Source organism: Diabrotica virgifera, chromosome 6 (genome assembly GCF_917563875.1).
Source record: "Diabrotica virgifera virgifera chromosome 6, PGI_DIABVI_V3a".
Classification (NCBI taxonomy): domain Eukaryota; kingdom Metazoa; phylum Arthropoda; class Insecta; order Coleoptera; family Chrysomelidae; genus Diabrotica; species Diabrotica virgifera.
The window spans coordinates 197,397,082-197,685,439 of NC_065448.1; the positions used below are offsets into that span (position 1 = coordinate 197,397,082).

Here is a 288,358-nt window from a genome sequence, read left to right on the forward strand (position 1 = left end):
AAATGCGCATTTTAGTTATTTTTTAAAATTACAATATAATAAAAACTTTCTGAGAAACGTTAATTTGTTTATAACTATTTTTTTTAAACATTTAAAGATTATGCAAAAAAATAAAAAATGTCTATTTTGTCAACAAAATGTTAAAAAGGCATCTCATGTTTATAAGATTTCAAAGTTTGATCAGTTTAATTTAATTATTTAATTTAATTATTTATTTTATTTTATTTTTTTTATTAATTAATTTTATTAATTAATTATTATTTAATAATTTAATTTAATTTAATCAATTTAATTATTTTGGTTATTATTGCGACCGTAAATTATTAATTAACAATTGAATTGTTGCTAAAATATTCATTTAATTTACATCAGCTTCTGGAACTATAATCTAAACCAAGAAGGCTTTTAAGTCACCAAATTATTTAAATATTGGTAGATAATTACTTATCTAAAACTTTATTTGAAAATTAAAGATTTTGTTGGGAAGACCCGCATTTTCCGAGGAAAATTTTCATTGGAGCAGATCGGGAAAAACACGTCTCTATGCAGAATTTAATCACGGTGAATTTTTATTTGAAAGTTTTTGTTGTAAAATTAAAATCTTCGGAGTTATAGGGGAATAATTAAAAAAAACACGATTTTCGGGCGCCATTTTGTTTACAAAAAAAAGTAGCACACTATCTGAGGACTTTGCATACCTATATTATTAATATATTGGATCTTATAATTCGATTCCAGCAATAAAATTGCTGGTAAATAACTTTTCCCAAAAATGGCCTATTCTCCGATAATCAGCCCAGACTATGATACATATATAAGTAAAAGCTATTTTGATGTTATTTAGTATATTTATTATAAATATATTTGTCAATAGTATTTTGCCTTTTATTTCAGTTCTTACTACAGTACATAACATAGCATTACAAGGTAAATATTGAATTTTTGCGTTGTTTCAGGAAATTGTCTCCAGTGTCACTTATTTATTTGATTTCTTGTTGTTCGTTACAAAAATCTCGAGCTGTTCAAATTCTAGGCCCAGAAGGTAGTTTTCTTCGCTAAAGGTAAAGTAAAATTAGCTTTTCAAATTCTAGGCCAAGATAGCCCGAGTTGGCGCCCATTTTCTTCTTCTTCACTTATCGTACTGTTCGTACCCTTTTATTTCCAGTGTCTCATCTAGTCGCATTGAGTTTTTGTATTAAGAAAAGGCCTCATTTGCTTTTTTGTATATACTATATCATCCTCCAATATCTTTGTTTCATATTTCAAAACCAATATTTAGTGTAAAAAAGCTAGCCCGAACTTCCCACTTGAGATTTAGTGTCTCTCTGCCTATTTAAGTTAGTCTTCTGAGCTAAGTCCTTCTTAATTAATATCTTCAATAACTTCCCTCTTCTACTTCTATCTCAATTTTACCTTTTTACTCCCTCTCATTCACAATACCCAGAGTATTGGGTTACATACTGGAGTATGTGAATTGAAGTTATTTTTTTTTTCTTATGAAATACCTTATATTTCATGACATTTCTAAACTGTCCTTAAAAAGTAAAGTATAGGGTTCCTATACCTAAATACAGGGTGTTTAAATTTATTCCAATTTTTCAAAAATTTCATGTCTTAAAAAAAATAAATATCTACGAATAATCTCTAGTTACAGACGTTAGGTAAATATGAAGTTGTTTTTGGTCCCTATATATATATGACTATTTCTATTTAAACAGATATTTAATACAACCAAATGTTTTACAGGATAGTAAAAATATTAGATTGTTCTATTAGCACATTAAAAAGGTGCAACAGCATACTTTTTTAAATTATGCACCCTCCATTTTATTAGTCTGTCTTATGGCAAATTTACTTAGTTTTCAAATTATATTAGGGTTTCTTATACCCATCTCTTTTTATTTTTGACAAACTTAAAGATTTCCTATAATTTGTAAGCTTCAACATACAGGCCATCAATAAAATTTAAGTATTCATTATTTTATTACGCAAAGAGTTTAATTATTTTAGTTGAATTTGGCCTACACGTGAGATTGAATCAAAAATCAAATTCATTAGCTAAACAGATCGGCACACTTTATAATATTATACTGGAAGACATTTAAATTACCTTTCATTCCTGTTCATTATTTTAAGCCCAAAGGTTAATATAATATGTAAGTAAATATAAAAACTTTTTCACTTTTTTCACTTTTTTATTTGAATCAGTGATTTGAATCACTGAATAAATTCGTTATTTTGTAAACCAATTTTAAGGAAAAATCCCGAAACAGGTCATTTTTACTTTTAAATTGTGATATTTTGGCTTAATATCTTACGTGTGACGTCATCCATCTGGCCGTGATGACGTAATCTATGATTTTTTTTAAATGGGAATAGGGGTCGTGTGCTACCTCATTTGAAAGGTAATTAAATTCTCTATTCAGTAATATAAACATTAACTTAATTATGTATACAAACTGTTTATAATTTTTGTTTTTGAATTAAATTAATTAACAAAAAAAGAAGAACGTGTGTAATTTATTTAATTCAAAATACACTTTATTGTCGCCAGAAAACAGAAATAAATATTTATTTCACAAATTAACGTTGCTTTTCGCTTAAATTCAATGTTCAAGCCAGCTCCCGTCAGCAACCTGCCTCTTATTGGAAGTTTGAACATTTAATTTAAGCGAAAATCAATATTTATTTGTGATATTAACATTTTTTTCTGTTTTCTGACAGCTGTAAAATGTACTTTGAAGTAAATAAATTATATACGTTCTTCTTTTTTTGTTAATTAATTTAATTCAAAAAAATCTTTATGAACAGCCTATATAAATAATTATGTTAATGTTTATACTACTGAATAGATAATTGAATAACCTTTCAAATGAGCTAGCACACGACCCCTATTACTATTTAAAAAAATCATCGATTACATCATCACGACCAGATGGATGACGTCACTCGTACGATATATGCCAAAATATCATAATTTAAAAATAAAAGTCGACCTGTTTCGGTATTTCTCCTTAAAGTCGCCGATTTACGAAATAACGAATTTATTCCTTTCATTTGCACCATACTGTATAAAAAATAGTGGTTGTTAGATCTCTTTAGCGACGTATTGTTTGGTATAATATAATATATTTTTTATAGACCAGGGCGGATCTGTTTTGAGGTGGATGTGAGACGTGGCATTCGGATTTTTGCAGATAAAATTAGGTGACAACTTCAGTAATTATAATAATTAATGACTTATACTCCTTCTCAAATATGTCCGGAACATTAATAAAAAAATTAAAATATTTAAAAATTTCGAAAAACATCGTTTTTTTTTCTATTTTCATTGCTTATAACTTTAAAACGATTCATTTTGGAACAAAGTCGTAGGGAAATAAAATAAATATAATTGAATTTTGTATGATATACGACTGGTTTAAAATATCTTAAATTATTAACCTTTCTGCAAAATAGCAATAAATACAAAATAAGGGGGCAAAATAAGCCTGTTTTTATTCAATATTTTTCAACCACTTTTGTTGCACTTAAAACCTTCGTAATTCGCTTAGAAAATTCTTACAACATACTTAATCCGTCCACCGACTTTTATTAAAATCGACATAATAGATTTTGCACAATAATTTTGCAATCAAATTTTTTTTAAGTTCAAAATTTTTAAAAACTTTCTGAACAAAAAGTAGACCATTTAGAAGTTTGCAAAAATTTTTACGTATCAATAGGCGCTCTACCTATCTAATACACTTTACAGAATTAAAATCGGATTATTTAAGCGGCCTCAGCACTGTTTTAAAGTTATAAACAACTTTTTGGCTTATAGTGAGGATGTTTGAGTTGGAATAAATTCATTTTCTCGAGAATGGGCGACTCTGAAGATGAATCCCAAAACAGGTCGATTTTTATATTTAAATTATAATTTTTTGGCATATATATTTATATATAATATATATATATATATATATATATATATATATAAAATATATATATTGCAATATTTTAAAAACTTCAAAGTAACGTCAAATATAATTTTCAAAATAACATCAAAAAATACCTCTCTAATAAATTTATTTAAGAACATAAAAAAAAAATAGTTAATAGTTTTCCAAATTAATAATATAATGTGTTGGAATGTAGCTTAACGATTCCGCTCTGTAAGTTTTGATTTTTTTGTAAGTATTTTTTAATTATTATTTGTTTCTTATTGAAATTTTAGTGTACTCCTGAGGAAGCCAATAACCATTGGCGAAATATAGAGTTTTCGAGAAAATAGAATCGTTTTAATTTTTGACCGCAAAACCTGATAAAAAAACACCTTTTTTACTTACTAAACGGTCGATAAGATATAAAAAAAATAACTATATATATATATATATATATATATATATATATATATATATATATATATATATATATATATATATATTTGTACAAATATTTTCGACCGTACTGTGTTATAGTGGTTTGAAGTTTCAGCAATTCGGTCATGTGAAATAAAAGTCTATTTGTTATTTCTCAATATTTCGTCACACTTTTGTGACTTCTTCAGGAGAAAACTGTAAATTTATTAAGATTAGTCTTACGATATGTTAAAAAAATCTAAATTAATACTCTTATAGTTGTAAGTAATTAAATATTTAGCTTTTGTTAATTTCTAATCTTAATAAATACAGTTTTCTCCTGAAGAAGTCACAAAAGTGTGACGAAATATTGAGAAATAACAAATAGACTTTTATTTCACATGACCGAATTGCTGAAACTTCAAACCACTATATATATATATATATATATATATATATATATATAAAATCAAACAGATGAAATAGAGAATGTGGAAAAATCCCCTTACGAACAATTCACACATCCACCATTTCGGGTTGGGAAAAATTTTTTGAATAGAATCAAAGATCCAAACACCAGTTCTTAGAAATGTGTTTCGCCCTCTTCAACCTCTCTGGGCTTATCAATAAAGATGAGAGGTTGAATATCTTTAGACACATTCCAATCAAAAAACAACATTCGAGACCTAGACATAGAAGGTGCGTAAATCTACGGCAAGTCCGACAATGACAGTCTCAAGTTTTAATTCCCTAATTACTTAAAGTAAGTAAAATATATGTTTAAAAACATGAGATGTAGATCCTTGAAACACACTCAGTGATCAAAAGATCCAAGGTTAATGGTTTGACGACCACTCGTACGAAATCAAACAGATGAAATAGAGAATGTGGAAAAATCCCCTTACGAACAATTCACACATCCACCATTTCGGGTTGGGAAATATATATATATATATATATATATCATATATTAGTGACGTCATCCATCTGGGTGTGATGACGTAATTGATGATTTTCTTCAATGAGAATAGGGGTCGTGTGCTAGCTTATTCGAAAAGTTATTCAATTCTCTATTCATTAACATAGACATTAACATAATTATTTATACAGGGTGCCCAAAAAAATATTTTTTTAATTAATTGAGACAAAAAGAAGAAAGTATATAATTTATTTAATTTGAAATAGATTTTACTGTTGGGGAGCGTTCAAGTATTACGTAACGCGATTTTTGAAGATTTTTAACCCCCCGCTACGTAACACGCTCTTATGGGAGTTTAACTATTGCGTAACGCAATTTTTGAAGATTTTTGACCCCCCCCCCCCCAACCTGCGTTACGTAATACTTGAACGGTCCCTTGTCCTAAAACAGAAAAAAAAAATGGTTATTTGATAAATAACTGAAAAATGAATTTATTTCAACTTAGACGTCCTCACTGTATTTGTTTATAAGCCAAAAAATTGTTTATAACTTTAAAACAGTGCTGAGGCCGCTTAAATAATCCAATTTTAGTTCTGTAAAGTGTATTAGATGGATAGAGCGCCTCTTTATATGAAAAAAATTAGAAAACTTCTAATAGGTCTACTTTTTGTTAGAAAGTTTTTAAAAAATTGAACTTTTTAAAAATATTTAGATTGCAAAATTATTATGCAAAATCTGTTAAGTTGAATTTAATGAAATTTGGGCTGACGATTTAAGTATGTTGTAAGAATTTTCTAAGCGAATTACGAGGGTTCTAAGTGCAACCAAAGTGGTTGAAAAACATTGAATAAAAACAGGCCTATTTTGCCCCCTTATTTTGTATTTATTGCTATTTTGCAGAAAGGTTAATAATTTAAGACTTTTTAACCAGACGTATATGATACAAAATTCAATTATCTTTATTTTATTTCCCCACGACTTTTTTCCAAAATGAATCGTTTTAAAGTTATAATCATAGAAAGTAGAAAAAAAATCGATGTTTCGAAATTTTTACATATTTTAATTTTTTTATTAATGTTCCGGGCATATTTGAGAAGGAGCATAAGTCAATTATTATTATTGAAGCTGTCACCTAACTTTATCTGCAAAAATCCGAATGCCACCTGCCACCTCGCACATCTAAAAATATACCTTTTTTCACAGATCCGTCCTGGTCTATTATGGATCACCATCGAAGGCCGACATGATCAACCAAGAAAGAAGATGTATTTGGTGATTTTTCTAGTAACTTTCTTGGGTGTAAATCTGTCTTTTTATTTTACTCCTGGTTTAAAAACAAAGCATAGAATTAAAATTCCTACTAAATGTTGGTTGGTAGTTCTGTGATGTAATTTTAAGCTGTCAGGCTGTCACATGTCAACTTTTTGTCGTTATTTATTCTAAGGCTTTGTGGATCCGTAATTCAGTGTACAATATAAAAATATAATTATTGTAAAGCAGTGTAGTGATTAGTAATATTAAATTCTGGAGCCCCTATTTATTATTAACAACAGTGTAATTGATATCTAACGTTTTTGATGAAGTAATCGAAGAAAATAATTGGACCATTTTGACAGTGGGTGCTTTGACTAAACATCAGTCAGGTAGGATATTGAGACATTTATTTTAATAGTTCATCATAAATCTTAGAAAATAGATTCCAAAATGTTTAGAGACGAAAATCTCAAAAGACATGTGGTATATTTCGTAAAATTAGTATTGAAAATATATAGTAAAAATGCTGTTACTTTTAGGGTGGTAGAAATATTTTTATCTTATTATCTACAATGTTTATGGGTGTTTTATTTAGTTTTTATAACAATCTTATAATTACAATAGTATTATAGTTTAGTAGATATTTGAGCACACAGAAAATAAATGTTCCAGTGATAATAAGAAAGAACAATGAAAGAAATTTTGCCCATTTTGAAAACATTTTTAAGAATCATTAAAAAATTAGTAGTTTAGAAGTGGTATTTTTACTTTTCAGTACAGTCCTTTTGTATTTTTATGTATACTAAACATTTGAGGACGGTATGTTTATGTTATGTATGTCACATACAGTGAAACCTCCGTTAACCGAAATAATTGGGGGAAGGCCGTTTCGGATAACAAGAATTTCGGTTAAAAATATCATTGTTTTTTGTATTCTTCTTATATCAAATTACATGGTATTGGAGAGATATAGCTGCAAAACATCTTTATCAAAAAAACACAGAAGAAAATAGCAGATTTCTTTAAAAAACAGTCTAAACATGTTCATTTTCCTTAATTTTATTGCTTTTTTTTAAATTCACTTTTTATTGACGAACTTTTTGTAACTGTCAGCGATTTCGGTTAAGCGATGTTTCGGTTAAAAGGGTTTCAGTTAACGGAGGTTTTACTGTATCTGCCTAAATGACTTTTTGAGTTTTGTCATGCCAAGAGTAGAGAGGTCTTTTTTCTTGAAAGTTCCTTATCATGAAAGTTATATGAGAAACTTTTAACACATTGGCAGATATTCTTGATTATTGTGTATTGATAATATAATACTTTATTTGAAATAGGATAACCTAATATAAACATGCTAAAGTACATATAGTCAAAACAATACAAGTATTGATATAGTCCATAACATAATTTAAAAAGTAAAAAACTAAAACTAATTTAAAATGTCAATATCGAAAGCCACAAACATTTGAATAAAATACCAATTCGATTAATGTAAGCACAATAAGTATACATACAAGGCAACACAAATACATTCAACACATCCTATTCTCTATAATATATTTTTTTAAACTGTACTTGAATGTATTAATGTTTCTACAAGTTCTTAAATCGAGAGGTAGTTCATTATATTCTCTAAACCCTTTGCAAATTAAAGAATTCATCATAAAGCTATTTTTAAACTCAACAATATGTAGATTATTTGTACCCCTTGTATTATAATCATGTACATCTCTCTGAAAAGAAACATATTTTTGAAAGTAAGATGGAGCCAACGAGTTCAATATTTTATACACAAAAACCATGGTTAGGTAATGCAAACGTTGACGAACTGACAACCATTCAAGTGATTTTAACATAATCAATATTGGCGTTATTCTACTAGTTCTTAATATGATGCGCATCCCTCTATTTTGAAGTTTTTGTAACTGACTAATTTTATTAAGACTGAATAAATATACAATCGATGCACAGTAATCAAAGTGTGGCTGTATTATTGTATTATATACAGTTACTTTAGTCTCAGTAGACAGATTTTGAGCTATTCTGGTGAAAAAGTACAATTTTTTTGAAATTTTTTACTTATATACTCAAAATGTCAATCAAATGACAGCACGTTATCAAGCTGAAAACCTAAATATTTTGCCGTTTTTACAATTTTGATCTCTTCATTGTTAATGTGTAAATTAATCAGATTTAAATTTATTAAACTATACTTATATTTAGTAGTAAAAATAACAGCTTTGGTTTTATCAATATTTAGTTTTAATTTATTCATGTTGAGGTATTTATTAACTCGATCAAGTGTTCTGTTCATCTTCTCTACAGCATTCTCTAACTTAACATCACTACATGCTATCAAAGTATCATCAGCAAAAAGATTGATAAATTCACAATCCAAAAACAAATCTATATCATTTATATACAGTATGAAGAGGAGTGGTCCAAGGACACTACCTTGAGGTACCCCTACCAAAATGTCTTTCTCAGTCGATACTGTATTATTAAAACATACTTTTTGCCTGCGATTGCTTAGATAATCTTCAAACCAACTTAAAACCTTACCGGAAACTCCATATTGTTCAATTTTAAATAAAATGTTTCTATCAATGGTTTCAAAAGCTCTTTTCAGATCCAAAAAAACTCCAATAGTATATAAAATGTTTCTATCAATGGTTTCAAAAGCTCTTTTCAGATCCAAAAAAACTCCAATAGTATATTTACCATCTTTTATATCATTCTTTAGCTTGCAGATTGTTAGTTGTAATGCAGTTTCACAAGAATGGTTCTTTCTAAACCCAGATTGATTTTCTATTAAAATTGAATTCCCTTTTACATGTTCCATTAATTGCTCATAAACAACTAGCTCCAGGAGTTTCTTAATTGTTGGTAATGTATTAATAGGTCTAAATTCCTCAGCCTTATTTGTATTACTGATCTTTTGGATAGGAATAATTGTACTAGTTTTAAGCTGATTTGGCACCTTACCAGCATCCAGTGACGTATTAATTAAGTTTAGTATGATGTGACCAATTGTCTCATAAATTTCCTTTAATGTTCTACCATTTAAAATTTCATAGTTAGAATATTTATTATCTAACACATTCATAAATGAACCTAACTCTTTCAAAGTTAATTGTACAAAATTGTCAAATGGCAAATAAAAATTACAATTTACATTTATCCAATCATTAAAAAAATCTGCATGACTTACAATACTAGAAATACTCTCAACAAAATATTCATTAAAACCCATAGATATGTCCATACTGTCTCTTTTAACGGCTATTTCACCAGTGATGTTACATCGAAATTGAACACATTTAGGTGTATCTTTTGTATTTGTATTGATATGTGGATATGCTTTTATTAATTTCGTGATGGAGAAATTTATTTCAAAAACATATATACACTGGGGTGCAAAATTAACCGGACACCTTAAAAATAGGTAATTTTTGATGTCTCAAATTTCCTGAACCTGCTGTCTGATTTAAGTGATTTTTTTAATATATTATAGCCTTATTCTTTAACAATATCGCTGTAATAGCATTGTTGATAAACAGTTAAATTTTCATTGTATTGGCTGAAAGACTAGTAGGCTGTTAGCCATAGGCCTACATGGCATGTTGCGCTTAATAAAAAAAAATATGACTGAAAGACTTCAGTCGATAGCCTTTTGGTACATTGTATTAATAAAGTATGTCTCTCTCTCTCTCTTTCATTGTATACCAGGTGTACCAATCAAACTATGATTTTTTCTCAAAGTTTGCATCACCGTATGGAATATTCTAGCATTTATAAAATACTGAAATTAAAATCCAACTATAGCCTCATGTTTTCTCAACATTTTGTTTTTTGATTCATTCGCTTATGTTGGATAATAAAAAATTTAGGTACTGTAACAACTAGCCATGTTTTTCATCAATGCAGGGTGTTTTTAAATAAGTATGGCAAACTTTAAGGGGTAATTCTGCATGAAAAAATAATGTCAGTTTCCTTTATAAACGGTATGTCCGCAAATGCTTGGTTTTCCACGATAGGGGGTGTTGAAATTTTTCTTACAAACTGACAATTTATTTATTGCTTTAAAACCGGTTGAGATATGCAAATGCAATTTGCTGTGTTTTAAGACGTAGTCATTGTACATTTTTTCACGTACAAGTAAGAATTTACTATTCACCATTAGCATGCATACAGGTAATATGACAGCTCATATTACCCGTATGCACGCCAATGGTGAATATTAAATTCTTACTTGTATGTGAAAAAATGTACAATAACTACGTCTTAAAACCCACCAAATTTCATTAGCATCTCTCAACCAGTTATAAGCAATAAATACATCGTCATTTTGTAGGAAAAATTTTAACACCCTCTATCTCAGAAACAAAGCATTTGTGGACATAGGTTTATAAAGCAAACTGTCATTATTTTTTCATGTAGAATTACCCCTTGAAGTTTGCCATACTTATTTAAAAACACCCGTATTGATGAAAAACATGGCTAATGGGTGCGTTCGGACGACCACAGCGGCTGGACAGCTGAGCCAGCAGTAGCTGTCAGACGTCACCGCTGGAAGCCAGCCGCTGAGAGATTTATTTATTTATTTTACGGGCAAGCCCAATTCTACAAAAATACATAGTGTACAGAAAAAAAAACAATAACATAATATAATATAAAAAACAGACATACAGAAATATAAATATAATATTAGAAGTAAATATGTACTATGAAATAATATCATAAAACCAAGTTAACAAATTACAAAACCAAGTTAACAAATTACAGACGCTTCACTCAAATATTGATCCCATCTAAATTTCTTTTAAAACGACTGATGGAGTTGTCGAACAGTTGTAAATTGCAAAGGGAGTTTGCTAAATTCAAGACTCTGGGTACGAATGAAAAAAGTGAATAATTAAACCTGTGGAATGGTACATAAAATGTTCGCACTTGTCTAGTGGTGCGAGGTGGTACAAACAGTGCGATCTTATTAAGTAGTTGAGAACAACTGCATATACCATTTAAGATCTTGAATAATAGCAAAAGGTCCCTTTGTTTTCTCCTGCTTGCAAGAGAAGGGACCTGCAGTTGATGCTGCCATACAGCGTAATCTTGATAGGTATGAAGCTTAAAAGCAATGTAACGGAAGAAACTATTTTGGACTTGTTCAAGTTTCCTAATGTAGACCAAGTAGTGTGGGGACCACACTGAAGAACAATACTCAAGGTGAGACCTGACCAAAGAGAAGTAAAGAACTCTAATACTGGATATGTTTGTAAAATCACGAGTTGTTCTTTTTACAAAACCCAGCATTTTCATAGATGTTTGAATGACATTGATGATGTGATTATTGAAACAAAGAGAGTTTTCCAGTGTAATCCCCAAGTCCTTGATTCTATTAACAGTGTTGAGCAATTGGCCATCAATGTAATAGTTTGATAATATTGGGTGGTGAGTACGGTTAAAGTTAATTACATGACATTTGATTGAATTAAGGTTCATACCGTTAAGTGAACACCATGCAGAGAGGTTATTCAGTTCTGATTGCAATATGGCAGCATCATAATGATTTTTTATAACTTTAAAGCACTTCAAGTCATCAGCAAATAGCAAGGCGTTACAATCGTGAAAACAGTTGGTAATATCATTAATAAATATATTAAAGAGTAATGGACCCAAATGGGACCCCTGTGGTACACCTGACTTAACTGGAAAGGTTTGTGAGTAAAAGTGGTTTACTCGAACTTGTTGAAATCTTTCGGTTAAATAACTCTGTAACCACTGCAACAAAGGTCCACTTATGCCATAGGAGCTAAGCTTTTGAATCAGGAGTTCATGATTTACTCTGTCAAAGGCCTTGGAAAAGTCAGTATAAATTGAATCAACTTGAAGTCCCTCCTCCAAGGCTTCAGACAGAAAATCAACATAGGTCAACAAACTCAGTTCAGCAGACTTACCTGTAGTAAAACCAAATTGCTGAGAGTTTAGGATCCCGGAGCTATCGAAGGTGAGGAAATCAGTTATAATACTCTCAAACACCTTTGGTATAACACTAAGAATAGAGATAGGGCGGTAATTACTAATATTAGATTTATTACCAGATTTATATATTGGTGTGACATAAGAAAGTTTCCAAAAGTCTGGAAACTGACCTACATCCAAAGATTTATTAAATATATGAAACAAAGGTCGCGATAGTACAAAACTGAATTCCTTAAGAAAATTAGGTGGTATACCATCAGGCCCAGGACCCTTGTTGACACTTAATGATGAAAGCTTTTCGTAAATTTTGGAAATCTGGATACGATATGATGAGATATTGAGCTGAGACTGAATATGGTCAACATTGCAATTTAAAGTAATATCACTATAAACTGATGAAAAGTGATCTGCAAATAAGTTGGCAATATCATTGCCACATGAAGCTACAGAGTCATTCAGGGTCATTGAGTCAGGTATACAATTGTTTTCACGCTTGCTACCTACAAATTTCCAAAAATGCCTTGCGTTATTTTGTATAGAAAATTCGGTGAAACGTATGTAATTGTCATAACAGCATTTAGATAGATTTTTACAATTTGTTCTCAGATAACAAAAATCAGCATAGCTTTCAGGAGTCTTTAAGGTTTTATAAATTTTATGAGCTTTTATTTTTTCCTTTAACAATTGCTTAAGCTCAGAAGAATACCAACAAGGAAATTTCTTAGTACTAAAATATTTAACTGGAGTGAAATGTTCAATGAGAGAGTAAATAATGTCATAAAACATAGCGATCATGTCAGAAAGATCTCTACCACGAAACAGGTTATCCCATTCTATATATTCTAGACATTGGTGAATTGCTGGAAAGTTTGCATTACGGAAATCATAATAATATTCGTTACCAGAAATTGACCTATCAAAAACATTAAGCTGCAATGATGTTAACAGAGGAGGATGATGAGAGTCAGGTGAAACCAGAGCATCGTCAGCTTCAGAAATAACAAGCTCTTCTGGGGCCAGGATAAGATCCAGAATAACACCCCTGCTATTAAATATAAAGTTACATTGAAAAAGATTATGATAAGCACACATATTTGAAACAACCTCAATGGCATCAACTACAGCTAGAGGTGATGAAGTTTGTGAGGTTGCAGAAGAGCAATAATCTTCAACTCTCCACCTAGCTGAGGGGAGATTATAGTCACCAAATAAGTGAAATTTCAGGGATGAAAACTGTTCACTTAGAAGCATCAGTTGGTCAGCATGAACTTGATAGGTGTAGGCTGGAGATTGAGGTGGAATGTATAGAGCTCCCAGAATAAGTTTGCCGTGGAACCGTACAAACAGCTGTTCAATAGAAGGATCAGATTGGATTCGTAATGATGAATATTTCTTTAAAATAGCTATTAATACTCCACCCCTCTAAGAGATGAACTAGAGGCAGGTGTACGATCCTGTCTATAGATATTGTAATTGACAAGACCAATTTCAGCATCAGCAATGTCACTATTGAGCCAAGTTTCTGTAAGAATGATAATATCATAGGTACAATTAAAAACATTGAGGCTTAATTCAGTAAGTTTTGTTCTGAGACCCCGGACATTTTGGTAATAGACTGTAAACTTGCCCAAGTCAGTAGAGTTTAAAGGTTTTTTTGAATGATTTTAGGTATGTTATTGAAATACTTAATCGTGAGATTAACCTCTCCAGCATTTTGTCTCTCTGAAAGCTCGGACCTAAGACTATCTAAAAGCTTTCTTTGGTTAGGGGTTTGATCTAAAATAAAATATATCTTTTTTTCACGACTAACTGTTTGTTTGTTTTTAATAACATGAAGAGCATCACTTGCTGAAGAAAAAATTACTTTAATGGGACGATGTCCATTCTTGTTCACATTTCCAAAGCGTAAGATTTTGACTTCATTTGTGTTGATGGAGGCATGGGCCTTTGATAAAATAGATTTTACTTGAGAAGCATCTTCAGAAGTGTTACTTAATTCAGGAAGATTAAAAATGAGGATGTTTTTAGATCTTTTTTCCCGTTCATGAAGCTCGTTTACCACATCATCAACAGAAAATGAATTAGCACCTTTTTCAGCCTTAAGTTTTAACATGTCCTGTTTCAAAGCACTAAGTTCATTTTTAAAATTGTCAATTTCCCTAATAAGTTTGGGTACACTTTTAAAAGATAAACGACAATCAGCACAAAAATACATTAAGGTTCTTTTTTGGATAACAACAGCGCGTAGTTCAGAGGCGCATAAACCAGTACAGTGTTCAGACTGGTGCACAGTAACATGGCAGCTATCACATGCGACAAACTTGTCAAGAAGATCATCATTACAACTGGAACATTTGCTAACCATTTTAAAGTTGAATTGGAGATATTAAGTTCACTAATGAAGCAAAATCAAATTAACACCTGGCCTATAATGAGTAAAGGTTCTGCTTGCTTAAATTAAATCCATATACAAGCCAAACTCATTAACTGGCCTATCTTCACGCTTTCACGATTTACTAAGCTTTCCCTATCACGGCTGGATACAACCACTCAGCCGATTTCTGCTGACAGCCAGCCGCTATGGTCGTCCGAACGCACCCAATTATTCTGCCGTGCTTAGGAAAAACGCCGTATCTGCAGAGGCATCGCATTTGAGTAAAATCGCTTTTTGCTTAAACGTCTAGCCGTTGAAAACTATTTAGAATTTTTCGTTGTTTTCTACTTTATATAGATAATAAATATCATAGAATTCATATTTATACATAAGATTGACAAAAAATATTTTATTTTCTCTAAAAACTCATGCTACTGCGTTCTTTCTAAGTATACTACATAAATTAAATTCTTCCTGCTTAGGAAGAATGCAGTACTGCGTTTTTGCTAAGCATTTTCTTATTTTATAATATGATACATACAATATACCATGAAAAAGGAGAATAAAAAACATTTTTGATAAGAAACAAGGTTTTATTATAAACGAAAGGAAATATTGAAACGAAAAGTATAATTATATTGAGTTTTGTTTAAATTAAGAATATTATTTAGAAGTGGATACAGGTATATTTAACCAAAATTCTTTTCTATTTTGTGGCAAAATTTGTTCAAGGTTCTTTAGTATATTGTCCCTTTTTTCGACAGGAAATCCACAAGGCTGATTCAAATGATCTGGCAGTTTTAAACCATTTTTCATAACTTTTTCAGTCAAAAAGTTAAGGCAATTAAAAGGCTCCATTTCTGAGTAGGATGTTTTAAATAGCAAGTTGTGACTTCCTCGAGTCGCAGTTACTTGAACGATGTTTTTCAAATATAGGCGATGTGGTTGCTTTAGTTTTTTTTGAGAAGAGTGGTTTGACCATTTAAAGAAGTCACTATGCTTCATTTCTTTTATGTCGACTTTTCCCCTGTTTGAAAATTGAACTGCCTGAACAAAATCTGCCAAGTCATAGGTTTTTCCCTGTTTTTTTAAAGATAATTCCACCTGGTGGTGAAAACTATCTGCTGACATATATGAATGACCAGGTTCAAAGTAATTTATATTAATAGTATCAGCTGAAATTTCATCACAATTAACAATATAAACTAGGAAAGTATAGAAACACCAATTTTTATTTTGGCTGGAACAGTTGTCCAGCCATACAGTCAAAGATTTTGAATCGCGTTGCCTTTTAAAAAATGAAAAAAATGTGCTTACAACGTCCTCTTGATTTCTGCCACTGATACCCTCATGCCAAAGAACGGCAAAAGGATTTGTTTTAGATGTTTTTTCAAGCGGCACAAAGCTTTCGTTGTACACAGTAAGACGTTTGGTAAAAATTACTTTCTTAAAACTATTGGCTCGTGGCAGCATAATAATTTTTTCTAAATCAGCAGAGAAACATTGGCCATTTTCGTTTCTTTCGACCATTTTTCTATAAAGTTTACGACTTTCTGTGGCTAATTCAATATGACTTTGCCAATAGATGCATATGTCGCAATCATCTACCATATTTTCTTTGGTATGAGCGTGGAGATTAAATTGTTCACATGTTTCACACTCTTCGTTTCCAAGTTTTGCAAAAGATATATTTTTTGCCTTTACTTGAACTCTATAAACGTTATATGATACTTTAATGGTTGGATTCTTCTCTAGAAAATCTTGATACATTAAATTTATTGTTATGTCGCTAGGCAAGTAACGGACATTTGGAGCATGCTCCCTGCGATAATGCGATATTACCGGTTGAAACGATTCTATATGATCGTTAATCTCACTCTTGGATATGAAGCTAGAAGGCCCTTTTTTCCCCCTTTTGTCTTGGACTGGAGTTATGGATCCTTTTGGTGTCTTTGAGAGTACCTCATAAACAAACCGATCATTGGTAGGTTTGTATTAGTCCTGTCGCCAGGGGGGGTACAACGGCCTCCTTAATTCAGATGGACTTACTCAAGTTTTTTTTATATATTTTGACCCGCAGAATACGAATTTTTTGGGTAACAGTTGATCCGGATGTCGATAAGATTGTTATAGACAAAGAACTTGAGGAATTACATAACAGCGATTTCTCGCAAAACAAAACATCTTTTTGTATTTTTTGGGTCATTTTAAGCAAAAAATATTACTACAAGTTTTTTCGTAGAATGCATAGTTTTCGAGATAACCGCGGTTGAACTTTCAAAAAATCGAAAAATTGTAAATTTTAAACCCGAATAACTTTTGATTAAAAAATAAAGTAGCAATTCTGCTTACCGCATTTGAAAGTTGAAGTCAAATTATATCGGTTTTGATTATTTGCATTGCTAAAAATTTATTATTTTATTGTTAAAGAAAGCTGTAAACTGTAGTAAACACCTAGTATGTGAGTGATGTTTTCTATGATTTCTCATTTAAAATCGAACGAGTAGGTAGAGTAGCTACAAGTGCAAGCGAGGCAATTTCTACGTAGCATGCGTTAAAACGCATGTATTAGGCACGGGAAACCTATGTGTTTATAGATTAGTTTAACAATAAAAAAATTAATTTGTAGCAATGCAAATAATCAAAACCGATATAATTTGACTTAAACTTTCAAATGCGGTAAGCAGAATTGCTACTTTATTTTTTAATCAAAAGTTATTCGGGTTCAAAAATTGCAATTTTTCGATTTTTTGAAAGTTCAACCGCGGTTATCTCGAAAACTATGCATTCTACGAAAAAACTTGTAGGAATATTTTTTGCTTATAATGACCCAAAAAATACAAAAATATGTTTTGTTTTGCGAGAAATCACTGTTATGTAATTCCTCAAGTTCTTTGTCTATAACAATCTTATCGACATCCGGATCAACTGTTACCCAAAAAATTCGTATTCTACGGGTCAAAATATATAAAAAAAACTTGGGTAAGTCCATCTGAATTAAGGAGGCCGTTGTACCCCCCCCTGGCGACAGGACTATATCCCAAAGTACTTAAAAAAAAACTTTTACACACATTTTCAGTCTCTCCTGAGGTGGTTTTCAGTCTGTATTTAAAAGTAAACTTTTTACCCCCAATATCATCATCATTACCTAAACCCCTTTTAACACTTACTCTTTCACACAAGGTTAAAATATATGCCCTTCTTTGGATATGTGACAAATCCCAGAACTGACTATTTACATATTTTCTTCTTTCTTCAGAAAATTTCGACATGCATTTAAATTTGCACTGTGCTTTGCATGGTGGGAGAACACGATGTTTGGATTTAACGGCTTCGTTTCTGCGCTTTTTTCTTTCTGAGGGTTTTTCTTGGATTTTTTTTCTTTTGCGTATTTCTCCTGACTTTGTATATTGAACTGTATTATTTTGAACTAAGTTTTCAGTCTCATTTATCTAAAATCATGAGTTGTTTAATAGCACAATTTTTACAACAAACATTTTTAGAAAGCGATTTAGTATCGTCTAAAAGAATAAATCTGGACCTCGGATGTAAACAACTACACTATGTCATTTTAAGCAACTTTTCAGTAGAGCAGTGTAAATATTTTAAAAATTTTATATATCACACAATTAGATATCTTTCGCTCTGAAAGGAAATGTGATCATATTTTAATCACAACATATAACTAGTTTTTACAATAAAACTAATAAAACGTTAAAATTTGTCCTAATTACTGCTGTAATTAACGGTATTTTCCAGTGACATAGTGCAGTTTACCTCTGATAGGTTTGATCTATACTCATAAAAATTTAATGAATTTGAAGGAATTTAAGCCCAAATTAGCTAAAATTAGCCCAAAAATTAGCTACTTCTTACGAAACAAATTTTTATTTTAGTTAAATGTTATTACAGTAAAACCTTTCCATTTCATAGAAATTTACCAGGTTTTTTTTCTGAAAAATGGCTTTGGCAGAGCCAATTAGCCAGACTTGTTTGTGATTGACTGCAGATTCATAGTCATAAATCTCTTATTTCAGAACGTAAGTACTACAATATTAATTTTTTGATACATATTATTACATTATATTATATATTATTTTATATTTACATATTATGATATTATATTATATTTATCCACCAAAATATTTTTGTATGGGTACTTATTTATAATACCCAATATTGCGAAATTCCCAGTACTATATTTTATTATCGTATTTATCTAAAATGAGATTAAGAATAACCCGCATAATAATTTACGGTCGGTATCGGCGATCTCAAAATTCCTAAAGCTCTATAATAAAATGTCGTAAAATGGGAAGGAAACCTTTGTCGCTAAGAAACAAAACAAAAATACCTACAATATCTGGGAAAGTGAAAGTATGGTTTATTCACCAAGCTGCCGAAAAATATGGTGTTGTAAAATTACCAAGCTATGTCATAAAAAAAATAAAAGTGAATTCTTTAAAACATCAGGTTTAACATCTGATAACAATCTGAACAGATACTGTTTTTTCTTAGTATACAGTATCTGGCCAAAATTTGCGTCTAATAATTTAATTATTAGAGGCACTATAAAAGATTTACTAAAAAATAATAATTATGGAGTAATACCATTGTAATACTAAATAGGTTTTTTGTATGTACTAAACACAAAGTATGTTGTTTGGTTGTCCATTTAATTGTCTATATTTTATCACAAATAGAACATTATTATTAATGAACCAATTTGTATTTATTGACTCTTGAAAGAAAACAAAAATAACGACAATTATATCTTGTCAATTTGTGCTCAGTGCACTATGTCAACATAGTGTTGTCTGCTTCTTCTTCAAGTTCCGTCTCCTAATCGGAGGTTGGATATCATCATCACTATCTTTACTCTATCTACCGCTGCTCTAAAGAGTTCTATAGAACTGCATTTAGTAAAATATTTAGCAAATTGTTGTTTGCGATCAGCCTGCAATTAGTAACTCATCATCATTCTCTTTGCCTTATCCCTATGCGGGGTCGGCTTCCCTAATTGCATTTCTCCACACAATTCTATCTTGGGCCATATCAATGTTAATCCCCTTTACCAACATGTCCTGCCTTATCGTCTCCCCCCAGGTCTTCTTTGGTCTTCCTCTCCTACTCCTTCCAGGAATCTGCACTTCAGCTATTCTTCGTATTGGGTGGTTAACGTCTCGACGTTGAACATGACCAAACCATCTTAACCTATGCTCTCTCATTTTGGCATCAATTGGTGCCACACCTAGACTTCCCCTAATATACTCATTTCTAATTTTATCCTTCTTTGTCACTCCACTCATCCATCTAAGCATTCTCATTTCCGCCACATGCATTCGCTGTTCCTCTTTCTTTTTCACTGCCCAACATTCAGTTCCGTACATCATAGCTGGTCTTATGGCTGTTTTATAGAATTTTCCCTTCAGCTTCATTGGAATTTTTCTGTCACACAACACACCACTCGCTTCTTTCCACTTCATCCATCCAGCCCTAATTCTACTGCATGCATCTCCATCTATTTCTCCATTACTCTGTAATACCGATCCTAGGTACTTAAAACTATTGCTTTTTACAATCATTTCACCATCCAAAGATACCATTTTATTTGTAGTAGCTCCATCTTTAAATGAACATTCCAAATACTCTGTTTTTGTCCTACTAAGTTTTAAACCTTTTTCCTCCAGAGCTTGTCTCCACTGTTCCAGTTTTTGTTCTAAGTCTCTTTCACTATTTCCTACTAACACGACATCATCAGCATACATTAAGCACCATGGAATGTTACCCTGTATTTTCGCTGTTATCTGGTCCAAAACTAATGAGAATAAATACGGACTAAGCACAGAACCTTGATGCAATCCTACTTTCACATGAAATTTATCAGTCTCTCCCACACCTGTCCTAACACTAGTCGTTACTCCCTCATACATATCCCTCACAATCTTTACATATTCACCAGGGACTCCTTTCTTATTGAGTGCCCACCACAGAATCTCTCGAGGAACTCTATCATATGCTTTCTCAAGATCAATGAATACCATATGAGCGTTTGTTTCTTTACTCCTGTATTTTTCCATCAACTGCCTTATAGTGAAAATTGCATCTGTTGTTGATCTACCCTGCATAAAGCCAAATTGATTCTCGGATATTTCGGTCTCTTCTCGTATCCGTCTATCAATTACTCTTTCCCATATTTTCATGGTGTGGCTAAGCAGTTTTATAGCCCTGTAGTTTGTACATTGTTGTATATCTCCCTTGTTTTTGTAAACAGGTACCAGTATACTGCTTCTCCATTCGTCTGGCATTTGTCCAACTTCCATAATTCTATTAAATAGACCTGCTAGCCACCTTGTTCCTGTCTCTCCCAATGCTCTCCATACTTCCCCAGGAATATCATCTGGTCCTACCGCTTTTCCTTTCTTTATTTTTTGAAGCGCTTGAGCCACTTCCTCATTGGTTATTTTGGTGACCATTGCTGCTACTGTCTCCGTTGACTCTACAGGCTGTCTGTCAAATTCTTCATTTAATAAGCTGTCAAAGTACTTTCTCCATCTCTTTTTGACATCCCTTTCGTGAACTAGTATTTTATTATTTTCATCTCGGATACATCTAATCTGATTAAAATCTTTTGCTTTCTTTGCTCTCTGTTTGGCTATTTTATATATCTTCGTTTCGCCTTCCCTGGTATCAAGTTGATCGTATAGGTTTGAATACGCTTCTGCTTTAGCTTTTGCTACTGCTACTTTCGCTTCCTTTTTGGCGACCATATAGTTTTGAAGATCTATGTCCGATCTGGTTTCTTGCCACTTTTTATATAATTTTCTCTTCTCTTTTATTTTTCCTTGTACTTCATTTGACCACCACCAAGTCTCTTTATCTTCAAACTTCTTTCCTGACGTTTTCCCAAGTATTTCAATAGCCGTCTCTCTAATAATATTGGCCATTTTTCTCCAAATTGTGTTAGGGCTTCCTTTCATGTTCCAACATATTTTTTCTACTATTCTTTCCCTGAATAGACCTTCCTTCTCATCTTTTAGCATCCACCACTTGATTTTTTGTGGTCCTCTCCGATATTTTTGTTTAGTTTCGCTTTTTACTTCGATGTCCAGAACAAGCAGCTTATGTTGTTGGCTTACTGTCTCACTAACTATTACCTTGCAGTCATTGCATTCACGTATGTCTTCTTTCCTTATCATGAAGTAGTCTATTTGGGATTGATGTTGTCCACTTTTGTAGGTAATAAGTTGAGTTTCTCTCTTTTTAAAGAATGTGTTAACAATCGCCATATCCAATGCTGTTGCTAATTCTAGCATGTCATCTCCAGCTTCATTTCTAGTTCCAAAGCCTAATCCCCCATGTATTGTTTCATATCCTGTCTTGGCTTGGCCCACATGTGCATTGAAATCACCTCCTATTATAACTTTCTCCTCCGCTGGAATATCACTCAGTATGTCTCCCAATTGATCATAGAAAGCTCTTCTTTCATTCTCACCCAGACCTGTTTGAGGAGCATACACACACACAACATTCAATACCTCTTTATCAATTACAAATTTCACTGACATCATTCTATCACTCGTTCTTACAACTTCTACTACGTTATCTTTCATTTCACTATCAGCAATTATACCAACTCCATTTCTAGTGTTACTACTCCCTACATACCACAATTTATATCCATCACCTAGTTCTTTCGCCCTTTGTCCTTTCCACCTAGTTTCTTGAATACAAGCAATTTGAACTCTTCTTCGTTTGAGCGCATCCATTAACTCCAGACTCTTACCTGTAAGACTACCAAGATTCCAAGACCCTATCCTGATTTTTCTAACCTGTAATGGTGTTCCCCCTGAGATAGTCCTCACCCGGAGATCCGAATGGAGGCTCATTTTACTTCCGGAACATTTTACCTCAGGAGATGCCATCATTTCAGTATAAGTTTTTATTTCGTTTGGAGAAGGTCTTTTCATTATTATGGCCTGAAAAGATTTTTGGATATTTGATGCCTGAATGCCTTTTCTATCAGCACCATACCCTGCCCTGTCCTGCACGTTTAGCCAATACACCACCAATGCAACCAAAGTGCAGTATTACCCCACACCCGCCTGCATTTTTCTGTATAGGCCAGGATCCCTACTGTAAGGACTGCCCTATAAGCCAATGTATTGTTGCCCGTATCCCGCCACTAGGAGGCACGTACTTCATTCGGGATACACATTCGGGATACTAACTGTGAGGTAAAAACACACAAGTTTACATGGCGCTTTTTACCTCTTAAAATATTTGAACATAGTGGTTCATTTCATCTATTTTTTGGTAATTTCTTGTTCGTGGTCATTAGTACAAGGTGTAGTATACCTCTAGAAGAGCTGAGTGAGTTAAAGAAAAAAAAAACAAAACAACACCATGTCGACATAGTGTAGTTTACCTCCGAGTTCCAGAACTTAAAATACTAGACTTATCCTTACCTTGTCTCTTTCGGATTCAAAAACTGGTAGTACATTAGGAAAAATTATATTTTCAGTTGTTTGTGTAGCTATAGCAGCATCAGAATTATGTATTTGTATCTCAATGGAAGAATCGTCCTGCTAAAAATTAAATGCAAAATATTAAAAGTAATAATATTTAATGAATTATAGATCCTTACCTCATCTGAAGACAAGTCGTCATCAGAGTTTGGGAGATACTCATCTTCTGAAAAGTGTGTGTGTGTTTATGTTTTATTGGCACTGGTTTAAGCAACCAACTGGCCAGTCAATGTGTTTTGAATTCTCTTTTACAAAATATATGCTTAGTATCTAAATTTAAAACTATTAGTACTACTGTTTTTTTTTACTGTTTTTTTTTTATTATTTTTTTTATTATATTTTTTAACATTTTTTTTATTACATTTTTTATTTTTTTTTTAGTTTTTTTTTTTTTTTTTTTTTTTTTTTTTTTTTTTGTATATTTTTTTATCGCGCTAAGACCTAAACCCGATTCAACCTCGCGGAGGTTTAGATCTTAGTAACTTTTTATTTTATTTAATTTTTTTTTTTTTTATTTTTTTTTATTTTTTTTTTCTTTTTTCTCAGAGCTTTAATTTTAAACAATTAACATGGTTGTACAAAATTTTATAAACATCTAGATTGTTTGATTGTAAAAGGTATATAAGATTAAAAGGAAATTGTACATTAACTTGAACTAGATTGGCAAAAAAGTTTGATATTTCAATAAAATGTAAAGGACATTCTAACAGCATATGTTGTAGATCAGCTAGCTCTCCACATAAACATTCATCATTATCTACAAGTCCTATTTCTCTTTTGTAGACTGGAGTCAGACAGTGATTACTTCTTATTCGACAAATAGTTTTGATAAAGCCTTTGTTGGAAACTTGATTAAACCATGTCTTGATGGGAAGTGTAGGCTGGATTTTTTTGTAATAATTTCCTTTGTCTGAATTATTGTATTGTTCCTGCCATTTCGTCCGTTTGATAGATCTCATAATAGAAATTATGTCTCCCATAGGAAGTTGATAAGTATGCAGAGTGGATTCCTTCGTTGTTGCTTTTTTAGCCAGATCATCTACTATTTCGTTGTTTTTTATACCAATGTGTGCTTTTATCCAACACAATATTATATTTTTGCCCGATTTCAAAGCTTCACTGTTCATTGCTATGATGTCACTGATGATATAATTTTCTGCAAAATTATGTACATTATATTTCAATGTCTTTACAATGCTTTGGCAGTCTGTAAATATAACATAATTGAGTTCTTTTTGATTAATACATATTTTGTATGCTTCTTTGATTGCAATGAGTTCAGCTGTGAAAATTGTCATTTTATCAGGTAATCTGTTGTTTATTTTTATACTTTTTTGTGGGTAATATATAGCATATCCAACTTTTCCTTCCATTTTTGAACCATCCGTATATAATTTCTGATAACTCCCCCAGTTGTTTTGTACACACTGAAGGTGGTCTATTTTAGTAAGGAAGTCTGTCGCACGAATATTACTTAAATGACAGTTAACTGGAGATAAATAATCTTCATAATTTAGCTTTCGAGACGAGCTTTGTTCAATTTGGTGTATGTCGCCAGTGGAATTAGAAACGTTGAATATAAAAGAGTATAAAAGAGTATAAATATATTCTGAAGAGTATAAAAGAGAATAATTATCATCAATATCATCATCGGAAACTTTCTGAAATTAGAAATACATCTTTAGTTTTTTTTTAGATTTTGTTATTAATTTCTACGAACCTCAGTAGTAGTAAATTCATTTCTTGTAATTTCTGTTCCAATATTATAGACACTTGAGTCAGCAAAAAATTGTGGCTTCATTACATTAACAGGCTGCTGAAATAAAAAAAAAACTAGATGAAGTATATATTTTGTGATATACAGGATGTCCGAATTTCAGTACACCGCAGCACCTACCGGCCGTATCTTGGCCGCTGATGTAGGTCATAGAATCACCGAATAAAAAAATGTGTTTTAAAAATGGACAAAAAAAGTGCTGGAAATAATTTTGGAATTGATAAGTTTGCCGATAAGGGGTGTTTCTTGCATTTTAAAATTAAAAACAATCCACAAACTATCAACGTTTACGATAAAGTTTATTTTTAATTATTAATTATTAGGCATTGCTTTAAATACTTTTATGACACATTTTTTTATTTGGAAATTCTACGACCTATGGCGACCAAAATACTTTGTACCGACATTCGGATTTCGAACAAACTGTATAAACTTTGCGTTGTTTAAAAATGTCTGATGTAACATAATAATAGAATCTCGCATCAACAAACAATATACAAACACTTACCTCAGGAAACTCCACATTTAATGGAAGTAGTTCATTTTGCTGCTGTAAACAATTTAATACTGTGGTGGCCGTACTTTCATTTTGGATGAGATATACGTCATCTTCGGTGGTTCTAGGCACAATTATTTCAGGAATATCCTTGGATAAACACAACAATTGATTCCTTATTTCGTTATTTGTCTCACTTCGTAGTATCGCATTGTTTTCAGACCCACACATTTTTTGATCACCAACAACACAAACATCACTATTTAGATTTTTTGTTGATAAAGCAATAGCCTTTTGCAGTATTAACTTTGTTCTATTCGACATAATTAAAAAAATATATCAAGCAACCGTTCTCGCTGAAAAATGGCAAAGAACTAACCTTTTTAAAAATTTTACGGATGCTGTAAAAATCTGCCACATGCTTAGGCAGAACGCCGCATCTAGTGCCTGCTTAGGATAAACGCCGCAAGTGATATTTAGATACGGCGTTTTATCTAAGTATTTTTGAGATGACGCATTTATTCTAAGCATTCATGTACATTTTTGCAGATACGGCATAAAATGCGATGTGTTTAATGTGTTTTGGTGTAACTTACATCATTTTTAGTAAGCAAATAAGATGGATAATGACATTTGGGTTAGAAAAAAGTAAAAATCTCATTTTTTCAGATTTTTGCAGATACGGCGTTTTTCCTAAGCACGGCAGTATTAAAGAACCTAACTTTTTTACAGTCCAACATAAGCGAATGAATCAAAAAACAGAATGTTGAGGCAACATGAGGCTATAGTTGGATTTTAATTTGAGTATTTTATAAACGCTAAAATATTCCACAGGGTGATGCAAAGTTTGAGAAAAAAACACGATTTCATTTGTACACCCGGTATACAATGAAAATTTACCTGTTTATCAACAATATTATTACAGTGATATTGTTAAAGAATAATGTTATAACATATTAAAAAATCAGTTGAATCGGACAACAGGTTTAGAAAATTCGAGACATCAAAAATGACCCATTTTTAAGGTGTCCGGTTAATTTTGCACCCCAGTGTATTATGTCATTCTTAGTGGCAAATCTAGGAAAGCTCTTGCAAATGTCACCAAGAAATTTTACACTTTGAAATATAATATAGGTAAGTATATGAAAGATGTTCAAGTTGTAAACATATTAAAGGCAGGGTAAGGTAAACATTCGAAAGTTACAATATTTCGGCCATGTCATGAGACATCCAGAGAGGTATAATCTTCTACGCCTCATAATACAGGACAAGATCGCCGGAAGAAGGGGCCCAGGTCAAAGAAGGACATCCTGGCTCTGAAATCTCCTGGAGTAGTATCAAGAAACCACTGCTAATCTAATTAGAGCTGCCGTAAACAAAATTATTATTGCCAATATGATCGATAACTTTTCATAATCAGACAGGTACTGAAAGAAGAAGGTAAACATAATATAGAATAAGTGACAAGAATGGGAATAATTTGTATATTAACCCGCGAGTAGTCGCGCCGTTAAATAGAATCTCACATTTTATCCTTTTTCGCGATAACTTGATAAAAATTTTGCAATTTTGAAAAAATTTCGTAAGTGCCTCGAGGAAGGGTGTAGTAATGTGTAGGATTTTTTTTTCTTTTTCTTCTTTTTGTGGAATTTATGGCTTTGGGGGGAGCCAATTAGTTTTAATAATTGTTAGAAATAATATTTCTAACATAACAAGTAAATAAAAATACTATAAAATAAAAATTTCTTGTAAATTCGTATTTTGAGATAGAATCTAACACGCGACTATTCACGTTACAGAAGTGAGCGTGACTACTCCCGGGTTATACTCCCTTTATTTTCCAATTTCAACCAAAGAGTCCTATCAAAACTCTAATTTGCCAATACTTTTTTTGCTGTTTCCTATTAATAGATACACATTTTTTATAGTTTGTATAAAATCATGATTATTTATGATGGTTTGTTAAAATTTTCTAATAATGTAACAGCTGGACCGGATGGACTTCCCGATTTTTTCTTGAAAAACTGTGCTTACAGTCTAACTCAACCATTGTTGGTTCTTTATAACTTATCATTGAAATTAGGCATTCTTCCTGATAAATGGAAAACGAGCCATTTAATTCCAATTTTTAAATCTGGCGTTAGAGAAAATATAGAAAATTACAGAGGTATATCTAAACAATCAACCATTCCTAAACTACTTGATGAGTTGATTTATAACCATATTAGTTTTACTTGTCAACAATTAATAAATAATTATCAACATGGCTTTATGCACAAGAAATCCACAACTACAAACTTACTATCTTATGAAACATCTATTATCAGAGATCTGGAAAGAAAATGTCAGGTAGATTGTGTATACACAGACTTTTCAAAAGCCTTTGATAGGATTGACCACTACTTACTGTTACATAAACTTAAGGCATATGGTTTCAGCGATCAGCTTTTAAAGTGGTTTGCTAGCTATTTAATAGGTCGCACACAAAAAGTCAAACTGGGTTCATTTATGTCAGATGCAATACAAATAAAATCTGGAGTTCCACAATGTGCTCATTGCTCGCCCCTTCTGTTCAATCTATTTATTAACAACATAGGTGAATGTTTTAATCATTCTAGTACTTGCTATTTGCTGATGATTTAAAGATGTACAGATCTATCCAAGATCATGAAGATTGTAGTCTCCTTCAAAAGGATCTCAATAATTTAGTTGAGTGGTGTAACAAAAACAGACTCTTTTTAAACGTTAATAAATGTCATTTCATTAGCTTCCACAAAGTTGCAAAAAAATATCAATCATCATATGTCATCGACAGTAAAGCGCTCTCTTATGTTAAAACAGTAAAGGATTTAGGAGTAATATTCGATGGAAAACTTAACGTTTGTGGATCACATTAACTATGTGACAGTAAAGGCTTCAAAAGTATTGGGTTATATACTTCGCAGTTGTGCTGATCTTTCCCTTAATACAATAAAGGCTGTTTACTCATCATTGGTTATATCTATATTAGAATTCTCCTCTATTGTCTGGTCACCATTTTATAATGTTTGTCTCGAGAGAGTTCAAAATAAGTTTTTAAGATTTGCAGCATACAGATACTATCATTAAATGCACAATTGTTTCATATATCGGCTGCACTACATACAGGGGTGTCCAGAAACTCTACCGACAAACGAAGACAGGAGATTCCTCAGATAATTTTAAGATAATTTAACCCAATTCACCTAGTCCGAAAATGCTTCCTAAGGGAGCTAGAGCTCTTTGAAGATGGCGTCATGTAATTAGTTTTTCTTAAATACTCCCAGAACGCTTCTATTTAGAAAAACGAAAATCGGTACGCGTATTTATCGTCCAGAGATAAATTGATTCCATCCATTGGGAATTTCTAGTACTGGTCAGAGGCGTCCATTTTGGGTAGGGCAACGGTTATTTTGTCACATAACTTTTTTGTCTTTAACTTTTAGGCATTTTTGACACTGGATTATTAAATTATGATGTATTCTAGTACTAAAAGGTACTCTTGCTTTAAGTCGGTAGGACACACCGTTTTCTAGAAAAATCGATTTCAAAATTTTTCGTTTTTTGAATATTAAAAAAAATCCAAAACAAAACTATTTAGAAAGAAGAAAACTGGTACATTTATTTATATTCCAGAGATGAATCGATTTCATTAATTGCGAATTTCTAGTACCGGTCATAGGCGTCCGTTTTGGGTAGGTCAACAGTTATTTTATAGCATAACTGTTTTGTCTTTTAATTTTTAAGCAGTTTTGACACTAGATTATTAAATTATGAGGTATTCGAGTACTAAAAGTTACTCTTGCTTAAAGCTGGTAAAATACATCGTTTTTTTTTTGAAAATTTTGTTCAATTTTTTTTTTCAAATGCCAAAAACGAAAAACTTTCAAATTGATTTTTCTAGAAAACGGTCTGTCCTACCGACTTAAAGCAAGAGTACCTTTTAGTACTAGAATACCTCACAATTTAATAATACAGTGTCATAAATGCTTAAAAGTTAAAGACAAAAAGTTATGCGATAAAATAACCGTTGCCCTACCCAAAACGCACGCCTATGACCGGTACTAGAAATTCGTAATGAATGAAATCGATCCATCTCTGGAAAGTAAATAAGCATACCAATTTTCGTTTTTCTAAATGAAAGCGTTCTGGAGGTATTTAAGAAAAACTAATTACATGACGCCATCTTCAAAGAGCTCTAGCTCCCTTAGGAAGCATTTTCGGACTAGGTAAATTGGGTTAAATTATCTTAAAATTATCTGAGGAATCTACTGTCGTTTGTCGGTAGAGTTTCTGGACACCCTGTATAAAAAATACATAAGTAAATTGTTTGTAAAGCGGTAACGATTAATTTCATTTGGAGTGCTAAATAGGGGGAAATTTTCACGATTTTTTTTTTACCAAAAAAAAGGAGCCAACTTTATTTTAAGCGTACCTAACTCATTTCGTTTTGATGCTAGACACTTTTATAAATAAAAATAAAGCTTTTCTCAAAAACTTGAAAAAAGTTTTAATGGTTTTTTTCCGAAAAGTGCTTCATTTTTTGGTTATTTTACGTTGAAATATTCGATTTGGAATTTAACGAATAAGAAGGTATTGTTCATGAGCTACAACTTTGCTTTTGCGAGGTATATATATATCTCGAATACACATTTTTTCGTACTTTCTATGCTACATTTTTACAAGAATTTTTTTTCGATAAAATACTTGCTTTTCGAGTTATTTATTAAAAATAAACATTTTCAATCGCAAATAACTCTAAAAGTATTGACTTTTTTAACAAACTCTAGAACGAAAGTTGCTTAAAATTAGTCAATTTATCCATTTTCGCACTTATTTTAAACACGCGTTTTTTCACCCCCGAGAAAGGGTGACTGTCATCCCCCAAGCAAACGCAACCAACGGCTCAAGTTCAACTTTGAAGTGGAGGGTAAGCAGAACCTAAAACCAAATTTTCATGCAATTCGGAATTTATCCTGAAAATTACACGGTACCGCCGTATCTCCCGTTCGTTTACTGGGCTAAAAATAGGTGTAAAATTCTTAATGAATTTTACACCTGATTGTAAAATCACTTTGCAAAACAAACAAATAATTCTTTTAACATCAATACTACTTTCAAACTTTACATAAAACATTTGTTTTGTCTGCAAATACAGCAAAAACGTTGTGCTACATTTGCACATGATAGTAATTACATAATATGTAGTTGATTTCTGCACTTTTTAAGTGGTTTCTTAGTTTTTTAAAATAATTTTTTATATCCACAGAGAACGGCAGTTCTCACCAGTGGCGCACAACACCCCTACATGCGACACTATATATACACGAAATTTTCGAATTTCTAAACCTGACTGAATTGAAAATTGGGCCAAATCCCATCTTAAAGTATAGGAAAAAACTCGTCCATTCATATGTCAACCATCAATTTTGGTCCAAGGGTGTGGATTTTACGGCCCTTCCCATTTAAAGCCTGTTTTTCGTTCTCGTCCCCAAAACTCACAAAAATTTCAAAAATTTAAGCCTGGCCTTTGCGGTTTCTGATAGCACAGATAATTACCTTTCCAACGCATGTTAAATTTTGAAAATCGGTTATACCGTTCAAAAGTTATCGAGCTCAGAAATATGACTCAATTTTTATTTAAAAAATGGAAAATGTTTGTGGATATGTATGTATGTACAGTCGGAAATATTAAAGAATACCCATACACGAACATATAAAACACGCTGTATTTTCTTGTCACCTTGTCACAAAGAAAATTGTCCAGTGCAAGTACATGTAACAATAATTATTACATGTACTTACGCTGGCCAATTTTTTGTGTGACACGGTGACAGGAAAATACAGCGTGTTTTATATGTTCGTTCACGGGTATTCTTTCATTTTTCCTACTGTATGTATGTATGTATGTGTGTGGAAAAGTTACACCGATCTGAATTTTTTTTTCTGTGTTTGAAGAAGGTGTGAGGGTCTATTCAGAACCGGTCTAATTTTTGACTTCTGACTACCCTTAAGCCAGCTAGAGGGCTAGGTAAATACAAAATAGCATATTTTTTGGGCGTATATATCTTAGGTTCAAGGAAATACAGGAAAACCGAAAATACACCAAATCAATAGCGTTGAGTTAAGCTTTCAAATGGCGCCTAAGCGATTAAGCTGAGACATACACACTGCTCACCATAGCCAAAAAACTGAAAAATGAAACTTTGAAAATTTTGGTTTTTCGACAATTACTCAAAATTTCAACCTACGAATTGCGCCAATAACTGGGCGTTTATAGAACAAGTCAGGACGCGTCTAACGGTGTATACCTCATATCTGGGAAAATTCGAATTTTTAAGTTATAGGCTTCATAAGTATGATCAAATCTATTTCTTATGGGAAAAACGGTTTTTTAAGCTCAATAATTCCTGTAATACGTTCAGTTATCACACTCCATCTTGGATGCATCAGATACCACTTGTCAATACGTTTCAAATTCATGTTTAGTGATCAACATCAGGTAAGCCATTCAGAAGTTAAAGAGCTCCAAATGTATAATTAGTCCAGGAACTGAAATTTTTCACTTCGCCATTTTTACAGAATGGATAGATTTGCTTGAAAATTTGACAATAAGTAGTGAATAGTCCAGAGATCAAAATCTATATGATGCAGAAATACGCTTTTATCATGGGGTGGCTGCCACCTCATCTCGAGGGTGGAAATTTTGTATTATATTTTGACCGCAAATGCTGGTAAAAACATTAATTATAAGCAAAAAATGTTCATTATACATTTTTTTGATAAAATTAATAGTTTTCGATTTAGTGGTTATCGAAGCTGTTAGTTTTATATCGAAAAAATTACCAGAGAACGGCAGTTCTCGCCAGTGGCGCAGAAATACACCCCCCTACACGCGACACTATTATATGGACGAAATTTTCAATTTTCTAAATCTGACTGAATTGAAAATTGTGCCAACTCCCATCTTTAAGTTCAGAAAAAGACTCACCCATTCATATGTCAACCATCCATTTTGGTCCAAGGGTGTCGATTTTACGGCCCTTCCTATTTAGGGTCTGTTTTTCGTTCTGGTCCCCAAAACTCCCAAAAACTTAGAAAATTTAAGTCCGACCTTTGCGGCTTCTAACAATACTGATCATTACCTTTCCAACACATGTCTAATTTTGAACATTACCAGAGAATGGCAGTTCTCGCCAGTGGCGCACACCCACACCCCCCTACACGCGACACTATATATACACGAAATTTTCGGTTTTCTAAATCTGACTAAATTGAAAATTGGGCCAACTCCCATCTTAGAGTTCAGAAAAAGACTCACCGATTTATATGTCAACCATCGATTTTGGTCCAAGAATGTAGATTTTACGGCCCTTCATATTTAGGGTCTGTTTTTCGTTCTCGTCCCCAAAACTCCCAAAAACTTTAAAAATTAAGTTCAACCTTTGCGGCTTCTAATAGAACCGATCATTACCTTTCCAACGCATGTCTAATTTTGAAAATCGGTTGTACCATTCAAAAGTTATAGAACTTAGAAATGTGACTCAATTTTTATTTAAAAAAGGGAAAATGTTTGTGGATATGTATGTATGTGTGTTTGAAAGTTAAACTGATTTGATATTTTTTCTCTGTGTTTGAAGAGGGTAGTTTGAGAGCTCAGTATAGCCGAAAAACTGAAAAACTAAACTTTGAAAATTTTGGTTTTTCGACAATTACTCAACATTTCAACCTACAAATTGCGCTAATAACTTAGCGTTTGTAGAAGGGCTCAAGGCGAATCTAACGGTGTATACCTTATATCCGGGAAAATTCGAATTTTTAGGTTATAGGCTTCATAAGTATGATAAAATCTATTTCCTGTGGGGAAAACGGTTTCTCAACCTCAATAATTTCTGTAATAGCTTCAGTTATCATACTTGACCTTAGATCCATCAGATACTACTGGTCAATACGTTTTAAACTCATATTTACTGATCAAAATCGGTTAAGCCGTTTAGAAGTTATTAAGCTACAAAAGTATAATCCAATTAACGATTATTCCCGAAATGGTTTATGTAGTTGTAGTGGTTACGACGCTAAATTTAATCTGGCAACGGGTAATCCGACTTCATTTACCGGCCATCTCAATATTCTTGTTTCAATATATTTCGAATAGAAAAAAATCTAGTGTACATTCGATGGACACTAGATCATTTGGGAGATAATGCAACAAAGGTGACTATTTATAAAGCTTGACGTGTAATAGGGGAACATTGCATTCAACTTCATACATTTAATTTATAAATAACTTTGAAAAACTCCTGATACAAGAATAAAAAACCGCTAAACGCCGTAAAAATGAGTGGCGCATAAAATATTCCAGCTACAAAAGATCTGATATGAATATTACGTGGCGCGAAAATGGATTTTTATTTGATGCAAAACAAAATTCTAGTTTTATTTTAAAAGATTTTTCCATAATATTTGCTAAATTTGAAGTAAACGCTCCACAAAAGAGTTTCAAAATTCAAACTGTATCAAAGTTACTCTTTTGTGGCGCGTTTACTTCAAATTTAGCAAATATTATGGAAAAATCTTTTAAAATAAAACTAGAATTTTGTTTTGCATCAAATGAAAATCCATTTTCGCGCCACGTAATATTCATATCAGATCTTTTGTAGCTGGAATATTTTATGCGCCACTCATTTTTACGGCGTTTAGCGGTTTTTTATTCTTGTATGTAATACAATCATAAAAAGTATTGCTTATGCTTAAGTTTTACGATCTGGTTGGATTTGTAATTTCAGTAGTTTTATTATTCTGTATTCTCTGATTACAAAATTCTTAATTATTGTGAATTAACCACAATTTTTTTTGCCTTAGGTTTAAGACCTATTTAGCCAGTAAATTTTTTGAAGAAGTAAAGTAACAATTTATACCTGACATTTTCCTATTTCATTTATACACTCAATTTCCTAACTTTGCCATTGAAAACACTATTGATAACTGTACAAAAAGGATTGAACATGGACACAAGCTTCATGCTAAGGTGCAAGCCATCTGAGAAAAATCTGTATCTTTAGGATATCTTCATTATTTAGGTTACTTTTTGAATAATTGACAAAACTCTTCTAGTATTTGATAATCAACTGGAAAGCTCATATAAACATTGCAACTTGCAAGCATAATAATATATGTAATTTTAAATCTTTTTTTAAAAATGAGTTGGCATGTGCCATATAATTTTTTTTTGTTGGGGTACTATTCAAATGGATGTTTTTGGTTTTTGTTAAACACTACCGATGTCTTCTACTGTACATTTATATACAGCACAGGAGAAGTAAAGGTACACAAAAACAATGGAAGAATGATGTAATTGAAGGCAATAGGAAATTTGGTTTCACAAACTGGCAATGCATAGAACTGAATGGTGTATAAATACCGGGTGTCCACTTATATTTTCCCCCATTTTAACTGCCTATAACTTCTAAACGGCTAATGATAAAACTATGTGGTTTTCGCTGAAATGTTTTATTTTAGTAAAAGTTTTGTCTGAATGGATTGAATTTTTTATATCGCTTTCAAATACGAAATAAAAAATGGCGGATTTTTGAAAAAAACTTTGTCGACTTTTTTTTAATGGAACACCCAGTATATTTTTCTGTAAATTGAAAGAAAGGTCATTCACCTATCCAGCGATATAAAGTTTTTCAAAATCGGTTGTCAAATCACTGAGTAATTAATTTTTAAAATGAGGGGTGCAACGTGGATATCACATACAATACCTAAATAACATAACTGAGCAAAATGATATTATGTTATGTGATTTCCACATTGCATCTCTCATTTTAAAAATTATTTGCTCAGTCATTTGGCAACCGATTTTAAAAATTTTTATATCGCTGGATAGGTAAATGACCTTTTTTTCAAGACACAAAAAAATATACTGGGTGTTTTAATAAAAAAAGTCAACAACGTTTTTTTTTCAAAAATCCGCCATTTTTTATTTAAAAGCAATATAAAAAATGGTCATTTACCTAAAAACTTGAAAAAACGGTCATTTATCTATCCAGCGATATAAACTTTTTTAAAATCGGTTGTCAAATGATTGAGCAATTAATTTTTAAAGTGAGAGATGCAATGTGGAAATCACATAACTTGCTTAGTTATGTTATTTAGGTATGTGATATCCACGTTGCACCTCTCATTTTATAAATTAATTACTCAGTGATTTGACAACCGATTTTGAAAAACTTTATATCGCTAGATAGGTGAATGACCTTTCTTTCAATTTACAAAAGAATATACTGGGTGTTCCATTAAAAAAAGTCAACAAAGTTCTTTTCAAAAATCCGCCATTTTTTATTTCGTGTTTGAAAGCGATATAAAAAATTCCGTCCATCCAGACAAAACTTTTACTAAAATAAAACATTTCAGTGAAAACCGCATATTTCTATCTTGAGCCGTTTAGAAGTTATAGGCAGTTAAAATGGGGGAAAATATAAGTGGACACCCGGTATTATACCATACCTAGTGATACGACTTCGAAGAATTAATTTTAGAACACTGGTACACAATGGGTTCGAAGGTACCATTGCTCAGTCCAGGTAGATTCATAGGCGTAACCAGGATGATCCTAAGGGGGGGGGGGGGGTTACAACTACTTGAAGGTCTCTGAGGGCTATGGTTTTAAGCGTATAGAGCTCAAAGTAAATCCCAATGGGGGGGGGGGTATAACTCCCAAAACCCCCTGGTTACGCCTATGGGTAGATTATATGGGAGGCGTCATTCTTAGAGGTAAGAAACATAAGAAACAAAAGATACTAAAAAACAAAAAAAGGAAATAAGGAAGAGAATAACTCTTAAAGAAAGAAAGGGCGCAGCCGTTGTTAAATGTTTTAATAAAAAAAAAAACAGAAATAGGATATTCACAAACCAAAGAGAAATAATGCATAATATGTTACAGTTTAAGTTGATTATCCAGTTGGAGTTGACTATTCCTAGTTCGAGTCAACTCAAACGGCTGGTTTTAGTAAAAGTTGATTATAAATATAAAATGAAGATTTTTATTCAACAATTACTAGTAAAAGTAGACTCCAACTAGAAAAAGTATACCTACTCTTCCCAATGCCATTTAGTAAGAGTTGATTTACACAAACAACCGATTCTTAGAAATTAAATGTTATTGTACTGGATATGTTCAAATCGTGATAATACTCTGGGCTAATTAGCAAAATTCATGGAACAGTTATTTACCAGCAATTTTATTGCTGGTATCGAATTATAAGATCCTATATATTAATAATATAGGTATGCAAAGTCCGCAGATAGTGTGCTACTTTTTTTAAAAACAAAATGGCGCCGACAAATCGTATTTTTTTCAATTATTGCTCTAAAACTCCGAAGATTTTGACTTTACAACAAAAACACCCAAATAAAAATTCACCGCAATTAAATTCTGCATAGAGATATGTTTTTCACGATTTGCTCCGACGAAAATTTTCCTCGGAAAATGCGGGTTTTCCTAACAAAAACTATAATTTTCAAATAAAGTTTTAGGTAAGTAATTATTAATCAATAATTAAATAACTTAGTGACATCAAAGATTTCTTGGTATAGATTGTAATTCCAGAAGCCGGTGAAAATTAAACGAATATTTTAGCAACAATTCAATTGTTAATTAACAATTTACGATCGCAATAATAACCAAAATAATCATGATACATTGATCAAACTTATAAAGATTATAAAGATGAGATGCTTGTTTAATCTTTTATCGACAAAATATAAATTTTTCTTTTTTTTGCATAATCTTTAAATTTTGAAAAAAAAAATAGGTATAATACGTTGGTCTATTTAGTAAGGGGCCGTCCATTAATCACGTGATGTTTTTTTTGGCATTTTTTAACCCCCCCTCCCCCTTGGTGATACATGGTGAGGTTTAAAACTAAGCCCCCCCCTACCTACTATATCACGTGTATTTTTTAGTATCTACAAAAATTCTTCCTTTGTATAATTTTGTTTCCCGTTAACCCACAATTCATTAAATTCTTTTTGAGCAACACCAGGAATTTTTCTTTTCGTATACTCTGTAAATAGTTCTTTATACAGATCACCTAGCTTAGACATTGTGATGAAAAAAGTATGAAGTTAAAACAGTTTAAACGCATGTATTCAGTGACAAAACAAGGGAATAATACTGACAGGATTTTGAGAATTTCCAATTCATCAGATAGTAGGTAAAACACATGTAAGGCTCATAAATAAAAAGTCGGAGAGGCCGACAGAGTCCCGGTCAGTATTCCTATTTAAGTGGAAACATATGCTACATTCACAACAAAACGCTTTGAAATGGGTCGCTTCTTTACAATAACATTCAACATAATTTGGGTGGAACCAATTTGCTGGGTTGCCCTTTATGAAAGAGAAATGGATTTTTTTTAATATTAGTCACAGCAATGCCGCTTTCGATTTTTGTACGCATTTGACGAAAAAATAAATACACGTAACGGGTTAAGTATCGGGCATTTTCCAAAAAAAAAATACACGTGATATATTACTACACCCCCCTACCTCCTTGTGATGTTTCGTGATTTTTTATGGACCCCTCCCCCCCCCCTTTCGAGCATCACGTGATTAATGGACAGTCCCTAAAGTACAAAGAAAGGTTACTTACCAGCAATTTTATTGCTTTAATCGAATTATAAGATCTTATATATTATTAATATAGGTATGCAAAGTCCACAGATAGTGTGCTACTTTTTTTATAAACAAAATGGCGCCGACAAATCGTATTTTTTTCAATTATTGCTCTATAACTCCGAAGATTTTAACTTTACACCAAAAATACTCAAATAAAAATTCACCCCAATTTAATTCTACATAGAGGCATGTTTTTCCCGATTTGCTCCGACGAAAATTTTCCTCGGAAAATGTGGGTTCTCCCAACAAAATCTCGAATATTCAAATAAATTTTTTGGGCCAGTAATTATTTATCAATAATTATATAGCTTGGTGAAATAAAAGCTTTCTTGGTATAGATTATAAATTCAGAAGCCGGTTAAAATGAAACGAATATTTTAGCAACAATTCAATTGTTAATTAACAATTTACAGTCGCAATAACAACCAAAATAATCATGAGACATTGATCAAACTTAGAAAGATTATAAAGGTGTGATACCTATTTAATATTTTGTCGACAAAATATAAATTTTTCATTTTTTTGCATAATCTTTAAATGTTTAAAAAAAATTGTTATAAACAAATTAACATTTCTTAGAAATTGTTTATTATATTCTACTTTTAAAAAATACTTAAAATGCGTATTTCATAGGTCTTGAAAATGAATGCTTTAAAAAATTTTTCCAACCATTTGCAAAAAAGTTAGGGAACAGCAAAATAAATATACGATATCTCCATTGTTTATAATTTGTTTTAATTGTTTCAAAGCTTAAAAGTGAGTCTATGGTACAATCTAATTACTCACAAAGAATGTCAAAAATTAGTGCAATGGTTATATTTTAATCAAAGTTTAAAAATACTTTTTTTTGTAATTTTTAGCGCGAAAGTAGGCTTGATACAGAGCCGGAGATAAAATGTTCACTCGAAGCGACTGACACGCTTAAACTCGCGCGAGTTGTGTATGTGGGCGGGTAGCTACTGGTAGGGGAGCCCAAGCGGGGATTTTTGCAGTTACTCGAGCGCGTCAGATTATCATATGGGGAGAAACGTGGTACCCTGCAGATGTACCTCTGCCATATATTGGCTCTTAACACAGGGGAGTTCGTTTAGGGGGGCCCGAAAAAAAAAATCTCTCCTTAAAAATACTCGAAATTGTCAGATTAAGATAAGGTAAGTTAAGTACATGCAAAACAGTGTATATTTAAAAAATCTGACGATTTGAGCGGGGCGTAAGGGAATTGGTGAGTCACAAAATTTCACAAGAAAAAGGCGAATATTTCGCGAAATGAACGTCAGATCGAAAAACTAAAAACTACACGTTCAATATTTATCAAAAATTTATCGATAGATACCAAACACGACCCCTCGCAGAGAGGGGTGGGGGGTAAATTTTAAATTTTAAATACAAATCCCGCGATATTTAGCAAAATAAACATCAGATTGAAAAACTGCTGAATACAATTATTTAATATTTTTGAAAAATATATCGAATAGTACCAAACGCGACCCCCCACGGAGGTAGGGTGGGGGGTTACTTTAAAATCTTAAATGGGAGCCCCCATTTTTTATTGCAGATTTGAATTCTCTGCATAAAAATAAGCAACTTTTATTCGAAACATTTTTTCGAATTATGGATAGATGGCGCTATATTCGGAAAAAACGATTAATGGAAATGGAAAATTAAATTAAAAAATGGCAAGCGCCCGCTAAAATGGAAAATTTTACTTAACTTTTTTTGGTTTTAGGACCTAATAATCACAACCCAATAGGTCCCCAAAGCGCTCGAGTGACTGCACATTTAGCATACTTCGCTCCCCTACCATACGGTACTGTATTATTCTACTTTCGCGCGTGTAAATTACAAAAAAATATATTTATAATCTTTAATTAAAATATAGCCATTAAGCTGATAATCGATATTGTTTTATAAATAATTAGCTTGTACTTTAAACTCACTTCTACGCTTTGAAAAAATTAAAAAAAATTATTAACACCGTAGTAATAGTATGTTTACTTTGCTGTTTCATAACTTTTTTGCAAACGGTTGCAAAAAAGTTTTAAAGCATTCATTTTCAAGATATTTGAAATGTGCATTTTAGCTATTTTTTAAAATTATAATATAATAAAAACTTTCTGAGAAACGTTAATTTGTTTATAACTATTTTTTTTAAACATTTAAAGATTATGCAAAAAAATAAAAAATTTTATTTTGCCGTCAAAATGTTAAATGCATCTCATCTTTATAAGATTTCAATGTTTGATCAGTGCATCATAATTATTTTGGTTATTATTGCGACCGTAAATTATTAATTAACAATTGAATTGTTGCTAAAATATTCGTTTAATTTTCACCAGCTTCTGGAACTATAATCTAAACCAAGAAGGCTTTTAAGTCACCAAATTATTTAATTATTGGTAAATAATTACTTATCTAAAACTTTATTTGAAAATTAAAGATTTTTTTGGGAAAACCCGCATTTTCCGAGGAACATTTTCGTCGGAGCAGATCGGGAGAAACGCGTCTCTATGCAGAATTTAATCACGGTGAATTTTTATTTGAGTGTTTTTGTTGTAAAGTTAAAATCTTCGGAGTTCTAGAGCAATAATTGAAAAAAACACGATTTTCGGGCGCCATTTTGTTTATAAAAAAAGTAGCACACTATCTGAGGACTTTGCATACCTATATTATTAATATAGGCCAATATGGCCGGAGAATATGCCATTTTTGGGAAAAGTTATTTATCAGCAATTTTATTGCTGGAATCGAATTATAAGATCCTATATTATAGGACTCCCGACTTTAATAAAAGTTATTTATCAGCAATTTTATTGCTGGAATCGAATTATAAGATCCTATATTATAGGATCTTATAATTCGATTCCAGCAATAAAATTGCTGATAAATAACTTTTCCCAAAAATGGCCTATTCTCCGATAATCAGCCCAGACTATAAGTAGTTGAAACGGTCAAAACAAAGAGACGCACACTCATCAAAAAAGCATGTGATATTATACTCGAATAATCTACATTTACTGATTCAATTCCAGGAATAGTCAACTCAAACTATGTTATAATCTTTATTTTTGTGTTTTATTTTTTGACCTATGTTTTATTTACCAAGTTTTATTTTTTAACCAAGAGGAGTAAACTAAAAAGACAGATTCACACCCAAGAAAGTAACAAGAAAAGTCACCAAATACATCTTTTTTGGTTGATCATGTCGGCCCTCAACGGTAATCCATAAATATTATTTTATATTAATACGTCGCTAACGAGTTCTAAAGACAACTGCTTCTTATATAAAAGCACACTAAAAATCTAAAAATTAAAGGAATAACGCAGAAAACACAAAAATCGCCGATATAACTTAATTAACCTATGAAATGCCAAAAGTGTCAAAATTTGATAAATGTCATTAGTGTCAAAATTTTATAATAGTGGAGTAAACTTGCCTGCGGTTGGACCAATTACAAACAAGCATTACAGCGCGGTAAATTTGAATCCTCCTCCTGGTTAAGAACATAGATTAGTAAGAGTTCATTCTATTTTTCCCACGATCTACTTTTACTAACAAGAGTTAGGAAGAGTCTACTTCAACTAGTAAAAGTTGAATTAAATTTTTCAAATCAACTCTTACTGCTCGTTTTAGTTGGAGTTGACTCGAACTAGGAATTAACTTGAACTGTAACACATTTCCGAAAAGATTGGTCATAAATTATACCACACATTCTGGAGTCAAAAATAGTTCGATTGAACCTAACTTACCTTAGTACAAATGTGCTCATAAAAAAAGTTACAGCCCTTTGAAGTTACAAAATGAAAATCGATTTTTTTCAATATATCGAAAACTATTAAAGATTTTTTATTGAAAATGGACATATATCATCCTTATGGCAGGATCATCTTAAAACAAAATTATAGTGAGATTTGTTCACCCCATAAAAATTTTATGGGGGTTTTGATCCCTTAAACCCACCCCCCCCCCCAAACTTTTGTGTACGTTCCAATTAATTCATTATTGTGGTTATCATTAGTTAAACACAACGTTTTTAAAACTTTTTCGCCTCTTAGTATTTTTTCGATAAGCGAGTTTTTATCGAGATGCGGCTTCTTTTATAATATATTTACATAAAAATTTTATGGGAGTTTTGTTCCTTTAAACCTCCCAAATGTTTGTGTATGTTCCAATTATTAAACTATTATTGTGGTACCATTAGTTAGACACAGTGTTTTTAAAACTTTTTTGCCCTTAGTCTTTTTTGTTGGTAAGTCACCTTTTATCGAGATGTGGCTTCTTTTTCAAAATATACCTAGAAATGTAAATTATAAATACATTTTCAGATTATTAACAGGTCTCTATAATCGTACTTAACCATATACACATAGTTTCAAAAGTTATGCATCACCCCTCGTATTCAAGATGTTTACGCTTTTATAAATCCGTATCTTTATCACATATTTAATGGGCCTTTTTTATAAAAAATATACCATTTTTGGTTTTTTATTTGATTACCCATTTAATTGACCTGGTTTTGCCAAGGTGTAAACATTTGAAAAATTTATTCTGGTGAAATTTTTGAAAACGTGATTAAGAATGAATCGTACTTTAATTTCTGATTTGGACCGTATAAGAATTATCGATTCAGTTGAAGAAGGCCATTCACAGCGGTTCGTAGAGGAAATACTGGGTGTTTCTCAGAGTGATGTCTTACGGATATGGAATAGGTTCCTGGAGACAAACTCGATACAGAATAGAGCTCGGTCTGATAGACCCCGAGTTACTAATGATCGTCAGAATAGATATATCAGAATTTCCATCCGTAGAAATTCTTCTACGTCTGTACCAGCCCTCCAAAGAGAATTCAGGCGTGCTACAGGAGTCAGAGTATCGTTGGCTACAATAAGAAGAAAAAATTTAGACTCCGGTTTAAGGAGTCGTCGACCAATAAGAGTTCCTCAGCTACAACCTAGACATGTTTTGGACCGCCTACAGTGGGCTCAAGAACACATAGAGCTTCCTAACTGTTTTGGAATTTTGTGCTTTTTTCAAACGAGACCAAATAGTGATAACCAGCGAATTCGTGTGTGGCTAGTTGTGCAACTCTTGTTGGCTCTCGCCACACACAAATTCGCCGGTTATCACTATTTAAACATATTCTGGTCTCGTCTGAAAAAAGCACAAAATTCCAAAACAGTTGAGGGAGCTCTATGTGTTCTTGAGCCCACTGGAGGTGGTCCAAAATATGTTTAGGTTGTAGCTGAGGAACTCTTATTGGTCGACGACTCTTCAAACCTGAGTCTAAAATTCTTCTTCTTATTGTAGCCAACGATACTCTGACTCTTGTAGCATGCCTGAATTCCCTTTGGAGGGCTGGTACAGACATAGAAGAATTTCGACGGATGGAAATTCTGATATATCTATGCTGTCAAACATTGGTAACTTGGGGTCTACCAGACCGAGCTCTATTCCGTATCGAGTTTGTCTCCAGAAACATATTTCATATCCGTGAGACATCACTCTGAGAAACACCCACTCTTTCCTCCACGAACCGCTGTGAATGGCCTTCTTCAACTAAATCGATAATTCTTATACCGTCCAACTCAGAAATTAAAGTACGTTTCATTTTTAATCGCGTTTTCAAAAATTTCACCAAAATACATTTTTCAAATGTTTACACCTTGGCAAAACCAGGTCAATTAAATGGGTAATCAAATAAAATAAAAAACCAAAAATGGTATACTTTTTATAAAAAAGACCCATTAAATATGTGATAAAGATACGGATTTATAAAAGCGTAAACATCGTGAATACGAGGGGTGATGCATAACTTTTGAAACTATGTGTATAAATATGTGGTGGATTCGATAATTATTCAAAATATCTCGATAAACACTGCCTTATTGAAAAAGTCTTAAGAGGCAAAAAAGTTTTAAAAACAGTGTGCTTAACTAATGGTGCCACACTAATAATTAAATTGGAACGTACACAAAAGTTTGGGGAGTTTTAAGGGAACAAACCCCCCATAATATTTTTATGGGGTACACAAATTTCACTTTAATTTTTATTTAAGATGCTGCTGCCATAAGAATGCCACATGTCCATTTTCAATGAAAAATCTCTAAGAGTTTTCGATGTATGAAAAAAAATTGATTTTCATTTTGTAACTTCAAAGGGCTGTAACTTTTTTTGTGTGCACTATTGTATATAGGTAAGTGAGGTGCAATCAACTTATTTTTAACACTAGAATCTGTGGTATAATTTATGACCAATCTTTTCGGGACACCCTGTATATCATTAAAATAAAAAAGGTAAGATTCACTATATCAAACTTCATTGCACAATAGACAATATCCAGGTAAAATATTCAAATAGGGTAAATAAATATCGTATTTATTATATATTATCTATGATATATTATCGAAAACGATGGAATGACAACTTACTAGAGGCACATTGAAAAACAGACAGTCTTGTCTACACAAAAAGAAGAAGAAGAAATATCGTATTTAACATAATGATATACTGATAAAGTTGTCTCATAGCAGATGAGAACTGTCTTATTGAACTCTTTGACTAGCTAGGGAACATCCATAAACTACGTCGTTGAAAAGGGGGAGGGGAGTCTTTGCTTATTACGACGGTATACGACAGGGTGGAGGGGGCCATGAGTGCACATCCGACGTCGTTTGATGTTCACGAATATAAAAAATTACCCTATTTTAGAATTAAAAAGAATTAGTAGGTATATATTACTTTTATCGCATACTTTTCATTTAGTTTTTATCACTCACAGTCTTAATAATATTGCTAACAGTTTTGTACAGAATAACAAACAATAAAACATTGTTCTATGTAATTAAACAAACGCTTCTATACAGAACAACGTCTGGAAGCAATAAATATTAAACTGTTCATTTATTTACTGATTACTCTGTATGAAACAATTCTACAAGAATGAATAGAAATAAAATATTCTACTTTATTTAGTTAGTACATTGTATCTATACTTAATAAAATAAATGGTATTGAAATCGAAAAAAATAAGTTTCAGGATTTATGTGATGCAGTTAAGACAGCATGTCGGAACTAAGATAAGAGTATTGTCTTTTGTCCCAATAAAGCTAATTAGTTATACAGTGAATTGAGAAAAAAAAGTACGCGGATATTAATGAGCTACATAATAAGTAAATAAACTTTGATAGCTAACTTTAAAAAATCCAGAAATATCATGGAATTTAAAAAAAAATCACTAAAAAGGGGGATCATGAGTTGCAATTGCGACGTATATATGAGGGGAGGGGTCAACTGTAAACGACGCTTTACGACGGAAGGGGGGGGAGGGCATTAAAATGTCCGAAATTTTTACGACGTAGTTTATGGATGTTCCCTATCTACTAAGTCCCCTCTTCAATGGATTAACTGTGTTAGAAAAATAAAAAAATTAAGTTCAACAACAACAAAAAAATTACTGTTTAGTTAATCCACCTTGGGTTAAACACACTTAGGCTGCAGACTGTTCAAGAATATGAGGCCATGAGAGCCAGAGTGGTCTAACTGATTTTAACATTACTTTATAATATAATCAAAGAAAATGATCAGAAGCTAACTGTTTTAGTAGTTTTATGTTGATCAAGAATCATTATTGGTCAACATACAATTACTAAAACAATCGGACATTGATAGCAGAAACTTAGTACTCAGATTGTGAGTACTAAGAACCATTTCTTGTACCTTTTCCTATATGAAGGAAAACGGGATGTGATTGGATATTGTAGAATCCTTTCCGTTTTCTATTTCTTCGTCTCTTTCTCGTGTAAATGGTAGAAGGCAGAGATTCAGGATGTTAACAAAGAATGGTTCTAATAATAAGGAAGGTTTCTAGATTTAAATTAGTGTACATTATTATTTTTAATAATGTATTTTGTATCTGAGACGGATTCAGCTATTTTTTTTACTATTTTAGATTTCTTCTTTAGTATTTAGGGTAAATGAATCTTACGTTGGGCAAAGTTTTACTTAAACTTCTCCTTTGGGCTTATTCCGGGTGAAAAAGGGAAACTGTTTTCTTATATTAAGTTTGGGACACCCTGTTAGGAGGACAAGGTACAAGGGTAGGTAGGTATACATCGAAACTATGCTTAAGTCTCATGTTTTTTGAACATTATGCTTTTTAATTTTTTTGTGCTTTTTGACTTAAACAATTACTAAAATAACAATAAGAAATATCAGTTAACAAAACTTTAAGAACAGAAGTAACATAATGTAAACTAATATCCCATCTTTCCTATTTACTTCTAATACTTAACAGCTTCACATCGCCTAGGGATGCTGGATATTTAGTGGGATATTTGATTTTGCTCTATGAAGTTTAAGATATCAACATCCATTGTTTCTATATCCTGCAGGGCAGCAGGAAGCGACTGACAACTCTTAATGTCTACCGACAATATAGTCTGGGCAGATTATCGGAGAATAGGCCATTTTTGGGAAAAGTTATTTACCAGCAATTTTATTGCTGGAATCGAATCTTATGACTGTATATTTTAAAAATATAGGTATGCAAAGTCCGCAGATAGCGTGCTTCTTTTTTTATAAACAAAATGGCGCCTGAAAATCGTGTTTTTTTCAGTTGTTGCTCTACAACTCCAAAGATTTTAACTATACACCAAAAACACCCAAATAAAAATTCACCGTAATTAAATTCTGCATAGAGACGTGTTTTTCCCGATTAACTTCGACGAAAATGTTCCCCGGAAAATCCGGGTTTTTCCAACAAAATCTTTAATTTTCAACTAAAATTTTAGATAACTAATTGTTTATCAATAATTAAATAACTTGAATAAATTGAATAAACAGTTTAGCAACAATTGAATTGTCAATTAAAAATTTACGGTCGCTATAACAACCACAATAATTATGAATGATACATAACAATAATTATGATTTTTGTATAAAAAGACACTGTGCCTATGTAATGTACTTTACAGAATTGAGATTGGACTATTTAAGCGGCCTCAGGAATATTTTAAAATTATTAACAATTTTTTGGCTTATAAACAAATAGAATATCTCGGGAAATAATAAATTAAATTAAATCATGAAAACGGTATTGGAAAAAAAGCGACAGGACGCTTCTTTTAAAAGAAAAAACTTTTAATTGTGATGAGTGGTTCCTGAGATACAACTGGTCAAGTTGACCGGCATTTACGGCAAAGATATAAAAAATAGGATCATAATTTTTGAACCATCACATTTTTATTTTTGTCCTCTTTCTCCACACCAATTTTCATATCTTTAAAATAGTCATAACATAATAATATATTATTATAATAAAAACTATCGGTATTACGAGTGAAAATTGCCAAAAATAGCAAAATTCCAATCAAACATTAGGTTGGAGGGAATGTAATCTCAAAGTTCAAAATCGGTATGCGTTAAAAAAATGCATTTTCTGGGCTTCCCATGGATCGATTTTCTTCATTCTTTTTTTTTTGTTCCCAAGTAACTCGTCGAGTAGAGCCATCTAACTAACGTATTATTAAATGTCAGATTCGCTTTTGTTTTGTTATAATAAATTAATTTATTTATTATAATTTTTTTTTAATTTGGTTAAATAAAGATTGTTTAAATAATTATACAGCTTTCAAATGAGAATATGTGTGTTTTTAACGTTAAAAGGTACACTTGTAGTAAGTTTATCTAAAAAAAGTCTACAACTGGAAAAACTACGTATGTAGTTTTCTTTTCTTATAAATAAATTAATCTATTATAACAAAACAAAAGCAACTTTGACTTTTAATAATGCGTTAGTTAGATGGCTCTACTCGAGTTACTTCTTCTTATTCTTTAAGTACCGTGCCCAAATTTTTAGGCGTGGGTAGCTTCCATAACAATTTGCCGATATCGTTCTCGATCTTGTGCGGCATGTAACAATTGCTGCAATCAGCATGCTGATAAACCAGTCCATTGACGAAGGTTTCGGAGCCATGAATATTTCTTTCGACCAATTCCTCCAGTTACTTGGGAACAAAAAAAGAATGAAGAAAATTGCTCCGTGGGAAGCCGACTTTGACCGGTTGTATCTCAGGAACCAATCACAATTAAATGTTTTTTCTTTTAAAGGAAGTGTCCTGCCGCGTTTTTCCAATACCGTTATCATGATTTAATATAATTTAATATTTTCCGAGACATTCTATTTGTTTAAGTCTGTATGACACTATACATTTTCTTGTATCATTTCTAATATCGTTTCTGATATGTCAAAAAAATGCATAGTGTCATACACAGATACAAGAAACGATATCAAAAACGATACAAGAATTTGAGTCAGACACAGATTCTTGTACAAGAACTGCGCAAAGAGCAAAAACGTAAAACCTGCTGGTAAAACATCTAAAATGTCATAATTACTTACTCATAATGGCGGCTGAAATGAAAATGGGATCATGTATTGATGAATTTATTTGTGTTTTTGTAGGTATTATTTATAAATCTTTTATTGATACTACCGTTTGGTATGGACTACTGTTCTACTAATAACCATATATTTAGCTCCTAGTAAAGTTCAAACTATAAATTTAGGTTTCATGGTACATAATTTTTTAATAGACGAAAATACAATAGTTCCTAATTTGGATCAAACTGAAGATAATTCTAATGCAAATATTTTAGCACAAATATCAAAACAAAATAAAAACACAAATAATCAACTTCAAACAGCCAACGTAAAATTCTGGTTAACATTAAAATGTTAATTAAAAGTTTATAAATTTTATAAAATCTTTAAAATCAGCTGTAGCTGTAGATGCAGTACTACCATAACGTGACACAAGGTGACAAACAAAATTTCGACCAATCACGTGCCGAATTTCATACAATTTTCGATACAAGAACTTGCATAGTGTCATACAAGGGCACAAATGTACGTACAAGAATTGATACAAGAAAATGTATACAAGAAACGATATCAGAAACGATATTAGAAATGATACAAGAAAATGCATAGTGTCATACAGCCTTTATAAGCCAAAAAATTGTTTATAATTTTAAAATATTCCTGAGGCCGCTTAAATAGTCCAATTTCAATTCTGTAAAGTACATTACATAGGCACAGTGTCTTTTTATACAAAAATCATAATTATTCTTATGTATCATAATTATTGTGGTTATTATAGCGACCGTAAATTTTAATTGACAATTCAATTGTTGCTAAACTGTTTATTCAATTTCCATCGGCTTCTGGAATTATAATCTATACGGAAAGAGATTTTGTATTACCAAGTTATTTAATTATTGATAAACAATTACTTATCTAAAATTTTAGTTGAAAATTAAAGATTTTGTTGGAAAAACCCGCATTTTCCGGGGAAAATTTTCGTCGAAGTAAATCGGGAAAACACGTCTGTATGCAGAATTTAATTGCGGTAAATTTTTATTTGGGTGTTTTTGGTGTAAAGTTAAAATCTTTGGAGTTATAGAGCAAAAATTTAAAAAACTCGATTTTCGGGCGCCATTTTGTGTATAAAAAAAGTAGCACACTATCTGCGGACTTTGTATACCTATATTATTAATATACTTTTCCCTTTTCCTTTATATAGGATTTATATCGGGACTGTGAGAGGGCCAATTAAATTTCTAAGTATTTACCCCACTTAAATAATTTAGTAACGATACGCGAGACGTTGCGTTATCATGCATTAAGATGAAATTATATATTATAAGATGCGAAAGGAACAACATGTTCAAAGAACAAAAATGTCTATAATGTACCTTTTGCTATTTAAAGAGCCTACACGTAATAGTCTAAGAGCTCGTGAACCCTCCCGCTAACGGTCGTCCTGTAAGGCTAGAAATTTTTCTAGTGATAATTCATAGCACACCAAGGCTAAAAACCATGACCTGGCAGGCCTCACTGGTGCACGTGTATCTACCAGGTGAATCGAAAAGTGCAAATTTAGGAGGTAAAATAAACTTTCTCCTGTAAGGTTTAAATTTAAGTATGTGTTTGAGTAAGTCATTTAGAAGAAATGTGTACAATGACAGGCGATTCTGAAGAGCATAAGACCTTGCCAGGCGAGGGGAAAGATTAGGGGTTTTTCCTAAAATTATTCTTTTTGCTTCGAACAATTTTTTTTAGGTTTTTTGAATCATTCCAAACAGAAAACGTCTTTAGTGATTTTTCTCTTAAGTTAATAGTTTTTGTTATATAAGCGATTGAAAATTGTAAAAATTGTGAAATCGGCCATTTTTAACCCTAAATCGGACATTTATCTAAAAATTTCAATGTTGCCAAGATACGTAGATATTCTTTAAACATTGATTGATGAAATCCCGAAGAGTTTTTTGCAATAAAATATCGAAAACCCCTTTGTTTTTTTAATTGCTAATCAAGCGGGTGCGACACTGTAGTATAAGTGAGGACGTTTGAGTTTGCATAAATTCATTATCTCGAGAATGGACAAATTTCAAGAGAAATCCTCAGACAGGTCGATTTTTATTTTCAAATTAGGACTTTTTGGCATATATATAATACTAGTGACTTCATCCATCTGAGCGTGATGACGTAATCGATGATTTTTTTAAATGAGAGTAGGGGTTGTGTGATAGCTCATTTGAAAGGTTATTGAATTTTCTATTCACTAATATAAACATTAACATAATTATTTATACAGGGTGTACAAAAATTTTTTTTTATTAAATTAACTTTGATTAAATTTGACAAATAGAAGAAAAATTTTTTTTGTACACCCTGTATAAATAATTATGTTACTGTTTATATTACTGAATAGAGAATTAAATAAACTTTCAAATGAGCTATCACACAACCCCTACTCTTAAAAAAAAATCATCGATTACGTCATCACGCCCATATGGATGACGTCACTAGTATTATATATATGCCAAAAAGTCCTCATTCAAAAATAAAAATCGACCTGTCTGAGGATTTCTCTTGAAATTTGCCCATTCTCGAGATAATGAATTTATGCAAACTCAAACGTCCTCACTTATACTACAGTGTCGCACCCGCTTGATTAGCAATTAAAAAAACAAAGGAGTTTTCGATATTTTATTGCAAAAAACTCTTCGGGATTTCATCAATAAATGTTTAAAGAATATCTACGTACCTTGGCAACATTGAAATTTTTAGATAAATGTCCGATTTAAGGTTAAAAATGGCCGATTTCGCAATTTTCAAAATTTTCAATCGCTTATATAACAAAAACTATTAACTTAAGAAAAAAAAATCACTAAAGACGTTTTCTGTTTGGAATGATTCAAAAAACCTAAAAAAAAATGTTCGATGCAAAAAGAATAATTTTAGGAAAAACCCCTAATCTTTCCCCTCGCCTGGCAAGGTCTTATGCTCTTCAGAATCGCCTGTCATTGTACACATTTCTTCCAAATGACTTACTCAAACACATACTTAAATTTAAACCTTACAGGAGAAAGTTTATTTTACCCCCTAAATTTGCACTTTTCGATTCACCTGGTAGATACACGTGAACCGCTGAGGCCTGCCACGTCATGGATTTTAGCCTTGGTGTGCTATGAATTATCACTAGAAAAATTTCTAGCCTTACAGGACGACCGTTAGTCGGAGGGTTCACTAGCTCTTAGACTATTAAGACACCCAATTCATTCTTGCTGTCAAGGAAATTCCACACCAAAATTTCACAGATCATCTAAACAATCTCGTCTCTTTTATGTTGCACTTGTGCATACCGGTCACCTGGTCGATAAATAAAAGTCGAGCAGAACTGTTATTTATAAGTAGAGGGAGAAACTGGCAATATTAGTTTACATTGTTTCTTTCTATTTTAAAAGTTTTGCCAGCTGTTGTTAGTTTTTATTGTTAATTTATTTTTATTGACTTTTTTTTAGTTGGTGAACTTGTTGAATTGATTGTTATTTGTTATTCGTTTTAAGAATAAATTTTTTTCTTGGTATGAGATATAGTCATATTGAACTGACAGTGAACGTTCACAATTTGCTTGTATATTTTTATTGACTTTATTTTGGTTGTTAAACATTGTATTGATTGATTTTATTTTGTTTATATGTAAAAAAATGTATTTAAGTTAGAACTTTTTTTTGTGTATTAGGTTACCTATTTGGAAATAAAGATATCTATTAGCTGTCTACCTATTTATACGTATTAAGAATAATACCGTCTATTTCAGTGGTGGGCAAACTTTTTTACTGGGGGGCCACAAAGTCCAAGAAAATCTATAGCAGGACCAGAAAAAATGTATTTTGTGTTAAAGCGATATGTATATCATACATATTGATGAACCCTCTGGGGGCCGGATTAAATACTTTCGCGGGCCATACTTTGCCCATCACTGGTCTATTTTCTTTGCTTTTAAAGATATCAGGGAAATTTAAAAAAACTAAGGGCATGGCTTCGATGTATACCTACCATTGTACCTTGTCCTACAGGGTGATTCAAACTTAAGAAAAAATCATTTCCTTTATTGCACCCGGTATAAGCTCAAAACAGAAATTTGAGCAAACCTTTAACAGTATAACTAAAATAATAAAAAAATAGCAACCATTCACTAGAAAATCAACTATCAAAATGAGCATAATTTGTAGTGGTGCAAGACTTGCAGTTAAGTTTGATTTTTCAACTTTCATTCTACTTCTTGATTATTTTCTAAACTTATTTTATTCTAATTTTGAATTGTATTGCTGGTTAAATAAATTAATATTGTTCAACTAAGGTCCGGTTTCACCAACAACAAATAAATCAATGAAGAGTTATTCGTCGAATAAAATTTAGTAGACGTTTATATTTTTATTTTGTTTCAATATATTTTTGATAATTTAAAGTTAAACTAACGAATTTACTTTCTTATAGATATTTACAGAAGGGATGGGAAAAACCTACCGGTTTAAACCTAAAACCGGTTTTTTTACTTCGCAATAACCGGTTTTACCGGTTTTTTTTTTGTCCCGGTTATAACCGGTTTTTTCTTTTTAAAGTAAAAACCGGTTATCAGTTTTTACGGTGATTAGGATTAGGTTAGGTATTTTTTTTTATCCCAATCATAATTATTATTCTCAAGTAATTATTCTAAACAAAACCATAATTCAAATTTTATTTTCTTTATAAAATACAGAAGCAAACTGAAAGTGCAATCTCACATCAGCCAGAAACAATTATTAAGTTTTATTATAATATTTCCTTGAAAAGGTATTTGTAATCATAATATTTACATAAGAAGTGATCTGTTTGAATTAGACGCAAACATCATCTATTTTGACATTGAAAGTGGCTGAATGACTTTTTCTGACTACCAAAAATAATGCTCTGACTATGAATACTACGTTTCGCTACGTTTTCAAAACAATACACTCATACAGGAAGTATTAAATGAGTTAAAATGTACCTATTCTACAAATATACAAACGTGTTAAAAGTAATACATTCATGTTCTTTCGTTAGTACTAATTTTGATCATATTGATATCGAGTCGAGTGTAGTATCGCAAACTAAAGTGTATTGTAAATGTAACTTTGTAACCTATTGGATTAAAAAAACCGAAAACCGGTTTTTCCAATTTTTTGGCCGGTTATAACCGCCAGGTTAAACCGTAAGCAAAAAAAAACGGTATAACCGAAAACCGGTGTTTTGTCAAAAACCGCCATCCCTAATTTACAGTGAGATTAACTTGCCAATTTATTCGAAGAGTAAATATTTATTTGATAAATAAAGTCTTATCTGACGGTAGTAAAATGAAGAAATGCCAGTTTATTGGTCGAATAACTTTATTCATAGAATAAACTATTTGTCGTTGGTATGGAGACCTACACAGAGGAGAGGAATCGAGCTAGGACGACCTTTAAATTTGTGTGTACACGACTTTGCCTGTTTGCTTGGTTTGTCACTAGGGGGCGTTGGCGTAGAGATAGGTGCTAGTTTTGCATTGGAGTAAATGTGAAAATTTCGAAATTAATTAATTATTCGTAGTTAATCTAAGATTACTGATTTTGGTAGTTTTTTTGGTAGTTACTGATTTTGGTAGTTAATATTATTTAAATATGAGTGCCAAGAAAGCTTATACTAAAAGAACTTGCTTCGTACCGGGATTTATATCGAGTTATCGTTCCGATAAAAAATTCAAAAGGGAACTTAACAAAGTTTATACAAGACTTTTTATAAAGAATTGTCTTTATGTTATTTAAAACGTTCATGGTTTATATTCGTTTGTATGCTATTTCCTTCGGTGTAAATAAAATTTGTGTTTATCATATTATTTGTTTTTATTTTAACCCGAAAATTATAATGATAATAGTAAGAGGATCTCGTTTTTCTGTCGAAACAATGCATTTTTTGAGACAAAATATTTCATAAGAATTAATATTAATTTGATAAAAGTCAGACTGTCGTATGTAGTTAATTTACATATATTTTTATTAACTAAATTTAATAAGTCCATAAGAACTAATGTATTTGTAGCACCTATTCGAACACTTGCGCCTCTAGCGGCGATTGCTGAAAGCTGAATTAGATGTTGAAACGTTAGCCCACAAACGATGCATTGCGTTTCCCCTCCTTCTTACAGGTGTTCATAGTCGTTGGTGAAACCGGCCATAAGGGATGTTTCTACAAACTACCTATTATATTTTTTGGAATTTTTAGGTTAAGGGACTTTTAATGGATTTTGAGTATAGCAAAGAAAATATTTTACCTCTTCTACGAGGAAGGAACGTTCACCAACTTAATATGGCACTACAAGCTCAGACTAACAGAGACTGTCAACTAGAACTTCTGCAGCAAAAAGAGTAAGTGTCCTTTATTCATTTTTAACTAGTTCTTTTCATTTAAATATGAGCAGGGTGTTTGCATCTGTCTTGGATATGGTCCATGTTTTCGTTCCATATGCCAGCATTGGCAGTTGTTAATCGGTCAATGTTGAAATTTAGACTAAAAGATAGGTTATGTTTATTATTTGCTTCATTTCTGTGCTCGTGGCTCGTGCTGAGATACTCGTAGTAAATTTATGTAAAAAGTGTTACAAAATGCCATGGTTCACTATCTTGTCAAAATAAAAATGATTAGCCTTCAAAAGCTATCTTATATATAAAAAAAAATAATAGGACAACATACCTAATTTTATTTGTTTATCAACATTGGCCATTTGCTTTTGGCCACTGTCGTTATTGACCGGTTATTGATGAAAACTCTAATTTTATGTTATTAATTTTTTTACAACATTGGCCAATAGCTAAGGTTATTGTCGTTAATGTCCGGTCATTGTCGTTAATAACCAGGGGAAATGGACATTCACGACAATACCCGGTCTTTAACGTCAATGGCCAATTTACATCATTGTCCGTAACATATACATAACAGTACGTAAATCGTTCAGCTGGACATAGGGAACATACATTGTATATATTTAGATACATAAATACATACATTGTATTATATTGAGATAATTTTGGCAACTGAGCTCTCTCGATGACAATTTGGTTGTTAGTATTAGCACAGAATAACTAACCATACAGAAGCGAAATTCAGGCCGAAAACTTTAACATAAATTTCATGCTCATGCGTCACATAGTGGTGCAACCTCACTTTTGTGACTGACAGTGACAGTTGTTTATCGTTAAATTTTATATTTATATATGTTTTATTTTATATTTTATTTATTCTTCTAGTTAAATTTTATATTTCATATTTAATTTTAATAACTACTTCTCAAAAATATTACATCATTTCGAATGGTATATTCCTTAGAACATCAAGTTCTATTCTATAAGTAGTGCACAAGGTCAAATATTTCGGTCCCCACAAAATCAATGGAAACAACAGTCAGATTCGCTTCTGTGTGGTTAGTTATTCTGTGGCATTAGGGGCATTAACCTCAAAATTGACAACTCATTTCGACTGACACAAATAAACGCCAAAATATGACAATGTATTAGCTAAATATTTTTTGCCTAAGAGAATGAGAAAACTGTTGAAATTAGTTTTTAAATAAAGAATATTTTAAAAATTAAAGTAAAATTATTAACTCATTAATCATAAACTTTGTTTTTGATTTATTCATGGACAGCCTTGCTTCAAAACTCACTCATTTTATTCGTTCTAACAGCTGTATTGCACCAAAAACTTGTACTCGAACAGAAGCTTCAACTAACACAGGTTAGCGCAGTTGCCACAATTCTCCTAATGTATATTCCCTATGTCCAGCTGAACGATTTACGTACTGTATAAATGCAAGTTGTATAAATGTATAAACTTTTTGTACTGTCAGTGAATATTTAGTTTCAGAACCATATTTTTGTTGTTTATAACAAGAATCATTATTTCTTCTTCTTCAAGTGTCATATTCGTTCCGAAGGTTGACGATCATCAGGGCTATACGTATTTTCGAAACTGCTGACCGAAACAATTCGTTGTTGCTACAGCTATACCATTCCCGTAGATTCTTTAGCCAGGAGTTTCGTCTTCTTCCTATGGACCTTTTTCCTGCTATCTTCCCCTGCATAATTATTCGAAGCAGTTCATATCTTTCGCCTCTTGTAATGTGTCCCAAGTATTGCAGTTTTCGTTTTTTGATCGTAAATATGACTTCTTTATTCATTCTTCTCAAGACCTCGACGTTTGTTATTCTCTCCGTCCATGATATTCTCAAGATTCTGCGATACATCCACAGTTCAAATGCTTTTAATTTTTTGGTATCAATCTTTTTCAGCGTCCATGACTCCATTCCGTAGAACAGATAATTTCATTGTGTAAATATAAATTTTGGACGTTTCGTGTTGATTTCGATATTACCATAAATTTAGTTTTCTTTATGTTCAAAGATAGTCCATATTCTTCGCTGCAATCATTATTTACCTTGTAGGAAATGGGAAAAACTAATCGAAACGTACACTGGAGAGGATCCACTAGAGAATTATTATAAATACATTTCCTGGATAGAACAGACATTCCCAAAACATGGGCATGAAGGCAATTTGGTGCCATTGCTGGAACAGTGTCTCGCCACGTTTGAAGCTGATCGGCGATATGCAAATGACAGACGTTTCTGTAAACTTTGGATTAAATATGTAAGTTTGACTTTATTATTGTATTATTTTTACCTACTAAATTTGTCTCATAAATCTACAATGTAGGTAGTAAACAGTACCCTTTTTTGTCCTGGTTCATCAACCATTATTATACCGAGTGAGTTTTATGTATGGAAAGCCTCAATTATCTCGGAAATAGGCTATTGATTATGTTCAAAATAAGAGAACTAAAAGGAAATATAACGTTAATGGGATTTTATTGTCTCATATGGTCAGTGGACCTCTATATTTGAAAAAAACCGCGGAGTGCTACCATTTAAATGGGTGCGTTTTTGAGAAATGGGCGAATTAGTCCCTAGGCTCAGGGTGAATTAGGGTGAGTTCTATCACTTTTGGCACAAACACGACTACAGGAAAATTGTTCCGGATTAAATTTGTTATCAAAATATCACAATTTGAAGTCAAAGATATTTTTTTACAAAAATATATTCAAAAGAAAATCAAGAAAAAAACACCAAAGAAAGCCATTTTGTTTTTTTGCCCCATAACCTTTTTCCTCAGGGATATAGGTATAGGTATTGCTGCAGCGAAAAATAACTTCAGTCCGTTCTCTTTAAAATGACGTTAAGTAAATGTCACTAGGATTTATATTTTCCGAAATAGGATTTTTCAAATTTCGCCGCTCACAGCATTTTGGGCCATTTTCTCCATTATTTTGCAAACATTGTTCTGTAACTTTTTTCTACGCATTTCTAGGTATATGTAATGGTACATTTAGTTGAAATAGAAGTCAATTATCTTTAAAATGGTATATTGTATATGGTTATGTGACTATTTTTAAGCAAGTTATGCTTTTTCAAGGTTTTATACTTTTAATGATTTTTGATATTTTTTATGATTATTGTTTAAATTTCTTAGTAGTATGACTTTTTTTCTTGTACATTTAGGTATATACATTGTGCAATAAAAAAGCTTATATTCTTTACTTTAAAATGGTCACGGTTCCCGGGAAGGGGGGTTATCGTGGGAGGTCTTGTCACTGGGAATTTTCCGGCATCAACTTATCTCTTAATGATTCTTTAGTCAAAATTCACTGAGAGCGAAATCGCAGCACGTTCTTTTTTTAATTAAGCGCGAAATGCATTTTTTTTCTGCACAAAGCTCTACTATTCCGTAAGTATTTTACATTGTTTGAAATTCATATTGTATTTCCAATATTTTTTTTCTTTCAAAAACTATCAGAAGGAGTTTTGGGGACATTAATACATTAGCCTGAATTTTTTTTAGATGTTTTTGACTACTCTAAGACCACTTTTGAGGCTTTGAAAATTATTTTTTCACTTTTTTGACACTTTTAAACGCTTTTGAGATAGTGCTCTTTTTCCCGGTGTGAGTATATAAATATACTTTATTCAATTTAATGATATTAGTATACATAAACACAAAATACAAGCTTAAATTAGGCGCCAATTTGAAAAATAAACTAATATACACTCACGGACAATAATTTTGCATATTTTGAAATTAACGTTTGAAATAAAAAAATTTGTGCTGAGCCCAGTGTCATAGAAATAGGATTTGTTTTCAGAATCCGATGTTTTATGTTTCATGTAAATGGTATAATCGGATTTAAATTTATTGTGGGCTATATGGTGGCCAATATAATTTTTAAATTGAATCTCATCAACATAAGTAATCACTATTCTACCGACATTAAGACCTGCGTCATGGTACACGAATTTGTTATCAAATATGGCTGGTAAATGGCAAAACATGATCTTCTAAAATGTTTTTAATGTACATATCAGCTGTCATTCACCCAATCACCTCCACAAGTTCAGTATCTCCTTATCAAGAAATACCACTCCATAGCACTATGCCGCCACCACTAAAATTAACCCTCTGTATGAGGTTACATCTGGCATACCGTTCACCATATGGAAGCAAGATTTACAAGATTTCGTCTACAGAAGAGTTGGCGAACAGTATGTCAGTTGTAACCTCATACAGAACGTTAGTTTTGGTGGTGGCGACACAGTGCTACGGAGCGGTATTGTTTTGAAAGGACGTATCGAACACGTGAAGGTGATTAGGCGAATGCCAACTGATATGTACATTGAAAACATTTTAGAAGATCATGTTTTGCCATTTGAAAGCCATATTGGATATGACATATTGGTGCTAATGAACTTCTTCTTGTCGTTAACATGGTGAATACTTATCTTGATGAGATTTAAATTAAAAATTATATTGGCCAGTATATAGCCGAGATCAGATTTAAATCCGATTATAGTATTTATGTGATATTTTAAAAAATGGCATTCGGAAAATAAATTCTATTCCTATGATACAGAGGGGTTAAGAATAGCAGCACAACAAATTTCATTCCACATGCATATGCAATATTTTTGTCCGAGAGTATATAAGTGAGATACATATTTTTGCACTATAGATGTTACAGGTAGAAATTCCATAACATACATAATTATAATATATTATATTATTTATTTATTATATAAATAAGTATGCAGATATATGTTGACCGCAAAATATTAACAATTATTAGAGATATTAGATGTATAATAAATTGGCAAAGTGTTACAACATTTTTTGTACTGAAAATTTTAAATATGCGTTCCATTATACCTTTGAACGGCACTAATTTTTTGTCGAATTCGGCATGGTTTTTGAATTTCTACCTGTAACACCTGTAATGCAAAAATACGTACCTCTCTGATGGTTAATTTTTTAAATTGTCGCATAATTTAAGCTTGTACTTTGTCTTTATATAATATATAATATACTAATAATATTGTTAAATTGAATAAAGTATATTTATGTACTCACACCCGGAAAAAGAGCACTACCTCAAAAGCGTTTAAAACTGTTAAAAAAGTGAAAATATCATTTTCAAAGCCTCAAAAAGCGGTCTTAGAGTAGTCAGAAAAATCTGAAAAAATTCAGGCTAATGTATTAATGTCACCAAAACTATTTCTGATAGTTTTTGAAAGAAAAAAAAATTGGTAATACAATATGAATTTCAAACGATGTAAAATGCTTAAGGAATAGTACAGCTTTGTGCAGAAAAAATGCATTTCGCGCTTAGTTAAAAAAAGAACGTGCTGCGATTTCGCTCTCAGTAAATTTTGACTAAAGAATCATTAAGAAATAAGTTGACGCCGGAAAATTCCCAGTGACAAGACCTCCCACGATAACCCCCCTTCCCGGGAACCGTGTGGTGTATTGCAAAAAATTCTAGGGCTAGTTTTAAACAAGATATCCGTAGGATATCCAAGAGTATCCGTAATTAGAGAAAAATTTTAAATGTTTTTATTTTTTATTTTTTTTTTCAATTAGAAGAATATAATTGGATATTACAGGGTGTCTGCGTAACTTGGAACCATATGGGAAACTTTTTTAATATCAATTTTACGAAAAATAGTCATTCTTTATAAAGTGCTCTGCATAGTCTAAAACCTAAGATACAATCATCAGATATCAAATTTTGTCAACAGTATACGAGGTATGTTAAAAAATATGAATTTCGCTCAGGAGCAAACTACCTTTATATTTCAAAATATAAAAAAAAATTTATTATGAAAAGTTATTTGTAATTAAAAACCATATTCAAATATGCAATAACAGCCTTCTACTTAAAAAAAAAAATTCTGAAATTTTCCTAAATTACCGATTCCGAACATCATTTTTATTTATTAGACATGTAATAACTCTTTTATTAATAATTTTAGGAAAAAAGTTATTCTTCATAAGAATCTGTCCATGCTCTAAACCTCAAGATGCAACCATCAATTATCCAAGTTTGTTAATTTTATACGAGGTGTGTCAAATAATATGAATTTAGAAAGAATTTCTAAATTATTTTTAAATTCATATTATTTGACACACCTTGTATAAAATTAAAAACTTGGATAACTGATGGTTGCATCTTAAGGTTTAGACCATGCACAGATTTTTATGAAGAATAACTTTTTTTCCTAAAATTATTAATAAAAGAGTTATTACATGTCTAAGAAATAAAAATGATATTCGGAATCGGTAATTTAGGAAAATTTCAGAATTTTTTTTTCAAGTAGAAGGCTGTTGTTGCATATTTGAATATGGTTTTTAATTAAAAATAACTTTTCATAATAAAGTTTTTTGATATTTTGAAATATAAAGGTAGTTTGCTCTTGAGCGAAATTCATATTTTTTGACATACCTCGTATACTGTTGACAAAATTTGATATCTGATGATTGCATCTTAGGTTTTAGACTATGCAGAGCACTTTATAAAGAATGACTTTTTTCGTAAAATTGATATTAAAAAAGTTTCCCATATGGTTCCAAGTTACGCAGACACCCTGTATAACATATTTTTTAATTCCAATTAACTTTTCTTACTAACACTTTTCGATATTGTGAAATATAAAGGTACTTTACTCTTAAGTGAAATTCATATTTTTTAACATACCTCGTACACTATTGATAAAATTTTATATCTCATGACTGCATCTCAGGTTTTAGCTTATGCAGAGCATTTTATAAAGAATAATTTTTTTTCATAAAGTTAATATTAAAAAAGTTTTCCATATGGTTCCAACTTAGTGGGACCTGTGGCATGTGTATATGTCACATTTTGAGAAGGCATTTCTTGTTTAAAAATAGTCCTAGAATTTTTTACAATACATCATTTTAAAGTAATGAAAATAGGCATTCTTTTTTATTGCACAATGTATATACGTAAATATACAATAAAAAAGTTATAATGAGAAATTTAAAAATAATCGACAAATATATCAAAAATCATTAAAAGTATAAAATTTTAAAAACCATATCTTGTTTAATAATAGTCATACAGCCTTCTACAATAGACCATTTTAAAGGTAATTGACTTTGCTTCCTACTAAATACCAATGCATATACCATAATATACCTAAAGCTGCGTAGAAAAAAGTTACAGAATGTCTGCGAAGCAACAAGGAAAATCGGCCAAAATAGCTGTGAGTAAAGAACTTTGAAAAATCATGTTTTGGAAACTATAAATTATAGAGAATTCTACAAAACGCCATTTTAACGAGGAAGGATGGTAGTTATTTTTCGCTGAAGCAATGCCTATACCTATATCCCTGTGGAAAAAGTTATGGGACAAAAAACAAAATTGCTATCTTTCGTGTTGTTTTCTTGCATTTCTATTGAATATATTTTTGCAAAAAAAAAATATTTTTGACTTTAGAATGTGATATTTCGATAGTAAATTTATCCTGGAACAATTTTCCTGTAGACGAGTTTGTGCCAAAAGTGCATAGAACTTACCCTAATTCGCCCTATGCCTAGGGACTAATTCACCCCTTTCTCAAAAACGCACCCCTTTAAATGGTAGCACTCCGCGGTTTTTTCATATCTAGAGGTCCATTGACTATATTAAACAATAAAACCCCGTTAGCGTTGTAGTTCCTTTCTAAAATACATAATCAATAGCCTAAAACGGCTTGCACGATTTTTATAGATTTTGGTGGGTATGAGATTACTAATGCGGCCGATATTATAGTAGTAATTACATTGTTGTCAGATCTTTTATTTTTCTGTAAATCTAATGAACTTTCTTATTTCAAATGGAACACCCTGTATATTTTTTGCGTTTTAAAGTCCTTAAGAAATATTATATATTTTCATGTTATATTCCCTATTTATTTATTTAAAAATAAATAAAATTATTTAAAATTCTGTTAAAATAAAAAATAAATAAATAAATAAATACTCCCTATACCTAAACGCCATAATTTAGGTAGACATTATTTTAGGTTCTTTGGGTCATTGGGAACAAAAAAGTTTTTTTGTAATTTTTCTCTAAAGTTAATCGTTTTCAAGTTACAAACAATTTAAAATTGAGAAAAGAAATACGATTTTCAAGGTTCAAAAATACAGGTAAAAAATATAATTTTTAAAATTACGAAGTATCTAGCGAAGTAATGAAAATAGGCATTCTTTTTTATTGCACAATGTATATACGTAAATATACAATAAAAAAAGTTATAATGAGAAATTTAAAAATAATCGACAAATATATCAAAAATCATTAAAAGTATAAAATTTTAAAAACCATATCTTGTTTAATAATAGTCATACAGCCTTCTACAATAGACCATTTTAAAGGTAATTGACTTTGCTTCCTACTAAATGTACCAATGCATATACCATAATATACCTACAGCTGCGTAGAAAAAAGTTACAGAATGTTTGCGAAATAACAAGGAAAATCGGCCAAAATAGCTGTGAGTAAAGAACTTTGAAAAATCATGTTTTGGAAACTATAAATTATAGAGAATTCTACAAAACGCCATTTTAACGAGGAAGGATGGTAGTTATTTTTCGCTGAAGCAATCCCTATACCTATATCGTGTTGTTTTCTTGCATTTCTATTGAATATATTTTTGCAAAAAAAAATATTTTTGACTTTAGAATGTGATATTTCGATAGTAAATTTAACCTGGAACAATTTTCCTGTAGACGTGTTTGTGCCAAAAGTGCATAGAACTTACCCTAATTCGCCCTATGCCTAGGAACTAATTCACCCCTTTCTCAAAAATGCACCCCTTTAAATGGTAGCACTCCGCGGTTTTTTCATATTTAGAGGTCCATTGACTATATTAAACAATAAAACCCCGTTAGCGTTGTAGTTCCTTTCTAAAATACATAATCAATAGCCTAAAACGGCTTGCACGATTTTTATAGATTTTGGTGGGTATGAGATTACTAATGCGGTTGATATTATAGTAGTAATTACATTGTTGTCAGATCTTTTATTTTTCTGTAAATCTAATGAACTTTCTTATTTCAAATGGAACACCGTGTATATTTTTTTCGTTTTAAAGTCCTTAAGAAGTATTATATATTTTTATGTTATATTCCCTACTTATTTATTTAAAAATAAATAAAATTATTTAAAATTCTGTTAAAATAAAAAATAAATAAATAAATAAATACTCCCTATACCTAAACGCCATAATTTAGGTAGACATTATTTTAGGTTCTTTGGATCATTGGGAACAAAAAAGGTCTTTTGTAATTTTTCTCTAAAGTTAATCGTTTTCAAGTTACAAACAATTTAAAAGTGAGAAAAGAAATACGATTTTCAAGGTTCAAAAATACAAGTAAAAAATATAATTTTTAAAATTACAAAGTACCTAGCTCAAACCTATCAGCTCCTCATAAGAATTTTTGGCACGTTTTATTCTGAAACATTGTTTTTTAATTGTTAATGAAGCGCATATGAGAGGACGGGCGATCGGGCTGTATTAACAACTAAAAAACAATGTCTTAAAATGAAACAAGCCGAAATTATTTATCGGTAACTGATAAAATAAGGTTTGAGCCCCTTAATATGTATAGTTAAATTTATGTTTCGGTAATGAAAATAAATAAGGGATTGGACGTCGTAAGTCCTACGTTTTCACCCACGTGAGTGAATGTTCTATATTTCAGTCAAAGCAACTAATTTATAAGTAAATGCGGTGCAAAATATTTAATCAGTAGTGAAATTAAAACCTGAACATGTTGGCCTTTTGCTTCATAAATTACATTCGAATGGCACTAATAAATAAATGTTGTTCTGAAGCTATTTCCCTATTTTATTTATATGGGAAATAAGCCACAATTAAATTGAAAAAAATTATTTTATTAACGTTTCGACGCCCAAATTGGGTGTCGTTGTCAAAATGTTGTTGCTAAGTAAAATATTCTTCTAATAATTTATTTACTCTGACTCATTTATATTGGCAATATGGCAATGCAGACATATATTATACATTTTAAAGTAGAAGACTTTAAAATGATGTGGTTACCCATACTGAAAGAGGAAGTCAATAGAAAGAAAATACCACGATTAGTAAGTCAATAACATATCGAGTTAGTACATATTTTATATTTTAGTATCACTTATTGTATATTTATGTATTATTAATATTATTTATAATTTAAACATATTAAAGTCAGAATTTGGTATTAGTTTCTTGCGAGTAAATTAAATGTAAAACCAAATACTTACGATGACGGGATAGCATCACGAGGTTTTTTCGTGGTTTTCCCTCGTGATTTACTATAGAATCTCTAACGCGAATTTTACTATCATCGTTGCATTTGGTTGTCTTTTTAAAGACATTTTTTAATCACATGCTATGATTTTTTTGTGACGGATATTCTTGAGTTGGAGTTGATTTCATGTAATCGAATGAACTATCTTTCAGTAAAATCGTCCCAGGAACGCAACTCATAAATATTGGCAATATCATTTTAAAGTCTTCTACTTTAAAATATATACATATATGTCTGCATTGCCAATATAAATAAGTCAAATTAAATAAATTATTAGAAGAATATTTTACTTAGCAACAACATTTTTGTTTAATTTGTAGTATTTTGTATTTTGACAACAACACCCGATTTGGGCGTCGAAACGTTAATCAAATTATTTTTTTCAATTTAATTGTGGCATTTTTCCCATATAAATAGTTATCATAATAAATAAAACTTTCTTAACATGAGCTCGTGTTCTTCCCACAAGCATTTCTAACCTAATAATGAAAAATATAAGGAATGTATCATTATTAGGTAATCTATATGCCACTTCCGGTTGTAACTCTAGAACCGGAAGTCCTAACTGAAACTATTTACCCTTACTGTCTTGCCATATTCACCATTTGTTTAATGATGTAGAATTGGTGAAAACGATTGGGTCGCCCCCAAAATCGATACTGTCATTAACACGCCTAACTTCACGCGCAACTTTGATACAAAAATTATAAAAAAAATATGCGTTGAAATTCAGATCCCGTAATTTTTTGAGCATTACGAAGTGAGTACAAAGACATACATAAATTTTGTTTTGTAATTCCATCTTTAATTTAACCTGTACTTCACGTACGATTAAACATCGCTGGAAAACATCTATTAGCCAATGTAAAACACGACCTAGCGCTGACTGCGGCTCTGACCACCAACTTCTTTTTTCAACGCTAAAGCAAAAATTCAAGGCATGTGCTAGGATCCGAAACAAGAGGACATCAAAAATAAAAGATACACAACAATTTAAAAGCCAATGTAATGAAAGATTCGAAAATATTTTACCAACTATCGTCACTCATGATTCCGAAAAGATTTGGTTATCTTTTAAAAATACCTTGATACAGACCTTGACTGACTGCGAGGCACAGTCTAATGCCGTCTCAACCGGACCAAAAAAAGTGTGGATGTCTGCAGATACTTTTGACCTCGTTGAAGAACGTAGAAAACTTAAAATTGCTGGAATCGAGAACCCTCTCAGGAATTCCCAGTACCGACAGCTATCTAGAGCTATTCAGGCTGCTTGTAGACGAGACAAAAACAAACATATAGAGAAAATCTGCAGAGAAATTCAACTACATGCCGACACAAATAACACCAAAGAACTCTTTGATAAAGTCAGACTACTCACACGTAAATTCAAGCAGAAATCTTGGTCTATCAAAGATGATGAAGGTAATGTACAGACGGATTTGGACAAGGTTATTGATGTTTGGAGGGCGTATTGTAAGTCTTGATACGCCAATACGGACCAGATGCCAGCGGACACCCCGTTTGTACCTGACTGCCAGACCTCCACTTTCCATTCTCCTTCAACAGAGACACACCACACTAGTTTTGAATCTGAACCTGACTGGAATTCGCTTTAAAAAGACTTAAGTTAAACAAAGCAGCAGGATGTGATCTCATTACAGCAGACGTCTTGAAGCATCTTCCGGAATGTGGAGTGAAAATATTACATCGATTGTATAATGAAATATGGCACACAGGCGTCTGGCCTGAGGATTGGAGAAAGACCATAATCATACCTCTTCATAAGAAAGGTTCAACAAATAATTGTAACAACTACAGGCTATTAGCTCTAATATCACACGCCAGTAAGGTGATCTTCTACATACTGCAACGGCGTCTAGAAAACTTCATAAGTTGGCAAATAGCACCTGAGCAGGCTGGATTTGTAAAGGGCAGAGGTACTAGAGAACAAATCCTTAATGTAAAAAACATCATAGAAAAAGCCAGAGAATACCAGATCCCGATATTTATATGTTTCGTCGATTATACAAAGGCCTTTGATAATGTTAGATGGGACAAACTATGGAACATATTGACGACAATGGGTGTACCTAAACACTTGACTCATCTTATTAGCAAACTGTACCAAGATAACCTGGCATATATTCGAATGGACGAATACCTGTCTGACAAATGCACTTTGGAGAAGGGAGTACGCCAAGGATGCGTTTTATCTCCCTTATTATTTAACATCTATTCGGAGTTCATAATGCGCAGAGTCTTGGATAGTTGGGAGGGAGGAGTAAACCTAGGTGGTGTTAAGATATCTAACTTGCGTTTCGCAGACGACACTACACTTCTAGCCTCTACTCCAGAAGAAATTACTGAATTATTAAAAAAACTCGAGGTAGAAAGTGCTAAATTTGGACTCATGGTTAACTACAACAAAACCAAAATCATGGTTATCGATCGCCAACAACAGTTTCCTGAAACCCAAACTATTGCGGGATGCGAGGTAGTCTCATCTATGATATATCTTGGAGCTCTATTTAACAACACAGGCAGTTGTGAACCCGAAATTAGAAGACGCATTCAACTAGCAAGAGCAGCAATGAGTGAACTAAACGGGGTATGGCGTGATCGTTACATTACTATGACAAACAAAAAGAGACTCGTTTCAACTCGGTCTTTTCCATATTTTACTATGCATGCGAGACATGGACAGTCAAAGAGTCAGATAGACGACGTATAGACGCCTTTGAAATGTGGACATGGAGACGCCTGCTTCGAATTCCATGGATGGCTCGCCGTACAAATATCTCGGTTCTGGATGAAATTAAACCGGATCAGCGTCTCTCCAGTACCGTTTACTCTAGAATTTTAAAGTTCTTTGGTCATATCCATCGAAGTGATCACAAAATGGAGCGGTTGGTGGTCCAAGGAAGGCCTCAGACTCAACGCCAACGCGGAAGATCTCCACAGCGATGGGCGGACATTACTAAAAAGCTTCTCAACAAACAGTATACTGAGGCAATACATGTAACTGATGACCGCGACCAGTGGAGAAATATTATCAATCAAACTGTCCGAGCTGCTGAAGCCCAATTATGAACCACAACACATCTACTAAGATGTTAATGACTATGATGATGACTTCACGTAGACTATTATCGATAAGGTAGAGTTGTCACTATTTTGGGTCGCGCCCGGGCAGAATATAGCTTGTATGTAAAAACATAGTATTTTTGATTTCTTCTCTCTTGGACAGCAAAAACGCAATTCTGATAAATTTTAATCAAGGGCGTAGCGCAAAATTTGCATTCATTTTTTTTTTCAAATCCTGAGAAAAGTAATAAATATTTTTGAAAATTTTAAACGCAGAATGAGAGATTCACTATTACTGAGGGCCGAAAGTCCCTTAGAATAAACAAAAAGTTTTTTTTGAATGAGTTATTTTAAATTAAAAATCACACTCGTTTTCCTCTTAAGACCAAATAAGGTAAGTGTGATTGTTCCTTTTTTTGGACATTTTAGGAAAATACTTAACCTATTTATTCCATTGTTCTTGTTATTTGGCTACATATCATGTATTTTGGTTTTAAGAGTTTTCTTTGTCCCTCACAGAAAAGAAAAGGTGAAGCCCTTTTTGGCACATCTTTAATAGGTAACTTTTTTTTTTGTTTTATTTATTCAATTTTTCTGTTTTGTTTTATACCATCTTATATTTTTTCTTCTTTCTCGATTCTGAGCAGCGAGGCCTTGTCCATTTGTTTTGCCTCAAACTTTGTCCATTGTTTGTTCAGTGTTACAATGTTACAAAGGAGCAATATAAAAAAATACGAAGAATATAAAATTCTGAATGCTTTCTATAATGTTTCTATTATAGATGGACTACGTATAAATATAATTTAGTTAATAAATAGCAATTATCAGTTTTATTGGCTACAGCAGTTTTTAAGTATAAGCAGTTTTGGTCATATTAGCTCCATCAATACAATAATTTATATGAAAATTTATATATTATTATCTCTATATATTTTCAGTTTGATTTGCAACCAAAACCGTTGGAATTTTATCACATGATGAAAGCCAAAGGACTTTGTACAGGATGTGCTGATTTTTATAAAGCTTGGGCTTATTATCATGAAGCTGCTGGAGATTTTATATCCGCAAACAAAGTGTTTGAAGAAGGAAAACTAAATTTAGCGCAGCCGTTTGATGAACTCGAAAATGCACATCAAAATCTAGTATTAGCAGCCGGTCAACACGTAAGTATTATATAGTTATATACAGGGTGATTGATTAGTGGGATAAAGCTCCGAACATCCGTTATAGTAATAGATAGCGATAAAAGTTAATAACAAAAATGGTAGCCAACTTTGAGCTTCACCTTACAAAATTAGTTAGAATGTTACAGGTTGTTCGATAACACAGTGGCAGGCCAAACTTATGTTTTTTTTTAATGGAACATCCTATATTTTATTTTATATTCAAAATCTTGTTAACTTCTTCATCACAAAAATATAAAGGTTTGGTATGTTATACAGGGTATTTACAAAGTTATAACCAATTTGATATGAAAATCGTAACAAGTTCAACTCCCTGTACAAATAAAAATAAGCACAACGGCACTGGTTTGTTGATGCCATTATTTATTGTCAAAATTTTTAAAAATGATTGATATTGCTAATTTTCTTTATATCCAATACAAGATAAGTTAAAACGCAAAACGCAAGTACATTATTTTCTCAGTAATTTTAAATGGAACACCCTGTATTTTATATCACTATTGAAAATTACCATTACCGTACTTTAATTTTAATACAGCATTCCTTATTCCTTATGTATAAATTTATTAGTTTTCGAGATATTTTCATTTTTCAATGGACCAGTACCGTGGCCACCCAGATTACCAGAATTTAATAAACTAGACTGATTTTTTTGGGGTTACGTTAAGAATGAAGGTTATAAAATGCCTCCAACAACAAGATAGTCTAAGAGCTGGGAGCGGATTTTGTGCGTGATAAGTAATATGGAAAAACTATACGGGGATATATTGAATTAATTGTGAACATGACTTTCACCAACGACCGGAAACCAGAGTTGGGACCGAGGGTAGTTATAAGGGGTCAAAGTCGCGGTTTTTATTATTTTTTTTATGACGCTCATGATCGAGATAGTTCATCAAAATTTGGAAATAAGTAGGACATGACGTACCTAAGTAAAATCTCTAGGGGCTCAACGTTGCGTGGCCGACAAAGGGGTGGGGGTAGGGTTGAATATAAAAAATATGAGGGGTTTTTTGCGACGTTCGTGATTGAGATAGTGCACCAAAATTTGGGTATAAGTAGACCATGACATAAATAATTAAAATCCCCAGAGCCGGAAACCAGAGTGGGGAAGGAAGGTAGTTATAAGGGGTCAAAGTTCCGTTTTTTATTTTTTTTTTTTGACGATCATGATCGAGATAGCGCGCCAAAATTTGGGAATAAGTAGGTCAGGACGTAACTAAGTAAAATCTCCAGGAGTGGAACGCTGCGTGGCCGAGAAAGGGGTGGGGCAGGGGTGAATATAAAAAAATGTAAGGGGTTTTTTGCGACGTTCGTGATTGAGATAGTGCACCAAAATTTGGGAATAAGTAGACCATGACATAACTAAGTAGTATCCCCAGAGGCGGAAACCAGAGTGGCGGACGAGGGTAGTTATAAGGGGTAAATTCGCGGTTTTTATTATTTTTTTGTGGCGCTCATGATGGAGATAGTGCACCAAAATTTGGGAGTAAGTAGGTTATGACGTAACTAAGTAAAATCTTCAGGGGCGGAACGCTGCTTGGGGTACAAAGGGGTGGTAGGCAGGGGTGAGTATAAAAATATATGGGGTTTTTTTGCCGTCCATGATCGAGATAGTGCACCAAAATTTGGGAATAAGTAGATCATGACATTACTAAGTAAAATCTCCAGGGGCGGAACGCCGCGTGGGGGACAAATGTTGTGCCGGGTCACAAAAAAAATAATACATATTGCGACTTTGACCCCTTAAAACTACCCTCATCCCCAACTCTGGTTTCGGCCTCTGGGGATTTTACTTAGCTAAGTCATGGTCTACTTATTCCCAAATTTTGGTGCACTATCTCATTCTAGCACGTCGCAGAAAACCCCTTATATTTTTTATATTCACACCTACCCCCAACCCTTTATCGGCCACTCAGCGTTCCACCCCTGGAGATTGTACTTAGTTACCTCATGACCTACTTATTCCCAAATTTTGGTGCACTATCTCGATCATGAGCGTCACAAAAAAAATAATAAAATCGGCGATTCTGACCCCTTATAACTACCCTCATGCCCAACTCTGGTTTCCGGCTCTGAGGATTTTACTTAGTTATGTCATGGTCTATTTATTCCCAAATTTTGGTGCAGTCTCTCAATCACGAACGTCGCAAAAAACCCCTTATATTTTTTGTATTCACCCCTGCCCACCCCTTTGTCGGCCACGCAGCGTGCCACCCCTGGAGATTTTACTTAGTTACGTCATGACCTACTTATTCCCAAATTTTGGTGCACTCTCTCGATCATGAGTGTCACAAAAAAAAATAATAAAAACGTCGACTTTGACCCCTTATAACTACCCTCATCCCCAACTCTGGTTTCCGGCTCTGGGGATTTTACTTAGTAATGTCATGATCTACTTATTCCCAAATTTTGGTCCACTATCTCAATCACAAACGTCGCAAAAAACCCTTTATATTTTTTGTATTCACCCCTGCCCACCCCTTTGTCGGCCACGCAGCGTGCCACCCCTGGAGATTTTACTTAGTTACGTCATGACCTACTTATTCCCAAATTTTGGTGCACTCTCTCGATCATGAGCGTCACAAAAAAAATAATAAAATCCGCGACTTTGACCCCTTATAACTACCCTCGGCCCCAACTCTGGTTTCCGGTCGTTGGTGAAAGTCATGTACACAACTAATTCAACATATCCCCGTATAGTTTTTCCATATTATTTATCACGCACAAAATCCGCTTCTATCTCTCCGACTAAGAGATGAGATGAAAAATAGAATATTTCGAAGTATTAATGTACAAATGCATCGTAGTGTAAGTTACTCTTTCAATGATCGTTTTTAGGCATGCATAAATGTGTTAGGAGGTCATTTTGAACAACTTGTGTAATTAAATATTTTATTAAAATTAGCTTTGAATTTTTTCAAAAATGTTGTATTTTGTGTTCATGTTTTTTTTGTAAAATTTTTTACTGATAATTATTTTTCGTTCTTCATTCGTTAACATTTACATACAAACGTATTTTTTAATTGTTTTCACAAAATGTTGTATTTTGTGTTTGTGTTTTTTTTTTGTAAAATTACACTTACATACAAAAGTAGTTTTTAATTGTTTCAAAAATGTTGTATGTTGTGGTTGTGTTTTTTGTATAATTTATTACTAATAAATTATTCATCTTTCTTTATTTGCTACATTGTTACCTTTATTACCAGATTGATAATCAGTAATCGTAAATTGTCAGTTTTAGACAATTCAGTCATGGCTTACTTAACATTTGGAAAGATTTAGACCCGTAATTAATAATTTGCTCTGAAAAATGAAGATATTTCGAAAACTAATAAATGTAGACATAGGGAATGTTATATAAAAATTAAAGTACGGTAAGGGTACTTTTTGATAGTGATATAAAATACAGGGTGTTCCATTTAAAATTACTGAGAAAATAATGTACTTGCGTTTTGACTCACCCTGTATTCAATATAGGTAAAGAAAATTAGCAATATCAATCATTTATGAAAATTGTGACAATAAATAAAAAAATATGGCACCAATAAACCATTGCTGTTGTGCTTATTTTTATTTATCCAGAGAGCTGAATTTGTTACGATTTTCATAGAAAATTGGTTATAACTTTTTAAATACAGTGTATAACATAACAAACCTTTATATTTTTGTGATGGACAAGTAAAGAAGATTTCTAATATACAATAAAATATAGGGTGTTCCATTAAAAAAAAAACATAAGTTTGATCTGTCACTATGTTATCAAACACCCTGTAACATTCTAACTAATTTTGTAATGTGAAGCTCAAAGTTGGCTACAATTTTTGTAGAGTAGACAAAATATGAAAATGCTAACTAAAGTAAACTAAAAAAAAAAAATAAAATAATGTTTATAATGGATTACAAGATTTCCCAAAGACCAAGTGAAGTATTCGCGGTGTGCAAGTACTTGGAGGGGGTGCGCGAATAGCGTAAAAATGTTGCAACTTTCTTGAATAATTCATATTGTCAATTGAAATTGTCAAATTGACGTATATTTCATGCCTACTGTCATTGAAGAAGAAAAATTATATGTTACTCTACAATATTGATATGATAATATGCAATTATTATATAAAAGTCAATTTATTAATTGTATTTTGCTTGCAGTACTGCATTTTAATAATTGATTTTATTTGCTACATACAATTGTTTACGTTTTAATAACATAACCTCAGCCTCACTTTTTCTTCTTACAATTTTTTTGGGCTATGGTATTGACAATTATCCAGTAACCAGGAACAATATGATTGGCCAATATAATTAAAAGAGCGAAACAGTTGCCGAGGTATGAAACCAGTTGTCGCTTTTCGGAACTTGCACGGTCCCAATATAAAAACGTTTTAAAAAAGTATTTCTGTTATAGATGCTGTATGGTCCTAATGCTAACGAAAACCATCTAATAGAAAAGAGGCAAGCACTTACTTCACTTCATACATACCGGTCTGGGCGAGTGTCTAGCGTTCGAGTACCTAGCAGTAACAGCGTAGTAACAGTTCCATCAAACAGGTCATCATCGTCTAGATCAAATATGGTAGTTCACATCCACGAGGACGGTTCGGGGGATGGGGCAGCCGCACTACCCGAAGCTGCACCCGTAAGCATAATTGCGGCGGTAAAAAGACAAGAGATCCCAAAAGAAAATACGCTTAAAGCGGGCCCTTGGACAAACACAGTTCCCGTCAAGAAAAGAGTTATTGGCGGTTGTGACGGAAATCTGGCAGCAGGGTTTACAGGTGAGTTAATAGTTGGATATTCAAATTCTATTGAAGAATCCATCCCTCATTTTCTCTCTCTCTCTCTCTCTCTCTCTCTCTCTCTCTCTCTCTCTCTCTCTCTGTCTCTCTCTCTCTCTCTTTCGCTACGCACCCACACACACTTATTCTTCTTTCTTCTTGATTGTATCGTGTTATCATTAAGTTTCATCTCAAGTTTTATCGGCATTATCATTAGGCAATTATTACTCGTCTAATATAGTTTTTCAAATACTAAAAGAAGCAGGAATTAACAACAACGATCTGGGAATCATTGGAAACCTCTACTGGAATCAAATTACAAATCTCAGAATTGAAGGTGAATACACTGAATATGTAAAAATCACGAATGGAGTGAGACAGGACTGTATTTTGTTTCCTCTAATCTTGAATCTCTACTAAAAGGATATTATGCTCAAAATTGAAAAAGACGTTCTAGTAAACGGGTACCGGATAAACAACATCAGATATGTAGATAACACTATTGTATTTGCGGACAACCTAGAAGACCTACAAGTCCTTATGAACAAAATCACCTACCTCAGTCAACAATATGGACTCTATACAGAGTGAGTCTGTAATTTGGAATAAATTCAATAGTTCAAATACTAATTGAAGAGGTGGATTCCAGAAGGGCTTAAGTCATTTTTTTCACATTTTGAGGTTTTAGTTGGATCTGATTCTAGAGCATCGTTCCTAACATTAGAAAAACAATTCATGTCATAAAAGCTTAAGGCTGTTTTATCAGTTGAAGCACATTGCAATGTTAAGTGGGCGTATCACTTACTTTCGTAGACTGGTTACGTCAGACACACGTGACTCCCTACTTGAAATTGATTGGAAGTAGGGAGTGCGACCGACAATTCGATCTTTACTCAGTGGCGCCGGCGGACAAGTATTTTAATGACAACAAAATGCATTATTCTCCATTCAAATTAGTTTTGTCGGGAATACCTTGTTAGATTGATTTTATCGTGGATAATATTTTAAAAAGAATTATCACATTTTTGTCACATAGTTTGGCCTAGGTCAAACTAGTTTATCCTGATATAATAAAGATTCACACTTCAGGATAAACTAGTACGGCCTTCTTCTTCTTCTTGTAGTGCCTATCCGTTTCGGATGTTGGCGGCCATCATGGCAATCTCTACTTTTCACACTGCTGCTCTGAAAAGATTTGTAGTGGTTGTGTTGAACCACGTACGTAGATTTTTCAGCCAGGAAATCCTTCGCCTAGTACGGCTTAGCCTGCACTAATTTAGCCGAGTCGAAAGTAATTTGACGAACATGTAAGGACTTTTACATGCGGGGAATTCCCAAATTACGTCCTTTATAATCCAAGGATGGTACTAAAAGTGAGAAATTTGACCTAGGCTGTCTGTCCGTCGGTCCGTCCGACCGCGAATATAACTGCTCCGTCACTATACTAGGTAGAATGACAAATAAGGTGTCAAATGAAAGCTTATAATCCAAGGATGGTACCAAAGGTGAGAAATTTGAGCTAGGCTGTCTGTCCGTCGGTCCGTCCGACCGCGAAAATAACTGCTCCGTCACTATACCAGGTAGAATGAAAAATGAGGTGTCAAATAAATGCTTTTAATCCGAAGATGTTATTAAAGGTGAGAAATCTTAGCGAGGCTGTCTGTCCGTCTTTCCGTCCGATCGCGAATGTAATTCTTCCGTCAATATACCAGATATAATGACAAATGAGGTGTCAAATGAAAGCTTAGAATCCAAGGCTGGTACTAAAGGTGAGAAAGGACCCCGCAGAAACCTTATGGGAAATGGCTCTCTGTCAAATGCTCTGATACTTTGGATTCTGGTAGTCCTTGATATGTAGAACAAAAGACTTCATGGGCGCGTAGCTCCAAAAAATTATAGTTCTGAGATATAAGCCTCTGAAGTTATAGGTACAGTGAGGACGTTTGAGTTGAAATAAATTCATTTTCTAGAGAATGGGGAGACTCTGGAGATAAATTACGAATCAGCTCGATTTTTATTTTTAAATAATAATTTTTTGGCGTATATATCATACTAGTGACGTCATCTATCTGGGCGTGATGACGCAATCGGTGATTTTTTTAAATAGGAATAGGGGTCGTGTGATAGCTCATTTGAAAGGTAATTTAATTCTCTATTCACTAATGTAAACATTAACATAATTATTTATACAGGGTGGCCAAAACTTTTTTTTAGTTAAATTAATTGAGACAAAAAGAAGAATGTATATAATTTATTTATTTCGAAATACATTTTACTGCTGTCAGAAAACAGAAAAAAATGTTAATTTGAAAAATAAACATTGCCTTTCGCTTACATTAAATGTCCAAACTGCTAAGAGGTAGGTGGGTGGCAGCTTTAATATTGAATTTAAGCAAAAAACAATATTTATTTATCAAATAAAAATTTTTTCTGTTTTCTGACAGCAGTAAAATGTATTTCGAATTAAATAAATTATATACATTCTTCTTTTTGTCTCAATTAATTTAATTAAAAAAAAATTGGGCGCCCTGTATAAATGATTATGTTGATGTTCATATTAGTGAATAGAGAATTAAATAGCCTTTCAAATGAACTATCACACGACCCCTATTCCTATTTAAAAATATCATCGATTGCGTCATCACGCCCAGATGGATGACGTCACTAGTATGATATATAGGCCAAAAATTATAATTTAAAAATAAAAATTGACCTGATTCGTAATTTATCTCCAGAGTCGCCCATTCTCGAGAAAATGAATTTATTCCAACTCAAACGTCCTCTCTATACCTATATCTTCAGAGGCTTATATCTTAGAACTATGATTTTTTGGAGCTACGCGTCCAGGGAGTCTTTTGTTCTACACATCAAGAATTACCACAATCCTAGGTTTCAGAGCATTTGACAGAGAGCCATTTCCCATAAAGTTTCTGCGGGGTCCTTTGTTCTAGGACTTCCGGTTCTAGACGCTCACTTCAGGCCAAACTAGTTTGGGCTTTAGTAACATTCTTGGATTATAAGCTTTTATTTGACACCTCATTTTTCATTCTACCTGGTATAGTGACAGAGCAGTTATATTCGCGGTCGGACGGACCGACAGACAGACAGCATAGGTCAATTTTGTCACTTTTAGTACCATCCTTGGATTATAAGCTTTCATTTGACACCTCATTTGTCATTCTACCTGGTATAGTGACGGAGCAGTTATATTCGCGGTCGGACAGACCGACAGACAGACAGCCTAGGTCAAATTCCTAACTTTTAGTACCATCCTTGGATTATAAGCTTTCATTTAACACCTTGCTGAAAAATCTACGTACGTGGTTCAACACAACCACTAAAAGTCTTTTCAGAGCAGCAGTGAGAAAAGTAGAGATTGCCATGATGATCGCCAATATCCGAAACGGATAGGCACTAGAAGAAGAATAAGAAGAAGGCCGTACTAGTTTATCCTGAAGTGTGAATCTTTATTATATCAGGATAAACTAGTTTGGCCTAGGCTAAACTAGTTTGGCCTGAAGTGTGTTTATTTATATCAGGATAAACTAGTTTAGCCTACGCGTGATATGATAAACTAGTTTATCCTAGGCGGTTAGGACAAAGTAGTTTGGCCTAGGCCAAACTAGTTTGTCCCGAAATCGGGTTTGGCCGGTAACATATACATTATTTTAATATATTTATAGATTGCAGTTACATAAAAAAAGTATCCAATTGATGAATAAAACACAAATCGTGGATAGTAGTATAATTTTCTGTCTTATTTTAAAACACCCTGGGACTCATTTCTTATCTTGTCAACTTATATCCCTAAACTAATGTAATACTTAAAAATACGCGTAAACTAAAGAACTTGTAACTTATACCACTAAACTAATAATATATTATGTACTTAAAATACCCGTAAACTAAATAAGTTTAATGTTTTCAAAATAGCTAAGAATACTGTAAACTGTAAACACTAAGCAAGTTGATGAAGAAAATACAAGAATGAATAACTGGAAATGGATTCTAATAATTCAAGCGAACTGACCGACTGACCGTACGTTCATGAGATTTGTCGTCACGAAGGCGATAACGATGAAACTAAGCGCCAATGCTGCGTAACTCGTTTCATTATTAGATTTCAATATTTTTAGCAAATATTCTTCAAAGTTGGAACACGCTTTTCTCGATTATTACTGGACACAGAAAGGTGAAAAAAAAATCAACGATTACAGAAAAAAAAACTCTTTCAAGTGATGGGAGTAAAAAGTTTGGTTATAATAGAACGTTAAACATTATAATCTAATTTTTCAACAGAATTTTCAAAAAAATAAAAAAAGTAAAACCATCATTTTAAAGGCAACATAATTTCGAACAACGTGTCCAAATTTCGAGACATTCTGTCGGTAAATAACAGAGAAAACACTGTCCCTAGGTTTTGGTGCACCGATAAAACAGCCTTAAGTCAAGTATAGTATACAGATTACAAATCAGTAATGTTTTCCAAAAGTGCTTTAGTTATGCTTTTTCTATGCAGTTGTGTCTCCCACATGAATTTTCCAAAAGTGCTTAAGTCACTGACTAAGGTCGTTTGAATTTTCCAAAAGTGCTTAAGTCACTGACTTAAGGTCGTTTTAAAAAAAAAACAAATGTTTACCTTCTTAAAAGCCATGATTTTGTGTTCAAATTTTACTTTAAATTGTCTTGAAACAAGAATTTAAACCTCCAAATTACATGACTGATTCTATTCCAAAGTAACATTCAATTATATTCTTAATAAAAAAATGTGAAAAAAAAATTTAGGAAACGCTTTTCTTTAGTTACGAGTGACTAAAATTAAAAATTTAAAAAAATCACCTAAAAAGCAAAAAATAGAAAAAATTGAAAAAATCTAACACATTCGTCAAAGAAAAGCGTGGCGCGTCTTCATCGAATAAACGGTTTTCGCCCCACGCTTTTCTTTAACGAATGTGTTAGATTTTTTCAATTTTTTTATTTTTTACTTTTTACTTAGTCCAGAAAGCCACTGCGCATCCGCTAGGAAAAATATTCTAATTCGGATTTTTTGCACAATCTTACTCAAAAAGGACTCCTTTTAACAAATTTCCATGTTGCCAGGACCAAAAGATGGTCAAAAATTTTTTAAACGTTTTTTTTTTGTTTTTTCCTAAAATTATTTTTATTGTATGGAAAAAAGTTTTTTAGGTTTTTTGGATAATTCCAAACAGAAAAGGTCTTTAGTGACTTTTTTCTAAAAATGATAGTTTTTGACATATAAGCGATTAAAAATTGAAAAATTGCGAAATCGGCCATTTTTAACCCTCAAAGACTATGTGAAAAACTGAAAATTTGAATGTTGCCAAGGTAGGTAGATATTCTCTAAACATCGATTGATGAAATCCCGAAGAGTTTTTTGCAATACAATATTCAAAACTCCTTTGTTTTTTAATTGCGAATCAAGCGTGCGCGACACTATTTTCCACCGACAGTATGGTGCAAATGAAAGGAATAAATTCGTTATTTCGAAAATCGGCGACTTTAAGGAAAAATCCCGAAACAGGTCCATTTTTATTTTTAAGTTATGATATTGTGGTATATATGGTATACTAGTGACGCCATCCGTCTGGGTGTGATGACGTAATCAATGATTTTTTTAAAGGAGAATAGGGGTCGTGTGGTAGCTCGTTTGAAGGGTTCTTCAATTCTCCATCAAGTAATGTAAACATTTACATAATTTTTTATACAGGGTGTCCTTCTACTTCTTTTTTGTCAAATAATTTAAATTAATAAAAAATTTTTGGACACCCTGTATAAATAATTGTGTAAATGTTTATATTACTGAATAGAGAATTGAAGAACCTTTCAAATGAGCTAGCACACGACCCCTATTCTCATTAAAAAAAATCATCGATTACGTCATCACGTCCAGATGGATGACGTCACTAGTATACCATATATGCCACAGTATCATAACTTAAAAATAAAAATCGATCTGTTTCGGGATTTTTCCTTAAAGTCGCCGGTTTACGAAATAACGAATTTATTCTTTTCATTTGCACCATACTGTCGGTGGAAAATAGTGTCGTGCACGCTTGATTAGCAATTAAAAAACAAAGGAGTTTTAAATATTGTATTGCAAAAAACTCTTCGGGATTTCATCAATCGATGTTTAACGAATATCTATCTACCTTGGCAACATTCAAATTTTCAGCTTTTCACATAGTTTTTGAGGGTTAAAAATGGCCGATTTCGCAATTTTTCAATTTTTAATCGCTTATATGTCAAAAACTATCATTTTTAGAGAAAAGTCACTAAAGACCTTTTCTCTTTGGAATGATCCAAAAAACCTAAAAAAAACTTTTTTTCGCGCAAAAAAAATAATTTTAGGAAAAAAAAGCGTTTAAAAAATTTTTGACCACTTTTTGGTCCTGGCAACATGCAAATTTGTTAAAAGGAGTCCTTTTTGAGTAAGATTGTGCAAAGAATCCGAATTAGAATATTTTTCCTAGCGGATGCGCAGTGGCTTTCTGGACTAAGTTGATTTTTTTAAATTTTTAATTTTAGTCACTCGTAACTAAAGAAAAGCATTTCCTAAAAAAAATTTTTTCACATTTTTTTATTTTTTACATGTTAGTCTTACACTTTTCAAACATTAAAATATATTGTCACGTGTATTAAAATGTGTATAAAACATATGATGTACTAACATGAAAAGTAGTCGGAATCGGAAAAAAATTTGAAACTTTATTGTTTATTAATGAAGCATAACGTAAACAATTAACGTAAAAAGTGAAATTATGTATAGTTCATATCATTAGCTACAATCCGTAAAAGTTTCAAGTTTTTACATTGTCAAACAAGAGAATTTAAGCATTTTCCATTAAAATCGTTTTTTTTTATTTAAACAATTAATAAACATAAGAACAATTTTTTTATTGACTATTCGTGTATTGTTCCCGCAAATGCATATGTCTGCAAATTTTCATTCATTTACATTGGAGAGAAGGCAGTCAAATTAACGTGAGAAGATTTGACGCAAACTATTGAACTAAATAAAAGCGTTTAAAAATAGAATAAAATTCGTTCCTAAAAAATTTACTTTTTTGACTTAAGACCTTTTGGAATCCACCTCTTCAATTGTTTTTTTGAAAAATTCTCAAACCTGTCGATTAGTATTTCAAATCGAAATTTTTTATAAGAAATTAGATGGGTATATTAGTGAATATTAACTCAGATAGCCGGCGACGCTACAAAGCCTATTAGACCTGGATCCCGCGTAAGAAAAAAAAGTTGATTAATAGCAAGCTGAAAATTTGTTAATAGCTTAACGGTGTCTAGTCGGACAAACATTGATGCACGGAAACACTGAAACAGGGGAAGTTTTAACGGTGGAGCATGATAAACGTGTCGTCCTGACAAGTTTATGATGGTGAAAAATAGCAAGTTGTTTTTAAGTTTATTCAATAGCCAACGTTATATAATATATGAAAAAATGTTTGTCCGACAAAAAGGTTGGGCATTTTAACGAGTCCGACACGTAGAACATGTCACATCACAGGAACTATGTTGGTGATGAATAGCAGTCTGATTTTTGCATGAGAGTTTAATGAAAGGTTAAAAAAGCAATTGGAAGTTCTGTCGGACAAAATGAATGGGAAATTTTCCTAGTCGGACATTCTAAATATGTAAGATGTAGACAAAAATGTTGGTGATAAATAGCAAGCTAATTTTGATTTGTTTATGTACAAATTATATTTTGTAACGCAAAAAGTTATATGTCGGACAAAAAGTTTGGGCAAATCGAAGGAAATAAATAAAAATCATTTTTCCAGAATGACTTAGTCACATATTGATAAAGCTATTTTAGTTGTATATTACTATTTATATTCACATATTTGCATGTGCATATACATATATACATGCACACTCCAAAAACAGTGAGGTAAGTATCAATGCATGTATATATTGCAAAACAATTATTTTTTTGGGTGGAGTTTATTCTAGATATTCTCAAAATGACAATAAAAAATGTTAAAGAACATGTGAAAGCAATCTCTTAGGGTTTTCTAATTAGGCGCATCAGAAAGTACGGAAAATTTCCTACAAAAAACGTTGTATACATTTTTTTCCATACTCAAATCTTAACACTGTAAACGACATTGAAAAATGTGAAGAGTCTAAAACTTCGGTGCTTATAAGAATAGACGTAAATATGACACATTATGCTTAGAAGTATGTATTAGAAGGCTGCATTTGTCAGTGTGACACTTTGTGCTATACAAAGTAGTATTTGAAAGTACATGGTCTCTGAGTTTCTGTTTGCCACGTGTGTATTGGAAATTAAAATTTATATTAACTATGGAGTGTTTTTGTGTCTATTTTTGAGTGTCAACAGTTTAAATTTTAAGTCGCCAAATCAAAAGTGAAACCATTCAACGGAACATTTTTGAGTAATTTTCGAACATTTTACAAAGTTAGTAAAATACTTGGTAATCAATTCAATGAGGATCAGTTGCCAGATAATTGTGAAAGTTCTATTGAATATCATTCTTCGTGCTATAATGCTTTGCTTGATTGAAAAGGGGTACCTAAATAAATTATTACTAAAATTGTATAACGTAATTTTTCTCAACTTTCTACAAATGAAATAATAATGTAATTAATATGTCACATGGCAAGAAATAATTTGCTGCCAAAATAAATCGATTAGTTTAAATTTGAAGTTACGATTGCAATTTATTATGAATTATTGTCAAAAGTGACAGTTTTTCTTAAATGGAAATGTATTCATAGACATAAGGGTAGACAGGGAATACAGTGCAAAAAGTCGATAGGCGGTCTATCTATCTCTTTTAACCAAGCGATCCCGCGAATGTGGCAGACAAAGATAGCTAGACCACTCAATCCATAATATAATTTGCCTGATCTACTATAAATGTATTACAGTGAGGTATCTACATGATGTTGACATAAATCGAAAGATATCGATTGTAATTGATTGCAGGTATTTTTGACATAGAATAATCACCCCTTATTGAAATTTCAAAAATTATTTTTTTAAATTGTCCGACTACAAAATCTACCCCTTATTTTTTTCCGACAACAGTCATTCTTGGTAAGGAATAACTTACTTAATTAAATTTCGTCTTTGTCGGAAAGCTATTTATCACCAGCATTTTTGTCTATATCTTACCTGTTTAGAATGTCCGACTACGAAAACTTCCCATTAATTTTGTCGGACAGCACTTCCAATTGCTTTTTTAACCTTTCATTAAACTCTCATGCAAAAATCAGACTGCTATTCATCACCAACATAATTCCTGTGATGTGACATGTTCTACGTGTCGGACTCGTTAAAATGCCCAACATTTTTGTCGGACAAACATTTTCGCATATATTACATAACGTTGGCTATCGAATAAACTTAAAAACAACTTGCTATTTTTCACAATCATAAACTTGTCAGGACGACACCTTTATCATGCTCCACAGTTAAAACTTCCCCTGTTCCAGTGTTCCCGTGCATCAAAGTTTGTCCGACTAGACACCGTTAAGCTATTAACAAATTTTCAGCTTGCTATTAATCAACTTTTCTTTCTTACGCGGGATCCAGGTCTATATTGCATGATTTGGTTGATTGAGTTATCATACATGACTGCATATTATATGGACTAGTGATTTTGCGCGTCGCCATGCAACTGGGAATACAAGCCTTCTACAGCCTCTGCATTCATTTTTTGTAACGTCCTCCTGTTTTATCGGATCTCCTTCCAATTTTTTCTGACACTCTCCATTTTTTTCTGATTCCCTCAGTTCTTTCTGGCATCCTCCAATTTTTTATCTGATACCCTCCATTTTTTTCTGACTCTTATGTTTTTATATATTTTTTTATAACTCGAGAAGTTCTGGATTGATTTGGCTACTTTTGGATTTTGAAATATTTGTAGACGTCAAAGGAAAAAGATCTTTACAATATCCCATCAGATATCAAATTGTATTAGTTATATAGGAAATGTGTAAAAAATGTGCTCAAGAATATCTCTATTTTTGACAATATCGAAAATTAATATACAGAAAATAAGTTTATAATAAAAAAATAATTTTAAAACATTGTTTACTTACAATAATAAAAACTATTTTTCAACATTTTCTCTGCGATAAAGTTGAAAATTCAAATTTGTGCATTAATGCAATACATTTTAATAATTATAAATTTAATGAAACAATTTTAAATACCATATTTAGATCAAACAAAGTACCAAAAGCATGGATTTCACGTGAAATGTAACAAAGTAAATAGACCCGAAGTTAGCCGCAGTTTTAGTGACGTAAATCTAAAGGTGTATAATATAACTGTGTGTATATGACAATAATATTGTTGTTTTTAGTATTTTCTTTACAATTTCATCACACTTTCTCCCCTTTTAAATCTTCCTTGGCCTTCTACAAATGTTCTAAAACCGAAATTAGCTAATTAGATTCAGTCATTCTGGAGCTGTTATAAAAAATATATAACAAAATAAAATGACGTTTATTAAACGTCATTCAATTTTTACATATCGAAACCGCACCGGACAGACTGAGTGACTTATCGCATTATGATTTTATAAGATTAAAATACACACACCCAAACTTATATGGAATCATCTGATATTTCTTATTATTTCGGGCGAATTTAAAAAAAAACAACACACGAAGTCAAACAATATTTATTTTAAAGCAATTTATTAACAAATACATAACAATTAAATAAAACAATAAAGTATTTTTTTTTTATTTACATTAACGTGCTCGGCAACTATGGCCACTCGCACGGGACGATTACAAACAACATTACAAGAGGTATAATTAAAGAGCATTAACAAGTTATGTCATAAAAAAAAATTAAAGTTTATGATACAATGATATTTTTTTTAAAAACTGGAGAACTCTGTCTAACTGGTTGGTATCACTTAGAATGTCACATAGCTGCGGTTTGAGTTTGAGCTGTTGTCTTACTACACTGAACTGATGACATTCTGTAATAATGTGGTTCACGGTAAGTTGGCACTGGCATGTTAAACAGATAGGCCGGATATCTGATGACATCAGGAAGCCGTGAGTAAGTTTGGTGTGGCCTATACGGATTCTTCTTATATTTCTAAGGTCTTGTCTAGAGAGTCCTGTGGGGCCAGTGTAAAGTGGCTTATATACTGAGGGCTGGATTGCACGTAAAGATGTATTTAAGGAGCTCCAGTGGGTTTGCCATAATCTCCATGTGAATCTGTACGCTTCTGTTTTCAAATCTTTACAAATTTGGATGTGGGTTGTTGACGTGGTATCTGTTGAAGCCGTTTTAGCATGCTGATCTGCAAGTTCATTGCCAGGTATACCAATGTGAGACGGAATCCATATAAATGTAATCTTAGTGTTTAAGGTAGAAAGGTGGTGGTAACAATGATGGATATTTTGGACAAGAGGATGATCGGTAAATAATTCCTGAATGCATAAAATTGAAGCTAGAGAGTCTGTACAAATGGCAACATTTATGTTCGGGAGGTTAATATTCTTAACAGCCTGTAAGATACTATATAATTCTCCAGTATGTACGCTCCACAGAAGAGGAATAAAAGAAGCACAAATGAGATTGTTTTGAGAGGTGACTGAACAGCCAACCCCTAAATCACTTTTGGAAGCATCGGTGTATATTACTTGATCAAAGTGGTTATTGTGTATAATTTCAAAAAAAGCTTTTATCATGAGTTCTTTAGGTGTTTCATATTTATTGAATTTTGTTAAATTTGTGTTAGTTTGAGGGGTCTGCATAATCCAAGGAGGAATTCGATGAAAGGGGATGGGATTTGTCAGTCTAAAATTGATGTCGCTTGTTATTGTGGACAATATAGAAAATATAGGTTTTATTATTGGTGTAGGGGTGGTATAGGTTGTTGTGAATAAACGGTATACAGGATTAAGGGGGTTAGAAGAGACAGATGCAGCATAGGAAAGAAGAAGATATTGCCGTCTAATCCAGAGAGGAGGCTCACCCGCTTCACAGTAGACACTTTCAGGTGGACTGGAACGAAATGCACCTAGACATAGTCGAAGGGCTGTGTTATGGATAGAGTTTAAGGAATCCAGATCTCTCTTTGAAGCAGACATATAAGCAATACTACCATAATCTAATTTAGAGCGAATTAGTGCTTTATATACTTTAAGGAGCGACTTTTCATCCGCACCCCAGTGATAGTGAGACAGTGTTTTAAGAATGTTTAATCTTTTGTGGCATGCACTTTTTAAATTGAGAATATGTTGCTTCCAAGAGAGGCGAGCGTCAAACGTCCATCCCAGTATTTTACAATGATCAACTACGGGAAGAAGTGAATCATTTATAAATAGAGGTGTAGGGGGCATTGGAGGCCGTCTACTAAATTTAATAACTTTGGATTTTGTGAGGGATAAAGTTAGTCCCAAAGAGTGGGTCCGAGAGATTACTATGTTTATGTCCGCTTGCAAAATTTTAGAACTAGTGGAAGCTGAACGACCGTGACAATATAATATTAAATCATCTGCATAAGCTACATATTTGGTAGGAGATGGTAAATTAAGTATTTAACAAACAAATTCAATCTAGTTGGTTTACAGTCAATAGCATAAAAAATTTCAATGTAAAACGAATAATGTTTTTATTTATTTTTTTTTTTTTTGTTTTTCTTGGTAGTCAGTGTTATCACCTCTAGTCCTTATGCAAGCTTCAGTTTGCGTGGGCACGTTCCTAATCAAATTATCCACATTTTGTTGTGGTATGTTGCTCCATCCTTCAAGAGCAGCTGGTACTAGCTGTGAGGTGTTTTGTGGATTATCCCGGCGAGCTCTAAATTTTCTTTTAGGCATATCCCACAAATACTCTATAGGGTTAAGCTCGGGTGAGCAAGCAGGCCACTCTAAACAAGGGATACCTTCTGCTTCAATGATGTCTCTAGTCAATCTAATGGTATGTGGAGATCCATTACCATGCAATAAAATTAAATTTTCTCCCGTTGCACCTTTCCAGAGCCTAACTACAGGTTATCAACATACCTGTGAGCACTTAAAGTTGATTGGATGAAAACTAAAGGAGTTTTTTTACGGATCACAATTCCTCTCCAGAACATTACACTTCCCCTAGTATATTTGTGAACAGAACTGACAGTTTTCGTTCTTGCTTGTCTTCCTCGACCTCTAAGTACACGAATTCGTGGGTCATCTGATCTTACACAAATCCTGACTTTTTCTGAAAATAGCACATTTTGTCAATTCCCAATGTTCCAGTTTTGGTGGTGAAGACACCAATTTAGGCTATCAATCTTGTGCTGCCTGGATGACTCGGGAACTGGACTGATCCAGGATCAGGACTGATCCTGGCAGGGTCGCCATATGGTGGTACGTGGTTATTGAACTGCTCTGGTGATGGAGTTGCTATCAGGAATACACTATATACTCATAACTCCTTTATTTGGTTAAACTAATACCATATAACTTATTCAGTTGATAGGTGACATTATTCTGCTCTAACGGCAGCAACCTCCCAAGCCTAACTAACTAATTCGACTGACCCACTAATCACTCAAATCTGATCGTGTTCCCATATTTATCAAATACTTCGTTTTGTAAATATGTTTGTATATATTCTCGTTAGTGTGTCAAAATGAATAATCACAACCTTGTTGAGTAAGCAAAACGTGGACTTTAACTAAGGTGTTCTACTTTGCAATTATTATAACAAATATGCGTAATATTTATTGTTTTATAAATAAATATCTAACGAATACTTTAAGGTAATTTAAGGATTTCTAAAATATCTAAATAATGAGATAAATCCCATTATACCATAACTGTCTCCTGATGTATACTTCTTGGCATGAACTCATCTTCTTATCGTTTCAACTGAAAGAGTTACACCTGTAGCTTCCAAAAGCTGCCTTTGGAGCTACAGGTGTGAAATGGTTGAGTGTCTTCCAGCTGATTGGACAATTAAACGATCGAGGCGAGCCGTTATTACTTTTTGGTGACTTTCCCTTGATTTATTTTTGAGCTTTCTTTGTCCTATTACCTAGCATAGGTTTTGGACAGAACGCTCTGTATTACGCCTAGCTCTACAGCTATGTCCCTCTGAGAACATTACTTGGTCCAAAAGACCAATAATCTTTCCCCGTTGTAAGTTCTATAACCCCACATGACGCATATTTTCGTTTTTGGACGCAAAAGTTAGTTTATTTATTTTCGTTCAATTTGCAACTCAAGCAAATAAGCTATACCGTACCGATCTGTAGTATTTGATTGTCTTACCGATTCAATAAAAACCTTTATTCTTCGCAACAATAACAAGCTTTTTCAAAAGAAATAAATATTACTTAGAAATACATGGTGATTCCATATAAGTTTGGGTGTGTGTACTTTACACGTTACTTAACACTACTATGTTGACTTTCTATTCTAATAAATATTAAAATTTACAGTACACGAAGATGTTATGGAGATTTCTAAAGGTATACGTCTCCCCAAAAATTATCCCACGGAGTGTCAAGAAGATTATTCAGAATGGGTTATTAGCATTTGTTACCCTGAACCGCCGAATCCAGCATGTTATCCAATGTATCCAAAGCATCGCGTTTATGGAGAACCGAATACAGAGTATAGTATTGAGGAGTTACGATCAACTAGATATGTTGTAAAGCCTAGAATTTCTGAACTCATTGATGACGAAGTTGAGTTTATTGATGAAATTTTACCGGAAGTAAGGAATTTTCTCTAGATAATAGACACCTTTTTAATTCTCGTTCATCATTAAAAAAATACACTGATCACAAAAGGTATCGCATAATTTTTTAAAGAGAAAAAAATTTAAAAATAATTTTTAATTTTTAGCAGAATGTTGTAATACTCTTACCGAGACGGAGAGCTAGAGCCGAAAAATCATCGTCATAAGTAATATGGAGTTTCTCCTGTGAAATGTGTCCTTTGTATATTGACAATTATGATCCCTTTCAGGCTGACACCTCAGTGGATACAGGAAGTAGCAATAACGGATGAAAGGGGAAAGTTAGTGCAGTCATTAAAGGTTTTCACCTCCTATTTTGTTAAACCTCCATTGATTTGCATTAAAATTGGTGACTAGTTAGAGCATACCTCAAGAAACAAAACTGATGTGGTGCTAACTTGAACTTTTACCCTGGGTGGATACCACCCCTTCTCGGGGTGAAAACTATTTTATTAAAAATAACCCCACAAATCGATAGAGGGACACATTTTAAGCAAAATTTGTTATATCAAGTTAAATCAATACTTTTTGAGTTATTAAAGATCAAAGATTTGAATTTTTCGGGAAACAAATGCATGGGATAAAGCGGTTTTTCATAAATAATTAAAAAACTAATGTTAACAAAATACTTATGATTACCAAAATTGAAGATAATACATAATCGAATAGATCTTCTACGTGAAAGACCTTTTAGAATTAATTAAAAATGAGTTATAGTTGATTGAATATATATTTTTTTCGGCTAGTACTCAAATCTAAGTACGAGTATTCAAGCTTAAATAACAGGAAAACGATGCATTTTCTAAAATATACATACTTACTAAACACTTGCCAAAGTACTCAAGAATACCTATCAAGTGAATGAGCTCCAGAAGAAGTTGATAACATCAAAGCTAAACAAGAAGTGATGATGAAAATAAGAGAACCCTTTCAAATTTTTTAGGAAAAAGTGAAAATTAAAACATACGCTATTTATATATTTATTTTGAAATTAGTTAACAGAATAATTTTCAAAGGAATTTCAGGAATGACGTTTGGATTATAATTTAATAATTAAATTTTAATTTTTAATAATATATATTTAATTTTTCTTTTTGTAGTTTTCAATGTTTTTCACTAATTAATTTCACAGCAGTATCTCTATCAATTGTACAATTTATATTAAGCACGCAAGTGTATTCTGTTACCATATTGAAAACAGTTATATTTTTGGAGTATATATTATATATTCAATACAAACGACGACTCCGAAATGATCGTAGCAAGTATGTACCTATGCAATAGCGTCTATTTAAGAGCACATGCGTGAAGTTACGGATGATAAAAAGAACATATTAATTAATTGTATGTTACTTAAATATTATTTTGAATATTATTGAATTTTGTCTATCAATATAAACTGAATATATCCAGAAACTGGGGGTGTCCAATAATGGGTACATTTGACATATTCGAATACATTTTTGCTAAATTGTACATCAATGTCTTAAAACAATTTAAAAAACTTACATAAATAATATAATAATAATTAAGCTCCAAATTTTTGGAGCCTAAACTTTGAAAAATGTTTGTAGCATAATGTTTAATGGTATCAACTTCTCCGGGACCTCATTTGATACATATTTCTAAGTACTTTGACAAGTGTTCAGTAAACATATTTTATAAAATGTATCGTTTTTCCGTTATGTAAGCTTGAATACTTATGTTTGAGTACTAGCCGAAAAAAATATACATTAAATCACCTATAACTCAATTAATTCTGAAAGGTTTTTCGAAATGTATTTTTTTTTATTATCTTCAATATTAATAACCATAACTTTTTTGATAAAGCTTGCAGTTTTTGAGTTATTTATGAAAAACCGCTTTACACCATGCATTTTTTCCCAAAAAATTCAAATTTTTGATCTTTAATAACTCAAAAAGTATTGATTTATTTTAATAACATGATATAACAAAGTTTACTTAAAATTAGTCCCTCTATCGATTTGTGGGTTTATTTTTAATAAAATAGTTTTCAACCCCGACAAGGGGTGGTATCCACCCCCAGGGCAAAAGTGCAAGTTGGCACCAAATCAGTTTTGTTTCTTGAGGTGTGCTCTAATTAGTAACCAATTTTCATGCAAATCGATGGACGTTTAACAAAATAGGAGGTTAAAACCTCTAATGACTTCACTAGCTTTCCCCTTTCATCCCTTATTGCTACTTCCTGTATCCACTGAGGTGTCAGCCTGAAAGGGGTCATAATTATCAATACAATAGACACATTTCACATGCCAAACTGCATATTACTTATGACGATGATTTTTCGGCTCTAGCTCTTAGACTAAAACAGTAAACAATACGTTGTTAAAGGAGAGAAGCAGGAATGCCGACTACTGCTCCACTGTTACGTGTGCACACCGTATAGCACGTTTAAGTTTTGCACCAGAACATGTCGGTTGGGATATTAATATATTAACGACTAGACTAATATTATTTTTATTGACGAGTCAAGATTTGTACTTGATGGATCCGACAAACACTTTGCACTGTAGAATCCATAAAGTACAAATCTTGACTCATCAATAAAAAGAATATTATCCCAGTCGTTAATATCTCAATTGACATGTCCTGGTGCAAAACTTAAACGTGCTATACGATGTGCCCTCGATAAGAGTGGAGCAGTAGCAGGCATTTTGGCTCTGATTCCAAATTGCCTTAATCTGCTTTCTAACCGAATTGGCACTTATTCGAACATTACGGGCTGTGGAAAGATCATTTCGCAGTTGCCTAGCTGTAACATGATGTGTATGCAAAGTCTGCAGATGTAAATAACGTTCATCTGCGGGGTTCGTGTACCTGGGACTTCCTGGAACTGGTCTTCTTTAGTCCAAAAAACGAAGCATTTTACCTCGCAATTTTTACAGAATGGATCGATTTGCTTGAAAATTTGAGAATACGTAGTAGATAGTCCAAGGATCAAAATCTATATGATGCCGAAAGGTGCTTTTACCATGGGGGTGGTTGCCACCCCATCTCGGGGGTGGAAAATATATTTTGACTACAAAAGTTGATAAAAACATTTATTCTAAGCAAAAAAATGTTCTATACTTTTTTTTGATAAAATTAATACTTTTACATTTACGTTACATTTACCATCCACTCAATTTTTGCCTTAGAAAAATTTTTTTGAAATCAAGTTCTTGGGAGTTAATTAACCTACAGTTTCATATTAAAACATTTTTTCGTATATCTGATGCTAATCTTTCTATTCTGAAGAAAATGGCATTTTTTACCAAACTACAAAAAGTCGTTATTCGCTTTTTACTCCAATTTTTTTAAAAACTAATCATTCTAAGCCAGTCAAACTTCTAGAATATATTAATAATACATATACAGTAGGAAATACCCATGAACGAACATATAAAACGGCTGTATTTTTCTGTCACCGTGTCACACAAAAAATTGGCCATCGCAAGTACATGTAATAATTATTATTACATGTACTTGCGCTGGGCAATTTTCTTTGTGACACGGTGACAGGAAAATACAGCGTGTTTTATATGTTCGTTCATGGGTATTCTTTTATTTTTCCGACTGTAAGTAAAGAAGAATGAATAAGGCCAATGACTAAAAACACCGCTAACTTACATTATTATATTTCCAATTGGATTTCTCCTTTTTTTTTTTCAAAAAAAATATTGATTTTTTAACCGTAACCTTTTTAGTTTTTATCTTAGAAAGTTTGGTGAAAAAGAATTTTGTCGGTTTTTATAAGGTCTATAAGGCTATTAGTATTAAATCCTTTTAAAACCCTCAGTCGTAAAAAGACTTTGAAAGGGTAAAAGGTAAAAGTGGTTTTTGCATGTTATTACCAGTTTTAATTGTCACTAGCTCACTCAATTTTTACCGTAGAAAAAATTTTTGCAAAACAAGTTCTTGGGAATTAAATTAGCTATAATTTCATATTTAAACATTTTTTCGTATCTCCGATTCTAATCTTTGTATTCTGAAAAAAAGGGAATTTTTTATCAAACTCCAAAAAACTAATTATTCTAAGCCGGTTAAACTTCTAGAACCTATTAATAATACATAAATAAAGAGGACCAAATAAGGTCAATCACTAATTTTAATTAGAGTGGTGATTAGGGGTTTGCTTCCGATCACTTTTTCGCTGAAAATAATAGGGAACGCGTTCTTTTCATTATAAGCCATTTAATTTTTGAGCTAAAGACTTGTTTTTTATGTCTGGAGATAAATATTTTTAAATACTTCAAATTAGTTTAAACATTTTATCCTCGAAAAATGCATAGTTTTCCCGTCTTTTGACTTTGATACTACAATATTTAGCATTTGACGAAGAAGAGCTAACATATAATAAAGTATAGCTCGATTACTATTAGTCTTAAAGAAATTTAAAAAAAGCGGTTTTGTTGATTTTTGTCACAAGGTAAATTTTTGTTAAGGGGGGGGGGTATAGTATTTTTGATTATTTTTTTCGATTTTTTTTATTGGCTTATTTGATTGAAAATATTTTCAAGAGTATACCATTAAAATTTCAAATTAATCCGAGCAATATTGACGGAGATATGGATATATACAAAAATTTCCTTAGTATTATATTAAAACTACATTTTTTTAAACGCGTTTTCTGAAAAACATGTTTTTTTGAGGCGGTGTACATCACAACTCAAAAACTCTTTCTGAAATTTTGCACACTTCTTTTTTAGATATTTACGAGGTAGTGACGTCGAGTTTTTGTTTATTTTAATATTTTTTGTTTATATTACCATTTTTCTCTTTACCGAACACACTTTTTTTGTTTTTTTTTCGATTTTTTCACTTTAAAGTTATACCATGAATTTAAAAATCAATATAATCATAAAAACTCGACGTCACTACCTTAAAAAACTCTTAAACTAAAATAATCTTTTTGGTTTATATGTTTCAAATGATTCTGTCCGAAAATACGGTGTACACCGCAAATCATCTTCTTTTTTGGATCATCTACTTAAAAATGACGCCACTGCTTCATTTTTTAATATTTTTCAACAAAAATTTAACTGAATAATTTTCAAATGTTGTTCTTTAAGATATCCTTTTACCCATTTAATTTAACCCTACCACTTTGAAGGGAAAACGTTTTAAAATTATGCAAAAAAACGTAGAATTAACTATACCCCCCCCCCCCCTTCAAGCAAATCGATCCAGTCTGTAAAAATTGCGAGGTTTTGTCCTATTTTAAGCTTCATTACTTGGACTACTTGTGTATCCTCCACTTTCTCTATAACTTCTTAAAGCTCTTGAAACGCTGGATTGGTGGATTACCATAACATCAGCAAGATATTACTGCGATCGTCCATCTCCAATTAAAGCTACAATTTGAGCCTTGTTCTGACGTTATTTACTCATTTTTTGTAAGAACGCACCTCCTCATTGAAAACTCAAGCAGACATAGCGCATAGATCAAATTCTCGAACACAAATGTCCAAAATAGATATTCTCCTTTAACAACGTTTTGCTTACTGTTTGTTTTTTCGGCAAAAACACGCTTCAACTTGAAATGTTATGGGTTTGTAGACACCTAAAGGAGACGATAGACGAGTATTATAACATTCGGCTAAAAATTAAAAATTATTTTTGAACTTTTTTTCTGTTTTAAAAATTATGCGATACTTTTTGTGATTAGTGTATTACTTTAAGATACAGCTCTCCGATCTTGACGTGGCCGATAATAAGCTCCTCCTTCAAGTTGGGCGTTCACTAGAATGCTTGTATATTTGACGCAGAAATGATTACCACCACCGGCCACGTTAGTCAGTGAGCTGTAATGAGATTTTATAAAGATGGTTTTACATTATGCAATGTTCATGCTATGCAAGAGCCATGCAAAACAGATTATGCAACTGCGCGTGCCCACGTGCTATTTTCAAGTAATTCCTGTGCTATACTTTGTTTCACGTTAAGAATAGAACGTTACGCTTACGGAGATCAGTGTTGCCAAACCTCTCGCGCACGGGTGGATACTCGACTGCCGATATACGGTTCATTTTAGTTAGTACGGCGTGGCATCGGCGCGCTTCTATCATCCATAAGAAATACATGGGGCTATATCCGCAATGTTCTATTCTTAACGTAACGTGAAACTCTCTATAGACGAAAAATTAGAATGAGTTCTATTTTTCATACTATTTTGGTGCAAGTTGTTGTCAAAATTCATGTTGCCAATAGAACAAAATTTATAGCTATCTGTATAATAAAACTTAACCTTATTGTGTAAGTTTAAATGTTATTATGTATTGGATGTAATAATTTGTGATTTATATTTAAATTTATTTGACTAGTAATTTTACCCGTCGCCATGCGAGAAAATAATTAAATTTAATGTCAAATAACATTTATGTTTCATTAAGGGGATAGGCACAAAATTTCGGTTCCAATGCTATTTACATGCATTAATTTTTTTCGAATCCTGAGAAAACTAATATGTAGTATTTTTGAAAAATTCAAACGCAGAATGAAAGATTACGTTATTACCGAGGGTAGAAAGTCCCGAAAAACTTCTATAATGTTTATTCTAATAACAGGGGTAAAAAAGAAGAGAAAATTTGGTGTGATTTTTAATTTCAAATATCTCATTCAAAAGAAACTTTTTGTTTATTCTAAGGGACTTTCTACCCTCGGTAATAAAGTAATCCTTCATTCTGCGTTTAAATTTTTCAAAAATATTTATTAGTTTTTTTAGGATTCGAAAAAAATGAACACCATGTCCGAGTGGGGTATTTCAAGGTATACTTTTTCTCAAAACTTATATCCTGTACATTATTTTCTTTGTCTTCATTAAAGAAATTGATAAGAATTTCAATCAAAGTTAATTAAAAAAATATTATAAGTCCTTCCTTTATTTCTCTAAATGGAACAATTTTTTCCATTTGAAGAAAATAATGAAAATGATATCGGAAGAGATATTTGCAATATAGACTCATATTTTTATATCGATAAATAATCTAAACATATTTATTTTTAGCGAATAGATGCACAGGAAATTCATATACCTCAGCAAACCATGCACGACCAGCACATGTTACTGCAGCCACAAGTTCATAATATTTCGCAAAATCATCCTCAAGTCACCAATTCTCCTGCCACAGTGCTAAGAAATTCGTTTTCGACAGACAGATCAACCTCACATGTAAGAAATTTAAATGCTTCGTTAGGAAGTAATCACTCGTCCACGAATAGAATGCAGTCACCTATGGGAAACATGCAACCTCCTATGGGAAACATGCAATCTCCTATGGGAAACATGCAATCTCCTATGGGAAACATACATCCTCCTATGGGAAACATACACTCTCCTATGGGAAACATACAATCCCCCATGGGAAACATACATTCCCCCATGGGAAACATACACTCCCCTATGGGAAATGTACAATCTTCTATAGGACGATTACAGTCAACTATGGGAAACACCCAATCGCCCATAGGCAACGTTCATATTCAGCCACCAATTGACAGTATGCAATCACCCATGGGACACGTACAGTCGCATATGGGAAACATACAATCACCCGCTGGAAGTGTAGAATCACCAGCGGGGACTGGTCCCTTTCTAGTATGGACAGATACTAATTTAGATTTGTGGCAATCTCAACAAAAGCCTACGGCTGCTCCATTTGGAATATTTGAACAATCTTTGGTAGAAAATCAACCTAGAGGTAAGGATAATATTCTAAAATTTTTGCATCGCCCGGTTTTAATGTTTTAAGTTATATTCCGAAAATATGATTATAACTGTGGTTTTTATTGATATTTAGTCCAATAGGGAACTTGCACATTTTTTTTATTACATAATAATGTTCAGTTTTGTATAAAAATGAGATTTCCAAAATTTCACGCTTCAAAAACTCATAATAACTTAGAAGTACAAATTTAAAGTCTTCTTTATCTTAAAATAGTTCAAACGACCCGTGACGTCACAGAGTTTAACTATGTGGTTCCGTTTATGGTTATATTTACGTATATTCTTCTTCTTCTTCTTTAGTTTATTGGCCTCCACCTACTTAGGTATTTGGCCAGCTCGTCGTCGGGGAATAAAGGAAAAATATTTATATTCTAATGACATTTATCGTATGACGTTGTAGTAATATATACCAGTTTGTTGAGATTGGAGTTTGATACAGTTTTTGAAGGAAAGGAAAGAAGGTTTACTATTGAAAATAAAACCATTTTGTAAAAGTACAAATTTTCTATGAATAGTTCAAACGATCAAAAACACTTTTAACGTCACATAACTGTATTTTTACTGACGTTTATGTTTTTTTTTATTTATTAACTCCCAGTATATTTACAGTCTGTCACATATCATATATAATATTAAAGGACAATAAGTAAATGATCGGATATTTACATTGGACATGTAGGAAATATTTCCAGTGAATTATTTCCTTTACATAATTAACCTATTTATTTAAAACCGTTATTTGTTTGTTATTCTGAGTACACTTAGTTAAACCTGCTTATCAGGTCCGTTGGTTTAAATTTTTTTAAGCGGCGCACTTCACCTATGGTGTTAAATAGATCACTCACGAGGGGGTTCACATGCGTGTTCACTCTATCCCGATATTTTTCACTATGTCGTTTTATTTCACTTTTGATGGTGGGGATTTCTAATGGTTTATGTCTAATTTAAAATTATATATACAATTGGTGTAGAATGTAAACATACAACCCCGTGACGTCACGACGCGTTTTGGGATGGCTGGTATAAGTTGAATTTTTAGTCGTCTTTAGGGGCAAACGAAAAACAAACAAAACTTTTTTTCTTTGATACATGTTCTAAATTATGTTCTGTTGTGATTTATACCATTTTTTTCGAATTTAAAATTTTATGCAAGTTCCCTATTCTGTAACTTTTAACAAATTGAATAGAAATGACCAAGTCGAATCGTAATTACCCGAAATCCGAAGTTTGGATATCTATCGCGTCGTTTTCGTGTTTGGATTGGCATTCTTTGACTCAGATCATAATCAGTGTAAATCGAAAACGTCAATTTCTATTTGACGCACCCAGAAGGTGGTGGCAACACCGCACTGAAAAGTAAAATAAGTGTTCTGTGACGTTAAGGGCAGCCAAAGTCCAAAAACGTCAAAATAAAACTAAACTGCGCTTGCAATCAAGCACAATTCCGATATCGAAAACTTATTCCGCCAGGATGAATGCTGTCGAAGTCATTTCTATTCATTATTCCGATTGTAGAGATTGTAAAATAGTTATGGAATACCGATTTGGACTATTTCTATTCGACTTGGCTACTTCTATTCGATTTTCCTTAATTTTCTCATCGAAATGAGTTACAGAATAGGCATGGATTAAACAAAAGATAAACTATTTGGAACTTCAATTTTTTTTTCTAGACATTACATATTAAAAAAAAATGTTATTCTCATGATATTTCGATATCAAACTTATTATTTTTCTTACAGAACCCCTGTATTTTATTGCATTTCTAGATTTTTTCATAAATAAACATTATTTTTATGGGAAGTTAAATTAATATTAGACTGTGTCTGCCCATATCTTTCTTTCTTTCTTGACTACCCCTTCTTTTATTTTTCCTGTGGTATTCTTGGCATTTATTTTTCTTTGGTATCTGCAACACGTGGATCTTTTGCTTTTGTTTTTAAGGATGTAGCTTAGTTTGACATATGTCGTCCATGCCAGTCAAACTAGTCTTTTGATCTCTGCTGTTTGGTTTTCCTTGTTAAGTTTTATAATTTGACCCAGATATACATATTATATAATCGTTAACTTGTTCTATTTCATCTTGTCCAATCCTCATTGTGATTCATATTAAGGCCTATCTTTCCAGTTTCTATGTCCAGTTCTTTCATCATTTGAAACAATTCATTTTTATCGGATATCAATACGATATCGGTTATCAATATTATGTAAGATTTAAAAAAAAAGCTTCAAATTTAAAGAATTTTGGAAGACATGTTTTAATATCGATCATTTTGTAGGCAGCGCGATGAAAACCGCCTTAAAAGATTTAAATGCAGACGAATTGGCGGAAACTGGATCGCGAGGTGGTATGGACGTGGCTGTAACAGCTCAAGCTACTGACAGCGCCAAACGTATTCCTTTATTTAGTGATAATAGCGCATCTTCTGCGGAAGATGCTTATACTCAAGATGTGCAAGGAGAAGACGATTTCGTAAATACGGAGGTTTTTAGTTTTAATCTCACTGCGATGAAAGTTAGTACTCCTCAAAAGCGAGATCGCGTCCTTAGCACTATTTTAGAGGAATCCAAAGGGTAAGTGATTGTATTAAAGTTATATGATGCGTAAATATACAGAGAGAGTCTGTAAAGTGGAATAAATTCAATATCTCAAATACTAATTGTTTTTTTGGAAAATGCTCAGACCCGTCGATTAGTATTTCAAATTGTCCTTTTTGACATTCAATAAAAATGTATACAGGGTGTCCCAATTTAGAGATATGACGTCATCGTCGATTTTCTTAAATGGCAACACTGTCATTTTGATAGCTAATTTGATAGGGTTTGTAAAGTTATACATAACTGCAAAATATCATATTTTTATTCTCTACCATTTACAAGATAATAGAAAATAACAAAGTTATATCTGTAATTTGGAATATATTCAATAATTAAAATACTAACTGTTTTTTTGAAAAATGCTCAGACCCGTCGATTAGTATATCAAATTGTCATTTTTGACATATAATAATAATGTATACAGGGTGTCCCAATTTAGAGATATGACGTCATCGTTGATTTTCTTAAATGGCAACACTATCATTTTGATAGCTATTTTGATAGCGTGTGTAAAGTTATACACATCTGAAAAATTTCAAAATTTTATTCCCTACCATTTACAAGATAATAAAAAATAACAAAGTTATGAAGAACAAGAAGTAATCAAATAATAATTGAATTTATTTATTTCAATTAAGCAAATGCTCATAACGTTGCCCATTGACAATTTGACAATAATTGAGGGCAACATTATGAGTTTTTGCTTAATTTAATGAAATAATTAAATTCAATTATTAGTTGATTACTTCTTTTTCATAACTTTGTTATTTTTTATTATCATCTAAATGGTAGAGAATACAAATTTGAAATTTTGCAGTTGTGTATAACTTTACACACCCTATCAAAATAGCTATCAAAATGACAGTGTTGCCATTTAAGAAAATCAACGATGACGTCATATCTCTTAAATTGGGACACCCTGTATACATTATTATTATATGTCAAAAAGGACAATTTGATATACTAATCGACGGGTCTGAGCATTTTTCAAAAAAACAGTTATTATTTTAATTATTGAATATATTCCAAATTACAGATATAACTTTGTTATTTTCTATTATCTTGTAAATGGTAGAGAATAAAAATTTGATACTTTGCAGTTATGTATAACTTTACAAACCCTATCAAATTAGCTATCAAAATGACAGTGTTGCCATTTAAGAAAATCGACGATGACGTCATATCTCTAAATTGGGACACCCTGTATACATTATTATTGAATGTCAAAAAGGACAATTTGAAATACTAATCGACGGGTCTGAGCATTTTCCAAAAAAACAATTAGTATTTGAGATATTGAATTTATTCCACTTTACAGACTCTCTCTGTATACATTTCAAAGGTAAAGTTTTCAATCCTAATAGCAACATTAATAATATTGAAAAATATTAAAAATATTACTAAAAGATTATTAAATTGAAAAACTTATTGGTCCATTTCCCTGGTAACACCTCCAAGGCTTCTAAAATTTGCAAGATAGATGGATGCGGCAGTGAAGACAAAGGGAGGGAATTCTAAAAAGTTGCAAATCACAACCCCCGTTTGCAGCTTGGTAAGTTCCAACGGAAAATGGACCTAGTTACTCTATTGGGACCGTGCAAGTTCGGCAAAGCGACCCCTATTTCTACGCTCTGTACTTTTATTCGCACTTTTAATTATATTGGCCAATTATATTAGTCCTGGTTACTGGATAATTGTCAAGGCCATAGTCCAAAAAAATAATAAGAAGAAAAAATAAGATGCAGGTTATGTTATGCAAACGTAAATAATTGTATGTAGTAAATAAAATTAGTTATTAAAATGCAGTACTGCAAGCAAAATACAATTAATTAAATTTACCTTTATATAATAATTGCATGTCATATCGATATTGTGGAGCAATATATAATTTTTCTGCTTCAATGACAGAAGGTATGAAATATACGTCAATTTGACAATTTCAATTGACAATATGAATTATTTAAGATAGTTGCAATATTTCTCCGCGACTCGCGCACTGTCGTTTCTCGTTTCCCTTCCAAGTACTTGCACACCGCGAATAGGAGTAATACTAATATATAACATAAAATAGAAATATATACCATTTTTATTCAGTTGCAATGCGAAGGCAAAACAATCTTATTTTTAACTTAGAACAGGGAGCGCAGTCCAGCACTCTGAATCGACGATTTTCGACTCTTCGACGTGTATGGATTAGGTGACTAGCGTCATCTGGCAATTGAAAGGTAAAGTTTTCAATCCTAATAGCAATCGTCGATTCAAAGTGCTGGACTGTGCTCCCTGTTCTAAGTGAAAAATAAGATTGTTTTGCCTTCTCATTGCAACTGAATAAAAATGGTATACATTTTTATTTTAAGTGTGTATTTGGATTCCGAGCAGTAAAGACGTACCATATCGCTCTCGAGATCCAAGTTCCAAGTTTTTGTGCCGGTCTCGGCTATCGGCCGGGACTAGTTTATTTATGGTAATTAGTGAAATAAAAAGTAAAAAACGATTTGAGTGATTAATTCTAAATGACTATTTATGTGATTAATTTTGAACTCAGTGGCGTACTATATTAAGGAAATGTACCACCAAAATCAAGTGCCAAATGGGGGGTTGTATAATGTGCCTCAAATATATACACAGCCTCAACAACCTCCAGTAATATCGCCCCCATTTTATGGATTCCCGAGCAGCCAACAGACAACAAACCAATATATCCCGCCTACTCCATTCCCAAACAATAATCACCAATATAACCAAAACCTCCCTGCACCTCCAATGGATCAACCAAATACATCAAATGCTTCCCAATACATCCTCAGTGGAGAGGAACTTGTCATGGAAAACTCAAGCGACGAAGACGACGAAACCATAGAAAATGTCCATGATTGGCAAACAGTCAAAAAAATTACAAAAAAAAAGAAAAGCAAACCCCAAAGATGATAACACAACAACAATGTAAGTGAGTACAAACAACAGATTTGAACCATTAGAAAACCTAACTGATAATAATAACACACCAGTAACACCTAAACCTCCACCTATATTTATCTATGGGGTAAATGATATCAAAAAGATGACTGAAAACCTATCGATAGTCATTAAAGCAGAAGACTACCAGTCGAAAGCTCTCCCAAATGACACAATAAAAATAAACACAAAAACTATTGAGTCATACAGAAAACTTATACAGCATTTAAATAGCAGCAAACTAGTTCACCACACATACCAAGCAAAACAAGATAGAGCTTATAGGGTAGTTATAAGAAATTTACACCACTCGATGCCAGTTGAAGAAATAAAAAGTGAACTAGTTAAATCAGGGCATACTGTCCGTAATATCATTAACGTCTTACACAGAGTCAATATAAATCACCACTGTCAATGTTCTATGTGGACCTAGAACCGAAAGAAAACAACAAACACATTTATACACTGGATTCTATCGGCAATATGAAAGTCAGCTTTGAACCTCCTCACAGAAAGAAAAATATAACACAGTGTCAGCGCTGTCAACGTTATGGACACACAAAAGCGTATTGTACAAGACCTTACGCATGCGTGAAATGTGGAGGAAGTCATCCAACGCCAGAATGTACAAAACCCGGAAATACACCAGCAAAATGTGCCCTGTGTAACGGAGAACACACTGCAAACTATAAAGGCTGCGTAATTTACAAGGACTTGCAAAATGTAAGAAACAATAGACAACGCGGAAATCAGTCAACCCATAATAATCAGAACCCACATCAAAATGTTAACCCAGCACCAACTTCACAGTATCAGAGTCAACAATCACAGTACCAACAACAGAATGGAACCCAATCCTATGCCCAAGCAGTAAGAGCAGGAAATCAAGTAGCTGACATAGGGTCTCAGATGAACTTATTCTTAAACGAATTTAAAGCAATGTTCACCCAACTAATGAATCAAAACAGCATGATCCTTACCACGCTAACAACATTAATTAATAAAATTCATTAGATCTGTTCGAATAGCCGAATGGAACGCAAATGGTTTAGCAAACCATAAAGCAGAAGTAATCCAATTCCTAGAGGACAACATAATAGACATCATCTTTGTATCCGAAACGCATTTCACAGAAAGAAGCGTAATTAAAATACCTCAATACTCAGTCTACCACACTAGTCACCCAGATGGAACAGCTCATGGAGGATCTGCAATAATTATAAGGAACAATATACAACATCATCAAATGCCGGAACATAAAACAGATAAGCTACAATCAACAATACTTAATATAAATGCCAGGCCTTGGAACTTCGAAATTGCTGCAATATATAGCCCTCCTAGACATAGAATCACAACTGAAGAATACGAAGAACTATTCAACAAGCTAGGTAACAAATTCATTGTTGGAGGTGATTGGAATGCTAAGCATACGAATTGGGGTTCACGACTCATTACACCAAAAGGCAGAAGCCTACTAGATGCCATCAAAACACAAACTGCACCTACTTATCGACGGGACAACCAACGTACTGGCCGTCCGATACAAATAGACTACCAGATCTACTCGACTTCTTCATCCTAAAAGGAATTGCAGCAAACTACACAAACATAGAAGCAAATTGGGATCTCTCGTCTGACCACACACCAATCATAGCAACAATCAGCACCCACATAATCAAACGACCTGAAATACCCAAGTTGACTTCCCCTAAAACTAATTGGTGTGAATTCAAGTACCAGCTTGACACGAATATAAATCTTGGAATCAGACTCACAGAAAAATATGACATAGATAAGGCTATAAACCACTTCACCTGTCAAATTCAGCAAGCTGCATATCGAGCTACACCATCAACTCCAAAGCAAGAAAACAAAAATACCACTTCGAATTATATTAGACAACTAATAGTCGAAAAACGAAGAGCAAGAGGTAGATGGCAAAGAAGCCGCAACATTAATGACAAACACGAATATAATCGACTAACCAGACAATTAAAAACAGCGCTAAATGAAGCACGCAATGCCACATTTGAACACTACATTAGTACCTTGTCTAAAGAAGATCACTCAATATGGAAGGCAACAAAACACAAAGAGACCTACAGAACACAACTCGCCAATTAAGAAAGATGATGGTACTTGGGGAAGATCAGACCAGGAAAAAGCTTCAGCATTTGCAGAATACTTAGCTGGTATTTTTAAAGAACACCAAGTAGAGAATAATGATGATGGAAACTTAATAAGAGACTTCCTGGATAGTGCTTGCCCTATGACGCTCCCAATAACAGCATTTAATTCATCAGAAGTTAAACTAGAAATAGAAAAATGCAATAACCACAAAGCACCTGGATTTGACCTAGTAACAGGATTAATACTGAAACATCTTCCGAGAAGAGCATTGGTCATGCTAACTACAATATACAATAGTGCACTCAGACTGACATATTTCCCAATCACATGGAAATTTGCGCAAATAATAATGATTCACAAACCGGGTAAACCTCCACATAAAACATCATCCTATCGACCAATCAGCTTGTTGCCGACAATGTCTAAGATCTTCGAAAGACTACTACTTGGTAGACTGAAGAATGACATTAACCTAGATGTAGAAATACCCACACACCAGTCTGGTTTTAGAGAGAGACACTCCACAACACAACAGACTCATAGAATTATAACAAAAATCCTTACTGCTATTGAGGAAAAAAATATTGCACAGCGGCATTCTTAGATGTAGAAAAGGCATTTGATAGAGTATGGCATACTGGACTTTTATACAAACTCAAATGTATTCTTCCAACCCCCTACTACCTAATCATGAAATCCTACATTGAAGATCGTTACTTCCAAGTAAAATATAACACAGCAACTTCCACATATTTTCCCATTAAATCAGGCGTACCACAGGGTAGTGTCCTAGGCCCTCTCCTTTACCTATTATTTACCGCAGATATCCCAACCACTGAAACAACCCAAATCTCAATATTCGCTGATGACACCACCATAATCGCTGTCAATGAGGACCCTATTATCGCGTCTGCACAACTGCAAAACCACCTTGACCAATTGGGAACATGGCTCAACAAATGGAAGGTGAAAGTAAATGAAACGAAGTCAACCCAAGTTACATTTACAAACCGAAGGGATGTATGTCCAATAATAACACTAAATGATACACAATTACCAGTCAGCACGCAAGTCAAATATTTGGGACTAACCCTTGACAAAAGATTAACATGGAAGCCGCACATTCAAGCCAAGAAAACCCAGATCAACATCAAAATACGACAAATGAGCTGGCTTATTGGTCGAAAATCAAAACTTAATATTGAAAATAAACTGCTCCTGTATAAAACTATGATAAAACCAATTTGGACCTATGGTGTTCAACTCTGGGGTTGCTCAAAGCCATCAAATATCAAGATAATACAAAGAGTCCAATCAAAAATATTGAGGATGATATTCAACGCACCCTGGTATGTAAGCAATAATACCCTACACGAGGACTCGGCTACACCCTTGGTAGAGGAAGAAATTCCAAGGATCACAAAGAGCTACCTTGACGGACTGAGAAGTCATCCGAATGATGAAGCAAGACTGCTGAACACTCCTCCCGAATTCGCAAGACGATTGAAGAAACTATGGCCAACAGATTTAATAAATTAAATATACATATTGTGATCAAATGTAAAAATTATAATAGGAAGGTTGCCACAGGGCAGCTTCTCCCTCATGTATTTAACATTCAAACTATTTGCTTATAGCTTCGATGAAGCAGATTGTAAATTAAAATATGTAATAAAAAAATTTTATTTTATGTTATATTAATATTTCTCCTATAGAGTAACTAGGTCCATTTTCCGTTGGAACTTTACAAGCTGCAGACAGGGGTTGTGAATTGCAACTTTTTAGAATTCCCTCCCTTTGTCTTCACTGCAGCATCCATCTGGTTTGCAAATTTTAGAAGCCTTGGAGGTGTTACCAGGGAAAAGGACCAATAAGTTTTTCAATTTAATAATCTTTTAGTAATATTTTTAATATTATTAATGTTGCAATTAGGATTGAAAACTTTACCTTTCAATTGCCAGATGACGCTAGTCACCTAATCCATATACGTCAGTTGCAATGTGGGGATAAACTTTCATGGTTTGGTCACTTCGAGCAAAGAGCAGCAGACCTACGCCTCTCCGATGATGACTCCAATAAGAGTCGAAAATCGTCGATTCAGAGTGCTGGACTGCGTTCCCTGTTCTAAGTGAAAAATAGGATTGTTTTGCCTTCGCATTGCAACTGAATAAAATGGTATACATTTTTGTATGTACATTTAAATTTTAATATTTATAAATACTTTGCAGGTCTGTAGTCTTCAATGATATAGTTATTTTCTATTAACATATACCTCACCTCTCGACGAGGGGTCTGAAATAGGTCTTGATCCGAGTGAATCTCAGCCCACCTCTTACTTGATATTCTTCTTCAAATGGCATCTTCTTTATTAAGATTTGCAGTTGCGTATTTCGAACACTGCTGATCTTGACTTACCTATCTATGTAGCCCAGTTTATCCTAGAATCTCGTGTCGTATATTTTTCATTTGCTCCAATGATTTGCTGAAATTTGCCACTTGGAATGTACGGATCCTCGAAAGGTTTTCGTTTTAAACAAACTGGAATGTTAGACTTGAAAATGTTGTTCAATATATCAAAGGTGGCCCATGTGATACCGATTCTTCTTGGTATTTGTTTATCAATTCTCTCGGGCTAAGCGAATATCATGTCCTAGATATTTGTAAGCTATTACTTAGTTGAGGCTATGGCTTTCAATCTGAATTTTATGGCTGACCACAAGGTTGGCCATAAATTTGGTCTTTGAGGTGTTAATTTTAATACCAATTGTTTTTGACTCTTCATAAAGCGTTTCCAGCATTTTTGTAGTTTTATCAACTCAATTAAAACAATATCATCGGCAAATCTTACATGAATCTTCTCCATTTATATTAATTATCATATTATCCTCTCGTCATTATAAGCTAAAAATAAGTTTTTATTTAATAAACTATTTGCAGATCTTCCTCAAATTCAAGTTCAAACATAAAATCTTCACACTTCACCAATACAAATAAAACTGGTGTGATCTCAGAAGAACACAATAGCTATTTAGCCCAGAATCTAATGGCTAACGCTGCACTTCGGTCCAGTTTATTAGCTAATTTAATGGATATGCCAGCGCCTACCCAGCCAGTAACCATTCCCAATGATGTAGAATGTGAACCATTAGATCAAATGATGCAGAGCAGTCCCATCGAGGAAAGTCCAATCAGAACTATACCAGCGCCGGCCAGTGTGGCTCCTTTAGATTTTATCCCGTCAGATCCTTTCAAAAGCAGTTTGATCAATCAATTATTGGAAAAGGTGGCTTTTCCAGGTCCGCATACATATGGCTATAAACTGGTGCAGGCTCTTCCCAGACTTTGTGTGAAAAAGGAGGCTGTTTATATAGGTAACTTTATTAATGTACCATTATATCACAGAAAACAAGAAGATTACTGGCCGCTATTTTTCAGCTGGATTATATGTAGGCTATTGATTATGTATTTTAGAAAGGAACTACAACGTTAACGGGGTTTTAGTGTTTCATATAGTAAATGGACCGCTAAATATGAAAACCGCGGAGAGCTACCATTTAAAGGGGTGCGTTTTTGAGAAAGAGGTGAATTAGTCCCTAGGCACAGGGCGAATTAAGGTGAGTTCTATGCACTTTTGGTGCAAACACGTCTATAGGAAAATTGTTCCAGGTTAAATTTACTATCGAAATATCACATTTAAAAGTCAAAAATATTTTTTTACAAATATATATTCAAAAGAAAAGCAAGAAAAAAACACGAAAGATAGCAATTTTGTTTTTTGCCCCATAACTTTTTTCCACGGGGATATAGCTATAGGCATTGCTTTACAGAAAAAAAAGTTCCATCCTTCTTATTTAAAATGACGTTTCGTAGAAGTGCCTATGATGTAGAGTTTCCAAAATATGATTTTTCAAAGTTCGCCACTCGCAGCGATTTTGGGACATTTTCCTTGTTACTTCGCAAAAATTGTTCTGTAACTTTTTTCTACGTAGCTTTAGGTATATGCAATAGTTATATGCAAGAAAAGTCAATTACCCTTAAAATGGTCTATTGTAGAAGGCGGTATGGCTATTTTTAAGCAAGATATGGTTTTTCAAAGTTTTATACTTTTAATGATTTTTGATATATTTTATGATTATTTTTAAATTTCTCATTATAACTTTTTTCATTGTATATTTAGATATATACATTGCTAAATACAAAAGAAAGCTTATTTTATTTATTTTAAAATGGTGTATCGTAATAAATTATAGGACTATTTTTAAACGAGATATGCTTTTTCAAAATGTGACATATACACATGCAATAGGTCCCACTAAATTGGAACCATATGGAAAACTTTTTTATTATCAACTTTATGAAAAAAAGTTATTCTTTATAAAATGCTCTGCATAGTCTAATACCTAAGATTCAATCATCAGGTATAAAATTGTATCAATAGTGTACGAGGTATGTTAAAAAATATGAATTTCGCTCAAGAGTAAAATACCTTTATATTTCACAATATCGAAAAGTGTTATTAAGAAAAGTTATTTGGAATTAAAAATTATGTTACAATATGCAATCATACTTTTCTAATTGAAAAAATAAAAAATTTTAAAATTTTTCTCAAATTACGGATACTCTTGGATATTCTACGGATATATTGTCTCAAAATAGTCCAAATTTTTTTTGCAATATACCATTTTAAAGTAAAGAAAATATGCTTTTTTGTTTCACAATGTATACCTAAATGTACAAGAAAAAAAGTCAGAATGAAAATTTTTAAAAATAATCATAAACAATATTAAATATCATTAAAAGTATAAAATCTTGAAAAATCATAACTTGCTTAAAAATAGTCGTACAACTTATACAATAGACCATTTTAAAGGTAATTGACTTCTCTTTCTACTAAATGTGCCATTATATATTCGCGGTGTGCAAGTACTTGGAAAGGGAAACGGGAAACGACCGTGCGCGAGTCGCGGAGAAATATTGCAACTATCTCAAATAATTCATATTGTCAATTGAAATTGTCAAATTGACGTATATTTCATACCTTCTGTCATTGACGCAAAAAAATTATATATTACTCCACAATATTGATATGATATGCAATTATTATATAAAGGTAAATTTAATTAATTGTATTTTGCTTGCAGTACTGCATTTTAATAACTGATTTTATTTACTACATACAATTGTTTACGTTTGCTAAACATAACCTGCATCTTATTTTTTCTTCTTATTATTTTTTTGGACTATGGTCGTGACAATTATCCAGCAACCAGGACTAATATAATTGGCCAATATAATTAAAAGTGCGAATAAAAGTACAGAGCGTAGAAATAGAGGTCGCTTTGCCGAACTTGCACGGTCCCAATACCTAGAAATTTAGAAATGCGTAGAAAAAAGTTACGGAACAATGTTTGCGAAATAATGGGGAAAATGGCCCAAAAATGTTGTGAGCGGCGAATTTTGAAAAATCATATTTCAGAAACTGCGAATTCTAGAGACTTTTACTAAAAGTCATTTCAAAGAGGAAGGATGAATGTTATTTTTCGCTGAAGCAATGCCTGAAAAAAGTTATGGGGCAAAAAACAAAATTGCTTTCTTTCGTGTTTTTTTTTTTGCTTTTCTTTTGAGTATATTTTTGTAAAAAAAAATATTTTTGACTTTAAAATGTGATATTTTGATAGTAAATATAACCTCGGACTATTTTCCTGTAGACTTGTTTGTACCAAAAGTGCATAGAATTCACCCTGTGTCTAGGGACTAATTCACTCCTTTCTCAAAAACGCACCCAACTAAATGGTAGCACTCCACGGTTTTTTCAAATTTAGAGGTCCATTGACCATATGAGATAATAAAATCCCGTTAACGTTGTAGTTCCTTTTAGCTCTCTTATTTTGAACATAATCAATACCCTAATGGGGCAAATTCACAGAATAGCGCACCATCTTGTGGGTATCAAAATTTTTACTGCGTCATGGTTTTTTGTTAACAAATCAGCAAAAAAGCAACTTTTTCATTAAGAGCGTAGGCGCAGAATTTCGCGCCAATGTGTTTAAAAACCATTCATTTTTCTCGAATCCTGAAAAAACTAATAAGTATTTTTGCAAAATTTAAACGCAGAATGAAAGATATTATTACCGAGGGCCGAAAGTTCCTGAAAATTTTATAATGTTTATTTTAATAAGTTACAGTGGCGCCGCAGGTTCGTCTATTTCTTCGCTAAGGCTATAGCATATTAAAAAAATCACTCATTCGGTTAACAGGTTTAGGAAATACGAGACATCAAAAATTACCCATTTTTAAGGTAGTGTGTTAATTTATTGGAATAGTGTACTTAACGAAAGTCTGAACTTTCTTCATTGTTTATTTCTTACCCACAAGCTGAATATTTTTTTAATCAAAAGAATATGATGCTAGGATATTACAGTAAAAAGTTTACCCAAACTTTACCACGGGAACCTGCTTAAACGAAAGAATAAATTTGTTTCAAATAAAAAAGAATCTTTTTTTATTTGCTGAATAATTGTTATAAATAAATAGGTAAAACGTGGTAAATTTTGAGTAAGCTTTTTATCAGCTGTATTATTATAAGACATGCAGTGCATGTAAACAACGATTTTAGTTGTTAAAGGTGTTCAAAATGTATCTACTTGTTCCATAGTAACAGTATATTATTAAAATCACTTTATCACTTTTCTCGATTATTAGTTTTTATTGTATAGTATATAAATTATTGTAATCACTGAATACTTAGATAGTAAAAAAATAATCCTATTGATTAAATTAATGAATAATTTACGCGATTATACAAGTAACTTATCCAAAAATATTCAAAACCTGAACCAAATAGCCATCTCGTTCGTTGCTGACGACGACATCGCTATCAACTAATGTTTACATCTAGTGCATAGCTTACGCGAATAAGCTGTAGAAATATATTTTTGATTTTAGGTCGAGAAAGGTATGTTTTAGAAAAACAATTAGGAAAAGGTACTTTTGGCACCGTCTATAAAGCAATCGATTTGGGAACGAGCTCTCCTGTAGCCATGAAGTATCAGAAACCTGCGAATAAGTGGGAATATTATATTTGTAGAGAATTACAATCTAGATTAGCAAACCATCCCCTTAGAGACAGATTTATGGATATTCCTCTGGCATATTTTGGTAAGTACCATATTCAAATTTGATATTTCATTATTTATGCTACAGTAGAATCCCGATTATCCGTGCGCGGATTATCAGGCTGCGGATTATCCGTGCTACGATTTTCCACTGCTTAAAATTTGAGATTAAATCAAAAGAGCGTCACGGTAAATCACTCTACTGAAACTCTAGACGCCGTGAAGGAGACGCATTTTTTTTAATACAATCTGTTACACCACAAAAAAAAGTAACACTAAGCATTTTTGTTGAACGAACAAATGTGAGAGGTGACAGGAGTTTTAGTCCAATGACTATCAACTCCTACTACTAATAGCTACACTGTCACTTATTTTCACTTAAACCCTTAAAACACTTATATTCTAAATAGCAAGTCATGAGGAGTTCTAATATTCAGTCTATTTAGTTGTGTAGAGTTGTCTAACAAATTCACTGCTAATTCGTTGGGGTGCTTTTCCAGTCGTTTGAAATATTTATCATTGATGATCATCTGCTTCACTGTCTCGATCTTCAAGTCCCTGTAAATGTCTGCATTTGGAATGAACCACGGTGCATTTGTGATAGCACGAAGAACCTTGGATTGACACCGCTTCAGTATTGCTAGGTTGCTGTCTGCTGCAGTTCCCCACAGTTCAATTCCGTATGTCCAGATGGGCCGGATGATTGCTTTATACACTAATATTTCGATAGATAGAGATAATGTGGATTTTCGGCCGAGTAACCAGTAGTGTTTTTTGTATTTTATTCCTAATTGCTTCCTCTTCGTCTAGATGTATGTTTTCCATGTTAGCCCCTTGTCAAGGTGTAATCCGAGATATTTTACAGTATCATTTTTAGGAATATTCCTGTTATGCATTAGGATATTCGATGTTTCTTTGTGACATTTAGTGAATACTACGTTAACTGATTTTGCTTCGTTGATCTTTATCTTCCATTTCTTAGCCCGTATTTCAATTAGATGTATGTTTTGTTGCAATATTTCAGCTGCCTGTATGGGATCTGGGTTTTTTACCAGAATTGCAGTGTCAGCTGCGAATGTTGCGATTGTAGATTCTTCTCCAGTTGGGAAATCAGCTGTAAAGATTGTGTAGAGAATTGATCCCAAGAGGCTGCCTTGCGGGACCCCAGCATTTATGTTGTGAATTTCAGACACACTTTCTTCGTATCTTGTGTAAAATAGCCTTCCTTCGAGATATGATTTTAGTATTGTATATAGCGGCTGGGAGATTTCTTTCTTCAGTTTGAATAACAATCCTGGATGCCAGACCTTGTCAAATGCTTGACTTACATCCAGGAAAATGGCATTGCAATAGCTCTTTTCCTTGAAGGCTGATTGTATCTTTTCTGCCACCCTATGCACTTGTTCAGTTGTGCCGTGGTTTTGGCGAAAACCGAACTGATGATTTGGTATAATATTGTTTGTCTGTATATCAATAATTAGTCTACTTGCAATGATTTTCTCTGCAACTTTGGACATGGGTCGGTAGGATGTAATCTCATGTGGAGGTTTTCCTGGTTTTGGAATCGTTATGATTTCTGCTAACTTCCATTGTACAGGAAAGTAGCCTGTTCTTAGTATCGAGTTAATGATCCGTGTTAAACTTACTATTCCTTTTCTAGGTAGGTTATTTAAGATGTTGGCCGTTATTAGATCATGTCCAGGCGACTTCTTTTTATTGAGGTTTTTTATCAGACCTTTTACTTCATTAGGAGTTGCCCATTTGGGTGGTAGATTCATTTGATTAGGACTATCTAAATATTCATAGATGTCGTCATCTTCATTGGCTCTGTTTGTTAGTGGCTGAAATACCTCTTCTAGGTGTTTTGCGAAAGCGTCTGCTTTTTCCTGATCTGTCTTTAACCATTTTAAATTTTCTGTTCTGATAGGTGGAATTTGGTTTTGTGGCCGCTTCAGCTTATTTGTAGCCTTCCATAATGAGTAATCGCTGTCTGAATTAGGTGTCACATTTTCTAGGTAATATTGGAAATTGGCGTTACTATGTTGTTTTAGTGGTTCTTTTATTTCTCTACACATTCTGTTTAATTCTGTTTTGTCTTGAGGTGAACGAGTTTGCTGCCATTTTTTACGAAGTTTTCGTTTTTCTAATATTTTTATTAATAAATTCTAATATTTTTGTTCTTATTATTGTTGGACAATCCTTATGGAACTGTTTTCGTTCAAAATTTTGTTTTGTAGATTCGCATGCAGCTTCGTGTATCTGTTTTGTTAGTGTTTCTATTGCTTTTTCTATATCTTGTTTTAGTGGGATTTTTAGGTCTATTTGTCCTTGTAGGATTTCTTTGAAAATATTCCAGTCTGTTGTTTTATTCGTTAGTCTTGGAGGTGGACATTTTTCTGATGGATTTGTCATTACTGCTGCAATAATTGGTGACTGATCTGACGATAGGTCTTCATTAGGTTCTATGTGCAGGTATTCTTTTGGTATTCCTTTGTACAGGGTGCGCCAAACCTCTAGTTTTCTTTGATTACGGCTAAACTATGAGATATACAAAAAAATGTTTAAAACAAAACTAATGTGTATCAAAGAGGTCTAATTTAAAATTATTTTCAATTATACAGGGTGAGTCAGAACGACGGTATGAACCAAAGTTGTATTTTTTTAAATGGAACACCCTATATATTAAATCATTTTTGAATATATTATTTAAAAATATGAAAAATTTGTATAAGGTCTTATAGGCCTAAAGTTAATAATTTTCGAAATATTTACATTTTTATTGAGAAAAATGGTAATATTTATAGGGTTGTGGATTATGTTTCCCAGGAAATAAAAATTTAGGTGATAGGTCAAAGTTTTTAAAATATAGTGTTATTTTTAAATAATTTAATATTTTTTACTTTTAGCCATAAAATATACAGTGTGATCACTATTTGCAAATACAAAATTTTCTCATTTTTTTTAAATGGGACACCCTGTATATTAGTTTTGCGTTTTGTAGTAAATATTACAACCTTTCTTTTGGTATGAGGTTGTATGTACCTAGCATGTTTCGTTTTGTAGATATTTAAAAAAAACTATAGATTTACGTTTTTGCGGATTTTTTATTTAAAAATTTTTTTGCAAAAAAAATAATTATAATCTGGTTTTAGAAACATACACTAAAATATAAAATATGAAAATAAAAACGTAATTAAAGATTAAAATAAATCGTATGCTAGTACAATTCAATTGAATTTAATAACTTTAAATTATTTTACAAGAAATATTTTACCATATTAATGAATGCATAAATTAGTTACTAAATTAAATAAACAACCAAATTTTAAATCAACCGTAGTAATTCTTCTACCGCAGCAACTTTCCTGTACCAAATTAATTGTTAGTTACATTGTATTTACGAGTAAGATCAGTTAATAACTTTTTAATTTACCTACATCTTGAGAACGTATAAAGTATGCTTTAAAACAAATGAACGTTATGGAAGTATATTAAGAAGTAAATAGTATCTATGTACCTACTCGTGTCACAAAAGCTGGTAATAATCTTTAATGGTTTCGCCCAAAACAAATGTCATATCCAAAAATTTTTCGGTTAAAAAATTAAAATTTAAAATTGTTACAAAAATTTCAACTACAAAAGTATTACCAGCTTTTGTGACACCAGTAAATACTATTTATATTAATAAATAATTTGGCTGATACATTTAACATTCAGCTGTTTTAAAGCATACTTTATAATAATTTTTATATTCTCAAGATGTATGATGTATGTAAGTAAATTTAAAAGGTAAATTAAAAGTTTAACTAAATACAATTTAACTAACAATTAATTTGGTACAGGAAAGTTGCTGTAGTAGAAAAATTACTACGGTTGATTTAAAAGTTGTTTGTTTATTTAATTTAGTAACTAATTTATGCATTCATTAAAATGGTAAAATAATTTAAAGTTATTAAATTCAATTGAATTGTACTAGCATACGATTTATTTTAATCTTTAATTACGTTTTTATTTTCATATTTTATATTTTAGTGTATGTTTCTAAAACCAGATTATAATTATTTTTTTTGCAAAAAAATTTTTAAATAAAAAATCCGCAAAAACGTAAAATCTATAGTTTTTTAAAAATATCTACAAAACGAAACATGCTAGGTACATACAACCTTATACCAAAAGAAAGGTTGTAATATTTACTACAAAATGCAAAACTAATATACAGGGTGTCCCATTTAAAAAAAATGAGAAAATTTTGTATTTGCAAATAGTGATCACACTGTATATTTTATGGCTAAAAGTAAAAAATATTAAATTATTTAAAAATAACACTATATTTTAAAAATTTTGACCTATCACTTAAATTTTTATTTCTTTGGAAACATAATCCACAACCCTATAAATGTTACCATTTTTTTTTCAATAAAAATGTAAATATTTCAAAAATTATTAACTTTAGGCCTATAAAACCTTATACAAATTTTTCATATTTTTAAATAATATATTCAAAAATGATTTAATATACAGGGTGTTCCATTTAAAAAAATACAACTTTAGTTCATACCGTCGTTCTGACTCACCCTGTATAATCAAAAATAATTTTAGAATATAGACCTCTTTGATACACATTAGTTTTGTTATAAACAGTTTTTTGTATATCTCATAGTTTAGCCGTAATCAAAGAATACCAGAGGTTTGGCGCACCCTGTATATAAAGAAGTCAAGCAGATCAGGCAGTCTATTTCGATCGGTTGGCCAGTAAGTTGGTTTGTAGGTCGAGAGATATTGTAGTTGCATTTCTTTCACCACATCGTATAGGACTCTACCCCTTCCCGGGGGGATAATCTTGAGTCCCGGCTCTTGTGTTTTGAATTGTAGTCCCCACCCGATAAGAACCTGGGACCTAATGATTTAAAAAGTGTTTCAAATCCGTTCTTGTTAGGTTGATAATTTGGCGGACAATAATCTACTGAAATGCATAGTGGGCCAAAATTGTCTTCTATGCAAATTGAGGCTGCTTGCAGGAAGTCTTTTTCCATTTTCGGTAGTTCTTGATGTTTTAGATTATTCCTAATTATGATTGCTGCTCCGCCTCTGGGATTTCTTTCTGCGTCAGGGTGTGCTGCGTTGTAGACCTTATACGAGGTGATTTTAAATTGTGCACTGGCGAATAAGTGCGTCTCAGATACTAATAGAATGTCTACTTTATTAGTGGCTAAGAATATTTCGATTTCTTGTCTACGTTTTTGAAGTCCATTTGCGTTCCATTCAGCAATTCTTATTAGTTGTAATGCCATCAATTCTTTTTAGTAATGAGTTCTCTTAACTGTTGTATTTCTAGTGTCAATAGGTTTATTGTTTGTTGTTGGGTTACTATTGTTTTTTTGTAAACTCGAGATGATGGTGATACAGAGGGAGACGCATAATGCGATATTGATAGCAACAGTGCTCGGTGGAATCATTCGCTTGCCATCTGCTGCTGACGCTGAAGACGCTACTCTGCTATATTCTTAAGGTACTAGTACACTTTAGAAGACCAAAAATAATAATTTTTTTCAAGAATTTTTTTCTCAGAACCTTTATTAAAAATGAACATAAAACTTTTTACATATTAATATCTAACCCTAAGAGAGTACAAAAAAATTAATCTTTTTTCATTTATTTACGTACACTAATATTGTAGAGGGCGCAAAAGTCGAGGCCTCGAAAAATGATGGCGGACAGTTAATCTCAGGATTGAGATATCTGAAACAAAAAAATCGTACTGCATTTGAAAAAGGAAGGCTTCTTACGTGACAATTTACCACAATTTCAACAAAAAATAAAAAATAAATATTTTTAACCATGAAAAACTGAAGAAAAATGGGCGATTTTTTCACAAAATTTTTTCAAATTCCCGTAAAAATTTTTTTTGCGGAATTTTTTACTGAAGGTGGTAAATTGTCACGTAAGAAACCTTTTTTCTTCAAATGCCGTACGATTTTTTTGTTTCAGAAATCCCAATCCTGAGATTAACTGTCCGCCATCGGAACTACTTTTTTTCAAGGCCTCGACTTTGGCGCCCTCTACAATATTAGTGTACGTGCATAAATAAGAAAATATATATTTTTTGTATTCTATAAGAGTTAAATATTAATATGTAAAAAGTTTTATGTTCACTTTTAATAAAGGTTCTGAGAAAAAATTCTTGAAAAAATACTTATTTTTGGCTTTCTAAAGTGTACTAGTACCTTAATAAGTGTTTTCAAAACGGCAAAAATTTCAAACTATAATCTACAAAATTTTATATCTCAGTCTGACTCTTTTAAGAGGCTACGTCAGTGCGTCATCAAGACGGAAACGCGTTCCAAGATTGCAGCTTTAATTTTGAATATTTTGTCGAGTTATTTGTGGTATTTGGCGTAAAAATGAGATAGATTTTATCATAACGAATAGAAAAGAGATAATTAAAGATATTGAAGTACTTAACAAATTTTCGATAGGAAGCGACCACAGATTAATCCGAGCAAGGATACAATTAAATGTCAATTTGGAAAGAACAAAGATGATCTTCAAAACACGAAAGAAGAAATGGATTCCCCCAGAAAACAACGACCTCTATGAAGATATACTAACTAGACTTAGAAAACGAAATAGAAGACATCGAACTAGTAAATAATCTCATAACGAAGGCACTACAAGAAACCGAAAGGGAGTGCTACCAGACGGTCGTGACCCATAAAGAAAAATTAAGCCTAAATACCAAAGATTTAATAAGTAAAAGAAGACAACTGACGGAAAAATACGACTCCAACTACACAACACCGAAGAAATTAAATAAAGATATCCACCGATCAATCCGAAAAGACATAAGAGAAAACAATACAAGAGAAATAACTCAAATAATTCAAGAAAACAAAAGTTTCAAAGTTTTGCGGCGAAATACGAATAACGTTGGCAACAAAAATATGTACAGAATAAGAAACAAAGACGACAACAACATTGCTACGGATAGAGCCGAAATCCTTAAGGTTGTCGAATCGTTTTATCGCGAAATGTATGAGAGCACCAACGCAAGGCAAGATCAGCCCCTGCCCAAAATCACAAACCAGAGATCAGAATTAATGCCAGAAGTAACACCATACGAAGTTGAAAAGACACTTTCAGAAATGAAAAATAATAAATCCTCTGACAATGCGGAGTAGTAATCGAGGCAATCAAACAAGGTGGAAATAAGATTATCCAGGTTTTGGCCACACTTTTCGCCGAATGCATTTACCAACGAAAAACCTACCAACTAAAAAAACTACCGTCCTATCAGTCTGCTATCACACATACAGGGTGTTAGTAAATAAGTATGAAAAATTTTAAGGGCTAATTTTACATGCAAAATTAATGCCGGTTTGCTTTATAAACATATGTCCGCAAATGCTCGGTCTCCGAGATACGGGGTGTTGAAATTTTTATTTCAAACTGCCAATTTATTTATTGCTCTAAGACCAGTTGAGCTATAAAAATGAAATTTAGTGAGTTTTAGGAAGTAGTTATTACGCATTTTTTGACATACAATTAAGTATTTTGTATTCATCATTGGCGCGCCTACGGGTAATGGTCTGAATTTTTTAAAGAAAAAAATAGTACGCCACTGAGATATTTCATATTAAAAATTATTTTCAAATTCCGCGTTTAATTCTTCATAAAAAACTTTTCTTGCCTTTTTTTCATATAATGCACCGTTTCTATGGAGAAAAATAAAACATCTTGGCGCGTATTTTTCATTTCTTAATACATCATCAAGAACTATCCAATATAATAATACTAAACTACAACAATAACAGAAAATATTACTAATAAGATTTCAACTAGGTGCAAAGCTGCAAAAAATGTTTAAAATGATCTCCTTTACAGGTAACAGAAAAATTTTATATTCATCATTGGCGCGCGTACGGGCAATGGTCTGGATTTTTGAAGAAAAAAATAGTACGCCACTGAGATATGTCAAACTAAAAATCATTTTTGAATTTCTCGTTCAATTTACGATAAAAAATCTTTCTTACCTTTTTTTCATACGAGGCGAGGCGCCGTTTTTATACAAAAAAATAAAACATCTTAACACTTACAGAGTATTTGAGGTAGTTTCCATTTGCATAGAAACTTAGTTCAAATACTTTGTAAACGTTAAGATGTTTTATTTTTTTACATAAAAACGGCGCCGCATATGAAAAAAGGCAAGAAAGATTTTTTGTCGTAAATTGGACCAGCAATTCAAAAATGATTTTTAATTTAACATATATCAGTGGCGTACTATTTTTCTCTTAAAAAAATTCAAACCATTACCCGTATGCGCGCCAATGATGAATATAAAATTCTTCTATAACCTCTAAAGGAGGTCTTTTTTAACATTTGTTGTAGCTCTGCACCTAGTTAAAATCTTATTAGTAATACTCTCTGTTATTGTTCCAGTTTAGTATTATTATTGGATATTTCTTGATAATGTATTCAATAAATGAAAAATACGCGTCAAGGTGTTTTATTTTTCTGCATAAAAACGGTGCACCATATGCAAAAAAGGCAAGAAAGGTTTTTAATCATAAATTAGACGTGGAATTTAAAAATAATTTTTAATTCGAAATATCTCAGTGGCGTACTATTTTTTTCTTTAAAAAAATTCAGACCATTACCCGTAGGCGCGCCAATGATAAATGCAAAATACTTAATTGTAAGTCAAAAAATGTGTAATAACTACCTCCTAAAACTCACCAAATTTTATTTTCATAGCTCAACTGGTCTTAGAGCAATAAATAAATTGGCAGTTTGAAATAAAAATTTCAACACCCCGTATCTCGGAAACTAAGCATTTGCGGACATATGTTTATAAAGCAAACCGGCATTAATTTTGCATGTAGATATAGCCCTTAAAATTTTTCATACTTATTTACTAACAGCCTGTATATAAACTTTTCACAAAAATTATCAAAAAAAACTGGAGGCTAAGTTAGACTTCTATCAGCCTAGAGAACAAGTTGGGTTTAGATCCGGATATAGCACTAACGACCACTTACTGCCCTTACTGGTAATAAAAAACTTAATAGAGAAGTCGGCGGAATACAACAAACCATTGGCACTGATATTCGTGGACTACGAGAAAGCGTTCGATACCATAAATCAGCAGAAAATGTTAGAAGCATTGGCCGAATGCCGAATAGACCATCGCTACACTAACATGATAAAATATATCTACCACAATGCAACGGCTAGCGTAAGACACTTTGATCGACAAACTAATAAATTCTGTATGCAGCGAGGAGTACGGCAAGGAGACACCATCTCACCAAAGCTGTTCACAACCCTTTTAGAACACACTTTTAAGAAGGCAGATCTAAACGAATATGGTATCAATATAAATGGAGAGAAGCTCAGTCATTTGAGATTCGCAGATAACATCGTCCTTATAGCCGATCATATGGATGATGCAATAGTAATGTTGAACAAGTTATATCACGCTTCCTTAGAGGTCGGACTAAAGATTAACATCAACAAGACGCAAATAATGACTAGTCTGGTGCTAAATCGTAATATTGTTGATGGAATGGATATTGAGCAGACTACATCTTATAAGTACTTGGGACATGAAATTCGGTTGGGAAGAGATAACGAGACGTGCGAGCTCCCACGTCGCATAGGATTAGCCTGGGCAGCGTTTGGTAAACTGGTATTTAAATCATACTTACCCATATGCCTGAAAAGGAGTATCTTTGACCAGTGTGTATTGCCTGTACTCACTTATGGAGCGGAAACATTAACACTCACAAAAAAGGTAGTGAACAAGATTCGCATAACTCAGAGGGCTATGGAGCGTCAGATTTTGGGTGTCTCCCTGAGGGACCGAATCCCAAACGAATAAATACGTCGTAGAACAAAAACAACGTACGTCGTCGAAAGAATCGCGTCGCTTAAGTGGAATTGGGCAGGACACGTCGCCGGATTGTCTGACAACCGATGGACAAAACGTATTGTCGAGTGGAGGCCACGAGAAGAAGCACTACGGAGCAGAGGACGACCACCAACCAGATGGGCTGACGATCTGAAGCGTATTGTCGGCAACTGGATGCAAGCCGCACAAAACAGAGAAAGATGGAAAGAGCTGAGGGAGACCTATGTCCAGCAGTGAACGAGTACGGGTTGATGATGATGATGATGATTTGGCGTACATGTATGTAATAGGTCTGGATCCCGCGTATGAAAAAAAAGTTGATTAATAGCAAGCTGAAAATTTGTTAATAGCTTAAGGGTGTCTAGTCGGACAAACTTTGATATATGGGAACACTGGAACAGGGGCAGTTTTAATTGTGGAACAGGTTAAAAATTTGGAACGGTCAGACCACGAAAACGGCACATTTATTTTGTCCGACAGAACAGACTTAAACTCTCCGAACAGAGATTAAACTCTCGTGCAAAAATCAGACTGCTATTTATCACCAAACGGGCGTATTAATGAGTGGAACATGTAGAATATGTCAAATGACAGGAATTATGACAGGTGATAAATAGCAGTCTGATTTTTGCATGAGAGTTTAACCTCTGTTCGGAGAGTATAAGTCTGTTCTGTCGGACAAAATAAATGTGCCGTTTTCGTGGTCTGACCGTTCCAAATTTTTAACCTGTTCCACAATTAAAACTGCCCCTGTTCCAGTGTTCCCATATATCAAAGTTTATCCGACTAGACACCCTTAAGCTATTAACAAATTTTCAGCTTGCTATTAATCAACTTTTTTTTCATACGCGGGATCCAGACCTATAATATAGTAAAGAATGGCGGTGCAGAGCCCAATTTGAGAACATTTGAGAAATATGTTAGTATGTGGAAATTACTCTATAATTAAATAAAATATTACAAACAAGAGTCTGTACCGCCATTAAGAAGAACAAAAAATACACTTTCTTCAAATAAACTTTTTTATTCCATGCCTAGATCTTGTGTCACATTGGAACTAATAAAATCGATTGTCTATAATGCCGCGTCCTCACTGGTAAAAATTTGCGTTGAACCAGCTGTTCGTCGCAAATATTTGCGTGCTTGAGGTAAATTGTGCTAGTGTGGGCGTGTTCGTCGTATAAATCGGACGCAAGAATTTTCGACGCACACAACGCACACGTTCCATCGGTTGTCGGTTTTCGATTGAAGATCGAATGATATGACCACCGCGTCCTCACTGTTAAAAATTTGCGACGCAAATTCTTGCGACGAACCATTAGTTCAATACGTAGGAAAAATTTACCGATGCGGACGCGGCATTACAAGAAATCGAACTTAACTGACTGATTTGGCAACATTTAGCGCGCCTATGAGTATATTTTATTACTAATAATTAATTAATATTGTGCATTCGTCTTCGATAGTGTCAGGTACTGCCGACGCACTGTTGCCAAAAGTGCGCAGAATTTTCGAAAAACGGTGCGGCTACCAAAGTCGATTCGCTTTTCTGAGACACAACTGTCTAGTGACGTTAGTAATTTCTTTTTTGGGAAGTTCAGTTGCTAGACATGTCTGGAAATTACTACACAACCAAACGTACCTGCTCTTAGCCAATATTATTTTTATAGTAAACAGACATAAATAAGAAACCTTATGCCAATCAATAATTATTTATTTACACCATTATAATGTATTGATAACAAATATGAGAAAATTCTTTATTGTATAAAATAAAAATATTTTGTAGAAATAAACTCCACAAAATTTTATGAGATTAGTACACACTCCCACTATTTCTAATAATTCTTCTTTTTTTAATGAAAGATTAAGTTGATTTGAGCAGTTAATAGTGTGAGGTAGGAATTGTTGTGTTATATGTTTCCTATTCTGAATGTGTCAAAGTGAATCTCGACAGAGCGAATTCAGTATATCTCTCGAATTAATTTGATAACGCGCTGATGGATCCTCTTAAAAACAGATCTGCACAGAAATAATTGAAAAGATCGACTCGATGTAAGCGCTTTCCAACCAAGTCGTTTCTGCAGAGTGTCTCTGGGCTAATGTCTGTTAAGCAAGCAGATTTTTACGAACACTCGAAAATCAATGAACCTTTCAAACTGATTTAGTAGAAAATTATGGGGCGGTATCAATCAAGGGAGTAACTAATCAGGAGGATGAGGAAGCTGCCAATATTATACTAGACTATTGTGAGCATCAAGAACCATTGGTCCTTGTCGAGATTTTGAACTTACGCAGAATACGTCAGAAGATTAAAAAAATCGAAGACTTTTAACACAGGCCAAAGTAACTGACTTCTTAGCACAGCTACGGCAGCTACCTAAAATACTGTTTATTTTCTGTTATGTATCACATTATGTAATTTAAAAGTTAGTTTGAACTTATAATATTTATTTTTTCTGTTCCCCTCATGACAGCCGGACATAATACTGCACTAACGCCAAATTGCTAAACGCGCAAAATCTAAAAATAATTGTTAAATTTTCTGACCTTTTTCAACTTACTGTGCGTTTTTGTTAAATTTTCTTTCCGTAATAACCTTCTACACAGAATTTTTGTTTTAATTAGAAAACTTTAAAAAAAGATGGATAAAATCGGTAAGGTCGTTGTTAAGTCATGGCGTGATATAGGGTAATAGGGATTCATTTTTATATCCTCTTCTTTTTCAAGTGCCATCTCCGCAACGGAGGTCGGCAATTATCATAGCTATTCGGACTTTGGAGACGGCTGCTCTGAAAAGTTCATTTGATGTACATCCGTACCATTCTCTCAGGTTTTGCAGACACGATATTCTGCGTCTCCCTGTGCTTCTTTTTCCTTGAATCTTTCCCTGCATAATCAATTGGAGCAAGTTGTATCTCTCTCCACGTGCAATGTGTCCGAGATATTCTAATTTTCTGGTTTTGATTGTATTTAAGACTTCCATTTTTTTATTCATCTTTCTCAGAACCTCTTTGTTTGTGACGTGTTCTGTCCATGATATTTTCAGAATTCTTCTATATTACAATTCGAATTATTCCAGTTTTTCATTGATGCCGCATTCAAGGTCCAAGCTTCCATTCCGTAAAACAAAGTCGAAAAACGTAGAACCTAGCCACCCTTACTCTTAGCTCTAACTTTAGATCTCTTGTGCAGAGCACTTTTCTCATTTTGTTAAAATTCGCTCTAGTCTTTTCTACTCTAATTTTAATCTCCTGGAGTAATCATTTGTGGAGTTGATCATTGTTCCAAGATGGAGTCCGGTCCTGAACATGGTAACACAAACTGTGTTTACATTTCAGTCCCAAAAAATCATCTTTTTTCAAGTAGTTTATATCCAAATAAACTTGAAAATAAGCAAAAAGTAATAGTATATAGTGCAGTTACCTTACGGAATAAACCAGTGAGTTTTTATTATTTATTTATTCAAAACATTACAAAGCATACCGTTTGTAAGGTTAAGTGACGGCCGAAAGGCCAGTTCTCGGAACTAGTTCTGGTTCTGAAACTGGTTCATAATTACTAATGAGTATACCAAATGATACCAGATCCGACCTAACTAATTTGTCAACAATCATGACTGAAGATCATCAACAACCTCAAAACAAAACCTCATATTCAACTGTGCTTAACAATGCTTCTTCAATTCAATTTCCTTCAAAGCTGCAAGCAATTTTATTTAATTCGCTACCTGATACTAAAATAGAAGAGTACTTAATAGCACTTGGTGAAGTTGTTCATCCACGGAATATTTTATTTTCATCAAGGCTATCAAATAACAGAATATGTATTTATCTCTCCAGCGAATCCCTGGTGGAAAAATTTATGTCCGGTCCAGCAGAAATAACAATTAAAGGCGAAAATCTAAAAGCACGAAAATTGATAACTCCAAACGAAAGACTGTTACTATCGGGTGTTTGCCCTTCTATTCCACATATTCTAATAGAGAATGAGTTAACCAAATTCGGTCTTAAATTAATGTCACCTTTAACCTTCCTTAGAATCGGTAGTCAACTTCCAGAATTTCAACACGTCCTCAGTTTTAGAAGACAAACTTATATTCAACCACTTGCAGATATAGACCTTCCCTCTTCTTTCTTAATGACATATGATCAAACTTCGTATCGCATATATTTAAGTTTAGATAAACCTTCATGTTTTATCTGTAAGAACACAGGTCACATTGCAGCAAATTGTTCAAATCATAATCAACAAAACGATTCCTCTCATATCCAACACCAACCGCAACAACCAATACAACAACAACCAATACAACTACAACCAATGCAACAACAACCAATACAACAACAACCAATACAACAACAACAACCAATACAACAACAACCAATACAACAACAACCAATACAACAACAACCAATACAACAACAACCACAAGAATCCCCCAAGTCTATTCCATCACCCCTAGAAATGGAACCAAATCATCCAGTCGGTAATTCTAATGCCGAACCTTCACTTAACCAACAAACAGATACTAATTTAATGCCCCCCGTATTAATTATGGAAACTAATTGTATATCTAAGGATCAGTCAACGACCAATAAGAGAACAATTTCGGAAATTAATACTACTCCATCTCCCACTGAAGAATTAAATAAAGAATTTAAAGTACCAACACAAACCAAAAAGAAACAAAAAAAGCAAACTGAATCTACCAGATCAATTCAGGAAATAATGATGACAACAAAAACAGTATTTCACGATACGTCAAATAATTTTAACTTAACATATGAACAAACACTTGACTTTTTTGAAAATTATACTAGCTCGACTGATCCCATTAGTTTATTACAAACATACACAACGGATATACCCAATTTTATTTACATGTTAACAACAATTAAGCCATATTTTACAGAAAAAAGCATGAAAACCAAATGCACTAAATTAATAAACAAAATCGAAAAAATGCTAGACGATCCCGCTTATCAAGATAGTGATTGTTCGACAAATTCAGCTCCAGAAATAAACTAAAATCTTCGAACCGATACTACAAACTCCTCCGCCCTGGACCTTTCCTCCCGCAATATGTGATCTAACTCTTTCTAAATACAATAAGCTTGATACCCCTTATGCAACAATTAATCAATCTTTTCTCAACATACTTGCTTCTTTCCCAGATCATTGTTATATTTATACAGATTCATCTAAGACTGCTGATGGTGTGGGATCGGCAGTTGTAGATTCAAACAATATATTACAATTTAAATTATCTTCCACTTGCAGTATTTACTCTGGAGAACTATATTCAATTATGCAAGCCCTCATTCACATTCGTACTCAAAAAATTCAAAAATCTGTCATAATTACCGACTCTCTCAGTGCATTACATACGATAGAACAGTTATATACAAGTAATCCTATAAGTATTTTAATAAAAGAACAATTACATTTACTGAAGAACACGATGCAGCAAGTAAGCTTTATATGGGTTCCATCACACATTGGACTTCAAGGAAACGAAAAAGCAGATTTCCATGCCAGAGAAGCAATACACAGTGCGTCTTCAGTGTTAGTGAACTTAGTGCCTGTTTCCGATTACAAACCATTCCTTAAAGAAAAAGTGTTAAACAAATGGGAAAACGAATGGAATCTTTCACAATCATCTCTACACACAATAAAGCCCTCAATTGAACCTTGGTGTGAGATAGACCTAAATCGCCAGCTGTTTGTGAAGCTAAATCGTTTACGCATAGGGCATAGCAGACTTACTCACAGCTACCTAATCTCCAAGTCAAATCGCCCTATTTGTGACCTGTGTAATTGCGACATCAATGTAACACATATATTAATAGAGTGTCCTAAATATCTTAATGAAAGACAAAAACACTCCATACCTCTCAATATAAAAGCAGCCTTAGGATCACACTGTAAGCTTACGCATTTGTTTAATTATTTGAAAGACATTAATGTTTTAAACAAACTATAACCACTGTTAACATTTTATAAACCCCATTCTTAATTTGTAAATTATTATATTGTTTCCTAAATGTGAACTTATGTAATACCTAATCAAAATGCTATTAGATTTAAGTAACCATGTATCAATGACAGTACAGCTAATAACCCAAAGTGGTTGATGCTGATAATAAAAAAAAAAAAAAAAAAAAAAAATTGTTCCAAGATATGCATATCGGTGTACTCGTTCGACCTTGGTTTCGTTTATAAGGAGATTCTCGTTATTTCTTTGCGTTTTAGCTATTTTCATAAATTTTGTCATCTTGATGTTCATTGTTAGACCGTATTCTTGGCTATACATCGCTATTCTCTTCACCAGTCTCTGAAGATCTTCAATATTTTCAGCTAAGATGACAGTATCATCCCCATATCTAATGTTGTGACTGGGAACTCCGTTCACCTTTATTCCAGCTGTTTCATCCTCAGGCTTTTTAGTATCTCTTCGGAGTAGGCATTAAAACGAATTGGCGACAATACGCATCCCTGCCTCACCCCACGTTTTTATATAAAGGCGGATCCACATCAATAACAATTTATGTTGTACGTTGTATTTGACACAAATTTGTTCGTGTGGGTTGAACTTTTTGTTGATGTGGACTGCGCGCCGCATGGATTAACGCAAAAATATTTTCGTGACGAACAACGCACGCTGTCCGTCGTGCTGTCGGTGTTCAGTCGACTTTAAAGATATTTTCGCCGCACAGCAGTGTTAATGTGGACTTGATTATTCACTTGTCGCTAAGTGGATTCAGCGGTACAGCAAACAAAATAAATATTTATGTCGTAAAAATACTTGACCAATTTTAAATTTGTGCCGCAAATATTTTTTTCTGTATTTTTTGTTGTTGTTTATTTGGGTTTATATGACTGCGGACACTAAATTCATTCGCCAATATTACTATTTTTTATTTTATTAGTCGTTTTTTCGTATCTTATCCTAAAACTAATACTAATATTAATCTCTAATAAATAGTTCTACTAATAAATAATTATTTTTGTATTTTTTTTAAATAATCTTTTATAATATATTTTCTTTTGTACCTATTTTTTTAAAATGATGTTCTCAGAGCTCCACAGCAAAAACAGCAACATTCATCTTTAGCCCTCTACTTAATTCGAAAGCTTTTTACTATGGACTGTCCAAGTTCGTCATTCATTTTTATCTACATTTTTCTTATATATTTTTTTAATTATTATTTTTTTTCTATTATTTTTTTATATACAGAGTGGCCCAAAAGTCTGGAAACGGCCAATTATCTCGTAAATTGCTAGTCATAATTGTACAAAATTTGAGGTACACCTATTTTCGGATACGGAGATTCCATATTTGATATTTGCAATGTTGCCAGATTTGCCGTTTCTCGTATATTATTAGTAACTTTGGTTTTTCAAATTCATCACCCTGTATATTCAGTCATTATTGGAATCTCCTATTCAATACGAGTTCAACCATATGTAACACTTATGAATTTATGTAGTCTGGAAGGTCTTAAATACATAAAACAGTGTAAAATATGTAGATTATAATAAATTTAAATATTTAAATGTAGAATGCTGTGATTTTGACATTTGTTCACCATTTACATTATTGACTAAAACTGACAGTAGTTATGTTTTGAAAAGTTCTGCAAGATAAATTGCTTCTCTAAAATGGCGCCTAACGAAAAATAATGAATTACTATTCTAATGATGAGAGGGTACGGTGACAGAAAAATATCTTATTGTGAAGTAGCCAACTTGTTCAATGATACTTTCCCAAACCGTTCTCCTGTTCATAAGGCGACGGTACAAAAAGCTGTAAAGCGATTTGAGGAATCTGGAGAAGTAAAAGATAGATACCGATCAGGTAGACCGAAAAGAGTTATGAATGACAACAAAACTTTAGATATAATACAAAGTTTTGTTGAAGATCCACATACATCCTCACGCAGGGTTGCATAAGTAAGTACATGATGTAGGTCGTTCTTCAGTCTTACGTGTATTACGTAAGAATAAATTTAAACCATACAAAATTAACTTATTGCAAGAATTAAGTGAAGATGACTTCGATCGTAGATTACAGTTTACTGGGATAATGATGGATAATATTGAAAATGATGAAAATTTCGTAACAGAATATGTTTTTCCGATGAAGCAACCTTTACACTGTGTGGAAGTGTAAATCGACACAATTTAAGATACTGGAACGACGTAAATCCACACTGGATGCGTAAAAACCATACTCAAAGACCACAAAAATTAACTGTATGGTCAGGTATAGTAGGTACTCAGTTAATTGGGCCATTCTTACGAAATGTTACTTAGAAATGAAATTGTACCTACACTGAGAAACTTGTTTGGGCCCAATTTTAATCAGATATGGTTTCAGCAAGATGGAGCTTCAGCTCATTTTGGTGTAAATGTTCGGCGTTATTTAGATGAGATATTTCCTGGACGATGGATTGGTAGACGAGGTAGAATTGAATGGCCTCCACGTTCACCTGATTTCAATCCTAAAGATTATTTTTATTGGGGATACTTGAAAAATTCAGTTTACAAAACTAAACCAGCAAGTCTTGCAGAGCTGAGGCAACGAATTATTGATGAATCACGAATAATTTCTAGACAATCATGGAGAAATGTGGTAGATGCATTCTACCATCGATTAGGGTACTCGGGTACTGTCAACTCACAAATGGAGCATATTTTGAACACTTGATAAAGTAACCATTATGTTAAAAAATGTTGTAATCTATCAATTGTTACGTTTTAATGTAGTTGAAAATAGTTAGTATTAAAAAATTTATTGAGACAGTTGCGTTGCCAGACTTCTGTTTTATGTATTTAAGACCTTCCAGACTACATAAAATCATTAGTGTTACATATGGTTGAACTCGTATTGAATAGGAGATTCCAATAGTGACTGAATATACAGGGTGATGAATTTGAAAAACCAAAATTACTAATAATATAAGAAAAACGGCAAATCTGGCAACATTGCAAATATCAAATATGGAATCTCCGTATCCCAAAATAGGTGGACCTCAAATTTTGTACAATTATGTCTAGCAATTTACGAGATAATTGGCCGTTTCCAGACTTTTGGGCCACTCTGTATATTTTTTTATACACTTGCGATCATAAAAAGCGGGTCACTCGATGAATTATTTAAGTTAGATGTCTCGAATTTTCTAAACCTGTTGTTCGATTTGAGTGATTTTTTTAGTATGTTATAGCCTTATTATTTAACAATATCGCTATAATAATATTGTTGCTAGACAGGGCCTCGATTTTTGACCCTTCGCTTCGTTATCGATTAGTATACGAAGCGAATACGTTCGATAACGAAGCGAAGGGTCAAAAATCAAGGCCCTGGTAAATTGTCATTGTATACCGGGTGTAACAATCATACTGTGTTTATTCCTCGAAGTTCGGAACACCCTGTGGAATGTTTTGGCATAGATAAAATATATTGAAATTAAAACTCGATTGTAGCCTTAGGCTTTCTTAACATTTTCTTTTTTGTTTTATTTGTTTTTGTTGGATAATAAAAAAGTTAGGCACGTTAACAACTAACCATGCTCTTCATCAGTACAGGGTGTTTCTAAATAAGTGCGACAAACTTTAAGGGGTAATTCTGCATTAAAAAAGAATGACAGTTTGCTTTATAAACATATGTCCGCAAATGCTTCGTTTCCGAAATACGGGATGTTTAAGTTTTTCTTACAAACTGACGATTTATTTATTGCTCTAAAGTCCGTAGAGATATGCAAATGAAATTTGGTAGGTTTTAAGACACAGTTATTGTGCATTTTTTGACATACAATTAATAATTCTACATTCACTATTGGCGTGCATACGGGTATAAACATTATAGTTACATCCCGTATGCACGCCAATGGTGGATATAAAATTCTTAGTTGTATGTCAAAAAATGCGCCATAACTACCTCTTAACACCTATCAAATTTCATTTGCATATCTCAACCGGTTTTAGAGCAATAAATAAATCATCAGTTTGTAAGAAAAAATTCAACATCCTATATCTCGAAACCGAAGAATTTGCAGCCATACGTATATAAAGCAAACGGTAATTATTTTTTCATGCAGAATTACCCCTTAAAGTTTGTGGCACTTATTTAGAAACACCCTGTATTGATGTATTGTTAATTGTTAACGTGCCTAACTTTTGTATTATCCAACATAAAAAAATAAAACAAAAAAGAAAATGTTAAGAAAGTCTAAGGCTACAATCGAGTTTTAATTTCAATATTTTATCTATGCTAAAACATTCCACAGGGTGTTCCGAACTTTGAGGAATAAACACAATATGATTGTTACACCCGGTATACAATGACAATTTACCTGTCTAGCAACAATATTAATATAGCGATATTTTTAGAGAATAAGGCTATAACATACTAAAAAAATCACTCAAATCGGACAACAGGTTTAGAAAATTCGAGACATCTAACTTGAATAATTCGTCGAGTGACCCGCTTTTTATGATCGCAAGTGTATTTTTTTTCTTTTTTTCAACATTTCAATTTACAAGAAATACTTACTCTATATTTTACAATTACAATTTAATATCTAAAATATGTTTATACAATAGTCGATATACCAACTCATTGTTTTCTAATGTTAATAAATTGTTTAAATTAATGGGATGGTGGACATCAGTCAAAGAATGCAGTGGATTTAAAAACATATTAACGTTATTAGAAATAAGAGAACAGGTCAAAATTTTGTGTTGTAGGTTACCCAACTGACTGTAGTTTAAATATATATGATGGTGTAAGACAGTGGTTAAATCTCATTCTGCATAATATGTTTCTTGTCATATCCTTTGTCGACTCCATTTTAGAAAACCAAGGTTTATCTGTTATGTAGTTTTCTGATTGATCTGTAATGATTTCTGATTGATCTGTAGTAGTTTCTGTATTTTAAAATACAACACACACACACACATTTTATATTGATGTGGATCCGTGTTGATGTCAATTATTATCAGTATAACAATAAAATGTTTTACGTTTCGCAAGAGTATGTCCACAGAAAGTATAATATTGTGAATTGTAAAGAAAAGCGAATCTATAAAATGTAGTATGATATAATTTTCAAAAATGTAGCTTCTTAATTTGTTTTTTTTTTATTGAATGTTTATCATGTAGGATATTAAAAGCCATATTAAAATGTTCGTTCTTTTGTAGGTGACCAGGCATCTCTCATAATATCGGAGTATATACCAGGCGGCTCCCTTCTAGATTTGGCGAACATGTACAAACAAAAATCCGCCAAACCAATGAAAGAATGTTTAGTTATTTATTTGTGTATACAAATGTTGCAGATTATTCAGGCTATGCATCAAGTGCAAATTATACACGCTGATATAAAACCCGATAATTTTTTAATTTTCTTAACAATCGACAATACTGTAGGATTACAACTTATAGATTTCGGATGTAGTATTGATATGTCCTTATTTCCGCCTAACGCCACTTTTAGAAGACCAGTTACTACAGAAGACTTCGTGTGTTGTGAAATGCTAGACGGGCGGCCGTGGAACTACCACACAGATCTGTTTTGTGTCGCAGCCACAGCGCACGTTCTTCTCTTTGATACTTATATTAAGTTGCAGAAGAGGGATAATATCTGGTCAATTCACCATAGGTTTCCACGATATTTAAAAGTTGACTTGTGGAATATGTTTTTTAGCAGTTTACTTAATCAACAGGTAACTATTACAGCTTTACGTTTTTACTTTATTTAATTTATTACATTCACTTATTTTTAGTAAAACATATAATTTATATCTGGAATTATTTTGTACAAGTTATTTTTCCACATTACAATTAGTCTGGGCAGATTATAATTATCGGAGATTAGGTCATTTTTGGGAAAAGTTATAATCGAATCTTATGATTGTATATATTAATAATATAGATATGCAAAGTCCGCAGATAGTGTGCTACTTTTTTATAAACAAAATGGCGCCCGAAAATCGTTTTTTTTACAATTTTTACTCTGTAACTCCAAAGATTTTAACTTTACACCAAAGACACCCAAATAAAAATTCACCATAATTAAATTCTGAATAGAGACATGTTTCTCCCGATTTACTTCGACGAAAACTTTCCCCGGAAAATGCGGGTTTTCCAACAAAATCTTTAATTTTCAACTAAAATTTTAGATGAGTATTTGTTTATCAATAATTAAATAACTTGGTAATATAAAAGCTCTTTTCGTATTGATTATAATCCCAGAAATCGATGGAAATTGAATGAACAGTTTAGCAACAATTGAATTGTTGATTAAAAATTTACGGTCGCTATAATACCCACACTTGTGATACATAAGAATAACTGTGATTTTTATTTAAAAAGACACTGTACCTATTTAATGTACTTTACAGAATTAAAATTGAACTATTTGAGCGGCCTCAGAAATATTTTAAAATTATAAACAATTTTCTGGCTTATAAACAAATAAAATATCTCGGGAAATATTAAATTAAATCATGAAAACGGTATTGGAAAAAAAGCGGCAGGACGCTTCTTTTAAAAGAAAAAACGTTTAATTGTGATGAGTGGTTCCTGAGACACAACCGGTCAAAGTTGACCGGCATTTACGGCAAAGATATAAACAATAGGATCATAATTTTCGAACCATCACCTTTTTATTTTTGTCCTCTTCGCACTAATTTTCATATCTTTAAAATACTCATAACATATATTATTATAATAAAAACTATCGATATTACGAGTGAAAATTGCCAAACATAGCAAAATTCCAATCAAAAATTAGGTTGAAGAAAATGTAATCTCAAAGTTCAAAATCGGTATACGTTAAAAAAATGCATTTTCTCGGCTTCCCATGGAGCAATTTTCTTCATTCTTTTTTTTGTTCCTAAGTAACTCGAGTAGAGCCATATAACTAACGCATTATTAAATGTCAAACTTGCTTTTGTTTTGTTATAATAAATTTATTTATTTATTTTAACAAAAATTTTTAATTTGTTTAAATAAAGATTGTTTAAATAATTATACAGCTTTCAAATGAGAATATTTGTGTTTTTAACACTTGCAGTAAGTTTACCTAAAAAAAGTCTACAACTAAAAAAAATATGTAGTTTTTTTTCTTATAAATAAATTAATCTATTATAACAAAACAAAAGCAAGTTTGACATTTAATAATGCGTTAGTTAGATGGCTCTACTCGAGTTACTTGGGAACAAAAAAAGAATGAAGAAAATTACTCGCTGGGAAGCCGAGAAAATGCATTTTTTTTAACGTATACCGATATTGAACTTTCAGATTACATTTTCTCCAACCTAATTTTTGATTGAAATTTTGCTATTTTTGGCAATTTTCACTCGTAATATTGATAGTTTTTATTATAATAATATATGTTATGAGTACTTTAACGATATGAAAATTGGTGTGGAGAAAGAGGACAAATCTAAAAAGGTGATGGTTCAAAAATTATGATCCTATTTTTTATATCTTTGCCGTAAATGCCGGTCAACTTTGACCGGTTGTATCTCAGGAACCACTCATCACAATTAAACGTTTTTTCTTTTAAAAGAAGCGTCCTAATTTAAAATATTCCTGAGGCCGCTTCAATAGTCCAATTTCAATTCTATAAAGTACATTAGATAGGTACCGTGCCTTTTTATACAAAAATCATAGTTATTCTTATGTATCATAATTATTGTGGTTATTATACCGACCGTAAATTTTTAATTAACAATTAAATTGTTGCTAAACTGTTCATTCAATTTTCATCGGCTTCTGGAATTATTATCTATATGAAAAGAGCTTTTATATTACTAAGTTATTGAATGTTGTTCTGAAGCTATTTTCTTGTGGCATTTTTATAATCAAGTATATTCAAATGGGAAATAAGCCACAATTTTACCTAAAAATGATTTTATTAACGTTTCGACGCCCAAGTCGGGTGTCGTTGTTTTGAATTTTTGAATATTTTGCTTATTTCCCATTTGAATATACTTGATTATAAGTTATTTAATTATTGACAAATATTTACTTATATAAAATTTTAGTTGAAAATTAAAGGTTTTGTTGGAAAAACCCACATTTTCCCGGGAAAAATTTCGTCGGAGTAAATCGGGAAAAACACGTCTCTATGCAGAATTTAATTACGGTGAATTTTTATTTGGGTGTTTTTGGTGTAAAATTAAAATCTTTGAAGTTATAGAGCAAAAATTGAAAAAACACGATTTTCGGGCGCCATTTTGTTTATAAAAAAAGTAGCACACTATCTGCGGACTTTGCATACCTATATTATTAATATATACAATCATAAGATTCGATTCCAGCAATAAAATTGCTGGTAAATAACTTTTCCTTGTATTTTGCTAATTAGCCCAGAGTATACATGGCCCAGAGTAAATACTTACCATGTCGGGTTAGGATCATGAGGATCATCAAATGAGGTGTTGTTCTGGTTTTTTCCTCGTCACATCATTACATGTGGTTGTCTTTAAGATAAGTCACATGCTATGATTTTTCTGGCGGATATTCTTAAGTTAAAGTTGATTTCGTGTAATCGAATGAACTATCTTAAAATAAACTCGTCCCAGGAACGCAATTCCTAAATATTGGCAATATCTTTTTAAACTCGTTTACTTTAAAATGTAAATATATGTCTGCATTGTCAATGTGAAAGAGTCAGATAAAATTAAATTAGAATTTTTTTACCAAGCAACAAAAACAAAATTTGTTTAATTTATTAATGTTTTTTATTTTGATAACGATTTCCGAAGTGGAAGTCGATACGGCAAATAAATTTAAGTTTAAACTTAAATTGTGGCTTTATTCCCAAACAAATTAGTAAATTATATAAAATGTCTCAAGGAGATAGCTCCAGAACAATGTCGTAACAATGTGTTAACCAAATTGGTTTGGTAACTGTTATTTTATATGTTTAAAGTAAAAAAATCTAGAAAATCAATCGTAATTAACGTTTTAATGTTTCAGACTGGACCGGCAGACGCCGCGTCTCTTATTTTAATGTTGGAGGAGACCCTTGAAACTCTTAACAAAGATACAAGTTCGGCACTACCAAGCCAGATGAGGTATATTGTTAATTTACTTAAAAATAGATAGTCCTTTTGAGCTTATCTTAGGCACTTTTAACGAGATCATAATTTATGTATTTTTAATTGTAGTTTAGGCTTACATTTATATTATTTTTACAAGGCTGTTTTTTGTTGAAATTAGGTTTGTAAATGATAGTTTCTCCCAGAGATTATAAATAATTGTCAATATATGTTCAGTGACAGGCGTTTCTTATTTATTTATTCATTTTATAACCCACTGAAATAAAAGAGCATACTGGTCTGAGATGGATACAAATAGCCCAGGATAGGAAACACTGGTGGAAATAGAAGGAGGTCTGTGTACGAAGATATAGACCGGGCTGTATCGTCGCCCCCGCTAGCGAAATTATTCCGATTCGATTTTTTTGCACAAACTTACTCAAAGAGACGTCTTTATAACATATCCACAGGGTGCCGGGCGATGCCGTGGTCGAAAAATCGTTTAAACAAATTCACAAAATGAATTTTTTCATTTCGAACAATTTTTTTTTTAGATAATTTGGGTCATTCTGAGCAAAAAAGGACTCTTGTCATTTTTCTCTAAAATTGATTGCTGTCGAGTTATATGCGATTAAAAAAATTGAAAAATGCGAAAATGCCATTTTCAAGGCTTAATAACTCGATTAAAAATTATTATTATGAAATTCAAAAAGTGACCAAATCAAGTTTCAAACCCCTTCTTCAAGGTCCTGAAGAGATTTTTGTCATTATTTTATCACAAACCTGTTATTTTTAATCATTAACAATTACCGCTATATTCCAGGATTTATCGTCGCCCCCGTTGGTGAAATTATTCCGATTCGATTTTTTTTGCACAAACTTACTCAAAAAGAGGTCCTTATAACATATCCACAGAGTGCCGGGCGGTGCCGTGGTCGAAAAATTGTTTTAACAATTTTTTTTAAACAAATTCACAAAATAATTTTTTCAATTTAAACAATTTTTTTTAGATAAATTGGGTCATTCATACTGAACAAAAAAGGTCTCTTGTGATTTTTCTCTAAAATTAATTGTTGTCGAGTTATACGCGATTAAAAATTTGAAAAATGCGAAAATGGCCATATAACTCGACAACAATCAATTTTAGAGAAGAATCACAAGAGACCTTTTTTGCTCAGAATAACCCAAATTATCTAAAAAAGAATAGTTCGCAATGAAAAAATTATTTTTGTGAATTTGTTTAAAAAAAATGTTTAAACAATTTTTCGACCACGGCACCCTGTGGATGTTATAAGGACCCCTTTTTGAGTACGTTTGTGCAAAAATATCTAATCGAAACAGTTTCGCTAACGGGGGCGACGATACAGTTGGACTATAGCGCTAATTGTTAATAATTAACAATATACGCCAGTCAATGGGGGCAAGAATAGGATATTACCCCGAATTCTATCCTACTGCATGGATTTTAATGAAATTTTGGACCTAGCCTCTACTTATCTCCTAATTCAAAGTCTACCATACGCCGATGTGTGCTTTTATTTGGGGGGTGGTTCCTACCCCTTCTTAGGGGTGGAAAATTTATTGGTAAAACTACCGCGGAATTCGCTAGAGAACCTAATTAATTCTAAGCAAAAACTGTTCCATAATTGTTTTTTTAAAACTCAATACTTTTTTAAGATATTCGTGGTTGAAAATTGGCCATTTTCATTGAAACATAATACCTTTTCGAACGGATTTTTGCGAATACCTTTAAATCCGTGCATCTAGCTAAAAAAACTATATTAAACATTTTTGTAGTTTATAAAAAAAAACAAAGAGAGACTTGCCTTCATAAATCTTCTAGTTATAATACAAAAAGAGATATATGGTAGGTGAAAATAGTTTGTTTTTTGGTACATTCTCAAATTGGTGTATTCAACTTGAAATAACAGAAACAGTCAATTTTAGGTGTATAATGCTACTAATACCTTTTGTAGTTCTTGAAAAGACCTTTAAAATGAGCTATATTAAAGTTACATTACATTAAAACTAAGCGAGATATGATGCAAACAAAATTGATAACTAATGTATTTTAAGAAAAAATGAGAAGTAATTTTAACCCCCATCCACCAAAATGTTAATGCATTGTTTTCCTTCCACAATACCTTTTATTATAGTGTTATTTCGATGTTTAAAAAGTTGGACGGGTTCAAAATGAATGGTTTTTGAAAAAAAAAAAGATCAAATTATAGAGCGCAATTTTAAATTTTCTTAAAAATCTTCCTTTCTCTCCATTTAACTTGAAAATGATAAGAGATACGGTAATGAAAAATAAAATAGAAATTTTTATCTGAAAAAGCCCTACATTTTTGGGTGGTATCTTTTTTCGTATCTCTTATCTTTTTTGAGTTACATGGAGGAAAAGGAAGATTTTTTAAGAAAATTTAAAAATGCGATCTATAATTTGATCTTATTTTTTTCAAAAACCATTCATTTTAATCCAGTCCAACTTTTTAAACATAGAAATATTATTATTTTTTATTTATTTATTAAGCGCAACAGGCCTTGTAGGCCTAGGGCTAAAATGTTTACATTTCTGATTACATAAATAACTTAATATTATAACTTACATAACTTATAAAACTTAAAAATTTTATTTAATTATACTTCAGTCTTTTTATACACTCCTTTACCACCTCTCTCCATCTCCTTCTGTCCAATGCTAGTTCTTTCCATCTGTCAATGTTACTTTTCTTCAAGTCTTCATACACACTGTCCTTCCATTTTTTCCTTGGCCTGCCTTTCCTCCTCTTTTGTATTGGTCTTCGTGAAAGTACCATTTTTGGCATTCGTTTACTTCCCATTCTCTCGATGTGCCCCAAGTATCGTATTCTCTGTGCTTTGATCGTCGTCGTGATCGTTGGCTCTTGATATAGTTCTTCCAATTCTTTATTGGTTCTTCTTCTCCACTGACCTTCTGTTTTCACACCTCCATATATTGCTCTTTGCATTTTTCTCTCCCATCTTTCTAAAAGGTCTGTTTCTGACTTTTTGAGCACCCATGTTTCGCATGCGTATGTTACTGTAGGTCTGATAACAGTCTTATAAATTCTTATTTTTGTTTTTCTTGATACGTATTTGGATTTCAATAATGTGCGTAATGCTCCATATTTTTTATTTCCTTTGGCTATTCTTGCCTTTATCTCCCCTTCTTCATGACCATTTTCATCTATTTTGGCTCCCAGGTAAATAATTTCTTTGGCTCTTTTGAACGAGTATGTTTTTTCTCCATCTATTTGTACTATGATGTTATTCTCTTTTTCTTTTTGTATCTCTCCCATTATCATATACTTTGTCTTCTCTTCGTTTATTTTAAGTCCGAATTTTTTGGCTTCTGTTATTATGTTTTTCATTAACTTTTGTAGTTCTTTTTTGCTTGTTGCTAATAGCGTCAGATCATCTGCAAATGCTATGCATTGGTGGCCGTTTTTAAATATCGTTTCTTGCATGTTTATTCTGCTTTTCCTGATTATTCCTTCCAATGTTAGATTGAATGCCATTGTTGATAGTGGGTCTCCTTGTCGTAATCCTTCCTTGGTTTCAAACTTTTTGGATGTATACCCTTTCCAAGCTATTTCGTTTGTTGTGTTTTCCATCGTCATCTTTATCATCCTAACAATTTTACTTGGTATCCCCAATTCTTTCATCAGTTTGTACATCTGCTGTCTATTTACTGTGTCGTAAGCCTGCTTAAAGTCTATGAACAAAGCATATAGTACTGTTTTATGTTCGTAACAGGTAGTCTGTCTTTCTTTTAAGGCAAATATTTGGTCAGTCGTTGATCTGTTGTTTCTAAAACCTGCCTGGTATTCTCCCAGTATTTTTTCCGAATATTGACTTAGCCTTTTTCTAATACTGTGTGCCAAGATTTTGTAAACTATTTCTAATAGTGCGATGCCTCTGTAGTTTTCGCATAGCATTCTATCACCTTTTTTATGTATAGGGCATATCCTTGCTATGGTCCACTCTTCTGGCATTTTTTCTACTTCCCATATTCTTTTTATCAGGTCATATATCTCTTTCTGTAGTCTTTTCCCTCCTGATTTTATCATTTCGGCCGATATTTCTGTTATTCCTGGGCTTTTGTTATTTTTCAAGCTCCTTATTTCGTTCTTTATTTCTTGTTCTGTGGGTATTTCTATTGCTATCTGATCATCTTCAATTGCATGGTTCGTTTCATTTTGTACTTCGCTCTTATTTAGCAGTTCTGTGAAATAGTTTTGCCAGTTTCCCATTATTGTTTCCGGCTCATTTAGCAGCATCCCTTTATCATCTCTCATATATGGGTTGTTTTTTGATATCCTCTTTCCATTTTTTTGCTTCCTGGTAGAATGATCTTATTTCTTTTTTTTTGAAATTTTTCTTCTATTTCTTTCAGCTTGTTCTCGTTGTATTTTCTCTTTTTGCTTCTACATTTTCTTTTCATGATTTTTCTCAGTTCTCTGTATTCTTCTCTAGTGCTTTCTTCGTCATTTGTGAGATTTTTAAGTCTTACCTTTCTTATTGCTTCTGCTACTTCTTGACATTCTTCATCATACCAATCTTTTGTTTTGTGTTTTCTTTTGGTTTTCGCTAGGATTGCTTTACTTGTGTTCAAGATTGCTTCTTTTATATTTTCCCATTGTTTGTCGGGGTTTGACGTTTCTTGCTCCCTGAATAGTCTGTTGGTTATTCCCTGTTCATACTTCTTCTGTTATCTTATAGTAGTCCTATGTTGAATTATTTTCCAATTTTTTCTTTTGTTTTACATAGAAATAACACTATAATAAAAAGTATTGTAAAAAGAAAACGATGTATTTAAATTCTGATGGATGAGGGGTTAAATATACTTCTCATTTCTTCTTAAAATACATTAGTCATCAACTTTTTTGCAGAATATCTTGCTTAGTTTGAATGTAATCGACATTTAGTATTGCTCATTTTAAAGGTCTTTTCAAGCACTACAAAAGATATTTGTAGCATTATACACCTAAAATCGACAGTTTCTCTGTTATTTCAAGTTGAATACACCGATTTGAGCATGCAGCAAAAAAACAAACTCTTCTTACCTACCATATCTCGCTTTGTATTTTAACTAGAAGATTTATGAAGGAACGAATCTCTTTGTTTTTTTATAACTTACAGAAATATTTTATATAGTTTTTTTGTTAGATGCATGGTTTTTAAGGTATTCGCAAAAATCCGTCCAAAAAGGTGTCATTTTTCAATGAAAATGGCCAATTTTCAACCACGAATAACTCAAAAAGTATTGAGTTTTCAAAAAATAATTATAGAACAGTTTTTGCTTAAAATTAGGTTCTCTAGCCTTTTCCGTGGCTATTTTAACCAAAACATTTTTCACCCCCGAGAAGGGGTGGATACCACCCCCAAGATAAAAGCGCACATCGGCATAGGGTAGACTTTGTTTCTTGAGCTATTCCCTACTTACTGTGAAAATATCAAGTAAATCGATATAGTAGGATGGAATTCGGAGCCAAATACCCTCATTGACTGCCCTAATAGCAGCTTTGTAATAAAATAATGACAAAAATCTCTTCAGGACCTTGAAGAAGGGGTTTGAAACTTGATTTGGTCACTTTTTGAATTTCATAATAATAATTTTTAATCGAGATATTAAGCCTTGAAAATGACCATTTTCGCATTTTTCACATTTTTAATCGCATATAACTTGACAACACCCAATAAATTTAACATATATATTATCACAAATTAATAATACAGAATTAATGCAATTATTTATAAAACATATTAAAAATATAAAAATCAAATTATAAACTAACTAATGTAAAGACCGAAATTAAAATCTATTATAATATATAAGTAAACCTGTGTTTTTGCCTGATGTGGTATTCCCACTGACCAGTGGTCATTCCTTATAAAGTATGTAGAATAAGTAGGATAGAAAATGTTAAGTAGATAGGTATAGGAAAAAATATATTGTAAAATAAATGAGCAAAATTGGTGAATCGGCGAATGAGCCTTGAAGGGCCCGTAGTCATACAACTCCAAAGAAAAAAAAACTTGACAACAATCAATTTTAGAGAAAAATGACAAGATACCTTGTTTCTCATAATGACCCAAATTATCTAAAAAATATTTAGTCCTGTCGCCAGGGGGGGTACAACGGCCTCCTTAATTCAGATAGACTTATCCAAGTTTTTTTTTATGTATTTTGACCCGTAGAACACGAATTTTTTGGGTAACAGTTGATCGGGATGTCGATAAGATTGTTATAAACAAAGAACTTGAGGAATTACGTAACAGCGATTTTTCGCAAAACAAAACATTTTTTTGTATTTTTTGGGTCATTCTAAGCAAAAAATGTTTTTACTAGTTTTTTTCGTAGGATGCATAGTTTTCGACATAAACGCGGTTGAACTTTCAAAAAATCGAAAAATTGCAATGTTTGAACCCGAATAACTTTTGATTGAAAAATAAAATAGCAATTCTGCTTACCGCATTTGAAAGTTCAAGTCAAATTCTATCGGTTTTGATTACTTTCATTGCTAAAAATTAATTTTTTTATTGTTAAACAAAGCTATAAACACATGGTGACTGAATGATGTTTTCAATGCATTTCTCATTTGAAATCAAACGAGTAGACGCGCATACATACAATTTCTACGTAGATTGCGTACATTAAAACGCATGCATTGGGCACGGGAAACACTATGTGTTTATAGCTTTGTTTAACAAATAAAAACTTAATTTTTAGCAATGCAAATCATCAAAACCGATAGAATTTGACTTGAACTTTCAAATGCAGTAAGCAGAATTGCTATTTTATTTTTAAATCAAAAGTTATTCGGGTTCAAAAATTGCACTTTTTCGATTTTTTGAAAGTTCAACCGCGTTTATCTCGAAAACTATGCATCCTACGGAAACACGTGTAAGACCATTTTTTGCTGAGAATCACCCAAAGAATACAAAAAAATTTTTTGCTTTGCGAAAAATCGCTCTTATGTAATTCCTCAAGTTCTTTGTTTATAACAGTCTTATCGACATCCAGATCAACTGTTACCCAAAAAATTAGTGTTCTACGGGTCAAAATACAAAAAAGCTTGGGTAAGTCCATCTGAATTAAGGAGGCCGTTGTACCCCCCTGGCGACAGGACTAATTATTCGAAATGAAAAAATTATTTTTGTGAATTTGTTTAAAAAAAAATTGTTTAAACAATTTTTCGACCACGGCACCGTCCGGCACCCTGTGGATATGTTATAAGGACCCCTTTTTGAGTAAGTTTATAATTTGGCTAGAGGGGCCGACGATACAGCCCAGTCTAATAGATATTCTTAGCTGTCTAAATATATAGATAACCCGCTTTGGGAATCAATGGATAGTTCAAATAGGCAAGTTAAATACGAATCTCATGGTAACCGTAAACGCATTCTTATGGAATGGTAAAGGTAAAAGTTTTGCTGATTATAATACATTAAACCTCTAATAGTAGCACCATGTTTTAAGGAGCTACCGTACCAAGTGAAAGCTTTATTACATCAAATGCTTCTTAATAATCCCCTGAGCTTGATGGATTTCTCACAGACCATAGAAAATCTTACGAACCATTTCTGACCATTTCAACTCAGAATAATAGTAATCAGTAAAGAACAAATAGCCGAAAATATTAATCTTCAGAGACTGGTTAACAGAATAGCGATATACAGGGTAGCGAGAAAGTCTGGAAACACGTTAATTTCTCGGAAACCGCTAGAACGATTTTTATGGATTTTGGTGTGTCTTTTAATGCGGCCGATATTATAGTGGTAATTACATTGTTGTCAAAACTTTCTTATTTGAAATGGAACACCTTGTATACTTTTTACGTTTTGAAGTCCTTAGGATATACCGATTATTTTTCAAGTGATATTCCCTATACCTAAATGTCGTAGTTTCGGAGTTATTGCTACATTTATTAAACAAAAATTTTTTAAAAAATTATAAAAATTGCCTAAATTCAAGTACGAACCTTATTGTATCAGATACCGATAAGTGATTTGGTCTTATTTAATTTTAAAACATTTTTTTTTTGTTGTTAATGCCCGATCGCCCGTCATCTCATATGCGCTTCATTAACAATTAACAAAACAATGTTTTAGAATAAAACGTGCCAAAAATTCCTATAGTGAGCTGATAGTCCATTCTTTCACGGTTTTTGCTCTAAATTTTAAAGAACCGCTTGGATTGACATGAAATTTGGCATACGGATAGCTTACATGTCAAAGAAAAAAAGTGATATTGTGCCGATGTGTGCTTTTGCCCTGGGGGTGACTTTCACCCCCTCTTGGGGGTGAAAAAATATGTGTCCAAAATAAGTCCGGAAATGGGTAAACTGACTAATTTTAAGTAACTTTTGTTCTATAGAGCTTTTTCGCCAAGTCAACACTTTTCGAGTTATTTGCAAGTGAATATGTTCATTTTTCAACAAAATAACCACATTTTTAGACGGTTTTTCGCAAATAACTCAAAGAGTTATAGCCAATGAAAAATAGATTCATATTTATCAAATTTCAAATAGAATATTTTGCCGTGAAATATCCAAAAAATTAAGCACTTTTTGGGGAAAACCTATAATAACTTTTTTAAAGTGTTTAAAAAAAGCTTTATTTCTGTTTTTACAAAAAGTTTCTAGCGTTAAATTTAAGCAAGTTACGCTCAAAATAAAGTTGGTCCCTTTTGTTTTTGCAAAAAAAAATCGGGAAGACCACCCCCTAATTAGCAACTTAAATTAAATTAATCGTTACTGCTCCACAAATTATTTTACTTATGTTGTGTTTATATGATCTGTAAGTTTTATCGATTTAAAGTGCTTATTTTTGAGAAAATGTGGTTTCAAAGTAAAATTTTTAAAAATTTAAATGTTGAAAAATATGCTTTTTTTCAAAATAACTTAAAAATTGTTAGAGGTACCAAAAATCTCGAAAAACAAAAAAAGTCAGATTTGCTTTTCTGAATATCATGTATTTTTTTGTTTTTCTGTTAGACAAAAATTGATTAAGATTTGGTGTTTCTAAATTTGCATACATTCGTGATCAGTGACTCGTTCAACCCTTTTAACTACAGCCCTTTCAATAATAAAGACTTTGAACCGATGAAACTTACAGATCATATAAACAATATGTACACGAGTCAAGAAACTTGTGAAGTCGTAACGATTAAGTTCCTTTAAGATACTAATTAGGGGGTGATTTTCTCGATTTTTTTACCAAAACCAAAAGGGACTAACCTTATTTTGAGCGTAACTTGTTTAATTTTGATGCTAGAAATTTTTTTTATAAAACAAAAATGAAGCTTTTAAACACTTTAAATAAGTTTCAATGAGTTTTCCCCGAAATGTGCTTCATTTTTGGTTATTTCACGTTAAAATATTCCATTTGGAATTTGACGAATATAAACCTATTTTTCATTAGCTATAACTCTGATTCTACTAGGTGTAGAGACGTGATATATACACCATTTTTTTTTATATTTTTTACAAGCTATATTTTTGATAAGAATGTTTTTTCGACAAAATACTTACTATTTGAGTTATTTGCGAAAAACCGTCTAAAAGCGTGGTTATTGAGCGTGTTGAAAAAATGAACATATTCACTGCCAAATAACTCAAAAAGTATTGACTTGTGAAAAAACTCTATAGAACAAAAGTTACTTAAAATTAGCCAGTTTGTCCATTTCCTGACTTTCTTTGGACGAATATTTTTTCACCCCCAAAAGGGGGTGAAAACCACCCCCAGGGTAAAAGCACATATCGGCACAATATCACTTTTTTTCTTTGACTTGTTAGCTATGTGTATGCCAAATTTCATGTCAATCCAAGCGGTTCTTTAAAATTTAGAGGTTTTGCAATATTTTACCGTTAAAGAACGGACTATGATAGAAGAAAGTTTGATCTTGAATTTAGGTACTTCGTTACTTCAAAAAAAAATTTTTTCTTGTGTTTTTGAATCTTAAAAATCGTAATTTTTTCGATTTTTTTCAGTTTTAAATTGTTTATAACTCGGAAACAACTAACTTTACAAGAAAATTACAATAGACCTTTTTTGTTCCCAACGATCCAAAGCACCTAAAATAATGTCTATCCGGGCCGAACAAATTAATTTTTATAATTTGTTTAAATCTTATTGTTTTAATAAATGTAGCAATAACTCCGAAATTACGGCATTTAGGTATAGGGAATATAACATGAAAAATAATCACTATTTCTTAAGGACTTTAAAACGTGAAAAATATATAGGGTGTTCCATTTAAAATAAGAAAGTTCATTAGATTTACAGAAAAACGGAAGATTTGACAACAATGTAATTACCTCTATACTCTATAATATCGGCCGCATTAACATACCCATACCCACCAAAATCCATAAAAATCGTTCTAGAGGTTTCCAAGAAATTACCGTGTTTCAATACTTTTTCACTACCCTGTATATCCAAGAATACGGTCTAAAAATGAACATCAAGAAGACAAAATTTATGGGAATATCTAAAACTCAAAGACGTAACGAGAATCTCATCATAAACGGAACCAATGTCGAACTAGTAGACCAATATGCATATCTTGGAACAATGATCAACTCCACAAATGATTACTTCCAGATTAAAATTAGCATAGAAAAGGCTAGAGCGAATTTTAACCAAATTAGAAAAGTGCTCTGCACAAGGGATCTAAAGTTAGAACTAAGTAAGGTTGGCTAGGTGCTACGTTTTCTCGACTCTGTTTTACGGAATGGAAGCTTGGACCTTGAATGCGGCATCAATGAAAAAACTGGAATCATTCGAGTTGTGAGTGTATAGAAAAATTCTAAAAATATGGACAGAACACGTCACAAACAACGAGGTTCTGAGAAAGATGAATAAAGAGGTGGAGATTTTCATTCAGATTCACGACATGGAGAGACACACTATTTTCTGAGTTTCTCCATGTCGTGAATTGGCGATGAATAAATGAAACTTTTTATAAAAGGCCATACAAAAATACATATTAGGGAGTGCAATTAGAACGAAAACATGCATTGTTTCGGAAAAATTCAAACAAACTTATATTTTTCTAAACTTTTTTTATTAGTTTGTATACATGTTAAAGTAAAAAGTTCTGATAACAGATTTGCCCGCTAATTGTTTAAACAATAACAATTGTTTTGTATAAATAATTTTAAAAATATCGTTAAATTCATCAAATATGTTACAATATTAGAATTACATCATTCTAATCGAAAAAAAAATCAATTTTTTCTCAAATTACCGATACTCATCATATTTTTATTACAATTATCATAACTATTTTATTATCACTTTTACGAAAAAAAGTTATTCTTCATAAAATGCTCTCCCTGGTCTAAAATCTAAGATACAACCATCAGATATCAAACTTTTTTAATTTTATACGAGTTATGTAAAAAATATGAATTTTTCTTAAGAGTTAAGTGCCTTTATTATTCACAATATTTTAATTAGAAGGATGTAATTGAACACTAAAACAAATTTTTTAATTCCAAACAACTTTTCTTAATAACAATTTTCGATATTGTGAAATGTATAGGTACTTTACTCTTGAGTGAAATTCATATTTATTGACATACCTCGTATAACATTAATTAAATTTGATATTTGATGATTGCATCTTAGATTATATACGATGCAGAGTGTTTTATAAAGAATAACTTTTTTTCGTAAAACTGATAATAAAAAAGTTATCAATAGGTTCCAAGTTACGAATACATACTGTATAAAAGCTAAAAAAAAATTTTTTGCTGAACATTTATTATTGGTGAAGCTTATTATTAAATGTATTTTAGGTAAGTTTTACAGAAAAAAGTTTTGATCACTTTGTATAAACATTTTTTTAGCTGGCAATTTTCGGTTTTTGTGTTATATTTTTGTTATCTTTCTTAATTTTCTTAAAAAGAAATAGTTTATTTCATTTCTAAAGTAAAATAATTCAGTGCATTTTAAAGATTACGTCCTAAGATTTAAAAAAGCCCTTATAAAACTGTAATAGATTTGTTCAAACTTGAGTAATACCGTCTTAAAGTGGTGGTAATTCTATAAAACTACGAAGATTTCAAAAATTACATTTTTTGAGACTTCATATCATTTGAATTAAATTTTTGAGATTTTTTTTGAATATAACCATAAGATAGCTTAATTATTCTTCTTTCATGTTCAATTTATAAAATTTCATTTGATCCATTAGTTAAAGAATTACATTAAAATAACTCAACCGTGCACTTCACCGTACGTTAGTTTACAGTGCGCCAATGTTTGTGAGAAGGGTATAGAAGATTCAGATTTAATTTTAGAAAATTCTTTATATAAGGTTTTTTTTGTAAAATTTTCCGAATTTTTCAATGGTCAAGTCAGTTTTTTTCTAAAATTTATATTTTCGGCGTTATTTAAAAAAACATCTAATTTCGTAGTTCATTTGTTTAATAAAAAATGAAGCACCCACTTCTCGAGTAGAACTTTTTGGTATGTTATGTTTATTAAACATTTCTTAATGAAATTACAAAGAAGTTCTATATTGTTTGATTTCTTCCGAAGTGAAAATCTAAATGCACTCCCCTATAAATATTCAGATGGAGATCAGAGTTAAGTTCTCTTTTTTCTTATTTTGCCATCAAAAGTAGGTATTGTCCTTTTCATGAGCATTTTTCAGTGCGTAAAAAATGATAGGAAAAAGGGTAAGTCCGTGATAATACACATTTATATTTATTCTAACATGACATTTTAGTTAAATCTGACAGTTGTCACATTTTATTTTCAATTTGGAATAAAAACAAATCAAATGTGTTTCTTGCATTTATAAAATGGTATTTTCTTTGATTTGTATAGTCTTATAAATTATACAGATTATATTTGTAATATTATTATCTAATTAAAAAAAATATTTTTTTTATTATGACGCCATCTATCGACAACTAGAATAAATGTTGTAAATGCCTGTAATCACTACAGACGTCCTTTTTTCTGTCACATACAATTTAATGCGTTAGAAAGAAATCGAAAAACTGTGACGCACTGAAAGTTGATCATGAGAAAAAGAATATCACAGATATTGAATATTGTAGCTTTTTATTAAATAATTAAATAAAACTCACGGTTTTATATGCAACTATTTATTTTAATAAGTTTACAACTCTGAGTGTATCTTATAACTAAACTCTACTAACAAAAACGTTCCTCGTTTATACATAATACCGTTATTCCAGAAAGTTCTGCTCATCTCTAGTACCGGTATTCTGACAGTCGCTTCTTGCTGCGTCTAGTATACAGTGCTAGTCAAAAGTCCGTACCCCCCTCGTATCTTTTGAACGGTTATACATATAATAGTGAAATTTGGAGGGAGGAAATAAACGGACGTACGCTTCTCAACTAGTCATGACAGGTGACGTAATAGTGACAGATAACTTTACAGCGCCACTGTGACAGATAATTTTAAATGGGACCTTATGGCAAGTGACACCTCATTTGAAAGGTATTTAAAATACCTATTCAGTCATACTAATTTTTTGGGTTTAAGTTGATTTTGGATTTTGGTGAATAAATGAAATAAATATAACTTTGTAGTTTCGCATTTAATTATAAAAAATTCAAATCTCCGCCCATGGTTATTTTGTCAAAAAAGTTGACATTTTTCAGCTCTCTAGTAGTTTTTACGTCAACGTCAACCTTTTTGACAAGTAACCATAGGCGGAGGTTTGAATTTTTATTAATTAAATGCGAGACTACAATTTTATATTATTTCATTTATTTATCCAAATGAGCTTAAACTCAAACAAAATTAGTATCGCTGAATAAGTATTTTCAATACCTATCAAACGAGGTATCGCTTACCATAGGGTACCATTTAAAATTATCTGTCACAGTGGCGCTGTAAAGTCATCTGTCACTTTTACGTCACCTGTCATATCTAGTTAAGAAGCATACGTCCGTTCATTTCCTCCCTCCAAATTTCACTATTATAAGTATAACCGTTCAAAAGATACGAGGGGGGTACGGACTTTTGACTAGCACTGTATAACGTGTTCGGTAAAGAAGGTTCCAGGCTATACCGAGTTTGAACCGTTACTTGAAGTCGGTCAAAATTAACTCTCGTTACAATATGTTCTCTAGCTGCCATGATGCCACTAAATAATATTGTTAAACCATTATTTTATTATTGTCATTTTACAATAATTCGTATTATTTTACGACTAGCTGTTTACTGTTTCATCTATAAAGAAATACTATTCGTTATTGATTGATGTGTTGAATACCATTTTTGCTTAATTTTGCTAAAAATTACATTGACATGTCTAACCAAAAATTTCAAGTTATTCAGCATCGAGACGAAACACCAAAAGATTCCCTAATATATCCAGATTTTCAGGCAAAATTAATTATTCTCACCAGGAAAAAATAAACGCATGGTGTTCTGATAAACTTGTTCTGCTAAATCATGTTTGTTCATGTTAGTCACAAGGGCCGTCATATCCAGTATTTGTCTTATACAACATGGTTCGCTCCTCTCGTTTACCATAAAGTCTGGCCTCCACTTTTCTTTCTTGGTTGTCAACAAATCATCTAAGTTCTTTCTAGAAATATACCAATACCCCGGAAAACTGCGCAGTATTATCCTATTTGGACAATTTGTTTGAAATATAATTTTGTCTAAAGGTATTATTTTAACGGCTTCAATCGTCTCTTCAGACTTAAAAGACCATGTATCTAACCCAATATAAAAGCCCGCCTCTACAAATCGCGTCATCACTTGTACGGTTGGACTAAAGATGTATATAACTCCTCTTAATTCTGGATAGTTACTTAACTCATTAAGCATTAACTTATCAATGTCGTTTCCACATAAGGACAAAATAAAAGGCAATTTGAATATTTTACTCATTTGTAGTTGAATTTTAAAATATTTCAACTGAAAATCCAATGGATAATAATATTTATTACAGGAATTCAGACCACATTCTCCGATAGCAACAACTTTTTCTTTTCCTGACGATATTACATCTGTTACTTGTTGTATATATAAATCTGTTTCTCCCTTTTCTTCAAAGTGTAAAGAATTTGCATAATCACAACCAATCATACAAAATAATCTCTTATCACTTTGTGCTATTTTCAGACCTTTTATACTTTCGTTTAAATCTCGGGTAGAAATAATTATCCTTTGCAAACCAGCTTCCCAGCTTCTTTCTAATACTTGTTGTAAATCTGCTTTGTGGATCTTAGTTGGAGGATGTCCATAACAACCTGAGTACTGGGCATGAGTAAGATTTGCGCTCACATCAATGAATTTGAATGTAGACATTACTCTTGCATGGTACCTGAAAATAAAATCTAGTTGAAAAACTAGTGACTTACACGCCAAATAGAGGTCACCGTGTCCTTTTCAATTCTGATGGACAGACTCAACGGTTTCTTATGGATTTTTGGCTGCTGATTACGAATTTCGAGGGTGGATTTCGATCCTAGTGGTCAAAAAATTGTTATAAACAATTTAATTGTTTATAAATTGTTTATAAGGCTCTGGCTCATAAACTAAAAGAGACAAAAAAAAGTTTCAAATAAAATTTGTTCCTTAATAAAAAATGAAGAAAAAACGTTTACTAAACTTAAATCCAACAGTTATAACTCAAGATATTGTAAAATTAGTGCACAATGCAAATTGAAAATTGCAAAATATGTATTTTTCGAAGATTTATCGATTGTAACTCGGCTTTTGCGCATGCAAATGAGCCTTAGAGGGTCCCATTTTAAAGGTCGATTAATAGGCTTTCAAACAAAGTTTATTAGATTACTCTATCTTCATTTGTTTTAAAGTTATACCCGTTCGAAGTTATAATTTTCTAAAAAAAATTGTACATTAATTTGTTTATAAGGGTTTCAAGCAAATTTGAGGTATAAACATTTATACTTTAATTAATAATAATAATAGAAGAACTCAAAAGGAACATTTAGAGCTTATGAAAATGTTCGTAACTTTATTTTTGGCGAAGATATCGATACTTTAATAGCGCAAGCTCTGAGGCACAAGATCGACTCACAGCGTAAAGTTGTTCTGAAGCTATTTCATTGTGGCATTAATTATTCTGAATTTAAAATAAGCCACAATTTAACTAAAAAATTATTTTATTAACGTTTTGACGTCCAAATCGTATGTCGTTGTCAAAAGAAAAAATATTAATAAATTAAACAAAGATGTTGTTGCTTGTTAAAAAATTCTTCTAATAATTTAATTTTATCTGACTGAATTCGGACATATACATTTTAAAGTAGTTTAAAATGACATTGCCAACATTTATAAGTGGCGTTCCTGGGACGACTTTACTGAAAGATAGTTCATTCGATTACATGAAACCAACCCTAAATCAAATTTTTAATTAAAGGTTTAATGAACTATCTTTCAGTAAAGTCGTCCCAGGAACGCAACTCATAAATATTAGCAATATCATTTTAAAGTATTTTGAGTCAGATTAAATTAAATTATTTTAGAAGAATGTTTTTCTAAGCAACAACATTTTTGTTTTAATTATTAATATTTTGTATTTTGACAACGACGTCTGATTTGGACGTGGAACCGTTAATAAAATCATTTTTTAGTTAAATTGTGGCTTATTTCCCATTTAGAATAATTAATGCCACAAGGAAATAGCTTTAGAACAACTTTACGCTGTGAGCCGATCTTGCGCCTCAGAGCTTTTGCTATTAAAATATCGATATCTTGGCCAAAAATAAAGTTACGAACATTTTCGTAAGCTCAAAATGTTCCTTTTGAGTTCTTCTATCATTATTGTTAATTAAAGTATAAATGTTTATAGCTCAAATTTGCTTGAAACCCTTATAAACAAATTAATGTACAATTTTTTTAAGAAAATTATAACTTCGAACGGGTATAACTTTAAAACAAATGAAGATAACGTAATTTAACAAACTTTGTTTTGAAGCCTATTAATTAAGCTTTAAAATGATACCTTCTAAGGATATTTTCGTGCGTAGAATCCGAGTTACGATCAATAGAGCTTCGAAAAATACTTATTTTGCAATTTTCAATTTGCATTGTGCACTAATTTTACAATATCTTGAGTTATAATTGTTGGATTTAAGATTAATAAACGTTTTTTTCTTCGTTTTTTATCAAGGAACAAATTTTATGTGAAACATTTTTTATCTCTTTTAGTTCATGAGCCAGAGCCTTATAAACAATTTATGAACAATTAAATTGTTTATAACAATTTTTTGACCTCTCGGATCGAAATCCACCCTTGAAATTCATAATCAGCAGCCAAAAATCCATAAGAAACCGTTGAGTTCGTCCATCAGAATTGAAAAGGACACGGTGACCCCTCTGGCGCCTAGACTAATAGGAACAACTAAATATAGCAAAAAGTCTAGTTTTTAAAAATCGAGTTGGCTTGGGTCGAATCCTAAAGGCCCTGATCGACAGGCGAATAAAACCGCGGTTTTGTGGCTCGTCGGTAAAGCTCGCCAGTGTATCATTGCAATACCGCGGTTTTATTTACCGACAAGCCAGGCTCGTCGTTCAAAACTGCGCGTGTATCACGGCTGGCGAGCCAAGGCGGCAGTTTTCGGCGACCGTTGAAGTAAAAAGACCAGTTTTTAATCATGGATATGCGAACTCTCAGCCACGACTTTTTATTAGGATTTCTATATTGCTTACGAGACTGTTCTTGTTTATGGAAATGTACATCCCCAGAGTACAAAAAGAAAGCAATTCGACTTGCCGCATGTGTTAAACTCTTAAATATCGTAAAAAAACATGAATCGAACTCAACTAGAGCCGATGTCAAGAAAAAAATTAAATCATTGCGAGCTTCCTACAGAAAAGAAAGTAACAAGGTTACATGTTGACTGTGGACGGTTGACACGACTGTGTTGCTCGCTAGTCGATCAGCACCAACGAGCCGCGAGTAAAGCGTCGTTCTTAAAACCGCAGTATTATGGCTCGCACGTCGATCACCCACTTAAGTCAGTTCTTTGCATTTTTTTATAAGGACTAGTTTATTGCCTGAAATAAGTAATAGTTATCTTATCGGAAACATAAGAATCCAAGCATTAATAAATATAGTTGGATATGGAGATAAAACCAGAACACAACAAGATAACTCAGTCCATTGTTGGCAAAATTGAGAAAAATGTAGAGAAACTGGTTACGTGAAACATGTTGCAAATGCTGGTCATTTACTAAAAAATGATAATAAAAACCTTGATGTGTTATTAGGTGCAGCAAAAAATCTTCAAATTAATTTGAGCAATTATTTAATGGAGCATTTATTTGCAAAGGCAAATTGCAGCTGATAGAAACATTTCCAAAAGGTCTATTTTACGTGTACTAACAGAAGAGAATTATTAATTCGCATAAAATTTATAATTTCCAGGACAACAATGAGGATGATCCAGATCGCCGAATGCATTTTTTCAAATAATGCAAGTTTTATGTAATCAAAATTCCCGATTAATTCGCCAAATCCTTTTTTTATGAAGTATCTTTCTGTTGGAAATCTCTTTGTGTGATTCGGTTTTTGAATGCGCAAAATGTTCGACCTATCTACATTTATAGGTAAATAAAGTTTGTTTATGGTGGAAATCTAATGATCGAATCTTGAATGAAGAAATAATGCATTATGTTCGACCAAGGAATTACCAGTGTGTACGATTAAGAACGGTATTCTCTTTCAAAACAAAAAACAATTCATATATACCTAACCAATCTTCGCAAGGTCCTACGCTCGCGCCTTTACCACATACGTAGTACCTCAAATATTGATTTTAGCAAAAAATGAAACATCACAATTATTGGAGGGCCCAGGGGAAAAACATGATAAGCGCCATTTTGCTAATTTTACAAGAGAGCGAAAAACGCTTCAAACCGTAGTAATTTGAAAACGGCTATACCAATATCTAATAATTATGGTCTCTAGGTTTAGGTGCTAATAATATAATAATAGGATATGAAATAAATATGGAAATCAGGAATATTTTAATATGAAAATTGTTATAAATGATGATGATGAAAATGATATTCATATATTTAAAGTGAATATGTAACAAACTAAAAAAATTAATTTCAAAATACACTTGAATATAAAATAATTATTTGTGGGGGAGTTGTGAAAAATACTCTGAGGACAAAATGAACGTTGCCGCAATAAAATGGACTTGTCAAGTTGTTTCCTTGGACGGCTGGTGAATATCAAGTTCTTTCCCTGTATGCACATTTTTAATAGGCAATATCGTGGTTTTTAACAGCTTATTTTCCAGCAGAGTTTATACATTTTGTAGAAACCGTTAGACATTTTAAAACTATTTGACGTATCCTTTTCATACTTGGCAGAAAGTGCGACTACTAGACACCTTACTAAATTATGGTAAACAAACGTTTCTAGCTGCTACCAGAGGCGTACGACAGGGGATGGTGAATGGTTGACCCTTCTCAAATTCTACGCCACTGGAGGAATTACTATTTTAGTGCCATTTTTAGATTCTACAATACTTTCTACGTAAATAATATACTTTTCATTGGTAACGATAAAGCCATTAGTTTTCGAGATATTTGAAGTTAAATATGAAACGGCACAGTTATTTTGATTAATTTATGATATGATTCATATGATTAAAATTTAAAAATTATTTGTACCCAGTACTTTAAAACTATTTGGAGTATCCTTATCATACTTGGCAGAAAGTGTATGTACTGTACACCCTACTAAACTAAGATAAATAAACGTTTTTAGCTACTACCAGAGGCGTACGACAGGGGATAGTGGCTGGTTGACCCTTCCCAAATTCTACACCACTGACGAAATTGCTATTTTAGTGTTATTTTTTGATTTTGCAATACTTTTTATGTAAACAATATACTCTTCATTCGTAACGATAAAATGATTAGTTTTCGAGATATTTGAAATTAAAAATGAAGCGACACAATACACTGATCAAAATAACCGTGTCGTTTCATTTTTAACTTCAAATATCTCGAAAACTAATGACTTTATCGTTACGAATGAAGAATATATTATTTTCATAGAAAGTACTGAAGAATCCAAAAATTGAACTAAAATAGCAATTTCGCCAGTGGCGTAGAATTTGGAAAGGGTTAACCATTCACTTTCCCCCGTCGTACGCCTCTGGTAATAGCCATAAACGTTTGTCTAACATAATTTAGTAGTTTGTACAGTACCTATACTTACTGCCAAGTATTAAAAGGATACGTCGAGTAGTTTTAAAATGCCGAGCAAAAATTATTTTTAAATTTTTAGATAAAACACCCTGTAACTCAGTAAGGAACCACATTTTATTAAAGTGTTTTAGGTTAAATCTTCGTATTTTGTGCTAAGGTTTCTCCACTTACTATATGGACAATTAATAATGAAACACCCTGTATAATAGCTACACAAATCATTTGAAGGATCAAGTCGAAAACTAAAATTATAATAAGTATTCATAAATAGATACCAATTCCAAAAAAACCTCTTATCAAAAATAAACTTAACAATGGAACAAGTTATAATTGTTCAGAACCAACTTTAACCAAAATAAATATAATTTATTATTGCTATAATGAGATTCTTGAGAATAGGGATACTTACTCAAATGAACAAAATTTCACAAAAATTAAAGAATTAACAGCGCAGAATATTTTCTTATTTTGTGGTTAAAATTATTAATAGCAATAATTGTAGTATAATGTCATACCTATTTTATAATCTATTAGTGTAAGTATCTTATTAGGAACAACGATAAATTTGATAACAAGACAAACTAATCACTATTAGGGTATTATTGTATTGGTAGACGCTAATGATATCATATTTTTTCATATTATTATGTATTTCGCAATGTTGCGATAGTAGTTTAGCGAATATCGACGCATATGCAACGAGCATATACTCATATGCATATAGTCAATGTTGTGAAGCCGCTGTCGTATGAAAAAGTTTCCGATTCGGTTTCTTTGCTGATTCCTGTTCAAAAATGTCCATTTAAACAAATCGGAAGGGTGCCAGTCGAAATTTTTGGACAGAAATTGTTTAAAAAAATTTAACAAACTCAAAAGATAACTTTTTTTTATTTTTTTAGGCATAATGATGATATAATTTAAAGAACAAATTTTTATTAAATGGTAGCATTTCTGATATAATATTACAATCTCTCTAATAGTGTAAAGTATATTTTGTTCACTTTTTTTGCACAATTTCCGCACCTTGAGACTATTAGTATTCCACATATATCAAATCTCATTTTGAGCATAAAGTATGTATCAATTATGTCAGAACTTAGTATGTTATCATATTATGCGATGAGATTTAAAAAATATTAATTAAAGGATATAAACAAACAAATAAAAAACACTAGATTTCAGGATTTCAAATTTTCAGACAAAATTAACTATTTTTTTCAGGAAAAAATAAATGCATTGTGTTTTGATAAACTTGTTCCGCTAATTCATTTTTGTTCATGTTGGTAACAAATGCCGCCATATCAAGTATTTGTCTAACATTACATGGTTCGTTCCTTCCTGTTACCATAAAGTCTGGCCTCCACTTTTCTTTCTTTGTTCTTAACAGATCTAAGTTCTCTTTAGACACATTCCAATAGGTTGGAAAGCTGTGATGGATTATATGAGATGGACAGCTTGTCTGAAATAGAATTTTGTCTAAAGGTATTATTTTAACGGCTTCAATCGTCTTATCAGACAAAAAGGACCATGTATCTAATCCTATATAAAACCCTGCGTCTACAAGTTTTTTTATCATTTCTACGGAAGGATCAAAGCAATATACAGCTGCTCTTAATGTTGGGTAGCAACGTGTGATAGTAAGCAGTAATTTAGGAGTATCATTACCATGTAAGGATATAATTAAAGGTAAATTAAATAATATACTCATTTGTACTTGAATTCTAAAGTACTTCAGTTGAATGTTTAGTGGATAATAGTACGTCATGAAGGTATTAATACCGCATTCCCCGATAGCAACAACTTTTTCTTTGCCTAAAGTAATTATATCTTTTAGTTGTTGTACATATGAGTCAGGTTCGCCATTTTCTTCAAATTGTAAACAATTTATAGGAGCACAGCCAACTGTGGTAAATAATCTCTTGTCACTTTGTGCTATTTTTAAGCCCTTTCTACTCTCGTTTAAATCTTGGGCACAAATTATTATCCGATCTAAACCTGCTTCCCAACTTCTTTCTAAAACCTGTTGTAAATCGGCTTTGTGGATCTTAGTTGGGGGATGTCCATAGCAACCTGAGTACTTATTATGAGTAAGATTTGCGTTCACGTCAATTAGTTTGAAGGTAGACATTGCTTGTGGATTTTATACACTTAACCTAAAAAATATCAAAATTAGGATTTAACCATAGACATAAAATACATAGAAATATTACAAGACTCCATTGATCCATAATTAACAGTTATAATTGAAAATCAGAATGACCGATACATTTAGAAACGGTTGACGTTCCAACAGGATGGCGCATGGCGTCCTACCATATTACGCACTATTCGTTCGAAAATATTTGAATTAGACGTTTCCATGTCGGTGTATTGGAAGAGGTCTCGTTGAATGACCCCCACGATTTCCAGATTTATCACCTCTCGATTTCTTTTTGTGGGGTCAGTTAAAAAGCAAAATCTATGCAACTTAACCAATTTCTATGGAAAATTTATAACAGTGATTTAAGTGACTTCAAATTACGAAATACGATAAATTCTTTATTATCGCATGAAGAGTGACGGTTGACATTTTCAACATCCAATTATGTCGGCTCGGAAATCCCCTAGAAAATTTAAACCGAATATAAAAAAATTCAGTTTGGCAACATTTTGTGAATACCAAGTCCTCTGATATCAACAGAACCGCAATTTAGTCCAGACAAATTAATATATTTTTTTAATAACAAAAATGAGATATTTTAACCAAATAGCGTTTCAAAAATGATGCGCAGAATAATTTTGAATTCGGTTCCGCTAATGAAATTGCTTTTTTGTCCTAAAAAGTAGAAAAAGCGTTAAATTTCTCTTGCTTAATGTTTTATCGTCTAATAATTTTAGCTGTACTAGTATGCAAATGTTTACTGTAAGTTCTAAAATTACTAATTTACAATGATTAATGGGGTGTTAAAATACTGGCATGTTCTTTTCTTTAAAGCGGCTACTCGAATTTCTTAAACGTTGATATCGCTACTTTGTTGCGCATTTTGACCGATTTCCGTTTCAACTATAAAGTAACTTACTTTTATACTACTATAATATGTATTTTTAAACAATCTTCCGGAACTTGTGTCGAGTTAAAAAAAAAGTCGATGCGTCATAGCTGTCATAACTTATATAGGTATAGTTATTTAATAATAGAGTCACTTTTAATACAACAGTTTAATAATATAATTTAGTACAACACATTTAATAAAAAATCAAACATATTTTATTATAAATGTAGGTGTAGTGCTGTCGCCAGGGTGGGTACAATGGTCTCCTTTATGTAGATGGACTTACCCAAGTATTTTTATGTATTTTGACCCGTAGAACACGAATTTTTGGGTAACAGTTGGTCCGGATGTCGATGAGATTGTTATAAACAAAAGACTTGCAAAATCACAAAAAAGCGATTTTTTGGCAAATTAAACATTTTTTGTATTTTTTGAGTCATTCAAGTAAAAAATGTTATTATATAAGTTTTTTCGTATGATGCATAGTTTTCGAGATAAACCCGGTTAAACTTTCAAAAATCGAGAAATTGCAATTTTTGAACCCGAATAACTTTTGATTGAAAAATAAAATAGCAATTCTGCTTGCAGCATTTGAAAGTTCAAGTCAAATCATACCGATTTTGATTTTTTTTTTATAATTGGCTTTGGCATGAACCAATTAGCCAGACTTATTTTTTATTTATGAAATATAAAGGGAGCATTTTTTTTGATCCAATATAAATAAATTGATTTTTCAAATTCTCACACCCTAGGATAAATGTTATTGTGTTAGTAAAATGTGTGTGTTTCTGTTTAGTGCATTTTTTATATGTATATTTTTTTTATTTTTTTAATTATATTTTTGTTTTTTTTAATGCTTTATTTATGTAGTATTTTGTTTAGTTTTATTTCCTTTTTTTTTTTCATTGTTTTTTTTTGTTTTTTTTATTTGTTTATCATTATTTTACTTTTTTTTTAACTTTTTTTTTAATTATTATTTTTTATGTTAATTTTTTCGTGAACACACTTACAATAATATTTTGTATCGCAGAATTGCTTACAATGGTGTTAGTTTTTTACAATTTCATTTTGCAACGAATTAAATGATTATACAAACATTGATATAAGTTAATATTATTACTAAAAATTATACAATTTAGACTGGTTGGCAAACAGAATTTGAGATTTACTATTTCTTCGAAAAATGATTCTATGCTCTTCTTATTTCTTGAACATTCTAGGATTACATGGTTCATATCACCAACTTCTCCGCATGGACAATATGGGTTTTCATCCAGTCCTATTTTATATTTGTACAAAGGAGTCATAGCATGATTAGATCTTATTCTGTTTATTGTAACAATGAAGTTTCGTTTGGTTAATTCATGAAACCAGCTTTTCAATGGTATGTTATTTTGGTGGCCGACATAGTTAAGCCCTGTGACTGATGAATTATATTCTTGCTGCCACAATTGTTTTAAATGTGAAGTAAACTTGGAGGTAAGATCTGTATATGGAACAATATTGGTGGTTAGATAGATGGTAACCTGTGTCAGTGGCTGATTTGGCTAGTGTATCCACTGCATCATTACCTTTTATTCCTGAGTGCCCTTTAATCCACACTACAGTTATTGTTTTCCTTTGTTTTGTTGCTTCAAAGTTCAGTTTTAATATTTCTGCCTCTATGTTAGTAAGGTTTTTCGATGATTTCAAGTTTGTTATTCGGTCAACTGCACTTTTACTGTCAGTGAATATAACATGATTCTGTGTGTTTCTCGACTGGACGTATCTAAATGCATTTGCTATGGCAATTGTTTCGGCGGTATATATGGAACACTCATCTGGTAGCTTGAACTTGTAATATTGGGAAGAGTTGCGTCATAAAAGGCACAGCCTACTTTTCCATTCAACTTGGATCCGTCAGTATATATGTATTGGTGTTCAGGCCATCTTCCATTAATGGTTTCTAGAAAGTTTTCTTTTGGGTCCAGGTAGTATGTTTTTATATGTTTTGAAAAGAAAACATGGGGAGGTTCGGTGTAGATAGGTATAGTTTTGTTGATAGACAGGGAGTTAGAGATTTGTGCCAGTGTGGTATAGCTGTTTACTAGGAATGGAGTAGCTTTTGAGTGCCAATATGGATGGGTGAGTACTAGGACAGTGAGGTCGTGAATGTTACGAAGATAGCTGGCTTCTTTGGATATGGCTTTAGCCATAAATTTATGACTAATTAGCTGCCTTCTGAAAGATAGTGGAGGTTCTACAGATTCGACTTCTATAATATTTATTGGGGTAGATTTAAGATAACCAAGACATATTCTCAAACTTGTGTTTTTCTGGGTCTCTATTTTGTTTCGGTGAGTATGTGCTGCTGTTCCATATAGGTGACTGCCATAGTCTAATATACTTCTAACCATTGTTTTATAGAACAGTAAAGCGGTATTTGGATCTGCTCCCCATTTGGTATGGCAGAATGCTCTCAAAATATTCATAGCGTTCTCGGTTTTTTTTATTGCATGGTGGATGGTATCTTTCCACAGTAATTTTCTGTCTAAATAGAGTCCAAGGTATTTAACACAATTTTTGATTGGAAGAAGATATGGTCCCAGTTGTAACTGTACTTGAGTTATGTCCCTTTTTTTAGTAAAAATACACACTTCAGATTTTTTTTCAGAAAGAATTAAGTTGTTTGAATCTAACCAGTGCTTAACTGACCATAGGTTTGTTTTTAAAATGTTCTGACAATTTGAAATAGTAGTACCGTTGGTGTAGATAACTATATCATCAGCAAACTGTATCATATTCACGTTATTCAAATTTACTTCGAAGTCCATTGTATATAGTATAAAAAGTAGCGGGCTGAGTATGCTGCCTTGAGGGAGTCCTAAATTCGATGTTCGGGATCCTTGAAGATTTTGGTTTAATTTTAGTGAAAGTCGTCTATCGGAGTATAGTGAAATTAAAAATGAACATATTTCATGAGGTATTCCTATTGATGTCAGCTTATGGTACAAAATGTTTAAATTTACGTTATCAAAAGCCGAGGAAAGGTCAATAAAAACTGCAGCTGTATGTTTCTTTATTGTATATCTTGTCAGTATATCTGTAACGAGAACAGTAATAGCTTCGAGAGTGGACCTAAATTTCCGGAAACCATATTGTGTTTGGTAGGATGTGTTCAAATTCTAGCCATTGTTCTAATCGATTCTTTATTATTCTTTCCAGAGTTTTAAGAATACAAGATGCCAGAGATATAGGTCTGTACGAACTTGAGAGGTCTAGCGGTTTGTCTTTCTTTTTAATAGGTAATATTATATAGTTCTTCCAGCTATCCGGAATAGGACTTGCACCAGTCCAGATACTATTATAGATTTCTAACAGAGACTTTTTATGTTTAAATGGGAGGTGAAACAGCATGGAGTAAGTAAATATATTGTCCTCGCCTGGTGAAGTATTATTAGATAGTTTCAACGATCTTTCTAATTCCCACATCTCAAAACGTTCAAGTAAGTACAAGTTGTTTCTGGGAACAGTTTTTAAAGATAACTGATTGTATTCTATGCATTCTTTTGCCCAGTCTGGTGAGATTGTGGCATGGAATTCTTCTATCCAATTCGCTTCCAGATCAATAGGTAACTTATTCTGCTGCTTACGATTCTTAAAACTATTTACCTTTTTCCATACTTCAGTGATGGGAGTTGTCTGATTTAGGCTCTCAACATATTTCCTCCACTGAATTCTTTTTGTTTCTTTGAATATTTTTTTTTGCGATGGCATCAACTCGTTTGAATTCAAGTAAATTTTGTATGTTTGGGTTTTCTTTCCATAATCTGAAAGCTTCTTTTCTCCTATGAGCAATGTTGTTGCAGGTCTCATTCCACCATTGTTTTGGTTTGTGCTTCCAGTACTTATTTCTTATTATTGTTCTTTTCGGGATACAAATGTTTGCAGCTGTGTTTATCGTGTCTATGAAATTGTTGTAGTTACATGCGGTGCTCATTTCCTCTAGTGTTGTCGTGTACAGATTCCAGTTGGCTCTTTTAAGAACCCATATGTTGTGAACTGGACCATAGGTTTGTAAGCCTGAGTCAGAGTTATTAAACTTCATATATATAGGAAGGTGATTGGATCCATGAGGATCCTGTATGACTGACCAAGATATTAAATGTACTATGTCTTGCGTACAAATAGACAGATCAATGGCACTTTTTCTACCTGACGTAACAAGTGTGGGTGCACCATCATTGAGATACACAAGATTGCAGTGATTAATAGCATTGAGCAAAGAAACACCATAGACATCATTAAACTCACAACCCAAGAAAGATGATGAGCGTTGAAATCTCCAGCAATTATAAAAGGTCGTGGTAAGTTTTCGAAAAATTGTATCCATTCTCTTACTTCTATCCGAGTCTTTGGTTTAATGTATATTGACAATATGTACACTGCTTTGTTATTAGGTAGAAGTTTCACTTCGATGCATGTACACATCATTCTTGCTGGTTTCTGTACTACGACTTCTGAAAATAATCTATTGGATTTTACTAGTATGGCTACCCCACCGTAACCATCCATACGATCTGACCGAACAATATCGTAACCTTGGAAGTTATAAAACCTTTCCTGTTTGAACCAGGTCTCTGACAAAGCTGCTATGGTAGTTTCTGTTGTATTTAAGAGATATTCTAAGTTTTCTTTATTGCCAACTGCAGATCTGCAGTTCCACTGTAAAATGTTGAGTTTGTTTATAGCTGAGAAGACGACGAAGTAGTTGGTATATTGTGCACGTTTAATAATTGTTTACTAATTAATATTTGCTGTAAGTCTTGTTTAGTAACATTGGGATTATTAGTTTCCCTAAAATTTTTAAAAAGTTCGGTAACAATAGTAAAAATTATATCTAAAATATCAGAGTTTGACTCTGTTTGTAGCGTGTGAGAATTTGAATTTAAATTATTTTTATATGAAGGACTATTTATAATTGGAATATTAGTTCCTGATTGTCTAAAGTTAAATGTGTATTCTGGATCTGACTGTGTCAAGACAGGACTATTTGGTCTCTGCCTTTTGCTGCCTTTAGAAGATTTGACGACTGTATATTTATTATGATTACTACTGGCCGAAAATGTGAATGGACGAGTAACAGAAGAGCTATTTAAACTTTGGTTAACAAGAGGGTAATTAGAAGAAGGCAAATTTTGTTGATGAGAATCTTTAATAATGTTATTTGATGTTACGTCTGCATAAGATTTGCGGGGAATTTGTTTGTTGGCATCATGGTAATTAATATTACTATTAGTCATGCATTCTTTAATTAATTTCTGTCTTTTGAATTCTGGACATGACTTAAGATTTGTTGTGAAGTGGTCTCCCATACAACTAAAACATTTTGGGGTTAATGTTGTTTCCTGACACTCTTTTGTATTATGGTCTTTCTGGCAATTGTTACAACGGGGGTTACTCCTACAATGCTTCCCCTGGTGGCCAAATCGCAAACAGTTGAAACAAAGCAGGACTTTTTGTTGATATGGTTCAATTTCATTCAACACCTTATTTATAGTAACGTATTTTGGAAGTACTTGTGTTTTAAAGCTTACTACACACGATTTAGTAGGAACATAATTTATTTTATCATCGGTAACCGTTTTTCTATTTATTCTAGAAACGTTTACTACCTCAAAATTAGAATTTATTTCGAATTTTTTAATTTTATTTTTAAGATATTCATCGGAGAATTCTGTTGAGACATCCCGTATAACACCTTGTCTAATAATAATAAATTTAGGTATATAAACATCCAAATTGTTTTTAACAAAAACCGGATCGTCTTTCTTGTCGATAAGGTAATTAGCGTTTTTAGAATCCGTAAATTTAATTCTTAATTTATTTCTGCCAATTGTATCGATACTAATTATTTTATTATCTAATTCTGGGAATTTTGTAAGAATAATGTCACCAATTTTTAATGCATTAAGTTTACCTTTAAGATCGCTATCTTTATTTTCAACATATACAGAATAAACCAAATAAAAACGGAACATACGCAGTTAATACAGTGTATCGGAACTACGTTTGAAATAGTCTACCAATATAAAAGTTTGACAAACATAAATCCTAGCAACTCAACTACCTGTCTCCTTTTAGGCTAAGGCTACGACCAGACAAGCGACAATTTACGGCGCCATAAGAGCAGTAAAATGAAGCACGAAAATGGGTCCTGGTAAGAAGGATCTGGGTCCAAATTTGTAGCTCATCTAACCACAACAATGACCGAAACACTGTATTTACATCTCGCGACACGCCGTAATTTACATCCCCATCTGGTCATGCTTTTTACGGCCGCTTCATTTTACTGCTCTTACGGCGCTGTAACAGCAGTAAAATGAAGTGGCAGTAACTGCAGTAAAAAACATGGCCAGACGGGGATGTAAATTACGGCGTGTCGCGAGATGTAAATAGTGTTTTGGTCGTGGTTGTGGCTACATGAGCTACAAATTTGGACCTAGGTCCATTTGTTTGCGACACGACGCTGAAGATGGACCCGTTCGATATTGCTTCGCGATATTTTACAGCTCAGTCTGGCCATCCACTACACTCACCGCGGGACCAATTTTCGCGCTTCATTTTACTGCTCTTATGGCGCCGTAAATTGTCGCTTGTCTGGCCGTAGCCGTAGCCTAAAAGAAGACAGGTATAGTCTGTTCGCTAAACTCAGACGCAACTTTCTAGATAGTTTAGTCGGTAATTTTGCCAATTTTAGTAAAGTTGGCAAAAAATAATTACTAAATAGTTAGTAATTTTGCCAATTTTTGCAAAATTGGCAAAAAACAAAAAAATTATCGACTAAAATATCTAGCCAGTTGCGTCTGAGTTTAGCGAACCGACTTTAGTTGAGTTGCTATGATTTATGTGTGTCAAACTTTTATATTGGTCGACTATTCAAACGTAGTTCCGATACACTGTATTAACTGCAATGTTCCGTTTTTATTTGGCTTATTCTGTATATGGAACGGTCCACGGTCATTTATGGTATACTTAAAAATTTCTTTTTGTTTGTCATCGTTAGATTTAATAGGATCGGAAGTACTTACAGTTTGGTTGAGTTCAGCCTTACTAAAACCTTTAAAATTGCTAGGGGATTCCATTTCAACATCTGGACTACTAAGGGTGGTATTGGGAGGTCCATCAGGTTCAGGGGGCGGTTTACCGCCCGTGTCCGCACTCATTTAATTAAAAAATAGAAACAAAAACGCGAGTTATTAGTCTATATATTATTTGAATAATTATCGATACTTATTATTCGTATTAGTAAAGCGTTTAGATTACTCGTCAGCACCGGCTATTGACACGTCCGACTCACACGAGAACTAAAACTAGAATGTACCGATTTTGATTATTTGCATTGCTAATAATAAATATTTTTGTTGTTGAACAAAGCTATAAATATATAGTGTTTAAGTGATAATTTCAGTGCATTTCTCATTTAAAATCGAAAGAGTAGGTACAAGTGCAAGTACCTGCAAACAGGCAATTTCTACTTAGCATGCATTTGGCATGCGGCAAAACGCTCAAACACTATTTGTTTATAGCTTTGTTTAACAATAAAAAAATAATTTTTAGCAATGCAAATAATCAAAACCGGTATATTTTGACTTGAACTTTCAAATGCTGTAAGATTCGGATTCAAAAATTGCAATTTTTCGATTTCTTGAAAGTTTAACCGCGTTTATGTCGAAAACTATGTATACTACGCAAAAACTTGTAAGAACATTTCCTGCTTAGAATGACCCAAAAAATACAAAAAAAATTTGATTTGCAGAAAATCGCTTTTTGTAATTTTGCAAGTTTTTTGTTATAACAATCTTATCGACATTCGGACGAGCCGGACCAACTGTTACCCAAAAAATTCGTGTTCTACGGGTCAAAATACATAAAAAAACTTGGGTAAGTCCATCTAAATAAAGGAGGTCCTTATGACCTCCGTACATGACAGTACTAGTAGGTATGTAAATATTATAATAACATACATTTTTTACAATTATTGTAGATATCACAAGAATAATTTACATTGATACAAGAAAACTTAGAATATATTCATAGAAATTAATTTGTCAAAAATAAAGGAAGAATGTGAATAATGGCACGAATTAAACCTCTTGATCCAGATATCTGAAGAACTTTAAGCGCCTTCGGTAGTTACAAATTGATTGCTGATAAGTACGCCAGCTTAGCCTGAGAAACAAACTTCAATGCGTATCAAACTAATTAACTTTCATCCGAAACTTTGGAAGAAGTTGAAATATCAACAATGATCTAAGCGATCCTTAATTAAAAACAAATAAATTGTTGACAAACAATTTCATTACAACACTTCCAAAAGCGAAAATGAGAGAACATCCAGAGGGAAGATACTTTCAGTTGAAGTACTTCGATTACATAGAATATTAAGTAAAAGCTTGTATTAATCCATTATACCGTTCGACCTTGATGTCATAGTAAGACTTGTCACAACAGTCTACTAGAGGCATCAGGCTACACCTCCTTTCATATCATACCCTACATTGGACCATTTAAAATTGACCGGTTTGATGTTGCAAACCCATTCTTATATCTGGGATCATTAGTTAAAAACACAGGCACACCAGAAGGAGATAAAACGTAGATATGATTTAACCAAGATCGCCATGGGGAAGTGACCAAAATGTGGAAAGACCCCAATATTTCAAAAATCCTAAAAATGAGATTAATCAATTCAAATCTTTTTAGTACTGATACATGAATGCAAATCTTGGACACTGAGGCAATCAAAAAGAAGAAAGATAGACGCCACTGAAATGTTCTGCAGGAGAAAAATGTTGCGAATTCCATAGACCGACTATAGAACAAATAATTATGTTCTAAAAGAAAAATTAGAACGTCCATCAAGTTAGCAGAACAAAGTCACCAGAACACAGTTATTCGTATACCATAATTAAGTGTAAATTAAATGCAAATTTAATGTTCCAAGCCAAAATTTATTGCTCTTTTCTTTTAAAAGTTATCGCATGTTCTGCTAACTTGATAAACAAGCTAGCAGAACACTAGTTCAAAAATTTGATAAATCATTTATAATTGAATGCCAAAGTATTCTCTGAATTAAATGCTAATTTAATGTTCCAAGAAAAAATTTATTGCTCTTTTTCTTTAAAAGTTATTGCATGTTCTGCTAACTTGATAATCAAGCTAGCAGAACAGTAGTTCAAAAATTGATAAATCATTTATAATTGAATGCCAAAGTATTCTCTGAATTAAATGCTAATTTAATGTTCCAAGAAAAAATTTATTGCTCTTCTTCTTTAAAAATTAACGCATGTTCTGCTAACTTGATAATCAAGCTAGCAGAACAGTAGTTCAAAAATTGATAAATCATTTATAATTGAATGCCAAAGTATTCTCTGAATTAAATGCAAATTTAATGTTCGAAGAAAAAATTTATTTTTCTTTTTTTTAAGTTATCGCATGTTCTGCTAACTTGATTTCAAGCTAACAGAACAATAGTTCAAAAATTGATAAATCTTTTATAACTGAATACCAGAGTACTCTCTGAATTAAATGCAAATTTAATGCTCAAACAAAAATTATTGCACTATTTTTAAAAAAGTTATCCTATGTTCTGCCAACTTGATTTTAAGCTAGTTGTAGTAGTTCAAAAATTGATAAATAATTATTTATAATTGAATACCAAAATATTCTCTGAATTAATTGCAAATTTAATGTTAGAAGAAAAAAGTTATTGCTTTTTTTTTAAACTACCGCATGTTCTTCTAGCTTGAAATCAAGTTAGCAGAACATGCGATAACTTCTTAAAAAACAGAGCAATAAATTTTTTCTTGGAACATTAAATTTGCATTTAATTCAGAGAATACTCTGGCATTCAATTATAAATGATTTATCAATTTTTGAACTACTGTTCTGCTAGCTTGATTATCAAGTTAGCAGAACATGCGATAACTTTTATAAATGATTTATCAATTTTTGAACTAATGTTCTGCTAGCTTGATTATCAAGTTAGCAGAACATGCGATAACTTTTAAAGAAAAAGAGCCATAAATTTTTTCTTGGAACATTAAATTTGCATTTAATTCTTTTTCATTCAATTATAAATGATTTATCAATTTTTGAACTACTGTTCTGCTGGCTTGATTATTAAATTAGCAAAACATGCGATAACTTTTAAAGAAGAAGAGCAAAAAATTTTTTCTTGGAACATTAAATTTGCATTTAATTCAGAGAATACTTTGGCATTCAATTACAAATTATTTATTAAATTTTTGAACTAATGTTCAGCTTGATTATCAAGTTAGCAGAACATGCGATAACTTTTAAAGAAGAAGAAGAGCAATACATTTTTTCTTGGAAAATTAAATTAGCATATAATTCAGAGAATACTTTGGCATTCAATTATAAATGATTTATCAAATGTTTGAACTAGTGTTCTATGCGATAACTTTTAAAGAAGAAGAGCAATAAATTTTTTCTTGGAACATTAAATTTGCATTTAATTCAGAGAATACTTTGACATTCAATTATAAATTATGTATCAATTTTTGAACTGCTGTTCTGCTAGCTTGATTATCAAGTTAGCAGAACATGCGATAACTTTTAAAGAAAAAGAGCAATACATTTTTTGTTGGAACATTAAATTAGCATTTAATTCAGAGAATACTTTGGCATTCGATTATAAATGATTTATCAAATTTTTGAACTAGTGTTCTGCTAGCTTGATTATTAAGTTAGCAGAACATGCGATAACTTTTAAAGAAGAGCAATAAATTTTTTCTTGGGGACATTAAATTAGCATTAAATTCAGAGAATACTTTGGCATTCAATGAATAATGATTTATCAAATTTTTGAACTAGTGTTCTGCTAGCTTGATTATCAAGTTAGCAGAACATGCGATAACTTTTAAAAGAAAAGGGCAATAAATTTTTTCTTGGAACATTAAATTTGCATTTAATCTACACTTAATTATGGTATAACAATAACTGTGTTCTGCTGACTTTCATAAGAGAGACTCTTCATTCAAGTTAACGTAGAAGGCTGAGGACCGAAGATCGCCAACAAGATGGATTGACCAGATCACAGGGGAAGTTGCAAAATACCTTCAAGTTTCAACGATGTAATACAAATGACCAGGGACCTAAGTCTATGGAAACGGACCATATACGATATCACGACCGGAGTCCAAACTGAAGAGATAACAGATCAAAAGTCTCTGTTTATCCACAAAGATATTTTTGTATCATAATTAAAATTAAGTATTTTCCCCAAAATTAAACAAACGAGTTGTGTTGCAGTAAACTTGTTCTGCTAAATCGTTTTTGTTCATGTTAGTAACGAAAGCCGCCATATCCAGTATCTGCTTTATATTACACGGTTCGCTTCTTCCAGTTACCATAAAATCTGGTCTCCATTTCCGTCTCTTTGTTGTTAACAACTCCAAGTTCTCCCTAGAAACATGCCAATAGGCGGGGAAGCTGCGATGTATTACCCTATCGGGACAATTTGTTTGAAATAACATTTTATCTGTAGGTATTCTTTTAACAATTTTAATTGTTTCTTCTGATCTGAAAGACCATGTATCTAATCCGATATAAAATCCTGCATCTATAAATTTTCTCATCATGTCTATAGTAGAGTCGAAGGAATGTATAACCCCTTTTAGTCCTGGATATTTACGTATGATGTCCAGCAGCATTTTAGGAGCACTGTCTCCCTGAGAATAGATTATTAAAGGTAAATTGAATAATTTACTTAATTGTACTTGAACTTCAAAGTACTTCAATTGAATATTTATTGGATGGTTGTAGCATACATCACAATTAAGGCCACACTCTCCAACAGCAACAACTTTTTCTTTTCCTAAAGCAATTAAGTCTTTTAGTTGTTGAAGATATAAATCAGGTTCACCATTTTCTTCAAATTGTGAACATCTTGTTGGGGCACAACCAACTGTAGTAAACAATCTATTATCACTTTTTGCTATTCTTAAGGCTTTTTTACTTTCAGCTAAATCTAGAGCACATATTATTATTTTCTGCAAACCAGCATCCCAACTTCTTTCCAATACGTGTTGTACATCTGGCTTATGAATCTGAGTTGGAGGATTCCAGCAAGATAATTTGTAGACACCAGAGAATTGACTATTAGTTAAATTTGCTTTTATGTCTATGAATTTTAATGTAGACATTTTTCTTGAATGCTACCTGAAAATAATATAAAAATTGTAAGAGCCAAAACATTTGAACTGATTGTAAAATTAATAAATAGAAGATGCGCCTTAGACATAAATTAACATAAATAACCACAAAAAATAAGAATTGTCGAGAAATTAGACTGGAGATTACCGACTAACTCCTTACTAACAGAACACATTAAAGGAAGCTTGGAATAAAAACTTACTATATGTAACAGGGTTTGATTTCGTAGACCTTATAGCAGCCTATGCCACAGTGTGACACAAGATATTGCTCCACAAATTGTACGATACACTCAATGACCAGCGCCGCGCATTTTTGCTGCAACACAGACGTTGTTTGTTATGCTGAAAGGTAAGGTAAGTAAAGTAAGGTGGCGGGTTCAAAAGAACGGAATCCCTCAGGGAAGTGTTTTAGCAGCAGTGATTTATTTTTTAATATATATTATTGTGTATCATTTTGTCAATCAAAGATAGAATAAAATTTTTATTTTTTTAATATAACGCGGGCACATAAATTTGATACACCCTGTATATTGATTTGTAACTATTTATTAGAAGTTAGCTTTTACGCAGTGGGTTTATCCTTAATGAGTTTTTCCCTGAAGAATTAAAGACATTTTTGTAAATAAGTGAAGTGAAAAGACAATTTATTTCGGATTATAATTTTAAAGTGTTTTGTTACGGGAAAGGCAAAATCCACAGGTAATTGTAATTATTAGTTTTTAGAAAAATAAGGTAGAGAAATTTGGAATTTTAAGTCCTTTTGTTTAAGCCCAAAAATATTTGTAGAATTCCCGACAAGTAATTATGATGAGTAGAAGTAATTGTTGAAAGAATGCATGGGTTTTTTCGAATGTGGAGAGAGAAATGTTTCTGATTAGCTTGGCAATTTGGAATGGGGAGAGAGAAGTTTGAATGTTCAGACAGGAAAAGGAGTTTATTATGTGACCGGCATCCGATAAGAGCAGTCAAAAATTTTCGTGAGTAGTTCAGAAGCAAGTACTAGTGGTTGTTTGATAGTGAAGAATAGCTGAAAAGTGGAACCAGAGACAAATCAAATTGAGAAGAAATACCTCTTTGATTCTGTAAAGTCCAAGAGAGTAAGTTACAAGAACTATAGTTATTAAAATTATTTGACACCAAGTAAAAAAGATACTTGGGTTTCAGGAGATTATCATTGTGAGAAAGAGAGGAGAGAGTTTTGGAGTTTACTGAACAAGTACTGGTCAAAAGAGGCCTGGATCTTGTTTTGGAGAAATAGTTGCTCGTATGCTTATGGATTGATGCTGAGAACGGAGAGGGCTTTGATTGGTAGCCTAACATAATCAACAAGGAAGAGCTGTTTGGGTCAAGAGGAGACATCATTGTGTGTGAATCAAAAAGGTCAGTCAATAAACTATGTGATAGATTTTCTTTATAATCAGAAGTTAATTTTTTTTGCGATAAAGCATATGAATTGCGTTAAAGCATATGAATTAAGATTCCAACATTTCAAAAATTTAATATGAAGTATAAGTAGTTTTGCGAATACCTAAATTGGTTTGTTTAGCTTGTTTTATTAATGGTATCAAGAACAAAGCGATAAATATTTGTTTGAATTAGATTAATTTATATGGTAAAAGTTTCATTTGGACAGTTATGCCCACAGGATTTAATTGATAAATTTTCAGAGCATTGCTTTTGATAATAAAGGTATTTGTATGTGCTTATTTATGGTATTTCTATTTATTTCCTTTTCCTATTTTATCCCGATAAGGATCAACTAAGAGATACTGAAGCCACGAGAAAGGATAAGTATAACCTAAGATAATTTAGTTATTTTTTTTATGACAAAAAGGCACCCTGAGATTTTTCTTAATTTTTTATTAGTGGAGTCACTGAAGGTGGATATGAGCTATTACCTCCGATTTCGTTGAACCTCCATCGATTTTCATGAAAATTGGTGAGTGGTTAGAGGATATCTCAAGGAACAAAGGTGACATGGTGTAAACTTGCGCTTTTACCCTGGGGGTGGATACCACCCCTTCTCGGAGGTGAAAATTATTTAATTAAAAATAGCCCCATAATTCGATAGAGGGACAAATTTCAAGCAAAAATTGTTATATAAAATTATTAAAATAAATCAAAACTTTTGAGTTACTAAAGATCAAAGATTTTAATTTTTCTTGAGAAAAATGCATGTTTTTAACCAATTTTTCATCCAGAACTTAAAAAGTGTAAGTTTTTACAAAAAAGTTATAATTATTAATGAAATAAACCCCTTACTCAAAAACCTTTTAGTGTTAACTAAAAGTGAGTTATAGGTAATTGAATGTATATTTTTTTCGGCGAGTAAAAAACTCTCTAGTATTCAAGCTGAAATATCGGGAAACTGATGCATTTTATAACATAAACTTATAAAACACTTGTCAAAGTACTTAAAAATATCTATTAAATGAGCCCCCGAACATGTTGATAGCGTTAAAATTTATGCTCCAAAATTTTTTCAAAATTTATCTTAAAAAAATTTTTCCAAAAAATATTATTGTTTTTTTTTAATAACTCCGTTCTTGTTTAAGATATCAGGTTCATCTAAAAACCGTTTGAAAGTTAATTCCAACTGCTATTCAAGCACGCTGAACCTAATCTTTTAGACCCCTGACTTTTTTAAAAATAAAAGGTTAAATGACCCCGGTTGCATGGTTCCCACAGCAAAATTTAAGATTTAAACGTTTCTATCTCGGTTATTTTTTACCCCATAGAAATAATAAAACAAATAAAATATTTGGCACAGAGAAAACTAAAATTGCCAAAATACCGCAAATTTAAAAAAAGCCAATAAAAAGTCATTTTTATCTCTCCGAAAACATTTTACTAAAGTAGAGTCATTTTGGCCTACTGGGACCGTGCAAGTTCGGCAAAGCGACCCCTATTTCTACGCTCTGTACTATTATTCGCACTTTTAATTATATTGGCCAATTATATTAGTCCTGGTTACTGGATAATTGTCAAGGCCATAGTCCAAAAAAATAATAAGAAGAAAAAATAAGATTCAGGTTATGTTATGAAAACATCAACAATTGTATGTAGTAAATAAAATTAGTTATTAAAATGCAGTACTGCAAGCAAAATACAATTAATTAAATTTACCTTTATATAATAATTGCATATCATAGCAATATTGTGGAGCAATATATAATTTTTCTGCTTCATTGACAGAAGGTATGAAATATACGTCAATTTGACAATTTCAATTGACAATATGAATTATTTAAGATAGTTGCAATATTTCTCCGCGACTCGCGCAGGGTCGTTTCTCGTTTCCCTTTCCAAGTACTTGCACACCGCGAATAAACAATTTGAATAACTTTGTTAATATTGACTCTAGATTAAAACTACTTTCGGATTTGAAAAGCTGGTATTTTTACACGAATTTTCAAAAAAAAACTTTTCGCCTAGGTTAATAACGGTCAAAGTTAGCCACTTTTTTTATTTAATTCACAGCTACTTTGTTTATAACAATTAAGCAACCTAACTACCGTCATTTTGAAGCTCAAGGTATACAGTTTATGTGTAAAATTTTAGTAAACTTTTAACTTCAACAAAGTGGTTAATAAAGCTTTAAAATTTACGTCCTAACAAAATCGATTCGTGGTCGGTGGAGGGGAATTATTAAAGTCCGTCCTGCGATTAATATTTCCGGAGCTTGTTGATGGATTTTGATCATATTTTTTAAATTTGTATGTACTCGTAGTCTTGTAGAGTACGTTATGTACACATATCCCCACCTAACATTACAAAATGTTAGGGGGAACGCCCCTTATCACTCAGGGATATGAAAAATAGATTACGGCCGATTCTAAGACCTATCGAATATTCATACATAATTTCATAAAAATCGGTCAAGCGGTCTCAGAGGAGTATGGTAACTAACATTGTGACAGGAGAATTTTATAGATGTAAATATATAGATGGCTATTAAAAAAATGGAGGTTGGTGATAGAAGAGTAAAAATTAAGGGTTGTTGTATGTATTTTTTAATTCTACACCATATAAAATTAAGGTAGACAATTTTGTCCAAAAAAATAAAAAAATGTCAGGGGGCAACCCCCTTATAATTTATGGGTATGAAAAATAGATTAAAACATATTCCTAAAATTTCATAAAAATCGGTGTAGCCGTTTCGGAGGAGTATGGTAACTAACACTGTTACAGGAGAATTTTATGTACATATATAGAAGTAACTGTGAATTGTGAATTAAATAATAAAAGTGGCTAACTTTGACCGCATTTAACCTAGGCGAAAAGTTTTTTTTTTTAATTCATGTAAAAATACCAGCTTTTGAAATCTCAAAGTAGATTTACGCTACAGTCAATATTAACAAATCTATTCAAATTGTTTTTAAGCCAAAAATGACTCTACTTTAGTAAAATGTTTTCGGAATGTCAAAAATGACATTTGCTTGATTTTTTTTAAATTCGTTGAAAACATAAGTGTTCTTCTTTCATGTATTTTTCACAGAATTGCTGTATCATTATTATTTTCTGAACAATAACATTGCAAAAAAAGCTCTTTGGGATAAACAAATTTAATAAAATTTAAACTAATAGACGAATTGTCTTGAAATTTTTTGTGCATGATATGTACTGGTTGTATCAACTTTTCATGCAATATCAAAGTCTTGAGTTCGTTTTCGCAAAAGTTATAGCACATTTTTTATTTTCGAAATTTTAGTCTTATTTTGCAATTAGCGAAGCAACAAATGATCGAACCAAGATTCAAAAAGCGCCATTTTGAACCTTTGCTCATCTACTAAAAGATGAATGCTCTAAATAAGATATTTAATTACCCCATTTTTACCTGTAGCGATTTAAACGAAAAAACTGCTATTTTTGACACTTACTTGTTAATAACTAAAATTCTCGTCCGAACTGTGACTGGCATGTTTGTATTAATAAAGTACTTATTAGGTATATAGTACCCAAAAAACCCATTTGCAACCTGGCTGCGGCTACTCATGTGTCCCGACAAAAACCTTATTTCTCTGGACTAATAGGTTACCACAGCGTATTGGCATCATAATTTATCGATTTTCAGTTTGTAGGTTTGAATAATATACCTTTTTTAACAAAAGTCAGCCGCCTATTTCTAAATACTTTTTAAGAAGTTTCAGTTTCTGTCGGTCTACGAACTTTAAGGGGAGGGATATGGTTTGAAATCAACATTTCAAGCACATATTTGTGATTTGTTTTTTTTTTTAACTATGGTAGGTACACTTATTTTACTTTTAAATTAAATAAGAATATTAAGTACAATTCACAAAATATCCAAAAAAATTTTCACTAGTAATACCACTAGAGGTCAAATTATTTCCGGAAATTTTCTAAAAATATTCATGATCAAAAAAAAATTTCCGGATATTAATTTGACTTCGCGTGGTATTCGGTAAGAAAATTCCACACCAAATTTGCATTTGAAAATCCAAAGCTGCATGAACAGATTAATAGCGCGCCATAGCTTTGTCAGCAATTATTTAGGCTTTCAAATTCGTAATTTCTACTCATTGTAGTTGCATGGGAATACCATTTCAAGATAGAAAATAGTATATTCTTCAATTTTACATAAGTTTTGAGTAACTACAAGTGATAGAAAATGAATCAAAACTAAATTATGTAAACAAATAAAAACCAGTCTGTCAAAAATGTTCTGTTATTGTAAACGTCAAAAAATTTCCACTATAATTCGCTGTTGGGTACCCCACGAGCAAAAAATTTCCGATAAAATACCTCCGTTGCCATGGTGATCTGTCAAAATAACGTATTTTAATTGGTTCAAAATTACAGGTGTGGAATTTTCACTAGTAATACCACTAGAGGTCAAATTATTTCCGGAAATTTTTTAAGATCATGAATATTTTGAAAATTTCCCGAGTCGCAGACGAGGGAAATTTTCTAAAAATATTCATGATCAAAAAAAAATTTCCGGATATTAATTTGACTTCGCGTGGTATTCGGTAAGAAAATTCCACACCAAATTTGCATTTGAAAATCCAAAGCTGCATGAACAGATTAATAGCGCGCCATAGCTTTGTCAGCAATTATTTAGGCTTTCAAATTCGTAATTTCTACTCATTGTAGTTGCATGGGAATATACCATTTCAAGATAGAAAATAGTATATTCTTCAATTTTACATAAATTTTGAGTAACTACAAGTGATAGAAAATGAATCAAAACTAAATTATGTAAACAAATAAAAACCAGTCTGTCAAAAATGTTCTGTTATTGTAAACATCAAAAAATTTCCACTATAATTCGCTGTTGGGTACCCCACGAGCAAAAAATTTCCGATAAAATACCTCCGTTGCCATGGTGATCTGTCAAAATAACGTATTTTGATTGGTTCAAAATTACAGGTGTGGAATTTTCAAGGAAAAATATTGAAAAATAAACCAACAGTGGCCAGTTTTTACAGGCACCTCAAAAAATGCATTTTACGGTGGACATCAGAACTCGTCACTGGATTATGTGAAACAAAAAATTTTTTCTTAACTTATTAGACCGGGCAGTATCGTCGCCCCCGCTAGCGAAATTATTCCGATTAGATTTTTTTGCACAAACTTACTCAAAACGAGGTCCTCATAACATATCCACAGGGTGCCGTGGTCGAAAAGTTGTTTAAACAATATTTTTTAATTCACAAAAATAATTTTTCATTTCGAACAATTTTTTTTTATATAATTTGGCTTATTCTGAGCAAAAAAGGCCTCTTGTCATTTTTTTTCTAAAATTGATTGTTGTCGAGTTATATGCGATTAAAAATTTGAAAAATGCGAAAATGGCCATTTTCAAGGCTTAATAACTCGATTAAACATTATTATTATGAAATTCAAAAAGTGACCAAATCAAGTTTCAAACCCCTTCTTCAAGGTCCTGAAGAGATTTTTGTCATTATTTTATTACAAAGCTGTTATTTTTAATTATTAACAATTAGCGCTATAGTCCAGGATATATCGTCGCCCCCGTTAGTGAAATTATTCCGATTCCATTTTTTTGCAGAAACTTACTCAAAACGAGGTCTTTATAACATATACACAGAGTGCCGGGCGGTGTCGTGGTCGAAAAAGTGTTAAAACAATTTTTTTAAACAAATTCACGAAAATATTTTTTTATAGCGAACGATTTTTTTAGATAATTTGGGTTATTCTGAGCAAAAAAGGTCTCTTGGGACTTTTCTCTAAAATTGATTGTTGTCGAGTTAATGGCCATTTTTGCATTTTTTAAATTTTAAATCGCGTATAACTCGAAAACCATCAATTTTAGAAAAAAATCACAAAAGTTTGCTCAGAATGTCCCAACTTATCTAAAAAAAATTTGTTCGAAGTGAAAAAATTAGTTTTGTGAATTTGTTTAAAAAACTTAACAATTTTTCGACCACGGCACCGCCCGGTACCCTGTGGATATGTTATAAGGACCACGAACGAAATGGCAGGGAAATAGCACATAAAACAACATCCAAAAATGTTATTCTACATCCTACCAGACTGAAAACAATGGGAACCTTCTCTGGTAACACCTCCGAGGCTTCTACAATTTGCAAGCCATAACGGATGCTGAGACTAAGGAAGATGAGGGAATTTTACAATTTATAATTCACGTCCCAACTGCTGAGCGAGATCAAGTTCCAACGAGAATGGTTCCGTTCGTACTCCAATTGGAGTAAACATGTAAATCAAAAATAAATAACCATTTTCAATTTCGTTGCAACACGAAACTACAGCCGCATCATTATTCCAGTTCAATCAGAGAGTGCAGCAAGCACCTCTACCGGTTTCGAAACTTATTAGTCTCTCATCAGGAGGCACATATGCTGCTCTCTCTGACCCAACTAGGACAAATCCCGGCGTGTAGTCAGGATTGCAACGAACGAAATGGCAGGGATGCCCTAGCGGCAACTGCTATCAAAAAAACTAAGTTTCCAATTCAATAGCACATAAAACAACATCCAAAAATGTTATTCTACATCCTACCAGACTGAAAACAATGGAAACCTTCTCTGGTAACACCTCCGAGGCTTTTAAAATTTGCAAGCCATACGGATGCTGAGACTAAGGAAGATGAGGGAATTCTACAATTTACAATTCACGTCCCATCTGCTCAGCGCGGGTAAAGTTCCAACGAGAATGGTTCCCTTCATACTCCAATAAGAGTAAATGTAAATCAAAAATGGATAACCATTTTCAATTTCGTTGCAACACGAAACTACAGCCGCATCATTATTCCAGTTCAATCAGAGAGTGCAGCAAGCACCTCTACCGGTTTCTAAACTTATTAGTCTCTAAAATGGATAACCATTTTCAATTTCGTTGCAAAACGAAAATACAGCCGAACCACATTCTAGTCCAATCATAGAGTGCTGCAAGCACCTCTACCGGTTTCGAAACTTATTAGTCTCTCATCAGGAGGCACATATGCTGCTCTCTCTTATCCAACCAAAACAAACCCCAGCGTGCAGTCCCGGATTGCAACGAACAAAATGGCATAGATGCCCTAGCGGCAACTGCTAGCAAAAAGACTAAGTTTTCACTCTAATGGCATATAAAACAACATAATGCTATTCTACACCCCACCAGAATGAAAACAATGGGAACCTTCTCTGGTTACACCTCCGAGGCTTCTACAATTTGCAAGCCATACGGATGCTGAGACTAAGGAAGATGAGGGAATTCTACAATTTACAATTCACGTCCCATCTGCTCAGCGCGGTAAAGTTCCAACGAGAATGGTTCCCTTCATACTCCAATAAGAGTAAATGTAAATCAAAAATGGATAACCATTTTCAATTTCGTTGCAAAACGAAAATACAGCCGAACCACATTCTAATACAATCAGAGAGTGCTGCAAGCACCTCTACCGGTTTCGAAACTTATTAGTCTCTCATCAGGAGGCACATATGCTGCTCTCTCTGATCCAACCAAAACAAACCCCAGCGTGCAGTCCCGGATTGCAACGAACGAAATGGCATAGATGCCCTAGCGGCAACTTCTAGCAAAAAGACTAAGTTTTCACTCTAATGGCATATAAAACAACATAATGCTATTCTACACCCTGTATTTTCGTTTTGCAACGAAATTGAAAATGGTTATCCATTTTTGATTTACATTTACTCTTATTGGAGTATGAAGGGAACCATTCTCGTTGGAACTTTACCGCGCTGAGCAGATGGGACGTGAATTGTAAATTGTAGAATTCCCTCATCTTCCTTAGTCTCAGCATCCGTATGGCTTGCAAATTGTAGAAGCCTCGGAGGTGTAACCAGAGAAGGTTCCCATTGTTTTCATTCTGGTGGGGTGTAGAATAGCATTATGTTGTTTTAACATATAAATAAAAAACTACGGAGTCACAATCTCCCAACTTTTCAACTTTCGTTTATATTTTACATAGAAGCCCTGGATTGTATTATATTGCCCCCTCACGCTCCGCTCGTGTTACAATAGGACAATAGTATTCAAGTGGAAAATCTTAAAATTTGTATTAACCAAATCAAGCACAGTAACACGTGTTTGCAATAAATAGCTGGACCTTTCTTCACAACAAAAGATGTAAGGGTACAGATGGGATAAAAAGGTTGTAAGAGCTTCAAAAATTGTGTTTCGTAATACTTGAACGGCCCCTTTAACAAGAATTTATGAAGGAACAACAAATTATTATATTTTTGATAGAGTAGGTTTAAAGAATTAGTTCACTATTTGTCATTTTATAACGCTGTTCTTTATTTTTACATAACACAAGTAGGCAGATTTTTTTTTTAATTTTTGCACTGGGAATACCTTCAAAATCAGACTTAATTTGATCTGGTACTTATTCTGAGCCGAAAAATATTCAGGTTCAGATAATATTTCACAAAGCACATACTTCAAAACGAACGTAATAAACAAGCCAAGCATATTCTTCTTAATAATATGAACTACAAACTAATTCGCTGAGAAGCAGATTCAGACCTATCCAATTAGTCAAAACAAAAGTCGGTACGCTCTCAATTAGAATTGGAAATAAACATGTTGCGCAATATGATATTCAAACTTCAAACTGTTTGAAGAAGTTTGATTTCAAGTCAAACCTAAAGATATTAACATCAAGTCAAACTTTTTTACAAAAAAAAGTTTGGTTTTCAAGTCAAGTTAAGTTTGTTGAATAAAATCAAACTAGTTTGACTTGATGCATCTCTAGGTAGGATGTAGAATAACATTTTTGGATGTTGTTTTATGTGCTATTAGATTGAAAACTTAGTTTTTTTCTTTCATTCTATGTTTCAATTTATCAAAAAAACTTATCTAGTTTTCTCAGGATTCGAAAAAAATTAATGCATTTAAATAGCATTGCACCAACATTTTGCGCCTAAACCGTTAAATGTTAATAAAAACCGATGACCCAAAAAAATTTCGATACCCACGATAATATGGTCGACCTTTTCTATTGACTTTCACCAGATATTCCAGTTGAAAAATAGCGGGAAGTGATTTTTCGATTTTTGAAGAGCTTTTTCGGCTTCTGTGATAATTGCCACTGAGCTATTGGGTGCCGTTTTGCGGTTTTTGAAGATATGTTTAAGGGGGTAGGCGCAAAATCTTGCTCCAATGCTATTTAAATGCATTCATTTCTTTCGAATCCTGAGAAAACTAATAAATACTTTTGAAAAATTTAAACGCAAAATGAAAGATTATATTATTACCGAGGACCGAAAGTCACTTAGAATAAACAAAAAGTTTCTTTTGAATCAAATATTTGAAATTAAAAATCTACACTAAATTTTCTCTTTTTCCCTCTGTAACTTATTAAAATAAACATTATAGAAGTTTTCAGAGACTTTCGGCCCTCAGTCAGGGCTGTTTTATCCATTAGGCAATATAGGCAGTTGCCTAGGGCGGCAAATTATGAGCGGGCGACAAAAATACTGTACAAAAAATATTTGTATATAAAAATTGAAATCGAATAACATTTAAGTACATAGTACATCCATCAATGGAATATAAGTGGGCATTCATTTCTAGAAAACAAATTGCATTTTCTTAACACTATTCATTCAAAAAGGACAGAAGTTGTAAATTTAGGGATTATTGGGCCGTCGCGTCGGCAGCACCGTAAAGGCGACGACGGGCGCACTGTTCTATAATTTTTTTAAACTCAATCCTTTTGGGTTATTCGTGGTTGAAAATTTGTCATTTTCATTGAAAAATATTCGGACGGTTTTTTGCGAACACCTTAAAAATTATGCATCTAACGAAAAAAACTATATAAAACATTTTTGTAGCTTACGAAAAATCAAAGAGATTCGTTCCTTCATAAGTCTTCTAGTGATAACATAAAAAGAGATATGGTAGGTGAAAAGACATTTTTTTTGTGCATGCTCAAATCGGTGTGTTCAACTTAATAACAGAGAAGTGGTCGATTTTAAGGGTATAATGCTATCAATATATTTTGTAAGTATGTACTGCCTGAAAAGACCTTTAAAACGACCGCAATGTTAAATTTCGATTACATTCAAACTAAGCGAGATATGGTGCAACAAAAAAGGATGACTAATTTATTTTAAGATAAAATGCGAAGTATGTATATTTTAACCCCTCATCCACCAGATTTAAATGCATCGTTTTCCTTATACAATACCTTTTACTATAGTATTATTTCTATGTTCAACAAGTTTGACGGGTTTAAAATGTATAGTTTTTGAAAAAAAAAATAAGATCAAATTATATAGAGCATTTTTAAATTTTTTTAAAAACCTTCCTTTTTTTCCATGTAACTCGAAAATGATAATAAGATACAGTAATGAAAGAAAAATAAAATTGTTATCTAAAAGAAAACCTACATTTTTGTAAGGTATTTTTTTACGTATCTCTTATTACTTTCGAATTACATGGAGAAAAAGGAAGATTTTAAAGGAAATTTAAAAATGTGCTCTATAATTTAATCTTATTCTTTTCAAAAACCATTCATTTTAAACCTGTCCAACTTTTTGAATATAGAAATAATACTATAGTAGAAGGTATTGTAGAAGGAAAACGATGCATTTAATTTCTGGTGGATGAGGGATTAAATATACTTTTTTTTCTATATTTATATATACTATTTCTTATTTTATACTCATTTTTCCTTAAAATACACTCCTGGCCAAAAAAACCTGGACACCTTAAAAATAGGTCATTTTTGATGTCACGTAGATCCTAAACCTGTGGTCCGATTTTAGTGATTTTTTAAATATGTTATAGCCTTATTCTTTAGCAATATCGCTGTGATAATATTGTTACTAGACAGGTAAATTGTCATTGTATACCGGGTGTATCAATCTACCTGTGTTTTTTTCTCAAAGTTCGCCACACCCTGTAGAATATTCTAGCATTTATAAAATACTAAAATTAAAACCCAGCTATAGCCTCATGTTTTCTTAACATTCTGTTTTTGATTCATTCTGTTATGTTGGATAATAAAAAAGTTAGGTACTTTAACAACTAACCATGTTTTTCATCAATACAGGGAGATTTTAAATAAGTATAACAAACTTTAAGGGTAATTTAAATGAAAAAATAATGACAGTTTGCTTTATAAACGTATGTTCGCAAATGCTTCGTTTCTGAGATACAGGGTGTTGAAATTTTTATTACAAACTGACGGTTTATGTATTGCTCTAAAACCGGTTGAGATATGAAAATGAAATTTGGTGGGTTTTATGAGGTAGCTATTGCGCATTTTTTGACATACATTTAAAAATTTAATATTCATTATTGGCGCGCATCCGGGTAATATGACCCAAACGGGTAATGGTCTGAATTTAAAAAAAAAATAGTACGCCATTGAGATATTTCAAATTAAAAATAATTTTTGAATTTCTCGTTCAATTTACAACAAAAATTTTTCTTGCCTTTTTTCCACATGAGACACCGTGTTTATGCAAAACAATAAAACATCTTAACGCTTACCATGCAAATTACCCCTTAAAGTTTGTTATACTTATTTAAAATCTCCCTGTATTGATGAAAAACATGGTTAGTTGTTAAAGTACCTAACTTTTTTATTATCCAACATAAGAAAATGAATCAAACAACAAAATGTTAAGAAAACATGAGGCTATAGTTGGGTTTTAATTTTAGTATTTTATAATTGCTAGAATATTCTACAGGGTGTGGCGAACTTTGAGAAAAAAACACAGTTTGATTGATACACCCGGTATACAATGACAATTTACCGGTCTAGCAACAATATTATCACAGCGATATTATTAAAGAATAAGGCTATAATATATTAACAAAATCACTAAATTCGGACAACAGGTTTAGAAGATACGTGACATCAAAAATGACCTATTTTCAAGGTGTCCAGGTTTTTTTGGCCAAGAATGTACATTAGTCATAAGTTTTTTTGCACCATATCTCGCTTAGTTTGAATGTAACCGACATTTAACAGTTCTCGTTTTAAAGGTCTTTTCAAGCGCTACAAAATGTATTCGTAGCATTATACCCCTAAAATCGACCAACTCTGTTATTTAAGTTGAATACACCGATTTGAGCATGCACCAAAAAAAATCTTTTTTCACCTACCATCTCTTTTTTTATTAAAACTAGAAGATTTATGAAAAAATGAATCTCTCTGATTTTTCATAAACTACAAAAATGTTTTATATACTTTTTTTCGTTAGATGCACAATTTTTATGGTATTCTCAAAAAACAGTCTCCGAAAAGTGTCATTTTTTAAAAATTTATAAAACAGTTTTTGCTTAGAATTAGGTTCTCTGGTCACTTCCGGTGTTAGTTTGATAAAAAAAAATTCCACCCACGAGAACGGGTGGGAACCACCCCTAAGTTAATAGCGCCATAGGATATAGGATAGACTTTGTTTCTTGAGCTATTCCCTACTTACAGTGAAAATATCAAGTAAATTGATGCAGTAGGAGGGAATTCGGAGCCAAATACCATCATTGACTGCACTAATAGATACCTGCATCATTCATACATGAATGCATTCACTTAAAGGGTCATTTGGATACCACAATAAAATCACCAATTACCAATGATTGACATATCTAAATATTTAAAGAAGAGGGGATTGAAAGATATTTTCCCTAATTTTGATATTGCTTTGCGCATTTATTTGTGCCTCCCAGTTGCCAACCAACGTGTCCGCTGAAAGGTCATTTTCGAAAATGTCAAGAATTGAAAATAGTCATGAAAATAATTTCCGATCAAGTATGACGCAAGAACTTCTTAACAATTTGTCGATTTTGCCCATAGAAAGTGGCGTAATAAAGGCGATAAATTATGACATTATAGATGATTTTTCCAAAGAAAAATCAAAGAAATCTGATGTGATCGAACTGGAATGACAATTTTTATGTATTAATCTGCCTGCAATTTTTTTTTCGCAAAAATGGTACATGCTTGACGGGCGGCTACTAGAGAATTGCCTAGGGCGTCAATTGACCTAAAGGCGGCCCTGCCCTCAGTAATAATGTAGTCTTTCATTATACGTTTAAATTTTTCAAAATACTTATTAGTTTTCTCGAGATTCGAAAAAACGAATGCATTTAAATACCATTGGACCAAGATTTTGAGCCTAGCCCCTTAAGGAATATTTTATAAAGGCGCTTCGATCTCTTGTCAATGAATTTTTAAAATTAGCGTTTAAGAGAGGAAAAATATATGGTAATGCCCATTTAACTGGTTTTTGTCATTAAAAGAGCTATCTAATTCAACAGTTAACCTAAAATAGGAAAGCAGAATACAATAGATAAGATTAATAGTATGGTATAACTAGACCCAAACCCAGACATCCAAAGTGATATCCTCCACCAAATTGTTCTATATGGTCCACATAATGTTCAGGAAAAAGTCACACCATTTTGAGCGTCGGGTTTGGGGGGAGAGGGGGGAGAAATCGGTAAATTCGTAGTTTTTTACGTTTTTCGTCAATATTTCTAAAACTATGCGGTTTAGCATAAATAACCTTCTATACAAAAAGGTTCTACATTAAATTTGAAATAAAAAAAGCCCTATGCATAATCCTTCTAAAATTAACGGTTTCAAAGTTACGGAGGCAGTCTAGTATAATTGGTCCAAAAAAAGGACTAACCCAGACGTAAAAGTTTTCCTCCAACACCAAATTATTCTATATGGTCCACATATTGTTCAGTAAAAAGTTCCACTATTTTGAGAGGCCGGTTTGGGGGGGAGATGGGGGAGAAGTCGGTAAATTAGTAGTTTTTTACGTTTCTCGTCAATATTTCTAAAATTATGCTTTAGCGTAAACAATGTTCCATACAAAAATGTTCTACATGTAATTTAAAACAAAAAAAGGTCCTATACATAATGGTTATAAAATTAACGGTTCCAGAGTTACGGAGGGTGAAAAATTACTGATAAAAGAAATTTTCTTTAACAGGATTGTGTTTTGTAAATAAAATTTGCTATTTCAGTGGCCAATGGTATGTTAGTGATAATCCCTTGAAGAAACGTCAACCTCACCACCCAAAATCATCATCAATTGCCCAAAAAATATAAAAAGTATCGAAAACATCCACTTTTCACCCTATGTAACTCTGAAACCGTTGATTTTATAACAATTATGTATAGGACATTTTGTTTTAAATTTTATGTAGTTCTCCCCCATCTTCCCCCAAAACCGGACGCTCAAAATGGTGTAACTTTTTACTGAACAATATGTGACCATATAGAACAATTTGGAGGAAAACTTTTACTGTGGATGTCTGGGTTAAGCCTTTTTTTGGACCAATTATACTATACTACCTCCCTAACTTTGGAACCGTTCATTTTAGAAGGATTATGCACCGGGCCTTTTTTATTTCAAAGGACATCGCACACATCTTATGGAAAATATAATGTCACTCAAATTCAATAAAATTTATACTATTAGATTCGTTTTAATATAACGATCAATTCTTATCATTGCGCCACCTCTTAATTATGATTAATTACGGCGCAAATTGCAATTAAAGTTTATCGAAATCACATTTTTGGAGTCCATAAAATGTTAGTTTACAATCATTATTGCTCTGAGTGCTATTCATAACAGCTTAAATCCCGCTGGGCCTAAGCGGATTAGTGAAACTAATCCGCTGATTTATGGAGTACCGAAAATCTGGGTATTTTAAAATATTTTTTCTTTCTCTAACTTATGTACCTACCCATTTGATTTCAGATTTATTTATATCAATTTCTGCTCTTATTTTTGAAAATAGAGAGTTGGCGCAATGATAAGATTTGATCGTTAATATAAAACGAATCTATTGGTATAAATTTTATTGAATTTGAGTGACATATTTTCCATAATATGTGTGCGATGTCCTTTAATGTAGAACATTTTTGTATAGAAGGTTGTTCATGCTAAGCCGTATAGTTTTAGAAATATTAACGAAAAACATAATAAACTACGAATTTACCGATTTCTTCCCCCTCTCCCCTCCAAACCCGACGCTCAACTTTTTTCTGAACATTATGTGGACCATATAGAACAATTTGGTGTTGAAGGATAACTTTCACTTTGAATGTCTGGGTTTTTTTCTTTTATGGCCTTTGGGAACTGCGCCCATTTAGCCAGCAACACTTCTTGAAATCAACGCCTCACCATACACCAAGACCATTACGAATCCATCTCCGAATCCATTACAAAAACAATCCTGGGCAGGTAAGGGAAAAAAAAACTTTTCGCACCCAGTATTATTAATTTACATGACTAATTTTATAATCTAAAGTTTCAATTTACACGACTTAACATAATTTAGCAGAATCCTAAAGATTGACAGTTTGTTCAAAGCTAGTAAGTTCATCAGATTGTATGGGGGATAAACGTTTTCTTGCAATAGCTGCATATTCAACAAATTTCTTTTTGTCACATATTTGTCACATGCAAAAAATATATGATCCAAGTCACTTATTGTATTGCAATTTTCGCACAAATCCGACTGTATTATATTGATTTTATATAGATGTGCGGGATAACAGGCATGGCCAAATTTTAGTCGAGAGATAGTAACAATATCGTGTCTTGAAAAATCTAAATTTTTATGCCAATAATCTGTCGGGATTTTCGGATGTAAAAGAGTATACTTTGTCAGATACTTTACACAGTATTGATTCCATTGAAGTTTCCAGTTATCATGTAATCTTGTTTTACTTATGGTTATACATTCTTGAAGTCCAATATCGTTCAATGTTTCCTCGCCACTGAAAATGCTGTCTTTTGCCAACTGATCTACTTTTTCATTATTTTCGAGTCCAATATGAGCTTTAATCCACGTGAATACTATATTACACTGCATAGTTGTTAGATTAGATAATAGTATCTTTAATTCTTTGATGTAGGGATTTACGTTAACAGAATTTTCGTCTAGTTGACTAGAGAAACTTTTTAAAACTGATAATGAGTCGGATAATATGTTTATTTGTTTTAGATTTTTATTTTCGGCGTATTGGCATGCTTTTATGATAGCTATGGTTTCTGCTGAAAATATTGATGTATTGGAATCCAGTTTAAATTTTTCTTTGGCATCTAGTGATGGTATATAAAAAGCACAGCCCACACCATCACTTTGTTTTGAAGCATCGGTACATATTTGTAGGTGATTAGGGTATTTTGCAGTATAATCATTAAGGGTAGTTTTGCTAAGTGTGTGAAGTTCAGAATATGAGGGAATTAGAATTATTGATGTTTCTAAAGCCTGAAAGAAATCCGATTGAGGTGGCTTTTTAATAATATTACTCATATTGCAAGTATTACGAAATGCTGAACATAAGGAGGGAGAGGTTTTTTTAGACCAATATTTTATTGTTAAATCGAGGTAGTTTAGTGCAGAAATTTTCTTACTTAATATTGGATCTTTTATATAGGATTTTAGAATAAACTTTTCAGATAAAAATTGTCTTCTGAGTTCTAAGGGAGGTTCTAGCGCTTCCACACACAAAGGTTCACAGGGAGTAGAGCACATTGCTCCCAAACATAGTCTTAAAGCAGTATTTTGTATTGCTTCTAACCGTTTTAAAATGTATTTACTGACTGAATCATAAAAAATACACCCATAATCTATTATCGATCTGTATTAAAATGTCTGGGTTAGGTATGCCATTTTTTGGATCAATTGTATCATACTATAAACCAGGGGTCTCCAAACTTTCCAGCCTTAGGGCCATACTGATTACTCCTGTAAGTTCCGAGGGCCAAGATGGCAACACTGCATATTATTAATAATTTTCCTGTATTTAATTTTTTCCCGTAAAATAACGAATAATTTAATTTTTTGTAAGTGTGGTAAGCTGTCAACATTATTAAGTATGTCAAATATTCACCTATTTTTGATATATTTTAATTTAATACAAGGTAGACATAAACAAACAAAATATTTCCACCAGTGGAAATCTCCAATCTCTCCCGAGATTGTCCACTAATAACATAATTATTCTTTCTACTATTTTTCAACGCCATCGTTAGAAATTGTCACAAACACACTTAACTATCCGAAATAATAAGAAGTCTGAAAAATAATAGCCGCAAATCACTTAAGTGTTACGCCCCTGATAACTGGGAGGAGACTAAAGACCCCACCTAAGCCAGTAAGCAATTTTGGGTTTGTGCGCTCCGCCAAGTTAGCTGGCGATGACAATAGTGGCGTAACTACAAGTCAGTTCCTATGAAACTGTTGTGAAATAAAATAGGGCGTACCTCCTTAAAACAAGTTTGTGCGTGTAACAGTATTTTGATTTGATTTGAATTGTTGCTTTTGTGTGTGATTTAGTAGAATGGAAAAGAAGCGAAAAATTGATAGTCAATGCAGAAAATTCAAAGATCAGTGGAACATTCAGTATTTCGTAATTGAGTCCAGTAACAAGGCGCTATGTTTGATTTGCAATGAAAGCATAGCCGTTCTCAAAGAATATAACATGAAACGTCATTATGAAACAAAACATTCTCAAAATTACTCAAAATATACAGGAATTGTGCGGACAGAAAAATTCGAAGCTTTGAAGTGCAGATTGAAATCGCAGCAATCTTTATTTACAAAAGTCAAAACTGAACAAGAGGCGGCAACTCGTGCCAGCTTTCGTGTGGCTCTTGAAATTGCAAAACGTGGAAACACAAAAAATGTATACAGATCTAAATTAACTGACGAGCATCTTAAATCTCTTTTAATAATTGGTACAAGTAAAATTAGTCCACAACTACAAACTATTGTCGGTGGAAAATCTCAATTACATACATCTCATTAGCATTTCATATGTCATGTTTGTTATAAGGTATGTGTTGTTCATTACTTACAATGTATAAAATGTTAGTTGGATTCATTTCAATAATTTGTTAGTTATTATATGCTGAAGTTAAATTTACTGCATAAATTATACATGTCTTTACTCATTACCATTCTGTGTTTCTTTATCCAACTTATCACAAACATTCTATTTGCTATAAAAAATATTAAGGAGTTTTCAAGTATGTCTCCACGGGCCGGACAAAATCTGTCTGCGGGCCGGATGTGGCCCTCGGGCCGTAGTTTGGAGACCCCTGCTATAAACAGGAAGATAATATAAAATTAAAACAAATAATTTGATGGACAATGGATTGTTAAGTGAAAATAAAGTAAAATTATATCATTTACGATACGAATGTACAATCCGAATAAGTAACTTTTTAATAATTAGGTACATTGTACATTCTTATTAAAAGTACCTAAACCTCTTAAAAAAGTAAACACCAGGACCAGTTATAAATTTCAAGAATAAATTTACTTATTAACATGGATTTTAATAACCTTTAATTTATTGAGAATAAAGATATACTTACTGCAAATGAACAATAATTTGAAGTTTCACAAAAACCAAGAGTTAAGTACTAAGTAATAATAGTAATAGGTAATGATTACACACAGGCAGGCAAAAATTGTACTATTAGGTATTATAATAGGTACTTATCAATATCACAATAGATCTATAATAGTGTGTCTTATGAGGATCGACGATAATTTTGTACTGAGGCAACCACTTGAATCTAATGCATTTTATTTACAGAAAATAATATTATTTCAAATTTCACAATGTTGTGATAAATAGTTTCAATAATCGACTGCATTTTGTACTAGAGCGCAACGCGTAGCTGTAGCTCGTATGCGTATGCATTTAACTGAATTTATGCATACAAGGAAATAGGTGCATACAATACAAGAGAAATTTTCAAGTTTATAAAATAATGTATTCATTTTTACATTAGGTACCTAATAAATATAAATTCACAATGTATATGATATAATATTATAGTATATGATATAATATTAAGTACCTATTTATCTAATTTCCTAACCTACCAACCAAATACCAAATAATTAATAATAAATTAAACTTACTAACTTTAAAACAAGAAACAGCTGATCGAATAACCTTGAACTTGACAATATTTTCATGATCTATCATTATGTTAGGTGTATAAAGAATTGCCTAAATCCAAAGTATTGGATTGGAGTATTTAGAACAGAACCAGAACCAAACCAATGAAATGTTTTTTTAATTCGCTGAGATCACTGAGATTAAAAAAATTATCCATAATTTTTACTATATAAAAATAAATGTATAACGGTCATGCAAGAAAAAAAATTAATATTGTATAATTTAACTTCTCCAAAAATCTGGAGTAGAATTGTAATATAAAAGGCATATAGTATTAAACCAATTAGATATTTGACATTAGGAGAAATGTTTCAAACTGAAAAGTTATTAGAAGCTGATATTTCTACAAATTTTCAAAAACACCATTGACGCCAACCATAAATCATTCACTTGTGACCTGTGACCTATTTTAAAAAGAAGACGCCTCCACCAGTGGTATGAGATGTCAATAATCACAACATCAACTGTCAAAATTTTACTGATTGACAGAATTGACAATGACAGAACAGAAGTTTTGTTATCGATAATTTTTATTTTTATTCAAGATTATAATTAATAAGTAGTGCATAGTTGGTGTAATGTTTTGTTATATTATAGTGTGATAAGAACTCTAGACTTTCCAAACAACGAATATGGATCGAAATTTACCTGGCGATGATCAATCTTTTATTCAAAAAGTGCAGTATATGTCCCTTAATGATCAGGATTCACGTTATATGAGGAGTGCAGAAACATCAGTACCCAATTACCAACAGAAATCAGTTGGAGCAATAGAAAGCTTTACCAGGGACCAAAGGGATATTCAGAAACAGGAATATGCTATGTATGAAAGAAACAACATTATAGCTAGTTCAAAATATGCAACACCCAAACGTGTTGAGACAATTGCTAGCCAAAAAACTTACGATGAAGATGATGTGTATGTACAGTGTGCAAAACCACAAGTCCCTATAACAGCAAGTCCTACACATTCACTTAGTGGATCATCACAAAACTCAGGAAGCCCTAGGGCAAGTATGGCTACAAATTCAAATGTCTATGAAAATGTTGAGTACAATTCTAAAAAGATGCCTTATTACGGTACTAGCAACAATTCAGGTTTTAGAAAAGCCCAACCTCAGGTCCCAACTGGTAATAATAGACATAACGCAGAAGTAGATGGGCTACCTGTATATGAAAATTTACATATGTCTCAAAAGAGTTTGGGAGCCATGCCAGGGCCCCAAGTTCCTTCAAATGCACCTCCACCTTACAATTATCAGTATTCTCAACATTCTGTGTATACCCCTATGCAAGCACCCAATATGAGTAAAGCTCAACCTCAATCACCATATAATAGTTATAATAAATCGCCTTCTAAGAGTTTAACACAGCAACAGTTAGAAGAATTGAACAGCAGTGACTATGTGTGTATGACCGGAAATGTGTCCCATACAACATTGAATACAAATACCCCATTTCAGACTACATCAGCCAAAAATTATGATAGATCCGTAGCTACTGGTATTGCTCAGACTCCAACAAAAACAGTGCCACCTAAAGAGATTAAAAAACCAGCTCCATTACCCCAAAAAGTGGATAAACGACCATCTCCGGCTCCAAGCCCAACCCCTAGTCTCTATAGCAACCCTGGAGGCAGGTTAAAAATGACTGGTAAAAATTTGTTACCATACAGTGTTACACCTCCAAAACCAAGGGGACCTACGGAGGCTGAAAGAAAAATTGAAGAAATGACTAGGCAAATTGAGGAGGAAATGGAAAAACATGAAGAAGAAGGGGAGTATTTTGGTAAGTAATTATTAAAAGCTTGCCTTCTAAAGTAGTTCCTAACTTTTCTAGTTGAAGTTTCCTGAAGTATTAGTTTCCTATCTAAACAATTCTGTTGGGAAATCCTATAAATCAGCAGCTATAAAGCTTATAAATCATATTCTATAATTAGAACATGACTGGTGACCTTTCTTGTTTATGATCAATCATTTTTTAATAGAACACATATATATTATTTTAATTTCAGATAAAACACATTTAAAATGGTATTGATTTTACTAGATAATATATTCAAGTTAAATTGCAACAATAAGAATTGTCTCACAATAAAACACTGAAAAACGTTTGTTTTTCTATACTTCCACAAAATTTATTACAACTATGTTATTACTACAGCTGTTTCGGCAAAGTGCCTTTCTCAAGTGATATATTTTACAATGTGTTTGCCTTTTTATACAGCTCCGTCATATAAACTTTCAAAAAAACTGTCAGATATTATTACAGAATACACTAAATTTTCACCTAAATTCACCGTAAAAAATACACTAGAACTAGTTAATAAAATACAACATTTTCAGTTGCCCAACAACTCCAGACTAATTTCATTTGACGTAAAAAATCTTTTTCCTAGTGTTCCTCCTACAGAAACTTTTGTTTTAGTTAAAAACCTTTTAGAACATAATAGTACAAATCCGATCATTGCATCTGAAATTTTACACCTTCTTGAAATTTGCATAAATCAAGACTATTTTGAATTCAATAATCAAATTTACACAAACAACAGTGCAGGACTTATTATGGGTAATCCTCTAAGCCCATTACTATCAGATATATATATATATATATATATATATATATATATATATATATATATATATATATATATATATATGAACCAACTTGAAACAACAATTTCTAAACACCCCTTATTTAAACAGTTCTTATATTGGTGGAGATACGTGGATGACATACTAGTCTGCTTTACAGGAACTAACAGACAACTTGACCAATTTCTATCATACATTAATTCACTTCATAGTAATATTGAGTTCACAATAGAAACAGAACAGAATAATTCCATAAACTTTCTAGATGTAACGATTACCAGACTACACAACAAACATGAGTTCTCCGTATATCATAAACCTACCCATACTGACACAACTATACACAATTTATCATCCCATCCTACACAACACAAATTAGCAGCCTACCATAGCATGATACATAGACTGACAGAAATTCCTATGACAAAAAATAACTTCGAGACAGAACTAAATATCATTAGACAAATAGCAGTAAACAATGGATATAACGAACAAACAGTTGAACAACATTTTAAACCAAAAACTCCATAAGAAAGCCTTGAAATTAGTGTATCCACCACCACAGAAAGAACCCAGTACCTTCTGCTCTCTCACATATACTGGCAAAATAACAACAAAAATAGCCAGATACATAAAAAAGAAAGGAATAACACCAGCTTTCAGAACTAACAACAACTTAAGCAAACATATTAAAAACAATAAAAGCCGAAAGAGAAAGCAACTACAGAGTGGTGTGTACAAACTAACTTGTGGTGACTGTCCGAAAACTTACATCGGTCAAACTGGCAGAACTTTTGACAAACGGATAGCAGAACACAAAAGGGCTTTCAACAATAGAAAAACAGACACTTCTACATACGCACTTCACCTTCTAGATCATAATCATTCTTTCAATGAAGAGTTTCAAATTCTACATATTCAAAATAAAGGCCTTAAGCTATCACTTTTAGAATCAATGGAAATTAATAAATTGAAAAATACAGATATAATTCTGAATGACCAACTCGAGACAAACAGCTCCCCACTCCTCAACCTCTTCAGTTAAAGACTTAAAAAGGCAAACACATTGTAAAATATATCACTTGAGAAAGGCACTTTGCCGAAACAGCTGTAGTAATAACATAGTTGTAATAAATTTTGTGGAAGTATAGAAAAACAAACGTTTTTCAGTGTTTTATTGTGAGATAAAATGAACTTCCATCAAGTAACGGTTGAATCCATCAATTATAATAAGAATTGTACATTCTCACATATTTTTTTTATACAAAAATTGCTCTCCAACCACCTTTATAGCTTTGCTTAGGTACAAGTTTTTGTTATGTAATATCTATTCCTAGTTATGCAATTGTTAATACTGTTTCTACATATTATGAAATTATAAACTGTTTATATTATCATATTATAAAGTTATAAAAAACAATGACTTCTGGCTGTTGTATTGTTTCAAAGTATTATATTATTGCTTCTTTTACGGGGTATTGTAAAAAACAGAAAAAACCTCCTACTGGAAAGAACCTCTTTTGGCAGATATACACCAAGGAAATAAGGCAAAAATATACCATGTTCGGGACACTTGAGCAGCCAGGTTGCAAATGGGTTTTTTGGGTACTATACACCTAATACATTATAAATACAAAAATGCCTGTCACAGTTTGAACGAGAAATTTAGTTATTAACAAATAAGGGTCAAAATGGGAGTTACTTCGTTTAAATCGCTACAGGTAAAAATAGGGTGTTTAAATATCTTATTTATAATATTTTTCTTTTAGTAGATAAGCCAAGGTTTAAAATAGCGCTTTTATAATTTTGGTCCGATCATTTGTTGCTTCGGATATTGCAAAATAAAACTAAAATTTCAAAAATAAAAAATTTGCTATAATTTTTGCGAAAATGAATTTAAGACTCTCATATTGCATGAAAAGTTGAGTCAAACAGTCCGCACAATGCACAAAAAATTTTAAGACGATTCGTCAATTAGTTTAAATTTTATTCAATTTGTTTATCGCAAAGAGCTTTTTTTTCGCAATGTTATTGTTCAGAAAATAATAATGATATAGCAATTCTGTAAAAACAATATGAAAGAACAATAGTCATGTTTTCAACGCATTTAAAAAAATCATAAAAAAGTCATTTTTATCACTCACAAAATATTTTACTAAAATAGAGTCATTTTTGGCTTATAAACAATTTGAATAACTTTGTTAATATTGACTGTAGGCTAAAACTACACTGGGATTTGAAAAACTGGTATTTTTATACGGATTTTCAAAGAAAAACTTTTCGGCTAGGTTAATTATGGTCAAAGTTAGCCACTTTGTTTTATTTAATTGAGGGCTACTTTGTTTATAACAATGAAGCAACCTAACTTGAGCTATTTTGAAGTTGGAGATATATAGTTTATGTGTAAAAGTTTGAGTAAACTTTGATCCTCAACAGAGTGGTTAATAAAGTTTTAAAAATGGGGTCCGAACGAAATTAATTCGTGGTCGGTGGAGGGGAATTAATAAAATTCTTACACTCAAAAAATGAAATTGATTCGGCAAACACATGCTGCGATTAATGTCGCCGGAGCTTGTTGATGGATTTTGATCATAATTTTTTTAATTTGTATGTACTCGTAGTCTTAGAGAGTATGTTATGTACACACAACCCCACCTAATACCTAACATTACAAAATGTTAAGGGGAACTCCCCTTATCACTCAGGGATATGAAAAATAGATTACGACCGATTCTAAGACCTACCGAATATACATTTATATAATTTCAAAAAAATCGGTCAAGCGGTCTCGGAGGAGTATGGAAACTAACACTGTGACAGGAGAATTTTTATAGATGTAAATATATAGATGGCTATTATCAAATAGGGGTTGGTGATAAAAGAGTGAAAATTAAGGGTTGAATGTATTTTTTAATTCTACATCATATAAAATTAAGGTTAACAAATTTTGTCAAAAAAAAATAAAAAAAAATGTCAGGGGGATGTCCCTTATAACTTATGGGTATAAAAAAGAGGTTAAAACCTCTTCTCCGTCCTGTATAGACAAGACGAAAACGGCGGGTTCGTTGGAAAAAATATTCCCATGAGATTTTTTTGCATAATTACATCCGTGAGACATCCCAGAATAAGGTTCAAGAAGTCGCCCACGTGAAAAGTGGGCCAAATTTTTTTTTTTATTTTTTTTTAATCAAGTTGCAAGAATCAATATTTTCTCCCGGACAATTTTTTTGCAGCTTTTCTGGACTATTCTGGATAAAAAAGGTTCTTATAATTTTTCTTTAAAGTTGATCGTTTTCGAGTTATAAGCAATTTAAAATTGAAAAAAAACGAAAAATGGCGACTTTCAAGGCTTAATAACTCGGTTAAAAGTTATTATTATGAAAGTCAGAAAGTGACTAAATCAAAGTTTAATGGCCCCATACAAGATCCCGAAGAAATTTTTGTCATTATTTTATTACTAAGCTGTTATTTTTAAGTAATAATATTGAGCGCCATTTTAGGTAATAATGTGAGTGCAAGTAAGATGCACAATTGGACTGCTGGAGTGGCATCTCTCTCGCACTCAGCATTTATGGGTTGCTACCACGTGCATGGCGCTCAATAATATTACTTAAAAATAACAGCTTAGTAATAAAATAATGACAAAAATTTCTTCGGGATCTTGTAGGGAGGGCATTAAACTTTGATTTAGTCACTTTCTGACTTTCATAATAATAACTTTTAACTGAGTTACTAAGCCTTGAAAATCGCCATTTTTCGTTTTTTTCAATTTTAAATTGCTTATAACTCGAAAACGATCAACTTTAAAAAAAAAATTATAAGAGACCTTTTTTATCCAGAATAGTCCAAAAAATCTACAAAAAAATTGTCCGGGAAAAAATATTGATTTTTGCAACTTGATTAAAAAAAAATTGTTAAAAAAAATTTGGCCCACTTTTCACGTGGGCGACTTCTTAAACCTTGTTCTGGGATGTCTCACGAATGTAATTATGCAAAAAAATCTCATGGGAATATTTTTCCCAACGAACCCGCCGTTTTCGCCTTGTCTAGTAGGATATATGTGTAAAATTTCATAAAAATCGGCCAAGTCGTTTCGGAGTAGTATGGTAACTAACACTGTTAGCCCGACCGCACATCAAAGAAACATGAAACGTAAATTACGTTTCATGGAAATAAACCACTGCTAAACAAATATACGTCCGGCCATTTATGAAACTCTCCGAAAATAAAAATGTGTCATGAGCATGAATCACACTCGTTTCATTGGTAGGCGGACTTTGAGATTTGTTTAGCAGTGTTTTAGTTTCATGAAACATGTTTTTCGTTTCATGTTTCATGTTTTTCGTTTCATGTTTCTTTGGTGTGCGGCTTGGCTTACAGGAGAATTTGATGTATATAGAAGTAACTGCGAATTAAATAATAAAAGTGGCTAACTTTGAGCCTAATTAACCTAGGCAAAAAGTTTTTTTCTGAAAATTCTTGTAAAAATACCAGCTTTTGAAATCCTAAAGTAGATTTACTATATAGGCAATATTAACAAAGCTATTAAAATTATTTATAAGCCAAAAATGACTCTATTTTGCTAAACTTTTTCGGAGTGATAAAAACATCTTTTTAATGATTTTTTCAAAACTTTGAAAAAATAACTATTCTTTTTGCATGTGGTTTCCACAGAATTGCTATGTCATTATTATTTTCTGAACAATAATATTGCAAAAAAAAGCTCTTTGCGATAAACAAATTGAATAAAATTTAAACTAATTGACGAATCGTCTTAAAATTTTTTGTGCATTATATGGAATGTTTGACTCAACTTTTCATGCAATATGAAAGTATTAAGGCCATTTTTGCAAAAGGTATAGCATATTCTTTATTTTTGAAATTTTAGTCTTTAATTGCAATTTCCGAAGCAAAAAATGATAAGACCAAAATTCAAAAAGTGCCATTTTAAACCTTGGCTGATCTACTAAAATACGAATATTATATATAATTACCCTACTTGTAATAAATATTAATATTATATATAATTACCCTATTTGTACCTGTAACGATTTAAACGAAAAAACTGCCATTTTTGACCCTTATTTGTTAATAACTAAAATTCTCGTCCGAACTGTGACGGGCATTCTTGTATTTATAATGTATTAGGTATATAGTACCCAAAAAATCCATTTGCAACCTGGCTGCTCAAGTGTCCCGACAAAAACCTTATTTCTCTGGACTAATATAGGCTATTAGAATTACACCGTCGATAGGCTGATTTAAAATCTGCAAGTTGAAATCTATCAATATTGAATTTTGTAGTTCTGCCTAATATTTGACAGATATTAGAAAATATCTTATATTTTCTATTCAAGAGTTTTTTTAACCTTAACGTTGTAAGCACCACATTGTTCGTTTTTGAGAAAAAAAGATAGTGTCATCACTTCGCTCTACATGACACTCTGTCTAAATGTTAATATATAAATCTATGCTTCCAATAAAGACTTAGTGGAATTTGTCTTACTCAGAGGACCATTCACAGTGTGATGGATAAATTTGAGTCTTTTTCAAAATTAAATTTTCAAATATTTTTAAAAGTTACTTTAAAACATGAATAATTTTAATTTTGTTTTTTTTTATTGCAGGTATTTGCCATACATGTGGAGAGAAAGTAACAGGTGCAGGGCAAGCATGTCAAGCTATGGGCAACTTATATCACACCAACTGTTTTATTTGTTGTTCTTGCGGAAGAGCTTTAAGGGGAAAAGCATTTTATAATGTGCATGGAAGGGTCTACTGTGAAGAAGATTACCTAGTAAGCCCCACTCCAAATGATGTATTTATGATTTTATTTAAATATTTTTAATAATTAACACTAATTTTACTTTAGTTTAATTAAAATCTGTTTTATTGATTTTACTAACATAATATGCTAAATGCAAATGCTCAATGCAAATAGACAAATGATAGTCCACAGTACATCATCTGTGCAGAACGCTTCACCAGTTGTTAAATGGACCTGGTGTATATTTCTTATCCTTCACACAAGACAGGAACCAGCTTCTGTAGTGGTTGATAATGTAGAGTCTGATAATCTTTGTCGAGTCGAAGCAAGGTGTAAATCGGTGTTGAAATGATTAATAAATGTGTGGGATAATTATTTTATTATTTAACACAATCACTGTACAATATAATTATTACTGGGTTAACTACAAAACACAATACATTTGCTATGTAGAATTGAGAGTAATGTGAACTGCGAATATGAGAGTCAATCGTGTGAGTAGTGATTCACTAGAATGAGATAAATAGTGAGATAAATAATTCGCATGAGTGACAGTGTAATGGTAATAAGAAATACGAGCCGCGAGAATACGTTCTGAGTTGAGCTAAAAACGGGACCGTTTAGCTCGTAAGGTGGCTAATAACTGACTAAGAAACTAAAACCGACTAAGAGCATAAGAATTCTTCTTTCTTTCGGCGTTTGCAACAAGAAGGGAAATCAATTTATCAAACTCATATGCGTATCTAATTTAAGTTTTAGAGTAAACAAAACCTCCTAATGTAATTCGGTACCACAAAAGGCCTTTATTAATTTTGGCAAACAAATGCAACAGCGAAACAGCTTGATTTTCCAATTCCAATTAACAGTCCACACATGGTGAAGTTAGGATATAAAACTGTTTTTTTTTCGGCTGGAACTGTGAGAAATAAGAAATATCTTAGAATCGAATGTTTTTATAGCGCAACACTTCTTATATCAAAGACTCAAAAAGGGGGGCCAAAGGAAATGCGATATTTTCTCGGATTTAGTTAATTTGAATCTACAAAATAGGCAGTTGTGTTCATTTTGAAATAGTCAAAGATGCGATGAATTGTATATTGAGATTGTATAAGCAGAAATTATAATTACCGATATGTTAGAAAGTTTTCTAACATCCTTTTTGGAAGATGATTACAAAAGTCTTAAAAATCGTCTTAACTGCTTCGTTTGAGCCAGTTTACCACTTTCTGGAAAAAAATTAGAGTGCAGGTTGGACGCGTTTCTGCGTCCCGCGTCATTAACATATTTACGTTGCCGGACTAACGAAACGCGGCTGTAAATTTGTCGGTTAAGAGATCGACAATCTTTATTTAAATATAATAGTAGAGGATCCGATATAAGGTCGATTTGCACCGATCTGTTTAATGGATAAAAATTATTGGATATGTAATTTAGAATGTTAACAATTACAAAAAAACAAGGGTTGCCCGATCAAATCTTGTTCTAACTATATTTATTTAATAATTAGCCCAATAAAATGACCGTTTTGGAGTGCAAGTTTCAGGGGCAACTCCGAATTGCATAAACATTTGGATTTAGGTTCTACTTACCCTCCACTTCAAAGTTGAATTTGTGCCGTTGGTTGTTTTTACTTGGGGGTGACAGTCACCCCTTCTCGGGGTGAAAAAACATACGTTCAAGATAAGCCCGGAAATGGATAAGCATATTCATTCTAAGCAACTTTCGTTCTATAAAGTTTTTTATGTAAGTCAATACTTTTCGAGTTATTTGCGATTGAAAATGTCTATTTTTCGACAAAAAAACTACGTTTTCACACGGTTTTTCGCAAATAACTCAAAAAGTAAATATTTTATCGAAAAAAATATTCTTAGCAGAAGTGTAGCTTATAAAAAAACTAAAAAAATGGTGTATCAGTAAAGTCTATAAACCGAGCAAAACCAGAGTTGTAGCTCATGAAAAATACGTTCTTATTCCAAATAGAATAATTCAACGTGAAATCACCGAAAAATTAAGCAATTTTCGGGAAAAACTTATTAACATTTTTTAAAGTGTTTAAAAAAAGCTTTATTTTTATTTTTTACAAAAGTTCCTAGCATCAAAACTAAACGAGTAACGCAGAAGAAAAAGTTGGTCCCTTTTTTGGTAAGAAAAATCGTGAAAATCTCCCTCTATTTAGCACCCTAAATAAAATTAATCGTTACCGCTTTACTATTTACTTCAAATGTATGTATATTGTTTATATGATCTGTAAGTTTGACTAGTTTGAAGTGCTTATTTTTGAAAAAATTTGGTTTTATAGTAAATTTTTTTTTAATTTTGGAAAAATTTCCATTTTCCAAAATAACTTAAAAACTATTAGTGATATGAAAAATCTCAAACGAGTAAAAAATGTAGGTTTTGCTGTTATAAATATGCTAGTTTCACTTTGTTTTTCTGTAAGACAAACATTCTTAAGATATGGCTGTTTAGTGACTCGTTCAAGCCCTTTCAACTATAACTCTTTAAAAAATAAGCACTTTAAACCGGTGATACTGAGAGATCATATAAAAGATAAGTCAAGTAAATTGTTTGTAAAGCGGTAACGACTAATTTCATTTGGGGAGCTAAACACGGGGAGATTTTCATGATTTTTTTTACCAAAAAAAAGGGAGCCAACTTTATTTTGAGTGTAACTCGCTTATTTTTAAAGCTAGAAACTTTTATAAACAACTAGAAGAAAGCTATTTTTAAACACTTTAAAAAATTTAGTATAGGTTTTTCCCGAAAAGTGCTTTATTTTTTGGTTATTTCACGATGAAATATTTGATTTGGAATTGGACGAATAAAAACATATTTTTCATGAGCTACAAATTTGCTTTTGCTGGATTTATAGTCTTTACACATCTCTTTTCGTTTTTTTCTAAGCTACATTTTTGCTAAGAATATTTTTTTCGATAAAATATTTACTTTTTGAGCTATTTGCGAAAAACCGTCTGAAAACGTAGTTTTTCTGTCGAAAAATAAACATTTTCAATCACAAATAACTTGAAAAGTATTGACTTATATAAAAAAACTCTATAGAATGAAAGTTGCTTATAATCAGTCAGTTTATCCATTTCCGGGCTTATCTTGTTTTTCACCCCCGAGAAGGGGTGACTGTCACCCCAAGTAAAAGCAACCAACGGCACAAACTCAATTTTGAAGTGGAGGGTAAGTAGAACCTAAATCCAAATTTTCATGCAATTCGGAGTTGCCGCTGAAAATTACACGGCATCGCTTTGTTTCCCATTCATTTACTGGGCTAAATTAAAAAATGACATTTTTTTATGAATTTAAAAAAAATTCGACCCTGGCAGATATTATTTCAGATTTTTTGGATCATTCTAAACAAAAAAGGTGTTTTGTAATTTTTCTCTAAAGTTGATCGTTTTCGAGCTACAAACAATTTAATACTGAAAAAAGAACGAAAGACGACAATTTTCAAGGCTCAAAAATACAAGTAAAAAATATGATTTTTGTAATCATCGAGTACATAAATTCAAGTTCAATCCTTTTTCTATCAGGTTCCGATAATAATTTTAGCCATGTTTTATTCTAAAACATATTTTTTAATTGTTAATAAGGGAGGTTTCTTATGGGGAGACGGGCATTAACAACTAAAAAACAATATTTCAGAATGAAATAAGTCCAAAAGGCTTATCAAGAACTGATAGAATAAGATTTGAACTTGAATTTAGGTACTTCGTAATTTCAAAAATGATATTTTATACTTATGTTTTTGAGCCTTGAAAATCGTCATTTTTCGTTCTTATTTCAGTTTTAATTTGTTTGTAACTAGAAAACGATCAACTTAGAGAAAAATTACAAAAGACCTTTTTTGTTTAGAATGATCCAAAAAATCTGAAATAATATCTGCCAGGGTCGAATTTTTTTTAATTCATAAAAAAAATGTAATTTTTTAATTATTAATTAAATATAGTTAGAACAAGATTAGATCGAACAACCCTTGTTTTTTGTAATTGTTAACATGCTAAATTACATATCCAATAATTTTTATCCATTAAACAGATCGGTGCAAATCGACCTTATATCGTATCTTAGACTATAAGTAAATTAAATTGATTATTTCATTCATAGGAGATTCTGACCAATAGAAAGCTACAGAAATGCAAATTAAGGTGATTATTTTTTCATGATTTTAACTTCCAATCGTATAGTAAGATATTTGATCACGTGTTTAATTATGTCCAATCAGATTAAAATTATACTGAGAATTATCTACTGTAGAAAATTACTGATAGAATTTTTTTAAGTAGATTGTTTCTGTTTAATGGCAACCAGTTTCCTAGTTTTGACAACTGTCACATTTAAGAAAATATCCATAATATACGTATTAAAAAATAATCTTACGAATATCACACGACAGTAAGAATAAATAAGAAAATAATGCTTCATTTTTACTCAAATTTGTTGTCATTGGGCAATAGCCACTCGAGCCCTGCCGGCTCTCGTGTCTATTGCCAGACAACAAATTTTCGAAAAACTGTCGCATTATTTTCAATTTATTCTCACTCTCTTGTGATATTATACCCGATAATTTTTGATAATATCCCGTCGTTAAGCATATTACGTCAGATGCCCTTCGTTGCTACGAAAAAATACATTCAGTGACATTAATGACAATTAATGTTTTAAAAATTATAAAAGTGATGACTTTCAATCGTCATATTATATTTATAAAAACTGTGTGTTTAGTGGTACTTTGTACTTACATAAATAAATTACAATTAAATTTTGGTTTTGAACAGTTTTATTCATGAAATAATCGCAACAAATTGCACACGATCTCTGAAATTAATATAGAATTTTTGCTCTCGTGAGACTTTGACATAATTTCACTCGCCTTCGGCTCGTGAAATTAAAACTGTCAAAGTGTCACTCGGGAAAAATTCAATAATTTCAGAGCTCTTGTGCAATTACTACTGATTATTTCATTCATAGGAGATTCTGACCAATAGAAAGCTACAGAAATCTGAATTAAATCGATAATTTTTGATAATCTCCCGTCGTTAAGTATATTACGTCAGATGCCCTTCGTTGCTACGAAAAAATACATTCAGTGACATTAATGACAATTAATGTTTTAAAAATTATAAAAGTGATGACTTTCAATCGTCAAATATTTATAAAAACTGTGTGTTTAATGGTACTTACATAAATAAATTACAATAAAATTTTGGTTTTGAACAGTTTTATTCATGAAATAATCGCAACAAATTGCACTCGACCTCTGAAATTAATGTAGAATTTTTGCTCTCGTGACACTTTGACATAATTTCACTCGCCTTCGGCTCGTGAAATTAAAACTGTCAAAGTGTCACTCGGGAAAAATTCAATAATTTCAGAGCTCTTGTGCAATTACTACTGAAAATTAAGAGTTTTGTAATAACAAAATCTTAGAGCCCGACACCCGCAAAATGTCACTCTAGGGCGGTAGTATGTATTGTTATTACAAAATTCTTAATTTTCAATTTAAAGTACTTACATTTAATTAATAAATATTGTCGATCTCTTGTCCGACAAATTTACAGCCGCGGTTCGTTAGGCCGATAACGTAAATATGTTATTGACGCGGGACGCGGAAACGCGTCCAACCTGCACTCTAAAATTTTTCAGAAAGTGGTAGACTCACTCAAACGAAGCAATTATGACCATTTTTAAGACTTTTGTAATCATCTTTCAAAAAGGACGATGTACTGTGGACTATGATTATTATTGATTATAAAAACTTACACTATGAAAACATTTTGTTACTGATGGGGTAATATTGTTAAGTCGGAGAAAATTTTCAGAAGTTTTTGAAGGAAGTACTAGCGTTTATTCTAGATATATAGGTACATACTCTGGTCTCTAGTGCTCCCGTATCTGCGGGTAATAGATTCCAAAAGTAACCGTGAATAATTCTTCTTTTGGTATCATAACCCTGGATGGATCTTTGCCTGTCTGGCTATGTCCTTCCATTCAGATCTCTCTTGTGTTCTTCTCCTCCGTTGTCTTATATTCAAGGTTTTCAGGTCATCTTCCACGTCATCCAACCATCTCGCCCTGGGCCTCCCGTTTTTTTCGCCTTCCTACCGGCTTCCACTTTAATATCTTCTTTGTCGTTTTTGTATCTTCTTGTCGCTGAACATGTCCCAGCCATGACAGTCTTTGACTTTTCACAAATCTTACAATATCATACCCTTCATTCAGTTCATTAACCTCATCGTTTCTCCTGATTCTCTATGTGCCGTCTTCCTCTTTAGACGAAGCAACGAAGCACTAAAAAGCTCAAAACCTAGGAATTTTGTGCAGTAAGGTGAATCGTCATGCAACTTTTTGCATTTAATTCGAGAGAATGTCAGGTAATTTTGTGAACTAAATTGATCTCCGGCAAAAAAATTTGTGTATGAGAAAATGCATTTTCAAAGTGCATCTCGAAGAGATGGAAAATGAAAAATTTAGTACTTAGGAAATATTGACGGAAATGACTTCACGTTTTATATTCGGGGGGTTTGGAGGTCAGTGAACACAAATTTCATGAGGCGATGGTCTCCGAAGTACCTGGTGCCCAGGGTGGAGCTCTTCGCCTGGGACGATCGAATAATTCGCGAAATGAAGATTGGATCGAAAAACTGAAAAATACGCGTTTAATATTTTTTAAAAATCGAATTCATTATCGAATGACACTAAAGACGACCCCCCACTCCATCCCCTGGAGGTGGGGTGAGGGTACCTTTAAAATCTTAAACGGAAACGCCCATTTGTTATTACAGATTTGGATTTTTTACGTAAAAATAAGCAACTTTTATTTGAGAAATTTTTTCGAATTGTGGATAGATGGCGCTATAATCGGAAAAACGATTTATCGTGATACCATAGGTAAATTATAGAAACGGTCTAATATCTCGAGAAATACACTTAAAAAATAAAAGACCAAAAATACATATTTAATATTTTTCAAGAACCTATCGAATAACATAAAACACGACTCTCCACTCCACCCCCTGGAGGTGGGGTGGGGGTTAACTTTAAAATCTTAAATGGGAATCCCCACGTTTTATTGCAGATTTGGATTCCTCATGAAAAAATGAGTAATATTTATTCGAAACATTTTTTAGAATTGTTAATAGATGGCGCTAATAAATAGTGTTTTTTCGATTATAGCACCATCTATCCCTAATTCGAAAAAATGTCTACATTAAAAGTTACTTATTTTTACTTAAGGAATCCAAATCTGCAATAAAAAATGGGGGCTCCTATTTAAGATTTTAAAGTTACACCCCACCCCACCTGCAGGGGGTGGAGTGGAGGGTCGTGTTTTATGTTATTCGATAGGTTCTTAAAAAATATAAAAGACGTATTTTTTCGTTTTTTATTTGGAAGTGTATTTCTCGAGATATTAGACCGTTTCTATAATTTACCTATGGTATCACGAAAAAATCGTTTTTTCCGATTATACCGCCATCTATCCACAATTCTAAAAAATGTCTCGAATAGGAGTTGCTTACTTTTACGTAAGCAATCCAAATCTGCAATAACAAATGAGGTTTCTATTTAATATTTTAAAGTTACCCTCCCCCCCCCCAACCCCCCACACCTCTAGGGGGGTGGAGTGGGGTGGTCGTGTTTAGTGTAATTTGATACATTTTTGAAAAATATTGAAAACGTATTTTTCAATTTTTCGATCCAATCTTCATTTCTCGAATTATTCGATCGTCCCGCGAATCATTCGGTTGTCCCAGGCGACGAGTTCCATCCTGGACACCAGGTACCTCGGAGACCATCGCCGTCATGAAATTCGTGTTCAGTGACCTCCAAAAACGTCAAGAATAAAAATTGAACTCATTTCCATCAATATTTCCTGAGTTAGTTAAAAATTTCCTAAATATTTTATTGTCCATCTCTTCGAGATGCACTTTAAAGATGCTTTTTCTCATGCAAAAAATTTTTTGCCGGAGATCAATTTAGTTCACAAAATTGCCTGACACTCTCACGAATCCAATGCAAAAAGTTGCATGACGATTCATCTTACTGCACAAAATTCCTAGGTTTAATGCTTCGTTGCCTCGTCTACTTGCACCGGGCCATATACTTTTCTCAGTATCTTTCTCTCGAATGTCCTGAGTTGGGCTTCACCTTTTTTCGTCATTACCCAGGTTTCCCAACCATAAGTTACTACGGGTCTAATCAAGCTTTTGTAGATAGTCATTTTAGTTCTTTTGTCTAATAATTTCGATGCCATCAATCTTTTATTAGCATACTATGTACGATTTCCACTGGAAATAGGTGCATTAATTTTGCTACTTACGGAATTCTTCTGATTGATTTCTGTGCCCAGATATGTGAAGACATCCACACATTCAATAGTATAGTTGTCTATTGCTATATTATTTTCATTCTCAGGTGTTCTTTTGATGGTTATGTACTTAGTTTTTGTTTCGTTTATTTTAAGCCCTCTTTTTTGTGCTTCGGGATCAATTTCCTTGAACGTTTCAACCGTGAATAATACCTACTGAAATTTATAGTGTTGAGTTTATGAGGTTTTTATGAGTTCCGATTAAACATTTTCGAAAATCTTGACGTAATTAATATTTGAATTAGGACAAGGGCTTTTTTTGGATATGTCCAATTAATCTAAAACATTGAAGGCCTCCTATGACTTCTATTTATTCCGGAATTTGACTTAAATTTCTGTATTTTAAATATAACGACTTTATATTATTATGCTTTCCAATAGAACTGCTCTAAAGGATCCTCTCAATAAAGGGTTATGCTGCTTATACAGAGAGTTTCACAAGATATGACTAATATTGTAAACATTTCGTATGGTTCAGTTGACCAGTAAATTCCTGCCACGTATCACTTATCACACTATAATGATGCCTATTCTGTAACTCATTTCGATGATATAGAAGTCAGTAAAATCGAATAGAAGTGGCCAAGTCGAATAAAAATATGTAGTCCAAATCCGTATTCCATAACTACTTCGGAATCTCTACAATCGTAATAGTGAATAGAAATCACTTCGACAGCATTTACCCCTGTCGAGATGAGATTTCGATTATCGGAATTGTGGTTGACGCAAGCGCATTTTTTGTTTTGACGTTTATAATTTATATATAAAAATAATTGATTACTACTTATTTAATAGTATTTGTACCTTTTTTTAGCTGCTTAATTTTTAGTCTGTGGTGTTATTTGTTTAGAGAATTATATATTTCATTTAGACATGTTGTACTAGTGTGAATTGGACCTAACCTTATTTATTTGCTATTTGGCATCTGAATGTTTCCCGCTCACAGTGTTGCCATACTTTTTGAAGTTATACTTCTTTAGGCGCGATTGAGAGTAAAATTTCATAATTCTGCGCGCATGCGCACACAGACAGTATGTCGTTTAGTTGCTAAATCTTTCAAGTTATGTACAGTCCGTCTAATTTACTTACCGTTACACGTCATTATCTACGCCAGAGATCTAAGTTGACATAGTTGCCAAAGTATAAAAAAATCCTGAATCCATTTTAAATCAAATAGATCACATAATTATTGTAAACGTGGATTATACAACAAAACAAATTAATATTCAATGTAAATAAATAAAAACTTAAGAAATAGAGAACAAGAATTAAGTTATAATCATTTAAGATTTGCAGTGCAAGCGTTTTTGCACTGCATTGTTTAATTAATAAGAAACGGCTCCGAACTCTTGTGAGAAGCCGATAGGTTTCTTTGTATACGTCTACAATAACAACTAAAAAAGTTGTCAGATACCTCGATTATTCCAAGTCTTGATAAAATTAGGTGAAATTTATATTTTTATAGTAGAGGATCTTTTTATAGTAAAGTAAATAATAAAAACAGTAAATATAATAGAACAGATACTTTAGTAAAGAATATAAACAAATATGAAGTGTCATCACCGCAACTGTCAAATAAATGTTACCAATTTATTCTAAAATGTCACCTTCATTTGATTACAGTTACAGTGTGTTCCGAACAAATGTGCTTCATAAAAACGCTTTACTCGTATAATCCATTTATACAAATTAAATGAAACATATTATTGTGTATTTCTTTAGGTTAACATTAATAGAAATCTTCAAATATTATTTCTACGCGTATATAATAAAATATGTCTAGTGGCTGTAATTCCAGTGTACTCGGCAAAATGATTCTAAAAAAGATCACACCTACCGCCAAATATTTCGTATTGGTATCATGCGACGTCACAGGCTATGACGCGGATGACGTGCAACGGTTAGTAAATTAGACGAAGTATATAAATATATCAGTGCAAGAAAAGGCGTGAAAAGAATATATTAGCGTTTTTAGTAAATATATTTATTATAATTTTTGTGTCTTTGGATTTGTCTTCCTCAGGAGTAAGATGAGTATTATTTAAAACATTTTATTGTATATTTATTATACTTCACCATACCTTATATTTATTATACTTCACGGTAACAAACAGAATAGGTCTGTTTGTTACCGTGAATTGTCATTAGGTACGTCCGAACCGATACAGACACAGTCCTCGTAGCGTATTTGGTATAGCATTCGGCCAGAAATCGAGAGGTCTTGAGTTCGAATCCGGAGCAATCCTATACTTTTTTTTTTTATTTTTTTGAAAGCGGTAAGCACAAAATTAGTTTGGTGTTTAAAAAAAAATTAAAACAAACTGTTTATTAAGAAATCATATAATAGAAGTATAACTTCTTGCGTGCGTACAAAGTACACACACATTCTTTTTTTTTACTTATTTCTTTTACAATTTCAATCAATGGTATAATGTACAAGAATAGCATACGAAAGACTTCTTATGCGTTGATTGATACATATATTATACCAGTATACTTGTATATTTATCAGTCAACGCTCATAGTCTAAACAAATTATAGAAAAGATGCCATTTTGGAAAAGTTGTTTAGCAGTTTTAGCAGCTGGAATCGAATCTTAAAGATTACATATTATTAGTAATATCGATTTTAAATAATTTATTAATAATAATGAATTAATAACATCAATTTAAATATCTTTGATTTAAAAGCATGTATACTTCTTATCTTCACTTATCTTTTTTATTTACCAGTTTATTTTCTTTTTTGTACCAATTTTAATTAACTTTAATTTAAAACCATTTATCCTCTTTTGAGCTTTTTGCATCTCGTATTTACACTAATATTTTATTTACTTTTCGAAACTTGACGATAGTATGAAGAAAGTATGAAAACATTGAGAATATGGCAACGGTGTCATAGTTCAAATTTAGATCCAGTAACAAACAGGTCACAGAACACTAATTTCGCTGGTTAATGCGGGGTTGCCACCACCTCAGAACCGCGTGAAATAGAAGTAAGAGATTTCGATTTAAACTCATTACGATATGAGTTACAGAATACCAATCCAAACACAAAAATGACGCGATAGATATCAAACATTCCGATTTTGGGTAATTACGATTCGACTTGGTCATTTCTATTCGATTTGTTAAAAGTTACAGAATAGGACTGAATGAAATAGGATGTCTATGGAAGTCTCTTCTTCTATTTTTCATTTTCTGTAACATGGTTCATCCACTTCGCCCATTTATTATATGTATTTATATACATTTTTATTTTTTGCCTGCACTCTTATATTTTCTTCTACTTCTTTTTCATAAGTTTTCTATTTTCAATTCTTTTTGTAATATGTATACGTCTTTAAGTTTTTTGGAAAAAATAGGTTATTAATGTTTAATTTTAATTAAGATGTTTATTTGATGTTCAGTATGAATTTTTTAAATTCATGTTATTCAATGTAATTATTTTTTGTTGCAGTATTCTGGATTCCAGCAAACTGCCGAGAAGTGTGCCATTTGTGGACATCTGATTATGGAAATGGTAATGTTGAAAATTATTGTTATTTTTTTAATATTCTTGGTGAAAACTTTTTGTAAAACAAACTAATTATTATTCGCGTTTCAAATTCCATATCGGAAGCGGTTGAAAAAATATATTTTTTATATTATAATAATATTCTTTCAGAAAACACAGACAGACAGACACACTGTATTTTCTCTATTCCCTAATTTTCATAATTTTTTAAATATAGGTATAGTATGAAGCAAAACAAAGAACACTGAAAATTGAACCTTTATTAAACATGAAAAATGAAATAACAAAAAAATTCAAATTATGTGAATTTTTAGTTTTTATACAGTGAGCACGTAAAGGTTGAAATAAAATAATTTCTAATTAATTAATACTAATTAATACTAGTGACGTCATCCATCTAGGCGTGATGACGTAATCAATAATTTTTTAAAATGAGAATAGGGGTCGTGTGATAGCTCATTTGAAAGGTTATTCAATTCTCTATTCAGCAATATAATCAAAAACATAATTATTTATACAGGGTGCCCAAAAAAATATTTTTGAATTAAATTAATTGAAACAAAAAGAATATATTTAATTTATTTAATTAAAAATACATTGTACTGCTTTCAGAAAACAGGAAAAAATGTTTATTTGATAAATACATATAGTTTTTCGTTTAAATTAAATGTTAAAGCTGCGACCCACCTGCGTCTTGGCAGTTTAAACATTTAATTTAAGCGAACAGCAATGTTTATTTTTAAATAAACATTTTCTTCTTTTTTTTTGACAGCAGTAAAATGTATTTTGAACTAAATAAATTATATTAAATCTTTTTTTTTGTGTCAATTAATTTAATTCAAATTTTTTTTGACACTGCAAATAATTATGTTAATGTTTATATTACTGAATAGATAGTTAAATAACCTTTCAAACGAGCTATCACACGACCCCTCTTTTCATTTAAAAAATCATCGATTACGTCATCACGCCCAGATGGATGACGTCACTAGTGTGGTATATAGGTATGCCAAAATAATTGTAATACTGTAAAAATAAAAACGACGTGTTTCGGGATTTATTTTCAAATTCGCCCATTTACGAAAAAATAAATGTACTCGTATTCCAACCTTTACATGCTCACTATATAATATGTGCATTAAATGCGCCAATAATGATGATTAATAATGATCATCTTATGCATGGATGTATTAAAATAATTTAGTTCTTTATATCCTACACATGCTGCACTGGAAAATGATGTACATAAATGGTCATAAAAGTTGGGTTTATTTTGTTTTTATAAAAAAACTATTTTAATATTAACAGTCGACATGAAACTGACTTGTTAAATTTACTTTGTCTTAGGGTGCACCTATATTGGAACCGTATTTCTCCGATCCGATCCGACGTCTCCCGACGTGAATGCCTATACAGTGGAACCTCAAAAGTCGGATTAATCGGGACCACGGCCGATCCGGGTTAGCCGGAGAATATTGTTTATTTCTTGGTAAAAACCTCAAAGTGACAAAATGTTTGTTTTGTCTGATGAATATCGGTCCGGGTTATCGGAGGCCGACTTATCGGGGTTCCACTGTAATCACCCAGGAGGCTCGGATTCGATTCTTTTTGTATGTATTTATCGTATTTTTAATGTATCGGAAATCCTTTTTGTTTTTAAAATTGACATTTTGATTTAAAAAATAATTGTTTTTAAAACACTTTTTATATTGTGTCCTATAAATAATAAAAATGGGGTATTATAAAAAATTCTTTGTTATAAAAGTGTAACTATCTGCCATTTCGATCTCGTCCGAATGAAACCAAAGACGTTTGATAGGAGAAGCCGGAGAAGCTACTCAGTCCGACGTAGGCCGATATCGGATCGGGCTTCCCACTGCAGTGTAATAGGCACTACACTTTAATACCTTAAGTTTGTTTTTTAATCCGACGTCGGATCGGAGAAATACGGACCCAATGTATGTAGGTGCAGCCTTAATCGAAATTATTTCTTATTACATATTGGTGGATACTTTCCATTATTTTCTGCTACATAAAATAGTTCCAGGCCACATCTAATTAACTTTGTTTTGTAGATTTTACAAGCGATGGGAAAATCTTATCATCCAGGTTGCTTCAGGTGTTGTATCTGCAACGAATGTTTGGATGGTGTTCCATTTACTGTTGATGTTGACAATAAAATATATTGCGTGAATGATTACCATAGGATGTTTGCTCCTAAATGTGCAGCCTGTGGAAAAGGTATCATATTTATATTCTATTTTTATCTATAATGTATCTAAAGGTAATATTCCTGTCGCCAGGGGGGTACAACGGCCTCCTTTATTCAGATGGACTTAAACAAGTTTTTTTTTATGTATTTTGACCCATAGAACACGAATTATTTGGGTAACAGTTGATCCGGATGTCGATAAGATTGTTATAAACAAAGAACTTGAGGAATTACATAACAGCGATTTTTAGCAAAACAAAACATGTTTTTGTATTTTTTGGGTAATTCTAAGCAAAAAATGTTTACAAGTTTTTTCGTAGGATGCATAGTTTTCGCGATTAAACTTTCAAAAAATCGAAAAATGGCAATTTTTGAACCGGAGTAGCTTTTGATTATAAAATAAAATAGCAATTCTGCTTACCGAATATGAAAGTTTAAGTCAGATTCTATCGGTTTTGATTATTTGCATTGCTAAAAATTAATTTTTTTATTGTTAAAGCTATAAACACATAGTGCTTGAGTGATGTTTTCAATGCATTTCCCATTTAAAATCGAACGAGTAAGCGAACAGGTGTTTCTACGTAGCATGCATTAAAACGCATGCATTGGGCACGGGAAACACTGTTTGTTTATAGCTCTGTTTAACAATAAAAAAATTAATTTTTAGCAATGCAAATAATCAAAACCGGTATAATTTGACTTGAACTTTCAAATGCGGCAAGCAGAACTGCTATTTTATTTTTTAATCAAAAGTTATTCGGGTTCAACAATTGTAATTTTTCGATTTTTTGAAAGTTCAACCGCGTTTATCTCGAAAACTATGCATCCTACGAAAAAACTTGTAAGTACATTTTTTACTTAGAATGACCCAAAAAATATAAAAACATGTTTTGTTTTGCGAACAATCGCTGTTATGTAATTCCTCAAGTTCTTTGACCTGCCTTTGATATCTGGTCCATTCACGAATGTTTTTTAACACGTTGACGGACAGTGCGTCAAATTAGTAAGCAAGTGTTGTGACACTATATGTATTTTGCAAAGTAGAATAGGGAAATTGACGGATATAATTGAGGAATAGTTTATGGAAATAATAAGTTTTTTAACATTTTTTGTAAACATGTGAACGACGACCACGGACATCGGTAACATTTAATATACATCTGTATAATATGTAATCTGACATTTTTTGACACCGATTTTTGGTCAGAACTCGGTATTTTAAAAATATCATCTATAGACGTCGTGTCACATAACATCAATGGTAATTAGACATCTATAGACGTTCTGTCCGTCAACGTGTTAACTAAGAAACTTGTTTTCTTCCTACACCTCCACGGCCCTCTATTTTGCCTTTAAGGATCAATTGTAATATTTTATATCGACTTCCCCTCACTATATGTCCCAGATAAGACATTTTTCGATGTTTAACAGTCTTTAGCAGTTCTCTATCTTTGTTGACCCTCATTAGTACTTCTTCATTACTTTTTTCACCTTATACTTCGAAATATCTCCGAAATACTGGAGATAAGAAAAAAAATGATGGACTACTAAATTGTAGATTTTTTAATAGCTAAATTTATATTGTGCATAAATTTTCATTACAGTGAATAGTTAGCGAGATATGGCTGTTTAAAACCTCTATTTACGAGCAAACAACCGGTTATTCGAACCCTTTAAACCCACCCCAATTAAAAAGTAAGGGATCTAACGGAATTTAATTTACACAGTCTTATAGTTCTTCTGGCAAAACTATTTCACAGAACTGCTAAATAAGAGCGAAGTACAAAAGGAAACAATCCATGAAATTGAAGATGATCAGATAGCAATAGCAATAGCCACAGAACAAGAAATAAAGAACGAAATAAAGAGCTTGAAAAATAACAAAAGCCCAGGAATAACAGAAATATCGGCCGAAATGATAAAATTAGGAGGGAAAAGATTACAGAGAGAGATATAATATATTAAGGTCATATTATGACCTGATAAAAAGAATATGAGAAGTAGAAAAAATGCCAGAAGAGTGGACCATAGCAAGGATATGCCCTATACATAAAAAAGGTGATAGCGAAAACTACCTAGGCATCGCACTATTAGAAATAGTTTACAAAATCTTGGCACAAAGTATAAGAAAAAGGCTAAGTCAATATTCGGAAAAAATACTGGGAGAATACCAGGCAGGTTTTAGAAACAACAGATCAATGACTGACCAAATATTTGCCTTTAAAAGAAATACAGACTACCTGTTACGAACATAAAACAGTACTATATGCTTTGTTCATAGACTTTAAGCAGGCTTACGACACAGTAAATAGACAGCAGATGTACGCACTGATGAAAGAATTGGGGATACCAAGTAAAATTGTCAGGATGATAAAGATTACGATGGAAAACACAACAAACGAAATAGCTTGGAAAGGGTATACATCCAAAAAGTTTGAAACCAAGGAAGGATTACGACAAGGAGATCCACTATCAACAACGGCATTCAATCTAACATTGGAAGGAATAATCAGGAAAAGCAGAATAAACATGGAAGAAACGATATTTAAAGACGGCCACCAATGCATAGCATTTGCAGATGATCTGACGCTATTAGCAACAAGCAAAAAAGAACTACAAAAGTTAATGAAAAATATAATAACAGAAGTCAAAAAATTCGGACTTAAAATAAATGAAGAAAAAACAAAGTATATGATAATGGGAGAGATCCAAAAAGAAAAAAAGAATAACATCATAGTACAAATAGATGGAGAAAAAACATACTCGTTCAAAAGAGCCAAAGAAATTATTTACCTGGGAGCCAAAATAGATGAAAATGGTCATGAAGAAGGGGAGATAAAGGCAAGAATAGCTAAAGGAAATAAAAAATATGGAGCATTACGCACATTATTGAAATCCAAATACGTATCAAGAAAAACAAAAATAAGAATTTATAAGACTGTTATCAGACCTACAGTAACATACGCATGCGAAACATGGGTGCTCAAAAAGTCAGAAAAAGACCTTTTAGAAAGATGGGAGAGAAAAATGCAAAGAGCAATATATGGAGGTGTGAAAATAGAAGGTCAGTGGAGAAGAAGAACCAATAAAGAATTGGAAGAACTATATCAAGAGCCAACGATCACGACGACGATCAAAGCACAGAGAAGACGATACTTGGGGCACATCGAGAGAATGGGAAGTAAACGAATGCCAAAAATGGTACTCTCACGAAGACCAATACAAAAGAGGAGGAAAGGCAGGCCAAGGAAAAGATGGAAGGACAGTGTGTATGAAGACTTGAAGAAAAGTAACTTTGAGAGATGGAAAGAACTAGCATTGGACAGGAGGAGATGGAGAGAGGTGGTGAAGGAGTGTATAAAAAGACTGAAGTGTAATTAAATAAAATGTATAAGTTTTATAAGTTATGTAAGTTATATTAAGTTATTTATTATATTATTTATGTAATCAGAAATGTAAACATTTTAGCCCTAGGCCTACAAGGCCTGTTGCGCTTAATAAATAAAATGAATAAATATAGTTCTTCAAAAATCCTACAAAATTATTTTTGAAAAAACTTTTTATCGCCAAAAATGAAGGAGCTATGTTTATAAAACGAACTTTTTTTTTTCGAAATATTCGAATAGTCCGCTTATGGAACATTTTCAATGCATGTATAATACCACAGAACTATGACCAAGTGCCAGAGACTAACGAGTCTCGCCTGAGTTAAGAAGAAGAAAAAGAGACCACAGAACTGGCTCGTATACTGGAAGATGACTTAAAACTATTTGTATTTGTACTTCTACATATTTTAAATTCGTATTTTTGTGTAAATAAATGTTTTTGTAATTCTTTAATTCTACTTTTTTTTTCTGTATAGATCTATTAAATTATCTACTTATAAAAATTGTAATGTTCTTAAGGGTGGTTTTTAAGGGTTGAAATATTATGATACTATATCCTAAACCATAAAACAATCATTATTTTTAGCCAATCAAAACCAAATTTTACCCATATTAAAGTTTACAATGTTTTTATATAATTTTTGACAATAAGGGGTAGTTTACACCCTTAAAAATAATCGACACCCATGATCATGTTATAAAATATGAAGTACAGGGTGAGATGATCCTAATCCCAAATTTTTATGTAAATCGATAAGTAGTTTTTAGGGGTAGTTTTCACCCTTAAAAAACCAAAAGCGTACAACGGCTCAATATAGAAAATGAACTAGAGGGTGCAATGAGCCTAATCCCAAGTTGTTGTACAAATCGATGCTGGACGAAAAAATTGAGAGGTTTTGCCATTTTTTCAGTTTCATTTTATATTCCCCATTATGAGGTCTGTTACCGTTTCTAACTGTATAATGTATTTTAGGTATTACACCCGTAGAGGGTACAGAAGAAACAGTTAGAGTAGTATCAATGGATAAAGATTTTCATGTTGATTGCTACATATGCGAAGAATGTGGCATGCAATTAACGGACGAACCCGACAAGCGCTGTTATCCTTTGGAAGATAGGTTGATGTGTCGAAACTGCCACATACAAAGACTGCAACACATGCCGAGCCAGATGCATCCAGTTCCTGCAACATATCAATATACTGGTTAAGTTACCTACATTCTAGGCCTCTCTCTTACTTATAACTATAAATTAAGTATTATACAATTCCCGTTATGTTATTGTTAATGTAAAAGACAGGAAAGTCATTTATTGTCATTTAGAATGGTGACGCCATGTGGGATTAAGATAGTGATACTCAGTACTCCTTTTTACTTATTACTATACTTTGTTTCACGTTGAAAACGCAACATTGCGCTTATGGAGATCAGTGTTAGTCTGGACAGATTATCGAACAATAGGCCATTTTTGGCAAAACAAGCAATTTTATTGCTGGAATCGAATCTTATGATTGTATATATTAATAATATAGGTATGCAAAGTCCGCAGATAGTGTGCGACTTTTTTTTATAAACAAAATGATGCCCCAAAATCGTGATTTTTTTTCAATTTTTGCTCTATAACTCCAAAGTTTTAACTTTACACCAAAAACACCCAAATAAAAATTCACCGTAATTAAATTCTGCATAGACGTGTTTTTCCCGATTTACTTCGACGAAAATTTTCCCCGGAAAATGCGGGTTTTTCCAACAAAATCTTTAATTTTTAATTAAAATTTTTAGATAAGTAATTGTTTATCAATAATTAAATAACTTAGTAATATAAAAGCTCTTTTCACATAAATTATAATTCCAGAAGCCGATGGAAATTGAATGAACAGTTTAGCAACAATTGAATTGTCAATTAAAAATTTACGGTCGCTGTAATAACCACAATAATTATGATACATAAGAATAACTATGATTTTTGTATAAAAAGGTACTGTACCTATCCAATGTACTACTTTACAGAATTGAAATTGGATTATTTAGGCGGCCTCAGGAATATTTTAAATATATAAAAAAATTTTTGTATAAAAAGGTACTGTACCTATCCAATGTACTACTTTACAGAATTGAAATTGGATTATTTAGGCGGCCTCAGGAATATTTTAAATATATAAAAAAAAATTTTCTTATAAATAAATAGAATATCTCGGGAAATATTAAATTAAATTAAATCATGAAAACGATATTGGAAAAAAAGCAGCATTAAGCTTCTTTTTAAAGAAAAAACGTTTAATTATGATGAGTGGTTCCTGAGATACAACCGGTCAAATTTGACCGGCATTTACGGCAAAGATATAAACAATAGGATCATAATTTTCGAACCATCACCTTTTTATTTCGGTCCTCTTTCTCCACACCAATTTTCATATCTTTAAAGTACTCATAACATATATTATTATAATAAAAACTATCGATATTACGAGTGAAAAATGCCAAAAATAGCAAAATTCCAATCAAAAATTAAGTTAGAGAAAATGTAATCTCAAAGTTCAAAATCGGTATACGTTACAAAAATGCATTTTCTCGGCTTCCCATAGAGCAATTTTCTTCATTATTTTTTTGTTCCCAAGTCGAACCCGCTTATTAGAATACCGGTTATACGAATATCCCGGTTTAAGGAATAGAAATTTGAGGTCCCGAAACGTTTCTAGCAGCCACCAATGATCGCTTATTAGAATATCCCGCTTATAGGAATACTTTTGCTTGGCACGAAGGCTATTCCAATAAGCGGGTTCGACTGTAACTCGAGTAGAGCCATCTAACTAACGCATTATTAAATGTCAAAATTGATTTGTTTTGTTATAATAAATTAATTTAGTTATTATAATAAAAATTTTTAATTTGTTTAAATAAAGATTGTTTAAATAATTATACATCTTTTAAATGAGAATATTTGTGTTTTTAACGTTAAAAGGTACACTTGTAGTAAGTTTTTCTAAAAAAATATGTAGTTTTCTTTTCTTATAAATAAATTAATATATTATAACGAAACAAAATCAAGTTTGACATTTAATAATGCGTTAGTTAGATGGCTCTACTCGAGTTACTTGGGAACAAAAAAAGAATGAAGAAAATTGCTCCATGGAAAGCCGAGAAAATGCATTTTTTAACGTAGACCGGTTTTGAACTTTAAGATTACATTTTCTACAAACTAATTTTTGATTGGAATTTTGCTATTTTTGTCAATTTTCACTCGTAATATCGATAGTTTTTATTATAATAAATATGTTATGAGTATTTTAAAGATATGGAAATTGGTGTGGAGAAAGAGGACAAATACAAAAAGGTGATGGTTCGAAAATTATGATCCTATTGTTTATATCTTTGCCGTAAATGCCGGTCAATTTTGACCGGTTGTATCTCAGAAATCACTCATCACAATTAAACGTTTTTTCTTTTAGAAGAAGCGTCCTGCCGCTTTTTTTCCAACACCGTTTTCATGATTTAATTTGATTTAATATTTCCCGAGATATTCTATTTGTTTATAAGCCAAAAAATTGTTTATAATTTTAAAATATTCCTGAGGCCGCTTAAATAGTCCAATTTCAATTATGTAAAGTACATTGGATAGGTACAGTACCTTTTTATACAAAAATCATAGTTATTCTTATGTATCATAATTATTGTGGTTATTACAGCGACCGTAAATTTTTAATTAACAATTCAATTGTTGCTAAACTGTTCATTCAATTTCCGTCGGCTTCTGGAATTATAATTTATGTGAAAAGAGCTTTTATATTACTAAGTTATTTAATTATTGATAAACAATTACTTATCTAAAATTGTAATTAAAAATTAAAGATTTTCTTGGAAAAACCTGCATTTTCCGCGGAAAATTTTTGTCGAAGTAAATCGGGAAAAACACGTCTCTATGCAGAATTTAATTACGGTGAATTTTTATTTGAGTGTTTTTGGTGTAAAGTTAAAATCTTTGGAGTTATCGAGCAAAAATTGAAAAAAAACACGATTTTCGGGCGCCATTTTGTTTATAAAAAAAGTAGCACACTATCTGCGGACTTTGCATATCTATATTATTAATATATACAATCATAAGATTCGATTCCAGCAATAAAATTGCTGGTAAATAACTTTAGCTTGTATTTTGCTAATTAGCCCAGAGTATGTTGCCAAACATCTCGGGCGCGGGTGGCTACTCGACTGCCGATATACGACTCATTTTAATCAGTACGGCGTGGCATCGGCGCGCTTCTATCGTCCATAAGAAATACATTGGCATATCTAAGCAATGTTCCGTTCTTAACGTGAAACGCTGTATAAACTAAGATTTTTTTGTGTACTGGAAACGAACAAATTCAAAAATGATTTAAAAAAGACTTTAAAATTTACTTTGTTTACAGTAAATTTATATTCAGTGCTCCTTTTTACTTATTACTACACTCTGTGTTTTTGTGTAGAGCAAACGAACAAATTCAAAAATGATTTAAAAAAGACTTTAAAATTTACTTTGTCTACAGTAAATTTAGGGCTTACTAGTCTCTCCTGTCTAAGATATGCTTTAAACCGTTGCTACAATGAGAAAAGATGTTGACATTTTGCAGCTATAAATATACAATTTGTTATCAATTGATTATTCAGTCGTTATAGTCGAGTCCATGGTTCTTTACTCGTGCGTCATTAATACCTGGCGAGATAAAGCACATAATTTTTATCTAGCAGCATTGTCTCACGCATGAAACTAAAGACAAACCAGCTACCGCCTGCTATTAAGTAAAGACACATGTTATTTTTATGAACGCTCTAAGCTTAGTACATCGAAAAGAGATAGGTATAAAAAAGACGCTTGGGGACGTTTTCAGATTTGAAGTACAATTTGTGACGTTTCTGGTTTGTTTACTTGTGTCAGTCAGTTTGTTGGATTTTTTGCTGTTTTTTGTCCTGTTTTTACATTTTGTAGTTATTTATATTACACAATTGTTTTCATGACCAATTTTATATTGGAGTTTGAAATTTAATGTAAGTGTTAAAGCGTTTTACATGTCTGCTCAGATGGGACAGGGATAAAACTACTCACAAAGATACTGGGGGTCAAAATAGGGCTAAAAAAGAAGGAGCAGGCACTCAAACCTTCTTTGCGAACGGCACATCAGTTTGTTGTTCGGAGAGCTGTTCTATAAAATATCTTTATAGAATATTTAAAATTCTACCAACTACAAATTTTAACATTTACTTGGGACTTATTCACCTTTTTTTTTTAAAACAAGAAAAATACAGTCCCTTTTCAAAAGAAACATCTCATTGTCACAACATTTGAACAAAACTTTCCACTGAACAGGGGGGGGGCAGGCATTCAATTCCTAACGACACAGGGCTTCACTGGAACGGGAAACAGGAAACGACAAAATTGAGACCAAATCAGGCATCTCATCGGGACTTCAATACGGGAACTTCAAACTAGAACAGAAACCACACACTACCATACCGACTCAACTGCATCACATTATTTGCACTGCGATTTTCACCTTTCAAATCCAACATTTTGGAGTGAAACTTTGCACGGGTGTTCTTCAATGGTTATAGAACAAAGGATAAACCATCCACTTGATCTAAAATGGCGACAAAAGACAATTTTAAGCCGGTAGGTAGCGGTCTCTGGAGCTCCACTGCTGGCTGACGAGTTACCAGCTAAAGACCGCTTTACAGCTTGCAAGAAAACTTGCTGCAATTTCTTGCATGCAAGACTTTCATGCAAGTCTATTGCATGGTCTTTTACAGCTTGCAACCCGGCTTGCATGCAATTTGAAAGTTTTACCCTTAACCTAACTTATAAACTTTTGTTCTTTTTTAATTACTTTATTGCTGTTTATTTAACTTGGTAAATTTCGAAATGCCAAGACTATCAGAAATAACCAAATATAAAAGGAAAACGGCGGTAGCAGCAACTTTAAGTATTATTATTGCTGCAGCCAGCCTTTAGTCACTAATTTAGAACGCCGAGATCGGAGATGGTGAGTAAGATCTTTCAACAAGAAGAGGGGTAATAATGTATCTCCAACAGAAGAATTTATCCAAGTAGATGATGAAAATGACTCTAATTTTCTAGAAATGAATGTACATTTTAATAAACCCTTGGGGAAAATTGAACAATTACAAAGAAATCTATATTTTGAAATACTATTTCTGCGAAACACAAATTAATTATTATTATCCTAAGGTACTTAGCTAGAGGAGAGAGAGCTTCCGTAGCTTAATATACAATTTACAATAATTATAGAATCTCAGAAAGTGCCATTTCATTATTCATTCATTTTCATCCTTGATATATTTCACAAACAGAAAACAGCTGATTGGCATGTATTCGTGAATCCGTGTCGTCAATGACATTTGATATTGTGGAAAAATCAAATTCCCCTAGACTTGCATGAAAACTTGCAGAAAAAATGGCACCAAACCGATTATCGCGCAATTGCAAGAAGTTGCATGCAATAATGAACTGACGACATACTGCGCATGCCTTTAGGCAACTTTCTTGCGTCTTGCAGGTAGAATTGCAAGCTGTAAAGCACCCTTAAGAGGGTACTTGTGGAAACACAGCACACCCCCACCTAGCAATGCAAGTTCCGTGTTAACGAGTGAAACGACGATTGTCGCATCAGCCAGTGGTCGGGAGCGTAACTATATGCCATATGGCGGTAAATTCAAAAGACCTGTAAAATTAACTGGGATTGAGAACTCATTTTAATGTAAAGGATAATCAATATAACCTTAAAATAACAAAAGAAAACAAAATCCTTATCCTATACGATAATATTTATATCGTTGATTGATAAAAATATACCTGTATGTATTTATCAATCGTTTATAATTCGTATACTATTTGGATTTTCTTGTGTTATTTTGAGGTTATATTTATTTTCCATTACATTAAAATGCCAAAGTGGTTAAAAAATTAAAGAATAAAACATAGAATACAATCTTTATTTATAAAAATGTTTATATGTATGTTCATAAAATATGTTTGTTATCAATTAACAATGTAAAAACTTAAAACACAACTACCTTATTACACATAATTATATTTACACAATATTATTTATTCATCAGTTTAAACCACACCAAAATTGTATACATTTGGAATAAAACACAACTGCTGTAATTCACTTTTTGTTGTTGGATGCACTATTTTGCACTATTTATGAAAAAATAAAACAAATAAATATGGCGTCGTATTTTTCTCACGGAAATGAAAATTGACAACGAAAGTGACAGAACGAGCTTACGAACAACGTGCAGAAATGAGACTAGTAGTGCCATCCCGTGCCAGGGAGCGAACTAGCAAACGTGCGTTGACCTTGAATATCCCTGTTACATTGCTATGTGGGGTTGTGCTGTGTTGTGGAACTGCTTCTCTTCGGCGGGGTACCTAACCTTCACCGAAAATTCTTCTCGCGCGTCGAGCCGATCACTCTCCTTGGCTGAAGGCATTGACCAATCAGCCGAGACGACCAAGAGACCTTTCAAAATCTACTCCAACAGTGGCATGGGATTCTTCGCGCTCAAAAGAAAGCGCTGACTTTACAAAACTATTTTAGGGACTTCAACGAACTTTCTACGCAGTTGTTGTAAACTACGCGCAAAATAAATAGATTACAAGAGGAAATTTCCTAAGTTTCTCAATGTTGCGTGTTGCGTAACATTTTGAAACATTTCAAACAGGGGCGATTTTAGGATACTTTTAAAGATAAATAATCTTCACAAAATAAATTGGAAAATTGGATATTCTGGGAGACAGGATATAAAACCAACGGCCGGAGTTTTTTCAAACGCCACAGTGTATTGAATTTTGCCATTAATTTACATACAAAGTTCATTCACACAGATAAGAAATGGTTTTGTTTAAGTTTACGCAAAAGTTAAAGAAATGACAAAGAAAATATTGTATTGAATTTTTATAAATTGTTTATTTATTAATCACTAATGATTATTAAAAGAATTTATTAAGCTTCTTCAAATGTATCTGTAATTCTGCACCAAAATTTTAAAGCAAAAATAATAATTTACATTCTATTTATTTGATAACGTCAAATTTTGTAATATAATCTGTGATCGGAGTTATAGCCACTTTCAGTCACTTGCTGTTGCATAGAGTAAATTTCCGACTTATTTCGTATGCTTTAAATGTTTAAATAATAACGCACGGGTAAAGAACCATGGACTCATCTGCATCTAAAATTGTAAAATGTAAATGTAAAACTCAATATAAAATTTATTCGAAAGTCGTCCATTTTTTTTAATTAGGTGTTTTTCTATTAAGTTTTCATGATTTATTTGGCAGCTGTGATTTTCAAACGGAACTTTACTGTGTCGGTGGTAGCTTGAGAAATGAAATAATTTAGTTTATTATGGAATAAAATTTTAGTTTATGCATTAAATCTAACACAAAACCCAGTGAAATGTTAAAATTTGTAATAAGTACAAAGTAAGCGTTATTGTCATCACTATAATGCAACATTTTTATCGTCAATTTATTTGGATATCACAACATTTTCAATTAAACTGAACTTATACTGATAAACACTGAATTTACGGAAATATTCTCGTGGAGATATAATTATAACACTGCCTCATTTTAGACTAATATTGCACATTCAGTTAGTTTTTAAATTTAAGTCTTGGTTCAGTATATTCTTACGAATGAAACACGTGACCTATTGGTCCAAGAGGCAGCGCTGAAAAAATCTCTTTGAATTTACTAAAGCTAGATTTTTCACAGTTGATTACTGTGATTGTGTAGAGAAACATACTGCGGTCGGTCAAGCGGAACGCAGAACAGGGGTTACTGAGAAGGTATCAAAGTTGCTTTCCTACGAAGGTAATTAATTCCATTTACTAAGGCTGAAAATCAGTACACACATTCTAAATTAGATATAAATAAAAGTTATTATAGTCGGTCAGCTGTATGACGGGACAGAGCCGGTCGGTCGGCCCCAGTGAACGTACAGGGTTATTCACTATATTTTGACCCCCTTGTAAACTGCTTTATTTACAGAATTCGAAAAAAATGTAAAATACAAAAGTTATTCGATTTTTTAATTATGATTTTTTGACATATATCGTACTAGTGACGTCATCCATTTGGGCGTGATGACGTAATCGACTATTTTTTTAAATGGGAATAGGGTTCGAGTGCTAGCTCATTTGAAAGGTTATTCAATTCTCTATTCAGTAATATAAACATTAACATGATTAATTATACAGGGTGTCCAAAATTTTTTTTAATTAAATTAATTGTTTAATTAATAATTAAAAAAAAAATTTTGGACACCCTGTATAAATAATGATCTTAATGTTTATAGTACTGTATAAGAGAATTGAATAACCTTTCAAAGGAGCTAGCACACGACCCCTATTCTCATTTAAAAAATAGTCGATTACGTCATCACGCCCAGAAGGATGACGTCACCAGTACGATATATATGTCAAAAAATCATAATTAAAAAATCGAATAACTTTTGTATTTTACATTTTTTTCTAATTCTGTAAATAAAGCATTTTACAAGGGGGTCCAAATATAGTGAATAACCCTGTACATTCATTGGGGTCGACCGGCTCTGTCCCGTCATACAGATGACCGACTATAATAACTTTTATTTATATTCAATTTAGAATGTGTGTACTGATTTTCAGCCTTAGTAAATGGATTTAATTACCTTCGTAGGAAAGCAACTTTGATATCCTCTCAGTAACCCCTGTTCTACGTTTCGCTTGACCGACCGCAGTATGTTTCTCTACACAATCACAGTAATCAACTGTGAAAAATTTAGCTTTAGTAAATTCAAAGAGATTTTTCAGCGTTGCCTCTCCGTCTATATGTTGTGCAAAAACAATTATTGAATTCTTACAATAGGTCCGGTCCTGAACATGGTAACACAAACTGTGTTTACATTTCAGTCCCAAAAAATCATCTTTTTTCAAGTAGTTTATATCCAAATAAACTTGAAAATAAGCAAAAAGTAATAGTATATAGTGCAGTTACCTTACGGAATAAACCAGTGAGTTTTTATTATTTATTTATTCAAAACATTACAAAGCATACCGTTTGTAAGGTTAAGTGACGGCCGAAAGGCCAGTTCTCGGAACTAGTTCTGGTTCTGAAACTGGTTTATAATTACTAATGAGTATACCAAATGATACCAGATCCGACCTAACTAATTTGTCAACAATCATGACTGAAGATCATCAACAACCTCAAAACAAAACCTCATATTCAACTGTGCTTAACAATGCTTCTTCAATTCAATTTCCTTCAAAGCTACAAGCAATTTTATTTAATTCGCTACCTGATACTAAAATAGAAGAGTACTTAATAGCACTTGGTGAAGTTGTTCATCCACGGAATATTTTATTTTCATCAAGGCTATCAAATAACAGAATATGTATTTATCTCTCCAGCGAATCCCTGGTGGAAAAATTTATGTCCGGTCCAGCAGAAATAACAATTAAAGGCGAAAATCTAAAAGCACGAAAATTGATAACTCCAAACGAAAGACTGTTACTATCGGGTGTTTGCCCTTCTATTCCACATATTCTAATAGAGAATGAGTTAACCAAATTTGGTCTTAAATTAATGTCACCTTTAACCTTCCTTAGAATCGGTAGTCAACTTCCAGAATTTCAACACGTCCTCAGTTTTAGAAGACAAACTTATATTCAACCACTTGTAGATATAGACCTTCCCTCTTCTTTCTTAATGACATATGATCAAACTTCGTATCGCATATATTTAAGTTTAGATAAACCTTCATGTTTTATCTGTAAGAACACAGGTCACGTTGCAGCAAATTGTTCAAATCATAATCAACAAAATGATTCCTCTCATATCCAACACCAACCGCAACAACCAATACAACAACAACCAATACAACAACAACCAATACAACAACAACCAATGCAACAACAACCAATACAACAACAACCAATACAACAACAACAACCAATACAACAACAACCAATACAACCACAACCAATACAACAACAACCAATACAACAACAACCAATACAACAACAACCACAAGAATCCCCCAAGTCTATTCCATCACCCCTAGAAATGGAACCAAATCATCCAGTCAGTAATTCTAGTGCCGAACCTTCACTTAACCAACAAACAGATACTAATTTAATGCCCCCCGTATTAATTATGGAAACTAATTGTATATCTAAGGATCAGTCAACGACCAATAAGAGAACAATTTCGGAAATTAATACTACTCCATCTCCCACTGAAGAATTAAATAAAGAATTTAAAGTACCAACACAAACCAAAAAGAAACAAAAAAAGCAAACTGAATCTACCAGATCAATTCAGGAAATAATGATGCCAACAAAAACAGTATTTCACGATACGTCAAATAATTTTAACTTAACATATGAACAAACACTTGACTTTTTTGAAAATTATACTAGCTCGACTGATCCCATTAGTTTATTACAGACATACACAACGGATATACCCAACTTTATTTACATGTTAACAACAATTAAGCCATATTTTACAGAAAAAAGCATGAAAACTAAATGCACTAAATTAATAAACAAAATCGAAAAAATGCTAGACGATCCCGCTTATCAAGATAGTGATTGTTCGACAAATTCAGCTCCAGAAATAAACTAAAATCTTCGAACCGATACTACAATGGAATGTTAACGGGTTTTATCCCCGTTTAGAAATGCTTAAACATTTATGTTCAATAATCTCACCATCAATAATATGTTTACAAGAAACAAACTTTAAAGGATATCATAGTTATGACATGAAGAATTATTCTTGTTTCCATAAAAACCGAGAAAACGCAAATATCGCTAGTGGAGGAGTTGTTACGTATGTTAACAAAAAATATGAATCAGAAGCATTAGTAATCAATAGTAATTTAGAAGTAGTAGGAGTATCAGTGTCCTTTCCACAAAAAATGAATATCTGTAATATTTATATTCCACCTGACTTACCTATCACAGAAGCAGATATTTCAGATGTATTAGATCAGATTCCCACTCCCAGAATAATCGTTGGTGATTTTAACAGCCATAATCCAATATGGGGATCTCTTGGAATAAATTCCAAGGGCAAAATTTTAGAAAACATAATTACCTCAAAAAACCTAAACGTACTGAATGATGGACAATCAACAAGATATAATATTCATACAGGTACTTCATCAGCTATCGACCTGTCATTATGTGATCCTCTACTGTCAGCAAAGTTTTCATGGGATGTAATTCCGTTTTTATTTGGAAGTGATCATTATCCTATTAAAGTCTCTTTTAACAGTAATTATGAAGATACTAATACAACCCCAATTCCAAAATGGAATCTAAAGAATGCCGATTGGTATTTATTCAAAAAGTATATTCAACAGAACTGCCATAGCTTAAAAGAAGTCACCGAAAATCATCATATAGATGAACTTTTGAATTCGTTTATATCATTAATCCATCTTGCCGGTGAAAATCATATAGGTAAAACACAAACTCTACATAAAAGAAATTCATTACCATGGTGGAACGCAGAGTGTACTGATATAATAAAGAAATATAAAAAATCCTTTAACAAATTGAAACGTCACAAAACACTTGAAAATACTATAGAATATAAGAAGTTACGGGCTCAAGCTAGATATATAACTAAAAAGAACAGAAAAAAATCTTGGCAAGAATTTATGTCCTCTATTAATTCCACTATGCCTATAAGCACCGTATGGGAAAAAGTTAGAAAAATATCTGGAAGTAATACCTATAAAAAGATTCCATTTCTATGCAATAACAAACAGATAGTAACATCTAATAACGAAATAGCAGATTTATTAGCAAAACAATTTGAAATGAACTCCAGCAATAACAACTTTTCTAAAGAATTTATCAATACCAAGATGATTTCGGAAAATAAATTAATAGATTTTAATTGTATTGAAGATAATCCTCTTAATATAGCATTTACCATGGAAGAGCTTAATCACTCTTTAAGTACCAGCAAAAAATCGGCGCCAGGACCAGACGATATTCCTGTTAGTTTCTTACAAAATCTACCAGATAATGGAAAACAATATCTTCTTAACCTATACAACAGAATTTGGACTAATAATGAGTTTCCCACAAAATGGACGCAGGCGATAATAGTTCCATTACTAAAACCAAATAAACCACGAACTGATCCCGAATCCTATAGGCCAATTTCGCTTACCAACACAATGTGTAAAATCTTGGAAAAAATGGTGAATAATAGACTAAGGTGGTTTTTGGAAAATAATAAATTAATAATCAATGAACAAAGCGGCTTTCGCAGGAACAGATCCACTTTAGATAATTTAATTGACCTAGAATCCGAGATAAATGAATCGTTTGCAATTGGACAGGAATGTCTTGCGGTTTTTTTCGATATAACAAAAGCGTTTGACATGGCTTGGAGATACGACATTCTTAACACACTAAGTCAGTGGGGCGTCAAAGGTAACATGCTATATTTCATTCAAAATTTTCTTAGTAAGAGACAATTTAAGGTTAAGATAAATGGTACACTATCCAGCACTAAAGACCAAACAAATGGAACACCTCAAGGATCTGTTATTAGTTCAACACTATTCTTAGTAGCAATAAACAAAATCTTAGAAAACTTTCCACAACTTGTTAAAGCGAGATTATACGCTGACGATTTAGTCATATATTCAAGAGGAAAAAATATTCTTTCTATACAGAAAAATTTACAATGTGCATTAAATCACCTTGAAAACTGGTCGAAAGCTGTAGGATTGCAATTCTCTACAACCAAAACTAAATGTATTTTATTTTCAAAAAAACGGCAGTCTACAACTCCAGATCTTCAGTTATATGGAAACAACTTAACTTATGTGGAACACTTAAAATTTCTAGGAATGATCTTTGATAAAAAGCTATCTTGGAAGTACCACATTATGCACATTAAACAATCCTGTCAATCTGGTCTCAATTTAATGCGTACACTGTGCAATCGTAATTGGGGTTCAGATTGTAAAAGTTTGATTCTTATTTACAAATCTCTAGTACGATCCAAACTCGATTATGGATCAATTGTATACTCATCTGCAAAGAAGACACTTCTTGCTCAACTAGAAGTCATACAAAATACAGCATTAAGAATAGCCACAGGAGCATTCTGTACTAGCCCCATTAATAGTTTACAATGTTTAACCGGAGAACCACCTTTAAATTTCCGAAGAATGTACTTGTCATTAGTCTACGCATCATCCATATATGCAATAGAATCGCATCCCACTTTCCACCACACTATTGCAGAACGTTTCAAAGAAACTTATGTAAATAAAAAAAGAACTAACCCTCCCTTTTACGAGAGAATCAGAAAATATCTCTCTCTCAATAATATTCAATTCCCAAAATTTTTTAATCAGACAAATACAGTTACTCCTCCGCCCTGGACCTTTCCTCCTGCAATATGTGATCTAACTCTCTCTAAATACAATAAGCTTGATACCCCCCATGCAACAATTAATCAATCTTTTCTCAACATACTTGCTTCTTTCCCAGATCATTGTTATATTTATACAGATTCATCTAAGACTGCTGATGGTGTGGGATCGGCAGTTGTAGATTCAAACACTATATTACAATTTAAATTATCTTCCACTTGCAGTATTTACTCTGGAGAACTATATTCAATTCTGCAAGCCCTCATTCACATTCGTACTCAAAAAATTCCAAAATCTGTCATAATTACCGACTCACTCAGTGCATTACATACGATAGAACAGTTATATACAAGTAATCCTATAAGTATTTTAATAAAAGAACAATTACATTTACTGAAGAACACGATGCAGCAAGTAAGCTTTATATGGGTTCCATCACACATTGGACTTCAAGGAAACGAAAAAGCAGATTTCCATGCCAGAGAAGCAATACACAGTGCGTCTTCAGTGTTAGTGAACTTAGTGCCTGTTTCCGATTACAAACCATTCCTTAAAGAAAAAGTGTTAAACAAATGGGAAAACGAATGGAATCTTTCACAATCATCTCTACACACAATAAAGCCCTCAATTGAACCTTGGTGTGAGATAGACCTAAATCGCCAGCTGTTTGTGAAGCTAAATCGTTTACGCATAGGGCATAGCAGACTTACTCACAGCTACCTAATCTCTAAGTCAAATCGCCCTATTTGTGACCTGTGTAATTGCGACATCAATGTAACACATATATTAATAGAGTGTCCTAAATATCTTAATGAAAGACAAAAACACTCCATACCTCTCAATATAAAAGCAGTCTTAGGATCACACTGTAAGCTTACACATTTGTTTAATTATTTGAAAGACATTAATGTTTTAAGCAAACTATAACCACTGTTAACATTTTATAATTCTTAATTTGTAAATTATATTGTTACCTAAATGTGAACTTATGTAATAGTCAAAATGTTATTAGATTTAAGTAACCATGTATTAATGACAGTACAGCTAATAACCCAAAGTGGTTGATGCTGATAATAAAATAAAAAAAAAAAAAAAATTCTTACAATACAAAACTTGCTCCTAATATAATCAAAAAAATGTTACGGGTTAAAAACTACAGTTTCGAACTTTGGCCTTTGTTTATAACTTCGTTAAGTCCAGGGCTCAAAATTGGTAGGCTTTAGAGAGTGGCAAAATTTTAAGGCATTGTTATTTATCTTTTTATGTTGTATCAATTTGACAACACCTAGGAACTGAAATTTAATCAATTGGATGCATAATATATGTCGGTGAATTAGGCAATATAGAACACATTACGTTTAACACTTACTACATGAATATTTAAGATCAAACCAAAAACACAGCGAACAATGAATTTTACATGTTTTTAAAAAAACATAAATAAATAGCATTTAAATAAAATAGTTAATAAGTTGTAAATAACCGTTAATATTCACAAAGAAATAATATTCTAAAGTTAGGTTGGGTATCAACAGCTTGAGTAAATGTTTGTTAATGCAGTGTATGGATGACTAGCTTATTGATGGTGAATATATTCCTTGCATGGAAATATTAAGATGTGTGTAAAAACTTCTCAATCAAATTATTGATATTATACAATTTAAAGTTTATATAAATTGATTTTGTTGTGTTAACTTTGGTATAGTGAATAATCTCATCAATTTTGAACATATTTTTACGAAAATTTGTATAAAGGTATTAATTGTACAAATAGATAAGACAGATAGTAGAGTGGTACCTACTAAGCTACACTTAAGTTTTTAGGTACTCATTTAGTCTTCTTATTACGGTGCCTAAAATATGTTCAAGTTATATATACGTATAAGGCCTATATACACGTATTGAACCACTTGCTCAGGTTTTGAAGCCTAGATATTCTAATTTGTGCTCTTCGATTGTGTTAATAATCTCGCATTCCTTCTCCATTCTACGTAGGACCTCAATATTTTTCACACGATCCACATATGAAATTATTAAGAAACATCTATAACACCACATCTCGAGGCCTCGAGTTTTCTTAAAGAAGCTTCAGAAAGTGTCACAAGTCTCTACTCCGTATAATAACGTAGCCAATACATAGCCTCTGATGATAGAGATTTTGGTACTAAGTGGTAAATCGTTACTTCTGAAAAGAAACTTTATCTTTACGATCGCTGATCTTGCTTTCCTTATGCATTGTTTTATTTTATTAGAGTGTGCCATTGGTTGTTTATGTTGGTACCAAGATATGTGTAGCTGTTTACTGTTTACCCTATCAATTAGTTGTTGGTTAACTAAAAGCCGTATATTTAATATTTTGCGCTTACTGACTACCATATACTTTGTTTTTGTTTTCTGATTGAGATCAAGTCCATGTTCTTTACTTATATCTGATATGCGCGACATTATTTTTTGCAAACCATATAAGCTATCTGCAAGAACAACTGCGTCGTCGGCATACTTAATGTTGTTTAGACGCACTCCGTTGACTAATACGCCTTCCTGTAGTTCTCTCAGTGCTTGCTCGAAGATATGTTCAGAGTAGATGGTCAATAACACAGGGGGATCTCTTGTCCTTCATCCTTGTCTCACTCCTATATCTATGGAGATTGCCGCTGTTAACTGGTCATTCACTTTATTATTGGCTCTATCATCTAAGCCCTTCTTTCAAGAAGCTTATGAGCTTATCATGTTTTGCTCTATAAAATGCTAAAATTTTGCTCTAAATGTTTTTGTAGTCGATAAAACAAATATATACGTCACAATTAACATCCTTGCACATCTGCATCAGTACTCGTTCAGCGAATAGAACCTCTCTGGTGCATAAAGTACCGCGGGATCCGAATTGTGTCCATGCCACTTGATCTTTGCATTTTCATGTATGTATTCTGTTGTGCATCACTTTTAAAGACGTTTTAAGTAAGTGGCTTATTAGGCTAATTGTTCTGTAGTCTTCGCATGTTTTTACATTAAATTTTTTTGCTATAGTTACGAAGGTCGACTTTAACCAGCTTTGGGGGATTTTACCAATAACATATATTGTGTTAAATATCCATTTTGGATCCATCCATATCCATTGTATTCCCTGTTCATCCATAAATTTCACAGCTTTACCATCTTCAGTTCTTTTTACCATCTCTTTTCTTTATCATCGCTAGCTGACGTGACTTCTTTAATGGCAATCGGGGTCCTGTTTTGCATTCCTTGTCTTCAATGGTATACTGACTTTCACCTGCAAAAGTTACTTCCACATACTTCTTCAAAGTGCCTAGATTCTCACCTATACTTAATAGTGGTATGCTTGGTTGTCTGCCAAACAGCTAACTCTTCTAGGTTTGTATAAGCATGCAGCTTCTTTAACTTTTTTGTGCATATTGAATGAATCGTGTTTATGTTGCAATAGCTGTATTTCCGCACGTTGTTCTCTTAGCCGTTTATCCTTAGCTAGTCTGAGCCTTTTTTATGACTTTATTTATCCTTTTGTCTTACCTTGATCTTTGAAGAAATACATTTAAGAAGAGATTTATAACAGGACGATTCGAAACGTGGTTTATTTATTAGTTTCAGAACCGCACTTCACGAAATCTTATTTAATACATTTTCGTAAAAATATATTGGAAAGCGTTACAGTTCAAAACTTGGCTTAAACATTTTTATATAAGGCATGCTTTTTTAAGTGTCCTATTTTCATAGATTCCTTTGTATATTTATGTTTTCAGAAAAACCAGTGATGTCCTTTGTAGAGAGACTAAATTTACTACCATAGGGACACGTTGTAAATATATTTCTTTTGTAAAACAACTAGTTATTTTTATATTATCTTCCATATTATTGTCTTTGTTGTGTGCGTAAGCATGTAGCGGAACGAGATGCATAGTGTATTAGTATTTTTATGTGAAATATGTGATACATTTTATCGACTACAGGTCGATTAGAATAACGAAAGCCACGAGAAATACACAATAGCAGAAGGCAATCGTCACAATAATATAGGCGCCCAATAGAGGTCTCTGTGTCCTTTTCAATTCTGATGGGCAAACTCAACGGTTTCTTATGGACAAACGGTTTCAAACTCAATGTTGGATTTCAATCCGAGTGGTCAAAAAATTGTTTATAAGGCTCTAGCTCATAAACTAAAAGAGATATATTTTTTTTTCAAATAAAATTTGTTCCTTATTAAAAAAAAGAAAACAGCGTTTACCAAACTTAAATCCAATTTCTACGCAAGCCAGCTTCTAAGCATGCAAATGAGCATTACAAAGTCTCACTTTAAAGCTTATTTCGTAAACTTCCAAAAAAGGTTTGTTAAATTACTTTATCTTTATTGTTATTCGCGGTGTGCAAGTACTTGGAGGGGATACGAGAATCGATCGTGTGAGAATAGCGGAGAAATATTGTAACTTTCTTAAATAATTCATTGTCAATTGAAATTGTCAAATTTACGTATATTTCATATCTACTGTCAATGAAGAAGAAAAATTATATATTGCTCCACAATATTGATATGATATGCAATTATTATATAAAGCTAAATTTAATTAATTGTATTTTGCTTGCAGTACTGCATTTTAATAACTAATTTTATTTACTACATACAATTGTTTACGTTTTAATAACATAACCTGAATCTTATTTTTTCTTCTTATTATTTTTTTGGACTATGGCCTTGACAATTATCCAGTAACCAGGACTAATATAATTGGCCAATATAATTAAAAGTGCGAATAATGTTGCTGAGCGTAGAAACCAGGTGTCGCTTTTCTTAAAATTTTTCTTATTATTTTCTTAAAATAATTGTACATTAATTTGTTTATAAGGGTTAAGCAAATTTTTGCAATAAACATTACTATTTTAATTAACATTAATGATAGAAGAACTCAAAATGACTATTTTGAGCTTAGAACAATGTTCGTAGGTTTAATTTTGGCCAAGATATCGATATTTTAATAGAGCGCTCTGAGGCGCAAGATCGGCTCACAGCGAAAATATTCCCGCGCTAAGCTCTCGATACAAAATTATAATTTATATACGTATACGTTATCTGCATATTTCATTTTTGAAGATCCTAATACAATTTCATCATATAATTCTTATAATTAAATCATCATTAAGTGCCTCGTATTACCTTTCATTCTATTTACTTTTTCTTCAATTTTTTTTACTAAATGAGAAAAAAACATGAAAAATTACTATTTCATAAATATAACTTAAAAACAAGTTATTCTTATGTATTAACACTATTTTTACAAACATTTTCTTTCTTACATCAAATAGTATTATTAAATAAGAACAACTTCGTTTTGGGCTATATTTCTGAAATCTTGGTTTTTCATGTACTTTTGAAGTTATACTTCTTTACGCGCGATATGAGGGTGAATTTTTATATGTTAAAACCTACGATCCGGGCGCGTGCGCATTATAACTTTGTTCTGATTGGATGTTCAAATGACGTCAAAAATTATCCAATATGGCAGCTGTAGCGCAGCTGTGGTTTGGACGGTTGACGGTTTGGTTATGTATGGTTGTTGCGTTTTAAAATTTGTGGGAAGAGAAACAACAAAGGTTAGTTAATAGTTATACTGCCTTTTTAAATAGTTTTCATATTATATTTTTGAAGTTATACTTCAAAATGTTTTAATTTATGTATGTATCAGTCCAGAAAAGGTGTGGAAAGAATATATTAGGTTTTTAAATCTATTTTTCTACAAACGTGTTAAAAATGCAATTTTTAGGACTCCATAGGAGCGTTAAAAATGCTACTTTAAGGCACTAGTGCTTTAAAAATTTTAACGCACTGCAGTTAAAAGTGAATTGTCAAATTGTGAAACGTCAAAATATTTATATTTCATTTATTAACATTAATATTAATAATACAACTTGCGCAATTTGAAAAAGGTGGTTTAAAAGGTTTTTTATTATAATTTTGTGTCTTTGGATTTGTCTTCCTTGGGCGTAAAATAATAAAACATCTATTTTTATATTTCACTTGTCACCGTGATGTATAATTATGTATATCTGAAAGGTAAGTACCATGCGGCTTGATGGCCTTGTTGGTAGAGCATTGGACCAGAGATCAAAAAATCGCGAGATTGCGGGTTCAAATCCCGGACGATTCATACTTTTTTCTTTTTTTTTTAATATTTGGCATTGTTAAGTTTTGGTTCATTTTTGGTATTTATTGTTAATTTTTTGTATTGTAACTGTTAAGTAGGTATATTTATTTCGTTGAAATTATATTATAATAGAAGTATAACTTCTTACGTGCCTACAAAGTACACACACATTCTTTTTTTTTTTTCATTTAGTACAAAAAATCGAAGAAAAAGTAAATCGAATGAAAGGTGATACGAGGTACTGTATGATGATTTAACTATAAGAATTATATGATAAAATTGTAAAAGGATCTTCAAAAATGAAAATAACGGATACATATATAAAATATAATTTGTATCGAGAGGTTAGCGCACGAACCTTTTCGCTGTGAGCCAAACTTGTGCCTCAGAGCGCACTATTAAAATATCGATATCTTAGCAAAAAATAAGCCTACGAACATTTGCCTATGCTCAAAATATTGAGCATAGTTCAATCCTTTTGACTTCTTCTACCATTAATGGTAATTAAAGTATAATGTGTATTGCTCAAATTTGCTTAAAATCCTTATAAACAAATTATTATGTAATGTACAATTTTTTTAAGAAAATTATAACTTCAAACGGTTATGAATAAAGATAATGTAATTTAACAATCTTTGTTTGGAAGTCTATGAATTAAGCTTTAAAATGAGGCTCTGTAAAGCTCATTTGTATGAGTAGAAGGCGAGTGATCGAAAAATACTTGTTTTTCAAATTGCAATTTACATTAGGCACTAATTTTACAATATCTCGAGTTCTAATTATTGGATTTAAGTTTGGTAAACGCTATTTTCTTGTTTTCTTATTAAGGAACAAATTTTATTTGAAAAAAATTTTGTATCTCTTTTAGCTTGCGAGCTGGAGTTTTATAAACACTTAAATTATTTATAACAATTTTTTGACCACTCGGATCGAAAAAATCCACCCTCGAAATTCGTAATCAGCAGCCAAAAATCAGTGACCTCTGGCCACAGTAACCTCTATTTGGCGCCTACATAAATCACTCGCGGTTCTTGATATCGATTGTCTAGAAGCAATACCTCGTAAGTACCAAAAATTCAAAAATCACGCTTTTGGCGCCGCAATACTAATATAAACCTTTTCTACCAATCACCAAAAGTATAAAGGCGCAAAGCAATGAATATCTCGCCTAAATGCCAATACCTTCCTAGATATTTTGAGTGCAATACCTACTTCGTGTGTGTTTATTTTGCTATGGTAGTTAATGGTGATTATAACGTAAAATTTTGTTTTGCAAGTTTAAATTATAAAGTTTATCAATCTGGTGATTGGTAGAAAAGGTTTAAATCAGTATTGTGGCGCCAAAAGCGTGATTTTTGAATTTGTGGTACTTACGAGGTATTGCTTCTAGGCCATCGATAAAAAGTTTTTTGCTAAAAACCATAAATTTTGCCAGATGCACTTACGAGGTATTGCTTCTAGGCCATCGATATTCCGATCAACTGTACTTATATACAATTTTAAGTATAAAAGCTCCTTTTTGAGTGTAGTACATATATTGTAATATTTCATAGATTGTACTTAATAGAGGCATTCCAATTTTATGTATTTTTTATTATATGTTTATTTGTTACATATTTTTAGCGTTTCTGTATGAAATATTTACAAAATAAACACGTATATAAAAAGAATTTGTATTTTATTCTAAAATTATTTATTAAAGGTAACAAAAATATTAATTTTTTTCATAGAAGTACCTTATTGGCATTTTAAACTATGGGATTATGGTCAAAGCATAAAAGGGTGAAAGAGAACAGAAATATGAACATAAAAGGTGGGAATAACACGATACAACATAAACAACACGAAATGGTAAGTCTGGAAAGAAATACCTGTACATTCAAACTAGAAGAAGATACAAGCTTGTACTCCAATGACACATCAAGCTCAATACAGGGAAGAAGAGACGAAGGCATGGAGAATAGAGAAAAAATATTTCATTGAAGCAACAAAAAGAATTAATAACGGCAAAGCTGTAAGGGAAGATGTAATGGAACCAGACGTGATGAAATCGGCGAAGAAGCCATATGTTTTTAAACTAGGAGGAGTAATTCTTGTTTGTAATAATTGGTCCAACCTTGGACAAGTTTACTACACTGTTATAAAATTTTGACACTAATGACATTTATGAAATTTTGACACGATTGGCATTTCATAGGTTAATTAAATTATATCAGCATTTTTTTTAGTTTTCTACGTTATTCCTTCAATTTTTAGATCTTTGGTCTACTTTTATATAAAAAACAGTTGTTTTAGAACTCTTTAGCAACGTATTAGTATACCTAATATAATATTTACGGATTACCATCGAAAGCCGATATGATCAACCAAAAAAGATGTATTTGGCGATTTTCTAGTGACTTTCTTGGGTGTGAATCTGTCTTTTTAGTTTACTCCTCTTGGTTTAAAAACAAACTATAGTTCTGGATCATACGTAATAAATATGAAGCATTGAAGCAAAATAAAATACCAGAAGATTGGGAAAATAGTCTTACTACACCTACCAATTTACAAGAATGGGACAGAACCAACTAGGAGAACTATATAGCGATGTGTCTAGCGCAAGTGGCATTTAATATATTAAAATAATAGAGGACACATTAATATTTTTGTACTGAGAAGTATAATAGAAACATGGAAGTACTACTAGCATTAGTAGACTTGAATTGATTTGACAGAATAGATAGAAAAATACTCGATAAATGTTTAAAACGGCTAAAAACTCCGAGAAAACTAATACAAGTAGTAAAATCGATATACAGTAACCACCACGCTACTAGACACACAGGTAATACAGTAATACAGTCCTGGACCCTTCACTTGTTGCACTCTTTACTTTTATGTCTAGAGACGTCTAGAACATCAGAAAATGTATAGAAACTAATATAAACATGGAAAGTTGACAGTTTATAGAACATTACATTGTAGTCGTATTTGGAGTTTATAGTTGTCATTGTGAAGTTGTAAAAGTTATACAGCATTGTAATATTTTTGGTGTTTGAATAAAGTTTTTTTAAAACAGTGTAACAATACTATTAATTAATGTATGGAAAAGCAATTATTTTGGATAGTTTCATGACAGACATGAAAGTCGCAGGTGAAAACGGGCCAGATTAGTCCAAGCCTAGAAATTATAGCTATGGTTCCTTTTCATAGGCATTTTTCAGTGCGTCACAAATGATAGAAAAAGGTAAGTCCGCGATAATACACATTCATAACATTTATTCTAACATGACATTTTAGTTAAATCTGACAGTTGTCACATTTTATTTGCAATTTGGCATAAAAACAAATCAATTGTGTTTATTGCATTTATAAAATATTTTCTTTGATTTGTATAGTCTTATACATTGTACAAAGTATATTCGTAGATATTTTATATAATTCGTAAATAATTTTTTTTCGATTATAGCGCCATCTATCGACAACTAGAATAAATGTTATAAATGTCTGTAATCACGGACGTGCCTTTTTTCTGTCACATACAATTTAATGCGTTAGAAAAAAATCGAAAAACTGTGACACACTGAAAGATGCCTATGAGAAAAAGAATACCCGTGTGTTTATTATCGTGGCGCTTATTGTACCTACATGGAGGTAAGAGAGCTAAGATACAAATCAGGGGAAAAAGACAAGATTTTTCCTAGAAAGAGGAGTGAAACAAGTAGATAGACTGGGCCCTCTACTGCATGTTTATAACAATCAATTAGATTAATAAAAAAATATGAGATATAGAACGAGGACCTTCCAAACAGTTGGATACAATCAGCTTACTCCTACACAAATTGAAACACTATTATGCGCAGACGACATAGTCCTGGCGGACAATCACAACAATATGCAAAAATTAGTAAGATGTGGATAGAAGAGATGGATAATTTGAAGATGGTCGTAAATATAAAGAAAAGCAAAATAATGGGCTTTAACGGCAAAAAAATATCATACAAGGGATAAGAACTAGAGGTCTCAACATATGAATACCTAGCCTAGAAAATACCTTCATTTGTTGAAAAATGCGATTTGGAGATAGCTGATAAACATAAAAAGCCAACAGTCTATTATGGTGCTTCTCAGAGGCTTTTTTCAGTGTGACGCAAGTGACAGTTGTTGATAGATGGCGCTATACCTAATCGAAAAAAAATTTAGGTATTTACCCATTATTTACCTATTACATATCTATGTATGCGACTACAATGTAAAGTTCTTCTTAGTCTTTTAGTGTGCCATTAATGACGTAATATATACGATTTTAAGAATGTAGAGAATCATAGCATGATATTTTAGTTAATTCTGACAGTTGTCAGAATCGTAATTTGGTATAAAAACAAATCAATTGTGTTTATTTCATTTATAAAAAGGTTTGTTCTTTGATTTGTATAGTTTTATAAATTGTACAGATTATAATCGTATACATAAATCATTTTTTGTTGGATTATAGCGCCATCTATCAACAACTAGAATAAATGTCTTTAATCACGGACGTATCTTTTTTCTGTCACTTTCAACTTAATGCGTTAGAAAGAAATCAATAACTGTGACGCACTGAAAGATGCCTCTGAAAAGGAGTTTATACACTCTTTCTCTCTTGTCTTCACCCCCTGGAAGGAGTGCAATGGTCGTCGTTATATCGTGTATGGTCCGGTTCCGTAGATTTTTGTCTCTAATCTTCTTCTTCCATGTAGGCTTTAAAGCCTGTTTCTTCTTAAATATTAGCCTCCTAAATTGTTTAAGTTATCGCACCATTTTTTTCTTGGTCTGCCAATACTTCTTCGTCCATTTGGTGACTTATTATCTCGTGATATTCGTACTATCCTATCCTCTGCCATTCTACTAATGTGTTCGTTCCACTCCTGTTTTCGTTTTGTCAACCATCCATTTATGTCTTCTACATTGCATGATCTTATGTTTTCACTTCTCTCCCTATCCAACAGACTTTTCCCTGATATTCGTCGGAGTATTTTCATCTCTGTCTCTGGTCATTTCTAATATTTCAAGCATAGGCGTTGGAGATATTCCTCGTGGCTTTCGGCCTTTACAACTACTTTAAATAATGAGTCTCCATTTATTGTCTATGTCTGGTCTTATGACATATCCGAAATATTTGAATAATTGATGGATTCGACCGTTACTTGATGGCAGTTCATTTTATCTAACAATAAAACACTGTAAACGTTTGTTTTCTATACTTCCACAAAATTTATTATAACTATGTGACTACAGCTGTTTCGGCAGAGTGCCTTTCTCAAGTGATTTAGTTTACTATGGGTTTGCCTTTTTAAAGTCTTTAACTGAAGACGTTGAGGAGTGGGGAGCTGTTTGTCTCGAGTTGGTCATTCAGAATTATATCTGTATTTTTTAATTTCCATAGATTCTAATAAGCATTCATTCCATAGCATGATACATAGACTGACAGAAATTCCCATGTCAAAAAATAACTTCGAAATAGCTTCGAACATCATTAAACAAATAGCTGTAAACAATGGCTATAACGAACAAACAATTAATAAAATTTTAAACCAAAAACTCCATAGGCCTGAAATTAGTCTATCCACCACCACAGAAAGAACCCAGTACCTTCTGCTCTATCACATATACTGACAAGATAACAACAAAAATAGCCAGATACATAAAAAAGAAAGGAATAACACCAGCTTTCAGAACTAACAACAACTTAAGCAAATATATTAAGAACAATAAGAGCCGAAAGAGAAAACAACTACAGAGTGGTGTCTGTCTACAGAGTGGTGTAAGTTGTGGTGACTGTCCGAAAACTTACATCGGTCAAACTGGCAGAACCTTTGACAAACTGATAGCAGAACACAAAAGGGCTTTCAACAATAGAAAAACAGACACTTCTACATACGCACTTCACCTTCTAGATCATAATCATTCTTTTAATGAAGAGTTTCAAATTCTACAAATTCAAAATAAAGGCCTTAAGCTATCTTTATTAGAATCTATGGAAATTAATAAATTAAAAAATACAGATGTAATTCTGAATGACCAACTCGAGACAAACAGCTCCCCACTCCTCAACCTCTTCAGTTAAAGACTTTAAAAAGGCAAACCCATAGTAAACTAAATCACTTGAGAAAGGCACTCTGCCGAAACAGCTGTAGTCACATAGTTATAATAAATTTTGTGGACGTATGGAAAACAAATGTTTTCAGTGTTTTATTGTTAGACGAAATATTTGAATTGTTATTGTTGGATTTTGCCAGAGCCCCTTACAGATCTTCAGTTCTTTTAGAATAGAATTATTTGTTTTCATTATTCTCTATTTTGGTCCTATCTGATTGCTGTCCAAGATCCGCATCCATATGGCAGTACTGGAAATATTAATGGATTGATCAATCCCATTTTTAGGGTTTTTGAAATATTTGGATCGTTCCATATTATTTTGGTCAACTTTCCCATACCGATCTTGGGAATGGATCATTGTTATAGTCAATATGTCAAAGAACTCTCCAGTAATTTCCCCCTCATTGTGTTTCATAAGTAGCAGGAACATGTTTGGCATCTGATCAATGGTAATAAGTGATTCATCTGAGAAAAATACTCTGAATCAACCCAGTTAACATTTTGTCAAAATGATCTAGATATAGAAAATGTTCGCCATGAGTATCTTGTACAAAAGAATACTTAGAAAAAGGTATTATTATAAAATAAATACACTTAATAACACGATAAAAACAACTTTTATTAAATACATATTTTAACCTTATCAATATTTCTTTCTAAAATTTGTAAACCATAACTGTGGTAATAATTTCCAAGATCTATGTTGCAGAGATGGATGAAATACATTATAATCTACCTTTTGTAATCTTTCTAGATAAATAAAAACAGGAACAGCAGGCAGTAACACCTTTCTTCCTTCTTGTGGTACTTTCTCCATAAGACTTCTGGCTTTCATAAGATGTTGATGTGCTCTACTAGCAATTTCGAAGATACATTCATGTAATTCTTTGCTATTTTTTGCTCTCCTAATATGCTCTTGACTTACTTTATTTTTTATGAGTATGTCGTCAGGAATCGCCAAGAAGTTTAAACGAGCTGCATGAGGTACACTTCTAAAATTAAATTAACCAGTTTTTAAGACGTAAAAAAATTGTGATTAAACAATTTCACTCTATGGCAGTTTTATGCAACATAGCGATGGCTTAGTGTGAAAACCTCGTAACTAATTTTTTTTCGAATATGACATTTTGGTGGTTTTAGTTTGAAAACCTTGTATCTTACGATTTACAACTGTTAGAAAAAATCCAAATACACTAGACTATTTTCTACAGCCGAAAAAAGAAACCACGTATATCAATTGCTCTCTTGATTTAGTGTGAATACCACGTATATTTATAACCAAGAATTTGGTACTTAATTTGAAGTGTTTGTTTGAGAGATTCGACTTGCAGAAATGTTTTTTGTGAACAACAAAAGGTAGTCCGGCATATAGAAACATTTTATGAACCTTAAATCAAAAGATTTGTATTGTATCGACCTAGTATTTGGAGGTGTGCAATAAGCTATGCAAAATGAAAACCTCGTAAATAATAATAAACACAACCTCATTTGAGATGAAAAACACGTATATCAAGATATACGAGGTTATCATAGTTACTTGGGCAAAGGCTCTATATACTGCAAGGATATTTACGTGTTTTTCATAGTTAATATTTGTATTTCCAATTTAACAGCAACATTTAACACTTTTAGCTCTGTGCCAATATCAGGTATTTGTCTCAATGTGCTCGAATTAAAAATACGTAACGTAATTTTTGTTTTTAGGTTATATTATGCAATCAGTATTTTGCCTCTCCTGTAAAATTGTAATTTAGTGAGATACGAGGTTTTCACACTAAGCCATCTTTGGCTACCAATGATACTCTGACGATTCTGCGTTGTGGTACCATATGCTCAACCTTCTTGGTTTATTTCTGGACCATGTGTATCACCGGTGATACCATGCAGTGTATAGTTTAAATGACCATTAATCTCGTTGATATATAAAATTGGGCAAACAAAGTGTGCCGATGGGATGTAAGTGAACCTAATAGCATGTCGGACAAGTGGGCATCAGGGGTGATTCATATTAGTCAAGTTGCAAAAGTAATAGTATGATAAAATTGATCCAAATAATGGCATAACCCAGACATCCAAAGTGAAAGTTATCCTCCAACACCAAATTGTTCTATATGGTCCACATAATGTTCAGAAAAAAGTCACAACCATTTTGAGCGTCGGGTTTGGGGGGGGGGGGAGAAATCGGTAAATTCGTAGTTTTTTACGTTCTTCGTCAATATTTCTAAAACTATGCGGTTTAGCATGAACCACCTTCTATACAAAAATGTTCTACATTAAATTTGAAATAAAAAAAGGTCCTATGCATAATTCTTCTAAAATGAGTTACGGAGGTAGTATAGTGTAATTGGTCCAAAAAAACGCCTAACCCAGACAGCCAAAGTAAAAGTTTTCCTCCAACACCAAATTGTTCTATATGGTCCACATATTGTTCAGTAAAAAGTTGCATCATTTTGAGCGTCCGGTTGGGGGGGGGGGGAGATGGGAGAGAAGTCGGTAAATTAGTAGTTTTTTTACGTTTTTCGTCAATACTTCTAAAACTATGCTTTAGCGTAAACAATGTTCTATACAAAAATGATCTAGATAAAATTTAAAACAAAAAAGGTCCCATACATAATTGTTATAAAATCAACGGTTCCAGAGTTACGGAGGGTGAAAAGTGGAGGTTTTCGATACTTTTTATATTATTTGGACAATTAATGATGCTTTTGGGTGGTGAGGTTGACGTTTCTTCAAGGGCTTATCATTAACATACCATCGGCCACTGAAATAGCAAATTTTATTTACAAAAAAATTTATTTCATCAGTAATAATATTATAAATTGCCCAAAAAATATAAAAAGTATCGAAAACCTCCACTTTTCACCCTCCGTAACTCTGGAACCGTTGATTTTATAACAATTATGTATTGGACCTTTTTTGTTTTAAATTTTATGTAGAAAATTTGAGTATAGAACATAATTTACGCTAAAGCATCGTTTTAGAAATATTGACGAAAAACGTAAAACAACTACTAATTTACCGACTTCTCCCCCCCCCCAAACCGGACGCTCAAATTATTCTAACTTTTTACTGAACAATATGTGGACCATACAGAACAATTTTGTGTTAGAGGAAAACTTTTACTTTGGATGTCTGGGTCTGGGCCTTGTTTTGGACCAATTATAATATACTATCTCCGTAACTTTGGAACCGTTCATTTTAGAAGGATTATGCATAGAAGCATAGGGCCTTTTTTATTTCAAATATTATGTAGAATATTTTTGTATAGCGTCATGCTAAACTGCATAGTTTTAGAAATATTGATGAAAAACGTAAAAAACTACGAATTTACCGAATTCTCTCCCCTCTCCCCCCCCCCAAACCCGACGCTCATAATGGTGTGACTTTTTTCTGAACATTATGTGGACCATATAGAAAAATTTGGTGTTGGAGGATAACTTTCACTTTGGATGTCTGGGTTTGGGTCTAGTTATACCATAAATAGCAAGATTTGACGACCATTATTAAAACAATCACGCATTGTTTGCTAAATATTTTATTATAAGTTATCGAAAAAAAAAAGATATATTTTAACAGATACAAAAAATATTAACTTAGTGTCTTTTTTGAAAACATTCCAAACATAGCGCCGGAGCATTTGGGAAATTATTTAGTCCATTTTGTGAGGCCGACCCGGTATGAAAAATTTTCCGATTTGGTTTCTTTGCGGATTCCTGTTCAAAAATGTCCCCTTTAAACAAATCAGAAGGCTTCTGGTTCATTCATATACCATGTGAATCACCGGTGATCACAAGCAAATCCCGCCTAAAAGTTATTCCGGTATGGTATTTAAGTCGTCCAGAGCGACACCTATGAATCGGAGAATAAATTTATAACCGCAGTGTGCTTGGTACCAGACAGAAGTCTATGCAAATTTATGACAATATAGCAGCGACTAAAAAAATTTATGCCGGTATATCACCGGTGATTCATATGGGAGCCAAAGTGTTAATATGTTTTAGATCTCCTATGGCCCGTTTCACCAACAACAAATAATTCATTGAATAGTTATTCGTCAAATATATTTTTATTGTCATTTAATACAGTTTTGATAACCTAAAGTTAAACTGGATTCTTAGCGATAATAAGTGCTTTTATGCATACAAAGACTCTATGAAAAGTAAGTTACTGAATCGTGAGTCTAAACTTAGAATCTACAAAACAGTAATTAGACCAGTGGTCACATATGGATGTGAAACGTGCACCCTCTCTACCACTGATGAAAATCAACTGAGAATATTTGAGCACAAAATACTAGGGAAGATATCTGGACTAACCTCATGCGGCGATGGTTCGTGGAGAATTAAAATGAACCACAAGCTGGATGAACTAATGCAGAGCGCAGATATTTTTAGATTTGTAAAGTCTCAAAGACTAAACTGGCTTGGTCACTTAGAAAGAATGCCAGATAATCGAGCTGTAAAAGTAATCCAGAGATGGAAGCCTCAAGGAAATAGAACAAGAGGAAGGACCCGTAAAAGATGGATAGACGACGTAGAGGAGGATCTTAAAACCATGAACGTGGCGAAGGAAAGTATCTGACAGGGCAGAATGGAAGAACATTGTTAAGCAGGCCAAGACACACAAAGGGTTGTAGCGCCATTAGAAGAAGAAAAAGAAAGTTAAACTGACAAATTTTCTTTGTTATAGATATTTAAAGCAAGATTAACTTGTCAATTTATTCAAAGAGTAAATTTATTTGATAAATAAACAAAATAAGTCTTTGACATTAGTGAAACGTAGATGTGCCAGTTTTATTGGTCGAATAACTTTATTCAGTTTGTCATTGGTGAAACCGGTCATTATAAGATATAAAGGGTGATTCCCTCAACGCTGCTGTTGTGAATCTAAAGAGTGGGAAGTTTAGTTATCATGGAGGCATGGTCTTGTGAACAACGCGCATTTGCTGTGAAAGCTTATTACAAAAATGGTGAAAGTTTTGTGTGTGTACAACGAGCATTTACAGAATACGAAGACATGGAAGAACAAAGTGGATTTCGTGCAGGAAGATCGTGCACTGATAATATATTCGTTCTGCAGCAGGTAATAGAAAAACGGAAGGCAAGGAATCTATCTACCCACCTATTGTTTGTAGATTTGGAGAAGGCATACAATACGGTACCTTTGAAAAAACTGTTTCAAACATTGACGAAGGTAGGTCTCAGTAGAGAGTATGTGGATGCTAGCGCAAATATATACAAAAATGCAAGAAGTGTCGTTAAAGAAGGAAACTTTATATCTGAATCATTCCCTATATCAAAGGGGCTTAAACAAGGATGTTGTCTGTCTCCGACTTTATTTAAAATATATATTCAATCATCGCTAGAGCAGTGGAGGAAACAAGTATCCGGAATGGGAATAGACATAGGCAGTGGTAAATGTCTAACAACTTTGTTTTTTGCAGATGATCAGGTAGTCGTAGCGAATGATGAGGAAGACATGGACTACATGTTTAGAAAACTAAAGAAAGAATATGAAAAATGGGGCCTCAATATGAATATGTCAAAGACAGAGTATCTTAAAATAGGGGATGATGAAGAAGATCCAGTTAGAAATTAGAACCACAAAAAGTTGTAATGAATATAAATATCTCGGATCTATAATATCTAAAGAAGGCACTACCAAAAGAGACATCGAAAAGAGAACGCAGCAGGGCAAAAAAGTGGTAAACATTCTAAGCTCTCTACTGTGGTCTAAATATATAAGACAAAAAACGAAATTGACAATCTATCGTACCTTGGTAGACCCTATTATGACTTATGGAGCAGAAGTTTGGCAGATGACAAAAAAATATAGAAAAAGAATAGAAGTAGTAGAAATGGATTATCTAAGGAGAGCGTGTGGTATATCTAAAAAAGATCACATCGGTAATGAAGATATTAGAAGGAGGACACATACTGTATATTCCAGTGTAGATAGAATTGAAACTAGACAACTAGTGTGGTATGGTCACGTCAAACGAATGAATGAAGATAGATGGCCAAAGAAAGCTTTGAATTACATACCACACCAAAGAAGAAGGGGAAGACCTTCAGTTGCCTGTGAAGAAAATGTACGGCACAACATGAAAGATAGAGCCATCAAAGAAGACGAATGGATGGACAGAAAACGATGGCGGTCGAAATGCGAGAAGCGGCAGAGGCTGTAGGAACCTCGCTTATAGGTAGATAGATAGACAACGAGCATTTCGTTTACACTACCATTTGCCGCCCCGTTCACAAGACCAAGTGGACCAAGTTACAAGACTTGGGTTAGGAAATTTGAAAGTAGTGGTTCAACATCACAAAAAAGAGCTGGCAGTGTCAGAAATGCTCGCACACCACAGAATATTGAAGCGGTGCCAAATTCATTACACGCGAGTGCTCGAAGATCCTTGCGACGACTCACATGTAATGAATTTGGCACCGCTTCAATATTCTGTGGTGTGCGAGCAGTTATGACACTGCCACTCTTTTCTGTGATATTGAACCACTACTTTCAAAGTTCCTAAACCAAGTCTTAATAGCCATGTTAGACGGAACTGCAGCGCGGGGCGGCAAATGTTATTGTAAATAAAATGCTCGTTGTACACGCACAAAACTTTCACCATTTTTATAATAAGCTTTCACAGCAAATGCGCGTTATTCACAAGACCACGCCTCCATGATAACTAAACTTCCCACTCTCTAGATTCACAGTTTTTACGTCGCAAGCCCGCGGCTCCTATATTTATCGTCAGCAGCGTTGTCAAATCGTACCGTTTCACTGAATCAACTTGTATTATTATGCGAAATAACAAAAATTGAATATTTTAAAGCTCTTGACACAAAAGCAACTATTTTTACACTTGGCAAATTTGAACGCTAAAACTTTAAAATTTCTTAAGACATTTACACTGTTATCCACTTAAACCTAACATATAACATGCAAAGGATTAATTGAAGTTCAACAAACGGTATAAGAAAAATTAACTTCAAAATGATGAAGCACATTATGCATAAAGTTGGAGAATTTCAATAAAATCATTTGTATGTTTAAACTCACATACAGTCGGAAAAATGAAAGAATACCCATAATAGTGCATACTGACTTTATAACATAGTCATTAATAAGCTGCAGCAAAAATCAGATTTAGTAATTTTTTTTATGTATTAGCAAAATGTTTAAGTGTTTCAAAAACACAGTATGTTCCACCACATTCATGAGTAAAATATCAGAACCAATCATATCAAATTAAGAAATCTCATCAAAATTTAATCAACAATAAAAAAATTATTATAATTGAACGCTATGGTGGAACAACGTTGTAAACGCCAAATCAGATTTTGTCAACAAATTGAAAAAACACGTTATTATTTATCATTTTGAAAAAGGAATCTTTATGAGGGTACTACATAGACTATAGGATACATAAAGTAAAGTCTTGTAATATTCCCCACAGTCGGCAGCACATTATTATGCACATATAGAACATTGTTCCATGGAAAACTCACATATGAAACTATTTGTGGTTACAACTTTGTTCCAGCATAGCATTCAATTATTGTATGTTTTAGACAGTGTCTTAATTTTGGAGGGCAGTGTAGTCCTGGTCAATGTTTGTTTTTCATTTCATTATTTCTTCTTAATGGTTATAAGTGCGATAATTTGAACGTAATTAGATGGTTAATGTAAATAGAACATAGTTAGAAGATGAAGCAGCAGGCATAAAAATAAATGGCCTACCCATATGTGAAATTAGATATGCTGATGATACAATACTGATAGCAGAAAATATTACAGATCTACAAAGAATTTTAGATAAGGTTGTTGCAACGAGTGCAGAATTTGGTCTGTCACTAAACATAAAGAAAACAAAATTCATGGTTATATCAAAGAAAAATATTAGAGACATCAATCTACACATAAATAATAAGACGATAGAACGAGTTCAGAATTATAACTATTTGGGAACAAACTTAATAAAACAAATGATTATACCAAAGAAATCAGAGTTAGAATAGAAAAAGCTAGAAAAACATTCAATAATATGAAACAAATTAATATATAGTAGAGACCTCAGCCTAAATCGTAGAAAACGAATACTAAAGTGTTATGTATTTTCTGTTCTTTTGTATGGTGTGGAGACATGAACTCTTAATAAACATCCACAAGGAAAAAGTTTTCCAGTAGTTGGCTGTATACCATATAATCCAAAAACGACTAATATCCTTTATAAAAGGTATATTTTTAAAAATCCCTAAAAAGGGCTAGGGAGCGTTCGTATTACGTAACACGATTTTTGACCCCCTCCCCCTACGTAACGCACTGTAATGGGTGTTTAACTATTACGTAACGCAATTTTTGAAGATTTTTGACCCCCCCCCCCCCCCAACCTGTGTTACGTAATACTTGAACGGTTCCCTACATCACAGAACTAGTTTTCGATTGGATGACCAATCAGCATCAGTGCTTACTGTAAAATCGCATAAAATAACATTTTGAGAAAAAAAGAAGAAGAAGATTTTTTGACCTTAAATATCTTATTTTTTCGTCCCGCAGAAGCTATATACCAATTTTCAGACAAATCGGAGGTCCAAAATTTTTTTTGCTCCAAAATTGAGTGATTTGAAATGGAATGACCCAGTTACATTTCTGTGTCACTAAGCCGACGAATCTATTGAGACATTGTTTATTAAGAAAAAATGACTAAAATCCTTTATAAAAGGTATATTTTTAAAAATCCCTAAAAAGGGCTACATCACAGAACTAGTTTTCGATTGGATGAATGACCAATCATCATCAGTGCTTACATGATCTAACATGCTAACCACCAAAATATAATATTATAAAAACATATGGGTAAAAACCCTTTATAATTGATCCGTCATGGAAATTTATTATTTATTTATTTCATCTATGTTTCCATGATGGATCAATTATAAAGGGTTTTTACCCATATATTTTTATAATATTGTATTTTGGTGGTTAGCATGTTAGATCATGTAAGCACTGATGATGATTGGTCATTCATCCAATCGAAAACTAGTTCTGTGATGTAGCCCTTTTTAGGGATTTTAAAAATATACCTTTTATAAAGGATTTTAGTCATTTTTTCTTAATAAACAATGTCTCAATAGATTCGTCGGCTTAGTGACACAGAAATGTAACTGGGTCATTCCATTTCAAATCACTCAATTTTGGAGCAAAAAAAATTTTGGACCTCCGATTTGTCTGAAAATTGGTATATAGCCTCTGCGGGACGAAAAAATAAGATATTTAAGGTCAAAAAATCTTCTTCTTCTTTTTTTCTCAAAATGTTATTTTATGCGATTTTACAGTGATTTGGTGTTTATTTATACAAATTTGCATTTTCTATCGTAAAGTATCGATGGAAAACATAATACTTTAATAAAAGTGACTTAAAAATGTCATTATATGGCATTATAACAAGTTACTTTGATTCAAAACAAGCTTTTGATCAAATTTTATAGTGTAGAAAACGTTAAAATACCGTTTTTTACATTTTTCTCCATTCCCAAAATACATCATAACCGATTTGGCTGAAAATTTTCCCACAGATAGACAAAACATGGTACTTTAAGTGGTGATACGGATTTGAATTATATTACAATACCAAAAAAGTTACATGCAATATTACAGTCAAAAATATAGGCGTCTACTGTAAGTACAATTAACTCGAAATTATCGACCTCACGACAAAAATTGTTAAAATGAAATTGTAATAATTGTAAATACGATTTTTTGGAACAATTTCAGTTCCTACCATTTTTGTCGAAAAGTTAAAAATGGCGGAGATATTGTGCAAAACAGATTCTGCTTTAAAATCAAGATGGCGGCTAACGTAATGGAGGAATTCATCCGTGATTTTAAATTTAGGCTACTATTGACTCTCCTTAAGATCAGAAAAATAAAATTTTGGGCAGCTCGGCATTCACGGTCAAATGCTATCCCGACTGGACTAATCCTACTTTTGAGTCTGATATTACTGCATGTAACTTTTTTGGTACACTGTAATATAATTTAAATCCTTCTAACCACTTAAAGTCCTATCTTTTGGCTATCTGTGGGCAAATTTTCAGCCAAATCGATGATGATGTATTTTGGGAATGGAGAAAAATGTAAAAAACGGTATTTTAACGTTTTTTACACCATAAAATTTGATCAAAAACTTGTTTTGGTTCAAAATAACTTGTTATAATACCATATAATGACATTTTTGAGTCCTTTCTATTAAAATATTATGTTTTTCATTGATACTTTACGACAGAAAATGCAAATTTGTTTAAATAAACACCAAATCACTGTAAAATCGCATAAAATAACATTTTGAGAAAAAAGAAGAAGATTTTTTGACCTTAAATATCTTATTTTTACGTCCCGCAGAAGCTATATACCAATTTTCAGACAAATCGGAGTTCCAAAATTTTTTGCCTGAGTGATTTGACATGGAATGTACCAACTACATTTTGTCTCGTTTTGATATATCTACACCACTGAACTTACCTTAATGAGTTCTTTTGAGTGACACCTCTTTCTGAACACCTAAAACCCCAGTGAGGGGTTTCGAAAACTCCTCACTACGAAACTCACTAAGGTAAGTTCAATTTCGTAGATTGAACTTCAAAATGTGAAAAGTAGTTAGATTTTTGTGTCTCTAAGCCGACGGATTGAAAGCATTTGAAATGTGGACATATCGAAAAATGCTGAGAATCTCCTGGACAGACAGAATAACCAATGAAAAAGTACTAATAAGAATAGAGAACAGCAGAGAGATACTGGATTCCATCAAAATACGAAAACTACAATATTTGGGTCATATAACACGTGGTGACAGATATGAACTCCTAAAATTAATAATGCAGGGAATGATTCAAGGAAGGCGCAGCATAGGTAGAAGAAAAATGTCCTGGCTGAGAAACCTCAGAGAATGGCTTTGATACAGCTCAACTGAACTCTTTCAAGCTGTAGTTTCAAAAGTTGGAATAGCAATGATGATTGCCAACATTCGTCGCGAAAATGGCATGTAAAGAAAAAGAAGATGGTTAATCCTAAATTTGTTTACTTATATGTTTTTTCTACATACTAAATTGTTTACCTATCTCTTATTTATCACCTTAAATGTTGTACAATGCCCTGAGCTTTTCCTAAATGGGAAGCTGCATGATCTGCGTCTATATTCTTAACACCGCATGATTCCAAAATTAAATAATAGACATTTGATACACTTTGTTCTGTATACTTTTCCATATCTTCTAAAGATTTAAAACCTAAAATGTTTAAGGTTGTCTTTCTTGAGTTAATTAAATTATGTAGATATCTTTTGGAAAGCTTTTTAATACTATTTGCCTAAAAATAAATTTGTTACTTCTCAAATCAAATATAGTGGGTGGCCAAACTATTAGGGACACTGCAAATATTTTTCTATTTTCTACGTTTTGTTGTTTTTTGATAACACCAACGTATGATTGGGGAAGACTGGAATCGAGCAAGTACAACTTTTTTTATTAGAGTTCGTGAACAGCGAATATTATCATTTTTACAGGTATGCTTTTCTGATGAATCAACATTCCAGATTTTGGTGGACAAACGTGCATTCTTCTGACAACGTCCTGGGGTGCAGTTCCATCCAGATTGTATTGTATAGAGGGTAACATCCGGTTAGTGCCATGGTGTGCTCCATAGTCTCAGCCAAGAATGTGGGATGCTTATACAGTGATGAGCGCGCTAATAACTGGCAAAATAGCACAAAAGATGAAAAATGTACTGAGTTGCAAGATAAAAAGAAATGCAACTAGCCGAGCTGGGAAATTTAGCGATATTAACCTAAAAATTTACATTATATTGATTGTTTCCCACCTTTAGACGTATCGGACGAGTTTGGCAACTGCCACTGTCACAGTGACAGTTTTAGTTGACATAAGTACTCCTTTGATACATGTAAAGGTGGGAAACAATCAATATAATGTGAATGTATATGTTAATATCGCTAAATCTCCCAGCTCGACTAGTTCCATTTCTTTTTATCTCACAACTTAATACGTTTTCCATCTTTTGCGCTATTTTACCGGTTATTAGCTCGCTCATCACTGTATATCATGGAAGGGACAATGAGACAGGATTTGTTTCTGATCCTGTATTTAAAGCGAGTACTTGAAACTCGGCTATTGGCCCAGCTCAAAGAATGCGTGGTTCCCTGAGCATAGAAAATATTTCAGCTGGAATAATTCTGCACTGGCTGGGAAAATCAGATGACATGAACCATGAACCCTATAGAGAGCATGTGACAGTTAACCAAATGGGCGATCGCCAAAGATGTTATTGCTACGAAGCAGCAGTTGATTAAAGCCCTTATTAAAGAATGGCATCATAACCCGAACTAAAAAAATAATTCAGAAGCTTGTATTCAGAGCAAACATTGACGTGTAGAAGCTGTAATTGCAGCAAAGGGTAGCAAAACAAAATATTAAAATTAGTGATTTTATGTTAAAAATTTTTTGTGTAAAAATAAATGGTTTTACTAAAAAACTCATTGGTTTTGTGACCTTAATACCACACTCTCTTATAAAAAATAAATAAATGCGAACCTTAAAGCCAATAATTACTTGCTAACAAAATTCAGTTAAACCAGAAAATTAAGAAAATGTTTTACAGTCCCTAATAATTTGGCCATCCAATGTATTTTCTATCTAATTTACCCTAAATAGTTCTTGTGCTACAGGATGTTTAGGTACTAATTTATAGTTTGTAGATAAACATTTTTCCACAGTTTCCTCCCAAAACTTTAATCTCATAAGACCAATAGTTTCTTGTGAGACATTCTCTACTACCTGGGCAATTTCAATATTGAAACTTCTCACTGCTAAAGCACTTGCTCTGGTAGAATTTTCAAGCAACAGAGTGCAAACAAAATTTTCGTAGTCATATTTTCTAAAACAATTTTAAATAAATCTTTAAGTGTTATACATTTATTTTCAGTTCTTACTTCACATAATTTAAACAATATTCTCCTGTTGTCTTACTACTAAATCTGTACGTGCTAAATAAGGATTCGTTTTTAAATAATTTTAACAAACTAGATGAAGTACGGCGAAAAGACATTCCACTTTCATTGATTTCAAATAAAATATTAAATTTTTTTTAAATATTTATTTTACCATATAAACTAGGTTAAGTTTATGTCATGTCATGTATAGATTGCTCTTCTTCTAATTTGTTAAGCTGATTTATTTGTGGCCTCTAACAATGAATTAACACAAACACATTGTCAATTTAAAGCCGCGTACAAACCAAGTTCGCGAACCGTTAGCGATCTGTTCGCGAACAGCTGTGTGGACTACAGTTCGTAATGGGTTCGCGAACAGTTCGCTGTTCGCTCAAAGTTCGCTTGGATAGCGGTAACATCAAAGGGTTTGTTCGCGAACAACCAGTTAGTAAACAAAACGGTCTGGACGTATTGAAGTTCGCTTAAACGAAAAGGGGTTATGTTCGTATTTACTTTAGTTTGATGTTAAAATATTTCAACGTGGCTTGCTGCTTTTTTATTGTTGTTTACTACTATAGTTAATTAATAAGTTAATATAGTTAAGTTTAATAATTAATACAGTTAATTAATAGTAATACAGTAGAACCCCGTAATTCCGAACCCCACGAATCCGAACTTTCGGCAAATCCGAACCAACGGAAAGTGAAAAAAATTTAAAAATTCAAGTCAAAAACTTAAAAACATGTTTATTATACAGAGTAAAGCCAGAAAATTAGACAATGTAGGATTACTAGGACTTTGACATTTAAAATTTCTTAAAAATAAATCTCACAATAAAACACTGAAAATTTTGTTTTCTGTACTTCCACAAAATTTATTATTTACAACTATCTGACTACAGCTGTTTCGGCAGAGTGCCTTTTTCAAGTGATATAATTTACAATGTGTTTGCCTTTTTAAGTCTCTAACTGAAGAGGTTGAGGGAGTGGGGAGCTGTTTGTCTCGAGTTGGTCATTCAGAATTATATCTCTGTTTTTCAGTTTATTAATTTTCATAGATTCTAAAAAATATAGCTTAAGGCCTTTATTTTGGATATGCAGAATTTGAAACTCTTCATTGAAATAATTATTATGATCTAGAAGGTGAAGTGCGTATGTAGAAGTGTCTGTTTTTCTATTGTTGAAAGCTCTTTTGTGTTCTGCTATCCGTTTGTCAAAAGTTCTGCCAGTTTGACCGATGTACGTTTTCGGACAGTCACCACAAGTTAGTTTGCACACACCACTCTGTAGTTGCTTTCTCTTTCGGCTTTTATTGTTCTTAATATATTTGCTTAAGTTGTTAGTTCTGAATGCTGGTGTTATTCCTTTCTTTTTTATGTATCTGGCTATTTTTGATGTTATCTTGCCAGTATATGTGAGAGAGCAGAAGGTACTGGGTTCTTTCTGTGGTGGTGGATACACTAATTTCAGGGCTTTCTTATGGAATTTTTTATTTAAAATTTTGTTAACTGTTTGTTCGTTATAGCCGTTGTTTACTGCTGTTTGTTTAATGATGTTTAGTTCTATCTCGAAGTTATTTTTTGTCATGGGAATTTCTGTCAGTCTATGTATCATGCTATGGTAGGCTGCTAATTTGTGTTGTGTGCTAAATTTTAAATCAAAAACTCCATAAGAAAGCCCTGAAATTAGTGTATCCACCACCACAGAAAGAACCCAGTACCTTCTGCTCTCTCACATATACTGGCAAGATAACAACAAAAATAGCCAGATACATAAAAAAGAAAGGAATAACACCAGCATTCAGAACTAACAACAACTTAAGCAAATATATTAAGAACAATAAAAGCCGAAAGAGAAAGCAACTACAGAGTGGTGTGTACAAACTAACTTGTGGTGACTGTCCGAAAACGTACATCGGTAAACTGGCAGAACTTTTGACAAACGGATAGCAGAACACAAAAGGGCTTTCAACAATAGAAAAACAGACACTTCTACATACGCACTTCATCTTCTAGATCATAATCATTCTTTCAATGAAGAGTTTCAAATTCTGCATATCCAAAATAAAGGCCTTAAGCTATCTTTTTTAGAATCTATGGAAATTAATAAACTGAAAAATACAGATATAATTCTGAACGACCAACTCGAGACAAACAGCTTCCCACTCCTCAACCTCTTCAGTTAGAGACTTAAAAAGGCAAACACATTGTAAATTATATCACTGGAAAAAGGCACTCTGCCGAAACAGCTGTAGTCAGATAGTTGTGAATAATAAATTTTGTGGAAGTATAGAAAACCAAAGTTTTCATTGTTTTATTGTGAGATAAAATGAACTTCCATCAAGTAACGGTCGAATCCATCAATTATTAAAAATAAATATTATACTTTAATATATAGGTTTATAAAGTGTTTATAAAGGTTAAATACAAACTTACTTTGGTTCTCTCGTAGTCAACTTGAGTCCAAAAATATTGTCCACACTCTTGCGAGAACGTTTGGCTACTCAAAATCACAATGAAAGCCAGTGGCGTAGCTAGCCCCACGGGGGCCCCATATCAAAGATAGTCGCAGGGCCCTTTTCACCCGCGACAAAAGAAGCAAAAACGCTTGTATAGAATAAAATAGAAATATGTTTTATTGTCACTGAAAATTTTACAATCTTATGGACAAAACTGACAAAAAGTCGGAAAAAAACAATAACGAATACAGTTTACTGAAATTTCATGCATCGTCAATATTAGTAGATACAAAATAAAACATAATGAAATAAAACAAAACAATTTATTGCAAAATTTAAATAAATTGCAAATTACATAGGGACTAATAACTTCTGCGTATGACACCCAAATATAGATAATAGTAATAAACCTAATAAACTCTAATAAACCAAAGTCGAAAAATAAATTTGAATTGTCGAGAGTCATTGTTTGGAAACAGATTCAGTTTTTTTTAATACAAGGATGAATGGACATTGAAAATGAGCTTAAACAAAGAAAAAGCACTGTCTTTATGGTACAACGGCGAGCGGCCGGCAAATACACCTCTCCAAGAAATTAACGTACCTTATAATATACTCTTAAAAATAAGTCATTTTTGACGTCTCGAATTTCATAATACCTGTTGTACGATTTAAGTGAATTTTTAATATGTTATAGCCTTATTCTTTAACAATGTCACTGTAATAATATTGTTGCTAGACAGGTAAATTGTCATTGTATACTGGGTGTAGCAATCAAACTTTGCATCAAACAAATAAAATATTTTAGCATTTATAAAATACTGAAATTAAAACCCAACTACATATAGCCTCATGTTTTTTTAACATTATGTTTTTTGTTTGTAAGAAAAATATCAACACCCCCTTTCTCGGAAAAGAAGCGTTTATGGACATACGCTAAGAAAGCAAACTATCATTATTTTTTCATGCAGAATTAACCCTTAAAGTTTGCCATACTTATTTAAAAACATCCTGTATTAATGAAAAATAAGACTAGTTGTTAAAGTAGGTTTGTTCCAACACAACGAGAAACCGTCCATGTAACGATCACCGTCCTGCGCAGTAAACAAAATATCCCATGAAACGCTTGATATACAGACACAGAACGCATTATTTTGTAGTAACGTGATTGTTACATGACTGTTCTCGTTGTGTTAAAACAAACGTAGTATTACCTAACTTTTTGATTATCCTACATAACCGAATGAATAAAACAACAGAATATTAAGAAAACATCAGGATATAGTCATATTTTAATTTCAGTATTTTATAAATACTATAATATTCCACAAAGTGACGCGAACGTTAAGAAAAAAATCACAGTTTTTTTTTGGCATACAGCCGGTATATAATGACAATTTACCTGTCTACCAACAATATTACAGCGAGATTGTTCAAGAATACGGCCAGAACATGTTAAAAAAATCACTTAAATCGGACAACAGGTTTAGGAAATATGAGATATTAAAAATGACCAATTTTTAAGATGGTGCGTTAATCTCTTGGAGTGTAGATATACATAAATACAATATAGAAAAAGAATAGAATACACGAAAATATATCCAAACAATACATACTGTTTCAAATATTCAAAAATAAAGAGAGTACAAAAATTGCAATTTGGCATACCTACATTATACAATAACTCACACACAGCCAACGGAATTGACAATGAAAGGTAGCTTGAAAACAAAAAAGCTCTGTTCTTATGGGGCGAAGAATAGAAAATGGATAAATATGATTTATATAGGCATAGATAAAGAATCCATTGCACCAAAATGTTGATATCCAAACAATATACACTGTTTCAAAGCGTTTTAATAGTGAAATAATTGTAGAATATTTAGTTCAATCTTTGTAAATGGAATTGTGTTTCGACATGCCGCACTGGGGCCCCTGAATGTCGGGGGCCCCGTATAATTGATACGGCTGATACGGCGGTAGCTACGCCCCTGATGAAAGCGTTGAACTACTAGTTAAGGCTAACTTTCGGATAATCCGAACTTTTCGGAATCCGAACAGGCTGTCCCCCCAATTAGTTCGGATTTGCGGGGTTCTACTGTAGTTAATTAATAGTAAGTAGTATCAGTAGTATAATAAATAGTATAGTTACTTAAGTCATAGTTAATTACTGTTTATCGAAAATGGAATGGGCCGAAGACGAAATTATTACATTAATAAAGGAATACCGTAAACATTCCAATTTATGGGACCCCAGAAATGCAGAATACAAAAAGAAAATAATTATAGTATCCATGTTATTTATAGTATCATGTTATTTATAGTATCATGGTATCCATATAACAGACGTGTTTTAAAATGGGCGTGGACCACGGTTCTTAGACATTACTACGGTTGCCTAAATCGACTAACCAATGAACATTAAGGGTGAGATTACGTCACGAGAGTTTACTGTCATTTGAATCGTAATATGATTTTTTTCGAATCCTGAGAAAACCAAGTATTTTAGAAAAATTTAAACGCAGGATGCAAGATTACATTATTACCGAGGGCGGAAAGCCTCTTACAAGCAGATTTTATTGAATGAAATATTTGAAATTAAATATCGCACTTCTCTTTTATTTTCAGCCCTGTAACTTATTAAAATAAACATTATAGAAGTTTTCAGGGACTTTCAGCCCTCGGTAATAATGTAGTCTTTCATTCTGAGTTTAAATTTTTCAAAAATATTTAATAGTTTTCTCAGGATTCGAAAAAAATGAATACAATTAAAACACATTGAGAATTTTGACATGCGTCAAAGTTTTGCATTAACTCGATGTAAAATTCTGAACTGTTGAATTCCAGCTTCCCTAATAATTATTTTACATCAAAAGACATTAGAAACTATTTGAAGAGGATTGAAATCTGTATTGGAAATAACTGTTAAAATTGGTCTACGTAATTAAACATATTCCAAAATTTTGTAAAAATGTAATACATTTTAGTTTTCAGCCCAAACTTAGGCCACACACAATGCAATAATGTTCACATTTTTGAACTGTCAATATTTTTATTTTATCATCTACTGTTTAAAAACAATACAGTTGATAAGATACCCTCAGTTGCGGAGAAAGGATTAATAATAAAGATTTTTTTATTCAGTCAATGGTGTGAGAACTGTCAGTTAAATAGTAACGTGTGGCCTTACTTTTACACGCATACCTATTGTGGCAAATGTATCATATTTTTCAAAATTTTGGAATGCATTTAAATCGTAGAACAATTTTAACTTTTGATTTTAATACAGATTTTAATTCTCTACAAGTATTCTCTCATGACTTTTGATGTAGAATAATTAGGGAAGCAGGAATTCAACAATTCAGAACTTTACATTGAGTTTCCTATGGCCCTTTTTGCGATTCGCCACCCGGTATAAGATAAAATGTGTACTATTTGTCTTATTATTTCATAATAACACAAATAATACACATATATACACAATAACACACATTCAATGATCGAAAATAATTTAAAAATATGGGAATGTAAACTCTTGTGACGTAAAGTCAAAAATATAAGTCTCCCCACAACCGTCGGACAAGACAACCGTAATAAAGTCTAATAACCGTGGGTGTGGACAGCAAAGCAATGCAACCAATGCGAACCGCAGAGTACTGTTCTATAGAACTGTTCGCGAACCACTCTAATTTTTGGTGTATACGTCTTGTTCGGTTACAGCTCGCAATAGTTCGCGAACAGCTCGCGAGCTGTTCGTGAACCGCAAATTTGGTGTGGACGCGCCTTTACTGTCACAGTGACATGTGACGATGTGATGTGACATGAAAAGAGGTTAGGTCGTGTTGATAAAATTTAAACAAATATACTTAAATTGTACATACTTTCATTTATTAAATTAAGTTGTAAAATCTAGTAATAATTATGGACGAAGACTTCGACGAGGACGACTTCGAAGAACTAATATTAGACGATGATGGAGTTATTTACGAAGAGGAACCTGTTGAACATATGTTAGATGATATCAGTCTACAAGATCAAAATAATGAAGAAATTGAGGAACAAATAATTGATGTATCATCCCTCACTCTCCAAAAACACAAAAAAGCCGTTTTTAGTTCAGCTTTGAGCAAAGATGATACGTTAGCCATAACAGGGGGAGAAGATGATATAGCTTATCTCTGGAACACTGAAACTGGTGAAGTACTATTTGAATTTTCAGGCCATAAAGATTCTGTTACTGAAGTTCATTTTAACTTTGATGGTCAATATGTCACTACTGGTGATATGGCGGGTATGATACAAGTATGGAGTTTAAAAGAGAAAAAACTAGCATGGTGTTATGAAGGAGATGATTTGGAGTGGTTGAAGTGGCATCCGTTAACAAATGCTTTATTTTGCGGTTGTCATTCAGGAGATATATATTTATGGCAGATACCACAAGGTAATTGTAAAGTTTTGGTTGCTCAAAATAATTCTTCTACAACATGTGGTGTAATATTACCTAATGGTAAACAGATCCTTGCTGGGTACGATGATGGAAACGTTAGGCTTTGGAACATTAAAGAATGTAGTGTTGAGTGGAGCAATAATCAAGCAGAGTCTGTGACCAATCTAGATATTAATCAGGAGGGAACTTTAGCTATATCTGCACCAGAATCTAGATTAATGAAGCTAAGCGATGGTAAAACAATTTCTATTTTATTACCTGACGGTGAAAAGGAAGTAGAAGTTGCACTATTTAATTCCACTCTGGGGATAATTGCATCAGGATCAATATCTGGACATCTCTGTGTATGGGAACTTGGTAAACAGACTTTACGACATCAAGCTCAGATAGAATGTGCGGTTACAGTGATGAAATGGGGTAATGATGGTAAAATATTTATTGGTGCTGCCGATGGGGCCGTATATGTATGTGATGTAAAATCTGGATCTTTGTTAGAGACTTTAACAGGGCATCAATCAGATATTTTAAGCATATCTATGTTTAATAATAGTAATAAAATTTTAACTACTTCAGATGATGGTACTGCGAAAATATTTACTTATAAATAATAAATTATAAAGTTTCTACAGTTAGGTACATATTTACTTTTAGAATATTGTAAATATTGATAATAAACAAACTTTATATTTCCTCTTTATTAGCTGGGTTTTAATTGTTTTGTTTTTTTAAGAAAATATTGAATACAGTTGTTCAACTGATCTTTGCACATGCTCACATGCATGAAATTATTCACCAATTGCATTTTATACAAGGTGTCTTTTTTACAGTTTATTCCAAATAGACAAGGCGAAAACGGCGGGTTCGTTGGGAAAAATATTCCCATGAGATTTTTTTGCATAACTACATTCGTGAGACATCCCAGAATAAGCTTCAAGAAGTTGCCCATGTGAAAAGTGAGCCAAATTTTTTCTTTAATCAAATTGCAAAAATCGATATTTTTGGCCCGACAATTTTTTTTTAGGTTTTTTGGAATATTCTGGATAAAAAAGGTCTCTTATAATTTTTCTCTAAAGTTGATCGTTTTTGAGTTATAAGCAATTTAAAATTGAAAAAACGAAAAATGGCGATTTTCAAGACAACTTGGTTAAAAGTTATTATTATGAAGGTCAGAAAGTGCTAAATCAAAGTTTAATGCCCCCCTACAAGATCCTGAAAAACTTTTTGTCATTATTTTATTACTAAGCTGTTATTTTTAAGTAATAATAATGAACGCCATGCACGAGGTAGGTGGCCGTAAATGTGAGTGCAAGTAAGATGCACAGTTGGACTGCCGGAGTGGCATCTCTCTCGCACTCAGCATTTACGGCCGGCTACCACGTGCATGGCGCTCAATATTATTACTTAAAAATAACAGCTTAGTAATAAAATAATGACAAAAATTTCTGACTTTCATAATAATAACTTTTAACCGAGTTATTAAGCCTTGAAATCAACTTTAGAGAAAAATTATAAGAGACCTTTTTTATCCAGAATGGTCCAAAAAACCTAAAAAAAAATTGTCTGAGCCAAAAATATTGATTTTTGCAGTTTGATTAAAAAAAATATGGCCCACTTTTCACGTGGGTGACTTCTTGAACCTTATTCTGGGATGTCTCACGAATGTAATTATGCAAAAAAATCTCATGGGAATATTTTTCCCAACTAACCCGCCGTTTTCGCCTTGTCTAAAACCCTTTTTTCAGTGCGTCATTAATTTTGACATCATATAAGATTTTAAGAAAGTCGTGAATCGCTGCATGACATTTTAGTTAAATCTGACAGTTGTCAGAATATTTATATGTATTTATCTTTTTATAAATATCAATATTTATATAAATATTTGCCAGAATATCAATATTTAAAATATTTTAAGGAAAAAAATAAATAAATATAGAAATACAATTTCATTGTACAATGTCCGAATATACCAAAAAATATTTATATTTATGTCCTTGACAAATTTCTGACTTAGAATTACAATTGTCATTTTATCCATTAATATTGTGAAAGTACTGTCACGATAGATTAATTTTGTTTCAAATTATCTTTATTCGCATCATGGATTGGTTATTTATTTAGAATATTGTAATTGTCAACCATTATTCATCTACAGTATGTCCCTGTAAGTTGTATCCATATGGAAAACATTTTTATTATTAATTTTACGAAAAAAAGTTATTCTTTATAAAAAGCTCTGCATGGTCCAAAACCTAAGATTTAACCATCAAATATCAAATTTTTTGAATATTATACGAGGTATGTCAAAAAGTTTGAATTTCACTCAAGAGTAAAGTAGCTTTATTTTTCACAATATTGAAAATTGCTATTATGAAAAGTTGTTTGGAATTAAAAACTGTATTATAGTATGCAATTACATCCTTCTAATTGAAAAAAATTTTTTTTTGGAAAATTATGGATAACTAACATTAATTTCAGTTATTTTAATTCAGATAACTCTTTTATTATTAATTTTACGAAAAAAAGTGATTCTTAATAAAAAGTTATGCATGGTCTAAAATCTAAAATACAACCATCTTTTGTCAAATTTGATCAATTTTATACGAGGTATGTCAAAAAATATGAATGTCGCCCAAGAGTAAAATACGTTTATTTTTCACAATATCGAAAATTGTTATTATGAAAAGTTATTTAGAATTAAAAACTATGTTTCAGTATGTATTTACATCCTTCTTATTGAAAAATTCTGAACTATAAAGGTACTTTACTTTTGATCTAAATTTATCTTTTTTGACATACTTCGTATAAAATTGATAAAATTTGATATAAGATGGTTGTATTTTAAGTTTTAGACCATCCAGAACTTTTTATTAAGAATCACTTTTTTTCGTAAAATTAATAATAAAAGAGTTATCAGAATTAAAATAACTGAAAAAATAATGAGTTATCCATAATTTAAAAAAAATTCAATTAGAAGGATGTAATTGCATATTAGAATATAGTTTTTAATTCCAAACAACTTTTCATAATAGCAATTTCCAATATTACGAAAAATAAAGCTACTTTACTCTTGAGTGAAATTCAAACTTTTTGACATACCTCGTATAATATTCAAAAAATTTGATATTTGATGGTTAAATCTTAGGTTTTGGCTCATGCAGAGCTTTTTATAAAGAATAACTTTTTTTCGTAAAATTAATAATAAAAAAGATTTCCATATGGATACAACTTACAGGGACATACTGTATAAGTATAAATCGGTTTAATATGGAAATACCCTTCAACGAATACATAATTTTTGAAGTTCTATGTATAATAATCATGGACATACATTTTTTTCTGTCACTCCGAGCTTAATGCGTTGGAGGGAATTCAACAAATTATGACGCACTGAAAAAAGGGTTTGGGATAAACTGTACTCACAGAAACTAGTATCGCAAAATTAAGCCATAGATACCACAAGTTAAATAAAGATAAGTGATACACCATGTCTTTGATGTATTATTTACTAAGAATTTTGATGTTTTCAGTCATTTTCAGTGACATTGGCCCATTTGTTGTGTTTAAAAATTGGTTTTCATATTAATTATTTAAACTTTTAGTCTTTGTACATTTCATTATAATTTTTATTTTCAAACGTAATTGTTAGAGCCTCCAGTTAAAAGTTGAACTTGTGCCATTGGTTGCTTTTACTTAAGGAGTGACAGTCACCCCCTCTCGGGGTGAAAAATCGCGTGTTCAAAAGAAGTCCGGAAATGGAAAAATTGACTAATTCTAAGCAACTTTTGTTCTACTGAGTTTTTTAACTAAGTCTAACTTTTTGAGTTATTTGCGAATAAAAATGTTTATTTTTTGACAAAAAAAAACAAGTTTAACAAGTTTTCAAGCGGTTTCTCGAAAATAACTAATTAAATATTTTTTCGAAAAAAATATCCCTATCAAAAATGTAGCTTATAAAAAAACGAAAAAAATGGTGTATTAATGAAGTCTATAAACCCAGTAAAAGCAAAGTTGTAGCTCATGAAAATACATTCTTATTCATTAAATTGCACATCGAATATTTCAACGTGAAATAACCAAGAAATTAAGCAGTTTTCGGGAAAGACCTATTAAAACTTTTTAAAGTGTTTAAAAAAAGATTTATTTTTATTTTTTATAAAAGCTTCTAGCATCAAATCTAACTGAGTTACGCCCAAAATAAAGTTGGCCCCTTTTTTATTTATAAAAAGAATCGTGAACATCTCCCCCTATTTAGCGTCCCAAATTAAATTAATCGTTACCGCTTTACCATTTACTTTATATGTGTATTATTCATACGATTATAAGTTAGACCGGTTCGAAGTGCGTATTTTTGAAAAAATTTGGGTTCATAGTAAACAAAATGTTTTCTAAATTTTTGGAAAAATGCTCTTTTTTCAAAATGACTTAAAAAGTATTAGTGATATCAAAAAACCTCAAAGAGTAAAAAATGTACGTTTTGCTTCTATAAAATATGTACTTATGTTAGTTTTATTTTTTTTTTCTGTAAGACAAAAATTGGTTAAGATATGGCTGTTCAAAGTTTGCATACACTCGTAATTAGTGACTCGTTCAAGCCCTTTCAACTAGAACCCTTTCAAAAGTAAGCACTTTAAATCGGTGAAACTTATCATATCATATAAAAAATGCATAAGTAAAGTAAATTGTTTGTAAAGCGGTAATGATTAATTTCATTTGAGATGCTATTCATAGGGGAGATTTTCGCGATTTTTTTACCAAAAAAAGGGCTAACTTTATTTTGAGCGTAACTCGCTTAGATTTGATGCTAGAGACTTTTATAAAAAATAAAAATAAAGCATTTCTAAACACTAGAAAATTTTTAATGGCTTTTTCCCGAAAAGTGCTTAATTTTGTGGTTATTTCACGTGGAAATAATCGATTTGGAATTTGACGAATAAGAACGTATTTTTCATGAGCTATAGATAACTTTGCTTTTGCTGGGTCTATAGACTTCACAAATACACAACTTTTTTCGTTATTTTCTATGCTACATTTTGCTAAGTATATTTTATTCGATAAAATACTTAGATTTTGAGTTATTTGTGAAAAACTGTCTGAAAACGTGTTTTTTTTTGTCGAAAAATAAACATTTTTAATCGCAAATAACTTGAAAAGTATTGACTTTCTTAAAAAACTCTATAGAACGAAAGTTGCTTCGAGTTAGTCAATTTATCCATTTCCGGACTTATTTTAAACGCGCCTTTTTTCACCCCCGAGAAGGGGTGACTGTCACCCCCCAAGTAAAAGTAACCAACGGCACAAGTACAACTTTGAAGTGGAGGGTAAGTAGTAACTAAACCAAATTTTCATACAATTCGGAGTTGACCCCGAAATCGCCGTATTTACCTACCGTTCATTTACTGGGCTAATAAACATTTATTACTTAAAACCTTCACATATTTCGCCTAGAAAAACTCTATAATGTGACTGTAACATGAGCTACATTTTCGTCTGTTTTCGTCATAATAGTTTTTGCCAAATTTTGCAATCCACGGACAGCAAAAAAGTGCAAGGTCAAAAATAAGTAAAATATACTCGATTTTTTTTTGTATATAAAGAAAGGTTCAAGCTTTCAACCGCATTTTGAAAAATTGAAATCGGTCAAATATTTTAGGAGAGTCGAGAGAATTTTTTAAAGTTATGGTGGTGGGGGTAGCTCCTCAGCGTTCCGAGCGAGAAGTGAATCGTTAATTTTTGCTCGACGCGGGGAGGGGCTACCCCCACTACCATAACTTTTCCATAGGCTCTCCCTGTTGACCAATTTCAATTTTTTAAATTGCATTTGAAAGTTTGAGTATTTCTTTATACAGTATGGTGCAAATGAAAAGAATAAATTCGTTATTTCCGTAAGCCGGTGACTATAAAAAATTTCGACTATTTAAAGTGCTTATGTTGGAGCCAGCATAATTTTGTAAATTTCATTTTTACAGAAAAATTCAATTTTTTGCACTTTTTCCTGAACTTTGCATAGAAATCGGCCCACTTAAAAATTTGGTCATTTTTGATGTCTCGACTTTCCTAAACCTGTTGTATGATTTAAGTGATTTTTTTAATATGTTATAGCCTTATCCTTAACAATACCGCTGTAACAATATTGTTGCTAAACAGGTAAATTTTCATTGTATACCATGTGTACGAATCAAACTGTGTTTTTTCTCAAAGTTCGTATCACCCTGTGGGATATTCTAGCATTTATAAAATACTAAAATTAAAACCCAACTATAGCATCATGTTTTCTCAACATTCTGTTTTTTGATTCATTCGTTTATGTTAAACCATAAAAAAGTTAAGCACTTTAACAACTAGCTATCTTTTTCATCAATAATGGGTGTTTTTAAATAAGTATGGCAAACTTTAAGGGGTAATTCTGCATGAAAAAAGATTGACAGTTTGCTTTATAATCGTATATCCGCAAATCCTTCGTTTGCGAGATACGGGATGTTTCGTACAAACTGACGACTTATTTATTGCTTTAAAATCGATTGAGATATGCAAATGAAATTTGGTGGGTTGTAAGACGTCGGACGTAGTTATTGCACATTCTTTGACACACAATTAAGAATTTAATATTCACCATTGGAGCGCATACAGGTAATATGACGGATCATATTACCCGTATGCACGCCAATGGTGAATATAAAATTCTTAATTGTAGGTATCTCAAATAATGTGCAATAACTACATCTTAAAACCCACCAAATTTTTATTTACATGTCTCAACCGGTTTTAAAGAAATCAATAAATCGTTAGTTTGTAAGAAAATATTCAACATCCCGTATCTCGGAAACCAAGCATTTGCGGATATACGATTATAAAGTAAACTGTCATTCAAAAATGAATAACCATTTTCAATTTCGTTGCAAAACGAAAATACAGCCGAACCATATTCCAGTCAAATCAGAGAGTGCTGCAAGCACCTCTACCGGTTTCGAAACTTATTAGTCTCTCATCAGGAGGCACATATGCTGCTCTCCCTGATCCAACCAAAACAAACCCCAGCGTGCAGTCCCGAATTGCAACGAACGAAATGGCATAGATGCCCTAGCGGCAACTGCTAACAAAAGACTAAGTTTTCACTCTATAATGGCATATAACATATCCCACCAGAATGAAAACAATGGGAACCTTCTCTGGTTACACCTCCGAGGCTTCTACAATTTGCAAGCCATACGGATGCTGAGACTAAGTCTTTTTTCTTAAACTGTCATTATTTTTTCCTGCATAATTACCTCTTAAAGTTTGTCGCACTTGTTTCCTGTAGTGATGAATAACATGGCTAGTTGTTAAAGTACCTAACTTTTTTATTATCCAACATAAGCGAATGAATCATAAAACAGAACGTTAAGAAAATCTGAGGCAAGAAAACCAGGGTGATGCGAACTTTGAGAAAAAAACACAGTTTGATTCGTACACCCGGCATACAATGAAAATTTACCTGTTTAGCAACAATATTATTACAGCGATATTGCTAAAGAATAAGGCTATAACATATTAAAAAAATTACTTAAATCGGACAACAGGTTTAGAAAATTCGAGACATCAAAACTGACCAAATTTTTAAGTGAGCCGATTTCTATGTACGCAAGTTTAGTTTAACAAATATTATGTAAAATTGAAAAACGAAACTTTTACCTTTTATATTTCTTTGCTGAATCAATATCTCTTGAGTTATAGTCGCAAATATGGGCGCGAAAAGCAAAAGGTGTCGATGTTTTTCAGATTCCAGCAAAAAATAGACTTCAATCTAAAAATGTCCAATCTAAAACAGATACCGCCTGGACTATAGGCTACAGGTATACCGGGTGGTGAATTGGAAAACGGGCCATAGGAAACTCAATGTAAAATTCTAAACTGTTGAATTCCCTAATTATTTTACATCAAAAGACATTAGAAACTATTTGTAGAGGATAGAAATCTGTATTGAAAACAACTGTTAAAATTGTTCTACGAATTAAACATATTCCAAAATTTTGTAAAAATGTAATACATTTTTCAGTTTTTCAGCCCAAACTTAGGCCACACATAGTGCAATAATGTGTCACAATGAAGTTATTACTTTCACATTTTTGAACTGTCAATATTTTCATTTTATCATTGTTTAAAAACAATACAGTTGATAAGATAATACCCTCAGTTGCGGAGAAAGTATTAATAATAAAGATTTTTTATTCAGTCAATGATGCGAGCACTGTCAGTTAAATAGTAACATGTGGCCTAACTTTTACACACATACCTACTGTGGCAAATGTATTATATTTTTCAAAATTTTGGAATGCGTTTAAATCGTAGAACAATTTTAACTTTTGATTTTAATACAGATTTAAATTCTCTAAAAATATTCTCTCATGACTTTTGATGTAAAATAATTATGGAAACAGGAATTCAACAGTTTAGAATTTACATTGAGTTTCCTCCGTTTTACGATTCAGCACCCGGTATTCGCGGTGTGCAAGTACTTGGAAAGGGAAACGAGAAACGACCGTGCGCGAGTCGCGGAGAAATATTGCAACTATCTTAAATAATTCATATTGTCAATTGAAATTGTCAAATTGACGTATATTTCATACCTTCTGTCATTGACGCAGAAAAATTATATATTGCTCCACAATATTGATATGATATGCAATTATTATATAAAGGTAAATTTAATTAATTGTATTTTGCTTGCAGTACTGCATTTTAATAACTGATTTTATTTACTACATACAATTGTTTACGTTTGCTAAACATAACCTGCATCTTATTTTTTCTTCTTACTATTTTTTTGGACTATGGTCTTGACAATTATCCAGCAACCAGGACTAATATAATTGGCCAATATAATTAAAAGTGCGAATAAAAGTACAGAGCGTAGAAATAGAGGTCGCTTTGCCGAACTTGAATAAATTCATTTTTTCGTGAATGGGCAATTTTGGAGATAAATCCCGAAACAGGTTGATTTTTATTTTTAAATTATGATTTTATGACACATGTATATACAGGTGCGCCAAACCACTGGTTTTCTTTGATTACGGCTAAATTATGGGATATACAAACAAATAAAATTAATGTATATCGAAGCCATCTATAATTTAAAATTATTTTAGATTATACAGGATGAGTCAGAACGACGGTAGGAACCAAAGTTGTATTTTTTTAAATGGAACACCCTATATATTAAATCATTTTTGAATATATTTTTTAAAAATATTAAGAATTTATATAAGGTACTATAGGCCTAAAGTTAACAATTTTCGAAATATATTTACACTTTTATTGAGAAAAATGGTAATATTCAAAGGGCTGTGAATTAGGGTTTCAAGGTAATAAAAATTTTAATGTCATGTCAAAGTTTTTTTAGTATACTGTTATTATTAAATAGTAATAAATAGTATTAACTGGTGTCACAAAAGCTGGTAATATTTTTGTAGTTGAAATTTTTGTAACAATTTTTTATATTTTAAATTTTAATTTTTCAATCGAACAATTGGTGGATATGACATTTGTTTTGGGCGAAACCATTAGAAATTATTACCAGCTTTTGTGACACGACTATATAGATACTATTTACTTCATAATATTATACTTCTGTAACGTTCATTTGTTTCAAAGCATACTTTATACGTACGTACTCAAGATGTAGGTAAATTAAAAAGTTATTAACTGATCTTACTCATAAATACAATTAACTATCAAAATTGGGTACAATAAAGTTACTAGGGTAGAAAAATTTCTAGGGTAGATTTTAAAATTGGTTGTTTAATTTAATAATTAATTTATCCATATTAATAATCACTTATTAGTAGATATGGTAAAATATTGTTTGTAGCTTAATTTTAAAGTTATTAAATTCAATTAAGTTGCACTTGCAGACGTTTTATTTTAACCTTTAATTACGTTTTTATTTTCATCTTTGACATTTTAGTGTTAGTGTATGTTTCTAAAATCAGATTATAATTTTCTTTTTGCAAAAAAATTTAATTAAAATTATCGCGGATCTAAATTATCCGCGAAACGTAAAATCTATAGTTCTTTTTTAAATATTTACAAAACCAAACATGCTATGTACATATAACCTTATACCAAAAGAAAGGTTGTAATATTTACTACAAAATAAAATACTAATATATAGGGTGTTCCATTAAAAAAAATGGGAAAATTTTGTATTTGCAAATAGTGATCACACTGTATATTTTATGGATATAAGTAAAAGATTAAATTATTTAAAAATGATACTATATTATAAAAACTTTGACCTACCACTTAAATTTTTATTACCTTGGAAACATAATCCACAGCCTTACAAATATTACCATTTTTCTCAATAAAAATGTAAATATTTCGAAAATTATTAACTTTAGGCCTATAAGGCCTTATACAAATTTTTCATATTTTTAAAAAATATATTCAAAAATCATTTAATATATAGGGTGTTCTATTTAAAAATATAAAACTTTGGTTCATACCGTCGTTCTGACTCACCCTGTATAATCAAAAATAATTTTAAATTATAGACGGTTTTGATATACATTAGTTTTGTAAAAAACATTTTTTTGTATATCCCATAGTTTAGCCGTAATCAAAGAAAACCAGAGGTTTGGCGCACCCTGTATATATATCATACTAGTGACGTGATCTATTTAGGCGTGATGACGTGATCGATAATTTTTTTAAGTGAGAATAGGGGGTGTGTGATAGCTCATTTGAAAGGTTACTCAATTCTCTATTCAGTAATATAAACCTTAATATAATTTATATACGTATACGAGTACAGGGTGTACAATTTTTTTTTTAATTAAATTAGTCGAGACTAAAAGAAGAATGTATGTCATTTATTTAATTCAAAATTCAAAATACATTTTACTGCTGTCAGAAAACAGGAAAAAATGTTTTTTCGACAAATAAATATAGTTTTTCGCTTATATTCAATTTACTGGGCTAATAAACATTTATTACTTAAAACCTTCACATATTTCGCCTAGAAAAACTCTATAATGTGACTGTAACATGAGCTACATTTTCGTCTGTTTTCGTCATAATAGTTTTTGCCAAATTTTGCAATCCACGGACAGCAAAAAAGTGCAAGGTCAAAAATAAGTAAAATATACTCGATTTTTTTTTGTATATAAAGAAAGGTTCAAGCTTTCAACCGCATTTTGAAAAATTGAAATCGGTCAAATATTTTAGGAGAGTCGAGAGAATTTTTTAAAGTTATGGTGGTGGGGGTAGCTCCTCAGCGTTCCGAGCGAGAAGTGAATCGTTAATTTTTGCTCGACGCGGGGAGGGGCTACCCCCACTACCATAACTTTTCCATAGGCTCTCCCTGTTGACCAATTTCAATTTTTTAAATTGCATTTGAAAGTTTGAGTATTTCTTTATACAGTATGGTGCAAATGAAAAGAATAAATTCGTTATTTCCGTAAGCCGGTGACTATAAAAAATTTCGACTATTTAAAGTGCTTATGTTGGAGCCAGCATAATTTTGTAAATTTCATTTTTACAGAAAAATTCAATTTTTTGCACTTTTTCCTGAACTTTGCATAGAAATCGGCCCACTTAAAAATTTGGTCATTTTTGATGTCTCGACTTTCCTAAACCTGTTGTATGATTTAAGTGATTTTTTTAATATGTTATAGCCTTATCCTTAACAATACCGCTGTAACAATATTGTTGCTAAACAGGTAAATTTTCATTGTATACCATGTGTACGAATCAAACTGTGTTTTTTCTCAAAGTTCGTATCACCCTGTGGGATATTCTAGCATTTATAAAATACTAAAATTAAAACCCAACTATAGCATCATGTTTTCTCAACATTCTGTTTTTTGATTCATTCGTTTATGTTAAACCATAAAAAAGTTAAGCACTTTAACAACTAGCTATCTTTTTCATCAATAATGGGTGTTTTTAAATAAGTATGGCAAACTTTAAGGGGTAATTCTGCATGAAAAAAGATTGACAGTTTGCTTTATAATCGTATATCCGCAAATCCTTCGTTTGCGAGATACGGGATGTTTCGTACAAACTGACGACTTATTTATTGCTTTAAAATCGATTGAGATATGCAAATGAAATTTGGTGGGTTGTAAGACGTCGGACGTAGTTATTGCACATTCTTTGACACACAATTAAGAATTTAATATTCACCATTGGAGCGCATACAGGTAATATGACGGATCATATTACCCGTATGCACGCCAATGGTGAATATAAAATTCTTAATTGTAGGTATCTCAAATAATGTGCAATAACTACATCTTAAAACCCACCAAATTTTTATTTACATGTCTCAACCGGTTTTAAAGAAATCAATAAATCGTTAGTTTGTAAGAAAATATTCAACATCCCGTATCTCGGAAACCAAGCATTTGCGGATATACGATTATAAAGTAAACTGTCATTCAAAAATGAATAACCATTTTCAATTTCGTTGCAAAACGAAAATACAGCCGAACCATATTCCAGTCAAATCAGAGAGTGCTGCAAGCACCTCTACCGGTTTCGAAACTTATTAGTCTCTCATCAGGAGGCACATATGCTGCTCTCCCTGATCCAACCAAAACAAACCCCAGCGTGCAGTCCCGAATTGCAACGAACGAAATGGCATAGATGCCCTAGCGGCAACTGCTAACAAAAGACTAAGTTTTCACTCTATAATGGCATATAACATATCCCACCAGAATGAAAACAATGGGAACCTTCTCTGGTTACACCTCCGAGGCTTCTACAATTTGCAAGCCATACGGATGCTGAGACTAAGTCTTTTTTCTTAAACTGTCATTATTTTTTCCTGCATAATTACCTCTTAAAGTTTGTCGCACTTGTTTCCTGTAGTGATGAATAACATGGCTAGTTGTTAAAGTACCTAACTTTTTTATTATCCAACATAAGCGAATGAATCATAAAACAGAACGTTAAGAAAATCTGAGGCAAGAAAACCAGGGTGATGCGAACTTTGAGAAAAAAACACAGTTTGATTCGTACACCCGGCATACAATGAAAATTTACCTGTTTAGCAACAATATTATTACAGCGATATTGCTAAAGAATAAGGCTATAACATATTAAAAAAATTACTTAAATCGGACAACAGGTTTAGAAAATTCGAGACATCAAAACTGACCAAATTTTTAAGTGAGCCGATTTCTATGTACGCAAGTTTAGTTTAACAAATATTATGTAAAATTGAAAAACGAAACTTTTACCTTTTATATTTCTTTGCTGAATCAATATCTCTTGAGTTATAGTCGCAAATATGGGCGCGAAAAGCAAAAGGTGTCGATGTTTTTCAGATTCCAGCAAAAAATAGACTTCAATCTAAAAATGTCCAATCTAAAACAGATACCGCCTGGACTATAGGCTACAGGTATACCGGGTGGTGAATTGGAAAACGGGCCATAGGAAACTCAATGTAAAATTCTAAACTGTTGAATTCCCTAATTATTTTACATCAAAAGACATTAGAAACTATTTGTAGAGGATAGAAATCTGTATTGAAAACAACTGTTAAAATTGTTCTACGAATTAAACATATTCCAAAATTTTGTAAAAATGTAATACATTTTTCAGTTTTTCAGCCCAAACTTAGGCCACACATAGTGCAATAATGTGTCACAATGAAGTTATTACTTTCACATTTTTGAACTGTCAATATTTTCATTTTATCATTGTTTAAAAACAATACAGTTGATAAGATAATACCCTCAGTTGCGGAGAAAGTATTAATAATAAAGATTTTTTATTCAGTCAATGATGCGAGCACTGTCAGTTAAATAGTAACATGTGGCCTAACTTTTACACACATACCTACTGTGGCAAATGTATTATATTTTTCAAAATTTTGGAATGCGTTTAAATCGTAGAACAATTTTAACTTTTGATTTTAATACAGATTTAAATTCTCTAAAAATATTCTCTCATGACTTTTGATGTAAAATAATTATGGAAACAGGAATTCAACAGTTTAGAATTTACATTGAGTTTCCTCCGTTTTACGATTCAGCACCCGGTATTCGCGGTGTGCAAGTACTTGGAAAGGGAAACGAGAAACGACCGTGCGCGAGTCGCGGAGAAATATTGCAACTATCTTAAATAATTCATATTGTCAATTGAAATTGTCAAATTGACGTATATTTCATACCTTCTGTCATTGACGCAGAAAAATTATATATTGCTCCACAATATTGATATGATATGCAATTATTATATAAAGGTAAATTTAATTAATTGTATTTTGCTTGCAGTACTGCATTTTAATAACTGATTTTATTTACTACATACAATTGTTTACGTTTGCTAAACATAACCTGCATCTTATTTTTTCTTCTTACTATTTTTTTGGACTATGGTCTTGACAATTATCCAGCAACCAGGACTAATATAATTGGCCAATATAATTAAAAGTGCGAATAAAAGTACAGAGCGTAGAAATAGAGGTCGCTTTGCCGAACTTGAATAAATTCATTTTTTCGTGAATGGGCAATTTTGGAGATAAATCCCGAAACAGGTTGATTTTTATTTTTAAATTATGATTTTATGACACATGTATATACAGGTGCGCCAAACCACTGGTTTTCTTTGATTACGGCTAAATTATGGGATATACAAACAAATAAAATTAATGTATATCGAAGCCATCTATAATTTAAAATTATTTTAGATTATACAGGATGAGTCAGAACGACGGTAGGAACCAAAGTTGTATTTTTTTAAATGGAACACCCTATATATTAAATCATTTTTGAATATATTTTTTAAAAATATTAAGAATTTATATAAGGTACTATAGGCCTAAAGTTAACAATTTTCGAAATATATTTACACTTTTATTGAGAAAAATGGTAATATTCAAAGGGCTGTGAATTAGGGTTTCAAGGTAATAAAAATTTTAATGTCATGTCAAAGTTTTTTTAGTATACTGTTATTATTAAATAGTAATAAATAGTATTAACTGGTGTCACAAAAGCTGGTAATATTTTTGTAGTTGAAATTTTTGTAACAATTTTTTATATTTTAAATTTTAATTTTTCAATCGAACAATTGGTGGATATGACATTTGTTTTGGGCGAAACCATTAGAAATTATTACCAGCTTTTGTGACACGACTATATAGATACTATTTACTTCATAATATTATACTTCTGTAACGTTCATTTGTTTCAAAGCATACTTTATACGTACGTACTCAAGATGTAGGTAAATTAAAAAGTTATTAACTGATCTTACTCATAAATACAATTAACTATCAAAATTGGGTACAATAAAGTTACTAGGGTAGAAAAATTTCTAGGGTAGATTTTAAAATTGGTTGTTTAATTTAATAATTAATTTATCCATATTAATAATCACTTATTAGTAGATATGGTAAAATATTGTTTGTAGCTTAATTTTAAAGTTATTAAATTCAATTAAGTTGCACTTGCAGACGTTTTATTTTAACCTTTAATTACGTTTTTATTTTCATCTTTGACATTTTAGTGTTAGTGTATGTTTCTAAAATCAGATTATAATTTTCTTTTTGCAAAAAAATTTAATTAAAATTATCGCGGATCTAAATTATCCGCGAAACGTAAAATCTATAGTTCTTTTTTAAATATTTACAAAACCAAACATGCTATGTACATATAACCTTATACCAAAAGAAAGGTTGTAATATTTACTACAAAATAAAATACTAATATATAGGGTGTTCCATTAAAAAAAATGGGAAAATTTTGTATTTGCAAATAGTGATCACACTGTATATTTTATGGATATAAGTAAAAGATTAAATTATTTAAAAATGATACTATATTATAAAAACTTTGACCTACCACTTAAATTTTTATTACCTTGGAAACATAATCCACAGCCTTACAAATATTACCATTTTTCTCAATAAAAATGTAAATATTTCGAAAATTATTAACTTTAGGCCTATAAGGCCTTATACAAATTTTTCATATTTTTAAAAAATATATTCAAAAATCATTTAATATATAGGGTGTTCTATTTAAAAATATAAAACTTTGGTTCATACCGTCGTTCTGACTCACCCTGTATAATCAAAAATAATTTTAAATTATAGACGGTTTTGATATACATTAGTTTTGTAAAAAACATTTTTTTGTATATCCCATAGTTTAGCCGTAATCAAAGAAAACCAGAGGTTTGGCGCACCCTGTATATATATCATACTAGTGACGTGATCTATTTAGGCGTGATGACGTGATCGATAATTTTTTTAAGTGAGAATAGGGGGTGTGTGATAGCTCATTTGAAAGGTTACTCAATTCTCTATTCAGTAATATAAACCTTAATATAATTTATATACGTATACGAGTACAGGGTGTACAATTTTTTTTTTAATTAAATTAGTCGAGACTAAAAGAAGAATGTATGTCATTTATTTAATTCAAAATTCAAAATACATTTTACTGCTGTCAGAAAACAGGAAAAAATGTTTTTTCGACAAATAAATATAGTTTTTCGCTTATATTCAATGATCTGCCACCCACCTGCCCCTTGGCAGTTTGAACATTTAATTTAAGCTAAAAGCACATTTATTTTTCAAATAAACATTTTTCTTTTTATGACAACAGTAGAATGTATCATATATAAATAAATTACATACATTCTTTTTTGTGTGTCAATTAATTTAAATCAAAAACTTCTTTTTGTGCCAATTAATTTAAATTAAACTTTTTTGGACACCCTGTATAAACAAGTATGTTAATGTTTATATTACTGAATAGAGAATTGAATAACCTTTCAAATGAGCTAGCACACGACTCCTATTATTATTTAAAAAATCATCGATTACGTCATCACGCTCAGATTGGTGACGTCGACCTGTTTCAAGATTTATTTCCAAAATCGCCCATTCACGAAAAATTGAATTTATTCCAACTTTTCCGTGCTCACTGTATAATGGCAAATACGTTATTTTTAATTCGATCCAAGGCTTGGAAAGGATGCAGATTAATCATCTACACTAAGCGCCAAAATTAACGCACCACCTTAAAAATGGGACATTTTTAATGTCTGATATTTCCTAAACCTGTTGTCCGATTTTAGTGATTTGTTAAATATTTTATAGCTTTATTCTTCAGGAATATCGATGTAATAATATTGTTGCTAAACAGATAAGTGTCATTGTATACCGGGTGTAACAATGATAGTGTGTTTTTTCCTCAAAGTTTGGAACACCCTGTGGAATATTCTAGCGGCTAGCGTATATAAAATATTGAAATTAAAACTCAACTGGAACCTTAGGTTATCTTAACATTTTGCTTTTTGATTCATTCGCTTATGTTGGATAATAAAAAAGTTAGGTACTTTAACAACTAGCAACGTTTTTCATCAATACAGGGTGTTTCTAAATAAGTGCGACGAACTTTGAGGGGTAATTCTGCATGCAAAAATAATACCGTTTACTTTATAAACATGTTTCCGCAAATGCTTCGTTTCCTAGATACGGGATGTTAAATTTTTTCTTACAAACTGACGATTTATTTATTGCTCTAAAACCGGTTGTGATATACAAATAAAATTTAGTGGGTTTTAAGAGGTAGTTATTGCGCATTTTTTGACGTACAACTAAGAATTTTATATTCACCATTGGCGTGCATACGGGTCATATTACCCGTATGCACGCCAATGGTGAATATAAAATTCTTAATTGTATGCCAAAAAATGCCCAATAACTACCTCTTAAAACCTACCAAATTTCATTTGCATATCTCAACCGGTTTTAGAGCAATAAATAAATCGTCAGTTTGTACGAAAAAATTCAACATCCCGTATCTCGGAAACGAAGCATTTGCGGACATATTTTTATAAAGCAAACGGTCATTATTTTTCATGGAGAATTACCCCTTAAAGGTTGTCGCACTTATTTAGAAATACCCTGTATTGATGAAAAACGTTGCTAGTTGTTAAGGTACCTAACTTTTTTATTCTCCAACATAAGCGAATGAATCAAAAAGCAAAATGTTAAGACTAAGGTTCCAGCTGAGTTTTAATTTCAATATTTTATATACGCTAGAATATTCCACAGGTGTTCCAAACTTTGAGGAAAAAACACACTATCATTGTTACACCCGGTATACAATGACACTTATCTGTTTAGCAACAATATTATTACATAGATATTCTTGAAGAATAAAGCTATAACCTATTAAAAAAATCACTAAAATCGGACAACAGGTTTAGGAAATATGAGACATTAATAATGTCCCATTTTTAAGGTGGTGCGTTAATTTTGGCGCTTAGTGTATAACTAGGAGCAATAAATAAAACTAAATAGTATATTGTTTGTAATTTTATTTAAAAATATACCAACCTTAGTACTTTAAGTAGGTACCTACTCGGTACTTTATAATGTTTGATGCGGTCTACTAAGTTTCCACGCCACTGACTTGCAATATAAATTTCAAGGAATTGTTTAAAATAGCAAAATGTCCACTTCTATTGTCATTTCAATTCAGTGTCATACGACTAAAATAGGAATCCACGGTCTTCCTACTATTTTTGGATATCCTTAACTGGTTAAAGCACTATTTAAATACTGGGTGTGAGAAAATATTTTTTAACAAGTAAAAAATACGGGATGCAACCAGAAAGCAGTTTCTTAATGAAAAGTCTTAGATTTAAAATATTGTTTATTATTTTTATCTCAATTATTTTAATTGTTTAATTGTAGTAAACTGTGTATCTGAAATTTTTCGTCTTCCTCGTTTTACGAGAGATGTCGCTGATTTGTGTCTCAAAAGTGGAATTATTGCATTCGCCGTAATTTCCCATAAATAAGACAGTCTGTTGGTATTTGATTCAAAGTTGCGACTGCATAGCTCTACTGATGACGCCTAAGAGGCAGAAATAACCATCTAGAGATGGTGGACAACGGACAACCAGAGGCGGTTTTACCTATTGTGCAGGATGTGCGGTGCACACGGGCGCCGATCGCCAAAGAGCGGGTCATTTACTTTGTTTCAACATAAAATATGCTTTAAAACGATTAAAGAAAAATTACATTGGCACTTAGGCGCGATTTATAGATTGCCGCCCGCCCGGCTGTCCGTCCAACGGACGGACGGCGATCTTTTGATTCGTTTGAAGACATACCGACAATGGTTCCGAAATCTGTTGTGGAACCTATAAAGGTCAAATTTCTTGGGACTTGCCGGGCATTTTCAAAGGCGTTTGTAGAGGTGTCGCGGGATAATTTTGCGAAATAAGCTTTGACGGAATGGATTAAGTATTTTATTTAAGTTAACATGTAAATATAAAGTAAAGCGGCTTTTCATTTTATTAAAATTATTTAAAAGGAAGATTTTCTTTTATTACTACCACAAATTTACCGAAAATGCAAAGAACAAATTGCGCCCAATCAGTTTGGATTTGTGAACGCTGTTGGTACGAGGGAGACTTTATTTAGCATGCAGTTGTTTCAGAAATGTAGAGATGTCACCTGTGATGTATTTGCATGCCTGATTGACTACAAAAAGGCTTTCGATAGAGTCAGGCATGAACAAATGATGGAAGTGCTGAAGAGGACAGGGATTGGCGAAAGAGACCTGAAAACAATAGCTAACCTGTATTGGAATCAATCAGCAGTGTTCCGAATAGATGGAGAATATACAGATCAGGTCAAAAACTTAAGGGGAGTGAGACAAGAATGCATAATTTCACCGCTGATGTTCAATCTGTACTCAAAGCACATTTTTGAAGAGGCTCTAAACTCTAAAATATATTGATGAAGGCATCTCAATAAAAATGGAATTAAGCTCAGTAACCTGCGGTATGCAGATGATACAATAGTATTTTCCAATACCATAGAAGGGCCGCAAAACTTAATGAACAAAATAACGGAAACAAGTAGCTAGAACATATGGACTAGATATAAACACCAGCAAATCCAAACTAATGATCATCAGCAAGCAAAACATAACTGGAGCAAATCCGTATGTGAACCAAATGCGAATTGAACGTGTCTCACAATACAGCTACTTGGGAACTGTAATCAATGAGTCATGGGACAATACTCAAAAGATTAGATGTCGCATCGGAAAGGCAAAAGTGCATTCTTGACTATGAGCTCTGTGTTCAAGAGCCATGACCTCACCCTAAAAACAAAAATAAGGCTCCTTAAATGTTACGTGTTCTCAGTGCGTCTATACGGAGTAGAAACGTGGACATTGAATTGAAGGCAGAAACTCTATCGAAACTTCAGGCTTGCGAGCTATGGTTGTACAGAAGGATCCTGAAGATACTATGGACAAAGTCACCAATGAAGAAGTACTACTTAAGATGAACACAACCGCAGATTTAGTCAACATCGGGAAGGCACGTAAGCTGCAGTACTTGGGACATATAATGAGAAATCGAGGCAGATACGAGCTACTCCAATGCATTTTACAAGGTAAACATTAAGGAAAAAGGGCCCCAGGACGAAGAAGAATATCCTGGCTTGCTAACCTGAGAACATGGTATAGAAAGACCTCAACACAACTATTCCGTATAGCAACCAACAAAGTCATCATAGCAAGAATGATCGCCAACGTTAGGAACGGACTGGCACCCTAAGAAGAAGACTACCACAATTATTGCGACTTTCAGCGGAGTCGGAGCTCCTCAAAAATTTCCATATTAACAATTATTTGTTGTTGGTTTTTTAAGTAATACTGAAAATACGTACTATGTAGTTCATCATTTTATCAACCTCAACCAATTTTCAACCTTACCTCATAGATAAAAAGTTCATTTTTAATTAAATATTTTAACAGATTTGGGTAGGTTGTTCTGACGCCGTGAATATCTATTGGCTCCCGACATCATTTAATATTGCACTATTTGCATCTGGATTTTTGTTTACATTATAAGAGTACCTAATACCCTATGTACAAGTACTAGGTAGGTACCTACCTATTCGACTATTCCATTTTGACTGCGTGTCTACCATAGGGCGCCAGGGCATCGACTGCACACGGGCGCTACATGGGCTAGAGCCGCCTCTGTGGACAACTCCTGGGTCAAATAAAAACAAAAACTGTGTTTTCCCTTTTTCATCTTTACTCAGATTTGAGTACCTGAAACTCTCTTTCGGTCCTTTTCCTAGACGAAAAGAAGGTAAATACGTGGCCTAAGTGTCCTTTATTTGCTTTATTCTACAGGGTGTCCTGAAAAGATTGGTCATAAATTATACCACAGATTCTGGGGTCAAAAATAGGTTGATTAAACCTAACTTACCTTAGTACAAATGTGCACATAAAAAAAGTTACAGCCCTTTGAAGTTACAAAATGAAAATCGTTTTATTTTCGTATATTGAAAACTCTTAGAGATTTTTTATTGAAAATGGACATGTGGTATTCTTAGGGCAGCAACATCTTAAAAAAAATTAAAGTGAAATTTGTGCACCCCATAAAAATTTTATGGGGGTTTTGTTCCCTTAAACCCCCCCAAACTTTTGTGTACGTTCCAATTAAATTATTATTGTGGCACCGTTAGTTAAACACACTGTTTTTAAAACTTTTTTGCCTCTTAGTACTTTTACGGTAAGCCAGTGTTTATCGAGATATTTTGAATATTTGTAGAATCCACCACACAATTGTATATAGTTAAGTACGATTCTAGAAACCTGTTAATAATCTGAAAATTTATTTATAATTTATATTTTTAGGTATGTTTTGAAAAAGAAGCCACATCTCGATAAAAGGTGACTTTTCAAAAAAAGACTAAGAGACAAAAAAGTTTTAAAAACACTGTGTTTAAGTAATGGTACCGCAATAATAGTTTAATTGGAACGAACACAAACATTTGGGGGGTTTAAAGGAGCAAAACCCCCATAAATTTTTTATGTAAACATATTAAAAAAGAAGGCGCATCTCGATAAAAACTGGCTTATCGAAAAAATACTAAGAGGCAAAAAAGTTTTAAAAACGTTGTGTTTAACTAGTGGTACCACAAAAATGAATTAATTGGAACGTACACAAAAGTTTGGGGGGGGGGGGTTTAAGGGAACAAAACCCCCATAAAATTTTTATGGGGTGGACAAATTTCACTATAATTTTGTTTTAAGATGTTCCTGCCATAAAAAGGGTACATGTCCATTTTCAATAAAATATCTGTACCTAATAGTTTTCGATATATTGAAAAAAATCGATTTTCATTTTGTAACTTCAAAGGGCTGTAACTTTTTTTATGAGCCCATTTACACTAAGGTAAGTTAGGTTCAATCGAACTATTTTTGACCCCAGAATGTGTGGTATAATTTATGACCAATCTTTTCGGGACACCCTGTATATTCGTCGTCTCTGTGCTTTTACAGGGTTTCCCCGAAAATAGTGCGTTCCTTAAAGGTATAGGTAGAAGGCACAATGTAGAGCAAAAAAGTCTTATAACCATTTTTTTCTAAATTGATCCGTTTGAACAAAAAACGAAAATACATTTGGATATGCAAATTGAAGTCTGGCAACAACGCGCAACTCAAAAATCTAAAGATTAAAAAGTAGGTTTGTAGGTCAGTTGCATCTGGTCTGGTAGGTAAAATAATGTAAATATCAACCAAACCCACATCCATTATTTTGCAGGTAGGTACCTACGATGTCAACAACCCCAAAAATCACACCTCAAAGTAAATAAACAAGGGGTTATTAGGTTAAATTTCCACAGTTACAGCAAGTTCTTCTAGGCTACGTTGCCATGTCATTCAAATTCATGAAAATAAAAATTAACTTATATGGAGAACAATGTAATTTTTTTATTGGAAATGGTTAACTTTAGAAAAAAAAATGTTATAGGACACTTTTTGTTCTAAATTGTGTATTATATCCATACCTTAAGGAACGCACAATTTTCGGGGACACCCTGTATATTGTAAAAGCCAGAGATACGGGATGCAACCAAAAAGCAGTTTCTTAACGAAAAGTCTTAGATTTAAAATATTGTTTATTATTTTTGTTTCAATTATTTTATTTGTTTAATTGTAGTAAACTGTATATCTGAGATTTTTCGTCTTCCTCATTTTACGAGAGATGTCGCTGATTTGCGTCTCAAAAGTGGAATTATTGCATTCGCCGTAATTTCCCTTAAATAAGACAGTCTGTTGGTATTTGATTCAGAGTTGCGACTGCATAGCTCCACTGATGCCGCCTAAGAGGCAGAAATAGCTACCTGGAGATGGTGCTCCAACTCTGGGTCAAATAAAAACAAAAAAATTTTTTT

General features: G+C 32.2%; 6 protein-coding genes across 10 annotated transcripts; 3 read left to right on the forward strand and 3 right to left on the reverse strand.

Moving 5' to 3' along the window:
* Positions 1-6,650: 6,650 nt before the first annotated feature.
* LOC126887100 (mitotic checkpoint serine/threonine-protein kinase BUB1-like) lies at positions 6,651-137,006 on the forward strand. Its single transcript, XM_050654437.1, has 12 exons — positions 6,651-6,902; positions 54,995-55,137; positions 57,210-57,414; positions 69,489-69,713; positions 74,140-74,509; positions 88,969-89,246; positions 96,277-96,970; positions 99,276-99,570; positions 107,620-108,053; positions 111,628-111,840; positions 132,911-133,434; positions 136,700-137,006. Exons 2-12 carry the CDS (start codon positions 55,010-55,012, stop codon positions 136,826-136,828), a joined length of 3,495 nt encoding a protein of 1,164 aa, XP_050510394.1. The 5' UTR covers positions 6,651-6,902; positions 54,995-55,009; the 3' UTR covers positions 136,829-137,006.
* Positions 137,007-149,893: 12,887 nt separating this feature from the next.
* On the reverse strand, positions 149,894-192,678 carry LOC126887104 (deoxyribonuclease TATDN1-like). Of its 4 annotated transcripts, none has more exons than XM_050654442.1 (2): positions 192,616-192,678; positions 149,894-152,111 (listed from the first exon to the last, which is right to left on the reverse strand). In XM_050654442.1, the coding sequence occupies exons 1-2, from the start codon at positions 192,666-192,668 to the stop codon at positions 151,169-151,171; spliced, it is 996 nt and encodes a 331-aa protein (XP_050510399.1). In that variant the 5' UTR covers positions 192,669-192,678; the 3' UTR covers positions 149,894-151,168. The 4 variants fall into 4 exon arrangements, with proteins under 4 accessions (XP_050510399.1, XP_050510402.1, XP_050510401.1 ...); XM_050654445.1 differs by lacking the exon at positions 192,616-192,678 and adding an exon at positions 192,548-192,610; XM_050654444.1 differs by lacking the exon at positions 192,616-192,678 and adding an exon at positions 157,501-157,584.
* On the reverse strand, positions 170,977-192,518 carry LOC126887105 (deoxyribonuclease TATDN1-like). Its single transcript, XM_050654446.1, has 2 exons — positions 192,056-192,518; positions 170,977-172,242 (listed from the first exon to the last, which is right to left on the reverse strand). The coding sequence occupies exon 2, from the start codon at positions 172,224-172,226 to the stop codon at positions 171,291-171,293; it is 936 nt and encodes a 311-aa protein (XP_050510403.1). The 5' UTR covers positions 172,227-172,242; positions 192,056-192,518; the 3' UTR covers positions 170,977-171,290.
* A 480-nt stretch (positions 192,679-193,158) lies between the features above and the next one.
* Positions 193,159-220,243, forward strand: LOC126887106 (LIM domain-containing protein jub). Of its 2 annotated transcripts, none has more exons than XM_050654447.1 (5): positions 193,159-194,439; positions 200,873-201,063; positions 212,849-212,911; positions 214,981-215,146; positions 219,477-220,243. In XM_050654447.1, the coding sequence occupies exons 1-5, from the start codon at positions 193,284-193,286 to the stop codon at positions 219,710-219,712; spliced, it is 1,812 nt and encodes a 603-aa protein (XP_050510404.1). In that variant the 5' UTR covers positions 193,159-193,283; the 3' UTR covers positions 219,713-220,243. The 2 variants fall into 2 exon arrangements, with proteins under 2 accessions (XP_050510404.1, XP_050510405.1); XM_050654448.1 differs by having other exon boundaries at positions 200,873-201,042; positions 219,477-220,242.
* A 25,588-nt stretch (positions 220,244-245,831) lies between these two features.
* LOC126887109 (NADH dehydrogenase (ubiquinone) complex I, assembly factor 6) lies at positions 245,832-258,491 on the reverse strand. Its single transcript, XM_050654451.1, has 4 exons — positions 258,237-258,491; positions 257,950-258,181; positions 256,368-256,600; positions 245,832-246,225 (listed from the first exon to the last, which is right to left on the reverse strand). Exons 1-4 carry the CDS (start codon positions 258,350-258,352, stop codon positions 245,877-245,879), a joined length of 930 nt encoding a protein of 309 aa, XP_050510408.1. The 5' UTR covers positions 258,353-258,491; the 3' UTR covers positions 245,832-245,876.
* A 5,996-nt stretch (positions 258,492-264,487) lies between these two features.
* On the forward strand, positions 264,488-265,837 carry LOC126887108 (angio-associated migratory cell protein). The gene has a single exon (XM_050654450.1). The coding sequence runs from the start codon at positions 264,615-264,617 to the stop codon at positions 265,746-265,748; it is 1,134 nt and encodes a 377-aa protein (XP_050510407.1). The 5' UTR covers positions 264,488-264,614; the 3' UTR covers positions 265,749-265,837.
* Positions 265,838-288,358: the final 22,521 nt, after the last annotated feature.

Coding starts and splice junctions, on each gene's coding strand:
- LOC126887109 (XM_050654451.1), bottom strand. CDS start 258,352: ATGTCTTTTCGCCGTACTTCATCTAGTTTGTTAAAATTATTTAAAAAC. Junction 258,182..258,236: donor TATTGTTTAAATTATGTGAA/GTAAGAACTGAA, acceptor AAATTGTTTTAG/AAAATATGACTACGAAAATT. Junction 246,226..256,367: donor GGCATTGTACAACATTTAAG/GTGATAAATAAG, acceptor ATTTAATTTTAG/AAGTGTACCTCATGCAGCTC.
- LOC126887105 (XM_050654446.1), bottom strand. CDS start 172,226: ATGTCTACATTAAAATTCATAGACATAAAAGCAAATTTAACTAATAGT.
- LOC126887104 (XM_050654442.1), bottom strand. CDS start 192,668: ATGAAAATATTGTCAAGTTCAAGGTTATTCGATCAGCTGTTTCTTGTT. Junction 152,112..192,615: donor CAGCTGTTTCTTGTTTTAAA/GTTAGTAAGTTT, acceptor TTTTATTTTCAG/GTACCATGCAAGAGTAATGT.
- LOC126887100 (XM_050654437.1), top strand. CDS start 55,010: ATGGATTTTGAGTATAGCAAAGAAAATATTTTACCTCTTCTACGAGGA. Junction 89,247..96,276: donor TTGATGAAATTTTACCGGAA/GTAAGGAATTTT, acceptor ATTTATTTTTAG/CGAATAGATGCACAGGAAAT. Junction 133,435..136,699: donor GCAGTTTACTTAATCAACAG/GTAACTATTACA, acceptor TTAATGTTTCAG/ACTGGACCGGCAGACGCCGC.
- LOC126887108 (XM_050654450.1), top strand. CDS start 264,615: ATGGACGAAGACTTCGACGAGGACGACTTCGAAGAACTAATATTAGAC.
- LOC126887106 (XM_050654447.1), top strand. CDS start 193,284: ATGGATCGAAATTTACCTGGCGATGATCAATCTTTTATTCAAAAAGTG. Junction 194,440..200,872: donor AGAAGAAGGGGAGTATTTTG/GTAAGTAATTAT, acceptor TTTTTATTGCAG/GTATTTGCCATACATGTGGA. Junction 201,064..212,848: donor TAAGCCCCACTCCAAATGAT/GTATTTATGATT, acceptor TTTTTGTTGCAG/TATTCTGGATTCCAGCAAAC.